This window comes from Xenopus laevis, chromosome 9_10S, assembly GCF_017654675.1.
Source record: "Xenopus laevis strain J_2021 chromosome 9_10S, Xenopus_laevis_v10.1, whole genome shotgun sequence".
NCBI classification, from domain to species: domain Eukaryota; kingdom Metazoa; phylum Chordata; class Amphibia; order Anura; family Pipidae; genus Xenopus; species Xenopus laevis.
In genome coordinates, this window is record NC_054388.1 from 51,984,176 (window position 1) to 52,257,429 (window position 273,254).

General features: G+C 41.5%; 2 protein-coding genes and 1 pseudogene across 9 annotated transcripts; all 3 read right to left on the reverse strand.

Annotated features, from left to right (window-relative positions):
* Positions 1-31,601: 31,601 nt before the first annotated feature.
* On the reverse strand, positions 31,602-230,979 carry tns1.S (tensin 1 S homeolog). Of its 7 annotated transcripts, none has more exons than XM_041578022.1 (34): positions 230,392-230,979; positions 162,555-162,669; positions 152,632-152,669; positions 99,795-99,833; positions 90,361-90,402; positions 88,382-88,431; positions 86,850-87,021; positions 86,021-86,071; positions 84,850-84,972; positions 83,793-83,857; positions 83,180-83,263; positions 82,742-82,854; positions 82,485-82,545; positions 81,752-81,827; positions 79,435-79,564; positions 78,266-78,331; positions 75,396-75,506; positions 57,400-59,103; positions 54,772-54,861; positions 48,337-48,536; positions 47,570-47,645; positions 46,117-46,212; positions 45,015-45,050; positions 41,870-42,050; positions 40,840-41,726; positions 40,523-40,609; positions 39,862-39,993; positions 39,670-39,762; positions 39,152-39,229; positions 38,988-39,059; positions 38,190-38,358; positions 37,952-38,020; positions 37,641-37,670; positions 31,602-35,397 (listed from the first exon to the last, which is right to left on the reverse strand). In XM_041578022.1, the coding sequence occupies exons 1-34, from the start codon at positions 230,500-230,502 to the stop codon at positions 35,259-35,261; spliced, it is 5,586 nt and encodes a 1,861-aa protein (XP_041433956.1). In that variant the 5' UTR covers positions 230,503-230,979; the 3' UTR covers positions 31,602-35,258. The 7 variants fall into 7 exon arrangements, with proteins under 7 accessions (XP_041433956.1, XP_041433957.1, XP_041433958.1 ...); XM_041578023.1 differs by lacking the exon at positions 230,392-230,979 and adding an exon at positions 188,215-188,629; XM_041578024.1 differs by lacking the exon at positions 45,015-45,050 and having other exon boundaries at positions 230,392-230,977.
* A 19,910-nt stretch (positions 230,980-250,889) lies between these two features.
* LOC108702248 lies at positions 250,890-257,268 on the reverse strand (annotated as a pseudogene).
* Positions 257,269-258,196: 928 nt separating this feature from the next.
* On the reverse strand, positions 258,197-265,629 carry cxcr1.S (C-X-C motif chemokine receptor 1 S homeolog). Of its 2 annotated transcripts, XM_041577696.1 has the most exons (2): positions 265,505-265,629; positions 258,197-260,099 (listed from the first exon to the last, which is right to left on the reverse strand). In XM_041577696.1, the coding sequence occupies exon 2, from the start codon at positions 260,076-260,078 to the stop codon at positions 259,017-259,019; it is 1,062 nt and encodes a 353-aa protein (XP_041433630.1). In that variant the 5' UTR covers positions 260,079-260,099; positions 265,505-265,629; the 3' UTR covers positions 258,197-259,016.
* Between the last annotated feature and the right edge of the window lie 7,625 nt (positions 265,630-273,254).

Consider the following 273,254-nt stretch of genomic DNA (forward strand, 5'->3'; position numbering starts at 1 on the left):
TGCTGGGCAATTACCCATGTATCTACTTTTTAGCATAATATGTACAGAGTATCATTGGCCCAGCAGATGATGACAGTTTCTGCCACACTTTAGTTTGGTGGATGACAATGGGAACCTGGAGCTTAGACCCCATTAAAAGGAAGGCCTTGGTGAAGTCAGGGATACAGGGACCCAGTGAAAGAGGAGTAGTCAGGACAGAGTAGTTCTCTGTAAAACACTTTCTAGGAAAGTGAGGTAGATAAAATTAGTGAGCAAGAACAGCCTGTGCTCCAACTAGGAGGAATAGCAAGGGGGCAGCTCTCCCCTCAGGCATTTAGGGTTATCCAACATGTGGGGATCCAGGTCACGGTACAGAGATCCTGAGGGTGCAGCTATCCATGTCCTATGCTATCTCTACAGGGATGTGACAAGGCTCTGAAAAGCTGTGAGTATCAAAACCCTGATTTCTGCTTTAACAGAATAAAGCCTGTTGTTCAGGATTTTTGGATCTATAGGTTGTGAATTCTCCTTGCAACTTTGCATCAACTTAGATACAGAGTTCTTCTTGCAGCTTTGCAGCAACCTTGATACCAATTTACATGTGGATAATTTTGATGCTATGGTAAGGAGCAGGACCTGGAAACTAATCTGCTTAATAAGGAGGATACTAGTGTAGGGTTGCCATCTGTGCAGTTTTGACCCAGACACCCCAGTAATTTGAAGGGCTGCCCGGGTCAAAACTGCCTGCCCAGTTTTCCAGATTAGGGTTTTAGGAGCATTTAAATTCTGTAATGCATTTCTTGTGCATGTATTGTTGAACTGTAAGATTACTTGGAGGCTGCACAGCCCAGAATTGTGGTCTAGCAATGTCACCTATTTAAAACCATTTGATATTTGTACAACTGAACACTGGTTGATTCAAATCCTGATTTATTATCCTTTCGAATTCAGTACTGTGGTTAAATTATGCTTGAGTTCCATTACTTATTTATCAATACTAATTAATAGTGCATTGTTAATTGTGTGAGGGGGGGCTCCTATCCTCCTGTTCATGTGTTTATGGAAAAGCAAAGTACTTTTTTAAGGATGTTTAAATAAAACATTATATGTGGTTTTCTCTATACGACTATTTTATGTAATGTTTGATAGTGACCCTATTACTACCAGGAGAACGGATAAATTGGTTTGCTAGAGGTTTTATAATTTGGTTTAATTTGGAACCTAGTAACTAGATTGCTGAAATTACAAACTGGAGAGCTTCTGAATAAAACGCTAAATACCTCAAAAATTCAAATCAATTGCACATTGTCTCAGAATATCATTCTCTACATAGTAAAAGTTAATTTAAAGGTGAAAAAACCCTTTAAGGACAGGGTTGTATTGTAGCCAGGGGGTATGTAGTGTTGGATTTACAATCCAGCAGTAGGATCACAAGGCAGCAGTATAGGGTTGCCACCTGTCCTGTTTTGACCCGGACAACCCGTTATTTTGAAGGGCTGCCCGGGTCAAAACTTCCTGCCCAGTTTTCCAAATAAGGGTTGTCCTGTGCCTGCAAGTACATTTAAGCAGCCATGATTCAAACCTTGCTTGATGTAGCCATATAAGAGATGCAAAATCTGTCTACAAAGCTATCCAGACTCATATCCTGAACTTTGTGATATCGTAGGCGACCAGAGAGGCAGTGTTCTCAAATTCCTTTTGTTGCTGACTTAGGAGAACAATATGGCAGCTTCCACCCATATGAATAAATACAAATATACAGAGAAGGAATGTTCTGGGCACAAAAACAGCCACCTAGACAGACATTACCAATATATACAGAGGGTTAATGTTTCTTTTTAAGAGTGCAAACTATTCCTGCTGATAATTAGGCTTTTGAACACAGAGTAAGAATATGAGGTCAGTCCAGTTGGCACATAGACCTTTTCAGCTTCCAAACTGTCTGAAAATGATCAGAAATTTACAGAAAAATTATGAAATAACACATAATCAGACCACATGGTGCCACTAATATCTGCCACTGCCAGCCTGACTATCTCTGCAGATGGAACAGGGAAAGTCCCCCTAAATTTGATCTGTTTTTCTTAACCTGTGCATTTTCTTCACTTGCTCATTTATTGAGCTCTTGTGCTTTAGCTAAAACTAACATAAAATGAAGATAGATAAGGGTGGAACCACTAAAGGGTAATTACATGGTGATGGAATCTCTATTATGCATAATTAATTCTTATCATCTTTCCAGTATACCTTAATTAAATATCTTCAGTCATTTTAAATACAATTGCTGCTGAAACCAGCTTCTGGGTTTTCTTTGCTATTCTCTGCACTGCTTGTAGTGCCGGGCAGCGCCAGCCAGGCACCCTGGGCAACTTGGCCGGACACATTGCCTCCCATCCCCTGACTGTGTTTGTACAGTCTCTCTTACTATGAGCAGCAGTAGTGAGGAAAGCAGAGACAGTTGACCAAATAAGGAGTAGGCTCCAGAGAAGGTACGTGCCCGGCGTCCCACCAGCTTTGCACCCTAGGCACGTGTCTCTTCTGCCTACCCCTAGTTCTGGCCCTGACTACATGCACCACTGAAACAATCTAGCAGCAGTGATTTCCTCCAAAAAAGATTTCACTTCTGAGAATGACTTTCACATACTGGGGTCATTTATCAACAGTGGGCAAATTTGCCCATGGGCAGTAACCCATGGCAACCAGATTGCTCAGATTGCTGCATTCATTGTTCTACTTGCAGCTGGCTTCAAAAAGCTGATCACTGATTGGTTGTTATAGGTAACTGCCCATGGGCAAATTTGCATAGTGTTAATAAATGAGCCCAACTGTGACTATCAGACCTGTGAAGAAAGAGAATCCGAGAAGCAAGAAAGGCATTGTGTTAAATGAATTGTTTGTTGGAAGAGCCCACTATTGCTATATTATTTCAATAAAACATGTAGTCAGGACCAGCAGTGACATGGATAACAAGAGACAGGCAGATACAAATTTTAATAACAATTATAATTACAAATAACTTTTCATGAAAATGTGTTATTAATGAATATTGGAAAGTAGCTTAGAATGACACTATGGACAAACTTTATACTTGGGTAGACTTCCCCTTTAAGTTTCCAAAAAAAATCAGTATGGAATGTGAGAGATGGCAAAGTTTAGAGCAGACCAAAGTAAACACCATGTATTTAGAAGGATCTGCCCTGGTTCATCTGGAGTGATTCTCAAGCTGGCCCATTCTGGAGGCACCATGCGGTCTGATTATGTGTTATTTCAGCAAGTCCACATTAGTAATTTGAGGTTGGCACTGAATCCGGCACTCATGGCACGGGGATATTACATGTGCTCGTTGTCCAAACCAGATAAATCTGAGTGTGAGCTGTCCTCCAGTCTGTTCAGCATTGATTCCCATGTGTATTAAACTTATATCCTACGTCTTCCATCTCCTTCCACTAAATATGTCTTTGTCTCAGCTTCAGAATTTCACTGTGTTTTATTAGTTGGTTTAGGCTTTTTGTTTCTTCTTTATTGTTGCAGCTACTAACTAATAATTCCTTTAGAGAAGCCCAAGCAAAGGTAACAATAACTGTAATAGGGCATAATAGCCCCTGGTAAGGGACTGTGACTTTGGGATAGCAGGTATAGTAGGGAGATATGGTGCCTATAGTAGCAGTGGGGATAATAGTCTCTTGGAAAGGACTGTGACTGTGGGATAGCAGGTATAGTAGGGAGAGATGGTGCCTATAGTAGCAGTGGGGATAATAGTCTCTGGGAAGGGAGTGTGACTATGGGATAGCAGGTATAGTAGGGAGAGATGGTGCCTATAGTAGCAGTGGGGATAATAGTCTCTGGGAAGGGAGTGTGACTATGGGATAGCAGGTATAGTAGGGAGAGATGGTGCCTATAGTAGCAGTGGGATAATAGTCTCTGGGAAGGGACTGTGACTGTGGGATAGCAGGTATAGTAGGGAGAGATGGTGCCTATAGTAGCAGTGGGATAATAGTCTCTGGGAAGGGACTGTGGCTGTGGGAGAGCAGGTATAGTAGGGAAGGATGGTGCCTATAGTAGCAGTGGGGATAATAGCTTCTGGGGAGAGACTGTGGCTATGGGCAGGGCCACCATCAGGGGGGCAACAGGGGATACAAGTGTACCAGGCCCGGGCCTGAAGGGGGGCCAGGCAGTGAAAGAGCCGGACCCCCGTTGACAGCGCCAAAGCCGTGCCGCCTCCTTCCGAAGTCCCGAACAGCTGAAACGCGGAAGTGCCGAAAAAGCCAAACAGCCGAAGTCCCGCAGCGGCGAAAAGACCCGAAGCCACGAAAATAGCCGAAGCCGAAGTCCCGAAACGGTGTAAAGACCCGAAGTCATGAAAACAGCCCGAAATTGAAGTCCTGAAGCGGCAAAAAGACCGGAAGTCACGAAAGGAGGCGAAGGCCACCAAAGTATTATTTTATTACTCTATAGACCCCTGCCACCAATGTTTTTTTAAAAAAATATTCTTTGGGGCCCAAATTTTTTTTTAACTTGTAAGGGGGGCCCTGGGGCCAATATTTTTTTTTAACGTATAGGGGGGCCCTGGTCCCCAATAGCTTTTTATAACTTGTGTGTGTGGGTGGGTTACCTTTTCTAGCGCTGAAGTCTGTGTGGTCTTTTAACTGTGATGTGAAGTGGGTGGGATCTGGGGCGGGGCATGGGGCAGGGGTGGGCGGTGCATGGGGCAGGGGTGGGCGGTGCATGGGGCAGGGGTGGGCGGGGCCCAGGGGGCCCTGAAAATTTTGTTGTACGGGGCTCCGTGATTTCTAACGGCTGCCCTGGCTATGGGATAACAGGTATAGTAGAGAGAGATGGTGCCTATAGTAGCAGTGGGGATAATAGTCTCTGGGAAGGGACTGTGGCTGTGGGATAGTAGGTATAGTAGGGAGAAGAGACCAGGTCCGGATTTACATAGTGGGCACCCCCGCAGCCCTAGGCCCGCTGCCATTGGTCCTCCCGCCCCCTCTCTTTTATTCACGCACATTTTCATGGCGACCAAAGAAATGGGGATTGGCATACAGGAAATTTACTCTTGAGCAGCGCATCCTCAGTATTTCTGAACCAATGAGGTGTGGTTGGGCAGCATGCCGCCCCCTTAAATCCTGCCACCCTAGGCCTGGGCCTTGGTGGTCTTTCCACAAATCCAGGCCTGGAAGAGACACTTTAGTAGCAATGCTGCCGTCACTGCTGAAAGTATAAAGCGACAGCTTCTGGTTCATCCTAGGCCCAAAAACTATTAAAGAATGAATTACAGGTTTGTAGAGCTTTTTTATGTACTGTACATTTCTGCTGCTATCAAAGTTTGTTTTAGTGTAAGAAATGACTTCCTTTTATTCACTTTTAAACCTCCTAAATGAATGCACACCTTTGTATAAGGCCCATCATTATTAGAAATATCTAAATATACAGTCCTATGACAGCCAGACTGCGTGTATTATATCCTGTGCCATATAAACATTGTACCCTGTGTGGTTGCATGGCTTCTCAGTGGCTGTGGCATTATGTAAACTTTAACGGGATGCACGGCTGGAAATGGTTCCTTATCCGTGTTAGTGGTGTTTGTGCATTTCACATTCCTTCTCTGTCTAATTTTTGGCAGTAAATACAATACTATCAGAGTTGGAATCAGTGCCTGTCTTGAGCTAATCCTCCAGCCAGGATATATTTTACTGATAAAAGATCTCACTAAAATGCCTGACTGCAACATGCCTTGATATTCAGGCATGTTCAGACTTCTTCTTAGATTCCCCTGACACAACATGATCTGCTATTTGCTGAAGAGGCATTAAAATAAACACTCAATTTATTTTCAACTGAAGGGATGTTGCAAGAGGAAAGTAGTGTTACAGGTAGGCTGTAGGCTGAGACAAGATTTAAATTACAAAGCAAGAGTTGTAGGTAGGTAAAGTGTGCATAGCAGCTACAGTGTGGCAAGTTGGAGGGAGTAAAACCAGATTTAGACAATGGAGCAGTAATCCCCAACCAGTAGCTTGTGTAACATGTTGCTCTCCGACCTCTTGGATGTTGCTCCCAGTGGCCTCAAAGCAGGTGCTTATTTTTGAATTCCAGGCTTGGGGGCAAGTTTCTGTTGCATAAAAACCAGGTGTACTGCCAAACAGAACCTCATGAAGGCTGCCAGTCCACATAGGGGCTACCAATAGCCAATCACAGCCCTTGTTTGGCACCCCCAGTACCTTTTCCCATAGGGGATCTCTTGCAACAGAGAAAGATGGTGAGAGAAAAGCATGTTGGAAACAGTTGGGCAAAATAGATATAATAGGACAAGATCACAACAACAGAGTAAGATAAAGGTAGTAGGAAAAGATGGAAACCATAGGACAAGATGAGAATATAAGAAAGCAATGTTAGGGAAAGATGGCACCAAAAGGTAAACATAGTAACATTTGAAAAAACTGTATGCCACAGTATTGTAAAATGGCCACATTAGTAAAAGAATGATAGAGAAGATGACAGTAACAGAACAAAGATGTTGGCAGACGGGCAAAATGGTGGGGGCAGTGGGGCAAGATGGCAACAGTAGGGAAATATGGAGAAAATATGGAGACAGTAAGGCAAGATTGCAAAATAAGATGGCTACAGCAGGGCAAGATGGTGGTAGTAGGACCAGATAGAGAAAAAGACTAGATAGTTGCATAGTTAGATAAAGTTGGGTTGAAAAAAGTCCATCAAGTTCAACCCCTCCAAATATAACCCAACATCCATATACCGTATACACATTCACACTGACCCCTCCATACACTCACATAAACTATATATACTGTACAAGCTGAAGGGGATATATCGTTAAGAGTGATCCCCAGAAACAACAGAGGTTTAAGCAGCCAGAGGGTGGGCTGGACAGCCAAGAGGTGTTTAAGGGAGTGAGCAGCAGGTGTGCAGAGAGTGAGTAAGAGTATTGGTTTTCACCGACTGAACTTTCAGAAACCTGGGGGGCCTGATCACAACCTGTGCATTCCACAACCTCACTGTCCTCACTGTGAAGAACCACCTACACTGCTTCAAATGAAAGTTTTTTTTTTTCTAGCCTGAAGGGGTGGCCTCTGGTGCGGGGATCCTCTTTATGGGCAAAAAGGTCCCCTGCTATTTGTCTATAATGTCCTCTAATGTACTTGTAAAGTGTAATCATGTCCCCTCGCAAGCACCTTTTTTCCAGAGAAAACAACCCCAACCGTGACAGTCTACCCTCATAATTTAAGTCTTCCATCCCTCTAACCAATTTAGTTGCACTTAGTCTCTGCACTCTCTCCAGCTCATTTATATCCCTCTTAAGGACTGGAGTCCAAAACTGCACGCATACTCCAGATGAGGCCTTACCAGGGACCTATAAAGAGGCAAAATTATGTAGGATTGGGACTATTAAGAAGGAACCCTTCATTAACTGCTTCCTCATTTGTATAGATGAAAAACAACAGTTCAAATGTAAATGGAAGGTGACGCTAAGGCAAGATGGAGATAGTGGAACAAGTTTGAGACAGTAATGAAAGATGGAAACAGTAGGGCAAAGGATGATGGAAAGGGCAAGATGGTGACAACAGGACAGCATGGAAATAGTAAGATAAGATGGCACAAGCAGAAAAGACTCTGAAAAAGGCTCATACACTTCAGTCATGAAAAGGTGCCCTAATATCTTTGTTAGAAACTGTTGGAAGTAGAGGTTGGGTAACTCTTCTGCTATTTGTGAGTACCATGTTCATTTTCAAGCTTGATCTAACAGTTAAAGAAGATATACTATCATGTCTCCCAATTGTCTATATTTAGGTGGGACTGTACCAAATCATGAACTCCAAAAAAAGTTTTTAAAAGGTTTGAGCCTGATAAGAGGACATATCTAGCCATAACAAGAGGTTGCCATGAGAATCAGGAAGTGGCCTTGATTTTAGGTTTAACACAAGATATATTTTACTATAGTTGAAAGAACTTTACAAGAAATATATATTTTGAAGAATAAAAATTCTTACATGAGTCCATGCAAAATGAGTTAATTTAGCATAGCATGAAGACTTTTCCCACTATGTATGCTGGATAGGTAGATGGGAAACTAAAAATAATGTCAATGTGACTTTTACTTATCCTACCTTGTGTATTGTGAGACTGGGCTAATAAAATATGGTCAGGGATCCAAATGGACCCAACCCTGCTTTTATGGTAGGTGGAGGAGGAATCCGTATCCAGACCCCCATCCCCTCCCAAATTCTACCTACTACATTTCTGACAGTGTTCAATCCACTACCCCTAAGTAATTACTACATAGCAAAGCGCACCAGAGAGAGGGTTATGGATTGGTTCCAAAATGCCAGGGAAGTGGAAAGGGGGAGGGGTTGCAGATATTTCAAGGGCACAGGGGAATTAGTATAAATCATGGTGCCAAAAAAGGTAAATAGACCGGCATCTCATTTGGGCGATAAAAAATACCTCTGGCTATGATAACCCCTTTCTTCTTCCAGCACCACAAAATGAGTTTAGCAAATTCCCATAATTTCCCATTGCCAAAGCAAACAAGGGGTTGTCTCACCTCTAATTTCAGGCCTGTACAGCATCATTTCCATGTGGGCTGCTGGTAATTTCTGGCTGCCAATAAAGAGAAAATTATGCATCACAGTTTTTCCCCTACAAAGAGAGAGAATTAGCACATGTAATTGAATACACCCCATGTCCCAGAGCCTCTCACAATGAGAAATATTTAATAAGGTTCTTCCCGTTCTCAACAGTGTTGTTAAAGCTGTAGCTGGTAAATGGCACCACTCTCCATTGTTTGGGGGGAAATCCAGGGGTTTCTGGGAATCTATCTGAGTATGTATGAATGGGATTTGCCCTTTTTAATTATTGAGCTCCATATGTGCATGATTGTCAGACAATTTGCTCCTTGACCTTCCTTCAGTGCTAAGCAGGTGCACTTTATAGTTTAATTCTTTATATGGTTGAAAGTCCCAAGGTGATGATAAACCTTGCGCTGATCCTTACATCTGGATTTTAAACTGCAGTCGAATATGTCACTTAATACTGTATATCAGTTTATGGTGGGACTTTGTATTAGACGGCTAGAACCTGCTCAGTTTAATAGGTGATTTCTTATATTAGATAGATATTTTTGGAATGACACAGAGGGGCAACTGCTATCTAGCTGCAGTACAGCAGCCATAGTAGAACTAATGTGGCATGGAAGGTATAGCAGAACAGAATAAAGACAGTAGGGTAATACAACAACACTAGGATGTGATGAAAAGAGTAGCGTAAGATGGTGACATTAGAACAAGATGGAGACAGTAGGGTAAGATGGGAAAAGTAGGACAAGATGGAGACAGTAGGACACAATGAAGGGAGATGAGTAAGATGAACAAAATGGAGACACTAGGAAATATGGACAGCAGGACAAGACTAGAAAAGCCAGACAAAACAGTAGGATGAAGCAGAGTAAGATGATAAAACTATAAACTAAACAAGATGGAGACAGTAGGACATGGTGGCAATAGTAGGACAAGGAGGGCTGAAGGATAAGGTGGAGACAAAAAGTTGCAAGATAGAAAGAGCAGGAAAATATGGCAACAGCAGGACAAGATGGTGACACTAGAACAAAATGGAACCAGAAGGACAAGATGGATACACTAGGGAAATATGGAGACAATAAGACAAGGGAAATACAGTAATAAAAGTCTGGGACCTCAGGGCAAGATCAGGACAAGTTGACATGGTGAGAGACAGTAAAATGAGGTTGGGGAGAGTAAAGCAAGCTGGCCACAGTAGGACATGAGCGACAAGCAGAACAAGATGGCAAGTATGACAGGATGAGATACAGTAGGACAAGATGATGAGAGTAAGGCAAGATGGGGAGCGTAGGGAAAGATGGAGTCTGTAGGACAAAATGGAGACAATAGGGCTATATGGTGAAGCAAAACAGGTGAACACAACAATGCACTTTGGTGACAGTAGGCCAAGATCACAAAGGTAATGGCAGGTCAAGATGGAGACAGTAACACAACAAGGTTTTTTTTTTTTATTAAAGTCTGATTTTTTTTCTGGTCGGACATTTAAAGGAGAGAAAACACAATTAAAAAAAAAACGATATTGTTTTAGTGATCTATTAAACTCCTATGGTGTTAAAAGTCAGAATAGAAAAGTTCTCCAACTCAGACCTGGCAAGTTCATGTAGAAGTCAATGGCAGATGTCCCGTTGATATCCTGATATGCACTGGGTTTAGCTCAATAATCCAAAGCCTTCGTGGTTTCAGACGTCAAATCCAAAAAAAGTTGCAGTTTTCAGCAACAAATCTGAAAAATTCGTAGGATTCGGATTTTTTCATAATTTTATCTAGTTTATTTTCAGCACGAGAAATTTTCGGACAGATATATTGATAAATAGGGGTTTAAAGTCTGTGCGGATTTGGTCGGAGTCATTTTCAGAAAATAGTGAGAACTTTTCAGATTTTGATAAATAACCCCCTTGATGTCCATGTAACCTGTTGCAGTAAAATTTATTTTCCACAGGCTGCAAGGCACATGATCTGGGTATTTTCTTAGGGTACGTGCCTAGAAGAGTTTTTAATGTGATCCCAGACATACAAAAAAAATCCCAATGCTGAGTATCTAATTGGAACATATTTTAATTACATTGTGCATGGTAGCTTTCCCTTTCCTCACAATGTCACGTAGCCCCAAATCACCAGTATGTAGAATTTATTTTCATTTATTTCAGAAATTCCAGCCTTGAACCCTCAGATCCCAGCACTGACCTTTAGCCTTTGGCTCTTGTATTTCAGCAATATGGTCACAGGTTGGATATTTCTTTTTAACAATGGCTCCATAATGTTTTTTCATGGCAGCTATAAGGTTCATGAATATGGGCATCTTATAAGGGTTTAACCACAAACTATTTAATATCCCCTTGTGGGTCTGGTTTATATTTGTTTAGCTGCTGCAAGTGATCTGGTTAATTATCTATGTGACTGTTGGGGTAACTAGTGGGAGAGCAGCTGTGAGCTAGTTATTTCTCCCGCAGACCAAAGCTAATGACACACACCTGCATCCATTAACACAGAGCGTAGCCTGAGCCTGGGGCCCCAAGTTATTCTCTTGTTTTATTGGGAAGGTGCCTTCCTGCAGGAGGGTGGAAGTGGCTAAATATAGCTAATGCTTTTGTCAGAGATCCTGAGTCCTATATCTTTCAGCCCTGGATTAGGCATGGTTTAAACCACTGATAGTCTGGCACACCCGGGAGTAGAGCAAGAGATTGAAAACCTAAGGGTTGCATGTTGGATCCACATCAAGGGATCAAAAATAAAAGACTTTGTCTAACAATGAACTTTACAGAGGAGAAAAGATTACAGGACATAAAAAAACTATAACAAAGGGGAAATCAGCAAACGTAATAGGACATAGGTAGTATTGCCTTCCCCAAACTACCTTACCTTTGTAGGCACAACAAAAGCCCTGTCCTTTCCTTTACAGTGGATGTTTCATAGGCTGATTTTATTTAAATAAGTTCCTGTCCCAGGGGCCCTCTGTGGCCCCATGAATTTCTCTAGTATCTCCCTGAACTAGTGCTGGTTTGGGGTACCTGGGGCCCACCATTGAACCTGATCTCAAGGGACCCAGCCACTGGATACCCCGGCTACCAACATCAGAATTAAAAAGAAGCATATTTTTAGCCACAGACAGAAGTAACCATGCCCAATTCATTAGACCTGAACAGCTGTTTCTTTGTCTATGGAGACAATTTGCCCCAAGGCATTGTAGCTTAAGAAGGTTGGTTTCAGTGTTGGCTAATGTATTTGCAGCATTGCCATTTTGCAAAGGGTTCTCTGTGCTGCTTGTTTTTCATTGCATGCTGCCCCCTAGTTGCAGCATACATAATCCATATGCATCTGTGAATATTTTATATTATATTTCATATATTTCTGAGTAAGTAACACCGGGCTGTAATATATAATTAAGTAAAGGTAACTCAGAGCCTTATAAAGAGCAATAATCAATGATTGTGTCCCTTTAATCTTTCACCTGCCACAAATAATACAATCAACAGCACTTGTAGATAAGAACCTTACTGGCAAGCACCATAGAGATGCAATGTTTTTGGGTTCAGAGTTATTTAATGTGAATCACTTGTTGCTAGGTAAAATGCGGTTCATATAGCAGCACACTGAATATGAAGGTTTTAACCATAGGCTGCCACTCAGAAGAGAATAAAACAATGTGCCTTTGATGTGTTTATTAGCAATTGAAGAAAAGGCTTGCCATGCGTCTCTTTATTACTGTACATATGAGGGAGCTGCCAGAGTAATTTTGCTTCAGTATTTCCAATTACAGCTGTTTTCGTTATTGAGCAGAAAATGGATCTTTATTGTCGGATTGGTGTTGCGTTCTGCAGTTAAATACGTCTAAGTACGGAAAGTTTATCCTGCAATCAATAATTTTCTTCTCTGGGCTGGGCTACGTGCGTGAAGCCAAAACCATTCCATGAGGCCTCTGGAAAAGTCCTTTAAACATGACATCATGTGCCTGACCACTAAGTTAGGGATTTAAAGGCATACTGCCGTGGAAACTGTGTAACTGCAGTTCATTTTCTCGTTACTTTTCTGCCTAAGCCCCAACCCTGTACTGGATCATGACTCAAATGCCTGAATGGCCAGCAGGGTTTAGGGAATAAGTGTTCTCTGTAACACTCATTGCATTATTCTTTAATTTTGTAGGTTTTGATGGAGAGGATGGTTCCAACCCGACAAAATAGTGATCATCTTCTCCTGTGAACAGTAAGGCAAATATCACTTGATATGATATTCCTGCTTAAATCATCCTGTTTGGATGGCAGGACAGCTTGTATTACACTTGTAGATTTCCTTGAATTTAGTTATGTTCTCGCTCTTTAACGTGCTATGGATTATCACAATGGTTGTTTCACTCTGCTGCAGGGCCAAAACTAGGGGTAGGCAGAAGAGGCAGCTGCCTCGGGCAAAATGATTGGGGGGCATTGGGCAGCTACCTCTAAAATTGATTTCTGTCTATCCCTAGTCTGTGTTCGAACCCCTCAGTCTACCTTCCCTCTATAACCCCACCCCTCCGTCATTCTCCCCTCCATCCCCTCCGTCCCGCGCACACTCCAGGGAGGGGGTTGGTGCTGCCCCGGAGGGTTGCGATCCAATCAGACAGGGCCAAATGGGCCAGGGTCCCTAGGGAAGCGGGCCGGCCCCACGCACGTGTGCCCAACCCGAACGAAGAAGAGAGCAATGGAGGAGTGGAAGGGGAGAGAGATGGAGGGGAGGGGAAAGTGATGGAGTTTATTACCTTATTATTCTTACTCAGATAATTGACCCACTACATTAAAAAGAACCCCATCCCCCAACATGCTATCTACCTTTAAATTGAGTTGCTGTATCATATTATCAAATGATGGGGGAAGGGGTATGTAATACTGAAATTTTGGAGATTGTGGGTGTTTAAAGTCCAGTTCTTGTGAGTATGAGGGTAACTGTAAACTTGTATGTGTATCCCTTATAGGGTAGACGGTAGAGTGTTAGGGTTAAGGTTAGGATTAGGTTTATAATCGTATCACTCACAAGCAGGAGTGCCTATGGCTTGCACATTAAACACAGTTTAGCCAAATTAAGGCAACTAAGGGTATATACTGTGATCAGCTTAAAACAATGAGAAGTTAAACAAGACGGAACCCTCAAGTTTTTAACACCATCAGAATATCAGTATACAAAGTGCTCCTGAGGAGATCCCTTCTTTGTATTACTAGATAATGGAGAAGACTCTGTTTTTCACTATTAGAACATTTTCCTTCCCAGAAAATACTTAAGCAACTACTGGAACTTCCAAGAGAAGGAGAGTTAAATCTCTTTATCACCAGATACGTGACCTCCATGCCCGGATTTGTGGAGAGGCCTCAAGGCACAGGCCTAGGGCGGCAGGATTTTAGGGGGTGGCAGAAACACTGGGGATATGCAGGAGATAAAATAGTTTTTAAATTTCCTGCGTACCAATCCCCATTGCACTGATCCCGATGATAAAAATATGCGCAAATAAAAGGGAGGGGATGGGTGGCGAAGAATGTCATGGGGCCTAGGGGTGCCTGTTATGTAAATCCGGCCCTGATGACCTCCATGTACTGGAACTGACTTCAGTCCAAACAACTCTCAGCCAGGCCACTGCACCAAGCTAATAGACTTACATTTCCAGTTGTGCCAGCCAGATATTATAAAATATATATTGGCCTAAATGGAATCTAATGAATCAATGAATTCACTTTGAGACCAACTCAACCGTTATTTATTTTAATAATGCTAGTTTTATGCTGTTTAATTAGTACCTGCTATAGGGCTTTTCATTATAGCCACCTCCTGTACAGTGAAACCTACTGCATGGCTTCCTCCAGAGTGGCCCTTGTTCCTTGACACCTGCAGAGGGCTGATATGAGGCACAGGGTACTTGATCAGCATGCACATCAGTAGCCTAAACTTTTTTGTGCCTTATATTGCACCCAGAAAAACCAAAGCTGTGCCTGTGGAAGCAGGAAGGTTTATTAAGGGACTTTTACATAATCCTTTATCTTACTTTGTGTCTTGTAAAACAATTAAGCTGGCCATACGTTAGTAAAGTCACCAAACAACCAGATCTCTGCTGAATTTGGCCACCCATGGGTGGGAAAACAGTGTCGGACTGGTGGGGGTCCGGGCCATCGGAGCTGTCATATCAGGGGCCTGCACCTCCCCGGGCCCCCCACCACCCTGACTGCTCCCCTGCCAGTGCGCACTTACTGATATCTTCGGGCATCCAGTGGGGAGGTCAGGTAATCGTTAATGATATATCATATATGTTATTAAATGTATACTGTAAGTGATTTAATAATCTCTCCATATTTATTTACTAGTAGGTCTTTCCAGCTGACACAAGGTCACCCATTCCGATTAGAAGAAAGGAGGTTCCATCAAAATATTCGGAAGGGTTTTCTTTACAAAGCTGTGAAAATGTGAAATTCTCTCCCTGAATCAGTTGTATTGGCTGATACATTAGATACGTTAGTAACATAGTAACATAGCAAGTTAGGTTGAAAAAAGACACACATCCATCAAGTTCAACTTTGAACTCTATATATAACTTGCCTAACTGCCAGTTGTTCCAGAGGAAGCCAAAAACCCATTTGAAGCCTCACCAATTTGCCTCAGAGGGGGAAAAAAATCCTTTCTGACTCCAAAATGGCAATCGGACTTGTCCCTGGATCAACTTATGATAAGAGCTATCTTCCATAACCCCTGCTTTAAGAAGGGGTTGGATGGCATTTTAGCAAGTGGGGGAATACAGGGTTATGGAAGATAGCTCATAGTACAAGTTGATCCAGGGACTGGTCCGATTGCCATTTTGGAGTCAGAAAGGAAATTTCTTCCCCTCTGAGGTAAATTTGAAAGGCTTCAGATGTGGGTTTTTTTGCTTTCCTCTGAATCAACTAGCAGGTTATAAATATTGAAAAGGTTGAACTTGATGGATGAATGTATTTTCTCAACTTAACTTACTATGTTACTATGAATGCCATACCTTTACATGCCAGGCTATAACCCTTACTATAGACCCGATCAAACAATAGCTACCCAATAATGGAATGCTTTGTGATAGGTAGGTGGTTACTGAGTACCTTCGGTACCTTAAATAGAGGGATAAAATGCAACCCTCTTTCTTCCTGTCAGGTTCTCAGTAGGTAAATCAATCTTCTGCTAATGAGCACTGTGCCCTCTCCTGCTCTCCCTCTATGGAGTCTCCCTAAGAAACCACAATTAAAGGGTTGACTTCCAGTTTTGATTAGTGGCTCACCAGATGGCATTCGCTCTATCCAGCCCTGATATTTAGAATGATTTCATGAAGTCCTTCCTAACCATAGGCTGGGATATTTCCTATTGGTTCACATCAGAAAATAATACTCAGGACCATCCAAAGTTCTCTCTGGGTCATTTCCAAACACACATTTTTGATTGGCCTCTTGCCTTGCAGATACCTGGGGCCACTCTCCAGGGATTATTCTAATGTTAATGTGGGCAAAAGTTGATCTTAGGAGGCAGGAACTCTTTCAGTCCAGAGACCACTTCCCATCTGGTTCAGGGTTGATTATGGGCTATTATGCAGAAAAATGCAGTGCTGGATTTTACATTGTGACTCACTGAGGAATGTTAGTCTTTGGCTAACCCTTCGTACCTTTAGCCTGCAGTTTAACCGTTCCCATGAATAATGGATCATTGTTTCCCTGGCACACATTGGCAGGTTCAATAAACATAAAGGTAAGTTCACTTGGTAATAAGACTGGGCCATGTTACAAATTTTTCAATGAGTAAGTCAACCCCATCTTCCTCCAGTACTTATAATATCTGTACTTCTTGCTCCTGGGCTGCTATTTTTCCCATGGTTAGACCCCCACCCCAACAAGTCAGTTCTTTCCCTGTGTTTATTTTCTCTTTCTTGGGGTTGGGTGAGATTTTGCTGACGGTGAAACATGAATGCTGGAGATTCTGGCCAAGTCATTAACTTGAGCTTTGTGAGGAAGCCCATTAGCCCTGGTTTCTGAGGTCAGCCATAAAGTGGGGGTCCATACATTTTTGGATGTGGTAATTTTCCATGCAAATATATGAATTAAAGATATTGGTGCCCCTTATCAGGTTTTGGTTTCCCCCCCCCATCACGCACAGGAACAGTTCCTATGGGTGCTTAGCCATTTATATTAAATGGAATCACCTGGTACATTGTTGCAATGGTACCTGGCATCAAGGAATAGCAGACAAGTACTTTGTTGCATCCCTATTATACATAGAATTAGCAGTTCTACTGAGCCAGGCCCTGCCTGCTTCATGCATTGTTCCATATTTATATAGAATTGATGTATGCAAATATATTGCACAGTGCTGTGGAATGTGTTGGCAGTATATAAATAAATGTTAATAATAAAATAATTGGATATACTTAATTTATATTAGAACCTTGTTTAGAAATAAATATGCTTTCATCCTGCAAGATCTGGTATATTATCCCTTTAAGTATACCTGTACTGCCCTTAATTCACCAAGCATGGGGTAATAATCACAAATCAATCACTATAGGGACATGTCTGTCTTTAGCCAAGCCCTATAAGGCCTCACACAGAACACACAGTGAATATGAGAGTTGGGCAGATTAGGGAGGCAGCTCACATACTGGGTCCCCAGCACTCCTCACCTTGTATCACAGCCATAGGTTGTCCCCCTGCTGGTGTGATGGGGCCCAGACGTGGAGACATTTATAGGGCCGCTTTATCACAATTTCTTGCTGATGAGCTTCCCACCTTCCTAATCCCAGCTGCCTAGGAATGTCTCTGAGATACAGTTATGGGCCTGGAACCTCAGCCAACTTCATTCTCCACATACCAAGCTGTGCAAAGAGCTCTGTGCTGAAAGTTGGGTGGAACCCAAGGACAGAGTGCAAGATAAGACCCTATGGAGGCATTTAGATCCTACCTTAACTCTTATTCTGCCAGGAAAAGTTAAACCACTTCATTACTTTTTTGGGAATTCTCTGGCACCTCAATAAATCTATCCACAAGGCTTGGAGAATGCTGGGAGTTGTAGTCCTGCTCTGTGCACACCAGGTTTGCCACCTTTTCAGGGAAAAAATACCAGCCTTCCTATATATTTATCTTTTTTCCCTATTAATAACATTGGGATCAACCATCATTTTTACTGGACAGGCTGGTAAAATGCCGTCCCTAGCTCCCTAGTTCATATGATCTGTGGTGGAACTTTCTTTCTTTCTTTCTTTCTTTCTTTCTTTCTTTTTCTCTTTCTTTCTTTCTTTCTTTTTCTCTTTCTTTCTTTCTTTTTCTCTTTCTTTCTTTCTTTTTCTTTCTTTCTTTCTTTCTTTCTTTCTTTCTTTCCTTCTCTTTCTTTCTTTTTCTTTCTTTCTTTCTTTCTTTCTTTCTTTCTTTCTTTCTTTCTTTCTTTCTTTCATTTAGTTTTTATATTTTGTATCTAGCTCTTCTATTCACCACATTCTTTTCCATCCTACTTTGTCTTAGGTCAGTGACCACATAGCAGTTTATATGACAAAGTAAAAAACAACACTTTCATTGAGAAATCTGTAGCAACCCCAAATGGAAGAGCCACTGCTGACTGCCGTTGCATCAACCCTTCCATCAAAACTCTACCCATTGCGTTTATTCCGTGTTTGCTCACGCCACATTGTTTTTCTTTCCAATGGCAGTGGTGCTTTGTGAGATGCCAGAGACAGGGACACAGGGAACAGGATGTGTAAATATAAATAAAGCATAATGTTAATCTCTGGCTCATAAACCCAATGGGGAGACTAAAGGGAAAAATGAATGGTTTGATTTCCTAGCGCCAGTGATTAGACAGAGGGGAAGCATCGCCTGACTAATGTGCCACCCACTCACTCAGCTGAGCCTCTGGGCAATATCTGTAGCAAGTGCAATTACGCAGATTCCTCCCTCCAGACACTGTTTCCCTCACATGTAGGTTTGTGGCACCTCTTAGTGGTGAATAAATATACTGCAGGTACATAATGGATTTATTTTATTTACCTGCTGGATTTAGCATTCCCGCCTCAGTGGAGCTTACAATATAAGGTCTCTATAGCCAATGTTATCATGAACCAAATAACCTGTCTGTATGTATTTGAAGTTTGGGAGGAAACTGGAGAACCTGAATGAAACGAATGCAGATATAGTATAACATGCACACTCATTGCATTGATAATGAACTTAATTATGGGACACAGTACTACTAAGGGGTATTGTAAAAGTTTTCCCTAATGTCAGGGAAAGGGGTTGTAGCTGTGGAATACTGTGTATAGTAAGGAAGGGCCATATTGGTGGTACAATGTGTATAATAAGGCAATATGGCATAGGGGACAGGGGGTTGTAGGTGTGGGATTGTGTGTATTATAAGGCAGGGCCATACTGGTGGCACAGTGTGTATAGTAAGGCAATATGGCATCATGGAAAGGGACTTTAGCTGTTGGACAGTTTGTACAAAAAGTAGAGGTTGTAACTGTGGGACAGTGTGTATTGCGGCAATGTGGTGCCAGGGAAAGGAGTTGTAGCTGTGTAACAGGGTGTATAATAAGGAGGGACTGAACTGGTGTCACAATGTGTATAGTATGGTAATATGCTGTCAGGGAAAGGGGCTTTTGCCATAGGATGGTGTGTAGAGTAAGGAGGGTTTGTATCTGTGGGACAGTGTGTATAGTAAGGCAATATGGTGTCAGAGAAAGATGTTTATAATAATCACTGTGTGGGGTTTGAAATGAGCATCAGTGCCTTGTAATATTAGATTACTCTAAGGTTTTATTCCCAGTCTCTTGGCTTTGGCTTCCTCCCAGGTCACAGATATTCCAATGCTGATTTATGTACAAAACCAACAGCACCCAGATGCAATGGTAACTATAGAGGAAGCACGCTGTTTTGTGGGGGGCCATGAGGTCAGCTTCCTCTATAGTGGAGGGTGGGTTGTGGGTGGGAGCGGCTATGGGCCTGGGACCTACGAAAGCTTTTTTGGTGGGGAGGCACGGCGTGCTCTTGTTACCCCCCCAGGTACCCATTCTAAGCAGCAGTCCTGTTATGCTTTATGGCTGAGAATCTAACTATCTTTATAACAGAACATTCAGTCACAGTGGCACAGATTTGATCCTCACTATAAGCAGCAGTCCGAGTCTGCTTGATGGCTGAAGTTCTAGCTATCTGTATAACAGAGCATTCTGTCACAGTGGCACAGATCCTGTCTGATACCCACTGAAAGCAATCATGCTTCAATAAGCTCTTCAGGATCCAGAGACCAGAGAGAAGGAGTGTCACCCAGGCCCTACAAGGTCTGAGTGCATAAACTCCCCACGCAAGGCCCGAGCCTTGGGGCCTACACTGGAGGTGCAAGTAAGGAGTAATGTTCCAGGGAGTGAAAGGAAAGGAGCAATAAGGTTCCGAACTGTTTCCTTGGGAAGGATTTCTTGTACAGCCATGGAGGATTTGGAAAAGGCAGCTGCCAGTGTTGTGAAAATGCCAGAGAGCGAAGTGAAGAAGTGTGTGAGGAGTGAGAGAGAGGGGAGGAGTGAGAGGGAGGGGGGGAAGGAAAGTGTTGGAAAAGCAAAGAGTTTGGGAAAAGAAAAGCAAGTAGAAAGTGTTTTGCAAAGAGAAATGTTACATGCTAAACATGTTACAAAAGATATAGAGGGGTGTGTGCAAAATGTTAGATGTGCAGCTGGAGATGCACCACAATATGAATATGGAGCTTTGCACCATGCGGCCGACATGTAGAACCAGATAGATAATTGTCAGGAAGAAAAGACTGTTTCCCCTCAGAGGCACCAAGTTCCCCTTGTTCTAGAAACAAAAACTGCCACATTTGCAAAGGTGCAGGTGGTGTCTAGAGCCAGTACAGAATCAGGGGAGGCAAACTCTAGTGGCCATGTTGCTGCTCCCTTTATAGAGAGAAACAATGGTGTTGTAGGGAACAGCCATGTTAGTACTCCCAAATCAGAGAAAACTATGTGATCTGTGATAGAAATACGGGTGTTTTTTCCTCTCATGGCCTGGCGACAAATCTCCTCTTCTTCGGGGTGACTAATCTACCCGAACTGCCACCCGCCAACAAGAATGTAAATCACTTCAGGCTACCACAGGAAATTTACATTCTAGCCAACGGGAAGGCAGGGGAAGTCAGTTTGGGGAGATTAGTCTCCCCGAGGAAGAAGAGATTTGCCTCCGGGCGACTAATCTTCCCAAATCTGACCATGTGTCTCTGCCCTTAAAGGGACAGTATGCTGTTTCAAATAAGAACCAGGATCAAATGTCTGACAGTAATGAACTTGTTAAATGAATAAAAGTAACAGATGAGCAGGAGTTGCAAAGGAAACAACTAAAAGCTGAGCTGTAAAACTCTAATTTAACTTTAATAACTCTGCAACAGCTGCTGTAGATAAGCAAGCCTTTTAATAAGCAAAAGTTAACACATTAAATGAAGAGTTCAGAACATTAGAAACTTTTTTTGCAGCATTATAAATGTCAGCAGAGTAACTGGGTAATCTGGAGGTGCAGTAACAGTCAGGACCAATCAGGATGATGCTGCAAAAATAGCTGGCACTTTATTCTCTTTACAACTTGCATAATATAGAAGGCTATAGCATCACATCATGGAGACTTTTCCCAGAATAGCCCTTTCAATAAAGCTTTTTGAACACATAATTACATGAACATTGACACCTACAGGCAGAAGTAAATAATAGTAGAGCACAGTATATTAGTGTGGTGTTTGTTGCTAACTGACAGTATACACACTCTAGTCTAACAACGAAAAATGGTCTTTTTTCTGAAATTGATAAACACAGAAGATTTGAGAACTCTTGAAAAGTTCTTAAAAGGGTTGTTCACCTTTAAATTAACTTATATATGATGATATAGAGAGTCATATTCTAAGACATATACGCTTGGTTTCTATTTTTTATTATTTGTGGTTTTTGAGTTATTACGGTAAGCTTTTTATTCAGCAGCTCTTCAGCTCCAGCCCTTTCACCTATTTGGTTGCTAGGTGTCATGTTACACATGCATCATTTGTCTTATTGTTTGCTTTTCCTTGTTTTGTCCCATCTCCCCTCCTGATGTCCCCTTTGGTCTCTTTCTATTGGTTTACTCCACTCCACTCCACTTTTGAACTGCATGTATATTAGAGATTATTATGTTAGAGTGGATCATAATATAATCTTTTGACCTATCCGGATGTTCACTGTTTTCAAGATCCTCACATTTTTTAAATAAACTTCTCAATGATCTTCAAGGTGCCATTCTGATTGAGTCAACTGTCTGCTGACATTCCTGAGGTTGTAAGTTATTGCTATCTCAAGACAAATTGATAAGTTAAAGAGAGGCAGAACACCAGGGTCCAAATTACCCCAGCAACCATGCATTGGAGACTGGATTATGAATATTAGAGGCCTGAATAGAAAGATGAGTAATAAAAAGTAGCAATAACAATACATTTGCAGCCTTACAGAGCAGTTGTTTTCTACATGGGGTCAGTGACTTCAATTTGGAAAGAGTCAGAAGAAGAAGGCAAATAATTCAAAAACTATGAATGAAATAATGAAGACCAACTGAATAGTTGGCTATTCTATAACATACTAAAAGCCAGCTGTGAAATACAGTTCAATTAGGTAAATGTAATTTGCTTCATCTTCTTCTGACAAAGACAAATAAACTAGAAGGTTGGGCCAGTTGAGACAAATAAAATGGTGGTTGCTCAGATACATGCACCCAATTTCATCTTCAGTATAGATGAGGCAAACAATGTAGGAAATAAAATATGAAAGAGAAGCCAGTCTGCTTATAAGGAAGAGAAAAAGAAAGCTTTGTTTTCCCAGTACAGCTCCCCCCCTCTTCCCTCTATTTTCCAGACTGACTGTGTCCATCAGGCCTCAGCATCCAAGGGGATCTTCACTCAACCATCAGCCAATGATTAGGGATGCACCAAATCCAGGGTTCAGTTCGGTATTCAGCCAAATTCTTTCGGGGGTTTGGCCAAATCCAAAATATCTGATTTGGTGCATCCCTACCAATAATACAGCGTTCTGCAGCTGTGCATAGTGCCCAAATGTACTTGGGACTGGGGCACGAGAAGCAAATCGCAAATATCAGTTAATCGTTAAAATAGCCCCAAAAAAAAGGCAACTTCCGCAGAGGCTCAAAACCCGGGCCATTTGGGGGAAGAAACCAGGCAATTTGCTGCATGCGCCATAGAACAGACATGTGGGGAGATCGCTTTTTGCCAACTCTAAAGTAGCAGTCACTCTTGAATGCAGTCTGAAGACAATAACTCTGTACAGGCATAAACAACCCTGAAAAGTCATGCGAAATCATCCAACCGAGATCTGTTATCGGGTTTTCATGGACAAACAACCAGCACTTTAGGCGTTGCACCACATAGCCTTATCCTGCAGGGAGCTGTTCCAGATGACCGTAACAACCGAATGTTCTCTTGGGTCTCTTCATTGACTGGCAGTGCCGGCAATCCAGCTTCCGCCTAACAGAGTCAATATGAACCCCGGGTACCTCACAAAAGGGGGGCTCCCGAATGGTGAAGTGGTTAAGGGGTTGCTGGTAAGAACCCTCCCGCTGCCCTTTTTGGATGTGCCTTGCATGAGCTTACCTTGAAAAAAAACATTTGAGAAGCTGATTAGCAAAGGCAGCTTTTGGTGCTTTACTGAACCGTAAATATTGGTTGCTCATTCATGTAGCCCATGGGTAGGCAACCCGTGGCTCTGAAGCCTCATGTGGCTCTTCATCCTGCTTGCTGCAACTCGGTTTTGCGGCTTTGTCTGTCATGTTGTCTATACAGCCCTCGTACCTGCTGGCAGCTTCTTGAGTGTGCGACTGCGGTAAGCTAATGGTTAGCTTACCATGTTCGCACACTCAGGAAGCCGCCAGCAGGTGCGAGGGCTGTATAGATGTCCCAGGAGTGAAAGGCAAGACTGAGCCGCAACAAGATGATTCATCATGGTCCTTACAGCAGTCACTCAGAAACAGCTTCAGAAACAGAAGTCACATTAAACGGATGAGAACACTAGCATTTAATATGGTTATTCAGTGTTTAATTTATTTCAAAGTAGTCCTACAAATACACACTGCATTTCTGTTTGTTATATTCTGTTATTGTAACAGTTAAAATGAAAAAAAGGTTACAACTTTGAAAAGTTTATCAGCTGTTTTATGTTTTGCAGCTTCAGACTATTTTTCTTTAGTGTAAGAGGGGGCAAAATGGCTCTTTTGATAGTAAAGGTTGCTGACCCCTGATGTAGCCAGAAAAAAAGGCAACCTCCACAGAGGATCAAACCCTGGGCCATTTGGGGCATAAACCAGGCAATTTGCTGCATGCGCCATAGAACAGAAGTGAGGAAGATGGTTTTTGCCGACTCTAAAGTAGAAGTCAAGTGAATGCAGCCTAAAGAAAATGGCTCGGTACAGGCATAAACAACCCTGAAAGGTCAGGAAAATCATACACCCAAGATTTGAACTCCACGGGCAAATAACCACTGCTCTGGCCGCTGCACCACAGAGCCTTATCTTGCTGGAAGCAGTTCCAGATGACCATAACAACCAAATGTCCTATTGACTGACAGTGACGGCAGTCCATCTTCCGCCTAACAGAGTCATTACGAACCCGGGGTACCTCACGTAGGGGGGGTCCCGGATGGTCAGATGGTTAAGGGGTTGCCAGTAATAACCCCCCCATTGCCCTTTTTTGGTCATGACTTGCGCCACTTCACAGTTGACCTTGGTAAATTTTTTAACAAAGTTAGGGCTCTGTAGATAGCTTGAAAAAAACTTTTGAGAAGCTGATGAGCGAAGGTAGCTATTGGCGCATTACCGAATCGTAAATATTGGTTACTCGTTAATGTAGCCTGAAAAAAAGGCAACTTCCTCAGAGGCTCAAACCTAGGAATCGGGGAAAGAACCAGGCAATTTGCTACACGTGCCATAGAACAGACATTTGGGAACACTGAATGGTCAAGTGGTTAAGGCACATGCCTACAATCCTAAAGGTTGTGAGGTTGAACCCTACCTGTGCCAGAAACGCCATGCCAAAGCAGCTCTGATTGGTTGTGTGAATCAAGTAAACAAAGATACAAAATCATTGGCCATTGTGATACAACCCTGTTAATGTACCAGCTCTTTAAATACAGCCCCTTTAATTTCTACTCCATTTTCTTCTATAATTCTGACCAGTTATTCTGACCACTTCTTCTATGGCCTCAACCTTGCCACCAGCCATAACAGTGTCTCCCGAAACAACTCCCCCCTTAACTATCCCAGCTGTTGCTCAGATACCACTGCCTAGTGTGTCCTCTACACATTCAGGTTCTGTCTCAGCACCTGTTCCTTCCTCTGAAGGGAAACAAAATAATCAGCAATCATTTAATTCAGAAAGTGCAGGCATGAGAAATTTGCCCTCCACCAAAGGCTTTTGATAGGCAGCTGAATGGGGAAAGGGTGATTGGTGTGCACAACAATATAACTGAACTGGTTTTCAAGTAAAAGAATGTGATTAGACTCAGGTGGAAGGGTCATAGGAAACAAATGCCTTCTAGGGATGAGATAGGTAAAGAGAAGTTGCTTAAGCAAACTACATTTAACACCTGCAGATGTCAGAGCCTCTATAATGTTTTCTGACATGGAATATAATATAGTGCAAAACATCACAAGGCCTGAAATCCTTCTGGCATCATTATGACAACTTTAGAAATGTAGGACTATGGAAAAGCTTTAGGGTCATCCCAATAACTAAGCCCAAGACAAAGAAAGGTACCATATTATTTAAGAATAATTGTGTCAGAAGAAGATATTCTAATATGGCTTAGACAGCATTTTAAGGTGCTTACCTCTGTCCTCTCTGATGGACATTAAAAATATTGGATATTGGTCAGGTGGGTGGCATACTAATGTAGAATTATACATGAGGTACAATGTTCCTCATCTTTCAAATTCTGTCTTCATTGGTAGTGAGTGTGGGGTGGTTTTCTATCCAGGTCAGCATAGGGCATGTTTCAAATGTGGCTCTTTCCAACACTGGGCAAGTGCCTGTGCAGTGGTCATGTGTTCACTATTTGATGATGTAAGGCACACTGGAAAAAAATGTAAAGATGTGAAGTGCAACTTGTGTGGAAGCTATGTCGACTCACATAGGGCCCTTCATAATATAACGGAGAGAGTAGGAGGAGGAGATAGCAAAGGATATGTCCGGAGATAACGGAGGATCTCTGTATTTACTTACCAGTAGGCCTTACCAGTAGGCCTTTCCAGCTGACACAAGGTCACCCATTTCGATTAGAAGAAAGGAGGTTCCATCTAAATATTCTGAAGGGGTTTTTTGCAGTGAGAGCTGTGAAGATGTGGAATTTTCTATGTGAATCAGTTGTACAGGCTGATACATTAGATAGCTTTAAGAAAGGGTTGGATGGCTTTTTAGCAAAGGAGGGAATACAGGTTATGAAAGATAGCTCATAGTATAAGTTGACCAGGGACTACTTTGATTGTCATTTTGGAGTGAGGAAGGAATTTTTCCCCCTCTGGGGTAAATTGCAGGGGATTCAGATGTGGTTTTTGCCTTCCTCTGGATCAACTAGCAGTTATGCAGGTTGTATATAGAATTAGAAGGTTGAAGGTTGGACGTGTGTCTTTTTTTCAACCTAACTTACTATGTTGCTATGAATTCTCCTAACAGAGGACCCCTTCATTCAGCCTTTGGACAGAAGCCTCAGGCACATCAAGAAAAATCCTTTTATTGTGAATAAAAGGATTTTTTGCAGCAAAGTTCTGCGTCTACCTTGGTCTGTTCCACCAACTACATTTTCAATTGGAGGGGGCTAAGAAGTCATTTCGCACCTTCTTCCACAAACTATCTGTTATTAGGGAGGGAAACAAATATAAGAAGTATATTGACCTACGAAGAAAACTTGAATCTTTAATTTAGAATGGGGGGAAGATTCCCGACTTAAGCTTCAGATCAAATGTTATCAGTATAGTTGTTACAGGTGCTTAGTTCTGGAGAGGGATTATGGTGGATTTCATTCCCCCGATTCTTTTTCGAAGTGCTGGGAAGCTGTGATGAAGAAATGGATTGTTGGATTGAGGGACTCTTAGGGTATAGTTAAAAAATCTAAGGGTGGGATCCTGGAAGTTGTTACTTCCTACTGAGCAAATTTGTTTGGAAGTAAAATTTTGGATAGGGGTCAGATGAAAGCTTTTCTGAAGAGAACCCCAGACCCAAATCTGAAGAATGTGGACTTTTTGCCCTTGATTGAGGTCATCACAGAGGATGAGGCCGATGAGGCAATTGGACAACTGAGATTAAAGAAAGCCCCAGGTCCAGATGGCCTATATCCCGAATTCTATAAAACTTTTAAAGACCTTTTGACACCAATACTTGTGGAGGTCTTTCGAGATTGCCTGGGAAGAGTCATATTGCCTCACTCCTTGAGAATCTCCTCACTGATGTTATTATCCAAAGGCAAGGATCCTACAGATGTCATGAACTGGAGGCTTATTGCCCTCTTGAACATGGACAGGGAGCTTTTAGCTAAGGTTTTTTTTCTAGGCTTGTTTTCTTTTAAGGCATTTTATTGTCCTGTGAGCAGTTCTGCACGGTGAAACAGTGGAACATCTTTGGAGCAGTCTGTGTGAGACCAAGCTCAGGCTTTTGTCAGAGTGGATCATGAGTACATATGGGATACCATATATAAGTACAGCATCCTGGGTCAATTCATTGATTGGCTTACTGTCTTGTATAAGGAGAGAGAAAGCTTTCCATTTGTCTATGGATGGCATTGTGAAAACTTTAGGGTTAAGGCCAGGGTGTTTCAGTGTTGCCCTCTGAGCCTGTTGCTTTATGTCTTTGTGATTGATCTGTTCCAACGGCAAATTCAGGCTTCGGATTTGGAGGGCTTCTGGGTAGTAATGGGTGAATACCTGTAAATTCGCCTGGCACGAATCTGCAGTGAATTTCCATGTTTCGGCGCAGGCGAATAAATTTGTGAATTGTGAATTTAGGACGCGCTTCCGAAAAGTCACTCGAGTCAAAACACTATTCAGACACCCATTGACTTTAACGCCAGCATCAAAATTGACGCCGGCGTCAATTTTCTAGTTTCACAAACTTTTCACAGTTTCGCGAATTTCGCTGGAAATTTGTGAATTTTCAGCCAAAGCCAAACAGGAGAAATTCGCCCATCACTACTTCTGGGTCCTTTGTTGCCTGCCCCTGAAGTTAGTAGCCTAGCTGTTTACTTAAGGATACAGCAATGTACCTGTGGACTAAAGAGGGTGCTCTGGACATGTTATGTGAATTTCTTTGGCACCGTTTTCTTGAAAATTGATTATGGGAATCTTGGCCAAGAAACTGATGTTCCATGGGAAAGCAGTGTCAGCAGGGCTGGGTTTCCTGCCAGGCCACCCCTTGGCTGTGCAGTCCTAGCCGCCCCCCTTGCGCCTGTGCCAGAGCACTTGAAGAACTTGACACGGCCTCAAAGCATGACCTTTATAGGAAGGTGTTGGGGGGTCTATTTTGCTCTTCCAATGGCCTTAAATGACTGTGTGTGGGGGGGGGGGACTCTTACTCAATAGTAAGAGGTTAACCCAAGTTTTTCAATCTGACATGGCTTTCTCTTCAGGGAAGGCTCTTTGTTAGGGGGAATTTGTCCATATCCTTAGTCAGGTTTCCCTGGCCTTATGTGCCCTATTTTTCAGTGCCCTTAACTATGCTGACATATGGTGTTTTACCAAGAGATCATAACTACCAAAGTGAGATGTTGTACCTCATTATTACTGCCTACAAATATCTTTGGCAGGGTCATGTAATTACACTTTTGGGGTGGATGTGACTGCTGAGAAGATAGTGTGATCTATAGTTAGGGAGTTGTGCATTATAAATGTACTGTAGCACACCCATGGATGGGTTTGAGAAGTGTGTAAGGAGTGTGACTTGCTGATAGGGTACCCCAGATACTCTTAAGCTGTGGGCAACTCCCTGTAACTTCCATTAATGTGTAGTGGCCCCTTTAAGCACCTTACCCTCCGGTGGACCCTGGGTGTCTCCTTGTGTACAGCTCAACAGGATGAAAGTAATTGCAGTCCAGGTTAATTGCTTCAAACACATAACTTCTTTATTGAACAAGGGCAGACACAGCACACAGTGGGAAAACCTTCACACTTTCTCATATTTCCAATAGATCCCTCTCAGCAGTTATTGCAGCCTGTCTTGGTGATTTTCCCCAGCACTAGGTATCTCATGGGGTATCTTGCTGTTTGACACTTTTCCTGCTCCTGAGCTCTCCCACTTGTGTCCCTGTCTGGTGGCTTGATCAAGGCTAGGACTGCACAGCCAAGGGGTGGCCTGGCATGAAACCCAGCCCTGCTGACACTGCAAGGATACTAACCCCAACTTCCCCATGCTTGTTGGAGCCAGAAAGCTGCTACCTAAAATAATCTGCTCCTAGAGCAACTATTACTCAAACTTATACTGCTAAATAAACTTTCCATAGCCAGGGTCTGTCACCTCTCAGACCAACTTCTCGCAAGGTGGGATCTTAGCGTGTGTGCTCTTCTTTTATCCAGAACTGTACTGCCACCAACTGGGCAAACCTTGAACTGCACTGGATGCAGGAAAAGGGACATAACTGCCTGATCGAATTAGAGGACCACTTAGATGTCCAACTACAGGGGAAACTGCCTAAACATACCTAAACATCAGGGTCTCTACACAAGACAGTTAGAAAGTTAGATCAAAATCCTCTTCTAATATTTCCTTACGGAGGGATTTCATATTTTAAAATGTAGTTTTTCTTTCTTTCTTCTATGTGCTTGGAGGAATCCTGGTATCTCTGTTCAATGTTTATATTTTACTATGCACAACTTGGAGGAAAATGGCAACCTGCGTTCCTTTGTTTTTGTGGGATCCTTTTTCTTTTGGGTGGGGGATGGGGTTAGGATGGTAGGAGTTTGTAGAGACATTTCAAGCAGACTTTTGGGCTTGATTTGGAGTGGGGAAGATGTCAGTATGGACAGAAGTTGGACATTTGCGTCTGACTATCTGCTAAAATTAATTGAAATTAACTGCAGCTAATTAATTATTTTTAATTGTTGATGTGTAACAAGGTAGGCCGGCCTATATGAACCTCCGCAAATGGACTCTCTCGAGTTCATTTTTTATTTTCATGCTCATTTTTAAAGGTGTGATTTTTTTTGCAAGAGGAATTTTATAATCTATGTAAATAAAAAATCCTATCTGATCCCCACTGGAAGCAGCAGTCCTGCCCTGTTTTATGGCTGAGATTCCTTATAAAGGACAACTGCGTGAAAAAAAGACACACTAATTCCAAGCAAAAGTATATTTTATATATTGATGTTATCACTGACAAAGCCATACAATTAATTGCAAGGAAAGAGACATCTGTACAAACAGGAAGTGGAAGCGGGGGGGGGGACAGAATAATAACGCACCATATATTTATACAAGTGATAACATTAACAGCACATGGATACAAAATATAAAGTATATTTCCATCTATATAAATACAGAGAGGGGATTTTCTCTCATTCTTTTATTATTTTTTATTTTAGTTTTTTTTTTTAGTTTTTTTCATTAAGAATTGCGGTTGTTAGGCTGTGACGCAAAATATATTAAAATAAGCGTGTTGAGAAACTCTTGCAGATTCTGATGCAGGAACGGGACATGGGGATATTACATTGCAGGTCTCAGTGACACCAAAAGTCTTTGCACCGCAGTTTGGCAAATAGGAGGCATGTGACCATTTCAGGGCCAGAGGAGCCCTGTCCCCATTGGCTAGGAAATTGACAGCAGTCAAGGATAACCCACAACTGGTTAAGATCCTGGGAGTAGTAGTTCAGCAACATTTGGGGGGCTCTTATGGCTGTAGAGTAGGTTTGTTGGGGCGGGGGATAGTCTGCATTGAAGGCCACTTTGGATTGTGTTTTATGAGCAAGAGAATACAGACTGCAGACTGGGGGAAATGGCATGTAAATCCTTGGCACTCCAGGCCCAACAGCTATTATGAACTCCAACTCCCAGGATCCTCAACCAATGGCTTACTTGTAATTAATTAATTAATGATAGAGAGGATGATTGGTCAATGCCTTCTTTAAAGGACCAGTAACACCAAAAATTTTTGTTAATAAAATCGTTAGTATACAACGAAAAATAAACACCAAGACAAATTAAACTTTTAAATAGCAAAACCTTTATTAAGAAATAACTTACAGAAACTCCACTTACGCTACTCTTCAGAAAAGGCGACAGGGCGACCATCCATCAAGGCAAAGTCCAAGAAGACGAGATACGTCTGGGTAGCAGCCAAGAGACCAAAGAAAGCCGAGAGAAGCCTTCCCCAGAGGGATCCGTACAGCAAGCACAAACCCTGCTCCACCAGCCAACACTCTGCTGTCAGTAGAATAGCCAGAGAGGAGAAATCGAGCACCGCAGGATGGATGGTCGCCCTGTCGCCTTTTCTGAAGAGTAGCGGAAGTGGAGTTTCTGTAAGTTATTTCTTAATAAAGGCTTTGTTATTTAAAAGTTTAATTTGTCTTGCTGTTTATTTTTCGTTGTATACTAACGAATTTCTTAACAACATTTTTTGATGTTACTAATCCTTTAAGATGGCTGCAAACATTTGCCAGGGCTAGACTTGCAACTCTGACTGTCAGTAAAGAGGTCTGGTCTGTTGTGTGCAGTGATCAATTATTGCAGTTCACCTCAGAGACTAAAGTGTTGTAGGTAAATGTAATTAATGGTCACAAGTTTTTTATAATGCTCATTTCAAATAAAATATGAGGTCAAAAAAGAACCAGTAGGTCTCGCTAGTCTGCCCCTTTATATGGAAAGCTCTAAACCTGTCCCCCTCAAAAAACAGCCCAATAAACAAATCAACCCAAGCTGCTCCCCAATGACATACAGGTATTTGAGTTGCTTTTGGTTTGCACTCCTCCTTTTGGGCTGGGCAGGGGCTGTGGCTTTTTCTTTAGAAAAAAATGTACAGAGAATCAGAGCTTTGCGCCCAGGTAAATTCTTGGAGGAACTTGCAGTCCAGGTTTAATCTTAACCAGACTTAACCATTAGTTAGCATTACAGACCAATTCTTTTCACACTGAAATTGAGAAGCACTGTCCCTGCTCAAAGAGCTTACAATCTAAAATGGGATACCTGAGACAGTTTGCAGAGATATCGGTTGATCAAAATAACACATACAGTTCTAGGATTCCCTTTGGCATATATCCCATACTAGTCAACCTGGCAGCCATAAGCCCAAAACTCTTGGTTAATTAATTTTGAGGAGCAGCTGTTACTTATGATGGTTATTTTAGGCTCCTACATTCAGTGAGTTCTAACCTTGAATTTCAATGAGGCACGTCTATCTGACGATTCGGGTGCATCCGGGATAGAATGTCTCTAAGTCTAACAAGAACATATGAAGATTCCCAAGTGCTTAATGTGCAGTACACAGGGAAAGTGCATTATTGGTTCCTATGGCTATTGGCCTCTGCATTAAGGTGTTGTCTGAGGCAATTAACTATTTAAGGCAAAAGCTTGTTTAACCCAGTTTTTTTCTGTAAGAAGGGAACATTGAACTGCCACTCCAAGTATCTCACAGTGGATGCCTGGCGTTGTCATTAAAAACAATAGCAAGAATGAAGGTTGGGAGTACCTGGGATAAGCCAGCAGATGGCGTGCTCAAATGTGACTCCTTCTAACCCCTCCCGTCATCCATTGATCTGTGCCATTTCCATGTAACTGTGAGTGTGCGCACACATGCGTGTGAATATCTCAAGTGCTCAAAGCCAAAAACACAAAGTAATCAGAACACAGTGATCCAACATTATCCGTCGCTCACTCCATTATCCAAAAGTCCTAGGCTGGATGGCAAATGCATTGGCTTTGCATTTAGCTCAGAGCAGTCTGTAGTGAGGGGGGGGGGGTCCATCTTTATAGGGACCCATATAGGCAGTAGCAGTTACAGTATATGCAGTGTGGCAGAGCAAAAAAAAAAAATGCCCAGTATAGGCACACTATAGAGATAGTGTGTGTGTGTGTGTATATGTGTATATATATATAACAAATCAACAAATGGTCCGCATGCATAGGTCTTACTTGAAAAAACGGTGTTATTTATTATGGAATAAATAACACCGATTTTTTCAAGTAAGACCTATGCGTGCGGACCATTTGTTGATTTGTTATCATTTATGTTTAAGTCCCAGCACCTAGGCATTCATTTTGTGTTCTGGGTGCATTGACCTAGTGTATATATATAAATATATATATATATATATATATATATATATATATATATATATATATATACATACATACATACATACATACACACACATGTATCACAGGATACAGAATAGCTCCATATGTATATACAGTACGTATGGGGAGCCTGAATAGGATACAGTATGGTTTCATATGTGTAGGAAGAATCCACAGGATACAGCATGTAGGGGAGCCTCCATGGGATATGAAATGGCCGTGACTTAAACCTTGGCAAGTATATTCAGTACATCTAAACTGAAGTTTCTAGTATGAACAGTCTAATAGGGATAAGTGTTACAGAATTTGATATGAAGTCCACATGCAACAGTAGGAAGTCACCATTAACTGCCACTGTAAATGATATAGATGTTTGTATCCTACAACCCCAATTGGGAGTGGGATGAACAATCTGTGGCTCGGCTCCCTTAGCGAGAATAAGTCAATGATTAGCTGTCACTTTGCATAGAAACATCTGACTCCTCCCTTAGCAGCACAACCTAGTTCATTTCTTGATGCTACAATAAGTCCAAAGCTGCTACATTTACACCATCCTCTCCTTTCTGTATCACATGAATCCAGCACTCATTGCAACATTGCAGGATTTCCACCACACCTCACTTTTTGCTACTAAAAAGACCAGGCCAGCATTTCTGCAGCCAAAGGGCCTACCTATAGGGTCCCTTTTGCCCGTGCCATAGCCCAATGGAAAACACATCATTGTAAAGTAATTATCATCTCCCGGCCATGAAACCAGAAAGGCACTCACAAAGGTTTATGGAAAGTTCCAAGAATCCCTGGGTGGATTAATGTAATGCTCAAGAGAAATGGGAGTAATGGGGCTATGGCAGGGTAGTTATAATACCCCCAGAAATGTTTGGTATCTTCCTGTTATACAAACACTATACACACTCAAGTACGCCCCTTCTCCTTCTCACTTGCTCAGACCATCTATAGACCAAGGGAGAAGCTAAAGCCAAGATTTTCTAAAGTATGCAAATGAGCTGAGTAATGAATAGGCCTACAAGTTCATACATATTATGGGATGGTTTCAGGCTGGGTTGGGGGCCTAATATCGGAAAGGTCCCTTTAAAGAGAAAACCTAAATCAGAGGGGCCCTTGAAGAAGGTTGTTATTTTGGCCATTCCCGATTTCTGACATTTTGTGTCTCTACTTTGATGGTGGCCCAGCATTACATGGAATCTTGCAATGGACCCAGGCCACACCATCAGCAGAAGTTAAGCTTTAGGCAGCTTACAGCACAGCGGGCATATGGGTATTGAGCTTGCAGAGATACAAAACAGCAAGACAGTATACAATTTAACCTTGCGCCTAATTGGCCTCTACCTGTACTACACTCCTTATGACTTGTACTGAAGGTGAATGATGGTGCAATGCTCAGCTCTTATTTAAGCTTCAATGCCCAGCATCCCCTAAAGCCAAAGTCTGATATTGGGAGTTATAGTTCACTACTGGCTGAGAAGCTTGCATTATAGGGATCCTCTGTCAACATAGGGGCAAAAGCAGCACCAACCAGTACCCAACCCAAAACCAATCTGAAATAAGTTCATTCAAGTGTATTGCATTAAAGCTGCTAAAGGCACATGCAAAACTGGGTCAGCTTGCCCACCTCAAATTGTGATATACTGTCTTCTTAGGGAAGAACTTGTGCAAAGCCATTGCCCCACCACTGACTGTTGCAATACTCTGTTTGACCAGTAGTTGTCACCACTAAACCCTCCAGGATGCAACAATTTCCATCTGAAAACTAGGTATCACAACAGATGTTGTATCTCATACATCAGACAAAGTGGGGTTTTAGGCTCCAATGCAAAATCAAAAATGTTCCCTAAAAACGCAGACATCATTCATGATCCAATCCGACCCTCCATTTGCCACAATGGAAGAAAAAAATTATATATATATATATATATATATATATATATATATATATATAAACATCCAACGTGGTGTATAAAAATCTTGCCTTATAATAATAATATACTCTCCTAACGAGTCATTATAAATCTTGTGTATGCTAGGTATGTGTACTTATGCACTTATATAGCTGTATATATATATGGTTTAGTAACAGCAAAATTTCAGTCAAAATTAACACCTTAGATATATGACTCTGCCATCAATTGATTCTGAAGTCAATGGGATTTAAGAACAGTTTGGTGCTTGCGTGTATTTTGCTTCAATTCCATAGATGAAGGGGCTGTTTAAAATAATTATAAGTTCTTCTTTCGCATAATTTTTTTTCTTTTAATGTCATTTTTGTTTGTTTTAATGCTTGTCCACTCTGAGGACGAACAGTTCCCCCCTCCTCCTGTATTGCACATTCACTCTTGCTGCTTTCAGGAGTCCTTATTTTTGAAAAAGAGTGATTTTGAGGAGGGTTACTCATCTTTTCTGCAGGCCGATGACTCTGGACACAAAGTTGACAATGGCAGTGGCTGGTTGGTTTGAATCCAGCTCGGCAAACAGGTGACACACATTGTCTGTTGTGCTTCCTTGTTTTCTGGCTACAAATCCAAAGAGTCTGGAGGGGGAAGGAGAAAGGAATGCAGATTACAAGTTGTAGGTATTTGGAGTTCTAAGGAGCTGGAGATACTGAAATTTTTGGAGGTAGATAAAGAATTGGAGGTAGTTGGAGTTAGTAAGGATTGAAGGTTGTTGCATATGGAGATGGAGGTTGATGGAGTTGGTGGAAGTCCAGGTTAGGGTTGGGGGTTGCAAAAGTATTGTAGTTGGCCTTGGCGATAGCTGGAAGTAACTAGAGTGTAGGTAGTTGGATTTGGTTAGAATTGAAGATTGTTGGAAATGGAAGTAGTTGGATTTGAATGTAGCTGGAAGTGGTTAGAGTTGAAGATTGCTGGAATTAGCATTAAGCTATGTTGTAAAAGGTAGTTGCAGTTAGTAGTAGATAGTAGTAGAGTTGGAGGTTTTGGAGTTGGAGGTAGATGGAAGTAGTTAAGAGTTCAAGGTAGTTGGATTTGGAAATAATTACAAGAAATTAGAGCTGGATGTTGTTGGATCTGTAGGTAGTTGGAATTAGTCAGAATTCAAGGTTTCTGGAGGTGTAGGTAATTGGAGTGGAAGGTAGTTAGAAGTGATTAGAGTTGGAGATTGTAAGAGTTATTTAGAACTGAAGGGTGTTGAGATTGGAGAAGTTGAAAGTAGAAATGTAGGTTGTAGTAATAGTTGTATAGAGTAGTTGGAAGTAGAATTATGTACATAGAGATTGGTGGTAGCTAGAAGTTGTTACAGTGGAAGATTGTTGGAGTTAAAGTGAGTTTGAGGTTGTTGGAGGGAGTAGGAATGGGCCACAAGAGGTTATAGTAGAACAATATGGTAACAACATGACAAAGTGACAGCAGCAACTTGTTTCAGTGAACCTGTAACTTGCTCTATTAAACCCTGACTACCGAGTAAATTAAGAAAATATTAAAAGACACGACTTTTGGGCTAGGAGAACAGAAAGGCATTCCACCTTATACCAATGTATATTGAATGCAGGCTGCAGACTGTGCTGATTTCTGTGCCACCAAGCAGAATGCATCAATGGCTGATATCGAATCAATAGTTGTATCATAGCATTAGCCATATCCATTTTAGACATTAGGTTCATTTGTTAATAGTAAATAGGTTCATGCATGCAACAGCACTACATTGTTCCACTCGCCCTTTAATTTCTGCCTCCTGAGGTTTTGCTGCAATGTTTATGTTTTCCTCTTTGTACAACAAATCAGAAACGGGGGAATGAGTGTCAAGGAGTCCTAGCCTGTCTGAGCCTGAGTAACGGGAGTTATTTTTAAAGAACAAAGACAGCTGAAAATACTCATGAATACCCCCCCCCCCAAGTGTCTGATTAGGCCAGGCCTATAAGTGTTTGCTCTCCTAGCAAATGGAAAAATTCAACTTGTCATGTTCTACACAGAAAACTAGTCAGCACATCTTCTGAGATTTCTATTGTTACATGGCTGTTAGGGTGTGTGACCCTCCCTGGCATCCAGAGACCATATTAATCCTTTAGTATAGTTATTTTTTATCATTAAATAATGGTGATCCTCTGGCTTATCTTTGCCTTTTATTTAAAATACTGTCTGGTTCCCAAGTAAATGACACCCCCTTTAAACTCTGGAATGTTGGAGCCATGAGCCCAGGGAGCCCACCCCATATAAATCCATTGACGTGTAGGAAAGTGAAATCTGTCTCTTCCCATGTGTAAAGCATATGATCATAACACACCGTAACCCATCCCCTTGCCCCTTGATACAGCTCCTATTACAGAGCGGCACACAACAAACCCTTTGCTTTGGGGCCAGAACAAACAGTTAATTTATTCTTGGGAAACTCCACTTATGCCCCTAAGGCAATTGTAGAAACGCCAGTGTGTATGCTGTGCTCCTGCACTTTCCCATGGTCATGCAGGTGGTGAGGCGTGGCCAGACTGAAAGGGCTGAATGAGCTTTCCTTTTGTACTGCCCTCTATGAGCCAAGAGAAGCAATATAATACAGTGAGATGGAACAAAAGTTCCCTCTAGTGGCCAAAGCACTATTAACACCAGAGACCAAACCCTGACTGTCATCTGACCATTATAAGGAAAGCAGCCCAGTAGCAAGAACTCTGTGCATGGCTCTGTTTTGGATAGACTGGATTCACGATGATAGGGGTAGTCTGGGACATGGCAATGCACCTACACGTATACAATTCCCCACAGACTCAACCCAGAATTTAGTCTTCTACAAGTCAGCCCTGTTTTGGCTTCCAGAGTCACTTACTTGGCTTGTGTCCCATCAGTCTTCATCCACCTGGGAAAGAAAAACAGAATACATGGGAGAAGTGTGAGGTGCAGGAGGTTAAGCAGTGGCATACTTGGGCATACACAAAGGGCATGTACTCCATTCAGGGATTGGGGGACGGGGGGTTATGTGAATTATAGGTAGGGTTTTGGCATTATGGAGTGTGGTAGATCATTAAGATGTATTTATTTCCTTGTCTAATACAGATAAGTACTTAAGGGGGGCTAACACACCTCAGCTGTACCCAGAGAGCTAAAATCTCATTATTAAGCCCCAGTGAATTTACTCACTTTCTCTCTTGCGGGTCCAGGTCGCAGAAGGTGACTGAGTTAAGTGGATAATGTCTTCTGAAAAATAATCTGAAAGGCAAAGAAATTTACAGTTGTTGAGTCAATCCACTGATGCTCAGTTGTGTTACATGATGTAATACAACTGCTTGATCAGCTGCCCTTTAGCCCCTCAATAGACAGCTCTAGAAATACAGCCCAGATCTAAACCAGACGAACAGCCCCAGTATTCCAGACTCACTTCCGCTGGTTGTCTGTTAAAGTGATTCCTTGTGCGGAGACTTTAAAATGAACAGTAGCAGCAGTTGGTTGTGGGTCAGCAGCGAGCGACTCTACAATAGTCTTTGCAATGGCCTGTGGGCCGGTCAGAGACTCCATGTCTATGGAGTTTATGAATAACACATTGCAGGCTGAAGGAGGGGGAAGAAGGAGCAAAGTCAGTCTGGGATGTTAAGATTCATTGAAACTGTTATATTTATTGTATATAAAATGTTAACTGAAAAACTCATTTTTATTTTGCCACAGACTGTGATTCTAATTCTGCTTTTCTTGCCAGTGTGATATTAAAACTATTATCTGGTGGCAGGGATACGCTAACCCAGTGATGCCCAACCAGTGGCTTGTGAGCAACATGTTGCTCTTCGATCCCTTGTATGGTGGTTCCAGTGGTCTCAAATGTGCATATTTTTGAATTCCTGGCTTGGAGGCAAGTTTTGATTGCATAAAAAACATGTGTACTGCCAAACAGAGTCTCCTGTAGGCTGGCAGTCCAAACAGGGGCTGCCAAAAGCCCTTGTTCGGCACTCACAATATTTTTTTGTATGCTTATATTGCTCTTCAACTTGTTTTACATTTGAATGTGGCTCACAATTAAAAAATGGTTGGTGATTCCTGCCCTAACCTAACCCTCAAGCAAATATACCAGTGTAGGCATCCAAGGGCCCCTTCTGAACATATGGGTCCACAGCCTCCCCATAAACTACATTTTTTTAAATCCATAGATGCCCTGGAGTGGCATAGGGTTGAGTTTGATAGGTACCTGCACCCTGTTTCAGTAAATCTGAGGTTGAATTAGCCGGAGCACCCGTCTCCTTGGTCTCATCAGAGGGATCTGTAAAGGAAAACAGGAGATGGGATTAGTCATAAAGACTTGAGGATGTATTAGGTATTTGTCCAATCAGATGCATACGCAGAGACACTTACCTCTGTTGGGTATGACCAGTTTGGAGGGCAGTGCAAGTGGAGTGATGGAGTGCTGGTACACTAGAGCTGACAGGCAGCCTGAATAGGAGAGACAAGGAAAATATGAGGTTGCAGAGAAAAGATATGGCATCGTATAGTACATGCTAATGTTTTAGTTCTTAGCCCAAGGAAACCAAGAATCAAAGAAAAACAAAAGACATAGAAGGGTCCTTGTGGCAGAGAGTTCTGTCTATTTGCCAATTCAATTCAACAGCTGGAGGGCAGTAGGTGGCACAAACCTGGGTGTCCTTTGTACATTTAATTAAGTTCCTCCAAGTGGCCCCTTTGATGTTCAGTGTCAATTGCCCTCCCTACCATAAAACTGGCACTAGTATATAATTTGGTATTTCAGTAACCCATCAAATCTACATACAGACCTTGAAACAGTTGCCCCATTCTGGCTCTGTTCACACCCACAGACAGCTTTGTACCCCCCCCCCATGCCAGTACATCACTGTCTGGGTTACAGGTAGACTCACCAAAATAAGGTTCATTTTGGCAGCCCTTTAATTTCACCCCTCTGGGACTCGTCTCAATCAGAAAGTGCCGCACAAGCTCATTGGTCGTATCTCCTACAGAGAAAGTGTTGGGAAGTACATTGTTACTTCAAATACAGGATAAAAATAACTTACCTTTTCAGATACTTGAAGGGAGAATATGTGCCTAATTACCTTTCTTGCTGGGCTGGCCAGCATTAGGAGGTGGGGTGGCAACTTTCATGGCAAGTCCGTAGGCTCCTCGGAATGAATGACTGTCTCGTATGATAAATGCTCCTGGGTCTTTGTCCTTCAGCAAGGAGATTGCTGAGAAGCGAAGAGGAGGCAGATGTCAGAATCATACTCTGGTGGGTAGTTATTGTCAATTTAGCATTTTAAAATGCAAATGACAGGGACTGTTTAACTGAGTGGGAAGTGGTCTGGGGTGAATAAAGGTTTTTTTTCACAAATAAAAGTTAATAAACTGCTGCACATGCCATGGCCCTATTAAGACAGTAATTAATGACATTCAAGTAAAATTAATTTGCTATTCAATTGTGTTCGGTGCAGCACTAACTAACCTATTGTTCATAAATTTACCACTAGGTGGCTCATCTCCATGAAAAACTCATTCCCGGATGAAGTTTCCAACAAGGGGCTATTACATAAATATTAGAAGCAGTTCCAGTCTGTGAGAACCAAGTTAAAAGTCAATGAACAACCCTTTGAATGACTTTTGAATGACTGAAGATCACAGATTGCAGTTGGCTGCAGGGAGAAATGCCAGACCTCTCATGTACAGATCTAGGTGAGCAATCTGTGCCAATGGGCATTAATAGTGCTTAGTGATACTTACCCTGATCTCTTGAAATATCTGGTTTGTACCAGTACTTGGACGTATCCTGCACAAACTTCACGTGTGCTCGGGTCTCCGGACTGCTGTCTGGAAACAGGAACATAAGGTTTAGAGCTTTAGAGGCCCAAAAGCACAAAGCAGATCACAGCAGCAGCTTCTGATTTCTATATACAAATGTACAGGTTCGTCAAATAGGAACCCAAAAACATCAATATAATACAAAGTCCAAGTGACATCACAAATATTGAGGGTTACTACCAAGATATTGCTGCTGGTGGAGCTAGAGTTCACATTTCATATTTTGCTAACAACCATACCTGGCATGGAGAATTTGGAGAAATCTGGTAGTGTGTGAGTAAATGCCATTGTGTTTCCACCACTGGGACTCGACATGCCGCTGGACATAGGAGAAGAGGTTTTTCCATTGTAGGTGGAGTAATTGGGAAGGCTGTTGGATCTGTCACCGGATGACATTCTTCTCTTCTCAGGCAGAGATGGCTGTTGGACTGGGCTTCCTTGCCGGTATAAGGTGGAGTCAGGAGATGAAGAGGAAGGGCTGACCATTCCATGGTAATATGCAGGGGAGACAGGGAAGCATGGGGTGGGTGGTGCCTGATATCCTGATGCACTGCTCTGCCTCGACAATGTAGGGCACTTTTCATCAGGTGTGGAATACCCATACATTACATGTCTCTCCATGCTGGGGCTACCAGGAGTCACAGGAGCACTACCTGTCATCACAACCTGATGGAGAGGAAGGCTGGGGCTACCTGCTGTCACAGGTGCATTGATATGTGTACCTAGGGGATGCCTGCTCATGCTTGGACTTCCAGGTGTAGTTGCCATATTGGGGGTGACGATTCTCCTTCCCAAACCTGGACTTGGTGGTGTGTTGGTGCCCAGCGTTCTATGAACAGACTTAGGGCTTCCGTGAACCATGTGACCAATGACTGAATTCATTTGTGGTCCAGAGAGGCCATCTGTTTGTGTAAGAGTACTGCTGGGCGAATAAATGTATCCATCATAGGAACTGACAGGAGTACCAGCATATGGCACCATGTTAAGACTCTGAGATACATTCTGATAACTGCTTTGAGGGGACGGCTGTGATAAACTGGTGGATCTAAAACTGGAATCCGCTGAAGGCTGAGTGGGAGTGGGGATATTAGCGCTGCTCTCCACCGAAGGGTAACTCCTTAAGGAGCTGCAGGAGAAAAGAATGAAATGAGGCAATAATTAGTCAAATGTAATACAACCGTATTTCACCACATACATGTTAGTATATCCCATGTTCCATAAAATAAATATTTATATACTATATCCCTGCTTCATCAAGGAGATACATACCCCTCAATGCTGTGTATAGGGCTGCTGGTAGAGATAGGACTGTGGGAAGTGAAAACATTGGGGTAACCCCCATTTCTCATCAGACTATCAACACTATACGCCTGAGGGCCGTTAGGTGACGAGGGCGCAGCTCCTCCTGTGGCAGCTGTCCGAGCAACAGATTCAACGTAACTCCTTGGCTCTACAAATAAAAAGACCAAACCATCAGCAGGACCCCCTTTACACCCCCTAAAGAGAAGGAACAGTAATATGGTATATATAATGGACTGTTATCAGCTAACATCGAAAAGTTTACATTTATTCAAGAAATGATTTTTTGCAGGAGGAGAATTTCTCAAAACAGTGAAATTTTCCAGAGCAGAGCTAAGGATGATCGGAGTTTTTTCAAAACAAGAAGTGGTGGGGAGTATTTAGAATGTGACCTCAGTAGTGAAAGCAAAATCCCCTCTTTCATTCAAGTTTCCATTGCACTTTTCCTTGAATAAAACTTTATTTTGGCTCCAGCAAAGTTTAGTATGAACAATGGGTTAACTGATTTTGGAATTTCTCACACAAGCAAAGAGTGAGAGGCTTTACCACATATTACGGTCAACCCTCCTTTATCCTCATTTATGCTTGAGCAAGTGGTCGACAACATTGCCCTACTTTTATCAGGAATACAAGATTATTTGATAGGGTGCTATGTGAGCAGGTTTCCCAAACGGGCCTGGTTCTTATAATTTATAAAGTCATTTTGGCTGATCTTATTTAAATCAATATTAAAACTTGATAGAACGATGAAGTATACTGCCTCCCGGGAAAGGAGAAGACACCCGTGGACACACCGAGACTAAAGGTGCCTCAATGTCTGTGGCCATTGCACTTTATGTGCAATTTTACTCTCTTTCCAGGAATACATTTCTAATACTTCCTTAGGGCTGGACACACATGGAATGAAGGCCTTAGACTCTAGCACCAGAGCAGCCCATTGGATGAAACCACAGTTAATAGTTAAAAGAAATATACCCCTATAATGTATTTTACAATGTAAATAGGATATTTTGTTCCTTAAACACTTGAAGCCTAATGGCTTGGTCTATACCACTTTGCTTTACAGAGGAAATTCAGGCTCCAGTCAATCTGCACAGTGGGGCCATACCATGTTTGAGCAAAGGAATCCCATTTATTTCATTGCACCCCTGGCCTCATCCTTATATGGAAGGGAAAAAGTAAAATATCTTCCTGTACATTTCATTCCTACAGATGAGTTTCAAAGGTATAATGGATTGGTGTTACTTGCCCAATAGCAAGCACACACCCCCAAAACCTGCCTCCCCTCCAAGAATATGTGGGTTCTGCTTGCACTGTTACATGGTCAAACTGCAACTCATACTACTCCCTGACAGAGAGTAATGGGGGTCATAATTCTAGGATATACTGTCTGGAAGTCCTAATTTGGAATGACATTATCCATAGTTACGGATCAGTTTGTTTGTTGCTAGTGCAACAAGGGCAATAAATGACAAATTATTTAGGCTGAAGAGACAGTCACCCCCTGCAAGTTGAGCCTCTCAATAAACAGTTCCACTTGCTGTCAGCTTGGAAGGCAAACAGGCCCTCAGGGAGCTGACAGCTTGATTTAAACAGGGGAAAACTCTGTGTTCCTGACCCCTAAAATGGACTTCACTTTGGATCCACATTCCAAAATGTACAATATTACTGCATAAAGTAAAGATACTTTCCTGGGCACGTCTGGTGTGTGTTGGGTGGGGGTATGGGGGAAGCTATTTAAAGAAAAACTAAAGCCTAACTTAAGAAGTAGGTTAGAAATGTTGTACATTATGTTTTGGTCTTCTGTACAAACCCAAGGCAACCATAGTCCTTTAGCAGTAAAGTTCTGTGTCTCCAAAGATGCCCCAGTAGCTCCCTATCTTCTTTTCTACTGATGATTCACTGCACATGTTCTGTGCTGCTGTCACTTACTGAGCTTAGGGACCCACTCACAATATACATTACACATAGAATATAAATGTCACACTATAAGGCTGATTAGTAATTAATACAGATAATTAGTACATGGCAGCACAGAAACCAGTGCAACTAGCATCAGAATTTAATAATCAACCTTGTAGCATCAGTTTATATTACAAGCCAACCTCATTTTCTGCTGGATAATTTGTGATGACCCGGAAGCTGGGGTTTGAGCATGTGAGATTGCAACCCCCTGTGACAAGTTTGAAGTCCTGGATCATTGCTGCTATTGACAAGCTGAAACTTTAGGCTGGTGCAATAAGTTCAGTATATAAAATAAGGTATATTTAGCCATATTCATTTTTAGGGTTTAGTTCTCCTTTAAAGAATGGAGGGAGAAATGAGGTTCAGGTTTGTATATAGACAAAAACAGTGGTCTTTTTAGGCCAGAAGTGTAAATCAATTTGAGATCAAACCAGGGCACATTTGCAATAGATGCTGCACAATTAACTCCCTGCCCCCCAGAGAATTGGCCAAAAGAAGGCTATAAGGTTGTTACAGGTGAAGATGCGGTTATGTTCTTCATTCAATGTAAAACCGTACAAACCAAGTCAAAGAAGGGCAAACTGTAAAACTCAGGGACAATCAACAAATAGGGCTGTTTAGTCAGACTTGGACGAAAGAGCCCCACCCTTTATGCAACTAAACAATGACCGATTGCAATTGTACAAGGATTTGCGCCATCCTTTTCTGCTGAACTTCCCCTTTAATAAAGAACCCTGTTGTGCAAACTCCCAGCGTGGCACCTGAGGTTGAATATGAACCTCATTCTACACAGAGATGGGAAAGACTTGCACTTGGAGGCCTTTCTGATTTATGTTTATTTTTGGATATTGTATTTCCTTTCTGGAACCCTGAAGGCAGAGAGTTCAGTTACAGTTCCCAATGGATATAATGCACTCAGCAGGCCAAACCCCTGTCACCCCAGCATGCAAAATGAGCCCCCCAGAAGACACAAAAACCAAGATCAAAAAGAAAAAAAAAAGAACCAAATCCAAATGAATGTCCACCAAACCTGTTCTACAAGGCAAGTCCACAACGCAGCCCCATAAAGCAGATTAAAAGTAGCTGTGTAAGCAAATGCACCAATGAACCAAAGAAAGGGTTAATGGGGCAACAGGCAAAACCTACTTACCTTCCATGTAACCAATTACTGTTTCCCTGACTGTCTCTGGTGCAGAAAGGATGAAAGAGGAAATGAGTGAAACAGGGAGACGCCTACCATTCTTATTGTACTACAACTCCATGCATCCCATTTGAAGCCAAAATGGGTCAGGGGTGCTAGCAGTGGTAAAATCATTAAGCTTACATTCTAGCGACTTTATTTAAAAAAAAAAAAAAGTCATGGGGTCATTGTCCCTCTTCCAACTGTGTTAAGTTTCACTCAGGAGGAAGAGCAGCCTGAGGCTTATATAAAGTAGTAGTGTATGCCCTGACAACAAAATCTGCTCCCCATCGCACTCTGGCACACACTTGCCCTAGGTTATGCGAAAACTTCCCCACCAGACATATACCTATGTATAAAACTTTGGGTCTCTACTTTTCGTATTTTTGGGGTGCTTCTGGAATCATGGGTTACTTCCCAGTGGGGGAACGTGATGGGATGTGCAGATTCATGGTGTTTATAAGGAGAGGAATGTGGGACCTGGAACAATGTATCTCTGAGATTCCCCAGAGCTCTCTGCTCCACAGATGTATATCCTAACCTACTGAGGTCCAATCTGGGGAATTCATGTTATATTCCTGCTTCATGGAACAGACATTCCATGGATCTGAGCCAGCAAGGTCAGAAGACAATGGATTTACAAGAGACACTGTGTTTAAACAGAAATTGGAGGATTTCATATGGAACCCAGACTGCTCTGTAAAACAGGGGATCCGTCATCTCTCTAGCAATGGCCAGCAACTGACTATGCAGCTACAATTCCAGAATGTTGGTAGATGTTGTAGTTACAGCAACAGCTAGAAGACGAGAGGTTGGGGACAGGTTCAGTGTAACAACTCTCTTTATGTAACCCTATGGTTACATAAATAAAATTCAATGAACATATTCCTTTGTGTTCAGCTTAACACACAGTATTCATAATCCAACCTGCAGGCACCCAACTGTGAAAGTATAACTCCCAGCATCCCTTAACACCACAGAGAATGTTGGGCATTGTACCCCAACTACAGCTGGGGCCGTGTTATATGGAGATAAATGTAGACATGTAGGGCAAAAGAATTCAGAGACTCACCTCCTGAATGCTGGAGCACTATATCAGCAGGATTGTGGGGTTTCAGTCCCAAGGCAGACAGGGGGGTCTTGGCCAAACCAGGGGGGGATCGTGCTACTGTGGGGAAAGAAACAGGAGAGGTTCATCTTAGCTATATACTGACAACTATGGCAAACTAACAGCATATTACCTAATGCTCTTCAACTTATGCTTAGGGAAATGGTGACTCTTTTAAAGGAATAGTACCACCAAAAATGAAAGTCTTTTAAAGTAAGACAATATAATGTACTGTTGTGCTGCAATGGTACAACTGGTGTGTTTGCTTCTGAAACACTACAATAGTTTATATAAACAATCTGCTGTGTAGCCATGAGGGCAGCCATTCAAAGCTGAAAAAGAAGCAAAGGCACAGGATACACAGCAGATAACAGATAAGCCCTGTATTATACAATTGGATTCTTCAGAATTTATCTGTAATCTAAGGTGTATCCTGTGCTTGAACGGCTGCCTCCATGGCTACACAGCAGCTTGTCTATATAAAATATAGTTGTATTTTACCAGTGCAAGGCAACAGTACATTTAAAACCGTTTTATAATTTGGTGTTACTGTTCCTTTAATAATCTAACTGCTTAGCTGGACATAATGTGCCAGAATGAGCTAATTCCACAGATAACGTTACTGTGACACAAAAAAGTTTTGTTATTCAGGTTTGGAATGTCCCTAGTGCCCACTCCCTGCTGCCCAATGGTGTGAACATTATACCTCAACTTCTGTCTGCTCAGCAGATACAGCCCTGGCCTGAAGAACAACTTAATGCGTGTAACATCCAATCTACCCCTGCCTAAACAGGTTGGTATAATCCTATGAGCATCTAATCCTCTGGCTGCAGGTTGGTGTGTTCTACTGTTGAATCAAATTGTATAACCTTTATAAAACCAATGATTCAGTTTGCCTGGTAATAATAAGGCCACTATCAAACATTGCATGAGAAAATCCTATAGATAAAACCTCATTTGTTTTATTTAAACTTAAATATTTAATCCCTTTCCCATCGAAAACATTAACAGGGGTCCTTCCTCACAATTAACAATCTGTTATTAATTAGTAACAATAGATAAGTAACGGTAAATAACCCAAGCTGAATTCAAAAGTTCCAAAGGATAATAAGGCAGGATTTTAATCAACCTGATTGTTAAATTGTGCCAGTATCAAATGGTGACACTGATAAACCACTGTGCTGGACTGTGGACATTATTGATTGGAAACCAACTATCCTTGGTGGTCAGGGTGTAAGTCTCACTTGCTGCAGTTTATTTATGTGTTCTAATGTTCTAGCTCCCACAATAAAATGTAGCAATGTCATTAGACTTATCATTCTGTTTTGAGAATTTCTTTAACTTGGTCCTGTTTTGCCTATATCAATGAACAGTGCTGCCCATTTGAACTGTACGGAGACCTGAGTACTAAGGATACCTGTGGCCACTGGGCTGATCACTGGTGAAGTCATTTCCATCTCTTCGAAGGCTTCCTTGTAACTGTGCAGATGAGGCTGAGGAAGGGGTACAGTACAAGGAGAGGGTAAGAAATAAATACAAAACAAACATGTGGTTACTGGGTATCTGTGTTCTTAAGGGCCATAATTGATGTAGTGGAGTACAGTATGACCAAACAAATCCCTCCAGCACAGATAAAGGACTGACTGAAATTCAGCAGACTCATTTCTAATGATCTGACCAACCAGAAGCCAACACAGATATTTAAATGTATCTGGAACAGACCGATTACTTACCTTGCACAACCCTTACATTTACAGTATATAGTGACCCCCGTCTAGATAGTTTTCGGGAATCCCTCGCTAAAAGTTTCTGGCCCTACTGTATCTGTCTTGACTAGGGTTGCCACCTGGCCGGTAAAAATGTTGCTTGATGCCAATGTTATTTCTAGGGAAAAACCATAAAAATATAGGAAGGCCGGTATTTTTTTTCAGAAAAGGTGCCAACCCTAGTCTTGACCGACCATCTTTACCTACCGCCTCCATCTTGCCCTACTGTCTCCACTTTACCCTTGTAATGTCTCCAACTTGTCATTTCCTGATATCCTAATCAGAGATATTCCATTTCTGAACCCTATCATGCAAGGGAGCTGGGCATTCCAGAACATCTCATTTGTTCCTAGTGCAACAAAACATGTCCAGGACATTACAGGAGCCCTGGCCTATGTCTGTTGGTGAATGATGTTACCTCTTTGGGTCTCCCTCCTGGGTTTGCTGCGATTGTGAAGGCGACTTCTGGAGAGACACAACGCACTGGTGAGCGCACCTTGGTGGGGCTACTCCCAGTGCCAAGTTCTGCATGTCTGTCTTCATATTGCCCCTCGCTGGTGGTGCGCCTTCGTGCCATGGACCCTATCTCATCTGGAGTCTTATCCCAGGTATGTACCCCTGAAAAACGCATAAATCTGATTATTAACATTCTTAATGATCACATAAACCTGATAACAGACTGATTCTGAGATTGTGTGTGTAATTATTTTTGCTTATTTATTTATTAATCTTATCCCTCACCCCTGTTCATACAGAACACTGACACATTCAGTGTCAGTGTAATACCAATTGAATACAGTTGATCCATCTCACACCTGCTTATTCACAAACTGCACTGTTGGCCTGGCCAGGTCCTGGTACTAATGCACAATATATACAGAGCAGCAACTCATATATATGCAGTTGGGGAGGTTACCCCATTTATTATTCCACTAACATTCAATATCAACATTTCCGGGGGGGGGGGAGTACACGCACCTATAAGCCCATAGAATGTCTCGCCTCCCTATTCCAGAGTCCTTCTTTATCCTATCAGTCCTTCTTGATGTGTAAAGAGAGGCTTGAGAAGCATCCAAAAGTAAAATCCCATAAGAAGTGCAAATCAAAAGTCCAAACAAGACTTAAGTGCCCATGCATACAATTTTGACATAATATTTTTATAAATACGAGAACAGTAATAAATAATACTCACCACAAGGTAAAGTTAACAGCCCCACTGGTAGTGAGTATTATTTATTACTTTTCTCGTATTTATAAAAACATGTCAAAATTGTCTCGTTGTTTGGACTTTAATTTCCACTTATGATGGGATTTTACTTTTGGATGCTTCTTAAGCCTCACTTTTGATCTTTACACGTCAAGACGAACTGATAGGATAAAGGAGGACACTGGGATAGGGAGGTGGGGCATTCTGTGGTCTTATTAAAATGTAGCTCTGCATTAAGCAGTAAATATTCACATAGCAATGACTATGAAGATTTTCATTCATCCAGGTCATGGTATATCTAGTATAAGTAAATCTAAAAACACAGCTGTTTTTAGATTTACTTATACTAGATATTCACATAGCAGTGTTTAGAAGACCTTGTCCCCTGCGGCTGGCATAATGGAAAGCACTGGCTGTGAGCAGCAATGGATGGAAGGAATGATTCAGGGAGAGGCAGAAGAACATAATGAAACAGATCTGGAGCCAACATTACTAGGAAAAAATTAAAGGGCAAAGAGAAGAGTAGGGGGTGCCTCTGGGACTGCAGAAGATGCCAGCAACCGCCAACTCCTACTAATGAGTCATGTGCATAACACTCCGGTGATGTTCTTGCCATGGACAAGGAGCAACTAAAATTCCCTTTTTTATATTTGAACACAAAAAGACAAAAAGGCACCCCACCCACAGCACAGAGTGTTAGATGTGTTCCCTTTGAGAGGAGCTGCCAGAGGGTGTGGTGGGATTTCTGTGTAATATGATCAGAGACCAGAGGCAGCAGAGCAAGTGTCTGACCATTTGAACTGGGGGAGTCAGAGACACAGGTTGCATTTTATATACATGGTGATACAGCTGGCTTTTGGTACATTGTTTCTGTAGTCAGAACCAGTAGTACAAGAATATAAGTGACTTAGTATCCAGTGCCTGTAATATCACACAAAGTCACAGATAAAGTCTTTTTTCCGGCAGCCAGCCGGAGCCTTACCAAGGCAATCAATGGCATTGCACCGCTCACTCCAGCACTTTTTTCGTGTTTGGTTTGAGCAACCTGGATGGGTGTCATAGTCCCTTTGGCTGGACCCCAGGCCATGACACTCCCTGGGTGAAGCTTCGGCAGAACCCAGGTTAGAGGGACTCCCCCTAGCTTTGGCTAAGGGGAGTCCAAACGGCCCCTTCTGGGGGGATGGTGGGGCTCACCCTACCTTAGGCAAAGGTGGACCCACCCGCTCATGCTGTCCATTGGCCGAGCCTGGGACACTTGGGCAACGGAGCCCATGCCTTTGGGTAGGACTCATAAAGGATGATTCAATATCATCACTACATTCCCAAGGTCTGCCTGTATATTCAAGCCACTGGGTCAGCCAATAGCTGCAGGGATTCAACGCAGGGTGTTGGTGCCATAGCAAAACTGTCACTTCAGAGCACTTCAGCGTATGGGATGCAGAGTTTGAAAACTCTTCTTTGGATGGGAGCCACAAGCATTATTAAAGACAGCCTGGGGTGGTTTCCCATCAAATATGTGTGATCTTGTAATTACTATGATCTAACTTAGCAGGAAATTGCACTGTATTAAAGGCTGAGTGCTCTAGAGATAAGGCTCACTGACTTTTGTGTTCTGTCCCATTGGTTAAGAATCCCCGATCAACAGGGACATGTAGCCAAGATATGAATACCACACTATTATAATGTCCTGTACACTACACAGGGTAATTTAATAGTGTGCCCTATGAACTCTTAACTCAGCAGCATATTCCATCTCTAAATTCGCTGTACAAATGGAATCTTCCAAATGGGGATGATTCTGGCATTTTGCTTCCCTCTATACATCTTTCCCCTGCATTTATACTGTGGCATATTGCACAACTGTGCCCCCTGTACCTAAAGAACAGAATTCACTATGCCTAGTACAGTGCCACCTGAGACAAGGAGTAGCATCTCTGTATTCTGAATGGGACAAAAAGGAGACAGAATTTGTTTATACAAAGGAACTTTGGCTCCACAATTGCTTAAGACAAATCATTATCCCTATAACTATTTATAGGCTTTTCAAACTTTCGACTGAAACACCATAAACCCTTTCAGACCACACACCACTACTAATCTGCTACCCTGACGGTTCATTTTCAAAAACTCTGCTCTTTCCTCTGCCAGTTTCATGTTCCCCCTCAACCACTTAAGGCGACAAGTCAGCCAGCTCTGTAAACTCTCCTCCTCAGGCCTCACAGACTCTCTAAACACTCTAAATGACGCCTGCCGAGGGGAGGGTGTCTGTAAAATATGCTGTTTATGGAAAGATTTCTTGCCTTAAATACTCAGCAGGGCTGTATCTAGTGGCCCCTGTTTATAAAGTACAATGGGATAAGAAATTACAACAAGGAGTAAAGGCTGGGCAACACTTTGCCCCATTCTCTGATCTGACGAGACCACAACAATTGCCTGCATCCCCCGCCTCATCATTGTCAGCAAAGCCACACCCTTTTCAGATCTGCAATTAGCATCTTTCCGAGACCCCTGTTACAACAGGGCCCCACCTATGCCTCCCTGATTGTGGCTCTAACACATTCCAAAAAAAAGCTGAAAAAGAAGTGGGCTTCTGATGGAGGCACAAAAACCAAAGTAGAATGTTAAATTTCACTACTGAAAAGACTTTGGAGAAGTAGAAGAAGATGAAGGTACCTGGTTAATGAGACTAAGGAATTAAGCAAACACATGAGGAATGTATTGTGTATTTAAGAAAAAAATTACAAGAGTTCCCCATCATTGCCTTCCAACGGAGCAGGAAACACAGATTATTTGTATCATCGGCAAGTCCCAGCCTGTCCTACATGGGTCTTCCTGCTGAAACACAACTGAGAGCTACGCAGGCTGGAAATTCTCTGCACACAAAGCCTAACTTCTCAAGAACCAAAACAAGGACCATTGTTTGTGAGCCAAGGAATGGAAACTTCACACACACACACACACACACAACAATAACCTTTTAATGACTGAAACATGGCATGAAATAAAACGTGTGGTGCTGTCTATTTGCTGAAGAAATAAAAGCCAGATATTCATAAGTGGATCCTATCTTCAATGGGTTGCATGATGTTCTTCCAAGAAAGTGCTTAATGCTATGTCTATATGGTAACGGGGCTGGGAACCATGTGGAGTGCTGTCTCTATTTGGCCAGTGAACATGAACAAATACTTAAAGCTATAAAATTGGAAGCGCATGTGTCAAGTGATATGTGAATATAGAAACAGGGGTTGGGGGGTTTCAAGAATTTTGCCTTTTTCAATATTTTATGAAAGTATTCCCCCAGATGGATGATTCCTGGATTTATTTCATGCTTGAAACAGCTTTATGTGTATCTATTTTGTAAGTCTGTAACAGAAGACATGGTTATACAAGAAAGGCATAAGGGGCAGGCTCACATAATTTCTACGGGTGTTTGCTCCTGGCATTATTCACTATTGACTTATAAACAAGATACAGACAGCGCCGTTCCTGTGAACATTGCCGCCTGAGGCAGCTACAGTAATGCCGCCCCCCCAGCCCGATTACATTTCAGGGAGGGAGGCAGCAATGCAATTGCGCTCTCGCACCCTAGTAAAGCCAAATTTCCGGTTTAAAAACCAGAAATTCGGCTCTTAAAGGCACCAGGAGCAGCTTTTTGCCGCCCCTGGAAACCTAGCTGGCACTGCTGCTTGAGGCGAGCGCCCCTGGATACAGTTGCATTCATCCTACTTTCTCTTCTCTTTTTCTACTTCTCCATATTTTATTTTACTTATTATCAGTTATTATTTTACTTTGGAGATATTGTACCTCACTCCCAAGTCCTTCAAAGGGCCTACAAAGTAATTTTCCATTTACAGCCTCTCTACTACAATTGTGAACCATATTTACTCCTCCCTTCTAGCCAGCTTCCATGGACAGACAGATATCTCCATATTAAGTATGTATGCAGGTTTAACCAATCATAAGCCTGTATTTCTTATGTATCATAGAGAGAGAGAGAATCTTAACTGTCTCAACTGTTATGGGCAAAACATATTAAAATACTTAGACTTTAGGTTCTTGGATATAGATGGGATTGGTTAAGCTTGTACACATGCTAAAACAGGCACGAGCAGGAACTTTACTCCTTAGCAATAAATTACAGATACTGGGGATTTAAAGGGGAAGAAATACATTCTTATTTTGATGGGATCAAAGCTTCCAACTTCATTCACTAGGAACATCATACTAATGAATTACATTTCACATATTGAGACTATTCCGAATATAAGAAAGGAGGTTCCATCTTAATATTCAGAAGGGTTTTTTTTACAGTGAGAGCTATGAAGATGTGGAATTCTCTCCTTGAATCAGTCGCACTCAAGCCCGGACTGGCAATCTGTGGGTTCTGGCAAATGCCAGAGGGGCTGCAATAATGTGCAATAGAAAGTCACTATTTAGTGGGCTTGTGGGGGGGGGTATTTGGGCCTCAGTGTGGGCTGATTGGGCCACTGTGTATCTGAAATGCCAGGGCCTATTTTAATTCTCAGTCTGGACCTGGTCACACTGGCTGATACATTAGATAGCTTTTTGGATGGCTTTTAGCAAGTGAGTGAATACAGGGTTATGGAAGATAACTCATAGTACAAGTTGATCCAGGGACTGGTCTGGATGGTTATTTTGCCTTCCTCTGAATGAGCTAGCAGTTAGGCAGGTTATATATATATATATTTTTTTTTATATATATATATATATATAGAGTTAATAGGTTGAACTTGATGGACGTGTGTCTTTTTTGAACCTAACTTATTATGTTACTATATATAGTCACTGTAACACAGCATCAATGAGATTCTGTCACCTCCAACACCACAGCAAAATCACAGTCTGCATTATTACTTGTCATACATCTGCACCTCTACTGTTGTAGAAAAGCCAAGTCATACTGGCAACAACCCAACTCAGCCACAGTCATGCATGCCAGGGGCCGTTAGTCTAATCCATAAAGTAGGGCGCAAAGTAAATTGCCTTTGATATAGGCCAAGTATTTAGAGACATCATTGATTGCGATACTTTGTGCTGTAAGCACCCAAACCAATCCAATATGGCAGAACACTGTGCCACACCCCATGCCACCTTGCAGCAGCAAACATTTCACACAGTTAGAAGCAGAACTACTGTCTCTAAGCCCTCATGCATCCAGTTTAATGCAGATAGGAGAGGGTTAAGATTACCCAGAAGCATTTTACACACTAATAGTTAGTTGCCTTAAAATCAACAAGTAACAGCATTATTTGTATAATGAAAGCTATGTTTACTTGGAATGAACCCTGGTCCTATCAGAACCTACCCCTGTTTAAGTGACTCAAATGTCCAATCAGTCCCTACGAGGCAAAAAGCTCTGATTCTCTGTACTGCCTATTTCTGCTCTCTTACCCATGAGCTAAAGAATTGATGGTTGAGATCTCATATAACATCATCAGGGCCCTGTTACATCCCTCTGCATGACCATGGGAAAGAGAGCAGCTGAATAAAAATAGACCCTAAAAACCCATCAAAAAAATATGGAACAATAAATACTTTGCAGATGCAAAAGCCTCATGCTATGAGCAGCAGGTGGGCACAAGGCTAGGGATGCAGCTTAACATGCACAGCATGGGTTGAACAGACCAGAGAAAGTGAAGGACCGCTGACGGTGAACAGCATGGGGATGGGGACTATTCATGCTTTTACTGATATTCCGGAGTTTGATGTTGTACTCTGGAGATATGGAGAGGCCACGGGCAGGTTGATGGATCAGTGCAAACAGGGGAGGAGGAACGAGTCAGAGGTGAAAAGGGGGAAATCCACCACGGAGAGGAGACAGGAGGATGAAAAGAATGAAGGAAAAAAGGAAAAGAAAAAATTGTTAATCTTTGTTTCCCTTGGACAGTTATATTTGCAAATTGTGGATCTGTGGATATTAATTGAAAGACATAGTGCTGATCTGCAACTCCTAGGACCAACCAGAGAACCTGCCATCCAGAACCCACTCTGACACCAGTTAGATGACAAGAGTGTTAAATGGTGTAGAAGTGACTGGTGCCAACATGGAGCTCCTCTGGTACTCATGATAGTCCAACCCAACATAAAGCATACAAGGGCAGAGTAGGGTAGTGAGCTATGGAGAATTGATAATCCAATGGGATGAACTGCCAATGAGCAAAGCAAACGGATGCCCATATTTAATTGCTTATTTTTGATCCTTTATAACAGCTGGTGAGTCTGGCGCCACACAAGGCTCACACATGGTTGTGTTGTTGGTATGTAAGCACTATGAGCTTGGTAGAGGTCCTATAGAGTACAAATTTTATAGTTATCTACTCATTTTATCTACTATTGCTAGTTTACCTTCCCTCTGTCCCTAGGTAAAGGGGAGGAATAGGAATTGGGACAGTGTACATCAAGAGTAAACGTTTCCTACATTAGTGCAACAATTTGTGTGATGTTGGCAACAACTTGTTTATGGGCTTCACTGGGATTATGATAAACTGTGCATGCCCTTCCTTCCATCATTTTTTTCTTTAACTTTGCAACAAAGAAACTACTCTAGGGCACAATGTTACTGTGGCTAGCGATCCCCCTGTTTTTGATACTGTAACTCATCCTACAGTATCCAGATCTCATTTCAAGGCCTAAATTCATGGCTTCTTTAAATATCCTCGCAGCTTCTTGGGAGAAAAAGCATGTGGGCTATGGCTAAATCTAGAGGGAGAAAAATCCAGCCCTGCGTCTCTGTGCCCTAAAAACTGCTGATGATGGGCGGCATTCCATACATGCCCCGGGAGAAACACGTAAGGGGCTTATTTCTGTGCATTGGCTAAATAAAGCCTGTGTCTCTATGCACTTCCCTTGAAGCACAACAAGCTGATTTATGGCAAAGGGATTCCACCCAAAGACTGTACCTTACATGTTTTTAGCATTGCATTCCCTATAGCTGAAGCTTATCTAAACATCCTTCAGTAGGAATACTTAATGATAGAGGGGCCCTTTAAATGAGTTTGACTTTGTTTTATATAATCCCCATCAGAAGGGAAAATAAAAAAGCATGTAAAATAATCAGCTTGAGGTAACTTGGTCCCTAGAAACTTGTAGCAATTTGCCAGCTCCTTGACTCAATTCCACAAACTTAATGAATCAGTAAGTCTGGAAGGTTTAGTTATGAGCCAAGCTTGTTTGGTGGTTATATACAATATACCCCTGGCTCTCATCTCTGTTATTAGTTTCATCCCTACCAATTCTGTCATTAGTCAACTAAAACATATTTTTCATTTAAACATTTTTAGCAAAAACAAAACAAAAAAAAACCTACTGCAACATAATGAATGAGGGTCCTGAGGCTGAAATGAAGCTTAGGGATGTCTCAGTAACCAGTAAAAAATACATTTAAATTTCCATTTCAATGCCACGCTGCAGAATAATTACAGCAGGCATGTCTCTGGGTTTCCTACTGGGATGAATAACAAGTTTTTTTCATAATATACTGCAAGAGGCAGAAAAAGAATTCTAGAATTTTATAGTGTTTTTTGTATGTGTATCCATGGTATAAGAACTTACATCATACCCAAATTCAGTAAGTTTCAATAGATGGGACTTGAATAGACACCATATAATATATACATACAATAATGAGCAGATAGCAAATGCTGTGTTTTGTGTTTTTTTATCACACCTTTATCCAAAGTGTTATTCTGATCTGTTTTCAACAGGAAATAAAAGAGAAATGCAATAAGCTGCTGATTAGCTAAGGGTGGAATGTTTAGTTGACCATATGCTGCTGGACCCGATTTTCCAAACTCACCCAGTAATGAATATTCTTTGTATACACATCATCCAAACATTTAGCCACAGTGGTTATTACCATAACAAGCCTTTAAATGACTAATGCTTCTGATGTCCAGACATTAAATACAGTTATCTGTAGGCTTAGCATGTGCTTGACTGCAAGTGTAGTGGTTGGGAACCAGTACTACTATCTACACTAATGAAGGCAGTCAGATATGGGCTAAATAAATAAGATACGAATTTTTACCTAAATAGTAGGTTATTTAAGCATTTAGTTACTAGGCAGAAGTAGACAAACATTTCCCTTTGACTTAAGGGGCAACCACAGAATGGTTGCAATGGTGGTGGTGCCAGATATTTAAGATTCATTTTGTTATTGACATGCAAATCATTGGACCTTTCAGGCAAACATAACAAAAATAAACATAACAAACATAAAACACCAACATAGAAAGGAGGTCCCAGTTCACTTACCAGAAATTCTTTGAGCTACCAGCCCTTCCAGACTGTATTGTTCATCTTCAGGCTCTCTGGAAGGAGACTGGGATTGAGTCGTTACTGCAAAAGCAGCAGGAGAAGAGAGTATGGGTTGCTGATTATTGCTCTGTATATAAGCTGATAAGGGTGGAACAGAGGAGGGTGAAGCACTACTTCCATAGCTATAGCTTCTTGTCAATGCCATAGGAGGTTGTTGGTTCTGATAACTATAAGGAGAGAAGGTTCCAACAGCAGAAGGCCCCCTATGGTCATTCAGAACTCTTTCTGCTCCAACAGCCTGAACTGGATCATGATGCACCTCAGGTGAATATGTTCTGGAAACCTGTTCAGATGGCAAGTGCGGTTGGCTTTGAGAATATCCAGTGCTCTGCGTCATACAAGGAGCCACATAAGTGTTGCAAGGCCTTTGTGTAGCCACCTGTGGAGTTGGCTGGCTATAAATGCCCAATGATGGATGTGCTGAGAAGGATCCGTGAACTGGCTGAGCTCTTTCTTCTCTAGGGGCAACAGGCACACTCTGAGACTTGTGCATTTGTGAGAATTTAGGGTCCAGGTCCAGCATAAGCATATTAAGTGCTTCTATTGACTGCTCAATCTCCTTCTGGGAAGCAATTTTGGGGAATTCTGGGATGCTGTGGATCTGTGGAATAGTCTGGAAAGTGCTCTGCTCTGGGCTAGGACTAACAACTTGATTCTCAGTAGTTCCATCCTGTTGACGGGATGGGGGTCTGCTTCCACTTTGTTGCCAGGAATTAAGACCCCTTTGCACCGCCTCTCTGCTACTAACACTACGGGCTGGTGCTTGCGGTAGTTGAGAAATGTTTTCAAATTTCCCTGGTTCAGCAGCAGTGTAAGACTGCGAACGGTACATGCCATTCGGGTCATAATAGTATAAGTGCTTTTGTGTTACATTTAATGGAGAAGGTTGTCCCCAGTTGGGCTGGTTGACTTGATATGCCATCAAGTTTTCCTGAGCAGACACTGAAGGTCGTATCTGGATCCCCACATCCGTAGAGTTTCTTAAGACATTCTGGTTGCTATATGGGTAGCCACCATCAATCATAGTCTCTTTACCAATAAAACCATGCTTTTTCAGGTTATCAATGCCATTAACGGCGGCTGGACCATTGGTTAAGGAAAACATGTGAAGGTGAGGATCCTGGTAGCCAATCTCACTTATGTTTGGAGTGATATCGCATGAAGACAGGGTCCCCAAGCTTCCAACACTGTGAACATCGTGGTTGGGCAGATCATCATCAAGAATATCTGTCTCTCGTTCTACTTGTGGAGATGTTCTTTCCCCATTGATGTGAACTTGTGCTGGCACAACATGCAGCATTGCTCCTGCTACAGATGTACCCGGATTTAAATTGTGCAGCTGACCTTCAGTCTCCAAGCCAAAGCCACTAAGAAGTCGTTCTAGCTCTTGCTTCTCCTCGGGGGTCAACCCTTGGTTGGCAGCTGCTGTGGCACCATGCTCGTCAGTCTTGTCGGTTTTTGTTGAAGCCGTTGAGTTGCCAGAGTCGCTGCTTACAGACAAGGTGTGTTCAATGTGATTGGGAGTAGCAGACAATGGAATTCCACTGGCATTGACCGTGCTGGTACTGCCGTTTGTGGAATCTTTCTTCTTCACCTTGGCGTACAGGCATCCATCCAAGGGACCTTGAGTGTGTCCAGCCTCTATAAAGCAGAAAGAGAAAAAGACTACTAAGCACTTAATGAATGTCATATGAAAGTCATTATTTAGCAACAGTAATATCCCCTCCACCCTTTTGCTTACTGCAATGTTATGATATCCATAAGCTCTTGCTACAGCCAAAATGACTCTCTAAAGAAACCGCTAAAGCCTCAACCCTTTCTTTCATATCAATTCCAATGGCAGAACAAAAAACATTAATATCTTCATCAATACAAATATCAAGTCATAAATTGAATGTGCTGTTGATTTAGATTCCACCACAAGAGCCTGTCCCTATTCCAAGCTCTTCAGTCCCATCGAATTTTCCTCTAATGCTCCGAGCCCAACAACAGCTTCTGTTAATATGTTACATAATGGCACTTTGGAACGCAGTATACAAACATATGGCAATCAATAATTAGCCATAAGCAGACAAGGAGCCAGTTATCTGCTCATCCACTATGTGGAGGAATGGCTGATAGAGAACCTCCATAGAGGGTGATTTCATAATGGCACAAGGATCTGTAATGGTAACCTAAAGGTTCTAATCTCATATATTTATCGGCTGTGAAAAGTATAATTGTGCCTTTACACTTGTTATATTTTTGCCTACTTGTTGCTTGTTTCATCATAGAATTCATATTGGAAAAGCTTTAAGAACAAGACCTAAGTCTCAGTGGACTTCTGGTAAGTATCTAATGTAAAAATATTTTATAAAAACTTAATTTCATACTTTCAAAGAATTTTTAAACCTACAAAATATATTGTTTCATTTAGTCTTTTAGGGGAAGAGGTGTGTTGTTACATTTACCCATCAAAGACAGAAAAACTTTCTCAACAAGGGAATTTGGGAACGTTTTTCTGGCTGGAAGCCAAAGAGATTGTGGTAAGTTTATAAAACAGATGTTACTCTCATGAGTTGTATCTCCTCTGCTTATAAATAGGGCAAATTTTTCCCTTTAACAGCTGCACACCCTTAATACACTTTGTAAACACTAAACTGAGTGAACATGTTGCATAGGACAAAATGGTGATATAAACACAAACTGGAGACAGTAGGTCAAAAAGGCAACAGTAAGACAACATTGCTACCACCGGACAAGATGATGATAGCAGACCTAGATGGCAAGATTAGAAAAAGTTGACAACGATAACTAAACTACAGCTTCTGGGGATGCTGAAGTTAAATTTCAACAACAGTTAAATGGTCATAATTTGGCCAAAATGCTATGATCTAGGTAACCATTAATCCCATGCCGTCGGCATACATTCCACACACATTGTAACACTTTTCCAAACTGTAGGTGGTTCCATTAGTTGGCACATTCACAAAAGTCCATAAAGAGGCAACCATATCCGACATTAATTTGTGTATATCGTCCCCACATCACACTTTAGCGCTAACTCACTCTGCCCCTCCCTAATCCTTGGGGTTTAATTGTGACAGTAACGTTGATATTTTCAGACCCTCTGATTCACAGCGAGCTGTTAGGGTGGAGGTGAGAAAATATATTATGGCACAGCGCTGAATTTACATAGAATTATACAAAGCCTAAACCCGCTGTTCAGCAATGTCCCCTCTAACCAGTACAGGTGTACTCCTGTATAAACCAATGGCACCAGTGCACAAGACAGAATATTTACTGTGCACACACACAATTCATAATTACTCAGACTTCTGTGCTCTAGTTTTTAAAGGAGAACTAAACCCTAAAAATGAATAAAACTAAAAATGCCATGCTTTATATACAGAACTTATTGCACCAGCATAAAGTTTCAGCTTCTCAATAGCTGCAATTTTCCAAGACTTCAAACTTGTCATAGGGGGTCACCATCTTGGAAAGTGTATATGAACAGCTGTTGAGAAGCTAAGCTTAGTGGTTGTTGCAAATTAAGCAGAAAATGAGGTTAGTCTGTAATAAAAGCTGATGCTATGGGGCAGAATATTAAATGCTGATGCTAGCTGTACTGGTTTCTGTGCAGTCATGTAGTAATTATCTGTATTAATTACTAATCAACCTTAAACAGTGACATTTATATTCTATGTGTACTATATATTGTGAGTGGGTCCCTAAGCTCACTAACTGACAGCAGCACAGAGCATGAATAGTAAATAAGCAGAAAAGAAGATGGGGAGCTACTGGGGCATCTCTGGAGGAACAGATCTTCCCTGCTAAAGGGCTGTGGTTACCTTCGGCTGGTACATGAGCCCAAAACATAATCTACAACATTTCTAGCCTACGTATTTAGTTTAACTAACCTTGTCCTTTAAAAGTGGGCACAAAGATCATTTATGCACATATTGCCTAAATGGCATGAGATGGAATGTTGCTGGGGAGTTGTTCCTTTTGCCTTGCTAAGCTTTTTTATTCCAGTGATTTGGCTTTTGTTAAGGGCTCAGAATTGCTGCTTGCAATGGGTATCAGATCAGATATGTGCCACTGTGACATAATACTCTGTTATTAAGATAATTAGAATCTCAGCCATAAAGCAGGACAGGACTGCTGCTTACAATGGGCATCAGCCACTGTGACAAAATGCTTAGTTATAAACAGGGCCAGACTGGGCTGGTAGGACACCAGGGATAAACCTAGTGGACCCCCGCTGGCCTAGACCCACTCGCCCATATAACTACCCCCATAAACTTGTGGGGGGGGGTCGGGTCTGCAGTTTGGAAGTTGGGAGGGGGCTCCCGGCGCAGCCCAGATGGCCCCCCAATGCTCCAGTCGGTCCCTGGTTATAAAGACTGTTTTCCCACATGATTTGGTAATATTAATATTAAGCAGACCGTAGCATGATCCTGGCTATAAAACATGTTACTTCCACACACAAAAAAAACCTTATTTTTATGATAATACCTTTTATGTGGCATAGCATGGGAATAGAAAAGCTATGTTAAATGCATTTCTTGGTCTTTTATTTTCTAACCATTTGTGGTGAATTCATTGGAAAAATTCCCGTCCAAATTGGTAAATGTGGGATTGTCATTAAAATGCTTTCAGAAGATGTAAGTCTGTCTTAAAGGGATACTGTCGTCACTCTCTAATTCATAAGCCCGTGTGGCTTTCTGATACAAAAGATATATTGGTTCCTTAAACCTATAGGCAAAATGCAGAGGTTTCTGGTATTTCGTTCACTTTCCTAGCTAATTCTACAAAGGCCTTTCACGGATGCAGTGGTACAAACAATGGAAACAACAGGTGTCACTTACAGGTTTTGTGACTTTCATGAGTGCCCTGTTATATAGCCCTGTTATATACATAACTGCAATCACATCAAAACAAATTCCCAAGCCATTGGGGTGATAGCAAATGATTACTGTCCCTTTAAACACAATAGAAATAAAATTGAGATTGGATGAGTTTAACAGCAGTGGCAGTTGTGTGAATTGAAGAGCCAGAGGGGGTGGTTATAATATATGCTGCAGTAAGAACCCCCCTTACTGTACAGAGATTTGCTATTACTAGTGCTATAAAGTAATAAAAATAACATTTAGACTGCCCACAACCTGACATTCTCCCAGTGTAACTGAACTACAGCTCCCAGAAACCCCTGACATCCATCCTAACAGACCCATTGCATAGGGCACATTCAGAAGGCAGCCATTACTCTTGTTCCTGTTGTATAAATATGATGCAGCTCCCAGTATAAATCTATCATTAACCTTCCTGGGGCCACTGTAACATTCTTTACCTCCTGTAAAATCAGCCAAACGATGGTGGGGAGACAGTTAATACCATCACAAACTGGAGTTGTAAAGGGGAAGTGCAGACTATTTGTCACTGCTATAATTCTAGCCAGTATACCCACCATTTGTCATAGGCCAAGGTTGACATCACAGTGTCAGTGACCCCAGCAAAATTCCTCTGCCTGCCTATGGCTAGCCAATATGCAGCCCTCCAGCTGCTGTTGTAAATGAGCACTTTATACATACCTAGCCTATAATCATATGAATCAGGAATAACTTTTTTGCCTAATGAAAGGAAATCTTTTCAGTAACATAGTAAATATATTCTTCATTCCCCCTGTGGTCCAAGTTATTTGGAAACCGTTACTAAAAACTGTGTTTATCTAGCTATTTTTTTTTTCTCTGTACTGCTGGTTCTGACTTCTACTATATTGTTGAGTCAGAAGCAGAGAACAGAAATGGAAAGACAGGCTTGGGCTAAGTTGGTTAGCATTACATTTTGTCTTTTTGGGTTGTGTTCCCCCAAATTGCTCTACTTTCCTTTCATAAACTCCACAAATAACAAGCAGTTTGACCTTATACATAGGAAAGTGAAATGGATACAAAGTTGCCCCTGTCTGATACACTGACTCCCATTCAGCTTTGCGGCTTCCTCTCAAAGAAATTTATAGGGAACATAATATTTTCTGGGACACTTTAGAAGGGCACTGGGCACAGATAAGCGTCGCTGGTCCTGGTCTCAGTTTTTAATCAGACGGCAGAAATGAGTTTATAATCCATAGGGAATAAGGCATACAGAGCATTATACAGAACATTATTTGGACAGGATCAGCCTTGTGTTTATCCAGAGGTTGGAGTGGGATAAAAAAAAAACATGCAAAATAACAGAGATGTTTGCCTGGGAAAACAGGGACAATAAAAAAACCAAAGTTCCTGTGGGAAAGCAGCAGCTGGGTACAATCAGAACCAATATGGCTGCCATCTTGCAGTGTTCTCTACTAATGGATCATGAAATAACTCATTACAGGAACCCACTTCTTTATGCAGCTCATTAAATAATAAATAAGCATGGGGCATGATGCAGAAGAGGAATTGCAGTTATGATCTGTTATCTCTCTGTGTCCTACCCCCCTCCGAGATCAATAGAGAAGGATGCAAAAATAGATCACAAGCAAATAAAAATAGTCGAGATGGCCCTGTGGCCCCTGCAGCTGCTTAGACAAGTTAGGGATCATTGGGATAATGCTACTGCACAGACCTAAGCAAGTGCTCTAAGGAAGGTGCTTGACAGTTATGTGAGGGTAATCCTGACTGTCAGTAGCCATCCACTGCTGTCCTACCAGGGCTTGATCTCAGGGTTAAAGGGAAGTTCACCTTACATTCAGCTTCTAAATAAAGACCAGATCTGTCCAGTATCTTAGAATTGCAAAGTCACTCATGTTATTATGATCAGCAACATGCTACAGGTTCATTGAACTTCCCTTACTGTTAAGGATTAGAGAATAAACGAGGGAAATGGCAAAAGCTGTCACCAGGACACTCCAGTGGTCTGTCATAACTAGGAATGTACCAAATCCAGGATTCGGTTCGGGAAGAGTCGACCTTTTTCAGCAAGATTCAGATTCAGCCGAATCCAAGTGCCTGGCCAAACAGAATGCGAATCCAAAAAAATCATGCGACTTTTTGTCACAGAAAAAAGAAAGTAATCATTTTTAGCTGCCTGCTGCATGCGTGGCTCTCTTTGCTCCTTGTTTCCCTAATTTGCTTAAGCATATGCAAATTAGGGTTCCAATTCGGTTCGAGATTCGGCTGAATCCGAAAATAATGGATTCGGTGCATCCCTAATCATAACAAGCAGGGTATAATGAATGAGAATTCACAGGTATAGAGTACAGGTATTTGGTGGTATTTTGAGAGTTTTCGGCTGCCTGCTGAGACTGGGAGTTCTAGTTCAGCAACAGTGTGAATGTTGCAGGTTATAAAGCCATGCTGCCATACCGCACAAGTGACTTTGCCTGAAACACCAATAAGTCTTTCCAAGGATAGAATTTTACCTTACTTCCTGACTAAACCTTCTGCTTCCCAGTGATCTTTCCTTACTGTAAGAGAGCACTGAGCATGCCCATTGCTTGGCTAAACAGACAGATTTCATTACACTGAATCCTGGGTAAGAACACGCGGCATAGCTGTATGATTTCTGCTAAACACTTTAAGCTTAAGAATGCAAACACATCAATGAACACACGGGGACACACGCACCTCTGTCCTTCACCAATGGGATGCTTTAGGGATACACAAACCTGCCACTCCATAGGGGTCTATATGTGCTGTCTTTTTAGTCAGGTCCACGGTTGTTCATCACTTCCAGGGAACTAGGCCAGTAAATATGGTCAACATCACACTCCAATTTACCTTCCCCTTTAACAAGATATCTCTGAAGGATACAAAGTGTATGTGGGTTTCAATGATGCCTTTCTGTCCTACTCTGGTCCCCATCCCCAGTTCTCTCATTGAGAGCTTGTTGTTGCACCGGGGGAAATGTTCCAAGCAGCCTGGTGGTTGCATAATGAATGGGCGGTTTCACATATTCGGTGCTCTACCAAGTTATGGAAGTACTTATTATATTATATATACACATATTTACTGCCTATACCCACCTGTGCACTAACATATATGTGCACTCACCCATATATATATTAATAAGGCTAGAGATTTGCGTCTAACTGATGGAGTGCAAGTGAACCTGTGACCTTTACACTCCTTCACCCCTAATCTCGGTTGTTTATACTGAACTACAACTCTCAGCATCCGCTGCCAGTTGTAGTGCAATATAAGCTATGGCTTGGATTAGAGTCCTGCATGGAATCAATTTCTAAGACCCGGACCGGACCCGAAACTGCAACCCTCAACACGAACCCGCAACCCGTATATTTTCCCACTTTGATCCGCAACCCAACCTGCAACCTGCCGACCACCATCAAACAGGAAGTGATGGTGCTGCAAAACGGAAGTGACATCAAAAGTGGGCGGGGACAGAAACAAGTTTTGTAAGACTTAAAAAGGAGTAAAATATAGACAATATCACATAAGATAAGAAATTTAGATGAGACCCGCAACCCGCGGCTATACCCACACCTGAAAATCCTCACCTCATTCCGCAGGGTGCCTGCTTTTTTTGCGAGTAACCCTCGGGTACCCGACCCGCTGCAGGACTCTAGGTTGGATGACAAATAACAGGGTCCCTCATAGGCTCTGGACATCCCTGCAGAATCTCTGGCCAGAAAGGCAGAAAACAGCTCATCAATTCCCACCAGTCCAATATCAAAGGTTATTAAAGCCCCTCTGTTTGCAGTGCTGCACAAGCTAAATGTATCCAGATTCAAGGTGCTCATACTGATTGCTCTGTCCCCACCAGCCTCTCCAGCTGAATTGCCTGCTACTTTTTTCCAGACACTGTTAAGTTGTCAGCATGTTGCTGCCAGTAAATGACAGTATACCTTACTCCACATGTCAGAACATAAACACCAGCAGGCTGACACTTTGGTAACGAGATGGGGATAAAGAGGACACAATTTTATTCCAAGGGCAAGTATGGCTTATTATGTTTGGGAGTCAATCATTTGTTTCAAAGAAAATATTATTTTTACTATCACTTTTCACGGATTTCTAGCAATGCACCTCTTTCATAGAAACCAATGGAACAGCACCACCACAATGTATAGGCAGTAGTCAGAATAGTAAATTTAACCAGAAAAGACAGGCTTCGGAGGCGACTCTTACAAACACAGGGGTTTGAAATACAGAATCCATGCTAACAAATCCCAATGACAGAGCAATACTTTCCCATTAGATAGATATAAATAATAACCCAAGGTCTGTGTCTGCTCCACAGATTTAACAGGAAATAAAATAAAATATTCTCATGAAACACAGCTAGAGAACAGAAAGTGTTGCGGTTAATCCCCCCAATTCTAGCCACTTGGCATCTAATCATTATCCCACTAAATACCCCAGGCAGATAAGAAGTGGAAATTTGGAAGACGTTAAAAGCTCTGACAAATCTCTCCGGCAGCTGCTACCGCCTTGTCCATTCTAGATACTGTTCCAGCCCAAGGCATCCCTCGGAGCAGCACAGATTTCACTCACCAGTGTTCAGTCAGTAGTAGGATGTCTCCCTCTCTGAGCATCAGAAGAATGTGTGCGCTGCAATAAACAGACTGATCATATAGTCGTGTGCTATGTCCAAAGCAGAGTGCAGAGTAGAGAGAGAGAGTGGAGGAGGAGGAGTGTCTGTCTCGCTTGTAGTGGGAAACTCTGGCAGCTGTCTGTCTCTACCATTAAAGTATGACATCAGTGTGGCCAGGAGCTCCACGGAGCAGTCTGTACTTTGTAACAATAGGGGCCCAAGTGAGAGCCCAGGAGGAGGCGTAATGGGAAGACACGGATGATACGGGACAATGTACAGGGAATATTTTGTGCTGACAGATTTAACCCTTTAGCACTTCAAATGTTTGATTTTTTTTTTAAACTGATCCAAGGAAATCAGGAGCTTCAAGGGGAAATCCACCATTATAAAAGATAAAGTCATCCTAAGCAACTACCCAATATTACCCAATTCTTACACATTTTAACTGGTTCATTGGTGTAAATGTTATTGCTATGAACTCCTGAAGCAATGTAGCAGAAAGCCAATCAATTAACAGCACTTTAGCTACATTGTTTCCCGACTCACAACTAGGAAGGAGCACAAAAAAAGGCTTCATAAAAATATTGCTGCTGATGGATGTCACTATGGTAAGTGAGACCATAGCTCCCAGATGCCAGTATCCTGTGAAACCAATTGCTACTTCAGTACTGTACATATTCATATCCAGTGCAGAAGAAGGGTTAAATATTCCATCAGCAGGTGGGTTTGGCTAAGGGCCGTTAGAATCCATCCAGTGAGGCCTTATTTCTTAAAGATGCATTAAAATGTACAGCACTTATCTACTCCACTTTTTTGTGAATGCTGATAGAAGCTTAGAGAGGAGGGGCAGGGAGTCTATAGCTCAAACAGTGGGTGGGACTAGAACACTCTGATAGAAGCTTACAGGGGACGGGCAGAGAAACTATAACAAGCCGTAGGTGGAGCTAGAACACGAATGTTTACAGAGGGAGGGGCCGGCAGTGTCACTCAAGTAGTGGGTGGGGCAAGAACAATGATGGCAGCTTCTACGGAGAAGGAAAGAAGTCTATATCTCAAGCTGTGGGTGGGACTATTACATAATGATAGTAGTGCACATGGAAGGGGCAGCCAAGCTTTAACTCAAACTGATGGGTGAAATAGATCACTGTAATGGGCCTTAAGATTTTAAGTTTTGATTAATCCACCGCACTCCCGCCGTTTACCTTACTGCAATGGTGGTGCTGGTCATCCGTCGACCCGGCAAAGTCTTTCAGCAACAGCAATCTCGATTAAGGATCCGCATACACGCTATTTATATGCAGTATTTCAAAATCACCACTGTATCAACGTTTCGGGGGGATTTAACCTCCCTTCATCAGGATGAGGTTGTCCTGATGAAGGGAGGTTAAATCCCCCCGAAACGTTGATACGGTGGTGATTTTGAAATAAATTTGAACATGCTGCTTATAAATAGCGTGTGTGTGGATCCTTAATCAAGATTGCTGTTCCTTGAGGTTTGAAGGACAGATAAATCTAAATCACAAGTATAGAAAATGTGCTGGATTCTATAAGTCTGCCAGGGGCAATATTTGAATTTCATGTACTGTGCCAGCGAGTGACATTAATCTCAGTGAGCAAATCAACTGAAAATAAAAAAAGCACAAAATAAATATCTGCAATAGCTCCTCACTGAGTGACACAACTCCAGATGTCTGGCATGAATTCACTGTTACCCCACCTTCTTTTGGCTTCTTCATCATCTTCACTGATTAAATGGTATAAATTAGCCACATAAATCACATCTATTGTAAATATAAATGGTAACTAAAAGTAGCTATGATCTACCCAATGTATAAAAATACACTGTGCTTTTCATAATAGTATATGTGGAGCCTGGGCATTTAACATTGTGGTTCCTAATATTATCAATGTGGCTCCTATTTGTCATTGATCCACTCCTCCCAGCATCATCTAAAATCCCTGATTTAGACAAACCTTTACGTAAGTACATCCACAGTTCTGCCCCGCCTCATCCCAAAAGTTTCAAGTTGCCATGGTGCATTGGCATGGTATCATATTGCAATTTAATATCTGCTGCGTGGGCAGCAAATGGCATGAGACATTAAAAATATGTGTCTAAGCAGAAGAAAACTTTTACTAATAACTGGGCACCTTCAATTCCCCCCCCCCCGAACTGCATAATGTACACCCACCTAAACTGTTCCTAGAACAGCAGGGTTAGTGGGTGCAATCTTGCACGGCTTCAGGTAGTCTTCTAGGATGGTTATCATCTAATAGCTACATGCACAGTGAAGCTGACATGGACTTGGTTTCAACTGCTCATGCTCAGTGTTGGTAATCACAGAGAAGAGGACCTACAGCAATGCAAGTTGTGCACAACAACCCTGACAACCACTCTATGGTTCTTTGCTTTACGGAACAAGGTAGAGAAAAAGTCTATATTTATGAGATCACCCCATTTAGGGGTTCTGTTTGCATGCAAATAAGACAAAAAAAAGGCAGGCTTATAGACGGGCCTCATTTCTCCAGAATTTACAATGATATTTAGGCTGTAGTCTATCATGTTACAGTATCCACCAACAGCTTTCTGAAAATCCCAAAATATATCTTGGTTCTCTGCTATGAACACCCTGAGCCATAGTTTATTTCCAGAAATCTCTGTGACACTCAATACCTGATCCTTAAAGACCCCCAAGGAGACAGCGGGATAGAATGAACCTTAGCAAATGCTCCTACTTTAAACTTGTGAGTCGATATAGTGATGTGAGAACATATCCTAGCAATTACTGGCAGTATACACCAAAGTCAAAAACTTTCATCTTTTTTTGTAAAATGTAAAATATACAGAGAAAATGTTCTCTCTATGCCCCATCACCCCCTATTCTCCCTTCCCGGGTACCTGTCCTCCAGTTGTGGAGCTATGATACTATGTAATAGCCTACAGTTGGCATCTTGGGAGAGATGGTGCCTATAGTAGCAGTGGGGATAATAGCCTCTAGGAAGGGACTGTGGCTGTGGGATAGCAGGTATAGTAAGGGAGAGATTGTGCCTATAGTAGAAGTGGGGATAATAGTCTCTGGGAAGGGACTGTGGCTATGGGATAGCAGGTATAGTAGGGAGAGATGGTGCCTATAGTAACAGTGGGATAATAGTCTCTGGGAAGGGACTGTGACTGTGAGATATCAGGTATAGTAAGGAGAGATGGTGCCTATAGTAGCAGTGGGATAATAGTATCTGGCAAGGGATTGTGGCTGTGGGATAGCAGGTATAGTAGCACAACAAATGTAAAACCTCTGTTTCCAGGCCACAGTAAGGTATCAAAAACCCCCAGGGCTGCCCCTAAACGTATTGAGCTGATTCGGTACTTGTGATCTCTTTGCTTTCTAAAGGGGTTAAATGAAACACCTAATTAGAGCTTTTACGTGAATGCACTTTGTGCACTGGTGGCCCATTTTCCCACTGTTAATTCATATCCAGAGAATGCCAAGCAAGTAGGCTCACACGCTGGGCTCATTGTTACCCTCCTCAGCTCTGATTACCCTGCCCTAAATTCCATGGCACAGAGACCTTCTACTTATGTTTATTAATGCTGCTGTCCAGCTTTCTGTGAATGAACTGCATTAATTATGCAAATACCCTGCACCGTCAATGGAGCCATTCTGCCCTGCATAACCCTTTAAGCCCCAAGCCTGATCTTGGGAAATCATACAATTCTGCAGAATTAGGCTAACTAACAAAACTTGTGCAGGAAGTGAGAAACCTAAATTAACCCTACACCAGAAAGAATAAAGAAAGACCTTATAGGAATACTAAAATATTCCTATTTCTATATCCAATATCCTATATTCCTATTGATAGCTAGAATCTCAGCCATAAAGCAGGGCAGGACTGCTGCTTACAGTGGGTATCAGATATATGTGCCACTGTGACAGAATGTTTTACAGATAGCATTAGCTAGAATCTCAACCAAAGCAGGACAGGACTGCTGAAAGCCCTCTAAACTACATATAGTTGTCTATAAAAGGATAATGTCATTTTAATTGTGTTTACCAAACCAAGAATAGTCCAGAAAAAAATGTTTAGTGGGAGCACTTACCGGACACCAGATTCAAACATGCTGCACAGCCAGCCGCCATCCCATGCGGTCAAAGGGATCCCAAGGATAAGAAGAAAAAACAGCGGAGCACCGTGAGAGTCCAGTAAAAGTATTAAAAATTGAAAATTTTATTCAGTAAGCATGTAAAAACAGGTTACAGCAGCAGTTCACCCTGGCTGCCCGCTTAACGCGTTTCGTGGCGTCCTGCCACTTCATCAGAAGCTCTTCTTCTGCTGTTTTTTCTTCTTATCCAAACCAAGAATAGCTGGAAGAACTACTAGTTTTGTCTGGTACACTAAGCTCACACTCACAATCCTCTCCCCTGCAAATATAAACATGTGTTTTTAAGTTGACTGTGGGTAAGAGTTTCCTGGTGATGGGAGTTCAGCTGCAAGTTAAACAGAACCCCTTTTTCCTTACTGGATTGCGGGTCCCTTTGTGGCCAGTAAGAACATAAAAACAAGTCTCAGATCCACATAAACCCCTTGTGATATGTTGTTCAGCAGGGAAGGGCAATTTCAATGTAAGTGTAGCATTTTAATACTAGTGCCAAGCCTCACTATCAGCTGCCACACCATCCTGCTCCCAAATTGGGAACTTTTTAAGGCCAAGACCTGGGAAAGTGAAAAATACGAACATCCCAATGGGACTCGTGCCTCTTACAGCAGCAAAATACAGAACTGGGATTGCCGTCTCTAGAATGTTTGAAGCATGCAAACTCCCAGCATTCTCTCACGCAATGTGGCAGCTCCTAGACATATAAATATACAGCGAAAGGGATACAAAATAAGCTTTACGCTGTTAACATTTTGTAGGAAAATAAATGTAAGATTAACCACTAGTATATGATACATGGTAGATTTCCCCTTTACATCCAGTAGCTCTCAGGGAAGGTTTACATTAGCAAGTTAAGGAGAAGCCATAAAGTATTACTGGAATGATCAAACAATAACAATCTCCCCTGCACCAGAATCTTCTCCAAACCCGGAATGGAATCTTCGATCAGCTGAGTCACAACGGCCAATCGCTTTTCCTGCAACTGCATATAGTGACCCTAGTCTGGGAACTAAAGGCTTGTTGATTGGCTACCTGTACTAAGCATGCTCCCCAAAGTCACAGTTATAAATAATGCATTTCCTATTGACTGTCATTATGTTATAAGCACATTTCCCATTCACATGAAAGGGAGACAAAATGGGTGGTGCTGGGCACTTCTCTGCCAGATGAAATATACTTCTGATTTTCCTGTAAATCCAGCCACATCACCACCACCCCCACAACCCCAGTGTGTTACAGTTGGGAATGGTTTGGATCTGTTCTTATATAAATGACACTTACAGCCATGACCAACCAGTGACTTAACTTGGAAACAGCATATGGAGAGCAGCGGAGGAACTCAGTACGGAGCTGGCTCTGTTCCCAGAGCATTCTGGGAGCCAGGACTAAGCTGGAAACATTTGTCAAACTGCGTCTCCTGGTAGCAACTATTAAAAGCTGCACTGACAAGGAGGAAACTTATTATTGTCTGCACATTCCGAAGCTGTTACACATAGATTGGGCAGAACTAATGGACGGGGGGGGGGGGCACTGTTTGTCATGTTACCCATGTCATATTGTGCAGTAGAAATGGCGGACATGATGGCTTTTCCCAGGACTTAGCTATGAGGCAGTTGGAAAGGACAATTCTGAGTGATCTGATGATACCACTACATTAAAACAAAGGAACTGTTCATTGCCACATGCCTCATTCATTCCACCAGTTACTGGGATGTCAGTAATATCCATGCTCCCTGATTTGCTGTCTGCCATGCCTGGCACAGAAAGGGGTTAAGTCCTTGCAGGGAGCCCATCTGCCCTTTCTGTTTTCCATTAACGACCCAAACTGGAAAAGGTATTTCCCTAGAGATGGGGTTTCTCCCCTTCTGCTCTGGCCTGTGCCATCCAAGCCCTTCAAAAGCATTGCCTGGTGCCAGTGGATGGAAACAATTATTCACCCTTTGGCCTGATGCTGTACTTCTCAGCTACAGCACCTCCTGGGCTCAAGTTCTTTCCATTGATTAGGGCTACCAGGGTTCAACTACACAGGCAGATTTACGGCTACTCCAACAGCACAGAGCAACTAGAGATGTCTTTAGGGGTTGCAAATGGCCCACTATAAGCAGAAGTTGTAGGCAGAAGGAATGAAGGGATTCTTCATTTTACCCAACCTGTTCAATCTGTAGTCATTGTTGTACTACAACTCCCAGAATCCACTGCCAAATCTGCTTGGCTCACTTGGGGGTGTACGGAAACAGTAAAGACATAGTTTCTGCACTTAACTGTAGGCAAAACCATGGTACTGGGTGCCTGTACATAATATGCGTTGTGCTAAAGCTCATAATAGATCTGATGAAAGAAATGGCATTTCATCCCTTGTGGGGATGGGGGGAAATTTTGCTCCTCCTCTGCAGAGAAGTTTGTAAACACTTGTATCTTGCCTCGTGACACGGCACCACCAGGCTTGGCACCCAGCTGGTGTTAGAGTGACTGGGCAGAGTGGGGGAGGCAAGACTTCAACAGGCTCAGAGTATCAGCCAGCACTATAAAGTGATAGAAGGAGAAACTCATATTACAAAGAATTAAGGGCATCACTTGCTGGAGTCAGTACCTGCTGGCTTTCCTATCAACAGTAACTTGACTTACTATTCATAAAGTCCCTAACCTTGACACCACCTTCTCTTAATATACACACTATTCCACAGTCACAGCCCCTTCTCCCATCTACATTTACTATACACACACTAGCCTACATTTGCAACCATTTCCATAAAAAGAGATAAATGCATAGGGTGCAAAGATGTTTCAATTACTCATGTAACACCATTCTCCAGGGCCCCAAGTATTGGGGCCCCCTAATGCCATGTATGAATGGGGAAGAAAGAAAGCGCAGATGAGGGGAAAGGTTTGCAGGTCTATTTGTGCCCCTTCCATGGAGAGTCACCTTCCCGCCTATTACTGGGATTGGCTGCCTCCTTCTGCCACTAAATCACCGCTGGTGACAAGGGCAGACGTCTGATGGTCTTTGCAGGTCGAGTCCTTTCCTCTTTGCACTGACACTGGCCGGGGAGCATGGCGATGTCAGTGGGCAGACAACAGGTGGCAGGTGGCTGTAATTGAATATTCCTATTGGTCTCTACCTACCTGAGCCCTGGGTGTGTGCAAACCATATACAACACAGACAGGATTAGAAATTTCAGGCTGTAGCTGTTAATGGACTACCCCTGCCAGTATCTTCTCCTAACTACAATGGGAGCTGAAGCTCAGATATATTTATCACATAAAACAAAGTAAAGATCTGTGATTCAGAGCTTTAAAATAAGTCACTATATTGAACCCTACAGATTTCTTTTTAAATTTCCAAACACACCGACTCTGCCTAGCAAAGCCTTGTGTGTTACCCCCTCCCCTTTAATCCTTCAGTTAGCAAAGGACAAGGTGCTGGGGTATATAACACAACTGGCTGTCTGGGCACAAGCACTCATATGGCAAACAGGTGGGAAATTTACTAGTCACACTTTCGAGGCCATTAACAGAGAAACAACTGCCTCAGCAGAGCCCACCCCATCTCTGCACCAGACCCCTTGTCTTGCATTTCCAGGACCACCAGTAGAGAATCTGGGATTCCCCCTTCCACTGCTCATGCCACTCTGGCTGGTACATACAGGGCACTATTGGTGGATACAGTTTGTTAAATATGTCAGAAAGCAGAGCACTTAGGGTAATGGTACAAGGTAAGATTTATGGCCTGTAGTTAAATCTGTGCTACAGCATGCAACAATGCACTCCCCCTTGCTAACATTACAACACCACACAACATTACTGATATAGGTGCTACATTGCAGTTACACAGATCAACTAAGTAGCAATAACATATAGCCACTCTACTGCTACAATTCAGCAAAAGTAAGCAAAGATGTGGTAAGTTGCTGTGGCTACCCAGCATTGTGCAGTTTAGCACTCATGTTGGTAAATTAACATGTCATTTTTGGAGCTGTGCTCTATTTTGCTGTCCATCAGAGGGAACACCTCTCTCACTGCACAATGCTGTTCTATGGGTTTACTGTCCCTTAATTTTATTTTTATTTTTGGATCCCCTGGATCTATTAGTGAAACAATTCTAGAGCGGAGTTACACAGTAACAACCACCTGTGGTCCCTGGCTTTCCTGTGACAATCAGCTGTTGCCTGTATTTCCCAGATTTCATTGCTGTCTGGAGCATGGCATGTCACCATCTCTGTTTCAAGAAGACTGGTGTTCTATGCAATACACAGGGTTCTGCACGTACCTTCCAGGCCATCCTCTCGGTGCACGTTATCATACGAGTCCCAGCGAATCAGAGGATCAGACGTGTTATAATCGACAGAGACGCTGGGTCCGTTCTCCAGTTGCTCCATGCCTGGGGGGGGATTCATTAAAAAGAGGTTAATATGATGCGTTGCACCAAACACAGAAATAACAAGTGTGTCATGTTCTTACAGAGCCCACTTACACTTCAATGACACAGTGCTCTCCAGTGGCAGAATACTTGCTTAGCTATACTGAGTAATACCATCTGAGCAGCATGGGGGAGCCTTGCCAAAAGGGAACATTAAGTGTTCAAGAATTTTAAGGAAATTCATGACATTTTTAGTACATTTTTTTACATTCTTAATATTGTTTCCATTCTAATTATTGTATAGATACATTCTGTGGCGCTGGGTCCTCAGCCTCATGGGAAGCAATAAAACCACTGCATGGCAACCTACTTTGCATTTAGGGTAGGGATGCACCGAATCCACTTTTTTGGGAAACATTTTTTATTTTTCTAACAAAATGTCACACAATTTCCCTCCCTGCCCCCAATTTGCATATGCAAATTAGGATTTAGATTCAGTTCAGATGGGCAGAATCCCAATCCTGCTGAAAAAGGCCAAATCCTGTCCGAATCCCGAACCAAATCCTGGATTTGTTGCATCCCTAATTTAGGGTAGAATACCATTAGAACCGAATGACAGTAAAACTAAGAGGGTGAAACCTCATCATCTATAGATGCAGATATGTATATAATGTCAGTGCATGAGCCCATGCAGTTTGTATACAGATTCCATAGAAAAAAAAGAAAAAGAGATAAATGCATAGGGTGCAAAGATGTTTCAATTACTCATGTAACACCATTCTCCAGGGCCCCAAGTATTGGGGCCCCCTAATGCCGTGTATCAATGGGGAAGAAAGAAAGCGCAGATGAGGGGAAAGGTTTGCAGGTCTATTTGTGCCCCTTCCATGGAGAGTGCCACTGGCATGCAAATGGGTGTCCCTACCCACAGTCACTATAGTAAGGATTATTCTCTAATTCCTAGTATAGAACATAAGGGGTAGATAAAAGGCCTGTGATTCCCATTCAGCTCCCCTCACTGGGTCTCTCCATTTGTTTATTAGTTACAAACACACACAACTCATGAAATCTGTTGCCCGACCCTTATTTTGGGAGGTCTCTGGCACTGCTATGAGGTTTATTACAGCTCCAGATGCCTGAGGTTCACCATTGTGGTACGCTGGCCGCCCAGTTACATTGCATGTGTCTATGTTTATCTGTGTGGTCTACAGACTTATCAAAACAGAATTTTTTTTTACAAATCCGAGTTCATCCTTCTTTATTTTTGCTTTTCCGCCTGACTGGAAAGAATGTGTGGTGGGGTTGACATGGATTTCTCCAGGGCTTCTACATTTCTAGTAATGCAGCTTCCTTCCATGGGTTCCTCGTGTATTAACTGCTTCTAGCTGCTGAATGAATTCATCTTCAGATAGAGAACAATACTGGGTGGATGCATGGCAAATACCATCTCAAGAACACATTATGGCCTACCCCATGACCCACTGTATCATCTCCTCCCTAGAACAGTGTTCTACACAGAGCCATGTCATGTGTACAATGTCATAATGTGCCCCACTGGGTCATTTCATTCTGTTACATAAACAATACACAGAATATTCTAGAAAGATTGGTGCATCCCTTCAATGCAAATATTGCTTGTTATTTACTCTCCTTGATCCACAAGAATGCAAATAAGAGAGGCATACCCATTGTAAGCAGCAGTCCTATCCTGCTTTATGGCTCGGTTTCTAGCTATCTATACAAAACAAAGCATTCTTTCACATTGTTTACTTTACTGCAGGGGTTTGAATATAATGTACTGTTGCCCTGCACTGGTAAATTGGTGTGTTTGCTTCAGAAACACAACTATACTTTATATAAACAAGCTGCTGTGTAGCCATGGGGGCAGCCATTTAAGATGGAAAACTGAGAAAAGGCACAGGATACACAGCAGATAACCGATAAATTTGTCAGAGGGATTCTTCAGAGATTATCTGTTATCTGCTGTGTATCCTGCACTTGACTGGCTGCCCCATGGCTACAAAGCAGTTTGTTTAAATAGCAGTTTGTTTAAATAAACTATAGTAGAGTTTCTAAAGCCAACACACCAGTTTTACCAGTGCAGGGAAAAATACATTATATTGTCATTCTTTTAAAAAAAAGAAGGAAAGCTAATAGATTAGCTGCAATAGTGCAAGCTAGAATGCTATATTTATTCTGTAGAATGTTTTACCATATCTGAGTAAAAAGCTCTAGAAGCACTGTTTGTTTAGGATAGCAGCTGCAGTATTAGCTTGGTGTGACATCAGTTCCTGCCTGAGTCTCTCCCTGCTTTCTTATAGCTCTGGGCTCAGATTACAGCAGAGAAGAGGAGGGGGGGGGGAAGGAGCAAACTGAGCATGCTCAAGCCCTAGCCCTGCTGAAGGCAGGAAGTCTGATACAAAAGCCCATGTAAACACAATAGAAGGAAAGAAATGCTGTGTTTCTTTTGACAGAGGACACAGAGCAGCATTACTTTGAGGGTTTACTAGTATATTTAGGTGGACTCTTCTGATAAGGCTTACTTAGTTTAAACCTTTCCTTTTCCTTTAAACCACTTTCATTTTTTGGTGTTACTGTTCTTTTAAGGGATGGACACTAGCCTTGGTGTACTAGTAAATTTAAACGCTATATATTTTCAAAACATGAAACACTCTGTATTTGATTTTTTTGCTCAGTAAAACCATGGCTCCCCCATATCTTAGAGATGTCCATGCCCAAATGGCTTGGCTGTCTCTACAAAGAGAAAAAAAAACAAATCTGACCTTGTATCTTTTCAGGTCCATATGAGAAAACAAACTCCACTTTTCCATATTCGGGAAAACGTTCATCTGGAAAAATTAAGAATAATCAGATTAGTCAGGGCACAATCAAGCCAAGATGACATCATCAATGGATGGTTATGCAGCAAAATGTGCAAAACTTCCCCAATCCCATAAACAGCAGAAGCAAACAATTTTCTGTTCCAAATGCATTGGAACTTGCATTGGAGAATACATTGGTGCTCTGCTAGGGGCACTGTGCCTAAGATACAGAATAACTGACCCCCTTTATATACACTGAATACAAATCTCCCAATTGCGATTATGATTTCGATGTCAATTTCACACAGCACAGGGACAAAAATAATTTACAGGTTTTATGGAAGGAGGTGGATACTGGCTATAATAAGACATACTGTACATTAGCTGCTTTGATTGCAGATGAGGAGACTCAACAAAAATGCAAGCACTTACAAATGAAGCCACTTTGGTTTGTGTGTTTAACACAGAATATCTAAACTTATCCCATTTAACACAGAAAATTGTGTCACGGCATTCCATCTAATTAAAGCGTTCACTATTTGTGCATTGTGGTGCTTTGGTGTGCTAATGAAATGGTTAAATGCATTAAATGACTTTAGATGACTTTAAGTTAAGTTTAAGTTCAAGTCATGACGCATTTATCACAAAAATCCAATTGTTTATTATCTTTTTAATGAAATAATTGCCCTTAATATCTTCACAGCAAGAAATCCTAGAAGTGGTGTCTCTAGTCAGTTCTTACTAGGCAGAAAATAATTTCATTGAGAAATCATCCAACGATCTGCTGTAACAGGACCAGTGAGTCTGTTACTGTTGTTACTGCTCCTGGGTTGCTCTCTTACTCATCATCAATGAAGTGCCTCCCCTGGCAAACTGAATCCAATATTCCACCAGCATTTGCCCAGGCACAGGATTATCTGTGTTTCCTACTTCTAGGCTCCCATGGTTAAGTACAGGAAAGTGCATGGACAAACTTTAAGATTGTCAGTTGGAACAGAGGATCAATGCTCTGTATCAGGGCAACTCAGGGGTACTCAATGGAAGATTGTTAGAGGGGCTAATACAAATGGAACCAGCCTCAATGCCCACTTACCAGGGTTACCCCAGTTCTACCAGGCTAATTTTGGTACCTTTAAAAGCTTCATCCAGATCCTCCTTCCCAAACACGATCCCAAGATCATGGATAGCACATGTATGGAACTGCACCCGGAATATGACATCTCGCGTTGGGCTGCGGAACTTCTTGTGGTAGCACTTCAGCTGGGTAAGCAGAACATTAACTCATCAGTGACTGGGCAGTACCATGTATCATGCATGCTGGGTACAAATATTCTTGTGGTAATAAATATTTTTTGGAGAATCAGCAAAATGGTTCCCTTTAAAAGCAGATTCTACACACTATAAAGCACTGTGTATATGGGGGGGGGAGAGGTCAGACCCCAATCCCACATTTCCCACTTTGTATGTGGTTCCCAATGCAGCAAGAGCCATAAAGTGGGGGCTTCCTCTAGCCGGGCTCTATTTATATTTCTGTACAGACTGATGTAAACAAAATCTATTTTAAGACTCAAATGTTTAGAATAGAAGTCCCCCCTTCCCCTACAGATACAGAAACACAAGGGACATGCTGCCTCAAATATGCTTAATCTGCACCCCACCCTTCTGAGTGATGGCATGATAACAAATAAACTGTAACAACCAGCCCCAGATACCAGGCCTCAACTGGGATTCATAATAGGCCCTGCCACTTCACATACACAGGGGGCCAAACAGACCCCACCAGCCCACTGAATAGTGATGGTTTATGGCATGTTATAGCAGCCCCTCTGGCATTTGCCAGAAGCCACAGATTGCCAGGCCTGACAGATAACACTGTAACAACTAGAGCCCAGATATTGTAACCAGACGCCCTAATACAAGATGACATGCTGGTACTATACACACCGACAATCCAGCTGCAGAACATAAGAGAACACAATGTAGTGTTACTGCCTCATATACACAACTATATTCAGAGGAGAAGGCTAAAGTCAATAGCAGCAAACTTCCAGAGAGAAAGAACCCAGAGTTCTACTCCCCCCTCACCCATGAACAACTTCTCAATTTGGCCCCAATATTTACAGTAAGTCAAAGCCCAACAGCTGAAACTACAGGTGGGGGGGCAAGATAAAGGGCAATAATAGGTCCTAAGGGTACTAAAGCAGGTGTATTATTTATTGTAAGGGTTACTGATACAGCCACTTTCTCCAAAAAGACAGAATTCAACTGGGCGCGAATGCCAGAACTCTTGGTTGTCTCTGATTTGTCACTATTTTTTTGTAACTTAAATTTTATTGTAATTTTCTTTTTTACAGGAAAAAAAAACAGTTATAATTACACAAGTCCAAGTTAAGCATTGTATCTATATCATTTGTCTAAGAGGTTCTGACAATAAAGCATAATACTTCCTTTGTTGTCCTTTTTTTACTATACCTTTAGAACAGTGATCATCAATTGTTAACAGTATCACATAATCATTGAAAAACATTAACCTTATCTATGGTCTTTATCTTCATGAAAGAAGAAAAATAAATTGTAATATGCCATAGCACTGAGAAGCACCGCGGGCAAGTTTCCTGTTTGTTTATAAGTAACAATAGTGTAAACACAATGCTTTATATAACAAGAATAACTATAAAACATAACCAAATAAAAGAAAAAGAAGAAAAAATATTGGACATAAAATAAGTTAAAGATAGTGCGACCAGGCTATCTATTTGCTTTAGTATCAAGTCATAATTTTAAGTAGGTAAAAGAAGTTCCCATGTGGACCATATTTTTAGTTATTTGGGGACCGTATTATTAAGGAGAGCTATCCTATATTCAAAATTCTTGTTATGGTTAAGTTTCAGGCAAATTTCACCCATTGGATTTGTCACTATTTGTCCCGGTTCTTTTTTTATACCCAAAGTCTGCTTGCTGTAATACACTACATTAATATTATATTTCTTTACTTTCCTTATTCATACAGCTGCTGTTCTGGGGGCTGCCATCTCTACTTGCACTTCTGAGATAAAATTCTTCTCTGCTTCTATCCCATGATGGACTGGGGTTGTATTAGTTACATCTCTATTTAGGGTTTACAGGGGAGAAGAGACAGTCTATGGTGTTGATTCAGCACCCAAGTCCAAACATTTCTGTTTAAGAGTGGGATTTTCAGAGGTTTTAAGGCTTGTTGGGTTCAAGCCCACCCTGAGCAACATTTGATCATGACCCTCAAATAAAGATATACATATACATGGAAACATTGTTGTATCATGATTCTATAGTCCCTACAATAACTTGGGCAGCATAACATCTTCACCTGAAGTCTCACCAATACTATCTTTCAGGTTGGGCCCTTCATCTGCTTTGTGCCCCTCACAGTTTGAGAACCTCTGATTTAGGTAGGAAACAAATCCTTCTTACCAAGATGTCACCTTTTAGTAAGAGCCCCGGTTCTATGGTGATGCAGATGCTTGTCTGGCTGTCTCCTTGCACATTGCTGGAAGGAAGAAACAAAAAAAGGAGATGGGATTCTGGCTTTTGCAAAGTGTTCCTGTCTGTTTGTATAGGGGAGAATATCTCCCTCTAGTGTTGAAACTTCCAACGTTCCTAAACTATAAATGCAGCAATCAGAGCCCTGTTTGATTTTATTTGAAACATATGGAAAGGTATTTTTGTCATATAGCACCAGATGCATTATGGGACTGACATGCTTTAAAGGAAGGGTCTTAAGGTGCATATCTACACTAATGCAGTAAAAACAGAGTAAAGCTGGTCATACATACAGAGATCCGCTCATTTGGCGAAGTCACCAAATAGCGGATCTCTCCCCGATATGCCCACCTTGAGGTTGGAGTTATCGGGCTGATCCAAGGAGAATACGTATATGTATGGACCTTGTTTGATGCAATTTGCCTTGATCTCTCTGCTGCAATTAAAGAGCAATGATGAAGAGTTAGTAATGACAGCCAGAGAATCCATTTAGATTGCGGTCTCATAACCACTCAGCTGTCAGGGAGGTGCTACAATCTGCAGCCCAACAAGACTTGGAAGCTGCCCGGAGCTGTCCAACTCCTTAAACACTACACAAATGTTTAGTTCAGTATTAGGGTCAGTGGTAAAACAAGACAACAGTGAAATAAGAAGGAATTCTTACTAGATGCCCGACGTGTATACAGGCTGCATCGCTTGGTAGATCTTCAGAAATGGACGACAACCTGTGTCAATGACAGAACAAGTGAGTTGCATTCTTCCTAAATACTCAATACCTCAGAATGGAGGGGCAAGCAAATGCAACATGCATCTATTGTGGAAATGTCACACAAACTGCCACCCTTTAGTTCAGACAGTTCAAGTTCCTCAACAGCTGTAGAACTGAACAGGCCTACCCAGAGGCGAGGGCACTCAACTTACCTCCCTTAGACTCAAAGTTGGGGATCCCATGCATGATGACATGATGCAGGAAGAGAGGTTTGCTGTTCATTTTCATGGCACCAGAGAGTAGCCCACTGAAGTAGTTTATATACCTGTAAGGGAAAAGGACATGGTCAGCAAGAAACATTCACAGATACTGCCCAATGAAATGTACTTGTGATGGATTAGGCCTACTGGACATGGGTGTTTCCTAAACAAATCTAAAAATAAAAGTGATTATTGGAACCAAGTAGGCCTAATTTTTTTAGGTTTCAGTTTCCAGGCTTCAGCACAGAATAGCAGCCACCTCTGTCTCATTAGTAGGAAAATAGTTACCATGTGGGTGTAAGTTACTCGACTCCCAAGGAGTCCAAGGTTTTTTCAAGGTTGAAAAATTTGGGGGGAAGAAACATTAAATAAGTGAATCTTGAAACTGACCTCTTTTGGGAAGGCTGTGCTACCGGAAGGACTTTGTCTTCATAGAACCTTCTCATGGCGAACCTGTCCAAGGCTTGGTCTGCACTGTAAGCATAGGAACAGAATGTCAAGACCCCAACAGAAAGGATGGAGGGTCTCATAAGATAAATGTTCCCATCTCATAAACAAATCATGTACTTGCCTAGAGATACTCAGATCCAAGGAACAATACAGGACCCAATAGACACACAGTTAATGGTGCAGGGTGAAAAAATATACAGTGCTGTACTATGATTAATTATCCCAGTTACAATACAAAATACAGAAGGCCTCATTTACAATTCAGAAGACACAAGTGCTGGAGCTCATCATGTGCCCCTTAAAACCCTCCCATCAACCCAACTTGTGCCCATGTGGTATAGTACAGGCTACACCTTTCAAAAATCTGGGAAGATAATACCGGTGGGCACAAATCAGTGTGTGCATTTACCATAGGCAGGCAGTAAGTTCTGGACTTTCTGACATATTTTGCCAATTGGTTCTCCATACTATGCATGTCTTCATAACACACAAGCTAAGGGGCATCCAAAGAGAGCACTCCATATAATATACACACACACATAAATATATGTACCTGGCAGATATGTTGCTATAGTGCATATAAGCTGCGATCACCACACCTGTCCGCCCTCGATTGCCCTGAAAAGAATAGGAGGACAGTGCAAAGGGAATGTGAAAAAAAAGAAAGAGAGATAAGGTGCCAGTACATGAGCCAGCCACATTTTATTTTAGTACAATGCTGATTAAAAACTGGGGCAAATTTGCCTAATCGTTTTTAAGTCAATCAGATGCTTGCTTTCATTATGGCTCACTAAAAGGGCAGCACAATTGTATCCCTAGAACCTCAGCAGTTTTAACCGGTGCCTTCCAGGTAATGAAATACAATTGCCAACAGCGCCCAGCAGCTGCAGGCTAAAGTGCCACAATGTATGCCCTTTTCCGGCAGAACTTATTATCCCCCAGATGATATAATGTAACTGAGTAACACTGATAAACTCCATACCAAGAATCCCAAGGAACAAAACATCTCAGCAGTGACAAAAGCACATTTATAAAGTCTCCACACAGGGAAATGTCATTTCCGAAAAGAAACCAATACCTGCGGGGGGGAGAATAAAAGTCTCCCTGTTCCCTTATTCACACTGTGGGGCTGGGGGAGGATAACAGATTGGCAGAAGAATTCTTCCCATGGAAAGCTTTGCAGTCAATACTCAATGGATGGTCTGTATGTACAGCATGAATATCTCTTTTAAGTAGATTGTGCAAAATTCGGGGGCTTTAAATGTATGCACATATATACCATATTGGCATATTGAGTGCTATTAGCACTCTGGCAAACAACTTTCCACAGGGCTCAACCCAAAAATAATTGGCAAGAAGTCGAATTCCAAGGCAAACCCACAAGTTAGAACATTCCTGGCAAATGCAATTATGTTACTTGTCACAGTGATACCATCAGCCTTTCATCTAAGATAATCAACACTGCACGTGCCGATACATTTAGAAGAATTTACTTTTAAGGGGGAATATCAGCAATTAATGTGTCACTGAGCAGTTACTATCTGCCAACTGAACTGACAGTGTCAGGAAGGTAAACTTCCCCTTTAAGTCTCTGACAAACAGCTACTTACTTTGTTATGGATGACTACTACATTGTGAGGATTGGCATTCAGCCAGGTGTCCATGGCTTTGCAAATGCTGCAGACATTTTCCAGTGCTGGAGCGTGTAGGTCTGGCCATCCAAAATCCAATACCTTTGGAAAAAGAGATTCCAGGGATTAGGTGGATTAAACCAGGTCTTTCCCTGAGAGTTGGAATGAGGCATCTATCTTACACCCCAACATAACCATCCCTCAGTGGATTGAGCATGGAGTCAATTTCACAATTGGTATTATGGTCCTATGAAAGTGTTCCTAATAGCAAACTAGTGATTTACAACCCTCATGTGCTTATGTGATTACTCAGCCTCAAGCCTCTAGGAAAGAGAGCAGTACAGAGAGCCCCCTGTGATGGGAAACCACAATCTTTATGGTTAACCTTGACAAGCTTTGGGAGTGGGGATTAAGCTCTGTCTCTGGAAAAGCATGGTGGTTCATAAAGTAAACACCGCTGCCTTATAAATGCTGATGCCGCAGAGATATTACATACACCTATAGTTTGAGTCGCAACTCAGCGATGAGTCTGACCAACTGCACATGCAGCAGGTGGCAGCGAGCTACGCCTAGACAGAGGGATGCATCATGTATATAATGCATAGAGGCTAAAATGTCACATCTGCCTATTTTAGTACCATACACTCTACAGAAAAAATCCAGAAAAGTGTTGGCAGCACCCACCACAGCCTAAGGTTCTGGATCTGCTCTATATCAGAGGAGGTTCTGACAGCACCAGTACAGGTCTAGATCAGCTAAAACACAAACCCTTGTCTCCGGGCCAAGGCAGGCTTGATGTGGAGTAAATAAATCCAACACGCAAAGCCTTTCCTATCACATCAGCTTTGTTATTCCCCTAAATGGACATCTTCTCTGAATTCCTACACCGAGGAATCCCTGGAAACCTAAACCTAAGTGATACATTCCTCACAAACATAGTTGGAGTAAGAAGAGAAAATTAAATGTGGGGAAGCCAGGGGTCGCAAACTGTAAATTTGGGTGTCTTTGTCCATTATTGAGTTTAAGTAGATATTGGTGCAACTTGGCCCATTAGACTGTAAACTCCACTAGGGCATGGGGATTACGGCATTGACTAAAACCCCCACACGCCCCACCAGACTATTGCCTTAGTCGCATTAATATTGGTTACCTTGGAATGGAGTTTGTTGATGTCATGTCTCCTTTCGGACAAGTTGAAGATCTTCAGAGGCAAAGAGAAGAGAGGGATAAAGGGAAAGAAAATTAACAAAAGCAATTTCAGTTTAAGGCAAAGAGCTAGTAATCTTTATCAAAGGAATCATTGAAACTAAGTTTCATACACATTTAAAAGGCATGCAAGATGCACTGGAGATGTTCAGAATGTTCTGCGGGGATAAAAGAGGAAAATCAGCTGCTCGTTTAGGACTAGTTTGATTCCTTTTCAGGATTTTCTGTACCAAGTGGGTGACAGGGGGCTACAAATAAAGCTCAATGTAAAGTGACCTTGAACGAAGGCAAGGCAATGCAAATTATGGAGAAGGTGCATGAATCTAAGGGCAGAATGCATTAACAGGTGCAAAGTTAGCCCAAGTCCAATAGGCCATATCCTTGGTGCAAATCTAGAATTTCTACCATAAAGCAAGCCAGGACTGATGATTGGTTAGAAAAACATTAAAATGCACTAAAATCCTCTCCTCGTGCAAGCACAAAATATGGTTATAACTGTGATACTTTTTACATGACACAATGTTTCCCAGTATATGAAGAGATGTTTTATGATGAAGACAGTATCAGTCCACATCCAATCACATGTAATGGACAGCTTATTCATCCAATCAAAAACCTATAGCACTTTGTCTTACATGCCATATGGGAATACTATAGAACAGCAAGGTAAGACATTAAGATTAATTAAGCATCAAACTGACTAAACCCGTAGGCAATGACGTACAGTGCTGGAGACCCCAACCCAAATGACTAATTTTGTCCACGTGACTTACCAGATAATTGTCTCCATGTTTGGACTTTAGCATGTGTGCCACATCTTTCAGGTTTCGGCAGAAGGTGGCCTCTTCCGTCCCGGTGGAGAAGGTGACAGAAATGATCCGCTCTGTGATGTAAGTGAGGTCTAACTCGCAGCTGTCCTCCATGGCGTGAATCAGGCTAATGCTCCTGGAGAAGGAACAGATCCAGCACTTTACATTTTCATCCTTAAGATTCAGATATTTCTCAGAACTTAGAGACATAACAGATAGTTGTGATTCAGCCGAGATGTGTATTCCAATAAGAACCTGCTCACTCATATGTAGGACAGAGAAAGATTCAGGCGAACCCATTCACTGCTGGCCTACCAGATCTTCATATGGTTCTCAATTCAGCATTATAAGCTTAACCCCTTCATTGCTAATTGATCTCCATAAAACTTTAAGTTCTCTTGTGGGTTTGGCATGCATCTCCAAGTCACATGGTATTAGAGGTAAGTGAGCTGCCACAGCCACTGTCCTAAGAGAATACAAAAAGTCTATAACCATCTGATTGCAGATGTCTGTATGAGAGTGCAACATTACCCAGTGGCTTAACCATCACTTCCCTTGTTGGGAGGCAACTGCGTCACCAGCTAAATCATTAAGCCTTCATAGAGATGTGAGGCAGCTGAAATGGGTGAAATGGGCATGGCGGGGAGTTGCTGTCACCCTGATACCTGTGAGATTGGGCAGATTGTGACACAATATTTCAATGCAATATTGTCAGGACCGGGGGAACCGAAAGCAATGCAGGAAGGAAAAAGCCCTTAGCAGGCTTTGCCAGGGCCATATTATTTAAATAAAGTAGGCAGGTTGATTGTATGCGCTTCTGTTAACATGCAACCAACAGCCTATTGGAGCTAGGATTTGTCTTTTAGGAACAAGGAAAAAGCTACAGACTGAATAATAAAGCCATTACCAACTATCCATACTGTCACAAGTTTGCCCTGCTGTCTACATCTTGCCCTATTGCCATCATTTTTCTCTAATGAGGATCTTGTCCTACAGTCTTCATCTTTTCCTGTTGCCCCATCATGTCCAACTGTCCTCACCTTGCCATAATGTAACCATTTAGCTCTACTATAATCACTAATTCTACTATTTTGCTCTACTATAACCACTAATTCTACTGTTTTGCTCTACTATAACCACTGATTTTCTTTCCTACCTATAACTTCTGCACTATGGGGCCCCAGGGCAGGTCCCCATTTTTCATCTCAGCTAGAGACAGCTCTAATTTCATTGCAGCCCTAAGCTGCATGGTGGACTTACCTTCATGCCAGGAATGTTGCCCCCTCTACAGATCCCAGCACATCCTTAATGGCTTTTGGCTGAAAGGTCAGCCTCCCCCTGGGATAGACATGGACTGGAGATGCAGAGGCTGATTTAGTTGGAAGGGGGTGTGACAAAAGGTCAAGAGTACTGAAATTCTGGCTTGCAACATGTATCACCTGTAGCTGCCAGACCAAGCTGTATAACTGCATGTGCAAGTAGGACACACTATTTACCTTGATGGTCTGCGGCGGGACTGAGTGCTTTTGGAGGATTTGGTGGATCCCTAGATGAGAGAGAGAGAAAAGGAAGGTTTAACAGGAACCTGCAGGACTAATGGAGACAAATCATTTACCAGGGTAAATAAGATTCGCATGCACTTAGGCATAATGCGGGGAGGTCAAGCTCATTGAACAAACAGGCAGCGAATCAAGATGTGCTTGTGTAAATAACCCAACAGGACTAAAAGCACACATGGGCCAGAACACAAAAATCCCTAACTCACACACTAAAGTGAATTCTCAAGAGTATCAGTGTAAAAATCCACATAAATTGTACATCTGAACAATAAAGAGAGGCATGCAATACTAATGGGAACCCAAACCTAGGAAATGGAGGGAAGGAGCAATGCAGAAGGGGAGAAAGAAGAATGCCTTTGGGAGATAAAATAGAAGAAAGAACAGAATGGGGACAACATAACTAGACAGTGAAATAAGAGAGGATCTAACAACAAGAGAACAGAAGGCAAACAACATTTTGCAAACAATGACCCAAACAGCTGAGACATTCTGGGACAGTACTTCTGTGGGTCAACTGCCCCCTATTGCTTGGCTTATAACATAGGTTACAGATTTATGGAAACCTCATCATAACAACCACCTTATATAGTTCCACAGTTATAAAAGTGTCCCTACTATAGTTTCACAATCAAACAGTCATCATGGTCAAGTCACTCTAGTATAGTTGCATGGTAATAAGAATCATCCTTATCAAGTTCCATGGTCATAGCGGTCACCCTACTATAGTTTATTGGTCATAAGTGTTACTCTACTATAGTTCCATGGCCATAAGTGTTACTCTACTATAGTTCTATGGTCATAAGTGTTACTTTACTATAGTTCCATGGTCATAAGTGTTCCTCTACTATAGTTCTATGGCCATAAGTGTTATTCTACTATAGTTCTATGGTCATAAGTGTTACTCTGCTATAGTTCTATGGTCATAAATGTTACTCTACTATAGTTCCATGGTCAAAAGTGTTCCTCTACTATAGTTCTATGGTCATAAGTGTTACTCTACTATAGTTCCATGGACAGAAGAGTCACCCTACTATAGTTGCATGGTCATAACACTCACCCTGTTATAGTTCCATATTTATAACTGCCATCCTTTTAAAGTTCCTTGGACATAAAGCTCATCCTGTTAAAGTTCCAGGGTTAATGGAAAACATAAAATAGTGTTTACCCACTAAATATCTTCCTGACTATACTTCAGTCTGAGCCTCCCTACATGGTCCAGTCCCACAGTAAGGGACCAATTTTTGCAATGTTTTTAAACACTGATATATTCACAAAGTAAATAGCCTGTTTGCATTGAGGACAATCCACTTTCTAATAAGATAAAAGTCTCCTGGTTTGGTGTTATCTTACCTTGGTGAGACTGAGAACCCGCACCAACCTATTCCAGGGCATCATAACAAATTCTGATGCAAAATGTTTAAGACTAAGCAGAGGTTTTTATCTTTAATTCCAACATATAAATATCCTCAGCCCTGCTTCCATGGTACCCCGATAGGATCGCTGCCACATGGTGACGAATCAGAGCCTTCAATGGGAAGTGGTTGGCAGCTGCCTAAGCTAAAGGGGACGCTCCTTCCTCTCCCTGCCTCCCTGATTTATTTTCACAGCAGCCACAAAGTCAGGATCTTATCAGTTGATGAAAATAAAAGATTCACCCCTGCCTTTTCAATGGACCACTCACATCCTTTCAGTCAGGACTTCTTTTTAAAGGATTTTATAATCATAAATTGCTTATTTTATATGCATGTGCTGCTAGCTGTTTTAGAATGCCTACTGGGAATGATGGGAGTTGTAGTGCTGTAAGCAGCTGTACAGGTATACTAATAGTACTAATGCCTAATAAATATAGTAACTTAGTGCACATTATGCAGAAGCTTCCATATAGTTTCCGTTAGTCTATACAGTACAAAACTTACGGTGGTTTCTACATTCTTCTGGGGACTTTCTGAGCTTGATGGCTGAAAAGAATAAAATAAAATAAGAAAGGAGAGGGGAAGAAGTACACAAAATCATGAACAATGGCTCTAGGACCAACCACAGGGCCAGTACAACCCTGTGCAAAAGAAGTGCCTGCCAAAACTGGATATTGCTAACTGGATCTTACACTGATAAAAGAAGATGCTAATTTATATTATAACAATGTAACACAATTCAGCCTGTGTGGCTGCACTAGTGGAACACCCTGAGAGCAAGCTTTAACCAACTCATTAATAGTATGGAGTGCCTTTCTGGGTTGGAAGGTATTGGTTAGATAAAGTCCAAACCAAGTGCAAGTTGGCAACACGGGGGCTCAACATACACTACGCTGTTAATTGTGATGTAGTTAGTGCCACGGCCACTGTAACATCTCCCTTAGTCTAGGGCCACACGGGAGCCGAAATCAGCCAGTGAAATACGCAGACTGATTTCAGCCCTATGGTGGGTAGTAGACTTCTCTCTTTTCTGCATTGAATTGACTCAACGCAAACAGGCTTGGCGGGTTTCAACAAAGACTAAGGCTTAGTTCACACGAGGAGATTCGGGGAGATTTTGTCGCCTGGCGACTAATCGCCACGTCTTCTGAGCGACTATCTCCCCGAATTGCCTCAGCGTTTTTTCCCATAAGCTACAATGAAAAGTCGCCTGCGCTAATGCACACGTGGCAATGTGTTTTCTATAGTCGCCCGAAGTTGCCTGTGTCGAGAGCTCAGCACCCAGTGACACCTTCCTACACTAAGTAAAAGTTAATGGATTTGCCTAGTATTTCAGCCAAACTGCAGCACCCAATGCTATTCCTAAACTCCCCACTGAGGACAGAAGGTACATTCAGTTTTACGGTTCAATTTACAACTATGACTGAAAGCTCTGTCATACAGATAGCTAGAATCTCAGCCATAAAGCAGGACAGGACTGCTAATTACCAATAGCAATATACTGGGAGTTGTCCCCTACCAATAACCCTAGCTGTGCATGTGGGATCTGCACCTGGATAAGTCATGGTCACAGCTATTGAGGGAATTCTGGAAAGAGCCTGATAGTACCCAGTGGGGGGGCAGTCAGAGGTATAAAGTAAAGAACAGAACAGGGTGCCAGATCTCTCCATTACACCCCCCTCCCCTCCCCCTTTGGTTCCAGGGTGTTGGACGCCATAAGAACGGAATGAGAGTCTGCTGAGAGGTTACTGGATATTATCCAACCCAAACCACAGGGATCTAGAGCATGTGGCATCTCATGAGTCACAAGGCTGTGCCAGTTACAAGGCACATGTTATAGAGCCCGCGGCCAGTGATTTGTGGACTGGCACCAGTAACAACAAACAACTGTAAACTGTAAATGCTTGCTCCATTGATATAGCCATAATTCTGCCATCAATAAGGGCAGCAACACAGAAAGGGCCTGCAGCTGACGTCACTTCCACCCACCCGAGGTGACTGTTCTAAGCCGCAAAAGGATTAATACTAATCACCATTGCATTGCTTATAGTGCTTCTGTAAGAGTGTAAGCTTTGGGATCAAAATACTTTATAGAACCCCATTGTCTTCTCAGACTCGCTGTGCTGTAAGAATGTAAGTTTGTTAAAGTAGTTAAATCTTCTAAAGTAGTTAAATCTTCTATAGAGATTCACGTTGCTCATAAACTACAACCTTTGGTTTTTGGTTGGGAGGCTGGGAATTTTAACCCAACTGCGAATGATCCTTAGAGATTTCGCTGCCGCAGAGTCACAGGGGGTGGCGGGGGGTCTAGCAATCACTTCCCTGCCCATATTGCCTACAGCTGGGTCTTAGTTCTGAAAAGCTATCCATAGAGCTCAGTTCCCTCCATAAGGAAGACTGAAACTGCCGCCAGTCACGTGGGTCATAAGGAGCTGCCAGCACAGGCTATACGAGCTGATGGCAGATATGGACCAGAGCTGCTTCTATAGAAATGTCAATTAACTGGCACTGGACAAATGTTCTTTTGTGTTGTGAGAATGTTTAGCCTTAAATTGCTTTGATCTTTTCATGTGGATTCAGAACAGCGCTGTCCTTAGTGGTTCCAGGGTCCTGGCTGCAGTTCCAGACCCCTTCTTGAAGAATATACATCCAAGAAACATAGGCTGGGACTACTGGGTATAGGAAAGAAAAAGTACCCATCAACTTTTTTCATGTGGTGATACCAGAAAGCAGTGGCTGATCCCCATAACCACAAGGCAAGATTTGCCAGGCACTGGTTTCCCTGGGTGCAGGGACTTGCAATAAAACATTCCAAACATTTTCTACAACCCCCCTTGTGTTTCCAACAACTTGTTTCTGTTTGGTTGCATTCCTGACCAGGAATATTCCACCCCCTCATATTTCACAAGCTGTGAATAAAACCAAAAATATGTCTGCGTCTCAGTCAGTGGGGCCCTTTGGGGCCATGTTTACATATGGCGTCTAGTCCACAGGAAAACACTTCAGGGGGATTTGAAAAAAGGCTGCCCAGGTGTGATCTGCTGTTCATAATACTCCCCTTCAGACACATCAGCTAGAGACTCTCACTGGTTGAAGGGAGTTATAGTACTATCTTCATTCATTTATAAATAGAAACTAAAAACTTCCAAAGCAATCCATGGTGAAAAGTGCAGCTTAAAATGTACGTTAAAAATAACTTATGTTTTGTAAAAAATGTCAGGATAATACATAGGGCTGAAGCTTGCTTTCAAGACCTTTGCAACCTTATTTACGGAGAAAAACATTGACATGTTCAATACCCCGCAGTGTATATATTATACAATATCTGTCCATTATTCCAGTGGGCTGACAGGTCGAATATTGTTATAGTCTGCTAATGTATGACCAGTTTACAGGTACAAACCAACAGGGGGGTTCCCTTGTGTCTGACACACAGAGTTAATCCAGAGAAGGTTTTGGGACAACGTCATTAGGAGATGTCAAATTTCTGTAACTTTTTATCCTTATTTCCCCACTATTTATTAATGCATTTTCCCCATTGTTTAATGTGTGCTAATAGCAAGGAACCAATTACCCTTGGGAGGAATAAACCTGTTATATAAGGAAACATTGTTGGCAGACTTCCAGCATTTGGCTGAACTACATACTGGAAAAGCCGCTGACACACTGCTACTGTTTGTTGCTCATAGGAATCCATAGAATGTGAAGTTTGAGAAAGGAAAATGTTACTATAAATCTGGGATTAGTAAGATTAGTATGACAAGAACAACAGAAACAAGTCAGGGCACAAAAAAAAACCCTTAACTGTTTTATAACAGAGCCCAGAGTGGGGGTGCAGGGGGTTTGTATTGATCATTAGGATTATTTGTGATTTACTGTATCTCCTGGTGATGTCTCCATGTGGATAAATGATTCTGAGGTTCTGTACTTGTATAAACCAGGGGGAAGTTAAACTTGCAGTCATTATCAGTCTGGCAAAGTGTCACATATTCAGGGAGGGACACAGATGCCAACACTGAGTTATGTCCAACTTATGTTTTACTTGCCACTTTGTCCTACTGTCACAAAGTTGCCCCTTTGTCAGCTGCTATAAATGGGGTACAGGGGGGAGTCCAGTAGGATGCCTTGTGGAAAAGGGGACACTAAGAATGTAATTTGCAAGCTTGAAGGGGAGCAGGTGTATTTTTAGTATGATGCGGCATGGTCATGTATGCATGGGCCTTTTTTTTCAATGCACCTAAGTGGCCCAAGTGACCAAAGGCCTAACAACTGCTAACAAGAACTCATGAATAATAGACAGCTCAGAGTAGGGGCAATTGTAGCAGCGTGTTGCTGTACTACAAATCTCAGAACCTGCTGATGGTTGGGGGGAGGGGTTTGCTGAGATTTATAGATCAACAGTAGTTTAAGGGCTCTTACACAGGGGCTTTTTCTCGTGCGCTTCCCTGCGTTGCACTTTCTTCCGTTCAACCGCAGGGGAGAGCAGGAATAGATGCATTCAATTATTGTGAAGGGGGCTGTACTCACACAGACGCATGTAAGCGCCAAACGCACGTGGGAGGCAGCATGTTGCATTTCACCTGCGTTCAGCGCATACATGCGTCTGTGTGAGTACAGCCCTCTTCACAATAATTGAGTGTGTCAACTCCTGCGCTCCCTTGTGGCTTAACGGAAGAAAGGGGAGCGCAAGAAAATAAACGCCCATGTGTAAGAGCCATAAGGCTGCAAATATACTGTACTTGTGTTTATTAAATAATGGACACCTATACATACTTTCTGTCTCCCAGGCTCCCCAACCTGCCAAATCAAAGAAAAGGATGGTTTATCTTCATTCTGCTGTTGGCTATGTCTGTGAGAACCAAGGGAAATTGGTTTAAGATTTCTGCCTCTTCTCAGGGTTTATTGTTTCTGACAAGAGAAATTTTGTTCAAAAGACAGTGGAGAGGAAATACAGAATAAACACAGAGATACATTATGGAGCAAGCACTGCCTATGATACTGGGATTTGCAGTCCTATTTAGCCAAGTTTCAGGTTGGGAAGATGTGGAACTTCCTCTTGAAGCACTGGGCTGAAAATGTGAAGGCATAGTATCAGAAGCAGATTTAAAGGGAAAGTATACCCTTGTACAACTAGCAAGTGTTATTAAATAAGGGGCCTGCTTTTATAGGGAATAGATTCATTTGTTTTGACTGGTACATAATGCTGCACATCAAGAATGTAATTCAAAGATTTGAGGGGAGGGGGGCTCCATCCATTAATACTATTTTATTTGCTAAATCATCTGTTCACCTGTCAGAGCCAAAGCAAAACGTTACCAAAAAGCCTTTTTTACTTCCTCGTAGAAGAATAAACCCAATGTCATCGCCTTAATCTGTTCTAAAGGAATCAGTGTAGTACTGCTGCTGCCCAGCAAGTGGTGCTGTTTATCTTGTAATATACAACAATCCATAACCACCACTCACAGAGGTCTGGGTAGAGATGCAGGAACAGTGCCAGGTATTCCAAAGCCACAGTATCACAACACTGGTTTCTGATGAAGTGACGCAAACAAGTCACGAAATGTGTTAACTGTTAAGCCTTGCATCTTCCCGTCCCTGCCACACTAATAATTTGTGATTTTAAAGGAGGCTGAATAAAGAGTGATACATTTTAACTTCACGTTTGGTTGGCCAGTTTTGAATGTGCCAGTGAAGGATCTGAGTTGGAATGTGAATAGTTTTCCTCTGGAGCCAGAAGAAGATTCAGGGGATCTGTGGCATGGTGGTGAGCAATTCCTCTGTTATTTGCCTTTCAGTGGTCTACTTTGTTGCTAATGAACACTGTACTCTGGCCTAAGGGTCAGCAGGTGAGTGACATGAATCAGTTAGCACTGGATGCTCTATGCACTTTTGCACAAGATATATATATATATATATATATATATATATATATATATATATATATATATATATATATAATAATGGCACACTTTGGTATTTGCTTTTAAGATTTGATCTCCCAATCATGATTCAAAGATAAATACTAAGCAGAAATCAAGGGGAATAAACAAACTAAAATATATGTACTTCCTTGGAATTGGCATTTTTATATTTTTATCTTCATGGAGATGTTTTATCTCCTTTGATTGGCTCCATATCTTTTCATTTTGATTTCCTTAATTAATTTTTTTTGGTATAGAAACCAAAGAGATATTAAAATAGCCCTTTATTTGGAACGCTGCCTCATTAAATAAACTTTATCCCAGCCACGAGGCTCCTACAGCAAGGGCCTGCTGGTGCGGTCAGGGAGCTTGTTGTGCCTGTCTCAGAGATAAAAGAAGGTCCACTGTGTGATTTGGAAACAATTATTAAAGTCTCAGAGGGGAGAAAGGGAGGGCGTTGTTGTTGGAGGCATCTTCACTCCAAACTGCCAATGGAAACTTTGGCTTATAGCGCTTGTTACAAGAAATATTCTGCTTGGGATCCTTCCTAGTCTGTAAGAGCAGGGCCACCGATATCTGTACAATCATACACTGCTACCTCCAGAAACAATGTTTCAGAAGCCAGCTGATTCACAGAAATAGATTTCAAATTAATTTTATTGAAAAGTTGTTTAGAATTATATTTGCTTTCATTAGTATGGTGGGGTTTACTTTAGCCAGATAATCTATGCAGAAATATTTTTCCCCTGTTGCTAATAAATTACAATACTGCTGTCAGGCTGTTGCTTGGAACTTGGTATTAGGGGGTGACACTGGGGCAATTCAAACAATACATTCAGTGCCTGACACGGAGAAGGGCAAGACCCCAGGGAGATGCTGATATTTGCTGTAGGAAGTGATACTGTCAGTAACATCAGGAAAAGACCCCAGTTAAAGAAAATAATTCTGCTAGAAAGAAATCCCCCAGACACCCAGAATTCTTCTATTAATAGACAGAACCTCTGTTCCCACGGATCTAGTTTAGGCCATTCCCAGCCCAACTGAGGAGCCCTCGGGGTACAGAAGAGTGAGTCCAAAAGTAAATCAAGAGGCCACAGCTAAAAGTCTAATGAGAAGTGCCAGGCATTCGGAGGACATAGCCAGGACCGCCATCAGGGGTCACAGGGGGGACAGTCCCAGATAATTTTGTTGTGTGTGGCCCCGTGATTTCTTATGGCAGCCCTGGGCATAGCCCAATCCCAGAAGACTTTATGGAATATGAAAAGTACCAGGGACTGGCATTAAGAGACTTATCTCATGCCCAGTAAACTGATTTATTAGGTCAGAGCAGATTTAAATTGCTCATTAATCAGGGATCAAAATCAGGGAATGTTTTCTTTTGTGTGATAAGTGAGAAATGAGATGGAACATGACATTTCTAATCTGCTGTATGGCTAAAAAAGGTCAACAAGGGCAGAGACAACCCCTCAGAAGGATTTATATTGGGGGTTTTTTTTACATTGCTGCACCCCTCCCCTTCAATCTAACAGTCCATGCTTACCTCCAGTTTGTGCCTCTCTTATAACCCATTGCTGTTATGGCATTCTCCCCCTTTAAAGAAGATTGGGGCAGAGCAAGTGAATGACAGGGGTACAAGGGTTACTGCTGCAAAGGGGATAGTTCCTACACAAAAAAGAGTGATTTACTAATCTAGAGAGAGAGTGGATGCTGCTTGTGTGGGCCATGGGCAGAATTTTGACATACTTGGGACATGGGGAAGGTGAATTGGGGGGTTACTTGTTGGCAGGTTCAAACATTCAGGAAGTTGTCTGACGTACAGAAACAAACAGAGCGTAATACTAAAGGCAACCAATGCTTCTAATACCACACTGTGATTGAATGCAGCCTTGGAAAAGAGGTTATAGGTTAAATTACATTTTTTCTCTCTAATTTTTTTTTTCTTCTTTCTCATTTTCTATTATTTTAGTTACTTATATTGGCATGTGTTTCTTCTCGCTAAACTTCTTACTGAAACAGATTTACAGAATAATAAGTGTAACTACAATGGTGACCTTGATTTTTATGTGTGAAAGTTACAATGTGTGAATAATATCTTATTCTGTTTTATTCATTGCTACTAATAAAAAAAGTTAAAAAAAAAACCATTCAGGAGGACCAGGCGACTGGTGGGATAATATTGGAGGGAGGGCTTGGAGGAGTAGTAAGGGGCCCTAATGGCAATCTGCAATTGAATACACATATATATAAATATATATATATAAATATATATATATATAGATAGATATATATATATATATAGATATATATATAGATATATATATATATATATCTACATGGAGGAGCACACCCTAAACTTGTTTAGCAACTTGCCCGGGTGCTGGTAAATAAGGTAAAGAAAGTAACATACAGTAGTATCGCACTCAACGGGACTACTTGTGAAAGAAATCAAGATTTATTGAAAAAAAATCCAAATTTTTTTTCAATAAATCTTGATTTTTTTATTCCTGTTGAGTGCAGTACTATGTTACTTATATATATATAAATATATATATATATATATATATATATATATATATATATATATATATATATATATATAGTCAAATACAAGTGCAGAGGACTCTTGTATTTGACTATATGTATTTTGTGGTCACACCCTCATTGCACCCCCGCCTAATGGTTTTAAAAAATAGTGGTGAGCACAACTTTCCCTTGTTTGTTATAGTTTATATAGGAGCAGTGACCAGCTCCATGTTGTAGCTCCCACCCTTCCCAGCTATAGTCAGGTGATCCCACTGGTGTCTAATAAAAGGGCAGCCAAGTATGGAGGTTTACTTTGAAAGCAGCAAGTTAAGTTGCAGGTAAAACCAAGTCCCTTTGTAAAATGTATAATGAAGCAACAGAATTCTTAATGAATCAGATGAAATTGAGCATAGGACTGGCCAGATATGGGATGACTTTGACGTAGTTGGCCAGCTTAAATATATTGCAATATATGGACAAACAATCCCTGTTTTGTTTGAAGGGTAAGGCATTTTTTAGTAGCAGTATGCACAAAATGTCGCTGTCTTAAATATATTGATAATGGGTTGAGTGCAGAGGACTCTTGTATTTGACTATATGTATTTTGTGGTCACAGCCTCATTGCACCCCCGCCTAATGGTTTTAAAAAAAGTGGTGAGCACAACTTTCCCTTGTTTGTTATAGTTTATACAGGAGCAGTGACCAGCTCCATGTTGTAGCTCCCACCCTTCCCAGCTATAGTCAGGTGATCCCACTGGTGTCTAATAAAAGGGCAGCCAAGTATGGAGGTTTACTTTGAAAGCAGCAAGTTAAGTTGCAGGTAAAACCAAGTCCCTTTGTAAAATGTATAATGAAGCAACAGAATTCTTAATGAATCAGATAAAATTGAGCATAGGACTGGCCAGATATGGGATGACTTTGACGTAGTTGGCCAGCTTAAATATATTGCAATATATGGACAAACAATCCCTGTTTTGTTTGAAGGGTAAGGCATTTTTTAGTAGCAGTATGCACAAAATGTCGCTGTCTTAAATATATTGATAATGGGTTGAGTGCAGAGGACCTCTTGTAGTTGACTATATGTATTTTGTGGTCACAGCCTCATTGCACCCCAGCCTAATGGTTTTAAAAAATAGTGGTGAGCACAACTTTCCCTTGTTTGTTTATATATATATATATATATATATATATATATATATATATATATAATATATAAGGCAGCGTGTATGAGCCGCAAAGGCCGTTGAGACCTGGGTGCTCATGCATAAATAGTAAATTCAGTGTGTAGAGTGATGTATACAGCAAAATACAAAAAATGTCAAAAAAGAAAGAAAAAAAGGTTTATGAAGCCTTAGTTCATTCACAGAGCAGCCTGCCTGGACATTGCTGCTTTGATTAGGCAGCTGAAACAAATAAACAATGTATGAATTATATATTCCCTTAGGAGAAATGCACAAATGTAGGTGAGTGGAAATAAAACAAATGGTCACTTACCAGCTCATAATTGACACGAGGAGTGCAGGGCGATGTAATCTGAAAGAGGCCAGATTAATAATATATTTAAATCACTGCAAGATACAAATATTATAATCATATTATATACATTGTATTTATTAAACATATTAAATATATTTTCCCTTTTAGATTTAGTAAATTAAGGCAATGCTGGGTAAGTAACTGCTTGGAAAGTAAGTGACCCATTGACCCATCTTATACTAAAAATAATAATGTGCCACAGATGCAAATATATGCAAAAACGATACTATCACTTTCTGACCTGGGATTCTGGTAGGTCCACTTTACTGGTTCCACAGATGCTACTGGATTATAAATCCCAGAATCCCCCAACCTATTGTTATGTTAAACACATGGAATTGAAGTGCAGGAACATCTTGGCACCCAATATTAGGATAGTGGGGTATAACTCAGTAGGACTTTTTCCATACAAATGGCCCCAGAGGACCCTCAATCTTATATCCAAGACACGAATGCACCTTCAAAATGAGATCCTGTCCCTGTGACTATACAACACATTCCCATTTCATTTGTATTCACCTGAGAAAACATTGGTGTTAGACCCCCCCCCATCCCCAGCGCCTGGAAACCATGGAAAACCCATGAAGAAAGAGCAAAAATATACAGAAAGTGTATGTTTAACAATCTGAGTGACCCTAGGTGATATGAAATGGAAATAGGAGCAGCCTCTGCACCAGAGTTCTTTCTTATGACTCACAGCTAGTGTTCTAGTTTGCCAACAGCTGACTGTGCCATTTCTCCAAACACAAGTGCTCTGAACACTAAATAGAATGCTCTTGCACCTTTTGCTTTTGTACTTCTGGCTTGGGAAATAGCAAATGACCCCTCCTTGTAAGCAAAACAAAAGTTTACGGCCACACTGGGCTGTTTCTCAGTCTGCAGATAAAGAACCAGCCCTTATGCTCAGCTACTGCGTCAGCCTGGGTGCAGGCACCTGGAGCAGATTTCAGCCCAAAATGCACGCTAACACCAAATTCTGCTCTGTGTGCCAATGCATACAACATAGGGGCTGATTCTTGGCCTGCATTTATCCTCAACTGTTTGAGGGACAATTTTTGATAGAAATTGCATAGTATGTAAACCAATTGGTCTTCGGTCTACATTCCCTTTATCCTGTTCTAACGTTGGGTTACTGTTAAACACAGATAATTATCCAAACATCCAATCAACATGGCATCTCCTATCCATATACAAAAAATACAACAAACAAAGGAGGGATGATTTATATGCACTGTATATTATACCCTCATATAGCACCGTCAAAGGAAATAACATCTATCCTTACTTATATACATATATATATAGTATAACATAACCACAGTGACAGCCAAAACCGTTTATTAACCCTTGATAATTTATATTTTCTAAATGGTTCTTAACAGTTATGTTATAGGTGGTTACATTGTAACCAGTTCCCCTCTTGCCTCTTGTACAGAAATACCCAGAGGCTTAGTATCCAGTGTTCTGTTTGATTCTGCTAATTGAAATCAAGGTCACAAGGGGAGAAGGAAGCATCTTGGTTGCCATATTTTCTGGATGTATTTGGCAATCTTTAGCTCAGCCTGTAAACTGATCTCACTAACCAGATTAGGGGGCAGCCCTCCCACCCTCTCAAATTCAGAGCTGGGGCAGATTTGCTCTCTGGGGGCTAATAGAGGATAATATTTGAACACACAATAATGTTATTCAGGTCCGGCTCTGGAGTTGGCACAGGGACAGGGAGAAGGAGAACACAGGGCTGCTTTTAATCTCAGCGTTTGAATTTAAGACAGCAATGTCATGCAGGGCTGGGTAGGCTGCTTCAAGAGCTCACTTTAGATGGGGTCCAACAAGGGGCATCTACCTCAGCCCCACAGAGGTGCACAGTACAGCAGCATGAAGACTGCTGGGCAAGAAAGAGAGAGTAGGACCAGAGGAGGACAGGAGGGCAAAGTACATGGCTTATCAGCAACAAAAGTCAAATGCCGTCAGGGTCTTCTGGGGGATGTAGTTTGACAGCAGCTGGAACCATATGTCAGAAAGCAAATTAGGGTTCCCCAGCCTTTCATACTTAGTAGTATATTAAAGTTCGACATCAGTGACACCCCCAGCTGACCAGCAGCACAGGTTCCTCAGCACTATAGTATAGCACTGCTGTAAGGTCCAAAGTCTAACTTACTTGATTAGAGCTGCCAGAATTAATGAATTGGAGACCTTTGCATGCTTCTTGCACACCTGTGTTGCACTAGAGAATGGTCCTGCCAGTGATGCGCAGCTTACTCGTATGCCAGCCCAGTGTTACAGTGCAAAACCATTTTGCTCCCCTCCATACCAGAGCCCCTTTTCCACTGGGCACCCAAAAACAAAGAAGATTGTAATATCTGAGATGCAGGAAGCAAGGCAGGGACACAGCCCTTAAATATGTGGAATAAATTTACTGAGCCTCAGAGCAAAATACATAAAGGGTAACTAAACCCTCAGTTCAAAATGAATCGTAGGCCTGCCTATTCAAATCTCTTAATATATGCTTAATTTGGCCCATGCCTAGCATGTACCTACAGATGGAGTTTCGGTTTCCGTCTTTGTGACTCATATAAAGTGTTAATCATTTCAAGGGGCCTCGTAAATCCTGACTGATCTTTTCTCTGACTCAGACTCACTCCTTCCACAATCCCCACACACAAATATTATATGTACCAAGGGGCGCCTGGCAAACATTAAAACGAATACCATGTTTTTCATATTAAGTTACAACAACAGGGTGCGGCCTTTTGGAATTCCTCCCTACTTACACTCTGCACAATATTAACATTAAAACATAGACCCTTTTTGTAAGGATCCCCTCCCTTCCACATGTTTTTATTTAAACAAATCAGAGGGAGCTGCCATATAGCATACATATGAGAAATCTTACATGTTTTATGATATACTTGTCAATAGAAATCAGGCTCATGTGTGCACAATGGCTCCTCTTTCTAGTAATACAAAACAAATAATCACTTTTACTAAATTGTAAAATTTATTTGTTTTATTCCACCCCCCTCGTGTTTATTAGATGCAGCTCAGGAAGACTGGTATATACTTTCTAAACTGTTCCAACATGATACATGGGTTGATAGATTTCTTAGCTGCATCAAAGACATGCCAGCAACTAATGTACTGAAATGTAACAGATGCTCTGTTCTGGACAATAGAGCAAACAATGTGTTGCTGCACCATTTCTTTCTCTTTGCCTCTCTGTACTGATTTGTGAGGCTTATTAAAACTTAATAAAAATACAATGAACATACTCAATCAAATGTGTAACTACAGAATAAGACAAATAAGGGGGTTAGACTAGTTATTTATTAGCAGAGATTGTAAAAGGAAACAGTAAAGTGTATTTATAAGGCGAGATATTTATAGGCTGCAAAGTTTTAGGGCAGGTTTATTGTACAAGCAGAACATTCCCGCTCTCTGTATTTGTTTTTATACCTAATGGGCAGAACCTGCTATAGACTGTAATAGACATAGACTGGTGCAAAGACTACTTTCCTCCCGTGTCTCTTAACATGTGTCTCTTAATCTTCATTGCCTTTGATTTTCAGAATGTTTATGTTCCAAGTTCCTTTAGCAGAGTTTTCAGGGGGATCTAAGTGAACAAATTGTCATTCTCATCCTATTTCACCTCTGAATTGCCTTTCTGAATTTTGGATTTAAATGCTTTTTGCTTCTCCATTCAGAGTGAAAAACCGAAACCCCATGCTCAAGAATTCCGGATAAGTGATTTAATGCCTGTATTTGTATTTACACATATCAGTGCCAGCTGTATACTGCTGATAACAAAACTAGAAAACATAGAATGATGTGATAAAGAAAGCAAGGAAATTATGGGAATCATCAGTACATATAAGGGCACATACACATTCCCACCAGATCTACCACGTGGTTCTGTCAACGGCCACCAGACTTAAATATTTGCAGTAGTGAAAGAGTTAACCAGCATCATTGCAGCAGGCCCTTCTCTGTACATTCCCAGAGGCTTACAGTTTCCCAATGTTGTTTGCAATGTTAAAACACTACCATTTAAGGTCTCCTGTCCCGAATAAATAGCCTGGGTATGCTGGCTCGTGGCCACAGACTTCCAGGGCCTGGAATTTGTTCTGGGGAATCTGGGAGCAGCTTTAGAAAAAGCCAGATACTGGCTGCACTGCGTGTTTGGGCACTAGATTGCAGCTCCTGCAACAAGCCCAGATTATATCTCCGAATAAACAGAATTATTATACCTCCTCGGCTGCTTGTCACAATCTCTTTTTATTTAGCTCAAAACTTTATCATGTTTTTCCCAGAAAAAATCAGTTTGGCCAACAGAAAAACAAGTCACAGTGGGACAGATCCTATATGATACTCATTGTACGCAACAGTCCTGCCCTGCTTTATGGCTGAGATTCTAGCGATGTTAATAGCAAAGCAATATATTTTTTGTTGGAATAATTAAAATTATTTTACATACAAGGGAGCTGCAGATATAACGTCAGCAGTGTAACTTATTTGGAACTCAACCACAGTTTATGGGCAATGGCCAACGGGGAAATTTCACTGCAAAAATGCACAACTCCAAAAATGCCTCTCCACTGTTGTGTTCTTCCAAAGTCCCAAAGTTGCCTCAGTAGTATTTACCACCGGCGATTTCAATTAAAAGCATTTTTAGTAGATTTGTTTGCCCATTTTTATCATGGGCAACAAATCTCCCTGTGGGACATCACCCTTTGGGGCAAATTCACTAACAGGCGAAAATTCGCCAGCGATGGCGTAAATTCGCCTGGACAACGCTAATTCACGAAGATCTGAAGTTGCGCACAGGATACCGAACGCTAGTGAAATTACACCAGCGAAATTATGCTCAGCCGTTCGAAGTTACGCTAGCGTTGGCTAATTAGCATACGGCGTGCGGTTAAAGTACAATGGCCGTATATGCTGCAGCAAATACATGACACTACAAGAGGCCAGGGAACCTTAATAAAATTATATAAAAGTTGTTATAATTCCCTACACATGTGCCCACAGTATAGTTTAGGTGCCATATGTTAGCAAATGTAGGGGGGAAGGAGGATACCCGAAAAAAAAAATTACGATCTTTTTCAGTCCATCACCCTTTAAATAGGAAAAAACGCCAGCGTTTTTTGGGACTTAGAAAAATTTTATACTTTTTTTTTAGGAACTCCTATCTACTCTATTGCACTTCGCCTGGTCTGAGGTGGCGAAGGCAAGTCTGGCGATAGAGGTAACGGTCAGTAAAATCAAAAACTTGCGTAGTAACGCTCTTTTGCCAGACCGTAAATTCGCCTGGCGTTAGAGTGCGAAGTTGCGCCAGAATCTATCTCCTTGGCGAAATTACGCGACCGAATTTACGCCAGCTACCGTTAGTAAATTGGCGAAGTGCCGAAATGACGTCACGCGTTAGTCACTTCGCCCTTTTGTGAATCTGCCCCATATGAGTCACTAGTTGTGGGATTCTCGTTTTTTTAATTATTGCTTATTTTTCTGTTTCGGGCAGGTAAAGGTAAAAACATCCTTTAAATATTTTCCTGGTTCTGAGAAGAAACCACTAAGATTGCGGAAGGTCATTAGGCATCAGGAACATTCCCACAGTGCAGCACAATAGCCAGGAGGAACACACTGTGTTATTTACACATCACACCTTCGCTGTTAGTTGCACTTTAACTGAGTGTTGCATAAAAGATAATAATATCAGTGGTCCTGTCGGAATTTTCAGTGTGCTTTGTAGGGTCTGGCGGCACGTGAAAGATCTTACAGCTTGTGTAAGAGAAGATGCCAGAATGATCGGCATGTTCTGAGATATTGACGGAATCTGCCAGTTATTGGTGCCTGGTTACAGAACCACCTGACATTTGGGCATTAACCCCCATTCTTAAGCCGCAAACTGCATGTGATGTGCCACCTGTCGTGTCTACAAATTCTTATCTTGATTTAAGAACACACACTATGTTCACTATTATTATTACACAAACGGGGCACTGGGCAAGCAATACATTTTCTGGTTTCCAATTAACCTAACAACCTTTCCAGGCAAACAACATTCCATTAGTTGTGTGTGTTTATTTACTATGTAAATAATGTGTATGTGGTATGTAGTCTTCATGAATACTATGAAGTGGGAATTGGCAGATACAATAGTTAGTTTCAAAAAAGGGTTGGATGCCTTTATAGCAAGTGAGACAGCATCAATTCATAACACAATTCATAACACAATTCAAAACACAATGCTAATCCAGGTACTGGCTCAAATTCCAGTCCAGAATTAGGAAGAAATGAGAGGCACTATGTCATATCCAGTTGTTAGATTTTTAGTTGCTACTTGTAGCTGAGGGTTTCACTGCTCTCTATAAGGTATGAAGCCTGCCCCCAGCTACAAGTAACACCTGCTAATTTCCTTGTGTTATACAGGCATGAAGCCTTGCGGAAGTTTCTTTTCTATGGCTGCAGGCAGTGTTTGCTTGAAAAACATTGTATCTTGATTTACAGAATCACAATGTGAGCAGCTCGGTACATCAGTCAACGAATATGGTGACGCCTTCATAAAAAAACGAGTATGCCACTGATGTCAGCAATTCACTGCCTACCCCCAGCGCAAGAGATTAGTGCCAATCTTCTAATAAAAGATGGCAACATCAGTTTGGGTGACCTAGCTACTCTCATAGTAGCTATAGTTATGAACTGTCTTTCCTTGGCTGTCTGTAGCTACCGGGAATCCTTGGTTGTCTGCAGCTGCCAGGAGTCTTTGGCTGTCTGTAGCTGCCGGGAGTCCTTGGCAGTCTCTGTAGCTGCTGGGAGTCCTTGGCAGTCTGTAGCTTCTGTAGCTGCTGGGAGTCCTTGGTTGTCTCTTGCTGCCGGGAGTCCTTGGCTGTCTGTAGCTACCGGGAATCCTTGGTTGTCTGTAGCTGCCGGTAGTCCTTGGCTGTCTGTAGCTGCTGGGAGTCCTTGGTTGTCTGTAGCTGCCGGGAGTCCTTGGCTGTCTGTAGCTGCCAGGAGTCCTTGGCTGTCTGTAGCTGCTGGGAGTCCTTGGTTGTCTGTAGCTGCCGGGAGTCCTTGGCTGTCTGTAGCTGCCTGGAGTCCTTGATTGTCTGTAGCTACCGGGAATCCTTGGTTGTCTGTAGCTGCCGGGAGTCCTTGGCTGTCTGTTGTGAGTTGTGAAGGCACACATCCCTCAGCATTTCCTCTATCACCTGCACCTGGAAGTGTGACACTCTACTTTTTGATTTTATGCCAGCCCAACAGAAATGCACCACAGTAACAAAACCCCAGGTTCAGTACAGCAGTCGGACATACAGGAACATAGCTAGGAGGATTTCCAAGCTAAGAGCAAACGTGTGATGTGGCCTTGCGTAAAGACGAGCAAACACAAAGATCCCTACACTTGTTTAAGCCCATGCATAAAGGACTGCAACAGTACCGTGCATTCAAACACTCACACATGTAAAGTGCAACTGATAAAAAGATGCAAATATAATGATAGCCATTAAAGCTGACGCTACAAGGTCACTTCCAAGCCCAACATCCAGACACCAACATCATGAATACCTGGCTCCATTTTTCAGGAGTCAGAGCCAGCAGTGCAGAGAATATAAACATCCAGATATAATTCCAATAGCGATAACATTTATAAACAGCAGTGAAAATGTGGAATGAATTTATACTGGGAAGTTGCTTAGAATTATGATTTCTTTCATTTGGTAAAAATAGTTTGTCGGCTGATACAAGTGGTCCTCCACATCACTTTATAAAGAAAGTATAAATTACCTTGCATTATTGCACAAGATCCTATATGAAATAAAGACCCCTGCTCTGTGTCCCTGCTTCTTTCTTAGGTGCATATACCTCCCAACTGTCCCATTTTTCACAGGACAGTCCCGATTTTGACCGCTCAACCCGCAGTCCCAGATTCTTGCTGAAATGTCCCGATTTTCTTTTTGATCTCCTGCACTGAACAGCCATAAAAAGATACAAAGTTTCTAAGACTTAATTGGCTTTTCGCAATGAGCCCAGAATATGTGGCAGGTGCACTTGGATACTTTTGTAACAATTTAATATACAAAGAAACAATTGTAACAATTTGAGATAAGCAGGTCTCTTGGGGAAACTGTGACTCGCAGCTTAAAGGGCAATTCACCTTCATTAGTATCTTCACAGAAATGTGTTCAAACTTTCCTAACCTGACAAATTTTGTAAAATAAACATGGTAATTTGGGCCACAAAAATGGGCACGGTCAAAAAAGATTTGCCACGCTCAGAGCAGCAAATCTTTTTGTCACTCTTTCTGTTTCTAAAATGTTGGGAGGTATGGGCGCAGTCTGTGCTTTTGTGTTAGGGTTAAGTTGTTCTTCATACAATGACACCATAAAATGTTATAGCAGATTTCACAGCCTAGTAGCTGCTTATGTCTTTAATACAAGGTCTGAACTGTTTTGTATGATACTCTATAGTGAGCAACAGTTTTCAGTGGATTCTGGAAAATGTTGTAGTAAAACAGCCAGCACATAAGCAGGCAGAACAGAAACAAGCACCGGAACATGAATACCAATTGTTTTGTTCTTCTCCAAAGCTCCAACCAATCTGCAGGCACGCATGCGCACCTAGGGACATCACGGCAATCTAAACGCAGGAAACCTGGCAAAATACTGCACAGTCCAATCACTGAAAAGGAAAATATTTCTATATAAGGACAAAGAAGGGCCAGGTTTAAATGAACAAACATGAAAAATACCCACCCCCCTTTCCATTCTTCATTTTGGCCTTGGAAAAAAGCATCTACTTATTCAGAGGTATGGCACGCTTCTGGCAGGGCAGGAATGCACTCGCTGAGGCCAAGACTTAACCCTTCCACTTACGCAGAACAGTCCTATGTGTCACAGAGACCACGGACCTGAACGCCCTTTAATGAATTACTGCATTAGATCAAAATTAAAGAAAAACTACAAAAATGTAATTCATTACCCATTTTCACAGCTTATTCAGGGCTTTATGCAGATTGCAGTGTGCTCCTCATTAGAGCTTAAATAGGGCCACGCTACCCACTAGCAACTGTAGGGAGAGTGGCTGCTAAAACGGGGTCCAGCCACAAGTGTATTTTCAAATGGAGTTATTAATAGTAATTATTAATAGTAGTAATTCATTATTAATTAATAGTAGTAGTTAATTAATAGTAGTAATTTCAAATGGTGCTTATACCAGAGACTCTTGAGTAGTAATAGTAGTGATGGGAAAGTGTAGTTCAACATCAGCAGCAGCAATAGAGCCATAGAGTAACCAGAAAAATGTCTAAATATTTCTATTTGCACTTCCCAGAAAATACATTTATGTCGGGGACACAGAGAAAACAACATCACAATTTATACACAATAATTGAATTGTGCGAGCATTTGCTGTGCTTTAACTCCTCGTTAATCTGTCTCCTTCCTGACTCTCTCCTTCCCCTGCCGCCACCACTGTCATGTTTCTTCTATATACAATACATATACTTATTGTACAGAACTCTCATTGCATACATTTTGCAGCTAAAAAGACCTATTATATATGCACACTGTGTATATAAAATAATCTGAGTGATGATCATTTACAATAGAGGGTACATTATCCCTTATAATATATGAGTGATCAGAGTTCCCTGTATAAATCATTCTGCAGCCTCGTGCCTTATGGTCACAGAACCCCCCAGTGACTTCTCATATCCTTATCATTCACAATAGGGGATACATGTTCCCTTATAATATATGCAGGATACTCCGTGATCTCTGAACTCATCAGTGACACCTTATTTCCTTATAATTTACAATAGAGGGTACATTATCCCTTATTATACATGAATGATACTCAGATTTCCCAGTATAACTTCTTCTGCAGCCTTGTGCCTTTATATGGTCACAGAACCCCTTAGTGACTTCTAATATCCTAATTTACAGTAGGTGGTACATTGTTTCTATGGAGAAGGTAAATAATGATAATTTTGTAGGATTGTGCCAACCACATGCCAATTTTGGTTTCGGGCTGGCGAACATCAGGAAAGCAAATAATCAAATAAAATGGCCACAGTGAATAGATTATTTCCATCTATAATATATTTTAAAAAGGGGTTGTTCACCTTCGGACACTTTTTTCAGTTGTTGGTTTCAGACAGTTCACCAGAAATAAATACGTTTTCCAATTACTTCCTTTTTTCTATTTGTGATTGATTTTCTAATATTGAAGTGTTTTTTCACCTTCTTATGTCTTTCTAAAGCAGCTCTTTGGTGGGAGGGGTCACCGACTCAGTAACTCTTCTAAATTGATACATTTAGCTGATTTAGCTGATACATTTGTTATCTTTGTCCCTGCTGAGCAAAATTGATACAGTAGTTGCTAATATTCCACTGATGCAGCTAAGAAATGTAGCAACGAAATGTAGCAATTAAGGGTCAGGGCACACAGGCAGATTCGGGTAGATGAGTCGCCCGGCAACAAATATCCTCTTCTTCAGGGCGACTAATCTCCCCAAACTGCCTGCCCTGTAAATCGCAGATGGGATGGCACTCGGATCGATTTGTCTTTATTTCTGGTGAACAACGTGAAAACAACTGAACTGGAAAACATGTGGGTTCCAGCTCTCCCTTACCTGCAACCCTTTCTTTAGTAACTCCCATCCTAATCAGCAGGTGCCCACTTTACCTGACCTCTCCCACTCCCCACCCAACCCTGTTCTGTTTACATTCTTCTAAATCCACTCCGAATACCAACTGCCTAACACTGAGAGCTGCCCAGGAATGTGCGAGGGGGTGAGTACTCTCAGTCAGCCTGAGGCTCCTCAGAGGCACAAGGCAAGGAGTAAGGAGGATGCATTGTAACCAGCACGGCACGTTTTTTCCATGTTTGAAGACACTAAACAGCCGAGTTCACCTTAATCCTCAGGGCTTTTCTTCTGATATAAAATACGACAGAGTAAAGCTGTAATTTTGTCTGCAGATTTATATGGCAGGCTGGCATAGGGCCACAGATATTTTTTAGTGTTATTCATTGGACTATGATAATTTACACCTAACTGATGGAAAAATAATAAAAATAATAATAAAAATAATAATATTCAGAGCTGTAAGGTCACATGTGATTTATCTGACTTTGCTGGCAATATTTTCAGCCCATTGGGTTGTGCTTGAATTTGGCTATTAAAGAGTAAGCTACCATTGATACAAAGCCATCAGTGCAGAGAGTGCTACTAGTACCCATGACCACCATGGCCTAATGACATTGAATATAATCCCATCCCCTGTTAGATTACACATGAGGTTAAAGGACAAATGCTGTTTTTATATTGTATATTATGCATTTTAGGGCTGAAATTCACTTTTTATGTGCTCTGGTTGGTGGATAGCTTTGCAGTCAATGGCATAGGCACCTTAGCCTTATGACAGCATTGCAAATGAAGGGCTACTTCTCGTTATTTATACATATGCACTTATACATAAGGTTGTACCCCACCACCCAAAGATATACCTCCCAACATTTTGGAAATAGAAAGAGGAACAAAAAGATTTGCAGCGTGGAGCAAGGTGAAAATGTATGACCATGTCTGTTTTGTGGCCACGCCCCCTAATTACCGTGTTACTTTTACAAAGTTATTATTATTATAAACATGTATTTATATAGCGCCAACATATTGTGTAGCACTGTAAAGTAAATGTGAAAAGTTTGTCAGGTTAGGAAAGTTTAAACACATTTCTGTGGTTTTTATGTTATTACAGTTTTGCTAATGAAGGTGAAATGCCCTTTAAGCTGCAAGTCACCTTTTCCCCAAGAGACCTGCTTATCTTAAATTGTTACAACTGTTCCTTTGCTTATCTTAAATTGTTACAAAATTATTTAAGCGTACCTGCCCCTTATTCTGGGCTCTCTGCCAAAAGTCAATTAAATTTTAGAAACTTTGTATCTTTTTCTGGCTGTTCAGTGCAGGAGATCAAAGAGAAACTCAGGAGTGGGGTTTGAGCTGTCAAAATCGGGACTGTCCCGCGAAAAACGGGACAGTAGGAAGGTATGAAAGAACATGGCAGCCGCTTCCTGGAACACAGCAATTTTGGCAGGCAGACTCTGTTTTGCATTCACGTGGTTTTGTTTTTGAGAGGACGCCCTGTCTTTCTCCTCAAAACATATCCCACTTGCACAGGAACATCGCAGCATTGTGTTCCCTGCACCGCTGATTGATCCAAGGAAGGAAAGGGAGGGGTGCTAATCAGCCATGCACACTGTTTACAAGCAGACTGTCAGCACTGGAATAGCACTGGGATCTGACAATGGTGGTGGGGAGGCACGGACACCTCATGTAATATGGGACTGTCAGGTACAGGACTGGGGAAATGGGCAAATGTATGTTGGGTGCACATGAACCCACTCACCAAATGAAGGGATAGTTGCAACATTTGGTCACCCACAAACTGGTCCAGCTAGGTGATGCTTTTCTCGCTCAATGAATTTTCAAGTAAATATTGGCACTGTGCTCACCAACTGGTTATAATGCTACCCTAAACAGGTAAATGGCCACTATACCCTTAAACTGGTATAGTTGTATGGTATCTGTACAGGCTATGAGCAAACTGAGGGGCTGAACTGTGTTTCATACAGGGTAATACTGATGCTGTCATAGTTTTATAGTATAGGGTTGATGTTGGGGAATAGTTCTAGTATACAGTAATAGTTATACAGTGTAATGCCTATGCTGGGGTAGTTCTATGTCATCTCTCTCTGTACAGGCTATGAACAAACCACATGCATTATGATGTTGTACCTTCATGGATAAGTTTACACTCCCTGGTCTCTTGTCAGGGGTTAATTATACTAAATGGGGCTATGGTGGATATAAGAGAACTTATGGCCAAAGACATAAAGAGCATTGGACCCCTGTTATGATCTGATTGTTGGCCCGATGACAAAGACATTGAAGCAACCCCCTGGCTAGTAGAGATGTCGCGAACTGTTCGCCGGCGAACTTGTTCGCGCGAACATCGGGTGTTCGCGCTCGCCGGAAGTTCGCGAACGTCGCGCGACGTTCGCCATTTTGGGTTCGCCATTGTTGGCGCTTTTTTTTGCCCTCTCACCCCAGACCAGCAGGTACATGGCAGCCAATCAGGAAGCTCTCCCCTGGACCACTCCCCTTCCCTATAAAAACCGAAGCCCTGCAGCGTTTTTTCACTCTGCCTGTGTGTGCTGAAGAGATAGTGTAGCTGCTGCCTGTTAGTGATTTCAGGGACAGTTGAAAGTTTGCTGGCTAGTAATCGTTTTGATACTGCTCTGTTATTGGAGGGACAGAAGTCTGCAGGGGTTTGAGGGACATTTTAGCTTAGGTATCTTTGCTGGCTAGTAATCTACCTTCTACTGCAGTGCTCTGTATGTAGCTGCAGTGGGCAGCTGTCCTGCTTCTGATCTCATCTGCTGACTGCTGCAATAACAGTAGTCCTTGTAAGGACTGCTTTTATTTATTTTTTTGTTGTTTTACTACTACTACTACTACTACTATAAGAGCCCAGTGCTATTAGTCTAGCAGTGTTGGGGAGTGGGACTGGTGTGCTAATCTGCTGCTCCTAGTAGTTCAGCAGCACCAACTTTAATTTTTTTTTTTTAATATTCATTTTTTTTTTATTTTACTTTTTTTATTTTACTACCGCTGTAGTAGTGTATAAGTTGACCTTTTAGGCATTATTTGCCCTGTAGGCATTATTTGCACACTGTTTTCTTCAACCCGCCATCGAGCTGTGTGACCTTGTTCCCATTCTGTCTAAATATCCATAATATTACCGTCTCCAGAAAAAACACCGGAGTCACTTTTTTCAAGCAGCATTCATATATTTTACGTAATCCGTATCCACCGCTGTAGTAGTGTATACGTTGGCCTTGTAGGCATTATTTGCACACTGTTTTCTTCAACCCGCCATCGAGCTGTGTGACCTTGTTCCCATTCTGTCTAAATATCCATAATATTACCGTCTCCAGAAAAAACACCGGAGTCACTTTTTTCAAGCAGCCATAATATATTTTACGTAATCCGTATCCACCGCTGTAGTAGTGTATACGTTGGCCTTGTAGGCATTATTTGCACACTGTTTTCTTCAACTCGCCATCGAGCTGTGTGACCTTGTTCACATTTTGTCTAAATATTGATAATATTATCGTCTCTAGAAAAACCACTTGAGTTACTTTTTTTCAAGCAGCATTCATATATTTTACGTAATCCGTATCCACCGCTGTAGTAGTGTATACGTTGACCTTGTAGGCATTGTTTGCCCAGTTTTTTTGGCCGCAGCCACTGAAGCACAGAGGCCAGAAAAAATATGCCATATAAATGCTGAAAATAGTCATTTTTTGCCATACGTTGACTCAACGTATATGGCAAAAAATTACTATTTTCAGCATTTATATGGCATATTTTTTCTGGCAACTGTGCTTCAGAGGCTGCGACCAAAAAAACTGGGCAAACAATGCCTACAAGGTCAACGTATGGCAAAAAATGACTATTTTCAGCATTTATATGGCATATTTTTTCTGGCAACTGTGCTTCAGTGGCTGCAACCAAAAAAACTGGGCAAACAATGTCTACAAGGTCAACGTATGGCGAAAAATTACTATTTTCAGCATTTATATGGCATATTTTTTCTGGCAACTGTGCTTCAGTGGCTGCGTCCAAAAAAACTGGGCAAACAATGCCTACAAGGTCATCGTATGGCAGTTGTTTAAAGAGAACAGTAGATTACTAGCCAGCAAAGCTACCTAAGCTAAAATGTCCCTCAAATCCCTGCAGACTTCTGTCCCTCCAATACAGAGCAGTATCAAGCAGATTACTAGCCAGCAAACTTACTATCATCTGTCCCTGAAATCACTAACAGCTCTCCCCCTACACTATCTCTTCCAAGCACACACAGGCAGATTTTTCAGATACATTTTTGCCCTTGATCCCCCTCTGGCATGCCACTGTCCAGGTCGTTGCACCCTTTAAACAACTTTAAAATCATTTTTCTGGCCAGAAATGTCTTTTCTAGATGTTAAAGTTCGCCTTCCCATTGAAGTCTATGGGGTTCGCGAACCGTTCGCGAACCGCTCGCATTTTTGCGCAAGTTCGCGAATATGTTCGCGAACTTTTTTTCCGACGTTCGCTACATCCCTACTGGCTAGGTCCCTAAACAAGCAAATCTTTCAGTGTATGGCCAGTGTAACAGGAAACATAGGAAAGCATATACACTCCTCACTCACCATTGTTGCATATCATTTATTTAAATGAGCGATAAAATTAAGTGCATGTTTAAAAAACAAACAAAAATGCTTCAATAGGAGAAACAGTCCAAAATTTATAGGTGGTTTTAATGAAGGGAAGCCTTCAGCTTGCACTCCATGTCCTTCAGCTTCAATGAAATACCACCCTTAGAGCCTTGTTTAAAGGAGAACGGAAGCTACCAAAACAGTTTATTGAAAATAGATCAGCCACAATAGTGCAAGCTATAACACTATATTTATTCTGCAGAATGCTTTACCATACCTTAGTAAACAACTATAGATGCTCTCTGTTTCCTTAGGATAGCAGCTGCCATATTAGCTTGGTGTGACATCATTTCCTGCCCCTCTCCCTGCTCACTCGTAGTTCTGGGCTCAGATTACAGTAGGAAGGGGGAAAGGGGAGGGGGAGAGGGAGAGAGGAGCAAACTGAGCATGATCAAGCCCTAGCCCTGGAGGTTTATGATGAAAACAGGAAGTCTGATACAGAAGCCCATGTGTACACAATAGAAGGAAAGAAAAGCTTTGTTTCTTTTGACAGAAAACTCAGAGCAGTATTACTTTGAGGGTTTACTGGTATATCTATATAGACCTTTCTGATAAAGTTTACTTAATTCTAGCCTTTCTTTAACTGAAAAGTCAATAAAACTGTTAAATAAACTCAGGATATAAGGTTCTACATACAAGAAGGAAAATATTTGTTAATTCCAGACATGCAAAATGAAATAATTGTATCTAAATGCTGTCATTGATACACTATGTGAACTAAGTAAAGAAAACTGATTTTAATTTGTTCTTTCAATATATTTCTTTTTTCTTTTGTTCGGAAGTTAAAATTCAATAAAAAATAACTTGGAAAAAAAAATAAACTCAGGATACCTTGTAAGCAACATATGATAAACCAACCTTTGTACCTCTCTCTCTCAATAACAGTCCCAGTTTTAATCCTACACCAGCCCCTCTTATCTTGCCAGCGATCCTGTCAGAGCTTGGGAATGTGAAAATTGTGTGTGACTTAATACCTGCCCATCGTGAGCTGCCTTAGCTCCTACATGGCCAGGGGGCCAGCAGTATATTGCTAATAACAAAGGATAACAAGCACAGGTACATGCATTCCAGAACCTAAAAGTACTGCCAAATTTGTTTAGTGGCAATTACAAGTTTGCCTTTAGTCTGTAGTTCAGTAGGCGCTGTTGAACTACAACACTCAGAAGCTGTATATGAACAAGAGCTGAAGAGCAGCAGTTCTTATCAAATGCAAGCAGAGAGCCAAAAGGGGATGGCTATAAGCTCAAGCGAAATGCTGAGAAAACCACAGGCAATAATTCAACTCAAATGTAACATTGTGATTCCTTCCTGCCACAGACACTTTGTGTCCTTCCATAGAGGAAGCACACATACAAGCAAAAGAGATACATGCCAGAAATGGATCAACATCTGTTTCTATATCCAGAAAGAAGAGGATGAATATTAAACTTGCAATAAGGGATTTTATAAGGTTAATGCTACATGGGCTCAAATCTTCAGTGGTTCTGTCTTGCAGTGCTAGGTTTTGTTCAAGGGTGGACACTGTTTGCAAGGCATCTGCTTGTTCTCAATCCAGGTACTCAATTTATCCCCCACAACCCAAATACATACAGGCAGGTTAATTGGCTCATAATAAAACCTTAAGACTGTGAGTTTTAACATGCAGGCACTGTATAATAGGTGTTAATCTCTCATTCTCTCTACCAGAGAATGAACATATGTTTATATTTAGAGTTCAATGGTTTTGTTTACTCTGCCAACTGACCTTTCCTTATTATATCTTCAGCTTTTAGGTCTAAATCAAGCACCCTGACAGCAGTGCTATAAACCAGTTTATGTTTAATGCATGCTATTCCTGTTAAATCAGCTCTATTACTCCTTGCTTTCTGCAACTCACTGTTCAAGTCAGCTGCTAAACCATTTTAGTACCACTGCCATTAGTAATTAAAATATTAACCAATGTAAAGCACTGTGTAACTTGGTGCTATATAAATAAATGATGATGGTGATGATGCATGAATCCTGTATTTATCTTATGAACCAGGCTTTTGGTATAGGGGCATATTTATTTTAAAGATATAAACAGAGTTCACTAAAGAGGAACTCCACACAGATCTCTCTTAAATAGGAATTGTAGGGGGATTCTATTTTTGCCATCTTGTAGATATGTCAAATGGAATGTCTGCCATAAACTAAGAGGACTGATGTGCTTTAGCCAGATAAAAACTAGAGGCAATTGCATGAGTATTGGGATACATATACCCCTATGCAAGCAGGGCCACCATCAGTAATCCTGGAGCTCCATAATACTATGATAGCAGGGCCCACATCACAGGGTACCTCAACGATTTGCCCAGGGATCACCTGAGCCACCTGGGTCATGCCAAAAGGTAGTATAGGGTCCCAAAGAAAAGGTAACGTACCTGTATGCATCATATCCCTGATCCAGCCAGGTCACCCCCTCGTTATTAGATAAACCCTGTCCATGATCTACCTTACTTGTCCTCCACAAACCCCATCCCAAAGACAACCCACAAATCTCACATTAGCATCTCAAGATACCCCAACATGGGGCAAATATACTTGTGCACTTATTATTACAACTACCAGAATCCTCAGCAACCTTTAGTAGAGCTGGAAAACTGGAAAATAATTAGAGGATATAGCTACAAACAGAATAGTTAACTCATACAGCCCAGACAGCTCATTTAAGGAATAAATCATATTACTTTCCAGTACTAGTAATATGGTGGAATTTACAGGGGAATGTCAGCCGTTGGATGGATCATTACAACAGCACAAAAACCATCAGCACCGCAGATCTGACCTTGTGCGACTTTTTATAAGGGTAAGTAATAATGCCACAATCTTGGCCACTGTCAAAGGGTAAGCTTTTGAGTGGCTTTTGAGTGGTAACTAAGCAAGCTCGGATGGATCTCCTTTGCTCTATAGAAGCAGAATGAGACAAGCAGCTATTGTGCCTGGGTTTAATAGATCAGCCTGTGGCACCACACTGAATGCCAACTCTGCAGATAGCAGGTTACAAGAAATGATTTCAAGATGGAACAGAGAATTTGGTGGTCAGAGCTCCATTAAAAACTCTCACTTGTCAGACTCTCTGGGACAAAGTGCTGCTATTTATTAAATGATGTAAACAGATTATTATCCTGCAAGGAATTATTAAAATAGTTTTGTCTCATTCTGTATCCTGAGAATGAGGGGGATTAGACTGTGACTTCATTGGGCCCCCGAGCCCCCCCCCTGACAACCAGATAAGGGCTTAATGGTACAAAGATCCATCACTACATATCAATGGGAAACATACTGGAAGGCTGGGGGACATTAATGTAAATCTATGGGATTAGCGCAACTAAAAGGGCTACAGACATTCTTAGTGTATTTACTAAAAAATATGCACAAATAGTTACACATAACATCACTCTAAAGAGGCCACTGTGACTCTGGAGGCCTAGGACAAATGTTCACTCTGTCCATTCCTAAAAGCAACCTTGTAAACAGATGAAAATTGGGGTATAAACATTTGATAATGAAGTGTTCATGGACAACAACTTCCAACACAATCCAACATATGAGAAAGGATCTAAGGAACTGTAGTAACTGCAACTGAGATTAATATGGTATCACCTGCGGAGATACATATAAATAAGTTTTACTTCCTCCATACGTCACATTAATTTGGATGTTTTGTTATCCTTATAACATTTTATATTGTAAATGTTCCTTTGATCCCTAATTACTCGCCCACAACTCTCATAATGCTGCATGTTTCTCTATTCCTGTCCTCACATAGCCCAAATGCATTCCTGCCTGAGCGCATTTGGGTTCCTCGCTGGGGCAGACACTCAGTCTAATTTACCTGCATTTAGACATAGACATCCATAAAAGACTGAAAGGGTAATTGAGGACAGATGGGACCTAAACACTTCTTACCTGAGTTGTTATACAGTATCTACACTCGCTAATACATTGGCTCACTTTAATATACAGCAGATATAAGTGCAGCCCAAGGATCTTGCACTTTCTTTCCATAACAAATTCCCTGAGGCTCATGGATTCTTTCTCTGCAATCTTTTCATCAAAGTAGGATTCATGTTTGTGGACAACACAAGCCAAGTGTTTATACAAAGGGCCTGTAGGTGTCACTGTGCACATGAGCTATACTGTGTATACATAGTACTTTGTATACTGCTTAAGAGTGATAGAGTTGGGAGTTACTGTTGTGCAATGGCTGCATGAACCTGCTAATAAAGCACTGTTACACTCATCCTTGGCTACCAAAACATAACACCAAGCTCACAGCATCAACAATGGGATCAAAGACAGAGCCAAATCAATTTGAATTATCATAGGCCCTTACAATGCTGATGGTGTGTCCCCACAGACTTTTCCTTTGGGAGGCTGCATATTGAACAGCAGTGTTCATACACTTTATATAGCAGTTCTGTGTGACTGAACTACAACTCTCAATCAGATGCACACCTGAATGGGATATATGATAATTTTTCCATTTTATTTTTCCCATTTATTCTTTTTTCCTTAAATTCATTGTGATACAAAATGTTCCCACTAGCAAATTATGTTAACTATCCCCAGATGTTACCCAAGTTACACCCCCTCTTGCTTCCTTACATTCCTGTCCCCTCCCTGGCTGTGGAGGCCTGGGTCAGGAAGCAGAGAAATGGCTCAGACACAGTCCTATACTCCACAAAGAGGAGTCTGAGGCTAATGGAATTCTGGGTTGGCACATCTGTTTTTTGCCAGTTATGCCCATGCCATATACCCACATTAAACAGACCAGACCACATGTATCAATATATGATCACGTAGACTTGGTATTAAAGACGTCATCCCAGCAGCCTTTCTAATGTTTTAAAATGCCCATCATCTCTTGACAATCATTGCAGGGAGACAGTTCACCAATTGTGTTAAATCAGCTGCAAAGTAATAGTGCAACTGTGTGATACAATTCTCACTATAGAACAGGGGTCTCCAATCTTTTTTAACTTTGAGCCACGTTCAAATGTAAAAAAAGTTGGAGAGCAACATAAGCATGCAAAAAGTTCCTGGGGATGCCAAAGATGGGCTGTGATTGGCTATTTGGTTGCCCTTATATGGACTTTAAAGGCTATGAGCAAAGTTAGGGGCCATTCCTGCTAAATTGTGTTACTAAATAATATACTGGAATAATGTACAGGCTGTTCCATCTTCAGTTGTGTGTGACTGGCTATGGCTCCAATAGGTCACCCTGCCCTGCCTATTCTACGACCCCTGCTGGATTCTTTTAGTTGCAGTATAACACTACAGGGGAACTATGGGAGGTTATAGAGAATCTTGTATGCAACCTGCCTATCCAGCAATAGAATTCCTCAGCTGACAGGTCTCCCATTTCTCATGTGTCAGTTACATAATGTAATCTGGAACAATTGGTCAGCACTCACCCAAACCACAAATTTGTCAAGCAGGTGCACGTGCGAGGTTGTCCACTCCAACCGGATAAGCAATGGAAGACGGAATCACAGCACCATGCAAATCGTGTATAATCTTAAAAAGCCTTTATTGGATTTTCTGGCTTGGATCTCAAACGAACAACGTTTCAGGCCTCTATGGCCTTTTGTCAAGTTAATGAACTACTGCAGATTGCAAAGTTTTATACTCACACATTAGATCGCCCTCTATAGGTGAGCGATTAAAGTTAATTGATACAAAGAAAGAAGAAAGGTCACGTTTGATGTGGAGAGCCTCTACACCTCCATCCCTCATGATGGGGGTCTGGAGGCTGTCTGCATCGGACTGACAGTGGATCCTACCATGGATGGATCACAAAAAAAGTTTATCATGCAATGTCTGGAATTGGTCCTTTGTAATAATTATTTTATGTTCCAAGACAGTTTCTACATACAGAAAAGGGGTACAGCAATGGGTTCAAATGTGGCCCCGTCATATGCGAACATTTTCATGAATGAATTTAAACAAAAATTCATATACCCAAACATATTATTTAAGCAACATTGTGTTGCGTGGTTTCGTTTTATCGATGATGTGTTCGCCATATGGACGGGGCCACCATGGACCCTTAATTCTTTCCATCAAGAGATTAATGCTGCCTTACCCTTCATAAAGTTCACTTTGAATTCAGATAATGAACAGATTGCATTTTTGGATACTTCTATCATTAAGAAGGGTGGTATTTTGATTACAGATCTGTTTCGCAAACCCTCAGATAGAAACACTCTGCTCCATTACAATTCATTCCATCCTATGCAAACTAAAAAATCGTTACCCAAATCGCAATTTGTCCGCGTCAAGCGGATTGTGACAGAGGGTAGTTTACAACAGGAAAGATTGGATGAAATGGAAAATAATTTTTTGCAGAGAGGTTATCCCCTAGGCCTTCTCAGAAAGCAACGTGAGGGGGTGGAGGATTCTCTTGTATATCTCCAATGTAATCACAAAAGGGATCAAAAACGTATCCCTTTTGTTTCTAAATTTAATACAGTGAGCCAAGAGGTCGCTAAGATTATACGAAAACATTGGGGTATATTAAGAGATGGGGTCCCTGAGGTGGAATCTTTCCAAAATATGCCACTCATGTCATATAAAAGGAACAATACCATTGGATCCACATTGGTCAAATCAGATTTGGGAGGAAATTTAAGGGAAGAACGGGTCTTACGCCCTAGAAATAATGGCACCTTCCCTTGCCTGTCGTGCAACTGTTGCTCCAATGTTCTTAAAGGGGATGTTGTATATCATCCACGGAAGGGCACCCCAATAAAAATTCATGGCTTCTATACATGCAATACTACATTTGTAGTCTATGTGATAAAATGCCCATGCGGCCGATTGTATGTAGGGCAGACAACCCGTGCCAGAATACGTGAGCACAAATCCGCAGTGAAACTTAAAAAACTAGATCAGGCGGTTTCTAGTCATTTTGTTGAAAAGGGTCATGGGGTCCAGCAATTAAAGTTTCAAGTAATCGACAATATTCCAAAACTTCGCCGCGGTGGTGACCGTGCTAAAATGTTACCTAAAAAGGAAGCTAAATGGATACGTCGCTTAGAAACGCTGGAACCCCATGGCCTTAATCGCGAATATGACTTGCATCCCATATACCGATAGAATTTTAAAGGTTGTTTTTAATAATAATATTATAATCAGACAATTTTTTACAAATATTGGTCATTTTTATTGTTTTGCAGATACTGTACTATGAGATTCAAATCTTTACCGTGATGAATGCAATTACCAGGAAATAAGTGGATACTTTACCTATATACTACAATGTATCTGACAATGTTGCCTTTATATATATATTTTTTCTTTGTATCAATTAACTTTAATCGCTCACCTATAGAGGGCGATCTAATGTGTGAGTATAAAACTTTGCAATCTGCAGTAGTTCATTAACTTGACAAAAGGCCATAGAGGCCTGAAACGTTGTTCGTTTGAGATCAAAGCCAGAAAATCCAATAAAGGCTTTTTAAGATTATACACGATTTGCATGGTGCTGTGATTCCGTCTTGAGTTACATAATGTAATATCAGCAGAAAAATCCAGACCCAGACAATGTAGAAAAACATTAGGGGTAAAAATCTCCTTCCCTAATGTTCACAGAAAATATGAAGCAAATAGGAGGATACATGGTAAATGGCACAAGAAGGGTTATTATAGCACGATAAATACCAGCAAGTTTATACCAGTACAAGTATCATGCGCTCCCTCTTCTGGCACCATGCACTAAAACTAATTGCCCTGAGTGTATAAATCATGTGGCACAAACACAAATAAGTGGGGGGCTTCATTTCCCAACATTCACCAAGGGGTCCTTTGAGTACCAGGAAACACACGGCTAAAGTGTTTCCATAAGTAAATAAATTATTCCAGAATATTTGACATATTAATCCATGTTGTTTAGAGCTCAACCTTATCTCATCTACAAAACATCCACCAAAACTTAATTTGGATTGAATAATAAACATCTATAAATGGAATTCTAATGAATTCCAAGCAACGACCAACCACAATGTTCCTTTTACCCCCCGACATTACACCGAGATTCCCTTTCTCTACACCTCTGGGCACCCCCCGCAGGCGCAGAGTCTGCTTCTCCCATACCTCTCAATGTTTTAAAAATTTAAAGAGGGACAAAAAGATATGGCGCGTATCGCAGCAAGCATTTTTGATCACATGGACACCCCCTAGTTACCATGGCTATTTTACAAAATTTGGCACGTTGTGAAGGTTGGAACACAAAGTTTTAAGGCAATGTTTATGTTCATTAACAGTTTTGCAAATGAAGATGCAATGTTCAGTTTTCCCAAGCTATAATTGTATCTTTGCATATCTTAAATTGTTACAAATGTTTAACAGGAGGGCTGGGCAGCAGGTAGAACATTCTTCACTAGGGATCTAGTGATCAAAGGATTGATTTGTAATCCTTGATCTGCCGTACAAATTCCGCTAGAATCTTATTGTACTGGTGCTGCCTGGTGCTCCGCCTTCTCTTATCCTGGGAACTGATTTCTAGACAGAACTTCTCAAATGTTTAATCATTTGTTAAAGGCTGTTTTCAGTGGCAATGGCTGAAACAACACACAACTCCAAGCGAAAGGGGAAGAATGGGAACCACAACAGCTTGTTGCATGCCTAGAAATCTCCTTCTCTGTATATTTGTATTTATGCATATGAGTGGGACCTGCCATTTCAATAGGCACTACAATATAACGGTATATAGCTCATTGTGTGCAGTGCAATCCCCCGTATCGATGTCAATGAGAAGTTCTGTGAGTTGCAGTTACTATTATAAATTTCCATTACTGATTTAAACCGTAGAAAGAATTATTTTTATTCGACAGACATTCTAGTGCACAGAGCAACTAAAACTTCTCCATCACCCCTATAAGATTAAATTGTTCCTTTATGTTCTACCTGATCATTCAAATAAGTGGCTCTGCATCTTGTCATATTAATTTCTTTGATAGAGCTGTGCATGATGCATACATTCATACAATCCCTTGCCAGCACTTATTTAGTTTTGTCTATTTACAGTGATATGTGCATTTTAGCCTCCCCACATTGTCTTTTGGATTGTAATAAATTTTGTTCTTGGAATGTGGTACATTACCTACCGTATCGCCATTCTGCTCCATGGAGACCTTTGCAAACATCAGAGGACGGAACTGGGTGGGGGATTGGGGTAGAGGAAAAACAGAAAGAAGAAATAGAGTGAAGGGTAAAGAATTGTGTGTGGGGGGGCAAAGGATTTAGAGAAGATAAACGGAGAGGAGAAGGAGGACTAGGGATAAAATCACAACAGAAGACAGACAGTAAGTGAAGTGGGGAAGGTGGTTGGTGGGGCCCCTGTCTACTTATTCCATTTTTAATATAATTTCTCCTCTTGTCCTGACCTCTTGTTGTCTTTACAATAGCAGCATGGGCACCAGCTCTCACATCTGGCCTTGAACATTCAGGAGAGAAGCCTTGTCATGCATGCACCATTAGCAGATGTTCCCGAATGTATCATTCCCTCTAACTAGGGAGGCTCCCTTCAGGACTGGAGTCTGTAAATAACATGCCAAAGTGATCTCTTATTCTCCACAGCCCTGGGAATTTACAGGCATGTGGCTGGTGTACCCCTGTGACTCAGCCTCGCTGTCCATGGGGACTGTAATTCCCACACAAGGACTAGTCCTCCATTGGTTGGGCTAAAGGCACAGAGCAAGCAAACTGGTGTTGCTGTCAACCCACCACCTTTGAAAAAATTTTGTTGACAGCGATTAACAGGACTTTCGAAATGTAGCATTATCTGCATCCATTACCACAGCTGTTGACATTAATGGCATTCCAGAGGGTCCAAAGATCATGGAAATGCATGCAGAGAAGTTCATGTCACCGAACAATTATTCTTTTTTGGCAAAAGGGTGGAACTGGGGTTGTTAGTTTTTTCCCTGAATGAGTCCCTTTGTGAGTTCAGGTATTTAATAGCCAAGAACGCACGACTTTTGAGCAATTTACCTAATTGTGCTTTGATAGTATCCCGACACGTACTGGAGGCAAATACTGAATATTTCAGCATGTTCTACTGGGTCATTAAAGCACCAGGCACATTTATATTTAAATAAACACTACCAGTAAAAAATAAAAGTTTGTTTTTCTTTCTTAGTAGCAAGAAACGCATATGTTACAGGGTAACTATTGCGAAAATTAAAATTTAATTTAAGCTTCAGCATACTGAAATAAGGAACTTTGTAAATAGAATGAATTAAATATTTTTGCATGAAGAGAGAATGAAGAGAAACAGATGCTGAGAGAGGAAGATGCACTTGATTATTTCAGAAACGGTTCAGAATATTTAATTGATTGTATGAAGAAAATTTCTTATTTCAGTATGATGAAGCATATATTACATTTTAATTTTCGCGATAGTTCCCCTTGAAATATAAAAAAAACTTATAGTCAGGCTTTCAATGGCCAAGTCTCCTTCCTTTCCCTAATAATCCTGTCTTTATGGCTGAGATTCTAGTTATTGTAAGCAGCAGTCCTGTCCTGCTTTATGGTTGAGAGTCTAGCTATTGATATAACAGAGCATTCTGTCATAATGGCCCATATCCTATCAGATACCCATTGTAACCAACAATCCGGCCCTGCTTTATGGCTGAGATTCTCTCTATCTTTATAACAGAGCATTCTGTCACAGTTGCACAGATCCTACTGATAACAATTGTAAGCAGTAGTCCTGCCTGCAGTCGCAGAGGGCCCGGGGAAGAGGGGGACTAAACCAGTATCAGCTTCCTCTATAACTGCTTTCTGTGAATTCACTCACCCGTTGCCTGCGATGGCAGGGGTGCACATGCTTAAGCGGGTGGGGAGAGTTGGGGAAGCTGCTCCCTGCACAGGTGCATGTGTGCTCAAGTGGGTGGGGAGAGCAAGGGATAGTCGGGTATAGCCAGGGAAGTAGCCGTTTTTACTGGGCCCCCTTGCGATAAATCTTTGAAAGGGCCCGGGACAAACTGCAACTTCTCTGGCTCTGCCCAGTTGTTATTATGCCATTGGTCACAATGACACAGATCAGATCTGATGCACATTTTTTATATTGCAGCATAACAGTAATAAATATTAAGCCTCCAGTCACCTTCCAGTCCAACTCTGCCCACACCAGTCTTCAGTAGCATTTTCTCTTGGCGCCGGGCGGGCAGAGAGATTCAGTGTCGGACTGGCCCACCGGGATACCAGGAAAACTCCCGGTGGGCCAAGGTGTCAGTGGGCCCTCCTGCTTCTAAACATTTGGCTTATTTCATGGCCATTCCCTTTTGCTTTGAGAATAAAAAGGCTAAATAGATGGAATAATATGTTATAGTATGGAAAGAAAAGAGAATAGGAGAACAGAGGTTGACTAAGGAAAGGAAGAAAATAATACTTAGAGTGGGCCCCTGGTCTAAAGGTGTTTGGGTGGGCCCCTGGTCTATGGGTTTTTGGTGGGCCCCTGGTGTCCCCGTCCGACACTGGAGAGATTGGTCTTTATCTGCTGCTTCCCTGACAGTAAATGGGGAGTTTGTTAATGATTCACAGCTAATGGATGCCGAAACCCATTCTAGCCAAAGTTTTTTCCATCATTGCAAACAGTGCCCCACAGGCTGATGGACAGATCCATCAGCAACTCTACTGTAACCTCAGAATTATATGTAGTACTATGTGACCACTTAGGGCAGCCCAATTTTCTAACTGTGGCTTTAAGTAACTTTAAGTATCAACATTCTCTGATACTTTTATCAGAGAATATATAAAGTATATATTCCCTTTCTGTGTCTAATAAAGTAATTTATTATTATTATTATTATATTACTCTCCAAAATTACTGGGTTTTAGTATTTTTCTCATTAGTGATTCACTGCGTGGACGCATTAATGACGAGTAACAACAAGCTCAACATCCTATTAACCAACTATGCCAAAGAGCTGGAGTTCAGCATCCCAGTGCAAGTCCTCCATATGGTACATATAAATCAGAGCATGTCTCGCCTTCATTTCTTACTCATTATGTTCCAAAAAAGACAAAAACACTGGAAAGTCCAGCTAAAATAAACAGTCTGCAAAAGGAATTCATAGGAAACACACAACACCTCTTCAACAAGGACATTAATCCTCTGCTTCCACCCACCATAAATCGCTGGTTTCTTGTTGCATAAAAAGGTAAAACAAACTGTCACTGGTGGAATGCATGTATGAGAGACAGACAGAAGTATGTTTAGGGAAATATTTAGGGGTGACTCTGGACTGTGCACGTTTTGGCGACAACAGAGCAGAACATGTACGACTCGAGCATGGGATCGTAGAACAGTAGATGGAGAATGCAGGGCAAGATGGAAACAGTAAGATAGGATGCAGACAGTAGGACAAGATAGATAATGTAGGAGAAAAAGTAGACAGTGAGGCAATACAATACAAGATGGACCAGATGCAGGCAACAGGACAAGATGGAGACAGTTGATGGCACCAAGAGCAAGAAGGAAAAATGTAGGAAAAGTATGGAAAGATGGAAACAGTAGATGGCAACATTAGAGCAAGATTAAAAAATCAGGACAAAATGCAGACAGTAGCAAGACGGAATGGTAGGTGGTGACTAATTAAAGCAATGGAGACAGTTGGGCAAGGAGGTGATATCAGGGCAAGATGGAAAACTATAGAGAGAAAGTAGGACAAGATTGTGACGGTAGGACTGGATGGAGACAGTACATTATAACAGTATGATAAGTGATATAACGTTATATTATTGTTGCCCAACTACCAACCGTTCAGCTGCTTCTCTGTCTAGAAGGCAACCTATCAGAGAGTGTTCATGTACCCATGGCTGCTGAATATTATAAGTAAGTCTTTAGCTTTTAAAACCCAAGTGAGCCATAACCTTTAATGTGTTTCCCTAAACACAAGAATGCCCTAAATTGTAGCCTACTGTTTGTGTAAGTATAAGTATAAGTCTAAGTGATTGAATGTATTAAGAACCTGCTTCCCAGCAGGTCTCTCCCTTGAAGTACAGAGAACAATTCACATGGGATGATATTCTGTCATTGATAACTGCACTAATTAACTCATTTAAGAACAAGAAACAAGAAGTAATTCAATTATACGACTTCCTGAAGCCAGACACAAACAGGCATTTCCATCATATGGAGTAAGGGCAACAAAAGGTCAAAGCCAACCAATATCAAATCTACAGCAGGCTGACATCTCTTTTTTTTTTTTTTTTTTTTAAAGAACAGGATCATGAGAGGCAGAAGAGAAATGTGTGGTAAGAGTTGGCAAGATTTATATTATGTAGGAATATTGTTGAAAGAACCAACAGTCACCAATCAGATGTTTGTTGTCATTATTCTAATTGCACTGGGGCAGAATGCTTGCTCTTAGTACAACATAACCCATACAAATCTTGAAGAGGGACACAACCACAAAGCATGGATTTACTAAGCCAATAAGTGCTTTCTTAGTGAGTAAAACAAAGTCATTGCCACCCCCACCCCCCCACCATCACACGCTTCTAATAGAGATTCTGTGCATTTAAACCTATTTACACATGCATATCATTGATTCATTTAGCTCAGACCAAAATTGCAAGAGAGGAGCAAGACGGAAACAATAAGGAAAGAAGGAGACAGTATGGCAAGATGATGTCAGTCGAGTAAGATGGAGGCAGTAGTGCAAAATGAAGACAATAATAAAATATGGCAAGAGTAAGGCAAGATAGCAATAGTAGGGCAGGGTAGAGACAGTAGCAAAAATAGTAATAGTAGGACAAGATGGAGAAAGTAGGAGAAGATTACAGAAGTAGATTACCATTATGCATTAATGAAGACAATAATGCAAGATGACAACAGTAGGTCAAGAAAGGAACAAGACAAGATTGTGAGAGCAGGGCATCATTAAGACAGATGGAGAAAGAAGGATACGATCAAGATAGTAGGGCAGGATGGAGACAATAAGGGTAAGTTCACACCGGTGAATCCTCGGGTGACTTCAGAATACGAAGCGATGCATGTGCCATGACGCAGGCGATTTTTCATTTTAGCCGGTGCGAGACAGAGGTAAAGCATTGGGGAGATTGGTCGCCGCAAAGACGAGCCGATTAGTCGTCAGGCGACTAAATCTCCCCGAAATCGCCCAGTGTGACCTTAACCTAAGGATGGTGAGAGTATGGCAAAATAAAGAAAGAAAAGCAAGATAGACACAGTAAGACAAAACAGAGACAGTAGAACAAGATGGAGACAATAATACAAAATGGAAAATGTAGGGCATGATGGAAACAGTGGATAAAGATGGTGATAGTAAAACTTTAAATCAGTTGTAGTGTAAGTACAACTCCCAGCACCCAACTGACAATTGAAAGCTGTATGTCAACAAAAGGGTTGGGGTAAGCATCAGCATGTACCACTTATTGGTAACCTATTTAAAAGTCATTTTGGTTGCCATGGGTTACTGCACCTGGCAAACTTGGTGCCTATAAATATAAATGAGGGTTTGCATAGACATTCTGAACTTAGAAAATAGGGTCTTGCCACAGCTCAATGTACGTGCCCCTTTAAATAGATCGATTAAAAAGGAATCAAATGTGTTTCAGCGCATTTCAGGAGATTAAGGAAGGCATTTCTCCAAACAACATAACAATGTTTGCAAACACAGGAATGGATTATTCACTGTGATTGCAGGGGAAGCCGACAAAAGTGCCGCACTCTGACAGCAGATGGGTGACATGCAGAGGGGGAATGCATCTGGCCATCCTTCTTTTTCATTTTGCTTTATTCTGGATTGGTAATGTTCTAAATGATTTCCCAACCATCCTGGCCTGTGTAACAATAACAGTGATTTACTGCCATGATTATTGCTAATTTTTCAAAGAGCGCGCACCCCTGCCTGCTTGTTTGCACACCCCAGATGAACAGCAACTAACAGCATTCCCAGATGTTCCTCCATGTTCCCAGCTTCTAGAGAAAAACAGGGATGCAAAACAGGATAAGCACAGGAGCCTCTCCCTGCTGTCCCAGTGAATAACTATTAATTGCCCTGACTGTCAAGTTCAGCATCATTTGTTCTCTCTATGCTGTTTGCTCAAGCACGCACAGTATGACAGCTGTGAACTCACATGAGCATTCGCTGATAACCTAGGTCCTTTGTGGGCCAGGCTAAGTAAGTATGGGTCCAATGATTTCAGATGGTGAAATTGCCTACAAGACATTACTATGGAGCACTTATAAGGTTTATCCATGAGTGGGGACACTGTGATTTATAGGTCAGGAGGGTTTTTCTCAGACTTCCAACAGGCAAAGCAATTGCTCCCAGAAAGGATAACAGAGAGTGCTAAAAAATAAAATACTTTTTTCATAGACCCCAAAATAAATACTTTAAAAAATCAGTCAAAATTATCCCTTGATGGTACTTTCCCTTACACTTGAACAAGCAAGTACCAAGACATAATACCGTGAGGGTTTTAACCCGACCAATCAAATAGGTCAACCAAGAGAGCGCGGGATACGATAGGGGCGTGTGTTCCAAGCCTATTTAGTCATGCATCAGTCTTAAAATAAAATGGAAAGTGGCATGCAGGAATTATCAGAATTTGGGAGCAGATAAAAAGCAATGTGTCTCATCTAGTCTGCCTCTAAGCTTGTGCTGTGCAAGAGGCCTCATGTATTATAAGAGATAATGTACCTACTACTGTAAATTATAAGGATATTATAAGTTACTAAGGAGTTATGTGACCATATAAAGACACAAGGCTATAGGCTGAGCTAATCAGGGAACTCTAAGGCTAGGGCCACACAGGGGCCAAAATCAGATAGCCAAAATCCACTGGCTGATTTCATCCCCCAAGTGGCCCTAACCTAAATATCTCTGTCCTCAGTCCCAAAAACAGAGCTCTGTGTGGACTAAGCCCCCAGCGAATGCACCCTGCATGCATCATAATACACTAATGGTCCCACTGTTTCTACTTAGCTGGTTTTAGGAATCGGTTTTTCGTTTTAAGCTTTATGATAATTTCTCACATGTAAATAAGAATGAAATAATTCTGTCAGACTTTTCCCAAATCAATTGACTAATTTATAGTTGGAGTCTCTGTGGTGTCAACAGATATTCCAGCCAAAAGGAAGTTTGCGAGAAATTTAGATGAACTGATGATTAGGAGCAGAACACATTTTGTCCAGCTCTTTCCCCTTTTAAAACACAATTATATGTTAATTTATGTTTATAGTGAAGTCGTTTTCTGTTTTCAAAGTGCTGTCCCTGATTGCCTTCGCAGTGAAATAGATACACAACCCACTTATCAGTCATTCAAGGGGTCAGCAAAAAAATAAATCGTACATGTTGGTTGGGTCATAGTGCAAATACGAAGTTGATTTTAATTGGTTAATTTTCAAAAAGGGCACAGTGGTCATATGGCAACAATCCCTTACATTCTTCTTCCAAAATTATATAATGTTCTGTTCAGAGAAGTACATGTCACTTTCTTAGATGCTGCATCCTACCACTGCCAGAAACACTCAACTAGCAAATGCCCTGTATACTGCCTTTAGTGGTGATAAGGCTGTCAATTATATATCATACCCACTATCCCACAGTCACAGTCCCTTCCCAGAGGCTATTGTCCCCACTGCAACTATAGACACCATCTCTCACTACTATTCCTGCTATCCCACAGCTACAGTCCCTTCCCGAGACTATTATCCCATTGTTACTATAGGCACCATCTCTCCCTACTATACCTGCTATCCCACAGTGAGAGTGCCTTCCCAGAGGCGATTATCCCAATGCTACTATAGACACCATCTTCCCCTACTATACCTGCTATCCCATAGTCGCAGTCCCTTCCCAGAGGCTATTATCCCACTGCTACTATAGGCACCATCTCTCCCAACTATACCTGCTATCCCACAGCCACAGTCCCTTCCCAGAGGGAATTATCCCACTGCTACTATAGGTACCATCTCTCCCTACTATACCTGGTATTCAACAGCCACAGTCCCTTTCCAGGGGCTATTATCCCCACTGTAACTATAGTAACCATATCTCCCTACTATACCTGCTATCCCAGAGCCATAGTCCCTTCCCAGAGGGAGTTATCCCACTGCTACTATAGGCATCATCTCTCCCTACTATACATGCTATCCCACAGTCGCAGTCAATTCCTAGGGGCTATTATCCCACTGCTACTATAGGCACCATCTCTCCCTACTATACCTGCTATTCCACAGCCACAGTCCCTTCCCAGAGACTATTATCCCACTGCTACTATAGGCACCATCTCTCCCTACTAAACATGTGTAACGCTAAGGGATCTATCCACAGTTTTGGAGAATGCAGTCAAGCTATCATTCAGAATGCAGAAAACAGCCAGCAGAATTGATCCATTTTCCATACAGCGCTATGACAAACATTTGCTGGTTAAACCATGTTTAGTAACAGACAGGAAATAACATTCAGTTCCAAAAGTAGATACAGGATAAACATTTGTGTCGCAGGAAATGCTAATTAAAACCACACCCCATCAGGCAGCGCAACACAACTTTTGGGGACCCCAGTAAAATGCAATTTTATGCCTTGTCAGAGGCACCCCAGGAACACTCCAGGTTGTTCCAAGCAAACCCATGGAGACATGAAGAATAACAGAGGTGCATGGTCAGAATCTGAAAGCCCCTCAGAGTAGCTGTGCCAAAAACAGAGGGATGAAAACATGTAAAATTAGCAAACTCATTGACAGCTTATTCTGTGCTACACAGTCCAGCAATGTATGGAGCATATGGCCAAACCACAGAAGCTATATAAATATGAATATTTCCTCTCTCTCTCTGCTATTCACTTAATTATAGGAACTGACTGAATTGGTCTTATGGCTCCGCCAACGCTCATGAACCGCGTTCTTTTAATTCCATCCCACAAACAGAAAACATAGTATCTGTGCTTTGATTAGTGCATTTTACAGTAAATTATTTAACAATGAGAGCAAACTTCCCCCCCCCCCCAATGTTGCTGAACTGAAACTCACATCCAATACCTGACGATGGGATTCTAATATAATTCAATAACACTTGGAAGTGGTTTTAATTTTAGAATAAAAGTAAATAAAACCATGTAGCAACCATTAAGGAAATGGTTAAGATCACAATCTAATAAGCAAAAAACTGTTTATAGTTACTAGGGTGGTTGACTTTTTTTTAGACAATTTGCAGAGAGTATACTTCCCCTTTACATGTGTTCTTGTGACTTTCAAAGATTCCTTGAAGGCTAAGGCACAGCAATCACACTTTTAATCATCAGAAGCCTAGACCAAAGATGTGGGTTTACTGTATAATGCACAAGATTTCACATTCAGCATTTATTCTTGTTATATGAGTAAATATTTGAATTACTTTAGAATTCTACCCTTTCTGCCTACAGATGCAGCACAAACACACACAGATTCCTCACCTTGTTAAAGTGCAAGTGGCTCCCTGTGGTCAGTGCAAATCCAATGCTTGCTTATCAGTCAAGGCACTAGTTTCTAATCTGTCACTCCCAGTAAAGCTTCCATCTCACCTTGACAGAGGAAGGAAGTAAAAGCCGCGAGCCAAGAAGGGACACCAAACACCAATCTGAGAATGTCTGATTTTTTTGTACATTAAAAAAAAAGCATTAAAATAAAAACTTGAGTTCCAAAGAAAGAAGTGAGTGCAAGAGTATTCCTGTGTGCAACTAAACGTGGGGCTTACAGGCAAACAGTGTGCATGGAAAAGCTCGCAGGGCTGAGTGGAAGGAGGGGGATTATTTTATTCCACCCTTTCCATTTTTTTCTCATGCGCCGTTCACTCCAAGCAAAACATATACACACCCAACAAGTACTCCCGGCTGGCAGCACTCTGTAGCCTTACAGAGCATAGAATCCAGCAGCCATGGGGAAGGAGAAAAACGGAAAAAAATAGGGATACAGGGCAGAAATGTGAGGCGAATACAAGCAGGCTGTGGTGAGAGGAAGGGACTGAGTCCTGTGCTTAGACCAGGTGGGAGGGAATATACAGCTGGGAGAGGTGGAGGGAGGGAGAGGAAGACCAAGGAATTCCTTGTCCATTTCTCTCCCTCCACATGTTCTGAAATATAACTATACAGGCAGCTGCCTTAACCCCTTACTGGCAGCCCTATGCTGTTTTGGATTCCCTGCAGTTAGGGAGCTAAGAATAAGGGGCCAGGGTTCCTAACAAATATACAGTAAAGTTATATTCTACTGATGTGACTATGGGATGAAGTGTTCAATTGCAGCGCACCAATATTAGCATCTGGTGACCTGGGAAACTTAAAGGGAAACTTATCCTTAACTTCGCATGTTGGCAGTAATGGTTTTCTAAAATTTGCTTGAGGGATTTGAGGGTTTTTTTCAATTTTGGCAATTAATTGGCTTTTTTGCCGATTTATATTTTGAATTGAAACAATTATCTAATGGGAGGGAGAGATTGTGACTGTATAGAAACAGGTCAGAAGGCAACTATAAGGCAAGATGGAGAGAGTAGGGCAAGATCTTAACAATAGGGAAAGTTAGAGAAAGTAAGACTTGAAGAAGACATATCAGCAAGATGGGTAAAATAGGGCACGTTGTGGACAGTAGGGCAAAAACATGGCTAAAGGACAAAGTGGAGACAAGAGGACAAGAAGAAGACAAGAGGACAAGAAGAAGACAGAAGGACAAGATGGAAACAGTAGGGCAAGATGAAGAGCAAGATAGAGACATTAGGCAAGGTGGTGACTGTAGGGCTAGATGGAATTAGCAGGGCAAAGATGGTGGAATTTGAGCAAGATGGAGACAGTAGAGCAAAAAGACTAGAATAAGATGGATAAGAATCGGGCAAGTTGGAGAAGAGAATAGCAAGATGCTGAGAGTAAGCAAGATGGAGATAGTAAAACAATATGCAGAAAGCAGGGCAAGTGGCAACAGTAACACTTTACATCCTTATTTTCCAACCAGTGTATTCAGAGCTGCAGGATGTTTTGTAATATTAATATGTGGCACAATAAAATTGACTTTTTCTTAATCCATGCTGAATGCCAGGGGCTCATATTCCTCTCAGCTACAGCTACTCACCCCCAGTAAAGCACCTGTGCACCTTTATGTACAAAGTCCATGCTCTGGGGAGAGGGAGAAAGCTAATCCTGACAGCATTCCATTCCCCAGGTGAAATTCCCTAACCAAACTCCCAGAGAAGGAGGGGGGGTTAATCACGGAGAAATGGCAGGAGTTGGTTTACTTAGAGCTGAATGACAGCCATTTGCATTTCCACTGTTACAGGCCTGACTAGCAAGTGTTATTGTCACTCAGCAAACAGTAACATGCTCAAGTAACTCCAGACGTTCTTGTGGCTGATAAACATAAAACGTCATAAATGTCTTATTTAGCCTTTAACCCTCCAAGTGACACGGGGGTGAACAATGCTTTATTAGAAAGTTCCACACGTGTATGAACATGTCTGACAGCTCAGCCACATGGAAGGCAGCACTCAACATAACCTCAGAGGGGTGTAATTTGTCTCTGGAGTGTAACTGTCTTCTCATCAGTCTGAACTAAAGCAGGAAATTTACCAAAATCTGAATGCTGAAATTGGTACATTTCTTTTTTTTCCACAGTTTTTCACATGCCTTACTATAGAAGGATGTACTGTATACTATATATCAAACAGATACATACAAATACTGAACCATACAGAAAGTACTGTCCACTCTATCCATTGGAGCTTACAATCTAAAACATCATTTTAAAGAGATACATACACATTTTTGAATGATGGTGCCATAGGAATTATAATATTTAAATGTATTTGATCTGGCTCAATGTTACAAATATAAATGATACCTAGTAAGACAATTGTATCAATAACTGTTAATTTATACAGAGATAAAGTGATGGTTTGCTAAGAAGCTATTATTATCTAGCAGACAAGGGTAGCTTAATGCTGGATGTACACAGACTCACTGTTGGCTAACATGATTGGACAGCTAATAGGGCAGAGGTACAACCCATGCGGTTCCAGAGTGGTCAAACACACTGAATGACATGGATGGATCACACAATCCCAGCTCTCTCCTAACCCTGCACCTGCTGCAAATGGGCTGGGCTCCCAAGTGGCAGGTGAAAGGATTTGGCCACAGTGTGGATGGGAAGCAATAAACCATATATGCACGCTTTTATCAGAAACAATAAAATCCAAGTGCCAAGGTTAATTCTCATTTACTGTAACTGACTTTTAACTCAACTCACTGTGCTTTGCTTTAATTCCCCTACAAATGATTGCTGTGTCCCAAATGGCTTCTAACATCCTCAGACTGAGATGCTGTGAGTCCCAACACCTTACAAATGTCCCTCCATCCTTAAAGTTTTTGTAACATGCACCCCCACTTTTAGCACTCTGTACTATAACATAACTGGCTGGTAGGGAATATAGATTGTTAGCAGCGTGCCACTGGTGCAGGGACTGATGTGATTCAACAGCTCTCAGCTCCATATGAATAAAGGATAACAAATTAATATATTTTAACACAAGGGAAGATAGATAGATAGATATAGATATATATATATATATATATATATATATATATATATATATATATATATATATATATATATATATATATATATATATATATATAAGCCATTTACCATCAAGATCAGTGCATTTCAGATGGTGAGATGAGAATTTCACAGTGCTGATATATACAATATATGAACCAGAAATGCTATTCCTTTCGGAAGAGTTGATTCTGTCAGTAAAATCAGCAACAAGCAGATGTTGGTATTAAGGACAGACACAGTTTATTTATTTATTTTTATTTTTTTTATTCTTTATTGTTTAAGTGTATAGACAAGGCACACACAATGTAGATGGAGGCTAATATATCTCCCTGAGAGTCCACTTGCTCCTACATGCTCCTCATGCTTTTGGGTAGCAGTCCCACTGCTGTGGACCTGGGATGAAGAGTTTGGAACAGGGCACTTCAGCCATGAAACAAGCTGACAAATTTACCTCAGTTGGCACCACCCCACAGGTTACCTGGGTCAGCAAAAAGCCATCCATGGTAACGTTAAGAACTAAAATTAAGTTTTTGTTAATCAGAATTTTGGCCCTACAAGTGCAGAGAACAAATTTCCATTGCTTCAGTCACCTCAGGGTGGCAGAGGGGGCTGAAATGCCCCTGGGTTGGAATCGCAAATGTTAAGAGTGCTCCTCTAGCTAATGAATGGTACCAGAAGTCAGTGCAGGGCCAGGCCGACCAGGTGCCCTATGCAACCCGGCGGTTGCATCGACTCCTCCCCTCTGTCGTGCGCGTAAATAGGTGTGCACGGCCTCCCACAATGGATTCAACAGCACAGGTGAGGGGACCTGGACTTGAGGTAGGTGGCAGAGAAGGTTCATGCACCTCTTCTGCCCATCCTTAGTTATGGCCCTGCTGGAAGTTGTAATTCCAGGGTCCTACTGTCTCCATCTTGTTGTCCTGTCTGTCTCACCCCACTTTCTCCATGATGCCTACTGTCACCATTTTGTTCAAGTCTCATCTAGCCTTCTGTCTCCTTCTTGCTCTACAATCTCCATCTTACTCTACCTCTACCATCCTGCCCTACTATTACGCCTGTCACAATTTTGCTTTTCTCATCTTGTTCCACAGTCTCTGTCCTCCATCTTGGCCTACCCTCTCCATCTTGCCCTGCATGTTCAATTCCCTTTGTGCTGGCAAGCTCCAGCCCAGACACCCAACACGGCTGCTGCTTGGCTCTGCTCTTGGGTGACAGGCAGTGCAGTGACAAAACACATATCAGGTCCATGGGATAAGTGCTGAGCTGGATATCCAAGTTGAGATCCTCAGTTGAGAGAGACAAGTGCAATGGGTGGGTGGCAATCTGGCAGTGTGGGGTGGTGGCTTAGTAAGAGTAATTGGTAGGGGTATGCTGTTTACAGAGATATAACTTGTTGCTTTGATGGTCTATTATTTTACAATTAACATGATAACATAATCCAAGCGAGTCAGTAACTGACATGGCAGACACAGCTTGGCACAAAGATGAGGCTTGACCATGGGGGGGGGTAAATGAAGCCCTTGGTTCGGGTAACATAACTTCCTCACCTGACTCTACCTCCCAGGGACTTCAGGCCAAAATTCACAAATATTTAACAAAACTACTAGCAACTAGAGCTCCATTCAAAGCATCGAAATCCTTAGTAAGATAAGAAACAAAACACAAACTCATAGATTTACGTAGCTGCAGGCTATCAAAATGAACTCTAGATAAACCTGGAAATTCAGCCAAGTATTTATAGTGAGTAGCTGTGCCCATAAAGAGAGCCTACAAGCAGCGAGACAGCTCCTTCCCACCTGTATCATGCAAAAATGTAGAGAATGAAAGCTCTCACACAACACTCTGCACACTTCTCTGAATATCTGCATCTTATTTATTGATTAACAGAAAAGCACGATCCACTTGTGCTACACTTGAGCATTCAGGGGAAAATACTATGAAGAAAAGTTCAGTGAAAGCCTATGATCAATCCCTATGCTGAAACTAGCACAATGGCAGCTACATGTAATGGCAAATATACAGTTGCATGCTGGGATATCACTGAGCAAACAAAAATTACAGTATGTACAGCAACAAGTCATTCATCTCTGCAAATCTGCATTTAGCAGCATTCATCAAGGCAGCTGCTAGTACAGCTGCAGGGGTCAGTATGGGCACAATGGCACAGGAGTCTAGTGTAGCCCAAGGGTAACTAGGATAATCATTCCAGCTTATGTCAAACTTATATTTTGTATTGTTCCACACTCTCTTACCCTGTGCCTTACACCACTTCACAAACCTATGCCAAGACATCCTAGTACCCAGTGTTATTGCCAGGCAAGACAACAATTGACTGACTTTTGCTGAACTCCAGAATCGCAAGACACCACATGCAGCCTGGAGACCTGAGTCCTTATCTGTGTTTTTCTATGTTTCGGCCACATGAAGTCACAGATTCCATAGTTGGTGCCTTGGCACGGGTTTCCATAATGTGGCACAGAGCTGACATTAAACTGGGCAGAGTCCAGCATGGGAGAATAAACCCAGTTCTAAGACTTAAACCAATGCCTCAGCCTGCAGTACCAGGGGTTATTTCTTTGAACAATTCCTCTTTATTCTATCTACTCCATTCCTTACGCTCCTTTCTTTCTGGCTTTGCCCTTTTTCTTTCACTCACAGATTGTGTGCGGTCTTCCACAATCAGGTTCTACCCTTTCTCTTTTATACTCACAACCCTTATACCTCCTATTGTGCCCCCTCTTCCTCTCCTATGTCTTACAATTTTTCCATTATCCTTTACATAGACAGCACGGACATGTTACTCAGCAGTTGTATTTGCTTCTCTAATTCTCTTCTCACTCTCTCCCCACGATGCCCTTTTAAAACATTTCTGTTTCTATCATGTCCATTCCATTTTCTTCCCCCTTCTCCAACCCCCCTTTTTTGCTGGGCCATGTAAAGCTGGCCATAGATGTTGAGATTTTTAAAAGATCCGATCGTCACCGTGAGACCCCGATTTTCTCGGAACGATCGCACGAATTGTCCATCAACTAAAAAGACCAATTTGCCAGGAAAACAAAGGGCTTGCCTGCTTGGCCCTGCACACATAGATAGATTGCACTGGGACCGACAAAGATTTTTTAATCTGACCAATCAATTTCCTGACAGATGTCGGCCGAAAAATCGTAAGATGTTCGATCGTTCGAATCCCCGTCTAACCTTTAGACAAGAGTATCCATGGCACAGCAGATGCCAGGAGGCAGGACTTGCAATGTTATTTTAGAAACAAGAAATCCCTGCTGACATACAGAAAAAGCAACCTGGCAGCTCCCATTCATATATAAATGTATCTATGAAGAGTAGATTTGCTTCCGCACACAAACCATCTAACAACACCATCTAGCAAACTTCTTTAAACTGAAGGAGTTCTCAAGCTAAGAATATTTCAGCATTTGGCACACATATTTCAGGCAACTTCACAGAACAAAGAAAGCAGCTGGGCAACACAATAAAGTGTTGTAAGGGAAGGAAATGCTCAGCTAATCCCAGAGTCTTTTACCTTTCCATAATATTTGCTGCTGATGATGATTGAATTACTGATTATATGTGTGTTTGTATATATATATATATATATATATATATATATATATATATATATATATATAAATTTGGGGTTTACATGCCCAATCCTATAGTATTTTGCCAGGGCAGGTACCAGCAGTGCATTGTGGGTATCTAATGTGGGTATCTGCTCAGGAAGACACAGCAATAATGACAATGACCAATTTTATCCACAGCAGGGCCTGGAATTCTTGTCTGGTGAGCGTTAGAGTCAGTAACATAGCACACATTATTAGGGAGATTATGGGGCACGTGCTTGTGACGGTAGGTAAACAGCCATAAGGGAATTTGTTTATTTGTTTAACCAGAACAGGTTTTGTTTGGCAGAGGGAGACCATTTCCCGGCACAATCACCTAAGGCGACAGGTTTTTGCAGGAGGAATATAAATCAGAGTCTGGTCATGTAACAACTATATTGTCATTTTACTGGGTTTTTGCCTACCTTTGTTAGTGGTGGAGCCACAGGCTAGACTTTGCAGTACCCTTTATTTGTAAACAGTATGGCTGTTCATGATATGGCTCTTCAGTGGTTGTTGGACCACAACTCTCAGCAGCCCCTGACAACCTGCAACATTGTATTTTAACAGCACCTTATACAGAGACCACAGCTTTCTTTGTGTAATTTTTCTGAGATTTTTAGTCTTTCCCCACTATATCTCATTACCCACAAAAAAGTTCAATTACAGTCAGAACACAGTTCTCTTGTGCTCCAACCACACACTGCTCCACCTGAGCCCAGTAAATAAATACTGGAGACTTCAGAGAGCATTAACAAATCACTGCCTTTGTACTCAGAGCCTGGGCAACAAGTGTAAAGGGGTTTCAGTGCTCAAGAGATCCCTCTACTGGCCAAAAACTATTAAAAAAATAAACATTACACAACATGGCAGCTCTTTGGTGCTATCTGTAAAAATCTAACAGATGAAATGCTAAGAGACCATATAATGGAAAAAACAAACTCACCTCGCACTAGTCTCTCACTAATGCGAGGTGAGTTTGTTTTTTCCATTATATGGTCTCTTAGCATTTCATCTGTTAGATTCCCAAACTCACAGGTAACAACCAGCTCTCTCAAAGCTGCTACAAATTGTTCTTTGGATTCGCCATTACGTTGTCCACATTGGCGGAATTTATATCTTTCAGGCACCACATTTACTCTTGGTACAAAAAATTCTTTATAGCAGTAAGAGCAGTTTCATAAATATCATCAGGTAATGGTAATGTATAGAATATACGCTGTCCCTCTGCTCCCAGGCAGTGAATAAGTAAAGAACGCTTTCTAGCAGCAGAAATCTCCCCTTGGTCAGCAGCAATAATGTAATTTTCAAACACACGGATCCAAGCAGTTAAACGTATTGTAGGCTCACCAGGGTTTGGAAGAAAAGGTGCAGGCTGCTGCAGAGGTAGAAGAGCCATCTCATCGTCACTCTGTTATGTTTTGGTAGCCGAGGATGAGTAGAGTATAACAGTGCTTTATTAGCAGGCTCATGCAGGCATTACACAACAGTAACTTTCACTTTTAAGCTGTCCAGGAAGTATTCACAGTATAAGTCTGGGCACAGTGACATCTACAGGCCATTTGTATAAACACCACAATTCCATTATGTAATATCATAACAATTCATTGGAAAATTGCTATGCTAACAGGGCTGACTCCACAGAGCAAATAGCAAGAATTTGGTTATTGTTCCAGAAAGCAGCTACAAAGCCTATATCACTACTTGATCTGTTTTTAAAAATAATTCTAATCTGTTTTTAAAAATAAATCTTTTCTTCAAGAACTATGTGTTCAGACCCATCATTTTTGGCAGTCTTTCTGTGCCCTGGCTACCCGCCCATCACCAACATGTTTAACAGTGTACAAAATAGCCTTTAACTTAAGATTTACAGACTGAAAAGCATTCCTCAAGCAAACAAGCCCAAAATTCTGCCTTATGTCCAGGTTTTAAGACATTCTGTGATAGGGTAGGCAAAAGGGAGCATTTAGGGAGAACTTTATATGAACTGAATTGCACAGCCTGCTTGGGTGCATCGGGATAGGGATGGAATTATTTAAATTGTCTTCCTTTCTCACACAGGGCAACAGTCCTGTCCTGCTTTATGGCTGAGATTCTAGCTATCTTTATAACAGAGCATTTTGTATTTAAATTATGGGGTTTTCCTCAATATTATTTTATTAACATGTATTTATATAGCGCCAACATATTGCATAGCACTGTAAAGTAAATGTGATTATACAACTAAATCACATGAATTCTATACATAGAACATATGGAGTAACAAACATCACAATCAATACAGGTACAAAAAGGTGAGGAAGGCCCTATGCATAGGCATACAGTCTAAAGGGAAGGGAGTAATACACAAGGTGTGGGAGTGGGCAAGATCGAATTAAGTGGGTGAGAAATGTGGTACTGTATGTGGTGTTGCGTTTGGTAGGTAAGCAGAGTGAGGGTAGGCTTCTCGAAAGAAGTGCGTTTTAAGAGATTTCTTGAAAGAATATCTGAGTTTTCTGTGATGGAAATTTATGGCCAATACAGCGTCAACTCTAAGATCCCAAAAAGCAGATCTGAAACTGACAGACACCTTGTGAAAAGTATGTAATTTTCAAATAATGTTTGCAAAAATTAATTGTACTGGGAACGAATTCCAAGCTTCTTCTGATCTTATCAGTCCATACTGGTCCTTAAAGGCCTCCTTGTAAATGTTCTGAAACAAGATACACAATCTGCATATTGATTTGCAGAAGGAATCTTGAAAATGAGGTGCTCCTGAGAAGCTTTAGCCCAAGGCGCTGAGAGCTGAGGATGCTGGAACTTAACCGGTAGATTAACAGTTCACAATATAGACAATTCACAACAGAACTTTCTTTCACATGGAGGGGGCCCTGCAACTGGTTGCGTTCCAGCAGAACCTTATAACTTGTCATAAACCTCATAAATAAAGCCAAGCTCCATTTAGCACCGTCTCTGGTTTTCATGTCCAAGAGAGAAGATACATGAATATTTCTGAGCTTTGGAATTTCTGTTCCAAATGCAAAGGAGAGGTATATATGTAATTTACTTAACCTCATGGCAACAGTATGACAGCTCCCCCCAGTTTATATAAAATACAATGATTTTAAAGAATGTTCTGGGCACACAATAATCTAAACCCTCACAATGTCATGTTTAAGGGAATAATATGGCAGCTCCCACAGCAATGTGTAAAAGCACAGAAGGAATGTTACATATCAGGAGTAAAGTACGGCATTTTAACTGCCTGCCAAAATAACATATATTAGCATTAGAAACACATCTGCCTTTATTTATAGTATGATGAAGGAACAGACAGGATGCATCCCAGAATGCCTTTATTTGGTGCGGTTACATGGATGCTCGCATCCTAACTTAGGGGAAAACTTTCTGTCTGTGTTTATATATTGTCATTAACAATAACATTACATGTGTGTGCGATGTGTCGGCCCCCACAAACTGCCACTGCCAGAAGCAAAGTGTAACACACGGCAGTCGCAAGAAAGAAGGACAATAGGAAACACTCAGCATATTGATATCTCTGTGAATCCAACTTCCCCAATGACTTCCTGTAGATGAGATATATTGTTCCGGCTTGGTCACACTTCCCACCCTCTGATGGGGTGTCAATCACTTGAAATAACCCAAGTACTAAACAGCAGTTATACAATATGATACCTGAGTAATATTAATACTGAAAATACAATAGAAACCTTTTTTTATACTGTCACCATGTGGATGTCATGGAGCATCTTCCTATCAAATATGAGTGACAACTTCTCTGTAACAACTGTGACATTATTCATGTAGAAATAAGCTAAGGAAAGCAATGTTCAGATTGTGACCTGTTAAACTAGGAGTACCTTTCACCAATATCAGAAGATTTATGGGAAATCCCGGAAGTAGTCCTTTCAGCAGTTTGAACCTCCAACATGTAAGTCACCAACCTGAAGTTCATGACCTGTATGAGAGTCTTAAATCAGTAGGTTACAAAAACCCTGAACTGTCCTTATTAATACATGATTAACAAAAAATTGTGTATTTGATATGCCTTTATATGGTCACAGAACCCCTCAGTGACCTCTAAAATACTTAGAATTTACAGTAGGGGGTGCATTACCCCTTATAAAACATGAATGCTATTCAGAGTTCCATGTATAACTTGGCCTGTAGCCTTGTGTTTTAATATGGTCACATAACCCCTTGGAGACTTCCAATATCTTTGTAATTTACAGTAGGGGGTACTTATCCATTATAATATATGAGTGATACTCACAGAGTTCCCTGTAACGTATATTTCAGCCTGCAGCCTTGTGTCCTAATACAGTCACACAACTCCTCAGTGACTTCTAATATCCTTATAATTTACACTAGGGGGTACATTATCTCTTATAATACATGAGTGATGCTGAAGAGTTCCCTGACCTGTATATCTGATACTATATGATGATGTTTTGCAGCAGCAAGAAATGTTGTAGAAGTGGTCCATATTCTCAAGAATTGCATGGCCAATCTATTTGGTTGATACACCCTGCCTCAATTAGTACACAAGCACAATCAGGCATGGAATTGCTCCCAGATTTCGGGCTATCATTCAACCAAGTAAACAGCTCTGCTATTACCAGCATCTGGATTTGCATTTAAGGGACTCAGGCGTAACAATGTTCGGGTTTAAGGAGATGTAAAAAAAACAGATTCATCTTGGAACATGACTCTCTGTGCCCAGCGAACAGCAACCACTTAGCCACACATTATATAAAGAATACAGTCAGAGGTTTGTATATATCTCCAGTCAGTAGAAAAGTTATTCCATTAAATGGTTCATAAATCTTATTATGGCTACAGTATCTGCCACCTGATTTGCCAATTGGTAAGTATTCATAGATACAAGCTGCCCCTAAAATATTATACTTTTATTCATCTTTTACTATTTATTTGGATCATTAATCTTTATAGTGAAGCTTAAGGCTCCTTCCTGTAGTCTTACAAGAAATGAGGACCCAAAATAGTGCCAGGAGACCTGGTCAGGGTAACAGTGTGGAGCACAGCGTCATAAGTGACTTAGCAAAAGGTGACAGATAATACACTGACACTGGCAGTATAAGAAGTGGCCCACAAATCCGTACCTTGCCCAAGGAGCTTATGCGGTCTTAATCCATCTCTACTAGCAGTTAACGTGCCTGTTACCAGTCAGTTCTGCACTGTTACAATGTATTCGTTTTATAAACCATTCTAAGATCCAGCAGCAGCAGTTTTACTTATGATTGTTACTATAAGTATTTTATTCTCCAGGCCCACTGTACTCATATGAGCAATTTTCCCCCAGTACTTCCCTTTCAAAATCCAATGTATCCAAAGCAAAACTGGACAAAGTGGAAAAGATAGTTGTGTGTAGTTTTTCAATCTCAGTTACTTTTATGATACAATGTTGCTATGTTGTATAACATCCTTATATACGTCTGCCCCACAGTGTTGTCACATAACAGATTTTTCCTTTATCCACTGAATAAAAAACATCCCCCTGGGGCACCTCCATTATTGATAATCAAAGTTGCAGCTTTCATTAACTAGAACTTGACAAGTTGTAATTCAACAGCAGATGGAGGCTGCAGGTCATTGATATCAGTGCTTCTCTGCAGGGCTATAGAAAGTATAGGGGCCCAGAGTCCACAATGTATCCAACAGAAATCACTCCTTGTGTTCTGCTGCATTATTTTTTTTTATTTCCACTATTTAGCAAAATTGCTGAATATCTGGGAGAATTAAAATGAATAATAAAGGCTGGTGTACACGTAACATGAGCAAGAAGTAATGAGAATGTGTGTTTGGGGTTCAGGTAACAAATATGTCTTCAGAACATGCAGTGGCTCATAGGTGGAATTAAAGTTCCAGTGGATTTAACATAACCAGGGAGTGAGGGAAGGGAGCACTTGGAAGAAGAGGATAAGGGATGAATGGAGAAGATGTTGAAACACACATTAATAAGAGCTTAATGTGCAGGATGGAAAAGAGAGATGAACAGAGCATAGTGTTTATTCAGGAGGTAAAGAAAATAATGGGCTAGTATAATAGAGCTTACTGAAGATAGGAATGGGTAAGAATCAAAGGCTATAAGGGTGGGATGAATACGCGTGTACAGTGAGGAAGACTTTAAAAGAATTAACCCGGTGTGGGGAATAGCAGAGAGTTTAGTAGGAGCTGAGTACAAGTTTAGGATGGGTGGACTTTACTTGATTTTGGTGAAAGATGTCCACGGGATAGTTTTGTGGTGGTAAATTACAAGAATAGGATGGGTAGGCAAGAGAAGACTGGAGCACATGGGGACCTAAGTGGGCATGATGCAAAAAGGTGAATATTGGGGGAATTATGTGAATATGGAAAATACGAGTAAGGAGCATAAAGGGAGTGAAGCACACTGCTGGGAATGGGTTAGCATTAGAAGCCTTTTGTGGATACGGAACACAAGAACACCATAATTCAGAGTGGTAATGATAGGCGTGTAGCATTGAACAGTGGAAAGCCTAGTGAAGCAGAAATATCGGAAGGGTGGGCATCTGAACAATTTGGACAGTGTGGAGAAAAGTGGCAAGGTTAGAATGATGGGATCAGATGAGGGGGCATAATAAGAACTGATGATTTGGGGGTTTCTGTAGATAAACAGAAGGATGTATCAGTGTGTAAGATAGTGAGAAGTTTAGCTGTAGTGAAGCAGGGTAGGATAGTTGGAATTAGAACAGCTGGGTAGGTACAGAGCACAGTGGAGATGTCAGGTGCAGAGGGCTGGGATGTGAGGCCATTAAAGTTTGACAGTGGAGAGATAAGTTGCAATGGAGCAGAAGGGGGGCAATGCTCAAGAACTCATTGTTGGTTGTATTCCAGTGAAGACTATTTCCCACACTAAATTAATGGAAAAGTACAACTAACACGGCTGCTGGATGGATCCCTCTCGCACTTAATAAAGCATTTTTCCACAATAAACCCCCATGAGGGCTCACTGCTTCCCAGGGTGGAAAATGATGTGAGTCACAATTTATGCCTCTGAATTTCCATATATATCTTTCTATTTATATAGGACATTTCAGTCTTATACAGGGACCTTCATCAGGAGTATGTAAACAATTAAAAAACACTTGTTTACCCGATGAAGATCATTGTTTAGAAGCAAAATGTCAAGTATTCTGCATGTATTTTCTGTCTAAATACATTTCTTTAAAAATTTTCAAATCTTGAGAGTACAGCAGCTTTGTTCATTTTATATGCTTTTATTGCTGTGACACCCAGATATAGATATACAGGTAGTATATGGTGTTTGTATATAGTGAATAAAGTACACCTTATTGTAAAATATAAGGATATTATAAGTCACCGAAGAGTTCCAGGACCATATGACCTTCAGCCTTGTGCTTTTATACCTGTCATGGAACTCCGAGGAAACTTCTAATATCCTCATATTTCCCAACAAGTCCAGGTGTGTATCCGCACTCTGACCTGATTAGATGGGTGCTTTATCCAAAATTAGTAGATTACAATAGAGAAGATAAGCACGCCAAAATTTCTTATTAGTGATGGTTTATTTCACTGTGGAAAAAGGTCTGAAACGTGGGCCAAAACGTTGGTATGCACAGTGAAATAAACCATCACTAAGAAGAAATGTTGAAGTGCTTATATATATATATATATATATAGCACTCTCAGGGCTTATGAAAAAATAAAGTGAAAATGTATTAAAGCAAAAAGGAGTTGCGGACGTTTCGGCTAGCTCTCTAGCTTTTCTCAAAAGAGAAATGAGAAAGGCTAGAGGAACGCCAGCAACTCCTTTTTGCTCTAATAAATTTTCACTTTATTTTTTCATAAGCCCTGAGAGTGCTCGCCTTCTTTATGAATATCTACTCTTGATGCTGATAGCACCCAGGCACAGTACACCTGCTACACGAGAAGTGCTTGCCTCCAACATATATTATATATATATAATACACAAAAGCCATGAATATCTTGTAAATTATATCCTTATAAACGGTGAGTAGTGATGTCATCAGTTATAAACGGTGAGTAGTGATGTAATTTCTGTCACATGACTCACTAAAATTAGTGTATTATAATTAATAAAGTACCCCCAGTTGAATATTACTTCTTGCTCATGTACCTAGGAGTTCCATGACCTGTATAAAAACACTCGGCCTTCAGCCTCGTGTTTTTATATGGTCATGAAACTCCTTGGTAACTTATAATATCCTTATATTTTACAAGAGGGGGTACTTTATTCACTATATATTATAATATTGAATAAGGAACACATGAACCAATCTGTGTCAATGCTGTAATCTCACATCAACCAATTAACAATTAGTTTTAAATGGTCCTGTGCGGAGGTTACAAATCATTGTCAAGGCACAGCCAGAGAAACAGGACTTGCATGGATATATATTCTGCAGCCCTAACAGCTACCAGATGATGCACAAACTGCAGGATTAACTTCCCATCGACTGCAATTCCCTTTCACATCTTTCAGGCAAAATTCTCCCGCCCATATCTGACTATTCAATACATTCCTGGAATGGTAATCTTGTGAGTCTTATTCACCAACAGTCAATGAAACTCCTAAGCACCTATTCCCAAAATGAAAGGTTGGCAGAGGGTGAGATTTAGGAACACCTGATGACTAGTAACCTGTATGAATAGAGAGTGGCTTTCTATAGAAAGATGTGGTCATGTTACCAACAGTCTCCCTTTCTACAGAAAGGCAAGTTTTCTTATAAAGGTGTCTCTAATATAATAGCCTGTGGCTATTTATCTCTTTTCTTTTCATTCCTTCCATGTGTAGGCGGTCAGAAAGACTGGACAATAATGGGCCATTAAAGTTTTTCTAGCTGCCGTTCAAAAGTTAATAATCCCTCTCATTCACAAGTAGGGCCATGGATCTGCTTCTTGGTCTACATCCCCCACTGCTGCTTTTTGGTTTCAATTTTATTGCTTTACTCCTGCCCAAACATCTGTACTTTTCCTACATCTGGACCCCACTGTGACCCCACACAGCGAATGGGTAATGGCCTCAACCTGTGCTCAGATACTCATTAAGTTTATGAGGCAGACGGCCATGATCTCATAAAAAAAGGAGGATGGTGACTGAGATTCCTCAGCTGTTAGCTTGCCCTCCTATTTGAAGGTTTTTCTATACATTTGAGTCCTTGTGTAGTGATCCCTAGTATCACCCCGAGAGTCATCATCTACAACCATCTGGAGATCCAACAGAACATTAAGCCCTTCACAATCTATTTGGAGATCACCAAGTCCTTCCAGAGCAATACAGATAGTCTTCCGTACATTGCAGAGTGATGTTTTAGAGATATCTGGAGACCATACACAACACTAGTCCAAATAGAACACTGTTTCATAAAACTGTGGCCCCAAAAGTTGCTAGACTAAAACTCCAAGAATCCAGTAACATTTTATCAAGCAAGCTATTCCATGAACTGGAGTCTGGATAAATAGCCAAGGAAAATAATACCACTGGCTAAGACAGAGATGGGGGCAATTTACTGAGCCAATGATTCCCACCTCAGCTGCAAACTTACAGAATATTTCCTTTCCCTAACCCAGTAGGTTCTTACTAACATGGATAAGCGGGTTACATACACACAATGAAAGCTGGAGCCAGTGGAAAGCCAAGGCAAAATCACAGAATAAATTCTTTTCCTGTGAATCCAACACAGATGTACAGTACAGAATGTTTCCTTTTCTTATCCAGCTGGTGGTGAGTTCTGACTCACTACTTACTGATGTTCCATTCATTTATAAGGTGTCGCTTTTCAAACAAAGCCAAGTTACAGTTTTTGTGGCACGTTTTATTTGGAATTTGGTTATCGTTCCAGTAAAGTCTTTAAGGAACAGTGAAGGAACTGCATGAGGAAACTTCTGTATACGGAACTTAATATTCTGGTCTGTTCTCTTACAGGTTCTGTTCTTGCACCAGGTTGTAACAGGGTTTTTTTTTAACATACACATGAGCCACTACCAGATACCGAGGATGCTAAACAAGTGGACTATTTCCCACTAACATGCTGGGTAAAATCATGATGGTTTGGCCCCTAGGTGATAATAATAATGGGGGTCTAGGGTAACTTATCGGGAGAGCACATCAACAATGTATCCATCAATCTGGATAACAGTTAACATAAAAGTAGACACCTCTAAATGTTGTTTAACTACATCTCCCAGCATCCACTGGCAGCCACACTTGCTATATAACCTGGAATGTCTTCCTAACCCCCCCCCCCATTACATTGACCAAATGTCAACATTGTTGAAAAAAATTAAGCTAAAAGCTGTTTTTCTGAATATCTTGGCAGGAGCAGGTGATGGAAAGCATGTGCCAACAGCTTCTACCCAGGAATGCAAGAGAAAATGGTTGACAGGTGAGGTAAGCCTCATTAACTGCTCTCTTGCGCTGTGCAGCCTTGGAACATCACAGAGAGCTGCATTATGGGTCACTCTGGAGGCCTGGCCATTAATAACAAGAACATAAACTAAAGCAAACTATACTAACTGCCATAAATAACAAGAACATATAACTAAAGCAAACAGATCACTCAGCCATTTAAACCATAAAGATGCTCTTTCCTAACATCTCTGCTGCTGCACGAGGAGCCCTGCGGCACTGGGAACGTCAGGTTTATGGACTGGAAAACGGTAGCGCTTTTAATAGCAAATACCTTTTATTGAGCGCTTTGTTGGTGGCTGATGGATCTACAAGAACCTTGATGTAAGGGATAAGGTTTATCTATTTGAGGGGAGGGCTGGAAAAACAATGATTATTGAGCCACAGAGCCTTACGATTGGTTTTTATTTCTTCTTTCAGAGAGTTTTAGCATAAACAAATTGGTGATAGAACAATGGGCATCACTGCAGATCTTTCCCCCATGCACCATGTTAGTAATGGTCATGAGTAGAGCTGGGCCAGTTATGTGTGTTTTGGGGGGAGAAAACTGCCCACCTGTCACTATTCGTGGCCACTAAGCTTATGTTAGACTGAAGCCTGCCTAGTGGTGACTGAGGGTCCTCCATTGAGAAATGGTTTTCCGTCACCCCTTGGAACAGTGGCTCCCTTTAGATTAACAGGGAAATTGGTGACAGGTGGAGAGGGTTTTTTTGGATCACCACAGTTAACAGTCATTAATATTCCTAGTCTGACATTAGCCTTACAAGTGCAGTCAATGGGAAACTACTTGCAGCACTACATATTGTTACATCAATGATTAATTCCTGTAATAAGTATCGCCAATATACAGAAAGAAATTACGAGCCCAGAGCTACTTGAGACTTTATAACAGGGCCACCGTCAAGAAAGAATAGCTGGTACTCCAGTCAGAGGCCCAACTGAAGAGGAAGGGGGTAAGAAATGCAAAGAGCTAATTTGCAGGCTGCATAGGGAGGGGACGGAGTGGACCAGGGCATGGACAGGAACACAATTCGATTAGGCTTTTTTTTTTCATTTTATTTATTGGCAAGGTCCATTCGGAGATTTGTTAACTAAGCAGTATGGACGCATGTTTTATGTCAGCAATGCTTTTCAACATGGTTATATTGGCATTATGGCTGTTACTGCTTCTACCAGCAATCAAGACATTGTGTGCCATGACCCAAAACTAGCACTACCCATCACCAGTATGTTTTCATCATTTGTATCTGTGTAGATTGAAATCCCATCAGCATATTCATGTATATTCAAGGCATTCGTTAGGGCCTCTTGCTAAAATAGAATTAATTCTGTGTGACACTGTGGCCATGGAACCCATAAGTAATTCAATAACACTGTGTCCATGGTGATTTCTCTCCTCACCAGAGTCTGCTGAATTACAACCCCTAGAAGAACTCAATATACATTGGATGCTGAGGGGCTGCTGAGAGCAGCTTTTCAGTAACAGCTGGAGATTCAAATGTTAATGCTCGACACTATAGGGAAATGCAGACGTTCCTTCTAAATGATATTCTGAATCCCCTCATCACAAGAGCTGTCAGTGCAACACTTCAAGGCACAGGAGCTTGCAAGCAAACCTCTCCCCCTGCAGCATGCGCTTAAAGGGTTGCAGTTCCCTTTTAATAAGTGTAAGCTCTTTGTCCCTCACTATTCCCTCATGGTACCAAGGTTATAAATACACTCTGCAAAACCTCCCTGGAACCAAAATCTCATAGGCTCCTACAAGTTTCTCTGCATTAAAGGGTAACTGGGCATGCTATACTTGTTGTAAATAATAAAGGTGCAAAGCTAATAAGACCAAAAAAAAATAGTTCCGCCTTACCTTTGCTTCACATTTTCTGTGGCATGACAATCGGCAAACTGCAGGAAAGGAAAACAGGAAGACAAGAGGTTAAAATTCTTCGTTTGCTGACGGAGCCCCAGTGAGTCATATCTGGAAGGTTGTTTATCCTAATTATCTCAGGTACATGGAATACCCCCACCCCCTCATTCAAATGCTGGTCATTGGCCAATGCTGGCCCCTTGTGCACAGGTATGGTGGCTAGGGGTTTAGCCTCACCCTCAGAAAGACTGCTTGCATTGTAACATGCCCTTTCCCAGCCCCTGATATTCTCTGCCAGGGGCCTCACATTCTCGCCTCTGGTTTATGTCCCCAGGGGGGGCACATGCTTATACCCAAAAACAAACAAGTCTTCTAATCCACCCCCCTGGCGGCGATTTGATACGGATATTCAGTGAGTTGCACTACATTGTGCATAGTTAAACTAGTAAATACAGTCATGCGTTGGTAAGTGTACAGGACAAAGCCCATGCTCAAAATTGTCATGGGAAAAAATTGTATTTTTCAAAATCTATTTCTCAAAAGAGCAAGCAGATTTTTTTATATTTAATTTTGAAATCTGACATGGGGCTAGACATATTGTCACATACCACCCAACTGTCCCGTTTTTAGAGGGACAGTCCCTCTTTTGACAGCTCAACCCGCAGTCCCTCATTTGTACTGGAAAGTCTTTATTTTTACTCTGCACTGAACAGCCAGAAAAAGAAACAAAGTTTCTAACTTAATTGGCTTTTGGCAGAGAGCCCAGAACAGCCACAGCTGCATATCAGATACTTTTGTAACAATTTCAAGATAAGCAAATAAGTAATTGTAACAAGTCCCTTTGGAGACCTGAGACTCACAGCTTAAAGGGCAATTCACCTTCATTAGCAAAACTGTAATAACTGGAAAAAAAACACAGAAATATGTTCAAACTTTCATAACTTGCCAAATTTTGTAAAATGAACATGATAATTAGGGGGTGTGGCCACAAAAATGTCCAAGGTCAAAACAATTGCAGCATATCATGCACCAACTTTTTTATCCCTCTTTTTATTTCCAAAATGTTGGGAGGTATGTTGTCAGTTTCCCAGCTGCCCCCAGTCATATGACTTGTGCTCTGATAAACTTCAGTTACTCTTTAATGATACACTGCAATATGGAGTGATTTCACCCCTCCCTTTTTTCCCCCAGCAGCCCATCAGCAGAACAATGGGAAGGTAACCAGATAACAACTCACTAACACAAGATAACAGCTCCCTGGTAGATCTAAAAACAGAACTCAATAGTAAAATTCAGGTCTCACTGAGACACATTCAGTTACATTGAGTAGGAGAAACAACAGCCTGCCAGAAAGCAGTTTCATCCTAGAGTGCGGGCTCTTCCTGAAAGCACATGAACAGGCAAAATGACCTGAGATGGTTGTCTACACACCAAAATTACAACTAAAAAAATACACTTGTTGGGTTAGGAATGAAATTTTATGTTGTAGAGTGAATAATTTGCAGTTTAAACAGTGTATTTTAGAAATAAAAATGACATCATAAAAATCATGACAGAAACCCTTTAACTGTGCCACATGGAACTCAGGGGGTTTTTGTCAACCACTGCCTCTGGCACAAAACAGAGATAAAATCTCCTGTCTGTCAGAAACTACTTGCAATATGATTTAATGGAAAGCACCCTGGCTACCGTACACATAGCAGTGACAGACACACAGTGTAGCAAAGTGTTTTTCTTTACAAAGGGGTATTTTCACCACTATTATACAACAACCATTTATTCATCTTGCCTAATGGCAGAGATGCCCCAGGTGACTGTCCTGAATAACGGACTCCAAAACCTTGCTATACATGATCGACCTCTCCTGAGTTAGAAATGGCAAACTGTTAATAAAATTGTTCTCAGATATGTAACTGCCCCCTCTTTCTCACATAGCAGAGCTCAGTGTCCTGCCCCTAAAAATAACGGATACCCCTTCTTATGTGAAAGGGGCAACTTGATTCCCTGAGCATGGCAAAACAAGAGGAGACATGTTTGTGAAAGTTCTCATTCATCCAGGTCATGATCAGTGGCGGAACTACCGGGGGAGCAGGGGGTGCCAGGGCCCGCACCCCCTCAGGGCCCCCCGGCAGCCTGCTCGCCAGTGAAATCTGTCATGTACGGAGGGGGGGCGGGGCCCGGCTGCGCGTCACGCACCAGGGCCCGCCCCCCTCTAATTACGGCACTGGTCATGGTATATCTACAGAAATCCGTCAAATCAACTGAACTTGCTGTGTTTTTCTTGAAGACGTTTCACCAGTCATCCAACTGGCTTTCTCAATTCAGAATAACTTGTTCATAAGGATCTTGCTTCGCTAAATATCCTCTAGAAAGTTGCTCCAATCAGCATAATCTGTTTATCATAATCCACAATGATGTCATTAAGTTAGGTATTGATTGTATTAGCAAGATTGGAGCTTGGAATTGGAATCCAACATTCCAGAGGATATTTAGCGAAGCAAGATCCTATGAACAAGTTATTCTGAATTGACGAAGCCAGTTGGATGACTGGTCAAACATGTTCAAGAAAAACACATCAAGTCCAGTTGATTTGACTTATTTCTATATAGATATAACAAGAGGAGACCACAACACAAACTTAAGGCAAAGCTGCTATTTCCTGCAATGAGTCTCCTTAAGTTTGGCCAGGTGCAGGGATGGGTGCACACAAAGGCCAGATTGTATTTGCCCCCTCTTTTGAGACAGAAGACACTCACATCTGTCTTTATATGTGCACCTCGCATCCTGTGGGCTCTAAAAGGGGTGTGTCCAAATTGTGCTGCCCAACCTGCTATACTACAGGAGCAGATTTTTAGATTGACCTATACTAGATATACAGGAGCAGGCAACTCTGAATGGAGAGGGCCAAGTATCACACACACGGTGCTGCCCCAGTGACGTCCCCAGCAGACGACAGGAAATTCTTGGCATGCACAGCCGCAGAGTAATGCAGCCTTAATGGGAAGCTCTCAGTGAATCACATTCCCTTAATCATAGGGAAGAGGGGAAAGAAGGCAGTGGCAGGGGAGGGACTTCCAAATATATACACTTTTATCATAACTTGTTCATAAAGGCGCAGCGTTCCTGCATTCATGGCTTGATGGAGAGAGAGTGAAAATACAAACTAGCAAGATGCCTTCTGTTAAAATTTGTTGTGCTACAACCCCTAGCATCCATTTGAGCCCCTCCATATTTTGCTCTTTGCACCATGTCAAATCCAAAAGTAAAAATAATAATAAAGTTCATTGGGGTACAAATGTGGGCTGTGATTGACAACTGGCAGCCCCTATGTGAACGTGCAGCCTACAGGAGGCAGTATACATGGTTTTATCAAGCTTGCTTGAAGCCAGGAATTCAAAAAGAAGCACCTGCTTCCAGGCCACTAGGAGCAACATCCAAGGGGTCAGAGAGCAACATGTTGTTCATGAGCCACTGGTTGGGGGCCACTGCCTAATGACTAATAATTCAACCTGAAGCCTTCATTAAAGAATAATTAATAATTTCTTCACCAACCCGCAATTTTTTCTTCCAAAAAAATCATCAGAATGCTGTGGGGTGATACAGGCACATGGAGAGACATGGGTCACCTACAAAATCGGAGCATGCCAGTCATCATTCGCACTGGTGGTTTCCAATAAACAAAATGGTAGGTGGCAAGGGACATTTCTGCTTCTGCTATTGGAGAACCTGCTTAAAAGCATACACACCAAAATCTTACCCTGGCTCACCTTCAGATGGACTCCCAGTTTAGGAACATCTGTTCTAATGGACTGTGCATTCTGCCACTGGGCAGATAATGGGCTTGCTGCATTATGTGATGGGTACAAGGTCTCTCTCCCTGACAGTCTCACAAAAAAATAAGTGTTTGTGCAAGTGATTCCCAAGGTTCCTCATTCAGTGGTGGGCCCAAAGAGCAGTGGACATTGGACTGATTATGGGCAGAGTTTTGATATAACAGGGCATGGCTGGGGCAGAGCAGAAATGAGACCATGCATGCACAGGGAATTTTATTTTTTGGCACTACTGAGGGGCCTAGGTCACCAGTGGGGCAACAGTCCGGCTAAACTTCTAGAACTAACTGCAACTAAATGATGATGATGATGGACAGCAGGTATTGGGAAACTCACAGGCCTGGCCAGGCAATCTATATATTCTAGTAGGAGCTGCTGTAAGACACCACAGACAGCCACTATTTAGTGGTCTGGTGAGGGATTGGTTGGGCCTCTGTGTGTTTGATATGTCAGGGCCTATTTTGCATCCCAGTGCAGGCCTGGCACCACCCATATGATATCACATGTATGTAAAAAGCATAATGTCAACCTGCTTTTCCTTTCTAGCATGTCCAACTGCATGAGAGAAGGTCCCACCCAGAGCACTGTGTCCCTGAATGGGCCGGGCCAGTGAGGTCACTCTCTCTGTAGGACGAGCAAGGAGAATGGTGTTATCAGGCCTGTCAGGTGCACAGCCCCAAAGCACTCACTTTCCGATCTTTCACTAGAGAGGAAAAGCCCATTTAGCTTTGGACAATACTGACTTCCTCCCTTCACTGCTGGGAGTCTGAGTGCGGAAACAGCCCAAGGAGAGGAAATGAATGCCACCGAATACTGAGCCCAGGCAGAGAAATCATTTAAAGGGAAAGTGACACTGACATTTCCCTTTAAGTGTCATGCACCCCTCAGTAACACAAAGCATGTGTATCCTATAGCAGCACTGCCATGCACCCCTCAGTACCACATAGCCTGTGTATCACACTAAAGGGAAAGTGACACAGACACAGTCTTTCCTTGGGGAAGAGTTTAGTGCTCTTGCATGTGTAAGGAGCAGATATACAGAGCAGTTACACTTTCCATACAGGTGATTCTGTCATGGACTCTGCATTGCTAAGGAAATTCCACCCACAAATACCTCAGGCAGTAGATGATATTGCAGAGTATTTGCTGTACTCGATACGCCAGTTGGCTCATAAATGAAAGGAGCTCTAAGCTTTGCACATATATATCAGATCCTGCTTTTAATTCTGAGCAAGTATGTGGGCATGAGACTGAGGGTCTTGTAATTAGTCTCTGACAACTCTGTAGCTGCACAACCACTTGCCACCTGGGTGGCTCACACTGCCCATCTGGTGGATACTGGTGATGCAATACCTTCTGTAAATAGCCTTGCACAAGCTGAAATTATAATTTGGAAATAGTCAGTGAAGGTCAAGGATGTATCCGCCCAGCAGCTCCCTCTGTTCCATGCGGGGTGGTACAGAATGCAGCTGGGGACATTCTCAATTGGCTTGCCAGGTATGGGGCGCAGGGGCCCTGGGACAGAACAATGTCACTTTGAGTCATTTACCCCATTACAATAAGGACTTATAAGGGTCAGCAGCATTGTCATGCACTACTCAGTACTACACAGCCTGTGTATCCTACATCAGCACTGCCATGCACCCCTCAGTACTACAAAGCCTGTGAATCCCATAGCAGCACTGTCATGCACCCCTCAGTACTACCTAACTTGTCTATATCACAACAGCACTGTCATGAGCCATTTAAACCATTAATCATGAGGAAACACGGGTGTTAAATGCATTCCACACAGAATTCCCAGGCAGTATACATTAAATGCTATGGTCTAACGTGTGTGTTGTGAGTGCACTACAGCTTCCAACACCATTGGAGATTCAGGGGGATCTAGATGCACGGTGAAAAATCAGCTCTTCTTCGGCAACTAATCTCCCCAAACTGCCTTCCCTCTGGCAAGAATGTAAATCACCTGTGGGATGGCAGTCAGAGCACTTAGTTTTCCGAAGTTGCCTCACGAGGAAACTTCGGGCAACTTGGAAAACAAATCTATACGAGTGCCATCCCGCCGGCGAGTTAGATTCTAGCCGGCGGGTAGGCATCGCTGGTTGACTAATCTCCCCGAATCTCCACGTGTGTCTCTGCCATAAAATTAGTACAGGGGAATACCTATGCTGCTATAGATTACGGTATCTCTCCGTACAGGCTATGAGCAAACTAAAGGGGCTGTTTCTGCTGAAATGTGCATAATACAGGGGAATACCTATGCTGCCATAGTTTGATATCTCTCTATTTGTACAAGATATTTAATGGGAGAAGCAGATGAAAGATCAATGATCCTGCTGCTCAGAACCCAAGAAAGTCCTTTGCCCTCATTTCCTTGTTTATTTACTAATGTAGCCATGGGACTTGAATGAATGTGATGACATTAGCCCCAACAGGTGGCACTCATGGAGAATGGCACACATAGAGAGAGTTGCAACATACACTGCAATGAGTTTATAAGAACCTCCTGCAACACGTCCATGAGAAGGTTAAAGGAAGACTCCCAGCTGCAGGTTCAATATGGTAGCGAATGTGCGATTGCAGAGCTTTCCATAAAGGGCCATGGAATGGGTGTAGAGCTTGGCTCTATCGAGCCTTGTTTGGAAGTGAGCGAGTCAGATGAATAAACAGGGAATGGGGAGAGTTCTGCTAGGACCCGATCCCTCTCTTTCCCACATTCCTAAATCTCTCTGGCCTACTGTAGGTTTATGGCTCCTGTTCTCTCTCACTCCTTTTCAGCTATGTGTCTGGACCCAGGGTCCCCATAGGGAACAGATGGGAGAAAGCAGAACAAGTGATGCACCCTCTGCCCTCTCTGCTTCTTTATAGCTCTAACTATGTCATTATGTAGCTTTGAATTGTACCATCAGGTGGATAGCTGCTTGTTGCACAGAGCTGTGCTATACTGAGTATACCTGCAATGCCTGTGTATTGTGCAATGTGTGTAGTGTTCGACGCTGTTATGTGCTCCTGGGAACTGTGGTCCAACAACAGCTTCAGGGCCCAAAACTGAACCCATTCAAAGCAGGTTAATGAGGGCAGGGAATTCTCAGTCATGTTTATCAGGTGGGTTAATGACAATTGAGCACTGCAGGGGGTACAGAACTGGTCTGGACTGAATTTCTGCTGCGCCGAGTGGTTGGAGAAAAGGACAAGGTGCCAGTGTTACAACACCTAATATTTCCTTCTGATATCTAATGAGAGCCCTGAACAAAAACTGTGTCGCCAAAGAGGACTTGGATCCATAACATACTGAATCCTTTAATAATATAAGAAATGGCAACTGGAGATCTGGGAGTGCTGTAAGTTGAAGTTCAACAACCTCCCTCTCCCTTATATTGTTGCTCTCTAAATTGCGCTGATGACATTCTAAGGAGATTGGTAGATTTGCTGGTACAATGCTGCCACCTTGTGTGGAATGACTAAACTGCAATATTAAGATTAATGTCAGCAACCTTATTTTTTGCCTACACATGTGGCTTCTCATAATGCACCAGGCAGCTCTCTTATTGTCTCTATCAGAGCTTAATGAAAGCAAATTTCCAATATACACTCATTTGTTATTTTCCATACATTATAGGTCAGTATAATTGCTGTTAAAAGTAGCTTTTGTATGGGAGTTTATATTTATACTGCTTGTTCTGATTCTTGTAACAATGTAACATAGGAAAGCTGATTAAAAGAATGGGTGCTTTTGATGAAACTGGCCTTGTGCATCACAGATCCTTAAACTTCTCTCATTTACCATCAAGCAGCATGTATAGCCCTCACATCAATATTGTAAGCATTGTGCTGTCCTCTTGTGGGCCATAATGGTATTGCTTTAAATATGCCATATTACATGAGAAATTAACAAAATACAGCGCCCCTTCTCCCTTAAAGGTGTTGTTCGCCTTCCAAACACTTTTTTTTTCAGTTCAGTTGTTTTCAGATTATTCACCATAAACAAATACTTTTTTAAATTGCTTTCCATTTTTTATAATTTTTCCAAAATTGAAGTTTAAAGTTTAATGTTGGTGTCTCTGATGTTTCAATCTGGCAGCTCAGTGACCCAGGAGCATCCGAACTGTACAATTTGCTACATTTAGTAGCTGCATGAGTTGATACATTTCTCAGCAGTGTCTGTGGAATATTAGCAACTATTGTATCCATTCTAACAGCTGCCTTTAACAGCAGGGACAAAGATAAATGTATCCACTAAATGTATCAATTTAGAGCAGTTAAAGAGTAGGCGACCCCCCTCCCCAGAGCTGCTTTAGAAGGTGAAAAATTAAATCTTACACTCCGGTATTAGAAAAACGTTCATAAGTAGTAAATCAAAAGTAATTGGAAAAATACTTTATTTCTGGTGATCTATCTGAAACCAACTGAACTTAAAAAAGTGTTTGAAGGTGATCAACCCCTTTAATGAAATCCAGGAATTCTGCTCAGCGGGGACAAACATAAGAAATGTATCCACTAAACGTATCAATTTAGAACAGTTTACAGGGTCAGACCCCCCCCTCACCAGAGCTGCTTATAAGGTGACAAATGATACTTTACACTTTAATATTAGAAAAACAGTCACAAATAGAAAATAGAAAGTATGGGAAAAGGTTTTATTTCTGGTGATCTATCTGAACTGGAAAAAGTGTAAAAAACTGTTCTGTCTTGCCTAGAACCATAATATGACTTAAGTTTACACTTTTATTATTAGTTATTAGTTATGTATCAAGCAATGGCAATGCAGAGCAGCAGGGGCAAACTCCACTGACCACCAATGAATTTAAAAACTTAAGGAAAACTCCACTCACCCCAATAAACTGACTGATGTATTAGCACATTAATTATTTTATGAACTGTTTATATGAACTGCTTCTTATAGAGTAACCTCGGCTGTTTTATTGGGATCTGTCAACTGAATTATATGAGCATCTTCTACATGAACTTTTCAGTAGTGGAATGCTAGTTATCAGGCCCCACAACAAGAACATTGGGCCCCCTAGATTTAGCAATTTACATGTAATTTACGTATCAAGCAATGACAGAGCAGAACAGTATGACAGGGGAACGTAAGTTACATTTAGGGCAGAAAAATCCACTGCTCCCCAATAATCTGATTGATTTATTAGCACATTCATTCGTTATTTTTACTATTTATATGGACTGCTACTGTCTAGTTAGCAGGCCTGGATTTGTGGAAAGGCCACAAAGGCCAGGGCCTTGGGCAGCAGAATTTTTGGGGGCAGCATGCGGCCCAACCATACCCACATTTTTATTTCCCGTGCACCAAGCCCCATTGCTCCGGTCCCGATGATGAAAATTTGTGCGAAGAAAGGGGAGGGGATGGGAGTGATGAACGGCAGCGGGCCTAGGGGCACCAGCTACGTAAATCCAGCCCTGCTAGTTAGTAGACCCCACAGCAAAACTAAACTAAAAAATACTAGACATTTTCCATGAACATAGAGTATTTTGTAGCTGCTAATCATCCAGGCTGGGCCCCTAACAGATACAGGGTCTGTTTTCTCTATAGTGATCATGAGGGCAATTGGATATAACTGGAAGCCCTTCCACTTGCAGCGACAGGAGAAGTAGCAAGGATTTAGGAACAGGTGTTGTATATGATGAGACACCTTTATGGATTGCCACCTAGACATTATACTATATGCACACACACACACACACACCAAGACATTAAGTTGGAATAGTTAGAACCTTATAAATAAGCCTTGTATGTTGTAGGTTTCTTTCAGTATGGGATTTCATTTACACTGTGATACCTTGTTTTAATTGTATTAGTTAATAGTGGTAAGATAAACTTTTATGTTCATAAGTTACCGGATTCCTTTATATGTTAACTACGAACCAGGATATATTTCTATACCTGTGATAAGGGACAGGTTATAGACGGAAACCCAGTATTTAGAGGGGCTTTTTATATGCTCAACCACGATCCTTGATTTTAAGATGGACAGACGTGCAGGACATCTGCTCTGCGCCAAGACCCCAGTTCCCCATATAAACCTACAGTGCGGCTCTAATCTAAATGCCTTCATGTGAGGGCACACCTACCCCTGCATGCACTGCCCTCTTTGGTGATGGCCTGCTTGCACACGCTGCACGATTTCACCTTCTTGAAGGTCTTCACCTTGAAAGTATGTAGGTTCTGGCCTTCAAGGTCTTCAGGCTGTGGAAGCAGAAGGAATAATCTGTTATTAGAGAGAAAAGAAATTCTTTCAAGCTGTCCATTCCTTATTCTAATCTCCCAGCCCAAGTAAGGTCCTGCCCCCAAGTAAGTGAATCCAGTTTTCGTATTTACCATACACAGAGCACTGAATCTCTGTACTTCCTGCTCTCGGGCTGTTTTCTTTCCTCAGGCCTGAAATGGCTTGGCTAAAAAGAGATGGTCTAAGGCTGATGGTAGATGGGAAGTTTTGTCATCTGCAATTAATCTTCTCCAGCGGGGGCAACAAAATGTCTAACGTAACATTATTACTGGGATTAATGTAAATCGCCATTGGTAAAACATATGCATCATGTACAAGTAGTGAGGCAACTTTGGGCTACTATACAGAGCATATGTTTTATAACAGTGATTTACATTAATCCCATTAGGAGCTTTAACTTTACATTTTGTTGCCCATCCTAGAGGAGAAAACTTTCAGTCTGCCACAATTATATTAATCCTGATACACTTTTGGCCGCTTAAGGAAGCCATTGCTCTATTAAACTGCTTTACCTGGACTGTAGAGATCAAAGCAGTGGGAAAATGCAGACATTGTCTGGGAAAAAAAAGCAGTCCAGGGAAATCAGAGATCTGTCCCTGCATATGTCAATGAAGACTGGATTCACTAATTAGGTCTCTAACACACAGGGGTATTTCTTCATAAATTTCCCCTGAACTGGACCTTTCTTGTGTTCAAGAGCAGAGGAATGCAGGAAGAAATGCAGCCCTGTATTTCCTATTTTCCTAAATTGCAGGACTACTGCTTACAATGGGATCAGATATGATTTGTGCCATTGTGACATATTGCTCTGTTATACAGATAGCTAGAATCTCAACCATAAAGCAAGACAGGACTGCTGCTTACAATGGGTATTGAATAGGATCTGTGCCATTGTGACAGAATGTTCTGTTATACAGATAGCTAGAATCTCACCACTAAAAAATGCAAAGACAATAATAAGAAAGAAAAAAAAAACTATTGCAAATGTCCCAAATTGCCATTCATGCAGAAAGTTAAGGTGACCATACACTGTAAGATTTGCTCAGTTGACAACCTCGCTATTCTTTCCTCAGATCCACCTAGGGTGGTCGATATTGTGGTAATGCTATCTTTTGGCCAAGGGCCAAACGGTTACATTACAATGAAGGACATATGAAAAGATCTGGGCAATCGAGATCTGGCCGATTTTTGGGCAGATATAAAGGTGGCCATAGACGCAAAGACCCTATCGTACGAATCGTGGATTCGTACGATTTCTGGACCGTGTGTGGAGAGTCCCGACATTTTTCGTCTGGCAGAGATCGGTCGTTTGGTCAATCAGACAGGTTTGATTTTGTCCAGACCGTCCCGCCGGAGCCCATTGAGCTCTCATCGTAATCCGATCATTCGGCCATAGGACCGAACGTTCAGATTACCCCCGATATAGCCATGCCCGTTAGTGGCATTTCGAGAGACCCAGATAAGCTGCCTAATTGGTCTAAAGGTAGTGGCACACGTGGCAATACAGCAGCTATATAAAAATAATAAAATAAATTATATAAATTATAGTAGAGTTTCTGAAGCAAACACACCAGTTTTACTGGTGCAGGGCAACACTACATTATACTGTTATTCCTTTAAAACACTTTCATTTTTTGGTGTTACTGTGTTACTGTTCCTTTAAATCTCGTGTATGGCTGCCATTTAATCTGGCATTTTGCTTACTGACCAGCAGATGGAGACAAACTACCCCTTGACAACACTATACAGATACATATCACATTTAATTATTTTGTTGTTTCATAGAACCCTATAAAAATCCGATACCCAAGCTCAAAATTCCAGCTGCTCCTCGAGGGGAACCCAAAACATATTCAGCAATTAGAAGAATTTTCCACATTTCGCTAATATAAAGTAACCCCCCTCTGAGAAACCCAGAGACAGGAGCAAGTAGCGCTTAGGATCCAAGTCATGAGATAAAATGTTTCATAATCATTTCTAGGAGGGAGATCAGCAGCAGGGATGGGCAACCTGAACAGTTAAACTACACCTCCCAGAACACCCTTTTATGAGCTGAAGGGGCCCACTCTGAAGGCCAGTTAGGGTGCATATTTGTTCCCTGGTTACCCCTGGAGCTATAGCAGGGTGACAATGTTTCTATATATCTGTAAACTTATGAGCTAAGAGGGCCCATCCTGAAATCCAGTTAGGGAGAGATTTGGGGTGAGTGCTTATTTCTTTTCTGGGTACCCCTGGAACTATAGCAGGGTGACTGATACCCCAATGTTTCTATATATCTGTAACCTTGTTATGAGCTAAGGGTGTCAGCCTGAAGGTGGGTTAGGGCAAGATTTGGGGTGAGTGTTTATTTGTGCCCTGAGTACCCCTGGAACTATAGCAGTAAGGAAAGGTACAGGTGCTGTCAGAGCTGTAGCTGAGCCAATGAGTTTTGTCACTGAGAGGGTTAAACAAACCCAGAGGCCAATTGCACATCGCTTAAAAAACAAATTAGCTGTAATTTGCAGAGAGTAAAGGGGAAGTATTGATATTTAGTCCATCCTACTGAAATACATTAGCATTAGTAAATTAATTAGGAAATGGTTTCTGGTCGCACTGCTGCAGATCTAATTCCTGTGAATAAATGGAGAGTCGACAACAAATGAACTGCCCTCCCCCAGGCAACATAATGGTTAATATTCTGGTTTCATACCTCTCTCAGTTGCCTTGTCACCGTGCCTTCTAACTGGCCCTATTTAGTCACAGATCAGGGGCCGCAATGGGGGCTGGGGATTTATATTAAAGTGGGCTGAGTTTAGAAGAGTTTGGGGTCTGACTATGAGTGGCTGTACTTATAATAGCACAATTCTTCATAAAATTCTGTTAGTAACCAGGCATATTTTTTGGAACCTCAACTTATCCCGTCTTGCACAATTCCCAGATCCCGTTACAGCCCTCTGAAGCCCAACAGCAGCCACACTCTGCATGTCAATCAGGCCTAACATTATTGTGCCTTATCCACAGTTACACAGTTATCCACAGTTACAGCCCCTTCCTGCAACACTGTCTTGCCTTACACAAGCCTTACACAATACACACTATCCTATTGCTTCTCTCAACACCATCTTTCCTTACTAGTTATATCCCAGAATAGTGGCATGTTTTTGGGCAACAATGGCAATTTGATAGTTGCTATTTGCATAGGACTGTGATCTGTGGTTCCCCACTCACAAAAGCCCCCAATTGCCATTTATGCCCCCCCCCCATAAACATTAAATCCCCAAAACTTTGCACAAGTAGAAAACCGAAGATCTTTGTTTCCCTCCTGTAACATTAGCATGAATGAAGTGTTCCAATCCTGCATCCCTCCTCCCATGCCCTGTCTGAGACCACCCAGGCTTCCCGGTTCCGATTTCTGTTTATTGAGGACATCTGGATCCCAGCTGAGTGAGGATCAGGCAGGAGGACAGCACTGAGTAACTGGAGGCAGAGGAAAATGAGATGCCACTCACAAATAAACTCGCTTACCCAGGGTTCACTGGTTCTGACCCTCGAAACAATGTGGCAGAAATAATTTCTACTTCAAGTCTGCTAAACAGCTAACTTCAGCAGCACTGTTTATAGAGTCAGAATCAGCAGTGCAGAGAATATAAACAGCCCGACAAAACAATATAAATGTTACATTGCTCTAACAGTGACCAATATCAGTGACCATAACACAAACACTGTTCCTCCAGCCAAAGAGATAACATGGTGAGAGGAACTCAGTACAACTTCGTCAATTAATAAAACTGCAAACCCTCCAAAGACCACGAGCTGAAAAACTCACCCCAGGCAGCAGCAGCAGCTCCCTAGTTACCAGGGGCAGCAAAAAGCCGGGCGAATTTCTGGTCATTAAACTGGAGGAGCCAACCTGCCCAGCTGTTGTTAAAAGGAACAGTTCAGTGTAAAAATAAAAACTAGGTAAATAGATAGGCTCTGCAAAATAAAAAATGTTTCTAATATAGTTAGTTAGCCAAAAATGTAATGTATAAAGGCTGGAATGACTGAATGTCTAATATACAGTAACAGAACAGAACTCAACTTCCTCCTTTTCAGCTCTCTAACTCTGAGTTAAGGTGGCCATACACGGATAGATCCGCTCGTTTGGCGATGTCGCCAAACGAGCGGATCTCCCTCCGATATGCCCACCTTGAGGTGGGCAATATCGGGCTGATCCGATCGTGGGCCCTAGGGCCCAACGATCGGATCCTAGCGTTCGCCAAACGGGCGGTCGGATCGCGGGACCGCATCAACGAACAGATGCGGCCGCGATCCGACAGGATTTTTAACCCCATCCGATCGAGATCTGGCCGACTTTCGGCCAGATCTCGATCGGGGAAGCCCGTCGGGGGCCCCCATACACGGGCCAATAAGCTGCCGACTTGGTCTGTCGGCAGCTTTTATCGGCCCGTGTATGGCCACCTTAAGTCAGTGACTTGAAGGGGGGCCACATGGGACATAACTGTTCAGTGAGTTTGTAATTGATCCACAGCATTCAGCTCAGATTCAAAAGCAACAGATATGACCCATGTGCCCCCCCTCAAGTCTCTGAATAACTATATTAGAAACATTTTTTTATTTCACACAGCCTATCTATTTACCTAGTTTTTATTTTTAACAGCACAGAGAACACCGTCCCCACCATCATTCATGGCTTCTCTGGTGTTCACTTATCTTAAATTGTTACAATTGCTTCTTTGCTTATCTTACATTGTTACAAAAGTATCGAAGTGAACCTGCTGAGTGTTCTGGGCTCTGCCAAAAGATCAAAGAGAAAGTCGGGACATTATTCCAGGACTGCAAATTGAGCTGTCAAAATCGGGACTGGCCCATGAAAAACGTAACAGTTGCGAGGTATGAGATTGCCGTTGCTGCAATTGTGCCCCACCCCAAATTGCACGCCAGGCATACTCTAGGGTTAGGGTCTGCTGCATAACTCTAGTTCTAGTCCCTCATCATCGGCATTAAATAAAAAGCAATCTGCATCAACTTCTTAGTAGATACGCCTTTTAAAATTAACATTTGCATAAATGTGCTGCTAAATTCCCACAGTTCATATTAAGAAAACTGGGCAATGCAACATTAAGTACCTCTCCTGCCCCAGGTATAATACACTAACTTGCAGGGGTAATAGAATATTATTGTACTTGTTCAGATTCACCCAAAGGGAAAACATGGAAATTAAAGGTCTGTGCTTAATTGAGCCCAAACTGCCTTTAAACACATGAAACCAGATCGGAAGATTAAGCACCTGAGTCGAGAGGCTCAACTAATGAAAAGAGGAAAAAATACTGGGCCCAGGAATAGGGGCCCTGTGCCAAAAGGAGCATGAAAATATCTCTGTGATGAATGACAGGAGAAAAATATTAATAATGCCAAAAAGCTTTTTGGACACAAAAAGTCCAAATGAGAAACCAAAAAAGGGGTGGGCTGTGGGCATGAGGCCATATCAGGGTACAGTATGGGTGGATTAGTGGTATTGTCAAACTTGATTTATTTATACATTTATTGATACATTTAGGGTGCCTGTGAGTCCGAGAGAAAGAGGGCTAAGAATACAGGGCCTGTCAACTAAGTACTATGAGCTTGAATGGTAGCCCTGAGGAACAGAGTCCAAGGCATCTGACCATTACCTAATCAAATATTGCGGGGAAGGCTGTTGTGACCTAATATACAGACCAATAAGCTGCTGACTTGGTCTGGAGTGGGCAAGTTGGCAGTCAATCATGGTGCTCAGTTTCTTCACAGTGTTTAGTATTTGGTCAAATTCAAACCTCTGCCATGAAGTTCAAAGGTATTACCCCACTTGCGGGGGTAATAGAATTGCTGTTATTGAACTTGTTCAGATTCATCCAAAGGGTAAACATGGAAATTAAAGGTCTGTGCTTAATTGAGCCCAAACTGCCTTTAAACTCATGAAACCAGATCTGACTTTGAAGGAGCATGCCCATCATTCCATATAAGGACAAACAAGTCTCCCAAACTTCCTTTTATTTATTTCATTTCTGTGACTTTCTGGAACTACTGTCTTTTGCCTCCATTCTTATAAATAGCCTCAGCAGGACTTGGTTGCACTCAGAGGTGTATCTTTTCATTTGGAGCTCGTGAAATGCAGCTGCACAGCCTAATTTCCCCTTTAATTAGACCTGTAACAAGGGCAACCCACTTTTCTGTAAACACAAGAGCTGGGTACTATATTTACATGGGTGTAATTAAGGCAGACACTGTTTATTATGGTGCAACAGGAATATTTTAGAGACGGGTGGAGACATTTATCAGCCCCCTGCAAGTGCCAGGGAACACCAATGTCCTGTCCATATGCTGCCCCGCACATGTAGAATGCTGACAGCTATTGGTCTTGGTCCAGTCATTTGGTCCATGTGCCTGGGATGTCCAGGTCTAACATAGGTCTGTTGTTCCAACACAGAAGAGCTGCAGCTCCATCCACAGCAGACCTGCCCAACCTGCACCAATTCCTGCTTCCCCATTCATCCATTCTTGCAGCAGGAGCATCTGAAAGATCCTATTATTATCACCATGGGAGTCTGCCCTCCTGCCCATCAGCCTCATCTCTCCTCATTCCTCAAGCCTTGGCTAAACAAACCTACGTGACTACAGCCTTTCAGCACAGGCAGCAGAGAGATGTCAATTTCACTACATAAAAGCCCTTAATCAGCAACGGTCATGGAAGAAATTGGACTGCAGAGAAGCAGAGCCACGTACAGAGAACCTCTGTGATACAGTGCCAAGAAAGAACTTAATTCCGGGCCTTTCAGTTCTTAGGGTTTATTATGATACGACTTACTTCAAGGCCTGCACAAACCCACCACTCGCTGTAACGACTTTCAGCTCTTCATGCAACTGCCATAGGTTAGCCTAAACATATATATATATATATCCACACTCACATGTCTTTAAAATAAAGTATAAAAATATTTATTATAAACACATAACTGACTTTCGGCCTACACCAGGCACTTTGTATACTTTTTTAAAGATCCGTGAGTGCTGATCCATATGGAGTGGTGTGGACTGTCTGCAGACACCCAGGCACACAAATTGTGTTGACGAGAGTGCCAGCATTTTGACAGAGTATATATATATATATATGTCTTCCTTCTCTTCTGGTGTAATCTACACACAACTGGTTATAAATGATCCACAGACCATTCTAGTAGATGGCTATTCCCAATTAAACATGCATACTGGCAGATCACAGAATCACCAGTACCAAATTTAACTGAATGGGGAAAAAAATCTTGCTCCACCCATACAAAATGCTCTAGACACAGTGACTTAATTATTGGAGTTAAAGTAAATTACTTCCAGGCATTCATCGAGATGACAGTCTTGTAGTGTCATACATCCCGAAGCCTATCTATCAGCTGCTAGAAATAATAAAGGGAATATTGACATGGGATGTGAACAGAAAGAGAGGCACATATCAAGAAAAATAGCCTTAAATCAGTAATGGAATAAATGAGGAATAGTGAGTAATAAAGTGATGTCTTTTCCAGCTGCTAGAAATAAATACAATTTACAAACCAAAATTGTCCATAAAATCACCTTTAATACCTAAGATAGTCAGAAGCTCGGCTTCTGACTTTCCTCCCTGGCCCTACGCGGCAGGAAAAGGATCAGTAAGGGTCTGTGTCACTGTGACAGAATGATCTGTTATAAAGATGGCTGGAATCTCAGTCATAAAGCAGCACAGGTCTGCTGATTACAGTGGGTATCAGATAGTCTGTGCCACTGTGACAGAATCCTCTGGCCTTTTCTTTGTGCATTTCCCTTCTCATAGAACCATTGAAGCTGAATGGTGCCCTGCTGACTGCATGTGGCTAATGAAGGAAGCTCATTAACCTTGTTCTGCGACTTGTGCCCCACACCCTGCTGCCTTTCCCAACCCCCCTCTCGTTGGCTTCAGAATAATTGGCAATAGGAGGACAATTTCCGCTGTCCCTTTAAGTTAAATAGTGCAGGTCACATGGACAAATGACTTGTGAAACAGCAATTAAAATTAGGCAGCCGAGTAAAATAACCCAAGGGGTTTCTAAAAGGGACCCATAAGAAGAAGGCCCAAAAATGTCTATACAGTGTGGAGACAGAATGAAATCATTGGGAATAAATGGTATTCCCTGGCTATGCAGTCAGCATTTTTCAAACCACTGGGACATTGCATTTACAAGGAGGTTTTGCTTTGCTTGTAAAAATTAGATACTTTCCTTTAATTAGGTGCTTATTGGTGCTTTTATACAGTGGTTCTTGAAAGTTGTGCACCCTTTAGAATCTTCTAGATTTTCCTATGAATGTGACCTAAAACATCTTCTGATTTTCAAACAAGTCCAACAAGTATATAAAGAATCCCACATACAATACATTTGTGGATGTGTGTCATGGTTTGAACAAAGGAAAAGTCTGAGGACTTCAGAAAAAGAGTTGCTGATGCCCATAAAGCTGAAAAGGTCACAAGACTATCTCTAAAGAATCTCAACAGTCAGACAGATTGTGTACAAATGGAGGAAATTCAAGACTGTGGACCTCAGGCATTTGCCAGAACCCACAGATTGCCAGTCCGGGCCTGGTTGTTACCCTACCCAGAAGTGGTCAACCATCAAAGATAACTCCAACTGCAAGGCATCTAGTAGATCGAGAGTATACAAAGGAACCCAGTGTAACTTCTAAGCAACTGCAGGCTTGTCTCACATTGGTGAAAGTTGATGTTCATGAGTCCACCATCAGGAGAACACTAAGCAGTAATGGTGTGTATGGCAAGATAGCAAAGAGAAAGCCACTGCTCTCCCAAAAAATATTGCTGACAGTCTACAGGTTGCTAAAGATTATGTGGACAAACCAGACGGATACTGGAATAATGTTTTGTGGACAGATGAAGCCAAAATAGAACTTTTTGGGTTACCATCAGTGAAACATGATGGTGGTGGGAGTGTTCTGGTCTGAGCCTGTTTTGCTACACCTGAGCATGGACGGCCTGCCATCATTGATGGAACATGAATTCTGAACTATCTCAGAGGAAAATGTCAAGACATCTGTCAGTGAACTGGATCTCAAGAGACAGTGGATCATGCAGGAAGACAACAATCCTAAACACACAAGTCTTTCTACCTAAGAATAGTTAAAGAAGAATAAAATGTTCAGAGCCCTGAGATTAATCCAATTGAAATATTGTGGAAAGACCTAAAGTGGTTCATGTGAGGAAACCCACAAACATCCAAGAGCTGAAGCTGTTCTGTATGGAGAAATGGAGTAAATACATGACCAAATATAATCATTTTTTTTTCATTTGTATAACTAGGGGTTCTTTCATGTTTTAAGTCTTGAAAAGCAGATACTGTTTTAGTTCACATTCATATAAAAAAAATACAGATGTGAGACCTGGTATCCAGACTGCATGGATAATGGATCTTTCTGTAATTTGGATCTTTATACCTTGTCTACTACAAAATCATGTTAACATTTAATAAACCAAAAGGCTGTTTTTTCTTCCAATAAGGATTAATTATATCTCTGTTAGGATCAAGTACAATGTCCTGTTTTTTTACTACAGAGAAAATGGAACCGATTTTTAAACATTTGGATTATTTGGATAAAATGGAGTCTGTGGGAGATGACCATTCCGTAATTTGGAGCTTTCAGGATAAAAGGTTTTCAGATAACAGATCCAATACCTGTATAGAAAATCTGAAAGGGTTTACAAGCACCACTGTATATACAGTATATTTATCAAACTAAGGATCTTCTCTGAGTTTTATTGATGTTGGGATCAGGCACAGTTGAAGTCATTAAAAGTGCTGGATGCTGAAGTAAAACCTTTTCGGGCCTCCAAACAAAACCAAAGGGCCCAGATTTATGAAGATTGCTTTTTGGACAGACAGTTTCCCCAGGACGACTTATGAGCGATGGTGTCCAGTATTGTTGCTATGCAGTGCCGGGTCCTAGGTTTGATTCCAGCTGGGGCACTATCTGTAAGGATGCTGTCTGCTCCATGTGTCTCTGTGGGTTTCATCTGTGACGTGAGGTCAATATAACAAGCACCATACTGGCAGCTTGCTCACTATGGACAGAATACTGACAGAATCCAGCAGAAAATGAATAGAAGAATGAGGTTGAGAAACTGGACTGCTATGGCTTTATACGTATATATACATAGACATGAAAGCAGCATTTCATCCTATGTGCAGTGAAGAGCAGGGGGCCTGGGAAAACCCAGCAAACTTTCTTGTACCCAGCAAAAACTTGGCACCTTATACAATGATGTAAAATAGCAGTAGAAACTGCACTTTTGGGTCCGTCACTCACTGGGGGTGCAGGGGAAAGCAATTTATGCTGCTTCCAGAATAGTGATTGTTCATGTGTGCTAGCTTGAGGCTCGTGGTGAGGAGTAGCCCCGAATAACACAACTGTCAGCAAACATCAATTTTACCCCATTCCTGAGAGTTCATAATAAGGAAGTGCCATGGACCCAATAACTGAATCTTTCTGTTGTTTTCATTTACTTGTGAAATACAGTATATTTAACCCTTTAAATGCCACAGATCGTAGAATCTACGTTCTGTGGCAAAGGTACTTGAAATGCCACAGAACGTAGATTCTACGTTCTACAGCACTTCCGGGTTCAGAAGCGGAGGAGCGGCTGTTAGAGCCGCTCGCTCCGTTCCTGCTCGATCCCCTGCCCCTAGGCAACGAGCAGAGCAGGGGATCGAGTGGCCCCTGGGGCGCGATCGCCCAGGGGCCCAAAAACAGCAGCAGGCACCTGTTACTTACGTGTCCTGCTGCTGCAGCCTGCACCGGATCGACGATCTCCGCCCCCACAGCACACAGACAGGAACCACGAGGCAGATGTCTTCCAGGGAGTCTTCCTGATCGCCTGCAACAGTCTCCAGCGATTTTTTCAGGTTAGTGCAACAATTACACACACAAACACACCAACACACACTTATTACAGTAATACACACTTAGATTCACACTTACACACACTTACACATACATTTTTGGGGATTGGGGGGGTCACTTACACTCACTGCACTTACACACACGTGCACACGCACACATAACATGTAATTTACCATTTGTACACACGCACACGCACATACATGGCATTGTGGCTTTTTTTTTTTTTTCTTATCGCATTGTCTCTTTTTTTGGCTGAAAAAAATGTTTTATTGCCATTACGAATAGCGTATTCGCTAACCGTACTGTGCAATATCTTTTTTATGTTATTTCGGTGATTATATTGCAATTTTGGGTATTTTGGTGCATTTTTAGCCATTTTATTGAATTTTTAGCCATTTTATTGCATTTTCAGCTCTGCGTATGTTGTGTTCACTTGTTTCTAGCCGTATAACCTGTTTGGCCCAGCTAAAATATTCAAACTGTGATTCTGACGGCCGATAACACTAGTCTGGAAAAAAAAACATTGATTTTTGTGGTTTTATTGGATTTTTTTGCATTTCACTCTTTACTGCCTTATTTTGTTTTGCCTTGTAAATTTTATCTACTTTATATCCATTTGGGGGTCTCTGTGCGCCACATAGTTTGGTATATCTATGCATATTGGGCATCAAAGTGTTCAGTAGACCCCTGGCGTTCATATTTAGGATGTTTTATGCTGATACGTTACGAAATGTGGGGCATATAATGGGGTAAAATTCAAGCTTTGTGACGATTTTCAGAAATTTGATAAAAACCGTTATGTTCAGCATTGCTTTTCAGTTTGGCAGTTTGCAGTAGAAACACTTATTTACCCATGTTGGATTCGTCAGAATGTGTACTTTCTGAAAATATATGGTTTTCTGGGGTCTCTGTACTGTTAGGGGGGTCTAATGTCACATAATACACACACCAGGTGCTCATATTGCAGCAGCCAGCGCGTCAGCCGTGAAAATGTATATACACTATTGTCATTTGGGGGTCTCTGTGCGCCACATAGTTTGGTATATCTATGCATATTGGGCATCAAAGTGTTCAGTAGACCCCTGGCGTTCATATTTAGGATGTTTTATGCTGATACGTTACGAAATGTGGGGCATATAATGGGGTAAAATTCAAGCTTTGTGACGATTTTCAGAAATTTGATAAAAACCGTTATGTTCAGCATTGCTTTGCAGTTTGGCAGTTTGCAGTAGAAACACTTATTTACCCATATTGGATTCGTCAGAATGTGTACTTTCTGAAAATATATGGTTTTCTGGGGTCTCTGTACTGTTAGGGGGGTCTAATGTCGCATAATACACACACCAGGTGCTCATATTGCAGCAGCCAGCGCGTCAGCCATGAAAATGTATATACACTATTGTCATTTGGGGGTCTCTGTGCGCCACATAGTTTGGTATATCTATGCATATTGGGCATCAAAGTGTTCAGTAGACCCCTGGCGTTCATATTTAGGATGTTTTATGCTGATACGTTACGAAATGTGGGGCATATAATGGGGTAAAATTCAAGCTTTGTGACGATTTTCAGAAATTTGATAAAAACCGTTATGTTCAGCATTGCTTTGCAGTTTGGCAGTTTGCAGTAGAAACACTTATTTACCCATATTGGATTCGTCAGAATGTGTACTTTCTGAAAATATATGGTTTTCTGGGGTCTCTGTACTGTTAGGGGGGTCTAATGTCGCATAATACGCACACCAGGTGCTCATATTGCAGCAGCCAGCGCGTCAGCCATGAAAATGTATATACACTATTGTCATTTGGGGGTCTCTGTGCGCCACAAAGTTTGGTATATCTATGCATACTGGGCATCAAAGTGTTCAGTAGACCCCTGGCGTTCATATTTAGGATGTTTTATGCTGATACGTTACGAAATGTGTGGCATATAATGGGGTAGAATTCAAGCTTTGTGACGATTTTCAGAAATTTGATAAAAACCGTTATGTTCAGCATTGCTTTGCAGTTTGGAAGTTTGCAGTAGAAACACTTATTTACCCATATTGGATTCGTCAGAATGTGTACTTTCTGAAAATATATGGTTTTCTGGGGTCTCTGTACTGTTAGGGGGGTCTAATGTCGCATAATACACACTCCAGGTGCTCATATTGCAGCAGCCAAAGCGTCAGCCGTGAAAATGTCTATACATATTGTCATTTGGGGGTCTCTGTGCGCCACAAAGTTTGGTATATCTATGCACATTGGGCATCAAACTGTTTAGTAGACCCATATGTTTATATTTAGGATGCTTTATGCTGGTAATGATACATGGACAATACGATGCTGGAAAGTTGAAGCTTTGAGGCAATTTCCAGATATTTCACCAAAACCGCCAAATTTGGCAAAGCCTTGCGACTTTTGGAGTTTGGAGCAGAAAGGCATGGGTACCCATTTTAGATTCTGTAGAATGTGTACTTTCCAAAAATATATGGGGTTGGGGGGTAAACATATATTTCTGTGTTTTTTACCCCACAAAAATGCAGTGAATGTGTTGATTTTTCATTAGATGAAGTTACCCACCGGACAATTTGTATGTGCTAACTTCATTTTGGGGCCTCTAAATGCCATATACTTTGGTAAACTTATGAACGATGGCCACCAAAATGTTCAGAGGAACCCTGGCAATCATATTTAGGGTGCTTTTTCTTAGTACGTAATGACACATGGGTGATATGGTGCTGGGAAGTTGAAGCTTTGAGGCAATTTTCAGATATTTCACCAAAACCGACAACTTTGGGAAAGCCTTGCGACTCAGTAGTTTGGAGCAATAAGGCATGGGTACCCATTTTAGATTCGGTAGAATGTGTACTTTCCAAAAATGTATGGGTTTGGGGGGTAAACATATATTTCTGTGTTTTTACCCCACAAAAATGCAGTGAATGTGTTGATTTTTCATTAGCTGAAGTTACCCACAGGACTGTTTGTATGCGCTAACTTCATTTTGGGGCCTCTAAATGCCAGATACTTTGGTAAACCTATGAACAATGGCCACCAAACTGTTCGGAGGAACCCTGGCAATCATATTTAGGGTGCTTTTTCTTAGTACGTAATGACACATGGGTGATATGGTGCTGGGAAGTTGAAGCTTTAAGGCAATTTTCAGATATTTCACCAAAACCGACAACTTTGGGAAAGCCTTGCGACTCAGTAGTTTGGAGCAGAAAGGCATGGGTACCCATTTTAGATTCAGTAGAATGTGTACTTTCCAAAAATATATGGGTTTGGGGGGTAAACATATATTTCTGTGTTTTTACCCCACAAAAATGCAGTCAATGTGTTGATTTTTCATTAGCTGAAGTTACCCACGGGACTGTTTGTATGCGCTAACTTCATTTTGGGGCCTCTAAATGCCAGATACTTAGGTAAACCTATGATCAATGGCCACCAAACTGTTCGGAGGAACCCTGGCAATCATATTTAGGGTGCTTTTTCTTATTACGTAATGACACATGGGTGATATGGTGCCGGGAAGTTGAAGCTTTGAGGCAATTTTCAGATATTTCACCAAAACCGACAACTTTGGGAAAGCCTTGCGACTCAGTAGTTTGGAGCAATAAGGCATGGGTACCCATTTTAGATTCGGTAGAATGTGTACTTTCCAAAAATGTATGGGTTTGGGGGGTAAACATATATTTCTGTGTTTTTACCCCACAAAAATGCAGTCAATGTGTTGATTTTTCATTAGCTGAAGTTACCCACGGGACTGTTTGTATGCGCTAACTTCATTTTGGGGCCTCTAAATGCCAGATACTTTGGTAAACCTATGAACAATGGCCACCAAACTGTTCGGAGTAACCCTGGCAATCATATTTAGGGTGCTTTTTCTTAGTACGTAATGACACATGGGTGATATGGTGCTGGGAAGTTGAAGCTTTGAGGCAATTTTCAGATATTTCACCAAAACCGACAACTTTGGGAAAGCCTTGCGACTCAGTAGTTTGGAGCAATAAGGCATGGGTACCCATTTTAGATTCGGTAGAATGTGTACTTTCCAAAAATGTATGGGTTTGGGGGGTAAACATATATTTCTGTGTTTTTACCCCACAAAAATGCAGTCAATGTGTTGATTTTTCATTAGCTGAAGTTACCCACGGGACTGTTTGTATGCGCTAACTTCATTTTGGGGCCTCTAAATGCCAGATACTTTGGTAAACCTATGAACAATGGCCACCAAACTGTTCGGAGGAACCCTGGCAATCATATTTAGGGTGCTTTTTCTTAGTACGTAATGACACATGGGTGATATGGTGCTGGGAAGTTGAAGCTTTGAGGCAATTTTCAGATATTTCACCAAAACCGACAACTTTGGGAAAGCCTTGCGACTCAGTAGTTTGGAGCAGAAAGGCATGGGTACCCATTTTAGATTCAGTAGAATGTGTACTTTCCAAAAATATATGGGTTTGGGGGGTAAACATATATTTCTGTGTTTTTACCCCACAAAAATGCAGTGAATGTGTTGATTTTTCATTAGCTGAAGTTACCCACGGGACTGTTTGTATGCGCTAACTTCATTTTGGGGCCTCTAAATGCCAGATACTTTGGTAAACCTATGAACAATGGCCACCAAACTGTTCGGAGTAACCCTGGCAATCATATTTAGGGTGCTTTTTCTTAGTACGTAATGACACATGGGCAGGGCTGCCATCAGAAATCACGGGGCCCCGTACAGCAAAATTTTCTGGGCCCCCCGGTCCCCGCCCACCCCCAAGGCCCACCGCAGATCCCGCCCACACCACAGTAAAATGTCCACAAAGACACAACCGCTTAAAATGGTAAACCCCCCACTCACAAAAAAAAGCCATTGGTGGTCAGGGCCCCCTTATAATTTAAAAAACAAAAAAATTTGCGTCAGGGGTCCCACATAAAAGTTTTTAAAAAAACATTAGTGGTCAGGGCCCCCCATAAGTTAAAAAAAAAACTACTGGCACCAGGGGCCCCATAAATGTTTTTTTAAAAAAGCATTGGTGGTCAGCCCCCCCGATAAGTATAAAAAAAAACTATTGGCACCAGGGGCCCCATAAATGTTTTTTAAAAAAGCATTGGTGGTCAGGCCCCCCCTATAAGTTAAAAAAAAAAACTATTGGCACCAGGGGCCCCATAAATGTTTTTTAAAAAAGCATTGGTGGTCAGGCCCCCCTATAAGTTAAAAAAAAATTATTGGCACCAGGGGCCCCATAAATGTTTTATAAAAAAGCATTGGTGGTCAGGACCCCCCCATAAGTTAAAAAAAAAAACTATTGGCACCAGGGGCCCCGTAAATGTTTTTCTAAAAAAAATTGGTGGTCAGGGCCCCCCCATAAGTTAAAAAAAACTATCAGTGCCAGGGGCCCCCTACAAAAAAAATCATTGTATAAGTGGGCAGTGCACACACTGTCTGTGGTAGGTAAACATATGACACTACAAAGAGTCATAGTTAGGCAAATACTAAGTACAACATACACAGCACTGCTTTGTCTCTCTCATGTTCTGCTTCTCTGTAAGCTCCAGGATGCTGCCACTCACTCAGCTCTCTCTGTGCCATAAAGAAAACAGGGGCGGGACATAAGGAAGGGAGACGCTGTCATTGGCTGAAAAGCACTGGGGCAAGGCGAGATTGCAGAGTTAGGGATCGTCTGCAAATTTCATACTGCTGATGAAAACTTCAGTTGTGCATTGTGTCACAGCTTGAAATTGAGTTTACTGATAGTGGAACTTGCAGATAATCCCTAACTTTGCTCTTCTCCTCCACATACAATTTTCAGCGCGACTTCGGGTCTTCAGCACAGCCGGGCCCCCCTTTAGCCCCGGGCCCGGTACAGGTGTACCCCCTGTACCCCCCTGATGGCGGCCCTGCACATGGGTTATATGGTGCTGGGAAGTTGAAGCTTTGAGGCAATTTTCAGATATTTCACCAAAACCGACAACTTTGGGAAAGCCTTGCGACTCAGTAGTTTGGAGCAGAAAGGCATGGGTACCCATTTTAGATTCAGTAGAATGTGTACTTTCCAAAAATGTATGGGTTTGGGGGGTAAACATATATTTCTGTGTTTTTACCCCACAAAAATGCAGTCAATGTGTTGATTTTTCATTAGATGAAGTTACCCACAGGACTATTTGTATGCGCTAACTTCATTTTGAGGCCTCTAAATGCCAGATACTTTGATAAACCTATGAACAATGGCCACCAAACTGTTTGGAGGAACCCTGGCAATCATATTTAGGGTGCTTTTTCTTGGTGCGTAACGATACATGGGTGATATGGTGCTGGGAAGTTGAAGCTTTGAGGCAATTTTCAGATATTTCACCAAAACCGACAATTGTGGGAAAGCCTTACGACTCAGTAGTTTGGAGCAGAAAGGCATGGGTACCCATTTTAGATTCGGTAGAATGTGTACTTTCCAAAAATATATGGGTTTTGGGGGGTAAACATATATTTCTGTGTTTTTACCCCACAAAAATGCAGTCAATGTGTTGATCTTTCATTAGCTGAAGTTACCCACTGTATGTGGCACTTTTGGGCCTCATACAAAGGCCATTTATCTGCTAACTTGGTCCATGCCTGGTCAGACTTGAGCCTGTAGCTTTTATTGGTTTCTATATGGCAAGCTTTATAATTCACTGCTGTCACCCAATGTTGCAAGTTTTCAAGTCCAAAGGGTAAGTTACTGTGCATAAGAACCATAGGGGAACAAGCACGAATAAAGGGTGTTAATAATAGAAAAGTACACCTGTGTTGCTATAATGTAGTTAAAATATATTAAATCTTTGCTGAACTCTTGATACAAGGATTCCTGCTTAGAAACTTTATGATCTCTTGAAATTATGTCCCGCTCGTCCCTAACCGCAGCTGTACAACAGGAAGCCAGAAGAACTAAATGAAATCTTTTAAAGGAAGTATAAATCCTTTGTGAATTCACAGCACAGGGTATATAAGCAGCACTACATAAATACACATACAAATAATAACTTCTTTTTAAGGGAAATCAGAGTGAATTTCTCTGCCAAACCACCTCCATTCTGCACATCCCGGGAAGGAATTTTCTGGCAGATGTGAGCGGGTCCCTGGGGTCCCAGCAAATATGCAGGAGGTTAGAGGCTGCTCTGCGTTTCTGCAGTGGATTTATATTTCGTGTACAAGGCTCAGAAGAGTGCAGGGGAGATTGTTATCCAACCAGCTCTGTGGATCTGTGCTCCAACAATATCACAGCTGCATGAATATTAGCAGCAAATACTTCTCATCTACCGTTGGTAAATTAACAATAAGGATGTTAGGAGCACAACTACATGAGTCCATGGTTGTGGTTGTATGCTTACTTATATAAGTGAGATTTTAAAGGAGTAGTCTGGCAGGTCTGCCTACCAGCACAGACTCCAAACATATCACTCAAGCCTAGAAAAAAACATCTAGATAGGCTATATTGTGTATTACCATATAGCACATTTTAGTAATTGCAATAGGCAGTTTACTATTTCTCTATCTTGTTTAATCCCCAGTTTTATAAAGCCCTCTATAAAAATGCCACACTGAGCTCCCTGGTTCTTGATGCAAGAATTCACCATGAGAATACTGCTGTTTGGCAGTCGGTTAGTTATCATCCTATTATCTTATATATGGAGATTCCAGTTCCCAAAATAATTGGGCATGCTGGGATCTGTAGTCCAGCAAGAACTCAGTAAAAATCCCATTACATATTATACAGTAACTCGCCTGATTAGCTAAAGACATATTTTCTATAGGCTCCAACAGAACAGCGCCCCTGTCTGATTTGTGTTAAAAAAATAAAACTAAAAAAAAGAAATAAAACTGTTTGACTAAAGCACCCCCAGTAATGGAAGAGCCTCAATTTTAATTGACTTGCAGAGCTGAATTGATTAATATGAGAAATACATCCCCTTTAAAATATTCTGGTAGACATTTGTGACATAGTACCTGTATTTGGGCAATTTGTACTCAATTTTTGGTAAGTGCTTTGCCAGGCAAGTGAACTTCCCACCTGTAACCAATAATAACTCCAAGCCAACAACTTCCTACTGGGTGGGACAAGGTTAAATCCAAAGTCAGCCCATTTCCCCACAGTGTTTGTACAATCACTGAACTTATAGTATTTTTTTTATTGGGAAACACTGTATTCATTGTGAGGCCGATATAAACTGCCGCCAACATTTCTGCCAATCTTATCTCTGGCACTTACTTCCTGCCATTAAGGGACAGAGTCGGTACAACTGTCTCCATTGTGCTTGGTGCTATGGAAAATGTTGGTTTTACGGTATTATTGTCCTTTATTTATACATATTATATATAGTATTTATAATATATATATAAAATTTTTATTATCCCCAGGTGCAGCAGACATTGCTATCTAATTTCCCAACACATACCTACACCAAGGTAAATTTCATCAAAAGCCAATTAATGTGCATTTTTGGGTGTAAGGAAGAAAACTGGGGGCCCATGACCAAACTTACACAGATTTACAAGCACTCCATGCCTATAGAGCCCCAGTCAGAATGGACCAAAACCAAAGTGTGTGAGACGGCAACTGCAACAGAAATAATAGCTGCTAAGAAGATTATATAGTTTGAATGAACACAACACTCACATCTGTAGATTGGAAGGTTTGGGACTCATAAGGAACCCAATCTGCCTTCTTCCCATCTACATAAACAATAAAAACCAAGAGCAGATCTCACAGTGAGAGGTGTGTCTCCTAATATCACAGTGAGTGGCAGTGGCTTCCTGACCCCTGACCAAAGGTACAAACTGCCCGGGGCATAATCACTCACTCAATTATGTTCTTTCTCTGTTGACCTTTCAACTTTCATCCCGGCCAAAGGGAAACCCTGAGGAGTTTACTACTCCTATAAAAGCAAAAGGTCACCAGCTGAGGCTACACAGTGCCCTGCAGGCATCCCACAATGACCCCTGGCAACCATCAGAACTTGACTTCCAAAAGGAGGATAAAGAGGCAGGAGTCAGGCAGGGGAACAGGACAGTCAATTATGTCTTTGTGATCATGAGTGACCAACTAGACATGAGATGTCGGCTTGCTCAGAGGGCCTCCGGGATGCTGTGTCTGCTAATCATGTGGATCACCAAAGAAAAGAGATGTCAGATTGTCAGCTATACAGCCTCTCACTTTGCTAGTTAAATCAGTCACTTACATCTCTAGGATGCAAGCAGTGCTGACAATGTATATTAGACATTCATATATAGGGTAATTGATTCTGCCAAACTGTATGGTCCACAAATGGTAATTTAGACACAACAAGTTATAAAACAAACCCTTAATAATGTACACTTAAGGGCAGTAACGTAACTAGAGGGGGGCGAGACGTGCAGGGGCGGGCATGTACGTGGCGTCTGGTGCTGTGACATGCGGCCTCTGGGCGGCGCTTCTTAAAATCCGGCCCTGGTGACAGAATTCTCTGTTATACATACAAGAAAATAAATACTTCAGCAGCACTCCGATTATGGTGAAAAAATTTTGCTTTATTCGTGCCTCAAGCTAAGCGACGTTTCGAGCTTTTCCAGCCCTTTATCAAGCTTGATAAAGGGCTGGAAAAGCTCGAAATCGGAGTGCTGCTAAAGTATTTTCTTGTACGTGAACCAGACCTGGGCAGACAGGGTCACAGACGGCACCCGACGCTGCAAAGAGCGGTGAGAGTGTGTGTGTAGCACTACTTTGTGTTTGTAGAATTCTCTGTTATACAGATAGCTAGAATCTCAGCCATAAAGCAGAGCAGTGCTGCTGCTTTATGTGAAAAAAGGAAGCATTAACCCTTAGATTTTTTCCATACTACTCTACAAAATATTACACAGTGGTTTAAAGCATAAATAGGGGTCTTCCTGCAAAAATAAAACAAACATTGCTTGTACGTAAGGGCTATGAAACCAGCTACTGTATAATAATGCCTCGCTGGTCAGGTTGTAACACTGGAAAAAGAATGTACAATCAGCCATTTACTGGATGGGACTTTACACTGCTGAAGGCTGTACCCATGGTTCATTTAGGGCAGTGATCCCCAACCAGTAGCTCGTGAGCAACATGTTGCTCTCCAACCCCTTGGATGTTGCTCCTAGTGTCCTCAAAGCAGGTGCTTATTTTTAGTTGCATAAAAACGAAGTATAGTGCCAAGCAGAACCTCCTGTAGGCTGCCAGTCCACATAGGGACTACCAAATAGCCAATCACAGCCCTTATTTGGCACCCGAGGGACTTTTTCATGCTTGTGTTGCTCCCCAATTCTTTTTCCAATTCTTCAATAGCCATTGATCAGCTGCACAGTCTGATAATGCTGGTGGAAGTCCAGGGACAAGTAGTTAGTGATTGTGCAACTCACCTACTATTGCCTGTTAAAAGGCTATCAGTGAGCTTCTACCTTTACAGCAACTTCTAAACTAAACAAACTCATTAAAAAATGAACAGATAAAGTCCCTGCATCACTAGTTCCATCTCTGAGCAGTATCCCAACATTCTATGCAAACACATGCTGAATGGGGAACAGCAAATCTCTGTGTTTTTGTAACAGACTCAATTAGCTCTCTGACAAAATAAACACAGACATGCCAATTAAGCCTAATGATGCCCAGTGTGTCCCATAAACAAATTTTCACCTTACAGTGCTTATATATAGCGCCCGCACCACTCTAGCAAGAGCAGGTGCACTGGAGCACTGGGGAGCTGCGCATCCCCAGTGCTCCTCTGCAAGCGGCTAGGCGGCATGCTGTCCCTACCAATTTGCTGCCCTCCCCTAGGCCCAGGCCATTGTGGCCTCGCCACAAATCCGGGCCTGCAGAGGCCACCCCTTCAGACCAGAGGAAAATAACTTTAATTTGCAGCAGTGTAGGGGGTTCTTCACAGTGAGGACAGTGAGGTTGTGGAATGCACTGCCGGGTGATGTTGTTATGTGGCTGATTCTGTTAATGCCTTTAAGAGTGGCTTGGATAATTTCTTGGACAAGCATAATATCCAAGGCTGTTGTGATACTAAAATCTATAGTTAGTATAGATATGGATATATATAGTTTATATGAGTGTATGGAGGTTTCAATGTGAGTGTGTTTGTGTGTGTATGAATGCTGGGTTTCATTTGGAGGGGTTGAACTTAATGGACTTTGGTCTGTTTTCAGCCCAATCGAACTATGAAAAGCTGGCCATAGATGTTGAGATTTTTAAAAGATCCGATCATCATCGTGAGACAACAATTATCTCAGAACGATCCTACGATCGTACGAATTGTCCATCAACTAAAAAGACCAATTTGCCAGGAAAACAAAGGGTAGCTGCCTGCTTGTCCCTGCAAACATAGATAGATTGCACTGGGACCGACAAAGATTTTTTTAACCTGGCCGATCAATTTCCTGACAGATGTCGGACGAAAAATCATAAGATGTTCGATCGTTCGAATCCCACTAACCGCACGATAATTTCGAAGGATTTGTCGGACTTCACTAAAATCGGTCGTTTGGCAAGAGAAATCTTTGCATCTATGGGGACCTTAACTATGTAACAACGTTTAGTAAAATTCACATAGAGGGCAGCAGGGTGGCACTTTTGTCTTGCAGCTCTCCGGTACTGAGATCAATATCATCCAGTGCACATCTGCAGGGAGTTTCAAATTTTCTCCCCATATCTCTGGTTTTCTCCCATACTCCAGAACATACAAGCAGGTTAACTCGCTTCTGACTAAATTGACCAACGTGTGTGTGTGAACTTAGATTGTATGCTCCTCTGGGACAGGGACTGATGTGATTAATGTATAATCTCTGTAAAGTGCTGTGGAAATAGCATAACTAACAGGAAATAAATAAATTACAGGGTTTATTTAGCAACTGAAAACATGAATACAGCAAAGATTAAAAGAAGGCTTCAGGGCATGCCATCACCCCAATGCAGAGTCAATGGGGGAGACTAAAGGATTTACTCTTTGTGAGATCCATAAATGATCATCTTTGAAGCCATATGACCATCATGGCCAACTGTTATATCCCAATAGGGCAGATCTGCCAGAATAGGACTACACCAAGACCCTGTGTTGACCAATGAGATTTTCAAACCTACCCACCACCATGTTGGTGTCATATACACAGTGTCAGATTGGGACACCAGGGGCTCACTAAAAAGCATTAAATCAGGGGCCCACCAAAAAACCTTAGACCAGGGGTCCACCCTCAGTATTATTTTTCTTCCTCTCCTCACTCAACCTCTATTCTCTTATTCTCTTTTCTTTACATACTATAATCTATTGTTCCATCTATTTAGCCTCTTTGTTCTCATGGAAAAAGGGAATGGCCATGACATAGGCCAAATGTTTGGCAGCATGAGGATCCACTGACACCTGGGCTCACCGGGAGTTTTCTTGGTATCCCGGTGGGCCAGTCCGACACTGTATATAAACACAAATAAACTGCCAATTTAGACTGGAACTACCAAGTTAACTGTAAATGATATGCAATGTATGGCCTGGTTCACATGAGTGGGAATTATTTACAGTCTTGTTTGTTGTCTGGAGGGAGCTGTGTATGGTGGAACCACAGCCTACACATACAATGAATGTCTGGACCATCAAGCCATGGATCAATTTGAGATTAGAATAAGAATGTAAAAGCTAATCTCCGTCAATCTCAAACATATTTATCTCTGGAAGTACAGTACAGTACAAACCTAAAGAGAACGTTATCCTTTTTTTTTTCTAAATTAGAGTTAACTTTTAAATTACTTATTTTTTTATGTGTTGAACAGTTTATCTGACCCTTTTCATATTGAAATGTAAAATTTGGTTGCTAGAGCCAGCAACCTTGTCAATCAGAAAGCAGACTGAAACCAGGGCTGCATTTTACTTTTACGGTTCATTCTTTTTCTTAATTATCTTTAACTAAGTCTACTATTCATTTTCTAGTACAACATTTTTCAGTGCTGTGTATCCCAGTACCATAACTTTATAAACAGTTATTATATATACATACTTCATTCAAAGTAATGTCTATTGCTAAAAACAGCACCCACAAATTATACTGAAAGTTCATTTTGAGGTTGATCTTCCTTTTAATAAGTATTAAAAAAAAGTTTTATTGCCAATTTTCTAGGATAGTGTTGCCAATCAACATTTTACCCCTTCAGAACCAGACACACATCTAATCTGTACACAGCATGGGCAATTATCAACGGATTAAAACATGAGCTGCCTGGCTGCACAGAGATCACTGTAGTCTGCAGCGCGTATATAGATTAACTGCTAATTACTACTGAGGATGAACATTTATAGGTGTTACATTCTAACAGGATTAAGTGAGACAACAGCTCACACGCAGCAGCTGGAAGGGCCAGAATTTGAGATTCTTCCAATGATTAATTCATCAAACAAATACAGTAAAATGAAAGCTGTGTCACATATTTAAAAGACCTAACTGGGATTCTGTGGCCCCCATGTGGGTGGCTGGGGTGACAAATCAGCATTTGGCCTGCAGGTCTAAATATCTTGTATTATGTATATAGGGTTGTTCCTGATTGGACCCACCTATTTCTCAGTGAAACCATTACCCCTTCCCAATAGGGTCTGCGGATTGCTCCAGTCTGTGCCAACAAGACTCTGGCTATGCTCATTTACCAATAACCATTAGCAAGTCCATGCTTCCCCCTAAGGCTCTTACGTAATTACAGACTGGCAATAAATCAGAAACTAAAGTGCCTGCAATAAAAAGAGTGTGATGAATTCAATCAAAGCCATTGGTTTGGACTTCAGTTTTATAAACCACAGAGGGACTCATTCACATAAGAGCAATCACTGATTTCTTTATAAGCCCCTAATTACTTGCCGTGTCATGGGGGAGGTTATAAATTATTATTATTATGCCAGAGTTTCTAGCTATCGTTACAAACCTCCTAATTACTTCATATGTACATTCAACCCCCCATATCTCATGTTTATCGTTCATGTCACAGTTTTCTCTAACACAAACTCCAAGGTGACCTTAAACCTTTCTGTGCGATGCTGTAATTAGCAGCTTCATGACATCCCAGAAATTGCCAACAACAATGCCCACTTGGTTCCAACACACCAATTATGGCATGGAAATGCTGAAAGTCTAAAGTTTGTGCTACCAGCTTATTATAGGGGGCATTCACAATAAACAAAATGCTATTGGGATGTTGTACCTTGGGAAGCAAGTTGGAATTCTAGAGCTGTAACTGAACTACAACTATTAGAACAACAATGCTTGCCACATCAACCCTCAAAACTACAAAGCTGAATGGCTAAACAGCAATTAATGGAAATGCATGTCTTCACAGAAATGCTTGTAGCATGGATAAAACCATTTAGTATGTGTCCGGTTTTAAAGAGATGAGGTGGCAACGTTATCTGCATAAGTTACACACAGGGCATGGCATATTATCCTATACGTATGCACTTAAAGTGAAACACACTATTTAATAGTTGGATAAGGAACTTGACCTGGAAAGAACCAACTTTATCTCTTATACATGGCAGCAGAAGCTGTAATAAGAAAACAGCACTTTAAAAGAGCCATAAATGTGCTACATAGGGCATGTATCTACGTACCCAGAGCATACAGGATAGGCACAGCCAGGTCATCCTGTGGTCCGAACCAGTTCGAGGGAAGCAGTGAAATGCAGAGGGCATGATGGGCAAAATTACTATGGTATCCTTAAACCAGCAGATGCCTACTGAGCCGCAGCCATATACTTCCAAAATCCATAGTAGGCACAGCTACTACACAGGGCAACAAATGTGTAAATATTCCTGTCTCCTCTTCTTTAGAAGTAATAATCCATGAATAGAGATATAGGGCAATTCTCTCACTGATCCCTTCTCTCCCAGAACAGTTCCTGCCTTTTCTCTCTCCTTCTTTAACTTCTCCCTCATCCGCACACACACACAGGCTGCACACCTCCTGGGGAGAGGGAGGGACTCCTGGCCAGACCTTCCCTCAAACTTCTTTTTTATTCTCCAAAATATCCTCTCCCCCCTTCCTCTTTTATCCCCAGCCTGGCAGCTACAGCACCAGCAGCTTTTTTTTCCTTCTTCTTCCCTAAAAGTGTAATTTTCTGGAATTTCCTTTTTACCATATACCTCAGAACCACCCCACCCCCCAATTTTTTCTTTTGGACCATCATCCCCCCCACTTATACACCTCCCATCCATGCATGGGGGAAAAGGGTCTTATATTTCCTTCTGGCTGCTGAAAGCAGACCCCTGACTGAATAGTGAGATACACTGAGGAACAATGCAAAGATTTTGTGGGTGTGCTAACAGAGGCCAAGGCAAGCTCTTGATTAGGGATAACAATAGCATATGTAATATGTACAGCACATGTTCTATACCTATATTAGGTGTCAGATGAATGATCCAATATACCTTATAGAGGGGGGGCTCCTTTTGCCTAGAAGATAAATTATTGAAATCACCAGAAATCCTGTTTCTCTATATGCAGAATCTGTGCAAAAGCCAATTATTTTGTTACTGCTGAATGAAGACAGAATGAAGAGAAACAGATGCTGAGAGAAGAATAGTGAAGATAAACTCGATTATTTCCGAAACAATGCAGAATTTATGATTGATTCTATTTAGAAAGTTTCTTATTTCAGTATGATGAAGCTTATTTTAAATTTTCATTTTCGCAATAGTTCCGATAGTAATTTTTAGTTACACTACAACTCGAAGAATCCTTAAACACTTGTAGTTGTAGTTAAACAGTTGGTGGCTCACAAGCTGCACATACCTGCCCTGCCTATATCTATATTATTCCTAACTTAATTTAGCCTAGAAAGACCTGTCCTATCGAGTGGTACAGAGAATGAGCAACCACAGAGGTACCCTGCCCTGATCTTATGAACCCAGCATTTACATATCAACAAAATGATATCCATTATCTGGAAACCCATTATCCAGAAAGTTCCCGAATTACGGAAAGGCAGTCTCCCATAGACTCTATTACAATCAAATAATCCAAAGATTTATTTAAGAATTATTTGCTTTTTTTCTCTGTATTCATAAAACAGTACTTTGTACTTGAGCAAAACTAAGATATAATTAATCCTTATCAAAAGCAAGACTAGCCTATTGGGTTTATTAAATGTTTACATGATTTTCTAGTAGACTAATGGTATGAAGATCCAAATTACGGAAAGATCCATTATCTGGAAAACCCCAGGTCCTGAGCATTCTGTATAACAGGTCCCATACATGTATATTTTTGTTAATATATGGGAACTTTCAGCTTAGTCAGCCCCAAAGGCCTGCAAGTAGAGGTCTCCCATCTCACCTAGGGGCAAATTTATTTACCTGCGCAAATTCGCCAGCGCTGGCTTTGCGCAAATCGCAACACTTCATCAGGCGTAAATTCGTCTGGACAACGCTAATTCACGAATATCCGAAGTTGCGCACAGGTTACCGAATGCTTGCGAAGTTGTGCTAGCGAAAATACGATCGGCAGTTCGAAGTTACGCTAGCGTTCGCAAAATTTGCATATGGCGTGCAGTTGTACAATGGACGTATATTGCATACGGCGCGCAGCTGTACAATGGACGTATACGCTGCAGCAAATACATTACACTACACAAGGCCAGGGAACCTTAATAAAATTATATAAAGTTCTTATGATGCCCTACACATGTGGCCACAGTATAGTTTAGGTGCCATATGTTATCAAATGTAGGGGGGAAGGAGGGTACCCCAAAAAAAATTCTCTCTTTTTCAGCCTATCACCCTGTAAAAAGGAAAACACGCCAGCGTTTTTTTTGGGACATTCAGGAAAATCAGCATCTTAGTGAATTAGCGCAGTTAGTCCATTCGCCAATGTGAAAATTCGCCTGGCTTTAGAGTGCGAAGTTGCACCAGAGTCTATCTCCTTTGTTAGCGAGTTTACGCCAGCGCCCATTAGTAAATCGGCGAAGAGGCAAAATGATGTAACACTGGCGAATTTTCGCCAGCGTCAGCCACTTCGCCCGTTAGTAAGTTTGCCCCCTAGTATTCAGTTCCTTGACAAACATATTCAGCACCAGGAAGGTTATCTGAAAAAACTCTGACAACATGTAAAGAAACAAGAACTCTTAGAGGTATCATTGTATTCTTTCCATTCAGTATGGCAGCTCCCACCTACTACATTTTCTATTTCTCTGACCCTGTAGTCTGATTTATACCTAAGTCCCAGCTAAGTAGAGTCAGTGATTAAACAAATGAAATTTCTTCTATAAAAAAGCTGAAGCCCAGACACATGGCCCGTGGGCACAGACTGCTTGGGTGGAACATGCTGGTGTATGCGTTGGTAGATACCACACACGGGCAATAGAAGGGGACAAGGTGTGGCATAGGAATGATTCATTTGCTGGCAGGGGGGCAAAGGCTTCTCTGGTTCTGTTTTTGGGATAATTCCATGGGTAAATATAAAAGGCAAAACATCTTCTGATTAATCCAAGACACAGGGATTTCCCATGAGGGGAACTCAACATCAAGGATGCCAAATGTCATTTCTGTACAGGCAGGGATGTCAAATGTAACACATTCTTTTCAGTTGGGGTCCTACAAGTGTTCTATTTAGGGCCCATAATGAAATGGAATACAAGATTTAGGTTTTCAAGGCCCCATCAATGATTGGACCACTTACATTGTACCTCCCTGACTGCTGCATTGTGTAAAGCTAAGCCCTGCTTGACTGGCACTACCCCAAAGATGAAATGTTGTACCCCTAAAGATCTCTTGTTGTACTAGACACTGAAATTAAATTATAACACAAAAGTAGGACTACGAGAGCTCATATACAAGTAATGCCTGCTTAGGCAACAACACTTGGGAACTTGGGGAAAGTAAAGCAAAAAGAAAAATTGCAGTAATTTTTCTCTATGAAGCAGAACTTGTATTTACATTCTGGGCTTCCCATGAGCTCTGAGATGCTGCTCCAAATGCTTTCGCATATTTGTCAGTGTTCCCACAAACAATGGCTTAAATCACTTTTGCTGTTTTTCCATGACAGAACCTAGACCAGCCCATGCTCAACTCCATCCATGGACAGCTCTTGGAGAATCTCCTATGCTCCATTCTCAATGTACAATTTACTACAGCTACCAGCATCCAGGAGACAAAAGCTATTAGATGGTGCTTGGAGGTGAAAGACAGTAAAATCTAGAGCCACATTCAAATGTAAAGAAAAGTTGGAGAGCAATATAAGCATGCTAAACGTGTTGTGATTGACTATTGTGTAGATCCTATGTGGACTTGCAGCCAACAGGAGGCTCTGTTTGGCAGTATACATGGTTTTGTATGCAACTAAAGCTTGCCTTCAATCACCTGCTTTGTGGCTACTGGGAGTAACATCCAAGGGGTCGGAGAGCAACATGTTGCTCACAAGCCACTACTTGGGGATCACTGATCTAGAGGATCACAGATTCCCCATTGATACCTTTAAATTAAATTTTAATATGATGCAGAGAGTGATATTGTGAAATAATTTACAATTGATTTTTTATTATTTGTAGTTTTTAAATTATTTAGCTTTTAATTCAGTAGCTCTCCAATTTGCAATTTCAGCTGATGGATAGGGTCCAAATTACCCTATGAACCAAGCTGATTTGAATAAGAGACTAGAATATTAATAGGATGGGATCTAAACAGAAAGGTGAATGATAAAAAGTTACAATAACAGTACATTTGTGGCCTTATAGAGCATTTGGTTTTATATGGGGTCAGTGACCTACACCTAAGAGTTTGCTCACTTATTGGTGCAGAGTAAGCGCAGCGGAGCTCATGGGCGCCACCTTCCAGATTTCCGGTCTCCTTCTGTAAGTGAGAGCCGTATTATTATTATCTTCCGGTTCGTAGCAACTGTGCATGACCCAAAAGTGCCGAAATGGAGGAAAAGGACCCGAAGAAGACCAGAGATCCAGAAGATGACACCCATGAGCTCCGCTGCTTTTACTCTGCACCGATACATGAGCAAACTCCTAGGGGCAATTTCCAAGGGTAGTAGGTAGAGGATTTTCTTATTGGGGGTTTAGTTCTACTTTAAGATGTTGCTGTAGAACCACATGTTCAAAAAGCTTAATTAAGTGAATTGAAGTTTGGCTTCTAGATAGTACTCCTCTTGTTGCTGCTCCTGAGCTGAAAGAGGCAGGCATGTGTGTTTTTGGCACCCTGGGAGAAAAGGGTTAATGTGACCCAGACTGCAGATAGAAAACAGCTGACATTCCTGGCTCGGGAACCTGCTCTCGCCCTTATTTCTCATGCGCTGGCCCCCCAGCTCTCTTATACAAATCAGCCAGAACCCCCTGCCCACTTTTTTTAGGGGTGAGGGGCAATGTAAAGCATGAATGAGTCCAAAGGGAATTGTATTAAATCATTGTCTAAAAATCACTCAATATCCCTGGTCCTTATCTCATCCCACTTCCTCATCTGGCACAACTTCCCAGTACTGCATTGGAATTGTTTTTAGTCTACAATCAAAAGGTTAGTAAATGATGCAGGCACGTCCACTTCGGTTGGGGGGGGAATGAGGTAAAGTAAAACTGAAATAAATACATCATATTCATAAAAGCCCCACTGCAGTTCAGTGAATAAGCCATGTGTCCTCTGGGAACTAAACAGAAAATATATTTTACTCCATTTTAAAAACCCAGCTTTGGGTTAACTCCACTTTTGTGAATTTCATCCACCCATAGCAGGTCATTTTGTTTTTTGGCACTTCAAACCCAAAGCTGAGTGTAAAATTACCTCAGCTGCTGAAAACCCCTTTTATAAGCAGTTGTTGTTACCCAGCACCTAAACTAGATTGAGAGATGTTCTACAGCATCCGAATCACTGTCCTGCCAAGAAACTGATGCTTCCTTTTCTGCTTTTCACCAATGATTTTGTGGGCCTCGGGGAACCAGGGCCGCCATCAGGAGGGCAAAGGGGTGACTGTCATCTCGGGCCAAGGGGATTTCTGGTTCTATGGGGGGGGGGCCCAGGCATGCTGCCGAAGAAGCTGCTCTGGGGAAGAATGAAGCTGCTCCAGAGAAAAACAAAGAAGCTGCAATGGAAAACAATGAAGACGCCTGCAGCGGAGAAGAACGAAGAAGCTGTCACCGGAGAAGAACTAAGAAGACCGCTTGCCCAGGAGAAACTTTAAAAGTTCCATTGAACACCAGTTTTTTTTTTAACCCAATCATGTATCATAGACAGCCCATTCACAGGTTTGTTTTCTTTAAAACGCCTTCATTGAGACATGGGCTCTGACCTAGACAATCGGCAATGTTTCAGACCACCATTAGTCTTTTAGTGGCTTGATAAAAGACCAATGGCAGTCTGAAACTTTGCCGATTGTCTGGGTCAGAGCCCATGTCTCAATAAAGGCGTTTTACAGAAAAGAAACCCGTGAATGGTGTTGTCTATGATACATGAAGTTGGAGGTGGAAACTGCACCAGATTGAAGCGAATTGGAAGGGATAGGTGCTGACTTGTTGAACTGTTTTTTTTTAACCCCCCCCCCCGGCAACCAGTTAACCCAGTAGCTATCCCCTGGCCCTGACCACCAATGCTATTTTTTTTAACTTGCAGGGGGCACGGCACCAATAGTTCTTTTAATCTTTTAGGGAGCCCTGGCACCAATAGTTTTTTTAACTTGTAGGGGGCCCTGGCACCAATGTTTTTTTTTACTTGTAGGGGGCCCTGGCACCAATGTTTTTTTTTACTTGTAGGCAGTCCTGGCACCAATGTTTTTTAAATGCGTAGGGGGCCCTGGCACCAATTTTTCAACTCTTATAGCAGCCCCCAAGAACCTTATAGTCCCTTTGGCCACCATCAAATTTTATGGCAGTAGCATTCACTAAATAGACCAGTGTACTGGGATACACCACTTCATGCAATATGGGACTCTACAAGAGGAGAAACCCTGAGGAGAAGTCTCTGGAATTCATTTACACACTATGGACACATGGAATTCGAGAGCCAAGGAAAGCCTCAGCCCTCTAGAACTGAATTGGTTTGTTTCAAGGGTAACTCAGATTTGTATGTATATTTTTATTCATATAGTACTACTTAAGTATGTAGAGCTCTACAGCAGAACAATAATTTAATAGAACAGAGGTTGGTATAATAATAAATACATAGTACTGTTACATTAAAGATAAAGATCTTAGTGTCAAAGAGACAAGAAGTAGGAAATCCCTGTCCCATAGAATTTACAAACTAAGCTGGGTCAAATAGACAATTAGCATTTCCTTATATTGTGGCAGATAATTTATTAGCCATAAGGTTGGCTGGAGGTGTCCTGCAACAAAAAGCAAAAGGTCATGTTGTTCTATTCCATCCTGGTCACTTAGTCCATTCATCAGAATAATGAGAGTGTGATACTCTATAAGTGAGATTCCCAGAGCCTTGAGCAGCATGATTTAGGCAGCAATTAGAGCACTCACACAGAACGAAGGCGCTGCTCAGTGCAGCAGGGTACCTTCATGTAGTGGTTGGTCTCCTGCTGGGTGACTTTTCATTAGAAGCTGTAGATACCTAGGTTTCCTGTCTTTGGGATTCCTTTGGTTGGGTACAGAATCACAGCACAGAAAGAAAGGGCAGATGTGGGTATGAAGCTCCACAGTAAAGGAAAAGGGATAAGTTACCAACCCCCCCATTTCAGCCTGTAGGGGTCTGGACAGATTGGGCAGGTCACACTTCCATGCACATGTTTGACAGAGCTAACTTCAGTAGTTCCCAGGAGTTGTAAGGCTGAATTAACCCATTCCTGGTTGAAATGTATCTTTTTTTCAATACATTAAGTGGCCTATTAATGAGCTCACTCAGCTTAATGTATTTTTTGCTGCCAACCACTCATGCTCAGCATGTTATACCAGCAAAACCACTGACTCTCATATGCCCCCCTGATATCACAAGTAGATAAGAGTCTGGTACAATCAGTGGCCTGTGGCAGTGGGGGGTCCTGAGTCCTGAGAAAGTTTGATTTTTGGACCACAAAGTTGTTGGGGATTATAGGAGTGTGTGGTGTTGTGGTGGATCATGGACAAGTTTACCAGACTGGGCATAATGGTGTTTGACTGGGGTGGCTTAAGGGTGTGAAATTATTTTTTTTTTTTTGGGGCAGCCTAGACAGTAGTAAACTAATTACAAGGGGAAGACCCTGCTAAGTAAGCAAGATGTTGGCAAAATCCAGAGCATGAGTGTTAAACTTGGCCTTTTCTGGGATGAATTGGTAGCTTCTTAATTTATTTATGGGGCCAAATTGGGATCCATCTTTCCACAGGGCCTGCGCATGTGGGTAATGTGAGGGCCCAGGAATGTTTTTCTAAAATGTTTATTCATTATCTGTTATTTATATTATATATCAGGGCTGTCCAACTGGCGGCCCGTGACCCCCCCCCCTTGTGTGGCCCCCCACCTACCTGTTGTGTCTCCTTACCATGCTTAAACTTTAAATGGTATCACTACAGAGATTAACTGGCCCCTGCATTGTCTAAACCTCAAATTCAGACTAATCCCCTGTATTGTTCACACCTGTGATCCACCTTCATTGTTCACACTTGTGACACCTCTATTGTTCACTCCCCTAAAGTCCTGTACTGTTCACACCTAATTCCTAGACTGAAACTGCCCACATTGTTCACCTGTTCACACTTTATACAAAATGCTACTGGGGCAGCAGCACTGTGTCACTGTATGTAGTACATATTAGACTGATCCTGATATGTTTCCATATCTCTTGCTCTGTTCTGCTTTCCATATGCTCTGCCTGTGTGTGCCCTGCTCTGCCTGTATGTAACGTACTCTGCCTGTGTGTGACATACTGCCCTGCTCTGCCTGTGGAACATAAGCCTGATATTTGTTCTGAGGCAAATACCAATATTGTTAGGGGCCCCTAAGGTGTTTAATCATGTTCTGGGGGTGCTGTGTTATCCATGGGGAAGAGGAGGCATATGGATTTAAGGGTATGTCTTAATATGACAACTTTTTTTTTTACATATGAGTGATAATTGATATCCCTGCACTGAGCACCAACCATTTGGTTTTTTGGTGTGCTACCACAATTAATGTGGATATGGTCTTGTGGTAACATGGGTATGGTTTAAAAATAGGGAGTGGTCAACACTGGATGCCCTTATCGGCCCTCCACTATGTAGGCCGGAAAAATTTCGGCCTTCGGTACCACAGAAGTTGGACAGCACCTTTATATATCTACAGATAATACATATCTGTTACTATATATTTTATATATATTTTAGGGATGCACCGAATCCAGGATTCAGTTCAGGATTTGGCAGAATCCTTTTGCCCGGCCAAACCAAATCCTAATTTGCATTTGCATATGCAAATTAGGGGTGGGGAAATGTACAGAGATTATCCATCATTCCCATCAGTCTCTGCCCCAGTGGAGTTTTGAATCTAAGGTCCCTATCACATTCATACAGCTAAATCAAAGAAAGATCGGATTAGCAACCTTTCCCAGCTTTACTATAAGGAAGCTCACTTGTTTTCAGACTTTTTGATTTTCTATTTGTGATTGTTTTTCTAATATTAAAGTAAGGCTTTAGTTCGCCTTTATAAGGACATTCTACTAAGGACTAAATTTAAGCGATTGCAAATGTTGTAAATCCAATCCAAATAATTTCTAGATCTCTGTGCTGTTTTAACGCTATAGAAAATCCCAACTTGTTGTTCTTTATAATGATATTTGCATTAGCATTGTCTGTGGTTACCAGAGCAAATAGAAGCAAACAACACATTACATGAGAGGAATATAAATTACTATCTGAAAGTTCTTACCTGCCCCCAACCACATCCCATAGAATGAGACCTGTACCCCTTTCACACAGCTTTCTTGTAGTTTCTCTCTCTCTCTCTCTCTCTCTGTTCCAAACATTCACAGAGTTTTTTTTCCACCAAGAACATTTTTCATTCTTAAGAGGAAATATTTCCAATGGAATGAGTGCAGGAACTGCTTGTGTTGACTGACTGTCAGCGCTGCTCAATGCGTAGCCTGCAGGTATACAGGAGGGAGGGCTGGTAAGAGGATCTAGTTACCATTAATCCCCAATTATTTATCTGAGCTCAGAGAAAGATTCCCCAGGTCTGTTAATAAAGGAGAAAAAAAAAAAAATCCCCAGGGCATAAAACTGCCTTGTCGTGCGTAAGGACCAGGGCACACGCTGCTATTTCGGGAGAACAGTCGCCCAGCGACAAATCGCTTCTTCGGACAGCTAATCTCCCTGGACTGCCTTCCCACCGGCTAGAATGTAAATCGCTGGCGGGATGGCAGTCGGATCACTTTGGCTTACCGAAGTTGCCCGAGGTTTCATCGTGAGGCAACTTCGGGCGACTTCAGAGAATTTAGTGCTCGGAGTGCCATTTACATTCTAGTCTGTGGAAAGGCAGTTAGGGGAGATTAGTCGCCCGAAGATGAAGCGATTTGTCGCTGGGCAACTAATCTCCCGAAATAACAGTGTGTGCCCTTACCCTAAGGAGACAACACCAAGATAAGACACTAATGACATCATCATATAATAATTCAGTGCAAGAACATTTATAATTCCCTGGGAGATGCAGAGACCAAAGTCCTTGGGATTGTCTGAACACTGACTGGTGGTTCTCACCATGATGCCTATTGTGCTGTGACTCACAGGTACTGTGGGTGTATAAATGCACTGCAAACAGTTATAATGTGAAGCATACACAAGGTCTGTCCAAGTGGAGATTAATGCAGCCCTTCAATGTTTTTTGAGGCCCTCAACCTATACAAAAGGTTCACTGACTTGTTTATGACTTCATTATAATTATTCTAAAGTGGCCCACCAAATGCTACAGTCTACAATAGTCTGACACAATGACATGTGGGCAACTGGACAGTTGGGAAAACAGGATAGTTGGGAGGTATGCAATGAGAAAAGAGAGAAATACAACAATAAAATTTTAAAAACGACGGTTTAGTGACCCTTTGAATATAATCAGATGAGTAATCCAAAAAAGGCCACTCTGCAAATTGTCAAACTATTCAGCCATTCCAGGACTATGAATAGCCCAGGCAGGTAGCAGAATTGTTTATACAGTTGACTTGACCCATCTTGTTCTACTCTATAAAGGCAATTCAATGTTTGATGCCAGCTCCATGGGATTGAAATGGCACAGTACCACTAAGCTGGTAGGGTTAGAGCAGTATTAAGTGTTTGTTGGCCACACAGCAGAGACTGGAGGGGCAGAGTGGGGGAAGCACAGGGTTACCTTAGATCTCATCTCACTATTGCATCTGCCAAAGGTCTAAGATTAATCTCTGCTTGAAATTGCTGGATAAAATTCCATTCACCTGACAATAACTCTCTCAGCTAAAAACCTCCAAAGAACAGCCAGTACTTTACATTAATTAGGATTGTAGTGAAACAGTGTGTGGGGTTGGGAGTTCGATGAAGCTTGATAGTAAATCTTTATTAACCTCTGCGGTGCCACTGTGGTGCTTACACAGCTGCCTGCGCTTGCAATATCAGCACCATTTACATGAAACTAAGCAGATCTGTAACCTATTCGGATGAATAAGTGCAGGCAGAGGTTTGTGGTAACACTGCATTGCGGCCGCATAACTCGACTAATAGTGGTATCATTGCAGCTATTTACTATTGTCATTAGTAATTGATTAATACTATCCATACTTCCAAAATGTATGTAAGAATTTACATGAAATTTTTAGTTTTAGGAGCAAAAATACCTATTTGAATGAATAGATGGTCTCTTAGGTTTAGAGTGATGGCACATCAATTTACATCTCAGAAATGGGTTCAAAATGCCCAGAAAAAAACATCTTTCAAGGCCTTCACTTTCAATCATATTACTATGGCAACTGCCTGCAAGTTGAGGTGCAGTTAACTGATACTATGTAAAAAGTAGAGAATAGGAAATCCGCAGTCTGACATTGCATATTATTGACACTAACCTGCAGCAGTTTGTCTCTTGGCAATGCATATGCAAATTAGGTGTGGGAAGGGGTAAACATTTTTTACGTCCTTGTTTTGTGACAAAAAGTCACGTGATTTTCCTCCCTGTCCCTTATTTGCATATGCAAAATAGGAGTCGGATTCGGTTCGGCCAGAAGGATTCAGCCGAATCCGAATCCAGCTGAAAAAGGCTGAATCTTGGCCGAATCCCGAACCGAATCCAGGATTCGGTGCATCCCTATATGCCATACAGGCAGTAATAATATTAATGGGATAACGATATTATATATATATATATATAATATATATATATATATTTGCCCCTCCCCCTGTGCACTCTACTGATTAAAATAGTCCATCACACTTATATTGTGCATCACTATGCAGAGCTCCTGGGAGAAGCAATAAAGTGAAGGAAGCAGTGTCAAAACTTGAAAGTGCTCAGTGCATCCCTCCACTCCTTGCCTGTTAATTGCCCAATACGGCCCCCTCCTACCTCTCAACCCACTTCTAATCCCATAACTCTGCACAATCTGAGTGAGCAATGAAGTCAACAAGGTCGGCGGAGAGGGGCTGCACAGCATGTTCCTTCCGTGAGCAGAGACAGAACTAAGGGAGTTCATAATTGGCTCACATCAACTCACTAAATGACTTGAAAAAAGTATGAGAATGTCAGTTAGACCTGTTTAGTAGTACTCATCACACGAGGCAGCACTCGATGCGTTCACTAGTAGGGGCCATGTCACTGCGTTCATAAAGAAAGCTGCTTTTGACCAAGGAATGGCCAGTGTTTTGGAAAGGGTTAGTCAAGCAGCATCTTCCATCTGGATTCTGAACTGCCAATGCTCAATGATGCTGGGAGTTGAAGTCCACATATGGAGTTGGGAACCCACTGAACGGGCAGAGGTCTGTCCAGGGGTAATTATAGTTATAGCGTAACAAAAGCAGTTGACTGCAGGTTGGAACAGCAATCATAGAAAATATCACTGTTACCATTATGTCTCACTTTAGACAACATTCCCCCATTACAGGTTCTTCCCTAAGACCATCATACCTTAATAGACACATTAAGACTCATTTATCAACACTGGGCAAATTTACCCATGCACAGTAACACAAAGCAACCAATCCATAAATGTTTTTTTTTTCAGCCAGCTACAGGTAGAACACTGAATACAGTTATTTGATTAGTTGCCATGGATTACTGCCCATGAGCAAATTAGCCCAGTGTTGATAAATGCGCCCCAGTATCTTCACTTACAATATCTTCCCTAAATTACCTTGCTTAATTATATATGCTGCTCCTCAGTTACAGATTCTTCCTCAGACTCAATATTACCTTACTATACTGTACATACTATTCCCCAGGCCAGGGTCATACTCTGACACGTCTTGCCTTACTATAAACACCACCCCATGGTAACAGTGTCTTCCCCTGATATCATCATGCCTAAACACCTCTGCCACTGTCACAGCTGCCTTTCCTAAAAACATCTTACTATATACATTTTTAGTATTTACAGTACGCCCCCCATGCCAACATGCATTACTATACACCAGGAGTGCCCATACTTTACTAATGCAAGGTCTACTTTTAGTGATGATGTCCTATTAGGATCTCCATTCATAAAAGCAGTGTTAGCATTGTGTTCCATGGAAATTATTACATAAATATTGATTTATGAGTAAATGTATATTGCTAACAAACAACTATTTCTTATGTAACCTTAACTTAATATCTAAATGAAAAGCATGAAACAACAGAGTGATTTAGATAAGCAGTTTGTTGATAGTGTCTTGAGATCTACTGCTCACCAGCTACAGGTCTACTGGTAGATCCCGATCTACCTTTTGGGCACCCCTGCTATACACAGTCTGACACACAAGTCACGAACCTCTTCCCACCAAAGACATACATCTGTGGAGCACAAAGAGTTAAGTTTCTCAGTATAACACCCAGCATAGACTAACACCCAGCAAAGAGTGGCACCCAGCTTTGAGTAAAAGCCAGCAAAGAGTGGCACATAGCAGAGACACCCAGAATAAAGTGACAGCCTTGTTTGAGCCCTGAGAACACAGATTTGAGGATGCAGATGCTTTGCAGCAGTTCTGGGTTCTGCCTGGCGACAATGAGAAGTTCACTAGTCATATTAGTGTAAATGCAGCAAACAGTCTTAACAAAGGCTGCACAGTTTGGGTTGGATGACCCTGATGGATGTCACTTACCTTGTCTCTCCGACAGGCACGCAAGGGCAGCAGGCAGGTCAGCACGTATTTCCCCCACTGGAGCAGAAAGGCAAAACATCTAGAGAAACGTGCCATTTGCTCTCTCCTTGTCTTGGAGTATAAAGAAAGAAAACGCCAGACCAGTGCCCCCTCTGTTGCTGAGTCCTTCTGGTAACTACCTTCCCCTCTACAGAGCAGCACTCACTAACCTGCAGCCCCTAACTCAGCTCTCATCCTTTCCCCAGATCCCTCCTCTCCATACATCCAGAGCTGTCAGATCAGCAAGTGCCTCTGTCCAGGGCTCATAGTTGGAGCCCAAATGCCCCAACCAGTGCAGAGTGTCCCTGTGTCTCACAAGCTGCAGTGGTGCCTTTTCCCCACAATCTGACAAGGGCATCCTGCTGACCCATGCCCAGCTTCACCAACTGGTACCCAGCTCCGCATACCAGGGAGAACATGACTGCAGAAGGGCATAAGGGACAGAGAAAGGTGAGAGCACCAACCTATGCAATATAACAATATGGCCTGGGATTCAGCTCAACAGGACCCCCCCCCTCTCTAATACACAGCATTATGACCGTCATGAACAAGTCCTGAATGTGCCAGGAATTTTTATTAGCACTCTCTGGAATTATCTGCAGGGGAGGGGCATGGTCAGACTATGGCATAAAAATGTACGCTGGTGTTTGAAGCTATCGGAAATATCAGTTGCATTACCCTTAAAGGGGAACTATCACGAAAATCAAATAATGGATGGACAGGTATGACGAAGATAAAAATATTCTCTAATATATAGTTTACCAAAAATGGATACTCTTTTAAAAAAAAGAAATAATATTTCAGACTGTTAGGAGTCTTTCTCTGAGAGTCAGTTCAACCAATTGCTGAGTGGGCGTGGCTATGCCTTGATGTGATGTCACAAACTTACAAGCAATGTCCCACCCTCCTGCATGCCGAATGCAAAGCAACCTCACAACAACTGTACCCCCTAAAACTTCCTTCTTACTAAGGGATCTTAGACAAGGGTGCCCACCCCAAAGGAATGCAGAAAGAAATGGAGCCCCTTCTTTTAAATGATGATCCAAACGTAAGTAATGTGACAAGTGCAGGCTCCTATTCCCATATAGCAATAATGCTAGTGCTTGCAATGCCAGAAATAAAAGTTAAGACCAAGTTTGACCATGCCCATTTTTGTGGCCACACCCCTAATTACCATGTTCATATTAGAAAATTTGGCAGGTTATTAAAGTTTGAACACATTTCTCTGGTTTTTATGTGTTATTACAGTTTTGCTAATGAAGGTGAATATCTCTCTAAGATGCAAGTCACAATTTCCCCAAGATACTCGTTTATCTTAAATTGTTACAATTGTTTCTTTTCTTGTCTGAAATTGTTACAAAAGTATCGAAGTCCACCTGCCATGTATTCTGGGCTCTGTGCCAAATTACAGTTTTAGAAACTTTGTATTTTTTTCTGGCTGTTCAGTGCAGGAAATCAAAGAGAAAGTCAGGACATTTCAGTAACAATCCGGGACTGTAGGTTGAGCTTTCAAAATCAAGACTGTCCCCCAAAAAACATATTTTCAATCCAATTATTTATTATAATATCACTCTTGTATCCAACGTTTCGGCCCTTGTTGGGGACTTTATCAAGGATCCTTGATAAAGGCCCCAACGAGGGCCAAAATGTTGGATACACGAGTGATGTTATAATAAATAATTGGATTGTAAATGCTTGGAGTGCTGGTCCATTTCGAAGATTACATATAATATTTGACCCAGCACCCCCGAGTGGATTAACGAGTTCAGGTACCTCCAGAAACATTATATATATATATATAGATATAGATATATATATATATATATATAGATATATATAAGTTTAGATCTTGGCTAAACGTAGAAGTAGTAGAAGTAGTGTATAGGGCAACCTACCCCGACACCAGAATATCTGCCCAGGAGTTGGCCTTTAAAGGGAATGTAGCGCACCAAAAATCCCAACGTATATACATGTAGTGTGATACTCATGTAGTTTGGGGAAAACATAAGAGCCCAAGGCATGTAATATTGCAATTATCTTCTTTATTGCTTCACCTGTTATGCTTTCCTCTTGGATCTTCTAAGCACTGTTGGCTCAAAAAATACAGGATCATACACTGGGAATGTGCTACAGTGTTATAAACTGCTTAAACATGCACTATTGCAGACAAGCCTAATTTTTATTGGTATTGTCCTATTTTTCACATTTTCAGAAATGAGTCTAAGTGAAACTGCCACCCACGGAGCAACTGATTCAGTGCTTACTCAGTTTCACTCGTTGCCAGCTCATAATAATCTAAAGTCGTTTGACAATGATGATTTGGATTTCGTTCGGGCAGACACTTGAGATCTGGTCAAATCCTAAAGCAGCAAAATAGCATCGGAATTCTGCCATCCCTAAATGCAATTAAACATTATTAATGTTTAAATTAAACTAACTGGCTTGCACATTTTCAGTGATACATATCAGTTTAGGAGCAGCACTCTTGTGCAATTTCCTATAGGATGGTGGAACCAGAATGACTGAGAGATCACGCGCACACTCAGGCCCTTCGTAAGATAATGCTGGTGCCCAGAACCTGAGGGAGACGGCACTCCCAATGGATCAAGGAAAAAGAGAAAGGTCTGGCACACGGAGCTAGTTAAACCGGGGTCCTACCCCTGGTAAGTTTATTGCAAACAACAACGTTTCGGAGGGCGTTCCCCCCGAAGGGGGAACACCCTCCGAAACGTTGTTGTTTGCAATAAACTTACCAGGGGTAGGACCCCGGTTTAACTAGCTCCGTGTGCCAGACCTTTCTCTTTTTCCTGGAACCAGAATGACATCACTTGAGACTTCAGTGGGATTCAACATTGCATCAAGGTGGTGCAAATGGCGTCACAATTGGCTGTGCTGTCAGTGCAGTCATTCACCATGTATAGTGTCAAATGCAAAGCGGATGGCATGGGCCATAAGTTCTTGCAATGGCTGCAGCCTGCTGAAAAGATCTAAGAACAGCACTCAATAGTAAAATCCAGGTCCCACTGCAACACATTCAGTCTACTAGAATAGTTCCACCCATTATTTTCTTTTGGAAAGCACATGACCAGGCACAATTACTTGAGATGGCTGCCCATACACCAATATTACAACTAAAAAAAATACACTTGCTGGTTCAGGAGTTACATTTTACATTGTAGAGTAAATGATTAGTTGTGTAAACAGTGTCATTTAGAAATAAAAACGGCACCATAAAATTCATGACAGAATCCCTTTAAGGTGACCCATTGGTTTGATATTACTATGGGACAGGTAACATTGTGCCTGTAGCTGTGCATTCAAGGAGACTCGTGTTTAGTCCTGTAGGGTGGCTACACTAATGATTAATAGGATAATGCAGCCCAACTGGCGTACACACTGTTACACACACAAGGCATAACTAGCCAAGGCCTTAAGGAATTTACTTTATAATATTACGCACCTCCTGGCGCAGAGTCCAAGAGTCCTGGCCCATGCCCAGACACAAGGCCAATAGTACAGTTGCTACCAAGGGTGTAAAAGTCAGGTATGAGGGGGTGATAAGAAATCAGCAACAGAGCAGTAATTGCAGGACCAGTGCATTTCATGAGAAAAGTGCATAAAGGTGTCAGTCAGCAGGAAAAATAATCAAAGAGCAACAAAGCAAAAAAACACTGGTAACCATAAGTAGATGCCTTTGAGCTGCAGCTTATCCAACATCATTATACTCAGAATAACACATTTTAGTAATCAAGAGTTGGATTCATCTCCCATTCTTTTGGCCAATTGTTCCCAGTGGGTAATGTTTGTGGTCATTGCTAGGTATTCTCCTCCAATGCTGTTCTTGAACTACAACCTTTCTACTGTAGCCAATGGCCTAAAAAGTTTATAGAGAAATGCTGCTCCATAAAATTGTGATAAGAAAACTGAGAGGGCTGGCGCCTTTGCAGCAGTGCGTTTTTCAATGATTTCAACAGTTTCCTCTGCTGTTGGTTTTCCTGGCATGCTCCCCGTAGTGGCACAGCTTACAATCTATCATCAGATATTGAGATATGGGTAAAACATTTACCAGTGTAAATATTATGAAGAAAAACAACAGGATAGTGTCCCTTTAAGGAACAAGAAAACAATACAGCCCAATGTAAGTGAGCGGAGAACAAGGCATCTAATTAAAAGAGAGCAATGCAGCAAGCCAAAGAAATGTCAGACATTCAGCAGGACACTTTATCTAGATGTGATTTCTCTCTAATGAAACCCAATGGCTGTAAGTAATTAGAATTCTGCAACCTCTGCAGGCTGTACAACTGAGAGCAACTCAATGTTACTTTCAGCAGCAAATTTGGAAAACACAATGTTGCAATTTCAGGTGTTGCATGGAAATGTTGCAACAGAGTAAGATTAAATAATTGGGGGGAGTGCACTTGGAGTACTGTGTTACAATGTAACTAATAAAGGCAACAGGATACAAGTTCTGTTCTAAAAGAAAGATGCACATACTGTAGGTTCCAGTTTAATGTTTCCATGGTTTTTCACTATAGTTGGCTACTCCTGTCCCAGACTCTCAGAAGACCCAGTAGTTGAATAAGCATTTATCCTTTAGGCACTGAAACCAGTACAGTTTGCAGAGGGAATCTTAATTAGTGGCAACCAATGCAAGATGTGGTTTTAAGCAGATACTTTTATTACATAATTGCTGCTTTATAAATAAACCCTTTTAATTGTTTACACACTTAATAGTTATATTCTGGCACATGTGAGGCTCAGCGGATTTTGCTTGTTCTGCTTGGACTTCTGTTATGTGTCCTGCTGTGCCTTGTGTGCAGCTGATGCTCAGCACATCCATATTGGAATTCTGCTGGGTTTACTCATTCACAGCTATGATAGCCGGAAGCACATACATCCATGTTTGTATTTTCCATCATTAACCAAGGCACAGGGTTTCCATGGTCATATTCTCCTTGGTTAACCCACTCATTGCCACAATAACTGAGACAAAGGGCTTCCATGGCCATATTTTTCTTGGTTAACCCATTCATTGCAACAATAATGAATGCACAGTACATCCATGGTCATAGTCTCCTTGGTTAACTCACTCACTGCCACAATAACTGAGCCAAAATGCTACCATGGCCATAGTCTTCTTGGTTAACTCAGTTATTGTACCAATAATCAATGCATAGTACTTCCATGGTCATATGCTCCTTGGTTTACCCACTCATTGATACAGTAACCAAGGTAGATGGCTCCTATGGCCATATTCTTCTTAGTTAACCCACTCATTGCCACACTAAATGAGGCACGGTCAGCCACAATCATGACATGCACAGGGCTTTCATGATTGTATTCTCCTCGGTTAACCCACTAATTGCCACAGTAATGGAGGTATGGGGCTTCCATGGTTGTGGTTAACCCATTCACTGCAAACAATGATATCAATAAAAACAATGTAATTAAGAAAATACTATATTTTTCCCACCCTAATTGAATCAAGCTGCAAACCTGTTAATGGTCCCTGATGGCAGGGCCCCTGCCTTAGTGTATATACACAGCTGGCCTTTATTAATGAGAGGTGAAGGTATTTGATCCTTGCAGGAAAGCAGAAAGCAAGCTGCAGTCATAAAGGCAAAACAATGACCAAACAGTGTTGCTGATCCTTACAGGGCCCCTTACGCCCCTCTCACCAGCCAGCGGCTTTTCTTAAAAACACATTTTTATATTTTAGAATCTTACAGAACAAAGCCGACAGTTATATAAAATGAGGAGGTGGGACAAGTGGAACAGGAACCTCTGCAAAATTTGGCAAATAGGGAACTGTGGGGATATAGCAGAGGTTGAGCTGGTTCTATGAAGACATACAATATGACCAGAATTTCAATCACACCCCTTTAAAAGGTTACTATCCTGGTAATTTGTGCTCAATTCAGGAGAATATCTATGCTGGCATAGTTTTATGGTATACCTCTGTACAGGCTATGAGCAAACGAAGGGCTGTTCCAGCTAAATTGCGCTTGGTACAGGGGAATACTTATGCTGATATAGCACAGCAGAACCTTTAGTCGCAGTGGGCAGCTACCTGTTGCATAGACCTGATATTCTTACTGGGGACCCAGAAATTCTGTTTGCTATGTGGCCTATCACCATTTAACCTATCTTTAACATCTGGATCATCACAGATGTTAAAGAAGCTGTTCAGAAACTACAATTCCCAACAACTGCTGAAAGTAATGCTTCACATGTTGCAGCTACAATAATGCCTCTCCAACACTGAGCAGTGACTCAGCCTCTGGAATCTCTCCCGGAGCCTGTCAGCGCTCTGCTCCCTTACTGAACCATCCCATAATAACGACCATCCAACAAGCTAGTACACAGAGGTGACATTTAAATAGTTGATGTTTCCAGTGCCAGGAGATTAAATAATACTTACAGGTTCTGTGACATCTCAGGGGCCCTTACTCTTTACACTCTCGGCTTCTAATTTTTAATCCTGATCACCAGGTGTAGGTGAGACTGCAGCTGGGGAGTTCAGCTTTGAATAAGCCCTGGTCAAGGTCCCATGCAGTCTACATTGTATTCAAACTTGTTATTGGACAACAAGTCACCATCTCCCAGGAATGCGCAGTTGATCATTAACTGAGATGTAGGGCAGAATTTCTGTGTGTTTAACCCAGCTATGCCTCCTCCTATCAGATAACTATCCCTGTGCTTAAAGGGACATTATTTATGAATATTTCTGTTTTGTGTCGTAAGCACCTTATAGCAAGGTTAGGAAATATCTCCACTTTACACAAAATGATTTGATATTAAATCTGACATGGAGTTGTTTGCTTTTCCCTACTAAGCTTTCTTATCTCAATTCCTGTGCTAATCTGTCCTGCAATGGTGTAAATAGTGTTCCAGATAAAGGTGTAACAATAGGGTGTTGGGAATAATGTGGCTGCAACGAGGAATAAACACAAGGAAAACCATATGAAGATGGCAAAGGAATCAGGGGAATGTGAAAATATCGACGTTACCATATACATTTAATATATAAAAACACATTTCGGTTATGCTTGCACCAAGCATTGCTGTCAGAGCTTCCTGAGTCAGGTCAGAGCACTCTAGTGAACTTACAGCCATGTGTAAGCAGTGTGTACACTGTCTGTCCCCTGCAGAGCTATGAATGCACCCTGTAGCTTGGGCAAATGCTCCTGCATTTGCTATGGCTCTTGAGCTCAACGCTGCAACAATGTAATATGTATGGTTACACAATGATACTACACAATGGATCTTTCACATGCATAATGCAATCCAACTGCAATTAAATGAAATCCAACTGTTACTGAACTACAAATTCCAACCTTTGCGGCAGCAAGGGAGAAGTAATGGGAAACGTGGTTGCCATTACTGCTATTATGGGAAACTACTGCTGTTATTGAACTATAAATCACAGTCTTCATGAGCAGCAAAAAAAATAATAAAGAGGAGCCCTACCAGAGATGGCCAACAAGTGTAATTGTTTTAAACATCATAATGTTTTTCCCTTGTTTGTCCACGACTTCATAGACATGATACTGGAACCATAGCAACAGGACAAGCATTGCCCAGGGAACGGGCTCTACGTCAGTACCCTGAATTTATCAACAAAACAATTCCCATCCGATTGCCAGAAAGGTTTAGTTTTTATACACATCAGTCTGCAATTAAAAAAGGAACACTAACACCAAAACAGTAAAGTCTTTTGAAGTAATGAAAATATAATGTACTTGTTGTGTTGCACTGGTAAAACTGTTGTGTTTGCTTCAAAAACGATAGTTTATATAAACAAGCTACTGTTTAGTCATGGGGGCAGCCAATCAAAGCTGAAAAAGGAGAAAAAGCACAGGATACACAGCAGATAACAGAGAAGCTCTGTAGTATACAATGGGATTCTTCTGAATTTACTGAATCTGTTATCTCCTGTGTATCCTGTTCTTGAATGACTGACCCATGGCTACACAATAGTTTATATAAACTATAGTAGTGTCTCTGAAGCAAACACACAGTTTTACCACTGAGAGTCAAAAGTACACTATATTGTCACTACTTTAAAACAACTTTGGTTTTTGGTGTTGCTCATCATAATTTATTTATATAGCGTTAACAAGATACTCAGTGCTTTACTGTCCAGCCAGTAAGGAGCAGATATGGGGGTTCTGCGACAGAGATGGAATGTTCGAGGCCCACGACAAGCTAACCCATACCGAAGTGTCCATAATACACAAATGTATTTAAATGATTTTGTTTCATTTCATACATTCCCTCCCATTCAAGATGAGCTGTGACTGAAGAAAATATTAATATTTAATAGAGTGTTGATGCTCACTAATGGATTCCTAGCAAAACAGCTTCAGGGCCAGCCCACACAGCAATTGGGAGCCATAGCATGTGGTGGAGGGCTTATGGGTGCAGTTCTGAACAAGAGATTTACAGAATAGTCTCCCCCAACCCACTCTCAGCAGGGTCTGCTCTCCCCTCAATTACATAACTGGGCTCATTCTACAAATATGTCCTACTCAACTCCTCCTTCACCCCAAAACTGCCACTGTCATTATCAATAGAGCTGGCAATGATTCTTCTGCAAGGAAAGTAAAATGGATTTTGCCTCCCAGGAGCCAAACCAGTAAAAGGAATTTCCAGTGACCAGGGCAAAAGTGGCTTTGGGCTTGTGCCAAATAACTCTTTTTATTACTTCATCAAACGTTTATCTCTTTCTCCAAGTCAGGACTTTGTATGACATGGAGTTGACAGTTGTGACACAGCAGAAAGCAGAAAGTAGTCGCCACATACTGGGTCAGTCGCAATTTGGAAAAATAACTGCACTGCAATTAAGTTAATTATTTGTAGAACTCTGCTTCCCTCCTGCAGTTATAAAACAAGAAAAGAGGGGGTAAAAGAAATACTTGTGCTCAACAAATATGGTATTTGTCTGCAGCTGGTCCTGAGTCAGCGAGTGAAACTTCCCCTAGTTTGTGGGCAATTCTCACTTTTTATAAACCTGACAGTGTTACAGCTTGCAAGGTTTGCCCAATTATATGCAAGCCAGCCTGGTTCTTCAGAGAGGGTATATATGTCTACTAAGACCTTGAAGAGGACAAAATTCTTGAGTTGGAGTTACACTATTGTTTACAGAATATAACTAACAACCATGCATCTCAAACGCATACATAATAATAATAATGAAGTTCAAGTTTGTACCTGCCCTCATATTCATTCAGTTCAATATCCTCTGTACTCTCCGGAAGTAAGGAACTGCATCTCACAAATCTGTAAACAGCAACATGCTTATTATGAAGCTCTAGTGCCCTAGATAATTGTGTCGCTGTTTACATATTGATTTTGTTCACAGACAAGCAGTATACAGCACCACCCACCATCAGGCACACATTAATGCATGATGACAGGACTGGTAGAGAGCACTTTACTACTGCTGAGTCTGAACACAGACAGGAAAATATATGTAGTAACTTAAGTCCTGCAAGCCAAATTGGTACCGTATATATACTCGAGTATAAGCCGTCCTGAGTATAAGCAGAGGTACCTAATTTTACCTCCAAAAACTGGGAAAGCTTATTGACTCAAGTATAAGCCTAGGGTGAGAAATGCAGCAGCTTCTGGTAAGTTTCAATCAAAAAATTGAGGGTTTCTGCTCCCATTGGAGGCGCCGGCGTCTCGTTTTTGGATGCCGGCGACCATTCTTGAACGCCGGCGAATATTCTTGGAGACTATTCTTGGACGCCGGCGACTATTCTTGGGTGCGGTGACTATTCTTAGGCGCCGGCGACTATTCTTAGACGCCGGCGACCGTTTTTGCTCTTGACCCGAGTATAAGCCGAGGTGGAGTTTTTCAGCATATTTTGGGGGCTGAAAAACTCGGCTTATACTCGAGTATATACTGTATATGTGCACAATCTACCTACACACCCACTGTCCACCTTGCCTGGTACATATTATTTGTACTTGGATAGAGAACTGCCTCAAAATAGATTACAAAGAGAGGTGGAACATATTCTAATTGGCCAGTGTTGTTGGAGTACCGCAGGGCTCTGTACTTGGTCCTTTGCTTTTTTAATGACCTGGAGGTGGGCATTGAAAGTACTGTTTCTATTTTTTCTGATGATACGAAATTGTGCAGAATTATAGGTTCTATGCAGGATGCTGCCACTCGGAAAACTGTTCAGCAAACTGGAAAATGAGGTTCAATGCAAGGTTATGCACTTTGGCAAAAATAATATAAATGCAGGTTATACACTAAATGGCAGTGTGTTAGAAGAATCTAGGGTTTTTTTCGTAGATAATAAGTTGTCTAATTCCTGGCAGTGCCATTTAGTGGCTACTGTCTTGCCTAGAAATGGGCTTCAACCCAAGGGATGACAACATCATTTTGCCTCTTTATAGGTCCCTGGTAAGGCCTCATCTGGATTATGCAGCACCATTTTGGGCTCAGTCTTTAAGAAAGTATAAATGAGCTAGAGAGGGAGCAGAGCCATGCAACTAAACTGGTTGGAGGGATGGAAAACTTAAAATTATGAGGGTAGACTGTCAAGGTTGGGCGTTTTTTGTCTGGAAAAAAAAGATGCTTGCGAGGGGACATGATTACACTTTACAAGTACATAAGTGGGCATTTTAGACAAATAGCAGGGGACCACCTCTTTAGACTAGAGAAAAAGAACTTTCATTTGAAGCAGTGTAGGTGGTTCTTCACAGTGAGGGCAGTGAGGTTGTGCAATGCACTGCCAGATAATGCTGTGATGACTGATTCTGTTAAACCAGACATACAAATTTGTATACTATAAGTCCTTTTCAAATTAAGCAAAAAATCTTTTTTTTTATTTAAGCATTCATTGCTGTCAATCAAATATTGCCTGCCCCTCCTATATACCTTAGGCATAGAGGCGGAGCAGGCAATTACTTGAACTTTCCATTCAGCACTTTTTTAGATGTCACTGCTCTCCACACTTTCGCCCTGTTTACTTAACCATTTTATTGTGTAGTCAGGGCATGGGGATGGACATCAGGTCCCCAATTCCAGTTCACAAATAAGATTCTGAGATGATGCAAGGCTTGCCTTAATAACAGTGTCCACAAAATGGCTCCTGCCTGCTTGCTATAATTATGAGTTACCAGACTGATGGAAACAAGATACAAAAATGTTTTACAGTGTAATTGAAGTTCATTTTGCTTGACTAACATTATAAAATAGGATTTGGAATACTTTTTTGGGTGATGGGTCCCATTTAATTTTAAGTGTGGCTTGGATAATTTCTTGGATGCGCATAATATCATAGGCTATTGTGATACTGAAATTTACAATTAGCATAAATATTGGTATTGGATTTATGTGAGTGTATGGAGGGGTCGGTGTAAATGTGAGTATGCATGGATGCTGGGTTTTATTTGGAGAGGCTGAACTTTGGTCTTTTTTCAACCCAACGTAATTATGTACCAAAAATGATAATTACATCATGCCACAGTATTTTGGTGGTCATAATGGGCGGATACTGCCAGTTCCACCAACTGCAAGACTACAACATGAGATGACTTCCGTAGGGCTTTGGTTTCCTGAATGAATGACTCTTTATCTCTGCCCTTGGTGCCCAAAGTGATAGATAGGGTGGCCAGTCTGAAGGCCAGTTAGGGTGAAATTTGGAGTAAGAGCTTATTTGTGCCCTGGGTACCCCTGGAACTATAGCAGAGAGAGAGTTATCCCAATGTTTCCAAATATCTGTAAACGTGTTATGAACTATGGGAGCCAAACCTGAAAGCCAGTTAGGGGGATATTTGGGGCAAGTACTTATTTTTGCCCTGGATACCCCCTGGAACTATAGTAGGGTGACTGTTACCTCATTATTTGTATGTATCTGGGGTAAGCACTAGCCTGGAGAGGGTTAACCCACTGTGTGACAAACATATGGTTTGTATCAGGGCAGTTCCATCAGTGTTGGCAGGAGAACAGAAACATAGACTGCAGTACCATTATTCAAGTTCCTTGAGGCTTAGAAAAAGAGGAATTGCACTGATCAGCAGGTCTCGGAGACCCCATATAGGCAGATATAAGTGGAAGGCAAAATGGATGTGAGGGGGGGGTCGCACTTTGATGTGCTGTTTCTAAGCTTTCTAGAGGAAAGAATAAAGGTAGGGGAATAGGGGCACAAGGACAAAAGAAGCAGATGAGTGATTTATTTTGCTCTGCTATTGTTGCTGAGAGAACAAATAAGGGCCAGTAATAAGAGAGTAACCTCCTGGGTGCTTCTGAACCTCACTCACTACAGACAAACTCATTCACTGGACAAAGTCAACAAAGAGATTCAACATCACCATGCCCAGATACGCAGATTCTGCTGGTCCAGTCATAAGCAGTTTGAAGTCACAAAAATAACGGTTGCAGCAGCACAGAACCCCATTAAAGGGAAAATATCACTTTTTTTTAGAAACGTTTAGAGCTCCCCCTGCTGATTAAAAGGAGGGGGTTCTTGTCAACTCTTAAAGCTAGGGCAAGAGCACATGGACAGTTGGCTCCACTGCTCTCAGCCCTGTGTTTCTTCTGCAGAGAGAAGTGGATCCTCTCTATTCCACATCTCTGTGAACCTGCACTGAAAAGCACAGCTTCCATCTGAGTGCAAGTACAAAGCTTTTGAGTTATTTCTCTGTGCTCCCTTGCTCTAACTTTAGGATTTGACAATAGCCCCCTCCATTAAATCAGAAAGGGAAGCTCTAAAACGCTGGCTGAGCGCAGTGGAGCCAATGCTTCACGTACCCTTGCCCTTAAAGTAATAGTTATTCCTTAAACATCAATGGCTGCACACAAAAAAAGTGGATCACAGAAAGCAGGTCAGTTCTGACAAAGCTGCTGCTCTAACTCTTAGATAATTAAAACATTAAAAGAACATTAACAGTAAAAAATGTAAGTATTTTAAAGTAATTCAAATACAATGTACTACTACCCTAAACTGGAAAATGTTCGGGTGGTGGGGCCATTGGGGGGCATTGCAGCTGGTGTGGTGTGCCCTGAGGCAGAAGCTCCAGTGGGCCCCAGGCCCCCCAGCCTAACTCTGTTTAAATAAGCTGCTGTATAGCCATAGGGGCAACTGCTCAGTTTGAAAAAAGGAGAAAAGGTACAGGTACCATAGCACATAACATTATATTTACATTTTAAATTATTAGTACACATGAATCTATTGTTTGTGTTGCTGTTTCTTTAAGAACAAACCCTGACCTGTCTATTTTTTCATATGTTTCAATCACCTGTAATGTAGGCAAAGCAAGGGGCATGAAAAAAACATTACAGACATGGTTGGCACATGCTGTGGGAATAGCAAAAATTTTCCTCTGCAGAATCCATTCCTGCTGCCATCACTGCAAACCTTTTGTCCCAGCCTCTATTATCCTCAGGTGGTCAATTATACATCTATTAATATATAACTGGCCAATGGTAAAATAAGTGGTATTTGCCCAATTAATTCTATCCAGGATGTAGCATCCTTGCAACAGGATCCTGAAAATCTGGCAATCTGGGTTGCAAATGAGATTCAATGTTGATAAATGTAAAGTCATGCACCTGGGGTGTAAAAATATCCAAGCCACTTATACCCTTTATGGAACTGCACTAGGCAAATCCATAATGTAACAGAACCTTAGAGTACTTGTACATAATAAACTTGGCTGTAGCAAGCAATGCCAATCAGCAGCATAAAGGTAAAATAAGGTTTTGAGATGTATTAAAAGGGGCACGCATTTGCGGGAGGAGGGAGTTATGTAACTTTAAGAGCCAAATTTCCGAGACTTAACCCATTGCGATCAATGCATTAGTGATGATGCTCCCCTTTGACTTGCTCTTCCGAATCGCACTTGACTATACAGAGTACTGGTAAGGCCCCATCTAGAATATGCCATACAGTTTTAGTCTCCAGCGCTCAAACAGGACATTATTGATGGTAAAGAGAGGGGCAACTAAGCTGGTAAAATGTATGGAAAATCTTAGCTATAAGGAAAGACTGGCCAAGTTGGGGATATCCACGCTGGAGAAGAGGCGTTTAAGGGGTGATATGATATATTTAAGGGGTGATAAATATATAAGGGAATCATATAATAATCTCTCTAATGCGTTATTTACCAGTAGGTCTTTCCAGCTGACACGAGGTCACCCATTCCGATTAGAAGAAAAGAGGTTCCACCTAAATATTCGTAAGGGTTTTTTTTTTTACAGTGAGAGCTGTGCAGATGTGGAATTCTCTCACTGAATCAGTTGTACAGGCTGATACATTAGATAGCGTTAAGAAGGGGTTTGATGGCTTTTTTTTAGCAAGTGAGGGAATACAGGGTTATGGGAGATAACTCATAGTACAAGTTGATCCAGGAGTCAGGAAGGATTTTTTCCCCCTCTGGGGTAAATTAGAGGGTTTTTTTTTTGTTTGCCTTCCTCTGGATCAACTAGCAGCTAGGCAGGTTATATATAGCTTTAAAATGTTGAACTTGATAGACGTGTGTCTTTTTTCAACATAACTTACTATGTTACTATGTGTAATTAATAGGATGATCAGCTCCATGGCTGCTGGGGGCCTAGCTGCAAGTCTGGCTGCAGGGGGGCTGCCTCAGATGCAGGGTGATTCTAGCTCCAAAGCTGCCTGATGTGGCTTTTATGATGCTGCCCCACTTAGCCCCTGCACTTGCAATGCCAGAAGGGGTCAAGTGTCACACCACTAGTGCAACTGCAGTTGCTGCACCAGAAGAATGATATTTCTGTTTTTATATAGTTACCAGGAGGCGCCATTTGACAGCCCCGTTAACTTGTGTGTCACTGCCACATGAGTCAAGGCTCTTGCTTTGCCTCATGGCAAGCTACTGCCTTCGGAAGGACAGAAATTAACCAGTGGATTTTAGCTAGCTGATTTCGGGTAGCTGACTTCCGGCCCTAGCCTTAGGATAGACATGGGCAATATACAGTACACATCTGCCAACTGAGTCACTTCAGTAGGAGTCAGTAGCTAGTTGGTCTGGGAATGGGGCCAAATGATATCTGGCGGGGGCATTAGCCTCATGTATACTGGGAAATTTGAATAGTGAGGACCCAGTCAATATTTGATTCTTTCCTAAAATATTCAAAACCCAATGTCAAAAAGTCATCTCCCTAACTCTAATCCTGTCACCAGAATGTTTCTCATGGTGCTGGTGTTAAGTCCTGTAGCTGAGGGTATTTGTAACTTGGCAGCAGTTTAATGAAGCAGATCTTTATGCCAATAGGGGAGACCCTGGCAGTTCAGCAATGCCACACTGTGGTAAGCATGTTTTACATGCTTTCTGCATTCCAAAATGTCTCAACATCATAAAGTATAACACATATATAACTTTGGGCATTTTTGTGGCTGCTGGAAGTCCTAGTAATAACATACAAGATATGGAACTACAGACATTGTTCAACTTTTATTTCCAGCTAAAGGAGTGCTGAGAATTGTAGTGAGAATTGTAGTGGAGCAATAACTACAGTGTTACCATTTGAAGTAGAGCCCATAATTATTACACATCTTGATTTCTTTACATATAAGCCTACCTTAACCTTCAGTATGTCAGCACAGGGGAACATTTGCCTCCATTTCACTGAGCTGCTGGCAGGAACGTTAAACTTTTAAGCTTAAATATTAGAAAAATGGTCAAAAATAAAAATTATAAAGCCACTTTTAGTCATTATTTCTATAACTGGATGTGAGCATTGGCATACGAGTAATTGTGATAGGTGGTTTTGCTATTAGTCAACAGAGTTGACTCATATTGTTTCCAACACAGCAACAACCCTGAGAGTCGAAGGTAACTCTTATTAATTTGATTCCCTGCAGTGCAGATTCTTCCCTCGGAGCACTGTAAGATTGAATTTATAAGGGAATACAAAGCATCTGTGACGGTGGATCAGACATATCTGCTTTCAGAGTGATAAAAGTGGAAATTCTCCAGGGAAATTGTGATATATTCACTTTAGCAAGAGACAAACAAAGTCATCCGGATTGCAGGTAAATGCATATAGTGTAACACAGAAGTGCCCATACTTTACTAATGCGGAGTCTACTTTTAGCAATATTACTTAAATATTGATTTATAAGACAGTGTATATTGCTATATTGAAAAAACTATTTCTTATGTAACGATAACATAATAAATATCTGAATGAAAAGCATGAAATAGGAGGGTGACAAGTTGTTTGTTGACAGTGACTTGAGATCTACTGATCACCAGCTAAAGGTCTACTGGTAGATCCCGATCTACCTTTTGGGCACCCCTGGTGTAACAGAATTCAGCAGACTATTTAACAGCCATTCTCCTGTGTACACAGACAGCAAGGTGTAACACTACCCCGCACTGGAAGGAGAAACAGAAGCCAAATGCTCAAAGCAGAAAATCCACTGAAGGCTTCTCTGGCATTAAGGTGGGTAAGTGTTGAGATAATTGGGGGAAATCTGTCCTCCGCCGAATGTCAGAGCTTTGTGTCAGGCTTATCAAAGCCAGAAATGCACTTAGTATGCAAGGAAGCCTACTCATGGCACAAACCACAGGCCCATGGCTGAAGTAAAATGGGAATCTATAAAGTGAGTGTGAGCAGGTGGAACACTCAATACTGAATTACAAGCTTTCTCCAAAAGCAATGTCAGCAGAAGAACTATCCATAGGGAGAATGGGATTTTTATGAGGGGGATCATTGGCGAACATCACCATATACAAAGCAAAGCATCGGGTTTAGTGATGGAAAATCTGTCTCATTTCACTTTGCCTAAAAATTTGCAAAGTGCTTTGAAGTCAATGGTTATTTTTTCACAGGGACTTTTTGCAAGTGGTGAACAACTTTTTTTTTACAATATATTGGTGTCTACTGGCATTTTTTTTCCAGGTGAAACCTGGCAAAAAAAAACTTTGCCTATCACTAATTGGGTGAATTGGTGTGAAGGGCATCACCATTGGGCTCAGAAGCAGTACAAATATGTCCTCTGGAGGGATAAATGGCATTTCACCTTCTGCCATCCTGATGAAAAAATCTGGGTTTGGCAGATACCAGGAAGAACACTACCAGCCTCAATTCATAATGCCAACAGTACATTTTGGTCAATGAAGAGTAATGTTCAGGGGCAGTTTCCATAGTTTGGGCTAAATGCTCATGCACAGTGCCAAGTCAGTATACAATAGATTTGCTAAGATGGGACTGCACAGAACCCTGACCTTAAATCAGCTGAACCCTTGAGAGACAAATTAGAACTCTGACTATGGGCCAGGCCTGATGCCCAACACCAGTGCCCAACCACACTAATGCTCTTGTGGCTGAATGAAAGCAAATGCCAGCAACAATGTTCCAAAATCTAATGGGAACCTTCCCAGAAGAGTAGGGGCTATTATAGTAGCAAAGTGAGGGACAACTTTTTTTAAAGAGGTTGTTCACCTTTAAGTTAACTTTTAGTATGTTCTAGAATGGCCAATTCTAAGAAATTCTTTAAGGCTACAAATGCTACTTATTTATTACTTGTCTTTCTATTCAAGCCCTCTCTTAGCCATATTCTAGTCTCTTATTCAAATCATGCATGGTTGCTAGAATAATTTGGACCCTAGCAACCAGCTTGCTGAAATAGCAAACTGGAGAGCCACTGAATAAAAAGCTAAATAACTCAAAACCAACAAATAATAAAAAAATGAAAAACAATTGCAAATTGTCTCAGAATATAAATCTCTACATCACACTAAGGGGCATATTTAGTATTTGGTGTAAAAAATGTTGAAATTATTCGCCACATATCGCCAGACATTGCTGTGTAAAAGACGGCATGAAAACTGCATAAAAGTAGTGTCATTTTTATTTGTTTTTCATGAAGCACCTTCCACCAGAGCATACTTACAAAGGTCTAATGCAGCGGAAAAATCTGGATTTTGCATGTCGTAAAATAAAACAACGCTTGATAAATTCAACCAATTTTTTAGTAACGGAGTTCTTTACTCCGTTTTTTTATGTGAAATTAATTTTACCTGCATAAAAAATAAATTGATTTGAAGGTGAACAACCCTTTTAATCCCCTTGGTTTTGGAATGTGATGTGGGTCTGGATACTTTTGACCATATACAGTAGTTCAGTTATTGCTAATCACATTATGTGGTTTCCCTGTTTCACTGGGACAGTTGGAAGCAAAACCCTGTCCCTATTGCCCAGTAGGCTGGGTATTTTATTCCATAGTTTTGGTGAAAGGAGTTGGGGATCAGGTTTATAAACCAAATATTACCAACATTTGGCAAAACTTTGTAAAGAAAATGAACTGAATTGGTTTCTTTTGGGCAAGTCTTACATGCAGATCATTATGGGTAAGCAAATCCACCCTACCCTATCATGTCTTCTCTTTTACATAACTTATGTATAACATAGAATTTCTAAATAATGTTCTTAACAGACACATTCACAAGCTGGAAGTGTTAACAGAGTTTGTGGCAGAGACGCTGGCAGCTGCCAGGGTGAGACAGTAAAACTGGAAAAATCAACAATCCCAACTTTAAAGGTTTGACGAGTCAGAACATTTCAGCATGGAACTTTGTCAGTTGACTAAAAGCCTAACAAGTCAATTAGCCTTTCTGCATGCAGAAACAAAATTGTAATGAATAAACCTGAATAATACTCACATGCCATAACCAACTCATTCATTTCCAAACACAGTAAATACTACATTTATTCAAAGACAGATCTGTCAACTCACCATTGTTTTTAAAGAGCTGTCCTTATTTATACACCAATTCAGGGCCGCCATTAGAAATCATGGGGCCCCGTACAACAAAGCATTGATGCCAGCCCCCCCTTACAAGTAAAAAAAATGGGGGCTCCAAAAAAACATTTTAAAAAAAAACATTGGCACTAGGGCCCCCCTTACAAGTTAAAAATAATTGGGGCCCCAAAATTTTTTTCTTAAAAAAACATTGGTGGCAGAGGCCTATAGAATATTAAAATAATACATCGGTGGCCAGGGGATTAAAAAAAAAACACAAATTGGTGTTCAGTAGAATCGAACTTATGGCTTCAGGACTTCAATTTCGGCTGTTTTCGTGACTTTGGGTCTTTTCGCCGCTTCAGGACTTAAATTTCGGCTGTTTTCATGACTTCGGGTCTTTTTGCCGCTTTGGCTATTTTCGTAGCTTTGGGTCTTTTCACTGCTTCAGGAGTTCGGCTTCGGCTGTTTTTGTGGCTTTTTGTCCTTCGGCTTTTTGGCACTTCCGCATTTCGGCTGTTCGGGACTTGAAAAATGGCCGCATGGTTTCGGTGCTCGCAAGGGGGGCCGGCTATTTCAAAAGTGCAGCACTGCCGGGCGCCCCTACATGCCCGGGCCACTTGTCCTCCCTGTCCCCTCCTGATGGCGGCCCTGCACCCACTGGACCAGAGAAAGGGCAGGGGGTGTGCCCTGAGCATAGACAGATATCACCCAATTTCAGCTACACCTTTTCTTCTGCCCTTAGCCCAAGAGATGCAACTTTCTGCATTCCTGGCATGTCGCACAAGGAAATGCACCTGTCTCTGTATGACACTCTATCTGTGTTCTTCAGAGGAAGCACTGGTAGTCTAGGCAGGTGCTAGCAAGGTGAACCCTTGCAAGTTTAGCTGTAGCATTTCAAGCATACAGATCGAGATAATTGACAGAGGGGTCTTAATACAAAGCACTGCACTTCTGCCATAAAACTTGTAGGGGTTTGCCATGCTGGCACCTGCCTTGTGTGCCAGTGATTTTCTTTAGTTCCAGTTTGGTTGGGAGGGTGCACTGGGTATTACATATGTGAAGTGCCAGTGTGTGCAAGTGAGAGCTATCCTTAACCATGTAGCTTTCTCTGTGTTCACCAGCATCACATACATAAAAGTAACAGCTGGTCGGTTATAGGTGAGATCAGGGCCAATCCTGCCATGAGGCAAGGTGAGAACCTTGCCTCAAATGGCAGGGACCAGCCAGTTACAAGGGGCGCTCATTGCACTAGCGATGTGGCCCCCCTTTGACCTGCTCTGATGCTAATGTTTTAATTGCATCGGGCTGCTGCTGTGTTGCAGAACACCCAAGCAGAGAACCAGGGGATGCAAGGGGATAGGGAGTGCTTGTTAAAAAAGTAAAAAAGTAAAAAAGTTGCTGCTTCTTCGTTCTTCTTCAGAGCGACTTCTTCGTTCTTTTCCTTCACATCGTCTTTGTTCTGCGGATCGTTCTTCTTTGTTCTTTTCCATCACGGTTTCTTCTATCTTCTCTGGATCGGTCTTCTTCGCTCTTTTCCTTTGCTTCTTCTGCAGCACAGCCAGGCCCCCCTTAGAACCCGAAATTGCCCAGGCCTGGGAGAACAGTCATCCCCATGCCCCCCTGATGGGGGCTCTGTGTATGAGATAGACATGGTCTCATTGAGGGATACGGTTTCTTTAAGGGTACAATGTCTCTTTAATAATTCTACCCCCTGTTGTTTTTGAATTTCAATATGCTTTGTTTTTGTATTTTATTGGCTATGTCTCCTATAAATACTCTTCCTTTAATGTTAAGTTAAACCAAGTACCTTTGTAGGCACAAAACTCCTATGGCCACTGAAGACATTGATCTTTTAATATATTTTCAATACATATTTTTATACTATTTTTTTGTGGGCCTTGTGGAATCTTTGAGTGCCCAGATGCCCCTTGTTTCTTGCTGTCAGACACTCCTTTAGCCAAAGCATAAAAATGGCAACAATTTAAACATTAACATTAACAGAGCCAAATTCAATAACTAGAACAAAATTGATGCATGACATGCCTCTTTCTGAAACGGAGTTCAGACTTGTTCCTCAGACCACATAATATTGCATGAATACAGAATAAGTTTATTCTTATACACAGGTGCACTATACAAAGAACAGATGTATACAAATAAAAGTTAAATGCATAAAACTCTTTTTTAACAAAGAAGCTTATTTAATGGTCTGGTCTCTCCACTGATTGGCAGGTACATATTGTTGAAAAACCTCAACCTTGGTGGCATGCAAGAGAAAATTAAGTTTTCATGGTCTCTTAAGCACAAGCTGATCCATAGTGCAAAGGCACCTGGGTGGTACGTTCATAGTGACAGATACACAGATGTTCTAACAAAAATAAAAACTGAAATGCCTTTTCTTCTTCTGACAGTCAATTCTGTGATTCCAAAGCTGAAAACTGCAGCAGGCACAGCACCCCTATGGATAAGCTGCCATTCCTAGGAGCCAATGAGCCTTAAAACAACAGACAGGCAGAGGTACTGGAGGGAAAGGAATGGGGATATTCACATTCACTGGCCCAGCCTGCAACAAAAGAAAAAAAGGAACTGGAAGGTGTCGAGCAATACAATTAATATCAGCTACTCACTCAATGTACTTATAGACTCACATAGTGAGTGTTATTCATAGTTACATAGTTAAGTTGGGTTGAAACAAGACCAAAATAGATGAAGTTCAACCCCTCCAAATGAACTCCAGTGCATGTATATACCAATCAACTACATTGCATAGCCAGCAATGCCACAATAGATCAGGTGGTGTCTATCTTGACACTCAATATATATATATGCAATAACACTCTTTTACTCACAGAAACCCTGGTGTTGCTGGTCTTTTCTTTATTCTATATATATATATATATATATATATATATATATATATATATATATATATATATATATATATATAATAGCAAAAGGACCCACACTCCTTGTTTATCGTGAAGAAATAGATGTGCTTTATTCACAATGCATTTCCAACGTTTCGGCACATACCTTTTTCAAAGGCCCCAGTATTGGCCGAAACGTTGGAAATGCATTGTGAATACAGCACATCTATTTCTTCACGATAAACAAGGAGTGTGGGTCCTTTTCTATTTTATATTGAAATCTGAACGTGTGTCTCTGCCCTTTTAGTGCTGCAGATATTTAGGGTCAGATTTTAAAAAAATTATAAAAAATTAGTTTAGAGTTTGCCACAGAAAAACTCACCCACTTTCAATTAATTCCTATGAAGAGTCTCTCTCTTGTCCAACCGTCTCCATCTTGTCCTAGTTGTCACTACTGTATTTTACGGTTTCAGTTCATTTTACCCTACTGCCTCAAACCTGTCCTACAGTATCCTTCTTTCCATGCGGTCATTTATTTGTCCTACAGTCTACATTGTGTCTTACTGTGTACATCTTTTGCAACCGCCCACTCCCTATCTTTCCCTACTTTCACCATCTTGTCCTGCTGTCTCTATCTTACTCTGCACTCTCTATCCTGCCCTACTGTCTGCATCTTGCCCTACAGTCACCATCATGTTCAACATCTCTATCAGTCTTTAACTTCTACAGTTTTTACTTTGCCCTACTGTGACTGTCTTGGCTTACTATCAACATCTTAGCCTACTGTCACTATCTTGGTCATCCCTTGCCATCTTAACCTGAAGCTGAGAGAGAGTGCAGAGACGTGCAACTAAATTGGTTAGAGGGACGGAAGACTTAAATTATGAGGGTAGATTGTCAAGGTTGGGGTTGTTTTCTCTGGAAAAAAGGCGCTTGCGAGGAGACATGATTACACTTTACAAGTACATTAGAGGACATTATAGACAAATGGCAGGGGACCTTTTTACCCATAAAGTGGATCACCGTACCAGAGGCCACCCCTTTAGACTAGAAGAAAAGAACTTTCATTTGAAGCAACGTAGAGGGTTCTTCACAGTCAGGACAGTGAGGTTGTGGAATGCACTGCCGGGTGATGTTGTGATGGCTGATTCAGTTAATGCCTTTAAGAATGGCTTGGATGATTTTTTGGACAGACATAATATCAAAGGCTATTGTGATACTAAGCTCTATAGTTAGTATAGGTATGGGTATATAGAATTTTAATTAAAAGTAGGGAGGGGTGTGTGTATGGATGCTGGGTTTTCATTTGGAGGGGTTGAACTTGATGGACTTTGTCTTTTTTCAACCCAATTTAACTATGTAACTATGTAACTATGAAGTCACCATTTTGCAGGACTACACCTACTACGCCCCACTTTTCCAACCAACAACTACTGCTCCAATTGTGTTTGTAATCCTGGGTAGTCCCCACTATTTCTATCCCTACTCCCTAAAGGCAGCTCTAATAGTTCTCATTAATTTTACAATGCATCTTATGTTTCATTTGGGTATTGTATCCTTCATGCTCCAGTCTTTTATTCCCACTGCCTGGATGCTATGCATAGTCACTCTTGCAACCAGAGGCCAGGGCAATTACAAACAGAAGAGTTGCAGAACAAAGAAAGTAAGTAATTAATTTACAAAAGTTAATACTAAATGCAAATTATGTTAGCATATCACTGTCTGCAATAAACTACAAGTCTGTTTTAGTTACAAGTCAACTTCCTATTTATGTCTGAATAGTAAGGATGAGGGCTTGTGTGAAAGAAGGCCTGCAAGCAAGTCCAATATCAAAACCTCTGCGTGATAGAGGGGGAAATCTGGAACTAAAGCAGAAAAATGTTCATCTCTGATGGGAAGCTCTGTTGGGGCTTTGAGTAGTGAAAGGATTAAGGGTCTTGTAGGAAGGAAAAAAATAAAAGATGGTATCGGATAGTAATTAGATCAAGGGCTGACGGCCATCCAGGGATGTCTCAAGACCTGACTGGGAATGAGCCTTTCAAAATTATTTTGCATTTGATTGATGCTTTTGATTGTAATTCCTTGGGGGTAGGGTATTACCCACTGTCTCCGCTTGTCTGTATATTGATTGGTGTAATGTAGGCTTATGTACATTACTGTGGAACATGTGATGTTGGGCCAATAATATTTGCTTGTTTCTAAATGTCGTGCTTCATCTGGGTTCCAAGTAGCAGAAGATTCCAAAGTATCTATCAGGCTGAACACACTGCTGGGTTGGGTATCAGTTCATATTTTGCACTGCAGCAAGGAGGTGAGTGGTACAATAGAGGAGTAGAGTAGATTAGTGCACAGCATAACAAAGAACCTGACCACAAGGACCCACTCTAATAACAATTAGATAGGGACGTTGCTGAATGTAATTCTTATATATACCTATGGTGGAAATACTGGATGATAAAATTGCCCTTGGCTGCTGTATGTGGGAAATGGTAGAGCAGGCCTTTATATTGATGAATACTAAGTTTCTTCTATAAGTTTATTCCACTTTAAGGGGCCGATTCACTAAATTCGAGTGAAGGATTCGAAGTAAAAAAACTTCGAATTTCGAAGTATTTTTTGGGCTACTTCGACCATCGAATGGGCTACTTCGACCTTCGACTACGACTATGACTTCGAATCGAAGGATTCGAACTAAAAATTGTTCGACTATTCGACCATTCGATAGTCGAAGTACTGTCTCTTTAAAAAAAACTTCGACCCCCTAGTTCGGCAGCTAAAAGCTACCGAAGTCAATGTTAGCCTATGGGGAAGGTCCCCATAGGCTTGCCTAAGTTTTTTTGATCGAAGGATATTCCTTCGATCGTTGGATTAAAATCCTTCGAATCGTTCGATTCGAAGGATTTTATCGTTCGATCAAAGGAATAATCCCTCGATCGTACGATCGCAGAATTTGCGCTAAATCCTTCGACTTCGATATTCAAAGTCGAAGGATTTCAATTCCTAGTTGAATATCGAGGGTTAATTAACCCTCGATATTCGACCCTTAATGAATCAGCCCCTAAGTATCTAAAAGAAGAGAAACTGACACTAGTTCTTTCCTATAAGCCTCCTATATTGTATTATGGAGAAGGTGCAACGCACAGTCTCTACGTTCTCACAGGAGCAGTGTCACATGTTCTTTTATCAAGTGCAAATTGAAGGTTAACTGGTTCTTGCTCAGAGAATGCACCTGCAGTACAATGTGATGCATTAATCCTTCACTCCCTCCTGGTGGGATAGTGGTGAGGAAATAGTAAACATGTCTTTTCATTCCTTGACTTTTTAATCACATCATTTCTCATGACCCGTCAGTGCCCCCTGAGAAAGTGGATTTCATTGGCTGGATTAAACGCACATATTGTGACCCTGAAGTCACTGTATAATGTAGTAACAGGGGCACCAGACACTCAACAACTCATCATTAAAAGCAAACCGAGTGTAGAAGCTTGAAAGTCTTGGTTTTACTTGATGTCGCCATAATATAACTATATGTCAAAAAGTCCAACAAGCAATGCATCTGAGTCCAGCCAATCAAATCCTTCGTCCCATCTAAACTGCTTAATCCATTTCCAAAAGACAGATGAAAACGCTCCACACTAGAGCTGTATAACCTTGTTCCCCTGAATTATTTTCCTATGGATCCCAGAATCTTTAGTTTTTCAAGGAATGCTGGGAGTTGAATTTCAAAATGAATTAGATAGCTGCAGACTGATCATCTCTAATAAAAATGTATAAAACCTGGCACATCAGAGGTTTGTGTATGTTCTTATGTTTTAATTGGCTACAGGAATCTCTAGCACTGTACATGTCCTTATGAGCTAATGTGCTACAATTTTTTTTAATCCTGTTCTAATGCTCTGAGTGGCTGCAGTTTGACCCTATGTAAAGCTGCCTCTGGTAACTTTAAGAGCAGAAGTTATGTTAAATTCGACTGCAATAATGCTCACTGCACTAGTGATGCAGCCCCCCTGGACCCGCTCCAACGCTAAAAGTTGAAAGCACGGAGTGGGAGGGGGGCCACATCGAGGCTGAAACCCCTGAAATTCCACTGTGCTTAAGTGTTAATTTTGGGGTATCGTGTTCCTTTAAGGGTCTGGCCACACGGGCAGATTCGGGGAGAATAGTCGCCAGGCGACAAATCTCCTCTTCTTCGCGGCGACTAATCTCCCCGATCTGCCTTCCCCTGCCTTCCACCAGCTAAAATGTAAATCACCTGGGGGCAGGCACACGAAGCACTTCCTTTTTTCGAAGTCGTCCGTAATTGCCTCACAAGGAAACTTTGGGCGACTTCAGAAAACGAAGCCTGCCCCCAGGCGATTTAAATTTTAGCCGGTGGAAGGCAGATCGGGGAGATTAGTCACTGCGAAGAAGAGGCGATTTTTCGCCTGGCAAGTAATCTCCCCGAATCTGCCCATGTGGCCAGACCCTTATGGTCTGAATGGCTTGGCCTACTCCTGTCAATGTTTTAACGCTGGCTGGCTACATGGTGATCTGTGACAGGCTCAACAAGAAATTGTCAGTAGTCATAAATCATCATATATGTATTAAATTGAGTCACGGTTTAATAATGCTGCATAGATATAGTATATGGATCAATTCTCCTTGTATGCAAAGTGAAGGAATTGGGTTGCTAATTAAGCATTACACTGTATCAGTTCCCCAGCAGAATGATGACTGATTGGGCTATAGATCTATAGCGTGCTGCGAAATAACAGTGACTTAATAATATCCCCCCCCAAAAAAAATCATGTGTACTGGTGAGGACCTATATGGACCCACAATGAAGGAAATGACAAAAATAGTGTTTCTGCTGTGCACAGAACCAGATGAAGCATCCCTTAGGGCAAGGTATTTAAGCCTGATAGCTCTGAATCTGAATGTCAGCTTTCTGGCAGCACTGAGAATTCATTACAGATATTTTTGAAACTCCATAATACAGAGAAACTGATATCACACGTAGGAATTACACAGAGCATACCAAACTCTTTGTATCACCCTCGTTATAGTATTTATTAAGGATGGGTCACTGCTGGTTCTGCCATTCATAAAAACAATGACTTCTTGCCCCACCTTCAAATAAGAAATCAGCTCTGTTTATTGTTAATAAAAGAGGGCAGCAAGACAATGCAATGAGCTTAGCACTTCATTATATAACAGAATTGCCATTTGAGGAAATATTAAGTCATTCAAACAATCATTCACATACATAACCCTTAAAGGGTCAGTGACATAAAAACACAAAACTTCTACATATTCAGTTAATTATTAATATCAGCTAATTTTAAGGGCAAACACACCAAGTATATCTGTGTATGTGGCTATGGTTTTACTACCATGGACTCTAGCATCAATGAATTGCCCATTAATAAAGATGACAGTGCTTATTAGGCAGCTTAAGGCAAATAGTTCCACTTTAAAATAGAAGTGAAACTCCCCACGTGGCCAATCAGTCATATTAACACTTACATGACACTAATGGCTGAGCAGGCATTTCTACTTGTGTCACAGTGGAGATATCTGAGAATATTTGAGAATATCATAGCAAAACGAAAACTTTAATAACACCTATGAAAAGAGTAATTAAAGGGATACCGTCATGGGAAAAAAATTTTTTTCCAAAATGAATCAGTTAATAGTGCTGCTCCAGCAGAATTCTGCACTGAAATCCATTTCTCAAAAGAGCAAACAGATTTTTTTATATTCCCATTTTGAAATCTGACATGGGGCTTGACATTTTGTCAATTTCCCAGCTGCCCCAAGTCATGTGACTTGTGCTCTGATAAACTTCAATCACTCTTTACTGCTGTAATGCAAGTTGGAGTGATATCACACCTCCCTTTCCCCCCCTCCCCAGCAGCCAAACAAAATAACAATGGGAAGGTAACCAGATAGCAGCTCCCTAACACAAGATAACAGCTGCCTGGTAGATCTAAGAACAACACTCAATTGTAAAAACCCATGTCCCACTGAGACACATTCAGTTACATTGAGAAGGAAAAACAGCAGCCTGCCAGAAAGCATTTCTCTCCTGAAGTGCAGGCACAAGTCACGTGACATGGGGCAGCTGGGTAATTGACAAAATGTCTAGCCCCATGTCAGATTTCAAAATTGAATATAAAAAAATCTGTTTGCTCTTTTGAGAAATGGATTTCAGTGCAGAATTCTGCTGGAGCAGCACTATTAACCGATTCATTTTGAAAAAATATTTTTTTCACATGATAGTATCCCTTTAACATTTTAATGAGCATTTGGCTTCCAATGACCAAGTAGCCATATCAAGTTATAAGTTTAACAGAAGCAATTACCCTTCCAATGGACAGGCAGGAGTCTCCCCACCTACAGCATTAACCCCCACATAGAACTTTGTAACATTTACAACAGTCAATTCATTAATAGTCAGGCAGGAAAATGAGCACCTATTATAATAGTGCCCCAAATATACTTAAAGGGGATGTAAAGCCAAAAATATAATGGGGCCTAATAAATGAACACGAAGTTATCAGCACCTTTCCAGTATACAGTATTTTTTTAAAGTTATCATTACTACTGAAAGTAACGGCGGTTCTGTCTTGTGAAACAATGTAGTAAAAGTCAGCTGTGCATGCGTTGTGACAGTATGTGAGTCAATTGGCATCTGTTACATTGTTTGAACAGAAGTACCAGGGCAGTTTCCTGGGCAGGGGATGGAGTGATACATTGTGTCAAGCTACCTATAGCTTATACCTATACAAGAGATTCTCCTATGAGTTTTTCAAGAATAGAAGTCTCTCCAAGCAGCTCCAAAGAGAATGGGTGCATAAGAAGCACTCTCACTGTGGGCCAACACCTTGACTCTCCCACATACTAAGGGTTAGGACAGATGCCCTCCCCCCCCGCCCCCTTGGTGCCCCAACAACAGGATCACATGTCCCTTACCTGAGGAAGCAGCAGCTTTTTTTCCTCCTTGCTTTCGGCCTCATGATGGTGCTCAGCAGACATGTGCTTGGGGTCCTCTTCACAGCAGATAAAGCTCACTGTGCATCCCATGCAGACAGCTGTCAGGGCCACAGTCCACAGCAAGTGGCTCCTGGGCTTTACCTGTGCTTATTCCCAGACACAACAGAGGAGAGAGGGCTCACACTGTGAATACCAGCAAGGGCTCACATGCCAAGCTCAGGAAGCCCCCCATGCCCTCCTGCCTGTGCCCCATATAGCCCATAGCCTGTCAGCGCACCGTGCCTTTGGTATAAGAGAGGGAATGAGAAGGAGGGGGGACTTGCTTGTTTTTCTCTTCCCTCTGCTCCTCCTCCCACCCTTCAGGAAGTCACAGGGGCTCAGAGATGTTCAAAAAACCTGGCAGTGCAACTCACACACCTCTTCCCCTCCCTGGGCTTAGTCTCGGGGATTACTCTCCCCATCCCACATTACATTAGCGGCTCAGGTGCAAAGGCCCACCCACCTGTTGAAGCACTGACTGACTCTCTGGCACTGACTCTCTGGCACTGACTCGCTAGTCTGCAGCTGGACACTGGCTCCTCTTTCTAAAGTGCGTAGTTGGCATTACGCTCCTCTCTGTGCCACCCGCGGAATTCATTTGCATGTTCATAGTAAACGCGGAAAGGCTCCGCCCACACTTTAATGCAAGGAGCGATTTTTTTGGTCCTTAATTCTTACGTCCCAAGGAAAGGTTCTGTCCCTACTTTCTCCCTAAATACGCTTGAGGCAGGGCAGTGCCCATAACGGGAATCAGTTTAATCCATAATTGGCTTTGTACTTCTGAACCTCCTCCTCAGTTCCCCTTGGAAAGTAGTTGTTAGTTACCAGTGAAAGGCAATGTCGGCTGGGCGCCCCAGGCGACCCGTTGCGCCCCCCACGCAGCCGTGCGCAAACGTGGGCGCGCGCGCGCAATTAAGAGCGCCCGTGCGCAAAAGATGACGCACGAGCGCAACCAAGGGCGCGCGCGGTCTGCCAAAACAGAGCTGTTCATGCATAGATGTGTGCAAACGAGCCGCTCTCTTTGATGTCAGAGAGGGGCACCTGCTTAACCTGCTAGAGTGGCAGACTAGGGGTAGGTTGCATGTGAGGTACGTGTTTATCGCCCACCAAGTTTTGCGCCCTAAGCATATGCCTCTTCTGCCTACCCCTCCCTAGTTCTGGTCTTGTTTTTAAAGGAGAAGGAAACCCCCAGGGCGCTAAACCCCTCCCCCCCTCCCCTGTGCTGCCCCCCCCTCCCTCCTCCCCCCTGGCCTACCTGTCCCCCTGGGCAAATGCCCCTAACTTTTTACTCACCCCTCTGCGCAGGTCCTGTCCACGGAGTACGCAGTCGCCATCTTCTCCCACGCGCGTCTTCTTCCTGCTCTGATCGGCGTTTTCTGGCGCATGCGCAGTAGGAACAGGTACCGGTACGGCTCTACTGCGCATGCGCCGAATGTCACGAAGTTTTCCGATTTCACTTCGTGACATTCGGCGCATGCGCAGTAGAGCCGTACCGGTACCTGTTCCTACTGCGCATGCGCCAGAAAACGCCGATCAGAGCAGGAAGAAGAAGCGTGGGAGAAGATGGCGACTGCGTACTCCGTGGACAGGACCTGCGGGAGGGGGGGCAGCACAGGGGAGGGGGGGAGGGGTTTAGCGCCCTGGGGGTTTCCTTCTCCTTTAACCCTGAAGAGCCACTTGAGTCCGTTGCAGGCAAACTTGGATTGGGATTTAAAATAGGTCCTGGCATTTCTAGTACACAGAGGCCCAAACATCTATAACATCTTACAGATGCCACTCTATCATGTACCACAATCAGGGGCCTAACTTAAAAGGAAGCAGACCCTGCAGTTGCAGGGGGGCCCAGGAGGTATGAGCCCCCCTTGAGGCCCTAATATATACAATTTTAATAAATATTGGTAAAACAGGTCAACCTCTAGACATATAGGGGGGGCCTCAAAAATTATTTTCTGTGGGGTCCAGTAATATCTAGTTACGCCACTGACTGCATACCTTCCAACATTTTTGAAATAGAAATAGGGACAAAAAGATTTTTGTCTTTTTTTTTCTTTTTGGCCATGCCCATTTTGTGGCCACACCCCCTAAGTACCATGTTCATTTTACAAAATTTGGCAGGTTATGAAAGGTTGAACACATTTTTCATGTGTTATTATAGTTTTGCTCATGAAGGTGAATTCCCCTTTAAGTTGCAAGACACAGATTCCCCAAGAGACTTATCTTAAATTGTTACAATTGTTCCTTTGCTTATCTTAAATTGTAACAAATGTATCCAAGTGCACCTGCCACATATTCTGGGCTCTCCACCAAAAGCCAATTAAGTTTTAGAAACTTTGTATGTTTTTATGGCTGTTCAGTGCAGGAGATCAAAGAGAAAGTCGGGACATTTCAGTAACAATCCGGTGCTGCGGGTTGAGCTGTCAAAATCGGGATTGTCCTGCGAAAAAGGTATAGTTGGGAGGTATTTAATTGTCTTTCTGGGCCTGCTCTCAGGGTACTGGCAACAGTTACCTCTCAATTAGCTGCCACACTGCACCCCTGATTTGAAAAAGTTTTAAGTTGACAACCAGAATTTATACTGACCTATGGGAAGCCAAAAGCTCCAGTGACAAGTTCAGTGAGCAAAATACAATCTAAGCATCATTTATTACGGTGCTGCAGCCTAATTGTGCAGCTAGCCATGGCCTTCGGAAATGTTGTAAAGATGGTTGTAAAGAATGCATGTGTATCCTGAGACCTAAGAGCAGCCCATTGTAACATAGTAACATAGTAAGTAAGGTTGAAAAAAGACACACGTCCATCAAGTTCAACCTTTTTTTTTTTATATATCTGCCTAACTGCCAGTTGATCCAGCGGAAGGCAAAAAAAACCATCTGAAGCCTCACCAATTTGCCCCTTCCTGGCTCCAAAATGGCAATCGGACTAGTCCCTGGATCAACTTGTACTATGAGCTATCTCCCATAACCCTGTATTCCCTCACTTGCTAAAAAGCCATCCAACCCCTTCTTAAAGTTATCTAATGTATCAGCCTGTACAACTGATTCAGGGAGAGAATTCCACATCTTCACAGCTCTCACTGTAAAAAACCCCTTCCGAATATTTAGGCGGAACCTCTTTTCTTCTAATCGGAATGGGTGACCTCTTGTCAGCTGGAAAGACCTACTGGTAAATAAAGCATTAGAGAGATTATTATACGATCCCCTTATATATTTATACATAGTTATCACATCACCCCTTAAGCGCCTCTTCTCCAGCGTGAACATCCCCAATTTGGCCTCCTCATAGCTAAGATTTTCCATACCTTTTACCAGCTTAGTTGCTCTTCTCTGGACCTTCTCTAATATAATAATGTCCTGTTTGAGATACGGAGACCAAAACTGTACGGCATATTCTAGATGGGGCCTTACAAGTGCTCTATACAGTGGAAGAATGACCCCCTCCTCCCTTGACTCTATGCCCCTTTTAATACAGCTCAAGACCTTATTTGCCCTTGATGCTGCTGACTGGCATTGCTTGCTACAGCCAAGTTTATCATCTACAAGGACTCCAAGGTCCTTTTCCATAATGGATTTGCCTAGTGTAGTCCCATTAAGTGGCTTGGATATTTTTACATCCCAGGTGCATGACTTTACATTTATCAACATTGAATCTCATTTGCCACTTAGCTGCCCAGATTGCCAGTTTGTCAAGATCATGTTGCAAGGATGCCACATCCTGGATGGAATTAATTGATCTGGATAGTTTTGTGTCATCTGCAAAAACTGATACATTACTTACAACACCCTCCCCTAAGTCATTAATGAACAATCAACTTTGTCTGACATGACCTATCCTTCATAAAGCCATGCTGATTGCTGCTCATAATGCCATTGACAAGAACAAATTTTCTGAATGTGTTATCATTGTATATTTTCATGTGATTTAGATGTAGCACAAACATATTATTGGGCTCAATGCTGTCAAATTAAGGTAAAACGTATTTTGCACACAGAACATTTCTTCTCTGTATATTTGTATTTCTGTGTATGGATGGGAGGTGCCACATTTTTTCCAGTAGACAGTACAGTATGAGGGTACAACTTATTGTCTGAGAACATTCCTTCTCTTTATATTTGTCTTTATACACATGGGAAGAAGCTGCCATAACGTTTCCCTTGGAGTTAGACAGTAGATTTATGATGAGGATTCCTTCTTTGTACACTTGTATTTATAACACAGCTGATGATTGTATACACAGAGCTAAGCGGAAATTTTTTTTTCTGCCATTCATGGAATTCTCATTCATTCATTATCTACTTTGCAAGGATAGCAAATTGATCTACCAAAAATTTGAATTTGCATTTCACTTCCCCAACTCCCAAGTGCAAAAGAAGCCGGCAGTTTGGGTGATGGTAGAACTGCGTGCGAGACGAAAGACAAGGAATGTCTCAGACATCAATGTGTTCTCAAGTGTTCCCTGTCATTGCTAGGCTCTGTAGAAGGTGGGGGAGCTGGTCTCTTTGTTGTCACCTTATTTATAAAAAGCTTTCCATTGTGCTTTCCATGCCTTTCTTGCACTCTCTTTTCCCAGGAGCCTTTGATGTGTCTTCAAATTCTTCTTCGTATCATTTCAGACCAAAGTCAATGGAAGAGCCGAGTGGAAGTAGCTCTGTTGTAGTTGAATCCAGCAGATATTTACTGAGCTTTACAAAGTGTTTAACTGAATTAAATGATATGAAGGAATGCCATTATCTCGGTAAGGTGTCAGGCTCCTTAGAGAAGAAATACAAAGTCTCCCTGGGTTATATATAATGATAGAAACACAGCCAATATACAGACAGATGCTACAAAGTTAGAAATTTGTCAGATGCTCCTATCAATATACTTTATAATACTAGAATGAAGCTGTTAGTCGTGCCTTATACAGCTAATGCTGTTATACTGACATTTATTCAAACTTATTTTATTCTGATGTTTGTGATAAGATTTACATCTTGAATTAGTAATGAATGGAGGGCACACCAGAAAAGTTCAAAGGTTAGTTAGAGGTGCAGAAACAATTGTTACCCCTACTTAGGGCTATTCCACACGGGGAGATAGCCACGCGTTCTACCATCCACCTCGCCAGGCATTTTCAGGCGACTGTTGAAAAGCGCATCGCCTCGTGTGGTTAGCACAGGCGTTTTTACATAGGCGCCCATACAAAACTGTCGCCTGCGCCGGTCGCGGCGACTGGCGCGGCGCTTTGTCGCCGCGACCGCAAACGCGTGGCTATCTCCCCGTGTGGACTAGCCCTTAAGGTAACCAAAATCACTGACTCATCCACATGTTCGCACACTCAGAGTAAAAACAACTTGGCAAAAAAGGTGGTTTGAAAATCAATTTTTACTATTTGTTCAAAAAAGCATTTAATACAGACAATGCCTTACAATATGGCATAATTTTCACAATGTTTATAACTAATGGGTGGTTGATACTTATTTTTAAATGCTTTTTTGAACAAATAGTAAAAATTGATTTTCAAACCACCTTTTTTGCCAAGTTGTTTTTACTCTGAGTGTGCGAACATGTGGATGAGTCAATAAGATTTACATCTTCTCAGTGACTTTTAATGTACATACAATTTACACTAGTGTATATATTGTCCCTTATAATACATGAGTGATACTCAGAGTTCCCTGTATAACTCAACCTGCAGCCGTGTGCCTTTATTTGGTCAAATAACCCCTCAGTGACTTCTAATATCCTTATAATTTACAGTAGGGGGTACATTTTCCCTTATAATACACGAGTGAAACTTAGAGTTTCCTGTATAATTCAGTCTGCAGCCTTGTGCCTTTATTTGGTCAAATAACCCCTCAGTGACTTTTTAATATCCTCATAATTTACAGTAGGAGGGAACATTTTCCCTTATAATCCATGAATAATACTCAGAGTTCCCTGTACAACACAGCTGTATAAAAACCTGCAGCCCTGTGTCTTTATATGGTCACAGAACCCCTCAATGATGTCTAATATAATTTATAGTAGGGGGTAGATTATACATTATAATACAAAACCATTGCTCAACAAAACTATGTATTTAGCATTTTATTAAATATAGATTTGGCATGCATGATGTTGTTTGGCAGAATGGACATAGTTCCCCTTTGCTGGGTTTTAGAATAATGTTACAATAGAGGGTCAGGAGCAGTTTACGGTTGTGAATGCAGCTACATAAGATAGGTTTCTATATCAGCAATGGTGGCTTGTGTGCCTTTTGCTACAATACAACCTTTCATTAAAATGTCTGAATTATAGGAAATTAGGAGATTAGCAAACACCAAACAGGCAGACAATTTGTGGCCAATCGCACGCAGATATCCCATGCAGCATGCCTCTGAGTGGTGCCAAAACCACAAGTGGTATTATAGTACTGAGCATAAAACCACAATGATTGTTTATAGATTCACTTGTCATACAGATGTCTATCACCCATAAGACCTAGCAAAGCTGTCTGCCCATATGTGGGAAGGGCCACAACATGTGTGGTCTCCGTTAATGTACAGGCAATGTGCATCTTATAAGGATTTACATCTTTACATCTTATAAGGATCAACAAAGTTGAGCATAAGGTATAATATTCACCTTTTGGATGTGTCTCTGATGAACTTGAACAATTTATGTGATCAGGAGACAGAAACACAGTTAATAGCTTTTAGGTACAAAACCAATAAAGGTAATTTTTATCACCTTCCTGAATGGCTGATCTACTAACATAGGTATTACACTTATACAAATAGTAACCAATCAGATCTTTACTTTCATTATGTAACATGGAGCAGATTGATTTAGGGGCAGATTTATCATGGGTCGAATTTTGAAGTAATGGGAGTTTTTTTGAACTCCCATAACTTCGAAATTTGAATAAAAAAAGACCAACCGAAATTTATTTAAATAATCATAGTTTTTTTCTGCATGTGAATAGGCTGTATTAGATTGTTCGAACTGAAGTAAGATCGTATTCAATAGAATTCGATTTGAAGTATTTTCAAAAAAAAACTTTGATTTTTCAAATTCCACCAATTGACTCCAAATAGGTTCTAGGAGGTCCCCCATAGGCTAAAACAGCAATTCAGCAGGTTTAAGATGGCGAATGGTTGAAGTTGAAGCCACAGTACATGATACATTTTCAAGATATTCCATTTTTTTTCAAACTCAAATCGAATTTGGACTATTCCCTAGTCAAGTTCATAAAATTAGCTCAAAATTCTAATTTTTTACTTCGAATTTTCAATTTGACCCTTGATATATCTGCCCCTTAAAGTATTTTCTGATTTGTTGCCAAAGAACAGCCCTAAAATTATTTCTGGGCTAAATGGCTCATCTGCTATGGGGCATGTATGTCTGTGGAGACATTCTGCTCTAAGGTTATGTCATTTATTTTGAAAGAAGTGATGAGAATGCTGAGAGGGCTGTTTGTGGGTGTAATTTGGAGCCTTGTGGTTGCAGTAATGCCATTTCCAGAGAATATAGTTTCCAGTGAAACCTTAAGAATACAACATATAATGAATGTTACATTGACATGATTTTATTTCATTTGATTTTACTTTACTTAGAAAATAAAAATTAAGTTGAAAAAAAATAAACATACGACGTTCTTAACAATTCCGTGCTTCCTACTTTTTTCCTACGTCTTTTTTCACTTTCTAAAGCAGCTCTGGGAGGGGGGTAAACTTCTAAATTGATACATTTAGTTAATACATTTCTTATATTTGTCCCTGCTGATCAGAATCCCTGGGTTTCATTAAAGGCAGCTGTTGGAATTGACACAATAGTGGCTAATACTCCACAGATACTGCTAAGAGATGCATCAACTAAATGTTGCAAAATTGTAATCGTTTAGCGTCTGCACCTTAATTACTGAGCTGCCAGACTCAAACACCAGAGACACGAACATTCAACTTTAAACTTAGATTTTGTAAAAAGAGTAAAAAATAAATAATGGAAAGTAATTGAAACAATAGTCTTTATTTCTGGGGAACAATCTGAAAACAACTGAACTGAAAAAAGTGCTTGGAAGGTGAACATCCCTTTAACAAAACGGAACCCCATGAGATGAACTGGAACCTTGACAGTGGGCCAGGCCTGATCCCCAACATCAGTTCCCAATTTCACTAATACCCCTGTGGCTAAATGAATGCAGATCCCAGCAACAATGTTTCAACATATAGTAAGAACCTTCCCAGAAGAGATGGGGCTGCTATAGCAGCAAAGGGAGGGGCAACTTCAAATGAATCTCCTTAGTTTGGAAATGAGATGTTGAATAAGCGGGGGTCCAGATACTTTTGGCCATATGGTGTAATAGGGTTGGTTTTAAAATAAATTTATAACAGAATCTGTAATTCACAATCAGGGGTCAGGGTCTCTATGGCTCCTCAGTGTAGAAGTCAGACAGGTGGTGAAGTAAAAACTTCAAGCCTAATGGTTTATTCTGTCCCACTGTCAGTAAAGCATGCTCTTAGAAAGCTTTTAAAAAACATTTGTTCTTCCTGCAAATCTGAGACCACTAGCAGGCCTGTTCTACACAGTGTAAGTGGGGATACAGACTATGGCCACTAGCAGAATCAATATTGGCACTGGTGATAAATCCTAACATGAACCAATAAATGTTGGCCTGTAACTGTCTGTGGCTGGCCATATACACATAGATCCTCTTGTTTTGCATGGTCAATTAATGAGCAGTTCTTTGCCTAGCAGATTGGTGAAATCAGGTTGATTCAATTGTGTGGCTCTCAGGCCAATAAATGGGTCATAATCTGGACCTATCCAGGCAAGTTAGTAGAGGACCCCATCCACAGGTCAATCCTTGGCCAGATATTGGTCAGGCAGGCCATTAGTTTGCCCCAATACATGGGCCAAAAGTATACTAAGTTTTAAAGGATAGTTTTTATTTGTTTGTGTATGGTCAGCTTTAATTGTGCAGAGATACTGGAAATATGTAACCAGAAAATATCAGACTATTAGAATGGTCAACTGAAGAATATAAGAGCATGTGAACCATCACAGGGGGCCAGTGTAAAGCAGAGTCAGCAAAAAGAGACCGACAGTAAATGTATGAGCCAAAATTGCTGTTGCATGTGCAATTGCACTTTCATCACTAGGGATGCGACTCATTCCAGTGGGAGGGCGTAGGGGGTGAGCACAGGAGGGTAAGTGTCTTTCGTTTGCATGAAACCAATTTTCAGGTAGGTAAAATATTATGCCAACCAGAGCTGATCAAAAATGTGGTACTCACAGAGCATCTGGATTTCATCTCTGTTGATATGGTACAAGGGGGTCAAATAGAAACCACAGAGTTTTCCCTTGGGGAGTAAAGTGAGGGGAGGGGCAGGTGAGTGGATAGTTTTGGGGGAGGAAAGCCCCTAAAAGCAAAGATAAAGAATGCATGTGAAAAGGATGTGTCCAGCACCATTTTTCTGAGCTTATAAAAACTCCATTTTCATTTCTTACAGATGTGCTACATTGGAACCACAGCCAAAATTGTATTACTCTGTGATAAAAAATACAGCATTGCAAATGGCTCTGAGTTCTCTGATGCCTACAGAAATTATATTTGTAAAGGAAATAACATAGAAATATCATGCAAGGTATAATGGCCACAATACTCCAGATATTCCTGCTGAATTGTGCTTAGTACCTACTGTATGCTGTCTTAGATTTATGGCATCTCTCTGTAAAGCCTCTTTACAAAAATGTGGGACTGTTCCTGCTGAATTGTGCTTAGCTGATGACAATTCCTAAAATCAGCTGTACTTTCTGACTGACAGACAAGCGCTTCTAGAAAAGGAATTTGTCTGGCCACCTGCCAGGGGGATGGGGTTGAACACCCATCAGAAATCTTGCATGATTATTACAGAAATACTGGCAACAGTATATACAGCTCCACAGTCTGTTTCTGTTTTTGCTTGTGTGCTGAGCCCTGCCTACCATTCAGGGATGAAACTAGTTGCTACTTAGTATGCCCACCAGGATGCCAATATTTATCAGTATTTATATAAGTAAAGTTTTTAAAGGAGAACTAAAGCTTAACTCAAGAAGTAGGCTAGAACTGTTGAGCATTATGTTTTGGACTTCTGTATCAGACTAAGGCAACCAAAGCCCTTTACCAATGAAGATCTTTGTCTCCAAAGATGCCCCAGTAGCTCCCCATCTTCTTGTATGCTGATTCACTGCACATGCTCTGTGCTGCTGTCACTTACTGAGCTTAGGGGCCGACTCAAAATATACAGTACACATATAATATAAATGTCACAATATAAATCTGATTAGTAATTAATTCATGGCGGCACAGAAACCAGTGCAACTAGCATCAGAATTTAATCCTTTTAGCATCAGTTTATTTTACAGGCCAGTCTAATTTTTTTCTTGATAATTTGAGATGACCCCTAAGCTTAGCTTCTCAACAGTTACTCAGAGCCCACTGAGCATGTGAGTGCCACAGACACTTTCCAAGATGGTGACCCACTGTGACAAGTTTGAAGTCCTGGATCATTGCTGCTATTAAAAAGCTGAAACTTTAAGCTGATGCAATAAGTTCAGTATCTAAAATATGATGTTTTTAGCTATTATTATTTTTAGGGTTTAGTATTCTTTTAAAGGACCAGTAACATCAATTTATTTTAAAAATTCATTAGTATGCATAGAAAAAAAAACACCAAGACAAATTAAACCTTAAAATATTTAGAAATAACTTACCAATACTCCGCTTCTGCTCCTCTTCAGAAAAGGCAACACGGCGACGATCCAACGTGCGGCACCTGATTTCTCCTCCCTGGCTATCTCCTATAAGGAAGGCAGGGAGGAGAAATTGAGCGGCGCACCGTACAAAAGGTTCATCTGATCGCTTTCTGAAGAGGAGCACAAGTGGAGTTTTGGTAAGTTATTTGCAAATTTAAAGTTTAATTTGTCTTGGTATAATTTTTCGATCTTACTGGTTCTTTAAGGGAAACAACATGGCAGCTCCCACTCTCATACTCTCTGCTTTCCTTCCCATTCAGTAGTAACTCTTCCTCCATTGCACTGGAGGGATTAGAGCGTGGAGCTTTTTGTGGGTTTGGTATGCGCTCTCTCCTTTCATCTCTCCAGCAAACAAGGGCCCACAATTCTTTCTCTAATTCCAGTGTCTTATTTCCCCCCATTTCCAGAGGAACCCAAGCAATGCCCTGGGAACTGACAGTGAAACATGAGCCAAAAAACTGTCTTCTGAGCAGGTAGAGCGTTGAGAGACACACGGCAGCCATGCCAAGTCCCACCCTGGGGAAAATAGACAGGTATGCGAGGGCGACATCAGATTAAGGGTGCCCCACATACCCATGCTAAGTGCCCAGGTAATGGAGGAGGGAGAGACTTGGGAGCAGCCAACACGTTGAATAGTCAGATATGGTCATTTTCCTGGGAAACATTGCTGGGTGGGGGCAGTCTGGAGTGCCATGGGAACGTCTGTGTTTGTTTTTGTATCTTTCCAAATCACTTAAGGGGAACTAATTGCACCACTTTTATAGTAAAGTAAATCTATCTATCCACAATTCACTACAAACTGAGAAAGGCAAACAGTATACTAAGCAGGCAAGTGGGCAGTCAGACTACTCCCTAAACCACTATCTACTGATTATACATACCCATCTCATTATTGCTTGAAAGGCATTCAACCCACCAATGAATCAGTCATGCCCCCCTATCCCCCATTAAGCTTCATTTGTTGGTTGTGAGTTGAAAAGATTGGTTGCCCATATACTAAATAAACCCTTATATGCTGATGATGAAATCTCCTCCTTCCAGAGATGGCAACCCAGTTCTGACTTTGGCCCCTCCTGCCCTTCACTGGCCACAGCTCTGTTTTGCCCAGGCTATACCTCTGTATCACCTAGGCCCCCCAATTAATTTTTCTCTGGCACTCCAGTCTGACCCTGGTTTTTGAACAGATAAGCAACTAATTCACCCCTCCCCCACCACAGAATATAAAAAGAAGATCAACTGCAATATCTACATTATATTCATCATGTAATTGTTGCACTTCTGGATCATGTCAAAACCTGATGATGAGAGTTTAAGGGTCCCAGTACCCTGCTTGTCAGATATAATCACCTAGGAACTTAGACTATGGTTCTCTCACTTGAATATTAATTACCTGGATGAATATCCCCATATCTTTGCATTTGGTGTAAATCCAGATAATAGGTAGGGAGGGCAGATAATTTAGAGCAGGGATGTAATGCTACAACCCTGGGACCCTAAGAAAAGTATATTTGTGGACCCGACAGGGAGACTGCAGAGATTGGGGCCCTGCAGGTGCAATATAGTGGTTGGGAATGGAAGAATCACTAGAAATTATCGGTCCCTCACTCCCCCCCTGGCACCCTGCAGCCCATGGATTTATAGTTACACCGCTGACTTATTCTCTCCACTCATTTATCTCGCACTTTCTTATGTAGCCCTAGTGAGTGAATGTGCACATTTGTACAATTAGTCAATGCATTCCTCCAATTAGTCAATGCATTCCTCCAGTGAAATCAGAGGCTCTGACACTTCCAAGGGCAGCAATGTATGGGGAGCAGTTGCTCTTGGCACGTTTCACACTCGCATTATAAATGTGTAAATGTTTGCATTTCTTTATGGAACATTACAGCTGTGACACTTGAGGGCTGATTTATAATAGTGTGTGCAATGTTTTAGGGCTCTTACAGACGAGCTCCCCTGCGTTCCGTTTTTCTGCGTTCAGCCGCAGGGGAGTGCACTAATAGACGCATTACATTTTTTCCAATGGTGCTATACTCACACAGGCGCGTGTAGGCGCCGAACGCAGGTTGAGACGCAACATGCTGCATTTTTCCTGCGTTCGGCACCTACACACGCCTGTGTGAGTACAGCCCCATTGGAAAAAATGTAATGCGTCTATTCCTGCGCTCCCCTGCGGCTGAACGCAGAAAAACGGAACGCAGGGGAGCGCAGGTAAAAACGCTCGTCTGTAAGAGCCCTTACACTAAAAAATGGATAACATTGCTGTCAAAGAAATAAATTATAAAGCACTGTCTGTCTCCTTACCCCTGAACTTTTGTGGAGGGATACTGGGAGATGTAGTTTAACAAAGAACCTTAACAGATTGAAAGCATTGGCAGTAATGTAACTATAAGCTATGGGGCCTGGGTGCACTTCATGCAGCCCGCCCCCCCAACCCCCTCTAGAGACAATTTACACTGCAGTTTTGTGTGCACGCGAAACCGCCAGCGGGCCCCAAGCGGGTGCTGGCCCAGGTGCAGTCACAACCCCCACATCCCTCAGTTTTTAAACAAAGGGTGGGTGGCTCTTAGTACAGGTAAAGGAATTGATGCCACTCTCAGGTCACTCTGGGCACTGGTCCATCTGTAATTGGCAGGCCTGGATTTGTGGCAAGGCACAAAAGCCTGGGCCTAGGGTGGCAAATTTTTAAGGGGCGGCATGCTGCCCATTTGCCAAATTGATAGAATCGCACCTTGGACTATGCCTGCTTTAAAAATCTCTGGTGTGGCTCCTGTTTTTTAGGTAGCGGGTAACGGGACTGATGTGTGTTAATCCTCAGTGATCCTAGTTTGTGTGTGCATGTGGGCGGCCGATTCAACGTGATCACCATCCAGGGGTGCAATCACAGTCTGGCCTAGGGGCGCACTGACTTGAAATCTAGCACTGGTGATTAGCATTGTTGGCCGTACAAGAAGCGGGTGTATGAAAAGCAACGAGATTTTGCTCTGCATAAACCGGGTGGGTGGAAGGAACGAGACAGTGACAATGAGGAGACAGCAATACAGGGAGAGATAGGGCAGGAGGTTGATCCTCAACCAGTGGTTCGTGGGCAACATGTTGCTCACCAACCCCTTGGATGTTGTTCCTAGTGGCATCAAAGCCGGTGCTTATTTTTGAATTCCTAAATTGTAGGCAAGTTTTGGTTGCGTTAAAAACTAAGTAAACTGTTATGTAAATATTTTTGAATGTTGCTCACGGGTAATAAAGGTTGGGGATCCCCAGTCGAAAGGGGACACAAAGAGCCAGCACATGCAAATGTATTAGTATTAGTCACTGGCACTGTGAGAGTGTTTTATACTATACACCCCTGACCAGAGTCACATGTGGAGGTTCTAGTGGTACCTTTATTACAAGCACTTGGCTTATTAGGATGGCCTTTGCTGCACGTCAGACTAGGGATGTGATCAGGCCCAGACTGGCCATCTGTCAGGCAAATGCCCAGTGGGCCGCTTTCATTTTTGTTTAGTGGGCCAGGAAGTGGGGAAGGGGCCAGGAAGCCAGGATTTTTTTTTTCTTTTATTGGGGGGACCCTGATCAACGTTTGTTTTCAACTTGGTGGGGGGGGGGGGCTGGCCACCAATTTTTTTAACATTTATTTTTTCAACATTTATGGGGGTATACCTGACCATAAATATTTTTTTTAACTTTTGTGGGGGGACTGGCTGTCAATGTTGCATGCTTATATGTGGGCTGCATTGAATTTTTTTGTCAGGGCTGTTTTTTTATCTGCATGTGATAGAGTCACCATGACACCTAGGGCTGGCTGGGAATGCCTAGGCTGAAGCCCTCTTAGAGCAGAAATTTGGGGAAGGGTGTCTTTTTGCTAGGGCCGCTCCTTCCATAAGGCAAGGTGAGAACCGTGCCTCAGGTAGCAGTGAGTGGACAATTACAAGGGGTGCCAAAGAGCTGCCTCCTGTAACTGTAGGAGCCGAATTTCAATTTTGGAAATTTGGCTGGGCTAGTGTGGAGAGTACTATAGCACTCATTGCTATATCTGGCCTGCTGGTTAAAATCAGCATGCTGGAAATGCACAGTGATATCATATATAGGGTTAGTTTTTAATGTAGAGCTAATATCTAATTAAGATATAGTTGCCTTCCATAAAAGGCTTGTATCCCAATTTTAACTGAAAAAATGACAGCTAATCCTGGCCACATGGTCTGGTCCAGGTGTGAAAATGCACTAAAAAGTATCGATCTGTAATACTGAACTTGACTGCCTTGTGTTTTTTTTTCTAGTTCTTTTCCTATGTGATGTCACTTTGGGGAGGGGCTGGTGGAAAATTAACCGGTATGTATGGAAATCAGTGATTCTGCAGATGTTTCAGTACCACAATTCTCAGCATCATCATGTAATAATAAACATAAGGCATCACTGCCCCCTGCTGGTCATATTGATTCAACATATAGTACTTGAACAATAAAAAGAAAAATTGCACTGGGGAATAGCGATGTGACCCAATACTAACCTGCCCTTTAAAGAAGAACTAATGTTCAAGAACGAATTAGACTAGATATGCTACATATAATCTTTTGACCTTTTTCAACTTACAATACACTGTATATATACAGTACAAAATGCCAGAGGTGTACCTTCATTGTAGTAGCAGTGGGATAATAGTCTCTGGGAAGGGACTGTGTCTGTGGAATAGCAGGTATAATAGGAAGAGATGGTGTTTATACTAGCAGTGGGGGTAATAGCCTCTGGGAACTAACTGTAGCTGTGGGATAACAGGTATAGTCGGAAGAGATGGTGCCTATAGTAGCACTGGGGGAAATAGCCTCTGGAAAGGTGACTGTGGCATTGAAGGTATAATTGGAAGAGATGGTGCCTATAGTAGCAGTGGGATAATAGTCTCTGGGAAGGAACTGGCTGTGGGATAGCAGGTATAGTAGGGGAATATGGCGCCTATAGTAGCAGTGGGATAATAGCCTCTGGGAAGGGACTGTGTATGTGGGAAGTACCAGGTATAGTAGGGAGACATGGTGCCTAAATTAGCAGTGGGATAATAGCCTCTGGGAAGGGACTGGCTGTGGGATAGCAGGTATAGTAGGAAGAGATGGTGCCTATAGTAGCAGTGGGGATAATAGCCTCTGGGAAGGGACTGTGGCTGTGGGAAGTACCAGGTATAGTAGGGAGACATGGTGCCTAAATCAGCAGTGGGATGATAGCCTCTGGAAAGGGACTGTGGCTGTGAGATAGCAGGTATAATAGGGAGAGATGGTGCCTATAGTAACAGTGGGGATAATAGCCTCTGGGAAGGGAATTTGGCTGTGGGATAGCAGGTATAGTAGGGAGAGATGGTGCCTATAGTGGCAGTGGGATAATAGCCCCTGGGAAGGGACTGGCTGTGGGATAGCAGGTATAGTAGGGAAATATGGTGCCTATAGTAGAAGTGGGATAATAGCCTCTTGGAAGGGACTGTGACTGTGAGATGGCAGGTATAGTATGGAGATACGATGCCTATAGTAGCAGTGGGATAATAGGTTCTGGGAAGGGACTGTGACATGGCAGGTATAGTAGGTGCCTATAGTAGCAGTGGGGGTAATAGCCTCTGGGAACTAACTGTGGCTGTGGGATAACAGGTATAGTATGGAGAGATGGTGCCTATAGTAGCAGTGGGATAATAGCCTCTGGGAAGGGACTGACTGTGGGATAGCAGGTATAGTAGTGAGAGATGGTGCCTATAGTAGCAGTGGGGATACTAGCCTCTGGAAAGGGACTTTGGCAATGGAATAACAGGTATAGTAGGGAGAGATGGTGCCTATAGTAGCAGTGAGATAAGGGATAGCAAGTATAGTAGGAAGAGATGGTGCCTATAGTAGCAGTGGGATAATAGTCTCTGGGAAGGAACTGTGGCTGTGGGATAGCAGGTATTGTAGGGAAGATGGTGCCTATAGTAGCATATAGTAGTCTCTGGGAAGTGACTGTGGCTGTAGGATAACAGGTATAGTAGAGAGATATAGTGCCTATAGTAGCAGCGAGAGTAACAGCCTCTGGAAAGGGACTGTGGCTATAGAATTGGGACTGTAACCTGCAGTCCTTTCCCAGATCTCATTTTAATATTGATTTTGTAGTGGAGGGAGACAAAGTAGAGGGGAAAATATTTTAAAAACTTAAGCACGGTTCCCAACTGTCTCAGGTATATGTTTGAGGGTGATTCTAAGGTTAAGTATACCTTTAAAAATGCATGTGTTGAATAATACAAACAGAAAAAAATCATACCTTATACTATACTCTTTTGTGAGCAAGAAGACATGAAATGAAACTTTGTTGTTGCCTACAATCAACACTTCTCAGTTAGAGGCATGTTGAGTGCAGCTCCCCTTTCCCATAGAACTATTCATTCCCATACGGAGCTGATTGTGCTCTCTGTGTTTCCAGACAACAATGGGGGTTTATTTCTTGGGGATAAGTTATTTCACCTCCTGTGTATTCAGTGTGCATATTTGTGTGTCTGGTTTTCATCCCACCTGTGGTAAATAATTTCCCTGCAACACAGAACTGCTTTCTGGGATAATGAGTCGAGGCTTCCTTTCTGTCTGCTCTTCCCCAGGATCTCGATGCTGTGGAATCTGCAGGTGTTTAGAATAACAAATAACACATCTTCTCAGCTGCCCATAGCTGCACACACGGTGACTCCTCAAAGTCACAATTGTTTTAAAGATATAGCAGTTATAATAGGACAGGGTGGGGAAAGTTGGACAAGATGGAGAAAAGAGGACTAGGGGAAGACTGTAGGAACAGTGGCGTAACTTGGCCACACTGGCCACTCCTGAAAAAAATCTTCTAAGAATGCCAAAGTCAATCTTGGGGGGGCGCCATTCAGGTACCTCACATGCAGCTAGTGAAAAGTGGGGGCGCGCGTGCGTCCTCGGTTACCCGGTTGTGCACGCATACACACGCGCGTACTTGGTTGTGCACTGCTGCGGCCGAGGCATTTCTGGAAAAAAAAGAGTCAGAAGAATAAGGCAAATCATTAAAAAAAACTATAGAATATAAATAATGAAGACCAATTGAAAAGTTGCTTAAAATTGGCCATTTTATAACATAACTAAAAGTTAACTTCAAGGTGAACCACCCCTTTAAATTGGCTTTTCAGGCAATGGCATCTACAGCTGCTGGTGTACATTAACTTATATAATACATAGGTGATACATTTATATATATACAGGTATAGGATTCCTTATCCGGAAACCCAATATCCAGAAAGCTCCGAATTACGGAATGGCTGTCTCCCATAGACTCCATTTTATCCAAATAATCCAAATTTTTAAAAATGGTTTCCTTTTTCTCTGTAAAAATAAAACAGTAGCTTGTGCTTGATCCCAACTAAGATATAATTAATCCTTATTGGAAGTAAAACCAGCCTATTGGGTTTATTTAATGTTTAAATGAATTTCTAGTAGACTTACAGCATGAAGACCCAAATTACGGAAAGTTCCGTTATCCGGAAAACCCCAGGTCCTGAGCATTCTGGATAACAGGTCCCATACCTGTATAACATTTATAACAAATGTTTAAAATGTCCGTGTTTACCTTTTGGACACTTTGGGGCACATTTACTAAGGGTCGAATTTCGAAGTGAAAAAACTTCGACATTTGACCATCGAATTGCAGTAGTACGATATTTGAAGTCAATTTTTTTTGATAGAATATGGCCATATGCAATCGAAGTAAAATCGTTCGATCGAACGATTATATCCTTCGATTCGAACGATTTTCAAAAAAAAAACTTTGACTTCTAAAAACGTAACCAAATGTTGGCTATAGGTTCTAGGAGGTCCCTATAGGCTGACATAGCAATTCGGCAGGTTTAAGGTGGCGACGTGTCGAAGTTTTTTAAAGAGACAGTACTTCGATTTTCTAATGGTGAATATTCAAAGTATTTTCAGTTCGAATCGAAGTCGAAGTCGAATTTGGCCTATCCGATGGTCGAAGTACCCAAAAATTACCTCGAAATTCAAAGTTTTTGAATTCAAAATTCACTTCCAATTCACTTCGACCCTTAGTAAATGTGCCCCTTTATGTCTTGTCACCCTCAAGGGGTTTTTAGGACTCAACACTAATCCATTCTGTGCCCTATCTTCCCTGTAGGTGTGCAGTATAAAGAGTTAATATTTGATTTGTTTGTTAAAGGGATGTAGTGAATTGAAGTCATTCATTTCCCAACACATATTGCAAGATGCATCCTTTATTCTTTGCAACTGTGATTTCAGATATCTTGTAATTTTACTGGACGTATATGAGTGTGCGTGCATATGTTGTTGTTATCACAGCTAATTCTTAAGTCTGTTTGTGCCCCAATTCAAAGAGCTAAACACATTCAGTTCAGTAGAGTATTAATGTGAGTGGCAGTCAACAGCAGTGCTGATTACTAACACCCAGGCCTGGACTGAATATTAAAATAGGCCCTGGCATTTCAGGTACACAGAGGCCCAATCAGCCCCCACCAGCCCACTAAATGCTGACTTTCTATGACACCTTATAGCAGCCCCTCTGGCATTTGCCAGAACCCACAGATTGCCAGTACGGGCCTGCTAACACCCATATATCTAAAATCCCCATTGTATATTAGGGCTCTTAGTCACTTGGCGTTTTGGGGCTGTACTCACTCAGGCGTGTGTAGGCGCCGAACGCAGGTTCAGACGCAACATGCTGCATTTTTCCTGAGTGATTACAGCCCCATTTGAAATAATGACTTGCGTCTATTCCTGCGCTCCCCTGCGGCTGAACGCCAAAAAACGGAACGCAGGTCAAAACGCCAGTGAGTAAGAGCCCTTAACCATGCGGAATTAACTGTGCAGACAATGCTGGAACAATGTGTTACCAGTTACATTTCATGATAGTAATGATGAGTATCAGTCTTAAAAAAAGCTAACCATTGGTTGGCTTTTTTTAAGACTGATACTCATCATTACTCTTTGAAGATAAATCAACAATGGACTATATCTAGACTCTGACTTTAATTTCAGCCAAATAAATGTGTTCCTATTAAACTTTGGTCAACCAAAATGACCAGTAGGTGGTGTTGTTGTAAATTCATTATACTAGCAGTGTAAAAACTGCTGATAGCTAAAAATTACATAAAATAAGGGAACAAATATCTTCCATAAAATTGACTCTTAAGCACCCTTAGCTCTTCAAACCAGGCATCCGAGGATTAATTATCAATGTAATAGTAAACTGTTTTAAAACGGTAAACTCTAAAGTTACTTAGAATAACATGTACTTAAATTTTACACTGAAGATCCCCTTTAAGTTTTCCCTTTAAGCTCAATGCTAATAAGCTTTCAGCTGGTGCCCCCACACATTACTTATGCTACATTCATATGCTTCAGCTCTTTTTCAGCAATGGAATTTTTTATAGGAATGAAGTGAATATAAAGTAAGTACATGCTGAAATGAAGAAAGTACATTGTAATAAGAAGTAAGAACATGAACTTCATATTTCTACTAAAGTTTTTACACACAAAGAACAAGTCATAACAGCTTGGCATTAATACATTTTTTTTGTAAAACACAGCAAATCTATCTTAGCTATTTACCCATGTGAAGAAGGGAATAGATAGACAAGGAGAGGCTGAGGGGTGGTATGAATATTTAGGTAGAAGGCTGAGGAAATGAGAGCAAGGAGTGGAGAGAAAGTGTACTGGGATGAAGATCAGGGAACAAGCAGATAGGAAGTAAAGTGGGAATGGAAGTCTAGGATGGAGCTGAGAGGAATTACTAGGCTGTAATATGCCTTAATACAGTCTTTCTATGCACCTTAGTGTAGGGATGATGACAACGATGGCAGGTTGGTTAGAGTGTGGTGGATGTGTCTCCAGAAGTGGAGCCAAAGGAAAAGGTAGACCCACGAGCATAACGGGCCAGAAAAGATTTGCTAACAATGCCCTTGCTGGCCAACATTCTTAGGAATCTTTTGCACAACTTTTGTCCAATAAATGCATACAGAATGTGGTCGATGCAGCTGTGCATGTAGCCAAAAATGTCAGTAGTTGAAAGGGCAGCATCTAAATGTTCTTGCATCTTACATGTCTCATTGATAAATTGGGTCCTCATCAGGGAGTCTACAATAACAGTGAGGTTGTAGGGTAACCAGCAGACCAGGAAGGCCAAAACATAAACAGCAATGGTATGAAGAAGCCTACCAAGTCTCTCCCTATCCTCAAGATGATCATCCAGTCTTCTGTATTTTCATTCCCAATACTATTATGGCAGACATATGCATCTCGACGACTTTGAACACAGTCCGAAATAACAGAGCTGGAAGTGATACAGAGATAGAAGTCAAGGTGCTTTGCGCACAACCACACTCGGCTGCGCGCAGTTGCATCCTCTGTTGCGCACGTGCATCCTTGGTTACGCACGCGCGTCCCCGGTTGCGCACTGCTGCGGCGAGGCCCGAAGTGGCTGGCCTGGCCCGCCGGGCACTGATATTAACATTTCATATAGGTGTAACCTGTAGCCATTTAGTCTAATTGCAACTCCCAGCACCTACCAACAGATAAAAGAAGCAAATAAGTCTTTACCTGATGGAGTAGTATAACCAAATAAACAGGCAGCATGAAAATGTATAAAGACAGTGTCTGTGAAACCTGTGTATATACATGTCTCCACCCACAATTCATCCACTGAAGACTCCAATTCCCATCATTCTTTGAATTTGCCAGACCTGGAAAGAAGAGGAATAACAGAGGTGTGCAAGGTGTTGTGGGAAATTGAGTCTTGGACAGTAGATTCCTGATACTTTGTATATACACCAAATTGTGGGTAAAGATTGCTAATTATATGTTAAAGGGGTTGTTCACCTTTAAATGAACTGTTAGTATGATGTAGAGAGGGATATTCTGAGTGCAATTGTTTTTTATTATTTGTGGTTTTTGAGTTATTTCGCTTTTTATTCAGCAGCTCTCCAGTTTGCAATCTCAGCCATCTGGTTGCTAGGGTCCGAGTTACTCTAACAATTGTGCACTGATTTGAATAAGAGACTGGAATATGAATATGAGAGGGCCTGAAAAGAAAGAGAAGTAATAAAAAGTAGCAATAACAATACATGTGTAGCTTTTCAGAGCTTTTGTTTTTAGATGGGGTCATCTAAAGCTGGAAAGAGTCAGAAGAATAAGGCAAATCATTAAAAAAAAACTATAGAATATAAATAATGAAGACCAATTGAAAAGTTGCTTAAAATTGGCCATTTTATAACATAACTAAAAGTTAACTTCAAGGTGAACCACCCCTTTAAATTGGCTTTTCAGGCAATGGCATCTACAGCTGCTGGTGTACATTAACTTATATAATACATAGGTGATACATTTATATATATATACAGGTATAGGATTCCTTATCCCGAAACCCAATATCCAGAAAGCTCCGAATTACGGAATGGCTGTCTCCCATAGACTCCATTTTATCCAAATAATCCAAATTTTTAAAAATGGTTTCCTTTTTCTCTGTAATAATAAAACAGTAGCTTGTACTTGATCACAACTAAGATATAATTAATCCTTATTGGAAGTAAAACCAGCCTATTGGGTTTATTTAATGTTTAAATGAATTTCTAGTAGACTTACGGCATGAAGACCCAAATTACGGAAAGTTCCGTTATCCGGAAAACCCCAGGTCCTGAGCATTCTGGATAACAGGTCCCATACCTGTATAACATTTATAACAAATGTTTAAAATGTCCGTGTTTACCTTTTGGACACTTTGGGGCACATTTACTAAGGGTCGAATTTCGAAGTGAAAAAACTTCGACATTTGACCATCGAATTGCAGTAGTACGATATTTGATATTTTGATCGAATATGGCCATATGCAATCGAAGTAAAATCGTTCGATCGAACGATTATATCCTTCGATTCAAACGATTTTCCAAAAAAAAACTTTGACTTCTAAAAACGTAACCAAATGTTGGCTATAGTTCTAGGAGGTCCCCTATAGGCTAACATAGCAATTCGGCAGGTTTAAGGTGGCGACGTGTCGAAGTTTTTTAAAGAGGCAGTACTTCGATTTTCTAATGGTGAATATTCAAAGTATTTTCAGTTCGAATTGAAGTTGAAGTCGAATTTGGCCTATTCGATGGTCGAAGTACCCAAAAATTACCTTGAAATTCAAAGTTTTTGAATTCAAAATTCACTTTGACCCTTAGTAAATGTGCCCCTTTATGTCTTGTCACCCTCAAGGGGGTTTTAGGGCTCAACACTAATCCATTCTATGCCCTATCTTCCCTGTAGGTGTGCAGTATAAAGAGTTAATATTTGATTTGTTTGTTAAAGGGATGTAGCGAATTGAAGTCATTCATTTCCCAACACATATTACAAGATGCATCCTTTATTCTTTGCAACTGTGATTTCAGATATCTTATAATTTTACTGGAAGTGTGCGTGCATATGTTATTGTTATCACAGCTACTTCTTAAGTCTGTTTGTGCCCAAATACTTTAACCCTTTCCCTGCCAGACGTTTTGTCCTAAATGCGCTATTGCGCTCACTGCACTAGCAGAGCCAAATTTCCGTATTCAAAACAGAAATTCGGTTCTTAAAGGGATACTGTCATGGGAAAAAATGTTTTTTTCAAAATTAATTAGTTAATAGTGCTGCTCCAGCAGGATTCTGCACTGAAATCCATTTCTCAAAAGAGCAAACAGATTTTTTTATATTCAATTTTGAAATCTCACATGGGGCTAGACATATTGTCAATTTCCCAGCTGCCCTAAGTCATGTGACTTGTGCTCTGATAAACTTCAATCCTTCTTTACTGCTCTACTGCAAGTTGGAGTGATATCACCCCCCTCCCTCTTCCCCCCCCCAGCAGCCAAACAAAAGAACAATGGGAAGGTAACCAGATAGCAGCTCCCTAACACAAGATAACAGCTGCCTGGTAGATCTAAGAACAACACTCAATAGTAAAAACCCATGTCCCACTGAGACACATTCAGTTACATTGAGAAGGAAAAACAGCAGCCTGCCAGAAAGCATTTCTCTCCTAAAGTGCAGGCACAAGTCACATGACCAGGGGCAGCTGGGAAATTGACAAAATGTCTAGCCCCATGTCAGATTTCAAAATTGAATATAAAAATATCTGTTTGCTCTTTTCAGAAATGGATTTCAGTACAGAATTCTGCTGGAGTAGCACTATTAACTGATTCATTTTGAAAAAAAAAATTTTCCCATGACAGTATCCCTTTAAAGTTACCAGAGGCAGCTTTTTGCCGCCCCTGGTAACTGGTCACTCCGTCCCGCAGAGGTGGAGCGGCACTGAGTGGGCCCATTGGTACAGAGCAGGTGGTTCCTCTGGCACCTAGTGCAAATATGCAAGTAGAAGGTTTAGGGCCCACCACTGCCGGGGCCCACTGGGTTATTTCCCAGTGCCCCGCAGGCCAGTCCGACCCTGAGCATGTGGCATACAATGTAGACACCCTATTTGAGCTATCAGTTCTGTAATTCCAGATACTGCAAAATCAACACATCTGCATAGATTTGGGGGGGGCAAAGGTAGAAAAAAGTAAGTTCACTCCAGTAAACCATATATTTTCAGAAAGTTCACATTCCCCCAATTCCAAATTGGGTATGCATGTCTTTCTACTCCAAAGCACCAAGCCGCAAACCTTTCCTAAATTTGGCAATTTTGGTGATATTTCCAAAAAGCACCTCAAACTTTCCACCCTGCAGCATTGTATTTCCCACATACTTTTAGGTATCAAGACAAATCACCCCAAATATGAAAGCCTGGGGTCCTCTGAAATGCAATGCCAGGGCCTATTTTAATTCTCAGTCCGGAGCTGCGTAAGATCCCCCATACTGTAAAAAGACATCCAGAAAACCCATATATTTTTGAAAAGCACATATTCTGGCTGATCAAACTAAGTAAAATATATTGTTCTATAACAAAGCACCAAACAGCAAAACTATACTAATGATACATAAAGAACAATAATGCTGGGATAAAATTGCAATAAAACCACAAAAATTGTGTAAATCAATGAAATAACAAAATAACCAGTTACGTGCTTGGCAGTTAAAGTCCTTGCCTGCCAGAACGTACGGGGTACGTGCTTGGCAGGCAAAGGGTTAATATATCTTCTACAATCTTTCAATGCACCTCAGTCTAAGATTATATCTGTAATCATACACACTACAGAATTATTGTATTTGTTATATTGAAGTTAACGTCCCAGCTCAGAGATTCACCAGTGTTGGTCCTAGTTATCACTAGAAGCGTAAGGATCATAGGAAATCATAAGAATATATCATAGAAGCCGAAGCTGGACTTTTGACGTCTGGTAAAGCTTGATTGTAAAGCGGATAGTACAGGCCAGGATTTGTGGCAAGGCCACATAGGCCAGGGCCTAGGGCGGCGCAATTTCAGGGCCGGTATCAGTAACTAGCACTGGAGACTCACGCCCGTCTCCAGTGCTGTTCCCAAGTGTTAAGATGTGCGCATACACGCGCGCACACTGAAGGGGAAGAGGACATCACCTGGAAGGGGAGGGACATCGCTGGACAGGGGGAAGCGGAAGTGGAGGCGACAGTGCTGGACAGGGGGAAGCGAAGAGGACAGTTCCAGAGTGTTAAGCTATGCGCATTCGCACGCACAGAAAGCGAAAGGCCCTGGAAGGCAAGGGGACATCGCTGGACAGGGGGAAACCGGAAGTGGAGGTAACAGTGCTGGACAGAGGAAGTGAAGGGGACGGCACCGGCAGGGGAGCGGGGGCGATGAGTAGAGCCGGCCTAGGGGCGGCAAGTTTGTAAATCCGGGTCTGGGATAGTATCAGCTCTAGAGCTAATAATACAGTCTTAGAATAACTACTGAATGCAGTTCTTCCCTGTCAAATTTAGGGTTTTAGTCAATATTAAGTTTTATGTGGCCAGAAGCAGCCATGCAAAAACAAATTAAATATTTACAATGATGGCAGGTTGGTTAGAGTGTGGTGGATGTGTCTCCAGAAGTGGAGCCAAAAGAAAAGGTAGACCCACGAGCATAACGGGCCATAAAAGCTTTGCTAACAATGCCCTTGCTGGCCAAGATTCTTAGGAAACTGTTCCGGAACTTTTGTCCAATAAATGCATACAGAATGGGGTTGATGCTTATGGCTGCTCTTGGTTAGGTAGAGGGTTTTATTTTAACAGTAAATCCATAGCAGAAGAGCATAATCAGCAATGGTATGAAGAAGCCTACCAAGTGTCTCCCTATCCTCAAGATGATCATCCAGTCTTCTGTATTTTCATTCCCAATACTATCATGGCAGACATATGCATCTCGAGGATTCTACTTGAACACAGTCCGAGTTGGAAGTGAAACAGCGAAGGAAGTCAAGGTGCTTTGCGCACTACCACACTCGGTTGCGCGCGGTTACGCACGTGCGTATTTGGTTGCGCATGGTTACGCACGCGCGTACTTGGCTGCGCACTGCTGCGGCTGTGCCCGACGTGTCTGGCCTTGCCCGGCATTATTAACTTTTCATATAAGTTTAACCTGTACACAGTGGAACCTGTAGCCATATTGTCTGTAAATTGTAACTCCCAGCACCAGATAAAGGAAGCAAAAAAGTCTTTACTTGACAGAGTAGAATAACCAAATAAACAAGCAACATGAAAATGTAAATCAACCGGATGGCACTATGTAGAGACAGTTAGTAAAAAGTTGTACTTGTCTTTTTTTCAATGTAATTTACCGTGTTTGTCAAACCTGTGTATATACATGTCTCCACCCACAATTCATCCACTGAAGACTCCAATTCCCATCATTCTTTGAATTTGCCAGACCTGGAAAGAAGCGGAATAACAGAGGATGCAAGGTGTTGTGGGAAATTGAGTCTTGGACAGTAGACTCCTGATACTTTGTATATACACCAAATTGTGGGTAGAGATTGCTAATTATATGTTCAATTGGCTATCCAGGCAATGGCATCTACAGCTACTGGTGTACATTAATTAACCCATATTATACATAGGTAATACATTTATATATATAACATTTATAACATGTTTAATATGTCCGTGTTTACCTTTTGGACATTTTATGTCATTTCACCCTCAAGGTGTTTTTAGGGCTGCCGCTCAACACTAATCCATTCTGTGCCCTATCTTCCCTATAGGTGTGCAGTATAAAGAGTTAATATTTGATTTGTTTGTTAAAGGGATGTAGTGAATTGAAGTCATCCATTTCCCAACACATATTGCAAGATGCATCCTTTATTCTTTGCAACTGTGATTTCAGATATCTTGTAATTTTACTGGACAAGTATGAGTGTGCGTGCATATGTTGTTGTTATCACAGCTAATTCTTAAGTCTGTTTGTGCCCCAATTCAAAGGGCTAAACACATTCAGTTCAATAGAGTATTAATGTGAGTGGCAGTCAACAGCAGTGCTGATTACTAACACACCCATCTATATCTAAAATCCCCATTGTATATTAACCATGCGGAATTAACTGTGCAGACAATGCTGGAACAATTTGTTACCAGTTACATTTCATGATAGTAATGATGAGTATCAGTCTAACCATTGGTTGGCTTTTTTTTAATCAACAATGGACTATATCTAGACTCTGACTTTAATTTCAGCCATATAAATCTGTTCCTATTAAACTTTGGTCAGCCAAAATGACCAGTAGGTGGTGTTGTTGTAAATTCATTATACTAGCAGTGTAAAAACGGCTGATAGCTAAAAATTACATGAAATAAGGGAACAAATATCTTCCATAAAATTGACTCTTAAGCACCCCTAGCTCTTCAAACCAGGCATCGGAGGATTAATTATCAATGTAATAGTAAACTGTTTAAAACGGTATACTCTAAAGTTACTTAGAATAACATGTACTTTAATTTTACACTGAAGATCCCCTTTAAGTTTTCCCTTTAAGCTCAATGCTAATAATCTTTCAGCTTGTGCCCCCACACATTACTTATGCTACATTCATATGCTTCAGCTCTTTTTCAGCAGGTCAGGAATATCCAATTTTATTCAGCAACGGAATTTTTTACAGGAATGAAGTGTATAGTAAGTACATGCTGAAATGAAGAAAGTACATTGTAATAAGAAGTAAGAACATGAACTTCATATTTCTACTAAAGTTTTTACACACAAAGAACAAGTCATAACAGCTTGGCATTAATAATTTTTTTTGTAAAACACAGCAAATCTATCTTAGCTATTTACCCATGTGAAGAGGGGAATAGATAGACAAGGAGAGGCTGAGGGGTGGTATGAATATTTAGGTAAAAGGCTGAGGAAATGAGAGGAAGGGGTGGAGAGAAAGTGTACTGGGACGGTGATCAGGGAACAAGCGGATAGGAAGTAAAGTGAGAATGGAGGTCTAGGATGGAGCTGAGAGAAGGTACTAGGCTATAATATTCCTTAATATGTATTCTACAGTCTTTCTATGCACCCCAGTGTAATGATTAAATCTGTAATCATACAAGCCTAAAGGAGAACACATTCTAGAATTATTGTATTTGTTATATTGAAATTACTGTCCCAGCTCAGCGATTCACCAGTGTTGATCCAAGTTATCACTAGAAGCATAAGGGTCATGGGAAATTATCAGAATAGAGTATATCTTAGAAGCTGAAGCTGGACTTTTGAAGTCTGGTAAAGCTTGATTGTAAAGTGGTTAGTATCAGCTCTAGAGTTAAAAATACAGTCTTAAAATAACTACTGAATGCAGTTCTTCCAATTCAAGGTTTTTAGTTAATATTAAGTTTTATGTTGCCAGAAGCAGCTATGCAAAAACAAATCAAATATATACAATGATGGCAGGTTGGTTAGAGTGTGTTGGATGTGTTTCCAGAAGTGGAGCCAAAGGAAAAGGTAGACCCACGAGCATAACGGGCCAGAAAAGATTTGTTAACAATGCCCTTGCTGGCCAATATTCTTAGGAAACTGTTCCAGAACTTTTGTCCAATAAATGCATACAGAATGGGGTTGATGCAGCTGTGCGTGTAGCCAAAAATTTCAGTAGTTGAGAGGGCAGCATCTAAATGTTCTCGCTTCTCACAGGTCTCATTGATAAATCGGGTCCTCATCAGGGAGTCTACAATAACAGTGAGGTTGTAGGGTAACCAGCAGATCAGGAAGGCCAAAACAACTGCAAAGATAACTTTCATGGCTCTGTGCTTTTGGCTGCTCTTGGTTTGATAGAGGGTTTTAATAGTAAATCCATAGCAGAAGAGCATAATCAGCAATGGTATGAAGAAGCCTACCAAGTGTCTCCCTATCCTCAAGATGATCATCCAGTCTTCTGTATTTTCATTCCCAATACTATCATGGCAGACATATGCATCTCGAGGACTCTTGAACACAGTCCGAAACAACAGAGTTGGAAGTGATACGACGAGGGAAAAAATCCATATACCCAGACAAATGAACTTGACCCAGTGTCGCTTTTGTGTAACGGCTTCAGTGGCATGGACAATGGCGAGGTATCGGTCAACACTAATGCAGGCCAGAAGAAGGATACCACTGTAGAAATTGACTTCCTGTAATACTGACACAGCTTTACACATAAAGATTCCAAACACCCACTGGCTGGCTTTATATGCTGCCCAAAAGGGCAAGGTAGTGGCAAACAGGAGGTCCGCAATGGCCAGATGAAGAAGGTAAACATCAGTAGATGATCTTTTCAGCTTGTTGTTGTAGATGACCAGAACCACAAGGCTGTTGCCAACCACATTGAGAAAGAACACAAGAGCATAGACCACAACCACAAAATATTTGTTGATAACCCATGTGCTTTTACATGGGGCAGAAATAACAGTTGGAAATCCTGTAGGAATGTCACTGAAGTCAATGTCATTAAAGAAGGATCCATCAAAATTAAAGGACATGCTTGTTTCTTGGTTTGCAACCTAAGAAAAATGAAAATGGAAGAAGATGATTAATACTAAAACTGGAAGGTGGAATGTTCTCGCCACACTTCCAACAGCAGACCAGCAGAAGAAACCCACAACCAAGAGACCAGTCCCAGTGCTGCAAAGGGAAGGCCGCAAACTGTTGGCAAAATTTATTGCTGCGGAAACCCTAAAGGAAAATGAAGGTGATGTATGTGCAGACAAGATAAAGCATTGTATTTATTGTGGGTTCCAGTTATAGAGATTTTGCTAGAATCTAAAGCAGCAGGAGGGGGACAGTGTGTTGGGCTCTGATAAAATCATTAACAACATTAAAGATAAGGAAATCCTGTGGAAACTGGAGCTGATTGGCCCCTTAATGAGAGAATAACTAAAAATACTCCCCTTGCTAGTGGGAAATTCAGGGGCAGGGCATAAAGAAAATGGTCCAGTTAAGTGCTGGAGGAGTTGGAACATGGCATAAGTGTGACTATGAATATTATCAAACCCTGGGAAGAGGGGAGAGAAGTGAGATACCAGACTGTTGGATGGTAATGATCTTGAATTAGTCACTGAGGTACCGGAGTACAAAAATTGTTTTTTATACATTTATACATAAACCACATGTTGCCAGTACTAGCACTGCTGAGAGTGTGAGTGAAGAATGTGTGGCAAATGACAGAGATGAAGGAGTAAGTGGAAGGTGTCAGTGGTGGGGGGAAGGGCTACTGAGTGAGTGCAGGCTGGTGGGTGAGTACATGGTGAATGGGGAAATGCAGCAATGCAGCCCAATAATGGGAAACAGCAGTCTGGTCAGAGCAGGGACGCCATCAGGGGGGCACAGGGGGTATGAGTGTACCGGATCTGAAGAGGGCCTGGCTGTGCTGCACTTTTTGAAATAGCTGGGCCCCCCTTGACAGCGCCAAAGCCGTGCCGCCTCCCCTGAAGTCCCGAAAAGCCAAGTGCTGAAGCTACAAAAAGACCCGAAGTCCTGAAGCCACGAGTTCAGTTCTACTGAACACCAATGTGTGTTTTTTTTATTTTTTTAAAAATGTTTAAAAACAATGCCACCAATGTTTAAAAACATTCTCTGGGGCCCCAATTTTTTTTAACTTGTAAGGGGGGCCCTGTCGCCAATGTTTAAAAAAAAACGAAAAACTTTTATGGGGACTCCTGGCGCCATTGTTTTTTTTAAAAAGATTTAAAGGGGGCTCTGCCCATCAATAGCTTTTTATAACTTTTTAACTTTTTATAACTATTGCTGATGTCTGTGTGGTCTTTTAACTGTGGTGTGGAGTGGGCGGGATCTGTGGTTTTGCTTGGGGTCTGGGGGACAGGGCCCAGGGGGCCCCAAAAATATTGTTGTACGGGGCCCCATGATTTCTATGGCGGCCCTGGGTCAGAGTCTAGGGAAAAAGATTTTCAAAAGACAGAATGTTGTGAGGATCAGATGAGGAAAAAGAAAAGATCCCAGGGGCAAGATTTATTTGCCGAAATCTAATCAGTCAATGGGATTCACCCCAGATGATGGGTCAGATTCAACTCTGTAAGAAAAATGTATCTCATGAGATTGAATTTGAGAAGAAAAAACTTTTCTCGAAATTCAGTTCCAATTTTTCCCATAGACTATAGGGTTTTCACACGATAAACCACGAGATACGTTTTTCTGAATTGCATCTCAAATATAAACCTTTTTCTCACTGAATTAAATCTGCCCTGTTTTTTTTTCATTTTTATGAAAGTCTGTGTTGTGGCAAAAATAACGCAATCACGGTCATTAACGTTCCAAAAGGTGTTTCCTAATGTTTTTTTGCTCAAACAAAACATATTATATTCCCCCTTTAAAAAGTTTAAACGTTTTAAAAAGAAAATGTTAATTAGGGATGTAGCGAACTATTCTGCTGCAAACTAGTTCGCGCGAACTTCGACCGTTCGCGTCCGCCGAATGTTCGCGAACGTTTGGGAACGTTCGCATTTTGAGTTCGCGTTCGATTCGAATACAAGTCGTTCGACCATTCGAATTCCTTCGACCGCTAAAAAACGAACGATTTCCATTCGTTCGAACGATTGTAAGCATTCGATCGAATGAAAAGCATTCAATCGAATGGCTTCGATCGTTCGATTCGAATGAAAATCCTTCGATCGAACGATTAAAATCCTTCGATCGTTCGAATCGAACGATTTTAGCGGGTGTTCGAAGTTCGCGAACTGTCCGCGAACGTTCGCATTTTTTGCCGGTGTTCGCGAACGGCAGTTCGCTACATCCCTAGTGTTAATGTGAAACCGCTCCTTATTTTGGGTATTTTGTCAGCATTTACAATCACTGGGGAAAGCAGAAGGAATGGTAATTGTTACTGTATAGGGAATGTTAATTTTGGCTTTTCATGATATGATAGAAAATAATAAATGTCTTTGGATTAATTTACTGTGCTTTTGTAATTGCTTTTAATGACGTTTGTACATGCATTTAGTGGGTTCAATTGACTTTCTTTTTATGGTTGTTTTTATCTGGAATTTGTATTAATTCAATAAAATATTCCCTCCCATATGTATAAATACAAACATACAGAAGGAAGGAATGTTTTGGTCACACAATAACCTATACCCTCATACTGTAGTGTCTAAGGGAAACAATATGGCAATGGCCACTTGTAATTATAAGTAGAAATATACAGTATATATTATAAGATATATTCTTTGCCGTGCTTATTGGAATAAAATTGAATGTTTATAAAACATTGCTCATGTCTACATTTTGGGAAAGGAATATCCTCTTCTGCCACTTCCCCTTCTATGTACTCATTAATTGACCTCAATATATTACCACAGTTCTGAGAGGAAACTTAAAATGTGATCTGGAAGGGAAATTTTATGCTCTTTCGCCATATGTGTCTATAATATTCAGTAAGGCCTATGGGCACGTGCAAGTATTTTATGTGCATGAGTTGGTGCTGCCATACTACCTTCTTTAGTCAGAAATACCATTGAAAAATATCTGCTTGCCTACAGAAAAATATATGTAAAAACTCCATAAAAGTCATTAACTATCTTTGTTACTGTGAAGCTGTCTCAGTGTTTCTGTATTCTCAGTTTTGCAATAATGAAGCAAAAAAACAACCTCCCACCCCAGTGCAAAGAGTACAAAATCTGAAATAGAGTCCTGTCTTTATTGCCGACAAACCCATATGTCTTAATCATTTCCACCCCATTCACATAGAGTTCAACCCATCAGTCAGGTTGTAACATGACATTATTATTTATATAAATAAGCTGGCGTGTTTAAATGGGGTCAGCCATTCAAAGGAGAAATGCTCAGGTAACACAGCAGATAGTAGATAAAGTCTGTAAAAGATAATGGTGTTATCTGTTATCCACTATTTATCCTGTGCCATATAACCTTTTTTTAATTTCTGCCATTGCTACACAGCAGGTTGTTTATATGAACTATATTAGTGTTTCTGATGCAAACAGATCAATTTTACCAGAGCAGGGCAAAACTACATGATATCTTTCAATTTTTGGTGTTACTGTTCCTGTAAGTGGTTCTGCAGAGAAAAGACAACAAACAGGATAAAGCCACATGTCAGTTATTGCCCCACGCAGGACCTGAGGTTGCACAAGCCACGTCCTGCCATCCATGTTGTAACAATGTTGCAAAACACTGTAGGTTCTGTTTCCATGAATATGTTTGTGTTATTGGTGTCTGTATGGGATCATGTTTGTCCATATTTGCATGTTAAAATAGAGACTGCATACTGAAAACTGATTGGTCAGGACTCTACCCCATTACATTACCTGATGCTTCTCTATGTGTCACAAATTGGACTGTGGGCCGGGCCACATATGCATCTACGTGTTACTGCAGTGCACAGGTCAGCTCATGTTCAGCTAATCACTACATGAGTATTAACAGACAGTTTATTTCCATTATATATGTATATTTACACAGAGCTATTACAATACAATGTATGTATTCCTCTGTGCTAAGCAAATTCAGCATATTCCCTCCCATATGTATAAATACAAACATACAGAAGGAAGGAATGTTTTGGTCACACAATAACCTATACCCTCATACTGTAGTGTCTAAGGGAAACAATATGGCAATGGCCACTTGTAATTATAAGTAGAAATATACAGTATATATTATAAGATATATTCTTTGCCGTGCTTATTGGAATAAAATTGAATGTTTATAAAACATTGCTCATGTCTACATTTTGGGAAAGGAATATCCTCTTCTGCCACTTCCCCTTCTATGTACTCATTAAGTTTGTTCATAGCCTGTATAGATAAATACCATAAAAGTATAGCAGTATAGGTATTCCCCTGTAATAATCACAATTCAGCATGAACACCCTCTAAGTTTGCTCATAGCCTGCACAGAGAGATACCATAAGACTACAACAGCATAGATATTCCTCTGTACTAAACACAGTTCAGCAGGAACAGCACAATAAGTATACTCATCGCCTGTACAGAGAGATACCATAAAACTATGGCAGCATAGGTATCCCCCTATACCAGGGGTCCCCAACCTTTTTTACCAGTGAGCCACATTCAAAAATAAAAAGAGTTGAGGAGCAACACAGGCATGCAAAAACTTCCTGGGGTGCCAAATATTGGCTATTTGGTAGCCCCTATGTGGACTGGCAGCCTACAGGAGGCTCTGTTTGGCAGTACACCTGGTTTTAATGCACCAAAACTTGCCTCCAAGCCTGGAAGTCAAAAATAAGCTCCTGTTTTGAGGTCACTGGGAGCAACATCCAAGGGTTTGGTGAGTAACATGTTGCTCGCGAGCTACTGGTTGGGGATCACTGCCCTATACTAAACACAATTCAGCAGGAAGACACTGTTCTTTGCATTTGAATGACAATTCCGGTAGCATGGCTCAGAAGTCTAAAGACTTGTGGTTTCCCTGTAGAGCTACAAATTATGTGGCTTGTCTTCCAGTTGGATCCCGAAGCTTTGGATGGGGACCCAGTAAGGGTAAGATATGAAGAGTGACATTTTATTCCCATTGATATCTGTGAAACCCAAACCTGATGGATAGTTATAGTGATATTTGGGATGAACACTTACTTGCTGCCATAGATAATCTTGAAACTATGGCTGCATTTTTGATATTTTCCTATATCTGTAATATTGCTGTGGACTAAAAGGACCTGAAAATTGTTTGGCTCACAAAAGGCACCCTGAACCCCCAAAATGCCAAAAACCCATACTGTAGTGCTTATTACAGAACCAAAACCTAAAAATCCTCTAATTGTATAACAACAAATCAAATTTGTTAAAACTGCAGGACAGAACAATTGTAAAATTATATATTTCTTAACTATCTCTTAACTATATATTATATACTATCATTAATATTCTGTATGTTATATTTCCTTAAATAATAGGAGATAATGCAGTGCACTTACCTGCCACAGATCTGCTACTGTTCCTTCTTCTCATGTTCTGGGTCAGCCCATTTACTGCCAGAAAGAGGAACTCTGCCTTTCACAATCTGAAACAAGAGCTGATTTCTTCTGGTGGAAGTAAGGGATCAGTTTGAACAGGCACATCCAACAGGTACCCCAGTAAATGCTGTAGAACTACATCTTCCAGCATCTTTTGCTACACTGCTCAGCTTGAAGAAGAAAGATTACAAGTTATGTGGAAAATTAAAAAAAAAGTGGTACATGGGGCTGTAGCTTAAAGGGGACCCGTCACCAAAAAAAATTATTCAAAATCCTATTTTATCACATTAGTCAAGCAATATGAACTTTAATTACACTATATAAATTATTTGAATCTTGTTTCCTTCAGTCTGGGATTTCAAAATTATAGCAAGCAGGCAGGAGCCATTTTGTGGGCATTGTTATTAAGACAAGCCTTGCATAATCTCAGAATCTTGTTTATGCACCAGAATGGGGGACCTTATGTCCATCCCCATGCCCTGGCTACAGATTTAAATGGTAAAGAGAACGGGGGAATATGTGGAGAGCAGTGACATCTAGGAAGTGCTGAATGGAAAGTGAAAGTAATTGTTTGCCCCGCCTCTATGCCCGTGGCATAGAGGAGTGGCAGACAATATTTGATTGACAGCTGAGATTTTTAAATGAGCTTATAACAGCTATGAATGCTTTAATAAAAAATAGAAATTGGATTTCATGTTTAATTTGAAAAGGACTTTTATTATACAGATTTTTGTGGCTTGGTGACAGGTCCACTTTAAGTGCGTGTTGTGGAAAGGGATAAAATAGCTCAGTGCTTTAAGACATTTCTTTAGGGTTTTTGTTACCCTTTAATTAGCATAATTATCGGATCTGATCCATTGTAAGCAGCAGTCTTTCCCTGCTTTATGGTGGCACTGATCCTGAAAACTTGGTTGTCCAGAAATACTTAATGTTGCAGACTATTACCAATTTTTGTGGGGTGCTAGTAAGCAATATTTTTTAAGGGGGTCCACTTTTTTGTGTTGATATTGTCACATCTCCAATGATCAGTTTTAGAGAATAACTTACCTACTGGTCTAGCGGCTTCCCCGAAAAGTATGAAAATATTTGGCAACCATGGGAAGACGCCTACATATAAGTACCAGAGACTGCAAACAGATAAATCTGTGTTAAAAAATAATGAATGTGACTTTGACCCTGAATTTACGCTAATGTGACCTATGTAAGATGCTGTCTCACCAATCTGCACTTCATGATATGTAATAACATCGCCTATGTTGTTTTCTTTTCATTATATAGCTGTTTAAATAAAGCTTTAAAAAAAATAGTGAAGGTAAAGAATGGAAGATGTTGGGAGTAGGAAGAGTAGGAGTCTTCTGAGGAAGGTGAACAGATGCAAAAAACAAAGAAGCAAATCTGGGGCCAAGAGTTCAAGTTAAGATAGAAAATAATGGTTTTTATGCTTCTAAAGAAAATACCAACAGATTTACATGTCGATATGTTTCCAGTGGGTCTCAAATTGAACATGAAAAGCTGGCAGCTTTTTGGATCTTGGATGGAAACCAAGTTATGAGCATGAGATTTACCTGTAGCCATGAAGATAGACTTAATGCAGGTCTGGTGAACATTTAGTGGTGGATACAGCTGGTCAATAGAAAAAAGAGCTAGGACTTAAGGTGCCTATATATGTAAGAGAGGGCTTTTTGGTGCATAAATGGTCCCCATTGATCTTGGTCCCCCGTTGATCTCTCCAAGGCATCCATTCCATGTTTATAAGGACTGTGACATTCCTACAGAGGAACATGGAATGGTTGGTCATGTTATATCCAGTGGCCTACTTCTGTGTTGTCTTTCTGAAGTTCAGATTTGAGTGGAAGATACTCTTTATGGGACATTAGTGTTAGAGGTCAAATACTAGTCACTCAGTGTCAGGGTGGAAGAGCATCAAACAAAAGGAGTCCAAGCTGTGTCCTAGGTATCTGAGGCAGGAGAGTACGAATTAGCATAAATAAAATATTGGGGCAGGAGAATTTAAATCTTTGCACAGAAAAGCTCTAGTGAAAAAGTTGATATTTTATTTCTCCTGTAAGTGAGATTTATTGTGAGATAATGGTAAAAGAATGCCAAAGGAATGTTGCCACATATAAAGATTGTCTTTCGAGGGAAAGCAATTAGAGAGAAGTCCCATGGGGATTTGAGGCGGAGGGATCACAAGAACAATTTTTATTTCATGTTGGCATAATGCTCCCCAGAAAATTACGCTAGCTATAAAGTTGTTTAGAGAAGAGTTTGTTTATAGCAGAAGTTTTGCTCATTCCTAAAAGATTGCCCCCGTAGTGAGTTAACCTTTCCTTGTCCTTTAACTAACTGTTACTCTCTGTTCTGGCCATAGTAGACTCTATTTACAGTTCATCCTACCAGGTCTCAGGAGACATACTGTACATAGACTGATAATTAAGGTGTTGTTTTCTTTAACTTTCATGATGGCTCCTTTTGAAACAGTAGATAAATAAAAATGAATGAGCTGCACCAACTGTCAGTAACAAATGATTAATGGCCACTCAACTCTTCCAGCATATTGGCACAAGGCCTGAGCAAACTCACAAAGAAACTGCATTCCAGACTTATTTCCATTTTGCATAACATATGAGGAAGCCGGTAAGATTATTGGTGGATCTGCCCAAACGATTCATCTAGCAGTGTTGGCAAATGTATCCCACTCTGGGAAAAGGATACGTAGTAGGATAAGATGTAATTTAGGAGAAGGTCGAGGCAGACACTGGAGGGGCCATTTACTATGACTCTGGCCTCAAGTAGTAGGACACTAAGGGGTGCAACTGCTAGCCCTAAGTGTCCCTTAGGGAATTCTTCAGCTCCACACATTCAGTCAGATTTAATTAGACGAGAAAGACTTTATCTCCTCATTCAATTATAGGATGGCCAATTCTTAGCAACTTTTCAACTGGTCTTCATTTCATTTTTTATTTTGTATAGTTTTAAAATTATTTGCCTTCTTCTGACTCAAACCAATGCCTCGTTGCTAGTGTAATTTAGACCCTAGCAGCCAGATCAGTGCTGAAATTCCATGCTAAATAAAAAATGAAGACCAACTGCAAATATCTTAATATGGTTTATTTATGAACAAAAGTGTGATAAAAAAAGATTACTTATTTATATTGTATGTGCATCTTAAATGGAGGCTTTTGTATTTATAACTAATTTAAATGTAATATTTTTATGCTATTCTTGTTTTTTTTTTCAAAACAAAAATGTTCATTTTGATATTTATTTGTGGGCACTATTTTCTACTGGGGTGGGGTCCTTCAGATGATGTTTCCTGGTGGGCCCAGGCCCCCCAGTCTGACACTGATTGAAGTCTATGAAACCTCCTTGATAGTGATGGACAAATCTGACCCATTTCCAGCAGTGATTCTGGGGCTGCTGCTGCCTGATACCGCCCACCTCCTCTCCCGCTCCACGCTTAAAAATTAGCATTGGAACGGGGCTAAGAGGGGCAGAATCGCTAGTGCATTAAGTGCAATATTGCTCTCTGCACTAGCTAATATAAATTTCCGGGTACCCGGAAGTTCTGCTCTTAAAGTTACAAGAGGTGGCTTTTTGCCACCCTTGCAACTGGCTGTTCGCTGCCGCTGTGCCGCAAGGTATGGCAGGAGCGGCCCTGCCCGTTTCACTTCACCAAAAATATACATATCCTGTAAATGCTGCTTGTAACCACTGGATGGTGCCCTTCTTCAACAATGGAATTCCATCTTGCTGCTATACTAACTGATTTCATAAGCAAGGGTTGTTCTTGCAGGTACTGCACTTATTCTAGAAACCTTACAGGCTTGGAGAAATGATTGTCCCAAGAATTAAATGACTTTTAATGTCTGTGCCCCTCCAGCTGTGTTGAGGTACAGCTCCTTCTTCTTTAGTGGCGATGCTGGAAACAGTAGGGTAACAGCAATCAGGATGGGAGACAATGTATAAACCCCCATTGCAAATACTAAAATATGTATATATCTCTATCCCACACTTATAAAAGAGCACAAAGAATTTTCTGCATTCAAGACAGCTGAATAACTGCATGATAAAATCATTTTATCGTCACTTACCTGCATTTCATTTGCATTGCCTTTATTTGTCCTGATATTTGAAAAATAAATATTGTATTATCTGCTTAAGAGCACAAGGGAGAATTTGGATAGTGATCTTTAATTTGCTTTGAAAAGTATTCCATCTGGATGTGCTGCAATATTACAGGTCACAGTGAGGAAGCATGTGTTCCAAACTGCTGTGACCACAATCAACCAGGTATAAAGCTCAGCCACTTGACAGAAATGTCTTGACTGATCTTGTGCAATTTTGGTATTTCATATACACCCTGTGTGTACCTGAATTCCAGCGTGATACAGTATATACATCAGACCCTCATACCAAAATTTGTGTTAGACTAAGGAATTATCACTGAAAAACTCATATATTCCCTAAATATTCGACTGGAATAGCAGGTGGGAATTGCATCCTACTATAGCCATCATATCCTACTGTCACCATATTGTCTACTGTCTACTTCTTGTCCTAATGTCTACATTTTTGTCTGTGTCTTTCTTGTCGTACTTTCTACATATTTACCTACTGGCAGCATCTTATTCTATTCTTTCCATCTTGCCCTACTTTCTCCATATTTCTTTCAGTCTGCATATTGTCCACCTTTCCCTATTGTACCATTTTTTTTGCTGTCTCAGATTTTAACTTTTTCCATCTTGCCCTACTGTCTCTATATTGTCCTATTGCCCCTAGCTTTCCCTAATGTCCAAATCTTGCCCTGCTGCCTCAATCTTGCCCAACTATCTTCATCTTGCTCCCACTTTGCCCTGCTTTCTCCATCTTGTTCTATTGTCTCCATCTTGGTCCCCTGTCCACCTTATAGTATTGCCACTGTCTCTATCTTGTTCTACTGTCATATTTTATTATACTGCCTCCACCTTCTCCTGCTGTCTCAGTCTTTCTTTACTGCCTCTATATTGTGCTACTGTTTGCCTACTTGTACTTAGCTACACCTAAAACTCAAATGTCACCCTTTTTGGGTACCCCTAAAGACAACTCTGGGGGAAAAACTATACTGATTAAAGCTTAAATATAGACTTGGACTTGCACCTACTACACCCGAGCACTTTGAAAAAATTAACATCAGCCATTTTTTGAGGAAAAGAAGCTTTAAAACCCTCTTTAGCTCTGTCACCTCCCTTTTCAGAAGCCTATCACAAGCACAGGGTCTCTGGGGGTATTACAGCTGTAGGCAGAGCTTGGGGTGCTGGTCTGCCCCTCCAGATCTTAGCATAATGCCCTGAGAGTGGTGGTTCTTAATGAAGAGCCCAATTAAAACCATGCTGACCTATGATACCCATGGCTGATGCTGATAGATCTTTCAGAAATCATTATTTACTTATTTGTACTGACTAGTTGTGCAAGTAACTGTAACAATGAATAAAAATACTAAATTAATAAGGACTTTTCCTTGAGCAAACAGCCCCACTCCTGTGGGAATGTCAATAGAAGATTAGGTTTTGATACTTACAAAATCTAAGTAAATAGCGGCCTTTAACAGTTAATGTGAATTGGAACAGATACCAATCCCGAGATAAGGAGGAGAGAGAATTTTATTCAGGCTTATCTGCTTTATAGATCATCAGTGAATCATACGGCTGTTTATCCAAGGGCATGACTGGGAGCTGCGCTGTGTAAAGGGAACATATACTCTATGGGCTATGGCACACATACAGCAATTGTTTATCTCCTAGTTCTTTAGGTCACTTTGCACTCACTACTGTTGGCATGTGTGCTAATGAAGATAATAATCCTGCCTGACCTGTTCCCTTGTTGAAACTTTTAGGATTATATTCTTTTATTAGGCCCATGGTACCCAGTGATGTTGCTCTATCCAGAGGATCAGAGAAGACGCCCACTGAGGTGCTTACAGAGGGTAACTCTACAAGGAGACTTGACGCTTAGAGCAGTGGAACACGAGATGTTTTATCCCCCATGATTATTCATTTTAGAAAAAAGATATGCCTTGTTTCCTTTCCACCTGCTAACATTTAATTGCCGGTGGTGAAACACGTGGCACAAAGTTGCCTGGAGTTTCTTTGTAAGGAAACTTTGCTCTTACTTTATGGTAAGCCCTGTCCCTTTTGGAGTCCTTGATTTAGTATGCCCATATATAGAGACCATTAGGAGGCATTTGCCTGGAATTTAGGGGAACAGGCCAGGTGTACTAGAATGCCCTATCTAGGCCTATTGTAAGATTCACTTTTCTGGTTGGTATCCTGCTATGATGACTCTGTGTGTATATATGGTGTATATCTGTAAGTTTTGTTCCCTGTCAAATCAAGATTATTTTATTTTTAAGCTTTGGGCTGCAATATGCTTTCTTATGTACAGCAGCCCTTTTGACCCCAGAGAAGACCTTTCTCAGCTTTCATCTCCTTTGCTTAAAGGCCATCTCATGCCACTAAATGCAACCAGTGCTGCACTATGTACTCACAGGTGAGTAGAAGGTTGGAAGTGGTAGCTGCTGAATGCCAGAAACACATTCTGTACATCTGTAAGATCGGAAAATGGGTGGATAAGTATCTGATCATTAGCTGGTCTCTCACACAATGAAAATGTGGAAATAACGTAACATTGGCAACAATATAATGATCCTGACAGGTGATGCCCAGTTTTATGCCATTATAATAACACAGTATTTTCATTATTTTAGGTTACAGTTTATTCGCTATTGCCCTCTGTCCTGCCTCTGTATGGAATTATAAAAAATGTCCATGGGAGGCTATTGAGTAAATACTTGTATATTTGTGTTATTATACAATATCTGTTTAATGTGTTTGTCTTATCTGTGTTTGCTCTTTAGATATACACCCTCCTGTATCACATGTTTATATCATAGATCATATAGGGTGCATTGCTGTTCTGTAATTCCTCTGAGGTATTTACTTATCTACCCAGCCCAGGACACAGATACAGGTCCACATACCCATGTAGAGTGTAATGAGGCCATCACCATAACTTTCTCTCATAATAACAAAAGTCTATTGTAATGTTGGGATCCCAGGGTGGGCTGAAGCTGAAAATGCCCTTTAAAGGGCACCTGAAAAATTATCATCCCCAACCAAAGATGTGGGATAATAGAGCCCACACTCCGGTTGGGGGTAAGTTTTTTTTTTTTTTAAATTGCACCCTGCCAGCGCTAGGCCACCCACACCAGGAGAGAGCTCCCGTTTAGAATGGCCATGTCGGGCACACGCATGTCCTTAATGAGCAATGCTGCAACTTGTTCATTATACGCATGCGCGTGTCATCAAAAGCACATTATGTGCATGTACTCTGACCAACATGGCCACTCGCATTGGGACATGTTGGGGGGCAATTTAAAAAAAAATTACTGTTACCCACAACCACGCAACTTTGGTTGGAGATAATATTATTTGCCAACAGTTGCCCTTTAAGCAGCAAGTCTCAGTTCTCCGAAGATTACCAAAGAGCCGGAAGATGCCACCCGTGAGCTCCGCTGCGCTGAATCTGCAAAAAGAGATAAGTAAAGACTTAGGGGCATTTACCAAAGGTAACAGCAAGACTGGGGGGGAGCAGGGAGGGGTGTAGGGTTTTTTATAATTAAGGGTTTGGTTCTCCTTGAAACACAAGAAACACGAAACTTAAACTTAAATTT

Excerpts from the sequence above, each read along its gene's own strand:
- tns1.S (XM_041578022.1), bottom strand. The coding sequence starts at position 230,502 with ATGGGATGCACAGTGAGCTTTATCTGCTGTGAAGAGGACCCCAAGCAC. Across the intron at positions 84,973-86,020 it reads TCAACAAACTCCATTCCAAG|GTATTGGATTTTGGATGGCC; the intron begins GTAACCAATATT and ends CTTTTTCCAAAG. Across the intron at positions 42,051-45,014 it reads AGTAATTGGTTACATGGAAG|AGCCAAGGAGTTACGTTGAA; the intron begins GTAAGTAGGTTT and ends TTTTATTTGTAG.
- cxcr1.S (XM_041577696.1), bottom strand. The coding sequence starts at position 260,078 with ATGTCCTTTAATTTTGATGGATCCTTCTTTAATGACATTGACTTCAGT.